This window comes from Stenella coeruleoalba (genome assembly GCF_951394435.1).
Source record: "Stenella coeruleoalba genome assembly, chromosome: 18".
Lineage (NCBI taxonomy): Eukaryota > Metazoa > Chordata > Mammalia > Artiodactyla > Delphinidae > Stenella > Stenella coeruleoalba.
Genome location: NC_137164.1, coordinates 69,307,616 through 69,541,934, shown reverse-complemented (window position 1 = coordinate 69,541,934; position 234,319 = coordinate 69,307,616). Strand labels below are relative to the sequence as shown.

General features: G+C 40.2%; 1 long non-coding RNA gene and 1 pseudogene across 2 annotated transcripts; one reads left to right on the top strand and one right to left on the bottom strand.

The window, feature by feature from the left end:
* Positions 1–69,999: 69,999 nt before the first annotated feature.
* Positions 70,000–215,801, top strand: LOC307176450. Its single transcript, XR_013824763.1, has 3 exons — positions 70,000–72,523; positions 73,025–73,440; positions 215,496–215,801. It is a non-coding gene; the product is annotated as an uncharacterized lncRNA (long non-coding RNA).
* LOC307176449 (small ribosomal subunit protein eS6-like) lies at positions 73,434–81,553 on the bottom strand (annotated as a pseudogene). The gene has a single exon. The product of its transcript is annotated as a small ribosomal subunit protein eS6-like (transcript).
* Positions 215,802–234,319: the final 18,518 nt, after the last annotated feature.

Here is a 234,319-nt window from a genome sequence, read left to right as displayed (position 1 = left end):
AGCTGAGGTTCAAAGAAGTGAACTGACAGGTAATATGGGGCAGAATCATAACTGAAATTCGCTATCTCTTTGACCTCAAAGTCCAAAGCCTTTCTATTGGGTTAATCTGCTTTTTCATAAATTTCTCTAAGTTGGTAATTTGAAGTTAAATATTTTTTTTCAGAGAAGCAGTACCTCCCATATGTTTACTTAACCTAAAATGTACAGCCGTAGATAAATGTTTGCATATGAATTACGATTTGGTTTACTTCGAGTATATCCTTCCCAGTTGAGGCAGCAGAATTTGGGAATTTAAAACTCTAGGTTACTGGAAACCAGCCAAGTTCTCCTTGGCTTGGTAGGATTTCTGCTGAGGTAGATGCTTAAGGTCATGAAAGAGATGCAAAGTTTCTCATGGTCTTTTGCTAGATTAGACACCTAGTGGGCACCTTTGGGCCCCAGGCTCCCTTTCTTCTGCCTGTTACTTTAAGAAGAGTTCCATGGTGTAGAGATTTTGTCTGCAGGCTTTCACTTCCGCTGCATGAAAGAGTTAATTCTGATAGGGGTTACCCTCCTCTGGCCTACTGCTGAGTAAGACAAAACCTCACAGCTTTTCTTAGATAACTGAAATAAGCACAGAGCCCTTTGGGAATGTGTCACAGTTATTAATCATTAGCATCTACAGAGAAATATGGGCAGAAGTGACAAAAGAAAAAACTCACAAGTTGAGAAGACTCCCCAGAGAAGTTGCCTCTAATGTTCATTGGATGCCATGAGCAGGTACTCACTCTCTTTCCTTTGCTCCAAACCCGTCTCCACGCTTAGAAGCTCCAGATAACTTTCTCTTTCTTTAATCTTCCAGAATCAGTGGGCTTGGGTCTCACTCCCTTATAAAATAAGGCTCTGGGACTTCCCTGGTGGTCCAGTGGTCAAGACTCCAAGCTCCCAATGCAGGGAACCCGGGTTCAATCCCTGGTCAGGGAACTAGATCCCTCATGCCATCAAAGAATCCCGCGTGCTGCAACTAAGACTCAGCACAGCCAAATAAATAAATACATAAATACATAAATATTTTTTAAAAGGCTCCGTCCTATGTCTTCCTTTCTCAGCTGCTTGGCTCTTGAAATTAAATGTCATCCTTTTTATTTTGGAGTTTTTTGATTAACCTCTTGGGGGCAGCAATCCCTCAGCTCTTTATGACATTTTCCCAGACTAGATGATGTTAAATTTCAAGTGAATCAGTGTCGGCTTATTTGGGTTTTTTTTTTCCATTTTAGTTTGTTATGATGTCATTGTTTTAATTTCTGCCTCAGTCCATTAACTAAAATAATAAACCTATGAATCAAAGTCAGATGTCTTTGTAAATGAACAGGACAAATTTGCATGTTCAATGAAGAAGCAGTTGATAAATTGACTTTCAGCTTTATTTAACTCATTTTCATTTTTCTGAAAATCTATAGTGAAAAATTCTTTTTTCCCCATTAAGTAACCCAAAGAATTGGATTATTGTTCTTTAATTGTTTTATGTGTTCGTTTTCATAGCTGACTGTAACCTCCATGAGGTCAAAGGCTACAAGTTACAATATCATTTATTTTGTAATTAGCCCTGTACTTATGAATGTATTTATGTAGGCACTTAATGATGTGAAAGCCATTGGCTTGAACTGAATTAAATTCTTTTAATGGCTGTGTCCCTTTTAGAAAAGGCGTAATGCTAGATAATTAGAACACAAAGATAAATAAGATACAACCCCTTCATTCTCAAGGACCTCACATGTCTTTTTTTATCTTTGTGTCCTAAGTCTTTGTGCTTTTCTTGAGTAGGTAATAGAGACACATGGTTCCCAATTAAAGTGAGATACTGAGATGTACATTGAGAATTGCTGCTCCTACTTATGTCTGTAAACATCCCCCCTCCAAGTGCAATCAATCCTCAGTTGGTAATCATCTTCATTAATTAATCCCATGTCCTTTTAGTGCTTCTTCATGCAGACACAGGCAAATACACATATTATGTATTTTCTTATTTTTCTTTTCTTATACAGAAGTTAGCATATAAACCATCCTTACCTTGCTATTTCTACTTTATGTACTCTGAAGGTCTTTTTATATCTGTACGTACATAGACAGTGTTTTTATCCTATTCTTATTTAAATGGCTGCATAATATTCATCATATGTATGCTTGTTTAACTCAGGATTTCTCACCCTTGGCATTAGGGACATTTGGGGCAGGATAATTTTTGGTTGTGGATGTTGTCCTTTGCAGTGTAGAATGCTTAGCAAGCACCCCTGACTTTGACCCACTAGATGCTAGGAGTCCTCCCCAGTTGTGACAGCCAAAAATAAATCACCCCTTGTAGAGAACTTGTGTTTTAAACAATCCTCTAATGAGGAACACTTGGGTTGCTTCTGATCTTTTATTATCACAAAACACGCAGTGTTGAGTAATCTTGTACATATGTTATTTTGTATGTGTGTAAGGTATGAATTACTATTCATAGGATTGCTGGGTTAAAAACAAAAATTTCTGGGACTTCCCTGGTGGCGCAGTGGTTAAGAATCCGCCTGCCAACACTCTGTGACATAAATCACAGCAAGATCCTTTTTGACCCACCTCCTAGAGAAATGGAAATAAAAACAAAAATAAACAAATGGGACCTAATGAAACTTCAAAGCTTTTGCACAGCAAAGGAAACCATAAACAAGACCAAAAGACAACCCTCAGAATGGGAGAAAATATTTGCAAATGAAGCAACTGACAAAGGATTCATCTCCAAAATTTATAAGCAGCTCATGCAGCTCAATAACAAAAAAACAAACAACCCAATCCAAAAATGGGCAGAAGACCTAAAGAGACATTTCTCCCAAGAAGATATACAGACTGCCAACAAACACATGAAAGAATGCTCAACATCATTAATCATTAGAGAAATGCAAATCAAAACTACAATGAGATATCACCTCACACCAGTCAGAATGGCCATCATCAAAAAATCTACAAACAATAAATGCTGGAGAGGGTGTGGAGAAAAGGGAACACTCTTGCACTGCTGGTGGGAATGTGAATTGGTACAGCCACTATGGAGAACAGTATGGAGGTTCCTTAAAAAACTACAAATAGAACTACCATATGATCCAGCAATCCCACTACTGGGCATATACCCTGAGAAAACCATAATTCAAAAAGAGTCATGTACCAAAATGTTCATTGCAGCTCTATTTACAATAGCCCAGAGATGGAAACAACCTAAGTGTCCATCATCGGATGAATGGATAAAGAAGGTGTGGCACATATATACAATGGAATATTACTCAGCCATAAAAAGAAACGAAATTCAGCTATTTGTAAGGAGGTGGATAGACCTAGAGTCTGTCATACAGAGTGAAGTAAGTCAGAAAGAGAAAGACAAATACCGTATGCTAACACATATATGTGGAATTTAAGAAAAAAAAAATGTCATGAAGAACCTAGGGGTAAGACAGGAATAAAGACACAGACTTACTAGAGAATGGACTTGAGGATACGGGGAGGGAGAAGGGTAAGCTGTGACAAAGCGAGAGAGTGGCATGGACACATATACACTATCAAATGTAAAATAGATAGCAAGTGGGAAGCAGCCGCATAGCACAGGGAGATCAGCTTGGGCTTTGTGACCACCTAGAGGGGTGGGATAGGGAGGGTGGGAGGGAGGGAGACGCAAGAGGGAAGAGATATGGGAACATATGTATATGTATAACTGATTCACTTTGTTATAAAGCAGAAACTAACACACCACTGTAAACCAATTATACTCCAATAAAGATGTAAAAAAAAAAAGATTGTGCTTGACAATCCACCATCTCTGCCACAAATAAAACATTACTTACTCGCGCAAAAAAAAAAAAAAGAATCCGCCTGCCAATGCAGAGGACATGGGTTCGAGTCCTGGTCCGGGAAGATATCACATGCCGCGGAGCAACTAAGCCCGTGCGCCACAACTACTGAGCTTGTGCTCTAGAGCCCGTGAGCCACAACTACTGAGACTGTGTGCCACGACTACTGAGCCCGCATGCCACAACTACTGAAGCCCATGCTCCTAGAGCCCGTGCTCTGCAACAAGAGAAACCCGTGCTCTGCAACAATGTCAAGCCCGTGCACCACAACAAAGAGTAGCCGCTGCTCGCTGCAACTAGAGAAAGCCTGCGTGCACCAGCGAAGACCCAATGCAGCCAAAAAAAAAAAAAAAAAATTTCCCCCATAGGGATCTTGCCATTTTGGAGTCCTTTCAACAAGGTATGAGACTGTGATTATCTTTCTATGTAACAGATGAAAAGATAAAGAAACATAATCCCGAAAAGGCCTGGTACACTTAGAATTCAGTGGGGCAGAGGTGTGGCACTCCGAGAGAGCGCGGGGCAATGAGGCTTCAGCTTAGACTGGAAACAACCTTCTATGACAAAGGGGAAGGTTAGGATTTAATGAAATAGGACATGGAGCTCATAGCCTTCGTTAGCAGGAGACTGGGGACAGGAGAGTTTGGTCTGTGGGTGAGGCAAACCTCGGGATACTCACCAGAGTTGGAAGAGATCTGCCACCTGGACCTTGAGGACCGTCGCAGTGGTCCGGAGAGAGATGGGGGAGGAAGGGGCTGAAGCACAGAGGAGTGACACAGGGCAGAGACCGCGCGGGGGAGGCTTCTCCTGGCTGTTCATACTCTGTCCTCCTCCCTCTCCAGTTGAAGGTTAACCATAAGTCAGATCACATCACTCCTCTGCTTATACCCTCCAGGGGCTCCCAGTGCATTATGCATAAAACTCTCACTGGTTAGAATGACCCACAAGGCCCTCTGTGATCCCCAGGGGAAATAGGCTTCCCAGGAAATAGGGGTGCACAGAGGCTCAACTTCTCACCCTCCCCTGGCTTCCCTCCCCTTCCATGCCTCAGACATGCAGGCCTGGGAAGCACCAGGGGTGGCTGGTTTCTAGGCCCATCTGGGCAGAGGGCTGGTGGCTTGGTGGGAAGGATGGGGTGTGGGAATTTGATGTCCAGCTACAGTTCCTATCCTAGCCTTTAATGTAGGAGGCGCTGATGGATGCAGCAACTAGAAACAAGCACATTAATTCTGCTTCTGTAATTGTTGAGCTTCTGGGCATGTTCTTGCAACTAACATAATATATCACACTTTCTTCAGGCCTTGACTGCCACCAAGTCAGTACAGGCATGTTTATTTGTAGTAAGTGTCTTACCCAGGTTCCTTTATGGTTTGTGATCTTTCTTTTCTTTATCTTGATTGTCCTTTTGTGTTCTGCTGAATAATAGCCTCACAAAGATGACCGGGCTCCTGGCTGCCCAGGGAAGGAGGGGCACAGGAGTTTCTTTGGGGACCTGTTAGAGAGGAAGGATGGCGGAATGACTGCTGGCCAGGCCACAATGATCATCATAGAGTTAATTATTTTTTTTCGTATTGAATGCCTCTGGAAACTGCTTCAAGCCTTTCTCAGGTTATCCTCTACGTGTCAAAAAGGAAATATTCTACTTAGACATTTACAAGTGGCTAAGCATACAACTTCTGAAATCAAAATTTTAATATTCAAGTTTTTTTTTAATGGAAAAAGACAGCTGTATTTTCCAAAATTTTAAATAGATTCTTTGGGTCAAGATATACTGTAGAAAGTTTCATGTGAGAAGGTGATTTAAAAATACCTTAGAGCTTACTGAGACATCTTACTACTGTAGTCACAAAGCTTTGATAGCTGTTGCATGAAAGAACCTCACTGTTTAAGTTACAAATCTGTAAAATTTCCTCTGTGCAACTGGTGACACGTTTATATATATATTTATTTATTTAAAATAAACATATACTTATACACACATATATACTATATATAATGTATATGCCTACATATACTAAACATAGATATACACATATATATACTGTATATATAATGTGTATATATTGTGTATTATACATGTATGTGTGTATATGTATACATAATATATACATATATAAGATATATAATACATAAATACTTTGTATACATAGACAAAGAGATATTTATATATACAGGTATTATATATAGTATCTGTATAAATGTATATTATGTATGTAAGTATACAAATGTATATATAGTTATCTAGGTATTCCTATATAGAGAGAGTATATCCATATTTGTATATATATATCACTATAGGTCCGTTAGAATGTCAATAGGATTTATTCTCTCACAAAGCTCTCACGGCAAGCTTTGGTTTTCTACTGTGTGAATATGTCCAGAATTGTTCCTCCTGTTGCTTCTGGTCCAATATTGCCTCTACCCCAAGGCTTTCTCTCTTTGGACTATATCCTAAGGCTGTTATGGTCTTTGTTGCCCTGTTTATTATAAAAAGAGACAAAGGAGGTGGCTGCATCTCACTCTGAAGAATAGCGTTAAAATGCCGGGCAATGTTAACAGAATTGAAGAGATGTAAAAGAAAACCATATTTTGAGATATTGTTTTGCCTAAATTTGTTAGCAGCCCCAAAATATTCTCTATTTTTCCACAGGGGGCTTATTTAATCACAATAATTGAGAATTTCATTTCTAGGGCAATTTAAAGTGTTTTGTGAAGATTTCATATTGACTCATTATTATTAACCTCATGGAACCGAGAAATGTAGAGAAACGATATGTAAAGGGAGCGAGCTCTTGAGAGGCTGAGAGATGTAAACACAGGAGCATATCTGCTATTTCAAAAATAAGGCGTTTAGTAGAAACTTCCTTGGGAGATTCATAAACACAGAAGCTTAACACATAACAAAGCTGACTCGGGCTTTGAATATTAAAAGGGTAAAATTAACATGTTTAAACACCCCTCAGGTTTAAGGCTGTCTTTAATCACTTTATGAGTACTGAGTACTTTCCCTTCTTAAAATATGCATTAGCCATGTCAGTACATGAGCGACATCCCTTTGTAATCACTACTGTGAAAGCCTCACGGTTAATTACACAGTTTCTATCTCACACCACTGGTCTCCCAGATCTTTCCCAACTTCTCTACACAAATCTAACTCCCCTCAACCACCCCTGCATTTTAGGGGCCTTGAACTCTACTCTTAAAGCTCTCGGGACATTTTTATGTATAGTTCTCGTCAACATCTACAATGATTGGTGATGTTCTTGTCTGTCTTTCCTACTGGAGCATGCAATATTTGAAGACAAAGGCTGTACCCGACTCACTTTTATGCCCACCATCATGAACACAGTTTGTGATGTTAGCTCGAGTTCACGTGCCCGACGCACAGTGAGGCCGAAGAAACTGAAATGTGGGAACTTGGAGCAGAGAAAGGTTTATTGCAGGGCCATGCAAGGAGACAAGTGTCTCATGCCCCAAAAAGCTCCAAGCTCCCCGAAGGGTTTCAGCAAAGCATTTTTAAAAGCCAGGTGAGGGAGTGGAGGGTCTCAGGGTAAGTGATCATCTCGTGCACAATTCTCTGATTGGCTGATGGTGAGGTAACAGGGTGGTGTCACGGGGCTTACCATTATCAGTCTTTAGACTGGAGGAGACCTGGGGCTGTGTGTTCATGGTCATCAAGTAGTTAACATCTTCCATTTGTTGGGGGCTTTTCACATCTGTAAAACAACTCAGGAAATGTGCATCAGATACTATTATCTAGGTACTTCAGAGAGGAGCTAAAGCAGAGGATATGGGGGAAGGCCTGTCCTGGGAAGGCCCCAAAGGGTCCTGCTAGGTTACAATGACACATGGTATTGAGGAAGCAAAATAAAGGAAGGCATTACATATTTTTCCTAACTCAGTTTTCCTTTTAAAAATGTCCATGGTTATCTCTGAAATATTTACATGTTAAACAGTACCAGGATTTCCAGGTTACTTTAGTGCAAGGGATGTGGCTGGCTCCTCCTTGCTGAATTTCTGTGTTGGAAAGGAGGCTGATGGCAGGAAATGCCTCACTCAGTCCATCTACAACCCCATTGGGAAGTAGGGAAGCAAGGGAATTGTGTGCATGGTTTAAGACAGAAACACGTTTCTCTCCAGTATTCAGACAGTGGAGTCTGAGTATATTCAAGCTGTTACAGGGAGATGTAGATTAAATATTTGTTTAGGTTGAACACAGCACAAATGGCTAATTTAAGATAAAATCCACCTTGGGTATTGCAATGCCCAGATATTTTACTTTATTTTGTTATCAAATAATTACCAAGTCTGTTTTTTTTTTTTTTTTCCCATTAGGCAGATACAGCTGAAGCATTTGTTTGTTTGAATCACCTGGACAATTGTCTTTTTTAAAAAAATAAATCTATTTATTTATTTTTGGCTGTGTTAGGTCTTTGTTTCTGTGTGTGGGCTTTCTCTAGCTGCGGTGAGCAGGGGCTACTCTTCGTTGCGGTGCGCGGGCTTCTCATTGCAGTGGCTTCTGTAGTTGCAGAGCACGGGCTCTAGGAGCGCGCGCTTTAGTAGTTGTGGCATGTGGGCTCAGTAGTCGTGGTTCGTGGGCTCTAGAGCGCAGGCTCAGTAGTTGTGGCGCACGGGCTTAGTTGCTCCACGGCATGTGGGATCTTCCCAGACCAGGGATCGAACCCATGTCCCCTGCATTGGCAGGCAGATTCTTAACCACTGCGCCACCAAGGAAGTCCTGGATAATTGTCTTAGGTTTCCTTTCCTGATGGATAAGTTTCAGAGGATTAGATTCACTTCCTATGACTAAATGATAGTCATAATGAAACCAATTGGTCAACAGCTGAGGGATAAGGGGAGAATCCTACAACAGACATTTCAGGAGAAAAAGGAGCTGTCGAACTCCTGAGTGGAAATAATGGTTGTGAGACTGGTCTTCATGCCGTTATCGGGAGCCTCCTAACATCAGGGGTTCAGGAATCTCTTTGGCTCTTCAAAGTGGTTTGAGGCTCAGGTCTGTATGAACCAGGCCCCAGCCTGGTGGGAGGGAGGAGTACTCAAGGGAAGAGCTGGGGGGCTGGGGCTTGAAGCACTTCCTTTAGTGCAGACCATTGAAGACCACCATGAAAACACACTTCTTATTTTGGAACGTTCGTATTTGATTGAATTACCCATTGTGCCTGTATATCCTAGTTATACTGGGGAATATACAGTGAGTTTATTGCAAAGAAATAATTTTGCAAATTTTCACTGCTTTAGCCTTGAGTCATTTTACTAGTTTTCACATAAAACATTCAATTAATTATAAGACATTTGTCCTGGGCCATTACCCTTTCAATCATTTAAAAATATACAGGCTATAATTACATGATTATTGGTTGTTAAAATGTTAATGCTTAGTTTTAAAATGTCAAGTTAGCTTTCAAAAGGAAGATATGCAACAGAAATGTATTTTTTGTATTTCAATTAGCACCATTACAGCGAAAGCATTTCTAGTCACATTACACAAACATCACTTTTTTTCTCTATTAAGGTGGAAGAAATAAGCAACTGTTTCTTCATCAATTATTCTCATAATAACTTCAAAATGTTTCAAAATCTATGTATAGGTGATTGATCTACTGAGTATCACTTTTAAAGTAAAGAGGAAGGAAAGAAAACTGTGAAACAATATTTTAACAAGGAAATAAAAATTACATGGCCAGTGTGCCTATTTGAATGAATCCAGTCAGTTAGCTGTTCAGTTCAGACAAATTTAACCAACAAAATCACCTAGACTCAAATTCTAAAGCAAATTTTGTTCAAAATCGTCAGCTCTTAAGAACTCTGTTAACAAACACCTAAAGGTAAGACTGGAAACCATAAAATTCCTAGAAGGAAACATAGGTAGTACACTCTTTGACATTGGTCTTAGTAGTATTTATTTTTAATTTTTATTTTATTTTTTATTTTTTTGCGGTACGTGGGCCTCTCACTGCTGTGGCCTCTCCTGCTGCGGAGCACAGGCTCCGGACGCGCAGGCTCAGCGGCCATGGCTCACGGGCCCAGCCATTCCGCGGCATGTAGGATCTTCCCCGACCGGGGCACGAACCCGTGTCCCCTGCATCGGCAGGCAGACTCCCAACCACTGTGCCACCATGGAAGCCCCTTAGTAGTATTTTTTTGGATCTATCTCCTCAGGCAAGAGAAACAAAAGCAAAAATAAACAAATGGGGCTTAATCAAACTTAAAAGCTTTGCACAATGAAGGAAACCATCAACAAAACAAAAAGACAACCTACAGAATGGGAGAAGATATTTGCGAATGATATGTCTGATAAGGGGTTAATATCCAAAATATATAAAGAACTCACACAACTCAATATCAAAAAACCAAACAACACAATTAAAAAATGGGCAGAGGACCTGAACAGGAATCTTTCCAAAGAAGACATACAGATGGCCAACAGGCACATGAAAAGATGCTCAACATCACTAACCATCAGGGAAGTGTAAATCAGAACCACGAGGCATCACCTCACACGTGTCAGAATGGCTATTGTCAAAACGACAACAAATAGCGAGTGCTGACAAGGATATGGAGAAAAGGGAATCCTCATAGACTGTTGGTGGGAATGTAAATTGATACAGCCACTATGGAGAACAGTATGGAGGTTCCTCAAAAAATTAAAAATAGAACTACCATACGACCCAGCAATTCCACTCCTTGGGTATACATCTGAAGAAAGCAAAAACACTAATTCAAGAAGATACATGCATAGCAGCACTGTTTACAAGCACCAAGCAACCTGGGTGTCCATCAATACATGAATGGATAAAGAAGATGTGGTATATATATATATATATATATATATATATATATATATATACAATGGAAAAATATTCAGTCATAAAAATAATGAAATTTTGCCATTTACAACAAGATGGATGGATAAAGAAGATGTGGTATATATATATACCACATGAATGGATAAAGAAGATGTGATATGTATATATACAATGGAATATTATGAATGAATAAAGAAGAATGGATAAAGATGTGGTATATATATGGATAAATGGATAAAGAAGATGTGGTATATATATGTGTGTGTGTGTGTGTGTATATATATATATATATATATATATATACACACACACACACACAATGGAATATTATTCAGCCATAAAAATAATGAAATTTTGCCATTTGCAACAAGATGGATGGACCTGGAAGGTATTATGCTTAGTGAAATAAGTCAGACAGAGAAAGACAAATACTGTATGTTTTCACTTATACGTGGAATATAAAAAGTGAAAGAAATGAATGAATATGACAAAACAGAAACAGACTCACAGATGAAGAGTACAAACTAGTGATTACCAGTGAGGAGAGGGTGGGAGGAGGGGCAAGGTAGGGGAAGGGGATTAAGAGGTATAAACTACTAGGTATAAAATAAATAAGATATAATGATGTAATGTACAGCATGGGGAATATAGAAAATATTTAATAATAATTTTATATGGAATATCTATAAAAATATAGAATCATATGCTGTATACCTGAAACTAATAAGTCAACTATACTCCAATTAAAAAATTCTGTTAACTATGATATTCTCCATGAATCTTAGCTATAGCCTTTATATTTTTTAATTAAAAAGAGTACATATGAAAAGAAAAATTCTTTTATTTACAGACACCCCCCCATATTAATTATTTAGTTTCTAAAAATTCAGAGAAGTTTTGCATCTTCAATAAAACAGTTCTAATATAGCTTAAAGCTAAACATTTGTGAGCTTCTGGAATAGGTCTGGTTTTCTCTCCTTTATAAAAGGATTCGATTCTGGCCTTTTCTAACCTCCAAGATTTCTTTTTTTTTTTTCCCCATTTAATAATTCTATTTTGAAGAATTGCCAGCTTTTGCTAGGCAGTGCTTCTCGGATTTTAATGCATGTGAGTCCCCCTGGGGATCTTGTTAAAATGCAGCTTCTGATTCAGTGGGTCTGGGGTGGGGCCTGATACTCTGCATTGCTAACAAGTTCCCAGGGGATGCTGATGCTCCTGGTCGATGGACTATATTTTAACCATCAAGGACTTAGAGAAATGTTTTCTTTTCAAACCTTTAGCTGCCTCAGCACTCCTTGAAAACCAACTTGCTGGACAGAGTTGAGGTCTGCCTGTGTAGACTGGCCATGAAATGCACATAATAGGGGATAATTCCCCTTCCCTGGCCTTCCTACTGTTTCAGGAGTATTCACGATGGGCAATTTCCTTATCATTAGAAAACTCTAAAATTTTTGAATAAAAGCCAACTTATTCTCTTAAAACTTCCTTAAAAATCTTACTTTAAGATTCAAATTTCTAAAGATAAATCTGAGTTATTAAATAAAAACTCCTTAAAATAAATATGAAATCTACTTTTAAAGGAAACTAAAAGGGTAGATTTTGACATTTGAATGAGACATATTAATAGTTCCTTAAAATCCAGGAAGCAATGTGAAAGAATCTTTTATCCTCAGAAACAGATTTGCTTTATCTTCTGAATAACGTCTATCAAAAGTTCTACACCCAGGACTACAGAATTTCTCTCTCTCTCACACACAGAGAGCACTTTAAATTCATTATAAAATATGATCCTTCCCATAATTCTGAGAGAGAATTATTCATTTCATCTCTTGATCTGGCCTGCTAACTCTAGTACTGTTGTAGGCAAAAATAAGCTAGAGTGCTGTCTTCCCTGTGTCACAAGAGGGATTTGAAGATCTAATAAATTTTAAAATTTCATATAGAGATGTAGGAAGTAAGAAGTATGAGGGATTTTCCAGTCAGTAGCATCAGAGTACTTTTTGTTTAAATAATATTCAAGGGCCATGTATTAATCATGGAAACCTCTTGTGGGTGTACAGGAAGATGTTGTATATAGAACTGCTGGCTGTGGATGAAGGCAGTCTTTGCTTGTTTTGATTATTCATTGTTTTGTAACGAAATATTTAAAAAAGCAAACATCTTTTTTAGGGATATACTTTTTGACCTCACAAATGGTTCAGACAGGTGGTTTTCGAAGTGTGGTCCGTGAATCGGCAGCATCAGCATCACCTGGGAACTGTTAGAGATGCAAATACTCGGGTCTTGCACCAGGCGTACTGAATCAGAAGCTCAGGGGGTGGGGCTCAGCCATCTGAAGTTTAAGAAGCTCTCAGCTGATTCTGATGGAGGCTTAGTTAAACTAAATCAAGTGTTCTCAACAGGAGTGATTTTTACCCTCCACAACTTGGGGGAAGAGTGCTACTGCCATCTAGTGGTTAGAGGTCAGGGATGCGGCTCAACATCTTCCAATGCACGGGACAGCCCCCATCCCCAGCAAACAGCACCCCAGAACTCACCAGCCCCAGATGTCCATTGTGTCAAGGTTGAGAAATTCTGTACCGAATCCTTTAGGAGAAATTTCCTGAATGTAGGTAAGTTGAGTCGACAGAAAGGCAGCATGGATTAGGGAATGAGACAAAGTCTGGAATTCAGGTTCTGGCTCTGCTGATTAAAAGTTGTGTGATTTCATGGAAATCTCTTAACTTATTTCAGTTGTCTCACTTATAAAATGGGAATAATCCCTGCCTAGTGCATGGATTAGTATGAGGATCAAATGAGATAATGTGTATGAACCCACTTTGTAAACTGTCATGCTAATTAAATTGAACTGAAGGATTTTTGCAGTGGGAGGAAGACACAGACCAGAGGTAGGTGTAGGATGTTATAAAATGTTAAACATCTGATTCAGCTGTCTGAAAACAGCCAGATTCCTTGATGTAAATCTGATGTGTGTTGGAGTTTTTATTTATTTATTTTTTTCTTAGTGCTTTTTACATCCTTTTCTGTAACTACTTGGGTTTAGCTTTGTTTTTTGTTTGTTTGTTTTACTCTCAGTCATAGCATGGTAGCGAAATAGCTGGCTCCTGACTGCTCTCTACACTAGGGGTTCTCAAAGTTTAGCCTGTATCTGAATCACCAGGGGATTTTTATTTTGTATGAATAAGAACACTTAACATGAGATCTAATCTCAACAAAATTTTAAGAGCACAATTCAATACATTGTTGACTATAGGTTGTACAATGTTGTACAACAGATCTCTAGGGCTTACACGTTTTGCTTCACTGAAAATTTATGCCTATTTATTAGTAATTCACCATTTTCCCCTCTCCCAGCAACCCCCTGGAAACCACCATTCTGTTCTCTGCTTCTTTGACTTTGGTTACTTTAGATCCCTCATGTGAGTGGAATCATTCAGTATTTGTCCTTCTGTCACTGGCTTATTTCACTTAGCATTGTGCCCTCAAGGTTCATTCATGGTGTTGCATATTGTGAGATTTCCTTCTTTTTAAAGACTAAATAGTAGTCCATTATATGCATATGCCACGTTTTCTTTATCCATTCATCTGTCCATGGACATTTAGGTTGTTTCCACATCTCAGCTGTTATGCAGAATACTGCAGTGAACGTGGGAGTGCTGATAACTTTTCGAGATCCTGATTCCACTATTTCTGGATATATACCCAGACGTGGGATTGCTGGATCATATGGTAGCTATACTTTTAACTTTTTGAGTGAACTCCACACGGTTTTCCATAGTGGCTGCACCATTTTATATTGCCACTGTTAGTGCACAAGGGTTCCAATTTCTCCACAATCTCACCAGCACTCATTGTGTTTGTCAGAAGGCTCTTACCGTGCAGATTGCTGGGCTTAATCCCCAGGATTTCTCGCTCAGTGGGGCTGGGAGGGGTCCAAGAAGTTACCTTTTTTTTTTTTAACAGGGTCCTAGATGATGCTAGTGCTATTGGCCTGGGGAACACATTTTTGAGAACTTACCCTATTGCTAACTGGATAATGGTAGAATTGCTGATATCTAATTGTCGCTGGCAAGCTTTGGCTTCAGGCCTCTTTGTGAAGCCTCTTTTGACATAAGGAATAGCTTTTATTTTCCTGGCAAGTGATGCCATTCCCCCTTATTAATTCTTTGCTTGAAAAGGCCCATTTATTCCTCTTTCCTCTTCCCAATGATGTTAACAATTTTAGCAATCTTGTATTGATAATAGCTTTGGCATGTTCTCGGTTAATTGAGGCCGCTCTGCTTTAGCAACCACAGTTAATGATAGAGGACTCAGACTTGGGCTGAAGACAGGATGTCCTAATGTATCTCAGATAAGGGGTAGTTTTGTTATTCAGTGTTCGTCTTTAATGCAGGAATTATTGTACTATCAAAAAAGGAAATACACAAAAATGAAGGGACATGTCTGGCTTGAAGGCTTTGTGTTTGAAATGTTTTGCACCGTGTGGCTCACAGGCTATTTGCCTCAGAGTAAATTGAGATATTTGCTTAAAAGGCAGTTTCATAGGCCCCATTCCAGAAGCAAGGGCACTCAAATGTTAGTTGCTGTAGAAGGACCCTGAGAAGGGCCCATGCAGGGCTCTGGACAGGGTGACATCAGCAAAATGGCACAATAGGCTCTTCCTTCCATTGGCCCCTCAAAGAACACTGATGAACCTACACTAACACGTGATTATCCCCTGAAAGTCCATAGTTTACATTGGGGTTCACTCTTGGTGTTGTACCTTCTATGGGTTCGGACAAATGTGTAATGAATGACCTGTATCCATCATTATAGAATCATACAGAACATTTTCACTGCCCTAAAAATCCTCGGTGTTGGTTTCATTTCTTTTCTCCCCACTGTGCTGTGTGGTTTATGACATAACAAAAACTTGTTGAATAAATATCTGCACTGTATTAAGGTACATTTTTCACTTGATTGTCTCCTAAATCATTGAGTGTTTCACATTGAGAAGAGTCTTGGAGATTATCTACCTTCCTTTGTTTCTGTTGTAGTTGAGGATGCTGAGGTCGTAAATGGTTAGGGTGCTTGTTCAAGGTCCCACATCTAAAACTTCTGTTTTAAGGAAGGTGTTTTCCACTATTAAAGGCATTAACAATGGTTTTGCTAATCTATTACTTCTTCTCCTTGTTTCCTAGCCACATCAGTCTGCTCACTATCGGTCCCCGAATAAAACAAATATTTTTACACCTCTGTACCTTTACTGACGCTGTTCCTGCTTCCTAGCATGTCTTTACTTTCTTCTGCTCAGTCTTCAAATCCCATCTCAGTAATGACATCCCGACATAACCCAATGTATCACTTACTTTTCCTCTGAGTTCCAGCAGCATTCCAAATATAACTGGTCAAATTGTATGCAAGACATTGTCTCCTCTCATTGCCTACTAACTGATGATTGCTAGTGATAAGCTGAGGTCTCCAAGGAGACAGACATACAAACAACACGGGACCCTAACATTTATCCTGAATCCTTATGTAGAACCAGGACCAACGAATTTGCTGAAAGAAAGTAGTTTCTCCCTTTGTATTGATTTGTGGCACATTCAGGCCAAGTGACCTTTCTAGTCTTCCAGGCATAGTATTTTATACTGAATTCTGCCCAACTAAAGCCTCCTGTTCGTTTCTGATTTCTGGGCTCAGAAAGATCCCTTTTCTCAAAATGAATGTCTTCCTGTTTCCTGGGAAATTTTACCTTTTACGTACTGCTCATCTTTCTGCCCCCATGGTATAACAAGATCTTGCCAATTCAATAATCACAGCACATAAGAACCACACATATAAGGGGCTGGTTACAAGCTACCCTCCCATCAACTAGTAGGTACTCAGTAAATATTGATCGAATAAATAGATCAGGGAATAAAGGAAAATAACCTATAATTTCACATGGTAGTGAAATGAAAACATCTTTTTCTCTAGACATCAAAGCCCACTCAATATTATTCTAATACCTGAGGTGAGGTAAAAGCTTGCCCTTCTCAAATGAAGTATAAAACTAACAATATTTATTTATAATAGCAATTAAGTTTTCAACATCTTCCCAATCAACTGCTTGGTCTCTAGTCACGACCTACATCAACCCAGGTTGCATATATTTCCTTATTCTTATACTTAACTTTCCTTATAATGTAAGCAATATATACTTAATATGTTCTATATTTCCTTATTCTTGCACTTAAATGAATGCAGACACAGGCATATTATGTATTTTTGTGTTAAAAATCAGGTTCTCATCAGTTGGAGAAAATAGTATACTAGGGTCTAGGGTCACCTCACCTTTAGTGAATGAGCTTCTTATGGTCCCTTGAGAATCCGGAGTGAAGTTTCCATTGATCACATTTCCTATTGAGTCATCTATCATATTAATCAATGATTTTTAAAGAGTAGGTCTTGGTCTGGATTAATAGAAGACACATAGCTATCAGGACTAGTGTGAACTTTTTTTTTAAAATTAATTAATGTATTTATTTTTCGCTGCGTTGTATCTTTACCGCTGCCCTTGGGCTCTCTCTAGTTGCAGCGAGCGGGGGCTACTCTTTCTTGAGGTGCGCGGGTTTCTTACCGCAGTGGCCTCTCCCGTTGCAGAGCACGGGCTCTAGGTGCGGGGGCCTCTGTAGTTGTGGCACGTGAGCTCAGTAGTTGTGGCTCGCGGGCTTCAGAGTGCAGGCTCAGCAGCTGTGGCGCACGGGCCTAGCTACTCCGCGGCATGTGGGATCTTCCCGGAACAAGGCTCAAACCCATGTTCCCTGAATTGGCAGGCGACTCCCAAGCACTGAGCCACCAGGGAAGTCCCAGGACTAGTGTGAACTTTTAAACCTCGCTAGAGTGGAGTGTATAGTCCATAAAATCTTCCTCTGTTCTAATATTAATGTGTATGGAAAACTCTCAGGCAAACCTTAATTAATTTATTGATGCCAGGCAATTATTTTCAAAGGATCTGTTTGCAGGGCTGAGATAACTCTCTCTTCAATCATTGACTCATCTATCCAGCCAAATGCTCATTGAACTCCTATAACTTACAAATTGCTGAGCTTGATGAATAGACTGTAACAACCAAAATAGCAACTGATCAAGGCCCTGCAGGGTACCTGCACGCACTACGCTGAGTGTCTTATGTGACCTTTCATTTACTCACCATAAAGAATTCCGCTCAACCAGCTTGAGAAATTAAAGAGTCTATGATCTACATGCTGTTTGTAAATAGATTTAAAAGCAAGTCACATATTTGACGCTCATTTCAACAAAAGGATGGACACATTCCTAAGGACCTTGGATGTATGAGGAAGGAAAGGATGTGTACAATGATCAGAGAGGCGTTATATAATCTGGTTAATCAGTCACACAGCTACAAACACGCTGATGTTATAGGGCACCTTAAAGTGCTATATGTACAATTACTGGAAGAATTCAAAGGAAGAAATATGCACCCAGGATTAGGCAATCCGATTGGCTGTCCTCCCTGATTTTGAAAGGCTGGTCCTGAAATTGTAAAGCTGTAATGTGGTTTGTTTCAGCAATATGAGTAAAACATGAACAAGCTTAACTCTTATTTTTAGTCTGGGTCTTAGAAGCATATTTTTTTACCCATTGACCTACCAGGCTTGCTTTAGCATCAGACAGAAGCTGAAGACCAGAAAGAGTCCAGGTGGCAAGTGTTTGCTTCTAACTTACAGGGGAAAAAGGAACAAGAAAAGAATTTCATTTCCCTGCAAAAACATGGAGCAGCTGCTCTTTGCAGGAAAAAGCACTGGCTTCTGTAGACCATTATACACAGTGTGCATTGTGTGCAAGGCTGAAGTTCTGGAACCTTGTGTGTGTGTGTGCGTGTGCGTGTGTCTTCAGTCAGCCTCCTTGCTGAATGAGTCACCATGGAGTTGTCATGGGGGAAAGACAGAAAGATGAAGCAGATAAAGCAGCTCCTTGAAGAACCTGTGTTTGCATCCACAAGCATGCCAGATATGTGGTCCTCCTCTCTCAGCTTCTTCTTCTCGGCGGGACTTCTTGCTCTTCTGCAGCAGCACATGGCACCAAGGTAAAGGTCGGGTTTCAAAGCGAGTCTTGAGACTGGACGGTCCATATTTTCGTGGGAGAGAACAGGATGTTTTTGACAAAGTGAACGAACGAAAAATTGGTTCCTTGCCCCTAAAATTAGACAAATGTCACCGTCAAGCAAAGGGTGGAAAACTAGTGACCATCCTGAAGTCATTTTTGCTAAAGTAAGGAAACTGAACTTTAAAAAAGTTTTTATATTCTCTTGTTTCATGGTAATTTGATATATTATGCTCCATGAAAAGAAGTTTCCTCAAATCCTAATATATTCTAGATTTGCTCATTATGAAAATGTTTTTCTCTTGGTTTACTGGTTTTTATTACATTATTGCATTATCCATCAGAGATCAGTGAAACCCTGCTAGTTAGATAATAAAGTTTAAATCATTTTTATTTCCTGTAATTTTAATTTTGTAATAAATTATTATATAATGTGATGCCCTTTGCAAAATAGCCTCAAACTATTCTGTTGCAGAAGATAAATATATATTATATTATACTATGTGAAATAATATATAGTAAATATCCATATATTTAAAGATCTGAGTAGCTCCTGGATATTTGCAGCTACATGATTGTTAACCGGAGGTCCACGGATCACCTGCAATTTGGGGCACAACTGGCTTATTTTCCTGAAAATTTGATCCAGAGCTTTCATCACCTCCCTCAAAGGATCTGTGATTCAAAAAAGATGGTTAATTACTATATTAAAAAAATATTTAAAACAGTTTATATAGTCTTTACACTGACAGAGTGTATTTAAATGCCTTGAGACCTACCAGACAATGCTAACAGGAATTATTATAATTAAGAAAAACGTGTTTTTCCTGCTAAAAAACAAAGTGTCTTTCCCTAAACTCTGTGTTGTAATAAACTCTTATACAATGAAAAAATCCTGTTGGATGTTTTCATCCTCTGTCTTCTGGCAGTTATGGTACCTCTGTGTATTCATGGTGTGTGGTTGATGTTTCATAGATCAAGACTTGGAGTTTCATAGCTCAAGATTTCCTCTAAAGCTGACTGGGTTTGCATCCACACATTTCATAGCTTTGACTGCACAATTTCCTGGTAGATTCCTTGTTGTTTAACTGTATTAAATAATACAGTGATAGATCTCTGAAACATTTGTCAGAGTGTATGTGCAGTTTATCTGGTTCTGTCATTCACGTTGCCAGGAATGGAAGACTGGCAATTTTGTCCTCGAAATAGATTTTCTTAATACATAAACTATACAAGTGATTTTTCTGAAAAGAATTTTTTTCCCTGAGCTTTTTAGGAGAGTAGATATTTGTAGAACATACTGATCATTTCTAACATTTAAAAACAGTCGTAGGGAAGTAAAATTTCTCCGTTTCAAAACATTGAAAATCTCAGACATTTACTTGCTCAAAATTCCAATTCCTAGTGTATTGTTGGGTGCTGTATTAGGCACCGTACGCTAGACTAGAGAAAATTAAAGGCATCATAGTCCAAATTATTTATTTTACACATGAAGAAACTTCAACTCTTCTGGATGGCTCCTATGTTAGCTAAGGGAATCAGAAACCACCCGTTCTGGTTCTCTTAACTGGCTCCCATGCTCCGATAGATCTGAAGACTCACTCCCAGGCACTTACGGAACAAGGGGAAAAGATCCAACTGTCCTGTTGGTGGATAACAGTGGAAGCGGCACCACCTGTCTTTTTCCGATCCTTCTTCATAAAGCAGGACACTCTCAATTGCCAGGCAAGCTTCCCCTCTTCAGGGTCCCAGCCCCTCAGATGGCTACGAAGAACCTAGACCAACACCCCCTCCACCCTACCCCACTGTGACTCAAGTAGAACCAACGTCAGAGACTTCAAAGGCTTAAACTACCGTTGTTTTTGAGTTGAGGGTACTGATTATTAGAGCTCCTAAATTCAAGCTCAATGAAAGAACGTCAAAACTTATGCATATGTAATCAGGGATGTTAGGAAGCTTATTTTAGAAAACGCTGAAGCTTATTAAATGTGTACCACACCTCTTTTCACACTAAAAATTTGACAACTGTCTCACAGGATGAAATATAAAGTTATCCACCATGAGAAGGAAGGCAGCCTCGCAGATAGGAAATAGCAACAGTTTTGGAGACATTCAGGAATGGATTCAATCCACTTAGGGATTGTTTCATCCTTGGTCAAATTGCTTAATCTACTTGAACCTCAGTTTTTTCATCTGTTAAACAAGAAAATGTGGGGATGAGTAGCATTTACATCAAATGGCTCTTGTGAGTGTCATATTATTACATGATATTTAGAAGATATACAGCTCATGGTAGGCACTCAATAAACAGTCATCAGAGCTCATCCCATATACCCAACAGTCACGGTTCTTTGTAGGGTAAGGAAAAAAGTCTCTTAAAAATGTGTTTATATGTCATAAATTAATATCAAAACTGGAAAGGCAGAGCAGACTACTGGACTGGTACTTTAATAGTATTCAAGAAGATCATTACAAGTAACACATAAAATGGACATCCTTAAAAATACACACTACTCTATATAAAATAGATAACTCATAAGGACCTACTGTATAGCACAGGGGACTCTACTCAATACTCTGTAATGACCTATATGGGAAAAGAGTCTAAAAAAGAGTGGATATATGTATATGTATAACTGATTCACTTTGCTGTTCATCTGAAACTAACACAACATTATACTCCAATAAAATTTTTTAAAAAATCTTTGTAGCTTCTTTAGATTAACTTTGATTTTCTGTCTTGCTTAGAACCAATAATAGTAATAGCAACAGTAAAACATAACTCATTTTGGGGGGTAGCTAATATAAATGTCATTCTACAAATTCCGAAAGTCAGATGCAAACAGAATGAGTTTTTATAACTACAGCTCAACCTGTAAATAAGAACATTTGCAGAAACATCATTGTTAAGTATTTTTTTAAAAAACAAGCTAAACACACTGTGGAAGTAAAATTGCATAAATACATGCCTAGGAAACAAAAGTAATAGCTCGTGGTGTTCTTAAAGCCTGGTAAAATGCTTTCAGTAAATTGTGTTATATTTGCTTTACAATAGGAAAACTCATAGCAAGTTAAACTAGTTATGTGACTAATGACATAAACAATTGACATTATTCTGTCTGAATTCTGTCTAATCATGCCTAATTGACATATGATTTTTTTTTATCAGCAAGAAGACATTAGTAGGAACTGTTGGGATTTACTAAAAACATGAGCTCTGTTTGATCTTCCCACCTTGTTCCACTTTTCTCTCCTCCCTCCCTCTTTCCCTTCCTTCTTCTCCCACCTCATCTTCTTCCTCCTTTTTCGCATCATCAGTATCCTAATAATCCAATATTATTCGAGAAAGGTTGTTTCATGCAATTAAGTATGTACCTGGATTCCATCTTTCTAAAATGCAGCAGTCCTAGTTAATTCCAATACAAGGCTCAGTACGTACTGAGTAAACACTAGTTAATGACTGATAAGAATAGAAATAGAATCTTAACTTTTTAAAAATTTTAATTTTAATTTTTTATTGAAGTATAGTTGATTTACAACGTTGTGTTAGTTTCAGGTGTACAGCAAAGTGATTCAGTTTCTTTTATACATTTCTTTTATATAGTCTTTTTCATATTCTTTTCCACTATGGTTTGAATATAGTTCCCTGTGCTATACAGTAGGTCCTTGTTGTGTATCTATTTTATATGTAGTAGTTTGTATATGCTAATCCCAAACTCCTCATTTATCCCCACCCCACTCTTTCCCCTGTAGAAACTGTAAGTTTGTTTTCTATGTCTGTGAGTCTGTTTCTGTTTTGTAAATAAGTCAGTTTGTATCATATTTTAGATTCCCCGTATAAGTGATATCATGTGATATTTGTCCTTCTCTGTCTGATTTACTTCACTTACTATGATAATCTCTAGGTCCATCCATGTTGCTTCAAATGGCCTCCTTTCATTCTTTCTTTTATGGCTGGGTAGTGAGAACCTTAGCTTTGATGGATAATATACTTATTTTCCTTTTCAGTTGACATTTAACTACATTGCCTCGGCAGTGACAAGTGCGGTTGCACTGAACTCACTCAGAAAAGCTCTGTGCTTGGGGTATAATGCTCGGTAGTTGCTGTCTTGAAATTCTTAATACTTTTATCTTTGAACCTGTGTTCTGAAGGGAGCATGTGCTGGGGGCTTCGAGATTGGCTCCCACGTGGTTCTGCCTGTCTCACCTCCTTCCCCCTTCCTGGGATGGGTTCTTGGCTACCTGGTGCCTGGGCCGCCCCTGCTCACTCTCAGTCGAGGCAGCAACTGACAGGACGGCTTGGTTGGGAGGAAGCCCCCGTTTTGCCATCGCCTTCTCCCTGGCTGGGGGCCTGGATGTGGGCACCTGGGTGGACAGTGTCCGCACGCGCATGAGGAGTCTGGGAGGGGAGCAGCAGTGGGTGCTCTGGTCCCTCCCCTTCCAGGTACTGCCCAGTGCCCACGAAGGCACTGAGTGTGTCCTGGGAGGAGGCTGCAGTCCCTGAGGGTCGGTGGTCGGCTGTGGGTTGGGGCAGAGGACCTAGTGGGAAGGGAAGATTGATTCCCTCATTCAGCTGGAACTCTGCGTTTCCAATGCGCATTGGACCTGGCAGATTACATAGCTGGCCCTGGCTTTAGTGTCATTATTCATGTACTACTTACTGAGTATTCTGGTTATACAGAGACATCTCTGGATTAAACCATAAAGAAACTAAGAGTTTCTTTCCAAATCTAGCTAAGCATTCAGTAATAGATGCTGTTTTTCTAAATATTGATTCCTAATATTAAGAGACTACCCTGGAAGAGTTTAATTTTCTTTTAAGTTTGACTACCTTCATTTCATATCAATTCTAAATACCATTTAACCTTGACTAGCAATATTTTTGTGCACCCAAAGTATCTGAGTATCTTTACAAAGCATTGTTAGATTGAAAAGTACTTGGGGCCAGGTGACACTGATTAGAGAAGAGGGGATTAAAAAAAGAAAAAAGAAAGAAAAGAAGAAAGAGGAGACGGAAGAGAAAATGGATTAGAAATCGAGGAATGAGGAATGATATCAGAAAGATGGCAGCGTAGGAGGCTCCAGCCCTCGGGTCCCCAAGGAAACAGGAAAGCTGCTGGATAGTAGGGCACCAGGTCGGGGGAGAAGCAGATAGAAAGAGTCTGGAGGTAATACAGCTAATAACAACCAGATCTACTGAGGGCTTACCTCATGTCTGGCACTGTCTAGATACACAACATATGTGAATCCATTTAATGCTCATTAGAACTATGAAGGAGAAGCCATTATGATTCCAATATTGTGGTAAAGGGAGCGGAGCTCAGAGAGATTAAATGATGTGCTCTAGGCTACACAGCAAGGAGGCAGCAGAACAAGAATCTAATCCAGGCACTTGGGTCTGGAGACCAAGCTTCTAACCATTATTCCATAGACGAGTTCTGTTTGGAGTCTGGGTTTGGAGTTTGAGATTGCACTTGGGCTGCCCATGTAGGAGTAGTGAAATTACAGAGATCAGCTTCAGTAGTAATAGCAACATTTTAGTTTTTATTTCACTTATTGACAGAAAAAATAACTGGAGGATTCAGGGGGAAAAAAGCATAAAATGAAAATACCAAAGAACTTTTGGTCTGATAGTATCTTACATTTGTACATAACATTCTGTACTTTGCAAAGTGTTTTCAGGGGTGCTATCTCATTTATTTTGCAAGATGACTTGGCAAGACAAGTATTATTGTCCCCACTTTACACAGATGAGGAAATTGAAGCTTGGAGAGATTGTGATCTCCAAGCCCAGATAGCTTATAAAATGGAGATTCAAGGCTTCAGAATTCTTTCCACTAAGGATTAATTAGTAGGGGGAAAATTGTGAAGAGTGAAATATTTTCTAATCTCGGTTGAAACAGTTCATTACAGATCATTTTCTTCTCACTGATATCACTTTCAAGTGGCTGCTGTGTCATGTGTACTTTGTTAATTGAAATTGTATCAGCCAAAATAGTGAAAAATTACAATATATGAGAAGGAAGCTTGTGGATACTAGATAGGATTTAATCCAATTGATTCACCAGAAAAGCCATCTGGATACTGGTGTCCATTACTTTACTTCTTTTCTGGACAGCTCTTGCTAGATTCACTTTAAACAATGGTCTCTCAGTATATTTTGTTCTTGAGTCAACATTTAAGAAACAGTATTTGGGACTGGGCCTTGCCTTTGAATTTTAAAGAGGGAGTAAGGGGGAAGCAAACAGGCTGACTCATTTTCCAGAATTATACACATTGAAGAGAGCAGCACAAAGGAGTGTACCACTCCTGACATCCGCAGTGAGCACTGAAGGAAAGGATTCTGGGCATATATCAGCCAACACAATCACTCTCACTTTCGCTGGCTAGAGACTGGCTCTTTTTGTTCTCTGTTTCTGCCGAGGTTATACTTTCGTAGCCCTTAGAGTCTCAATATTGTCAAAAAACAATATTAAGAGATTGAAACTTAGTATTTGTTTTCCCGGAAGCTCTATGAAGTAGGATAGGATTAGGCAATGCTGCAAAATTGAAGATGACAAGGTGGTGAAGTTAATATGTTTTCTTTCTGTCAACATGAAGCTGAACTTGCGCCCTCGAATCAGATTTATAAAATGGTGAAGTGCAGAGGATCTTTGAGAGCTGATGAAGACATTAATCAACTAATGAATGGATGTACTGTGCTCTGTGCGGAGCTGGGATGACAGTGGGAAGCGAGAGAGACACAGCCCTTGTCCACAGGACGTTTCCAACTTGATGGGAAAGATACACAGTTAAACAAGGAAGTGCCCGTTGAGCATGCCAACCACTGGTCACCTCGCCCTCTCATCATCCCATCAAGTAACTGGACAGCCCTCAATGTATAAGGTCCTGGAATATGACCTTAAGTTAAAGCTCAGTATTGTGCGCTTGACATGTGGGGAAAACTGGGAGGACCTTGAGTGGCAGAACTGCAAGTTTCCCTACTCTGCTCCCCCGGATGGGGTCCCCCAGCCAAACAACTTCACTCCTTGCGGGAGCCAGGCACGGGGCTTGTTTCTCCCTCAGGAGCAGGTTTCTGACAGCCCCCAGAATTATTCAAACAAGCCAATCTCATCCTCCCCCTGGAACCAGGGGTCACCCACCCTCTTGTTACTACAAAACCTGCCTCTCCCAGCCTCTAGTTGATCACCCTGTTCCAGAGCGCACCCCCAGGGTGGCCCTGCATGGCACGGTGTCCTTTTCTTTTGGACTGGGAGTATATGTGACTAATAAACTACTGCCAGTCCCACCTGTCCAGTTTGGGTGTTGCAAGTTGGGTTGAAATCGTTGGGTGACATTCCCTCCCTCACCTATGGAGTAAAGAGGAGGCAATCAAAACAAAGGTACTTAGACACTGAGTTAAAATTTGGTTTCCTCTTATATCCACTTACTGCAGGGAGCTGAGCTGTGAAATGGTTGATATGAATGTCGACTACTTTTTTTTTTTAGATATTTTGCAACTTTAATGTTTTTTTAATTTAATTTTTATTTTATATTGGAGTATAGTTGATTAACAATGTTGTGTTAGTTTCAGGTGCATAGCAGAGTGATTCAGTTATACATATACATGTATCTATTCTTTTTCAAATTCTTTTCCCATTTAGGCTATTCCAGAATATTGAGCAGAGTTCCCTGTGCTCTACAGCAGGTCCTTGTTGGTTATATATTTTAAATATAGCAGTGTGTACATGTCGACTACTCTTTGAAGCAGTTGAACAGCAAACACAGAACAATGGAAACTAAGTGCTGCTCTACACCTTCCCTCAAAACCTTATCTTCATGGACTTGGAGATGGCTCAACAAGAATGAAACTTTTTCATTGATTCGTGTTATTAGTCTGAGCTAAAAACTGATAGAAGACTTTGTACATGTTAAAGAGGCAGAGATTGAAATTTCATATTGCTCAGTTCGAATGTTTGGCTTACTTGGGAGGTTCAGTTTTTCATCTGTCAATTTTCAATCAGCGCCTTGATTTAATAAGCCTTGCAGAAAACTATTCATCTTTGTGTGAAAAGTCTACTGAGGATGGTTGACACACATTTATAAGGCACGGCAGTATAAAAACGAGTTGGTTCATGCATGCAGCAATACTACAGCTTGTTTTCTTGAAGCAATAATTCCCTGACTAAGGACAGACTCATCACTTATCATCTCATCTTAATTAACTTATATTTTCATTTCAGTTAAAAGCAAACAAATCACAGTCTGGCAACCCTGGGAATGGATGTGTCTCAAGTCAGACGCTTGCAGTGTCGGTTTGGCCACGTGCCATGGTGCCCATGACAATGGCGATGTGAAATAAACCACGACAATTTTTACTGCACTGCACAAAGAAGAACTGGAATAAAAATATGGAATCGTATGAAAAAGGAACCGAAACAGCCATACTGTGTCACTGAATAGAGCTGGAAATGGTGAATCATAAATTCTAACCCCATGCTTATCCTAGTACAGTAAGTGGTGACAAGGATTATTATTGGGATATCACCAAGATGACCCCTTGATCTCCATCTCACTTTTTGAGGCCAGGCTGTAAGAAATTCTACTTGGAGAGATTAACTTTCTATCCTCTCTTGGTGTGTTTAATTTTGGGGGTATTAGATGGCTATTTTTATTTTGCCTTAAAAAAATTATTTTATTGAAGTATAGTTGATGTACAATGTTGTGTTAATTTCTACTGTACAGCAAAGTGATTCAGTTATACATATACATATATTCTTTTTCATATTCTTTTCCATTATGGTTTATCACAGGATATTGAATATTGTTCCCTAGATGGCTGTTTTATTAAAGGAGTCAATGGGTGATAAGAAAGGAAAGGGAAATCTCAAAGGGAAAAACAGGATGATGGTGAGAGCAAGGAAGCTCTAATATCAAATTTTACCCACTTTAACAGTCTGGAGACATCCCAGATGAGAAAATGGAAAGAAAGAAGGCGTTTTGAAATTTGATAGGACATAATAGTCATAGTCACCACATGCAAAGTCTGCTGAGGGACAGGTAGTATACTAGATATTTATATATACCAGAGCAATAGGGTTCTTGAACTTGACTGCACAGTGGAATCACTGGGGGAGCTTAACAAAGAATAGTGATACCTGGGTGTCCCCCAGAGGTTCTGATTTTATTGGTCTAGGATGAGGCTTGAGCATCTTGGTTTTTAAAAGCTTCCCAGGTGATGCTAAATGACAGTGAAGTTTGAGAACCACTCAATTCAGTTCTCCCCACACCTTAGAAGGCAGGTATTATAATCCAGATTTATATAGTGGCACAAGTAATATTGAGAAGGTAAATAAATTATCCGTAGTCATGCAGCCAGTAAGTGTCAAAGCAAGGGCTGGAATGCCGCTCTGCCCAACTCCAGGGCCTGGGTTTTTCCACAAGCTGTTCTGCTCTCTGATGGATTCTGTTAGAGGGCAGGGCAGGGAGAGCAAGAAGGCCCTGCCCTGGGTAAATGAGAGTCGATGATATTCACCTTTCATACTAGACATGGAGTGTACATGTGAAAACTGGGACTTCAGAAGCCTTAAAAAAGGCTGCTAGCATTTTACAAGCCGATATTCCCAAGTTAAACTGATTTTCTATATTTAGAGACATTTGAGCTGAGGTTGGTTCTCTGAGCTCCTCGAGTGAAAGAAAAGAAAGGTTATATTGGAATTATGCTTCAAAGATTGAAATTGGTTCTCTTCTGTTTCATGAATGAATTGCAATGAATATATTTGGCATTTTATAATCTTCCTTACCACTCCCATTATCTTTCTTCTAGCTCACTTTTCAAATGACAGAGTGATTTACTGACTGTCTTTTAGAAGTTCCATTTCACTGAACGAACGGTGAATATAAAAATTTGCCACTTGACCTCACACTGACTCAGATATTCAAAAGATTCATTTGATTAAAAAGAACTCACGGAAATGGAAGCCAATAAATGTTAGATTGTAAGGAAATTGAGAACATTCCAAGATTTGTTCTTTTAAAAATCAGTGGGAAGCAATCCAAACTACGTTTTCTTTTAGGATGACCAGAGGCTGGGTTTGCTTTCTATTTGTAAAGTACATGGTTTTTTTTGGCCACATTTGTCTGTCTGACATTGACTTCAGTCACCTTCACCCAACGAAACCAAAACACATTAGCGCATTTCAAGAAATACTCTCAATAAACGTATTTACTCTTCCTGCCAAAATCCAGAGCAGGTTACATACAGGGGGACTTGGATGTGTAAAACAAGCATATATTCGAAGGAGGAGCCTCAAAGCAAAGTTAAACTTCTGTGTTCTTTTAGGAATTATTTAGTCATGAAAGTTCTGATAATTACTTATAAAAGCAAAAGACCAGAAATAGCCCAAATGATCCTCTATAGAGGACAGGTTGAAAAAATTATGAAAAATCCTTACTATGCAGCCTGCATGGTGTTAAAGTTTTTAGGTACAATAATGGTATTGTACTTATGGGAGATAATTTTATTGACTCATAATATTAGTAATAAATATTGCATGATTTAGTGTTGAAATATCGCATCTGTAACTTTAAAAGTTTTTAGCTAAAACAAAAACAACAACCCATTTCAAAAAAACAACAAAACACAACAAACAAGAGAACCTCAAAAGGGGTAAACTAAGTATGACAGAAATCTTGATAAAATTTTAACTCTGAGTGGTGGGTCTATGGGAGTTTATGATATTGTTCTATTTTTATGTATGTTTGAAAATATTCAAAATAGAAATATTTAAACACTGGTAGACCCAGGCTTCTGCCGCTTGGTGAGGGATATATAACCAAGAGTTTACATTTTTGTTTATGTTTCAGAATCCTTATGCAACAAAAAGGAATGTTAGACATGGAAATAGGCCACTTAATATAGTATCCAGGTTTGGCTAACTCTATGTGCATGGAAATATCCCCTAGCTCAGGATAAGTGACTGTGGCCTCATGGAAAAGTTGGGCTACAAACCCCATAAATGGAGACTGCTCTGGTTCACACTGGTCTCAGGGAACATTACTTACAGCTTCACTACCTGAAGTAGCTGTTTAACTGACATGACTCAGTTTAGTTGTGCTGGGATTCTAGCAAAATGAGGTCTCATTATTTTAATACTCTTAGTAAGATTGGAAAGAAGACTTCCAAATATCTGAAAGTTGCCAAAAAGGGCTTTTTCCAGGGTTGGTCTTAGGTAAAATTTGAAAGAAGGTACTAGTTTGCCTCTGAAAACCTTTCATTCCCAAGTTGGGTCTTACAGAAGCCTTTTTACACTGAATCCTCATACTTATTTTTTTATTCTGCCTCTTCCTATGCAGGGCTCAATGTGCATTTTGAGAGACTGCAACTGGGTCTACCTCCTTTGTTGGTGCCATGCCATGATCCCAAGCCACTCAGCACTTGGTTCCACTCTGCTGTCTCCCTGCTTACTTTATCCTATCAATACCTACTTTTAATTGGGAGACCAAGGTGTGAAATAAGTGCAATTTGGGGGAATGGAATTTGAGTCCTAAATTAAACTTGGGACACTGGAAAGGAGCTGAAAGCATCCCAGGCAGGTTGTACCTCTGACTCCCAGCAGAGACAAATGCAAACCTTCTGGAGGGAAATCATCCTCAAGTATGGCCTCCAGTTTCCCCACAGATTAAGATCAACTAAATATGAGCCCCTAATAAAAAAAAAAAAATCAAACACACCAGGAAATAAATCACCATGAATGAAATTCAGCAGAAACAACAAAAATTAGGTTAGGACTCCAACATTTTGGATTTTGGCATCATCAGAGACAGAATATAAATATCAATTTGGAAAAAAAAAATCAATTTGGAATTTGTTTAACAAAATGAAGGGTAAACATTTTTTTAAAAAAATCAATAAGAGGTTATCCAAAATGACCAGTAACATATGAATATGAGAATACAACATGATCAAGTTCGGTTAATCTCACAAACACAATGTAAAGTAGTGCAGACATACTATGGACAACAGTTTGACTATTTCTTATAAGGCCATACGTGCGCTTACAATAAAACCTAACAATTGCACTCTTGGGCATTACTCCAGAGAAATGAAACCTTTATTCATAATAGCCCCACCCTGGGAACAACTAAAATGTCCTTCAGTGGGTGAATGGTTGAATATATGTATATTCATACCATGGAACACTTCTCAGCAATGAAAAGGAGGAAACTATTGATGTGTGCAACAACTTGGATGGCTCTCAAGGAAACTGTGTTGAGTCAAATAACCAATCCCTGAAGCTTACATAGTATATGATTCCATTCAGGTAACGTTTTTGACACAGCAACGTTGTAGAGAGCAGATTAGTTGTTGCCAGGGGTTAGAGAGGGGTTGGAGAGTGGGTAGGAAGGAGGCAGTGGTGGCAGCTAAAGGATAGCACGAGGGGTTCCTGTGGTGGTGGAATTGTTCTGTCTTGAATATGATAGTGGTCACGTGAATCTACACATGTGATAAAATTTTTTAGAATTAAATACACACACATGTAAAATTTGCAAAATTTGAATAAGATGCATGGATTTTATCAACATCAATTTCCTGGTTGTATTATTATACAACAGTTATGCAAGGGACTTCCCTGGCAGTCCAATGGTTAGGACTCTGCACTTCCCCGGAAGGGGGCATGGGTTCGATCCCTGATGGGGGATCACGCAAGCCGTGCGGCCAAAAAAAAAAGATAGCTATTCAAGATGTGACCATTAGGAGACACTAGATGAAGCATATACAATATTTCTCTGTATTATTTCTTCTCACTTCATGTGAATGTACAATTATCTCCAAATTGAAAGGTTAATTAAAAACAAAATATAGAGGTCATTTTTAAAGCAATAAAAATGTAAAGTACATTGGCATAAATCTAACGCAAGTAATGCATGGTCTGTATGGACAGATTTGTTAAACTGTATTGGGAGACACTAGATAAGAACTAAATAAATGGAAAGATAATTCACATTCATGGAGGGAAAGACTTATTGTCATAAAGATATTAATGGAGGTAGAATCCAATAAAATTCCAATAATAATCCCAATGGGATTTGTTGAGGATGGTGACAAACAGATTCTAAAATTTAGATTCAAGTTCATAGGTCCAACAATACTTAAAATACCTCTAGAGAGGAGTAAGATAGAGAAGCTTACTCTACAAAATTGGAAGACTTTCTGTAAAGCCATGGTAATCAGTATCCTGTAATTATGGTCAGGCATAGGCAAATGGCCTAATGAGAAAAGGTATATATGCAAATTTCTTTATAATTGTGCAGGCATTCTGAACTGCTGGGGAAAGAACTGACTATTAATAAATTGTGTTGGACACTTGGTTATCTAAAGAAAAACTGAAATTGGATTATTGCTTTATACTTTTCACAAAATTAAATACTCAAGTATGAAAAGTTTTAGAATATAAGAAATCTTTTTAGGACAGAGAGGTAGGGAAGAATTTCTTAAACATGTTACAAAAAATACCAACATAGGGCTTCCCTGGTGGCGCAGTGGTTGAGAGTCCGCCTGCTGATGCAGGGGACAGGGGTTCGTGCCCCGGTCCGGGAAGATCCCACATGCCGCGGAGTGCCTGGGCCCATGAGCCATGGCCGCTGAGCCTGCGCGTCCGGAGCCTGTGCTCCGCAATGGGAGAGGCCACAACAGTGAGAGGCCTGCATACCGAAAAAAAAAAAAAAAAAAAACCAACGTAGAAGAAAAGATTGATAAATTTGATGAAATTAAAGCCAAGAACTTCAGTTCAAGACACTACAAGGAAAATGAAAGTAAAAACTCAAACTGGCAGCAAATGTTTACAATATATAAAACCAATAAAGTATCAGTAATCAGGACACATAAGAGCTACAAACCAGTAAGAAAATGTCAACTCAGTAGAAAAATTAGTAACATGCATTAATAGACATTGTATAGAAAAGGAAATACAAATGTCCAATAAACTTATGGAAAGATGCTCAATCTTATGAGTAATCAGAAAATGCCAATTAAGTCAACAATGCAATACCATTTTATATCACTAGATTGGAAAAAGCAAAGAAGTCTGTTAATATGCATTAGTGAGAATGTGGGGTAACGGGCGATTTTTACACATTCCTGGTATAAAAAATGCCAATTGCTACAATCATTTTGGAATGCAATTAGGTACTACCTGGTACAGTTAAATATTCACAAAGCCTGTGTGACAGCAATTCCATTCTTAGAATACACTCTAGAGAAACTCCTGGGTGTCAGAATTCTCTTGACAACCTTGTATGTAAAATCAAAAAAGGAAGTCAACATAAATGGTCAACGATAAGCAAAAAGTTTGGTGACTTCTTTAAAAAAAACTATACATACTCTTACCATATGATCCAGAAATTGCTTTCCTTGGTATTTACCCCAAAGAGTTGAAAACTTACATCCGCACAAAAATGTGTGCAGACATGTTTATAGTTTTGTTCATAATTGCCCCAAATTGGAAGCAACCAAGGTGTCCTTCAATAGGTGAATGGATAAATAAACTGTGGTACATCCAGACAATGGAATAGTATTCAGCATTAAAAAGAAACGAGCTATCAAGTTATGAAAAGACATGGAGAAAACCAACTCAAATGCATATTACTAAGTGAAAGAAGCCAGTTTGAAACGGCTGCAAACTCTATGATTCCAACCATGTGGCAGTTTCGGAAAAGGCAAAACGATGGAAACAGTAAAAAGATCAGTGGGCTCTAGGGGTTGGTAGGAGGGATGAATAGGCAGAGCATGGAGGATGTTTAGGGCAGTGAAGCTATTCTATTTGATACTATAATGGTGGATACATGTCATTACACATTTGTGAAAACTCATAGACTGTACAACAGCAAGAGTGAACCCTAATGTAAACCATGGACTTCGGGTGATAATGATGTGTCAGTGTAGGTTTATGGATTATAACAAATGCCAGGATGCTCTCAGTAGGAGAGGCTATGCACGTGTGTGGGAACCAGGGGGTGTGTGGGAACTGTACCTTCCAATCAGTTTTGCTGTGAACCTAAAACTGCTCTAAAAACTAAAGTAGTAATATATATATATCAATGTTAAGTTCCCGACTGAACTGTGATTATGTAAGAGAACGTCCTTTTCTATAGGAAGTATACCCTAAAGTATACAGTGGTAATAGGGCATCAGGTCAGCAACCCACCCCCCAATTTCAATACTTCAGGAAAAAAATTGTACTTGTAGTTTTCCTTTAAGCTTGAGATTGTTTCAAAATTTTAAAAAAGATTTTGTTTAATGAAGCTGGTCCTTATCAGTGTTCTTAATGGGAAATTTCAGTGTTTAGTTTTTTGTCTGCTCATTTCCCCAAGTTAGAAGTATGCAGACTCCTAGTCAGTCTTAAAAATCTGCGAGGCCCCAAGGGAGCAATTACCCTCAATCTGCTGTTCACTTCCTAAGGCCACGTTTTCTTCAGGGCTGACTCAGGCTGCTGACCCAGTGAGTAAGAGTCTCCCCCAGGAGACAAGTTATAAAAGGCCATCTGTCCAGGTGCACTTTTTTTTTTTTTTAAAGGTTTCCATTTCTGTGTTCTGGAATACAGGGCTGTCAGATACAGGTACAAAGGCATTTCGGGCCATTCCCAGGCAGGCAAAATAAGGGAGGGTCTCACACAACACAATTCCCCAGGAACACAATTTTCAGCATTTCCCTACCACCCTCCCTCTTGGTAAGGCTTCCCTGTCTGTGCCACTTTTTTCCTTCCACCAGCCCAATTCAGACGGCCCCACCCTTCTAAGCAGCTAGACCCCTATGCTGGCCACTGCTATTCTATTTTTTTTTGAACTCTCTAGGTTTCTATTCTTTTTTTTTTTTTAAGTGTAAACATATAAAAATTTTAATGGATTAAAGCATGCTAAATCTGGGGTTACTGCATACTTGCTGCAGAAATAAAATATACAGTCATCTCAGAAAAGTTAAAACTATTGAAATACAACCTAATTTATCAGGAAGGATAAACTGGAAAGATTCTGAATTGTAGCATCAGGTAAAGAAGCGTGATGTTCCCTCTTAAGTAAACACTGACATCTCTGAAAGCTAATTATTTTTGCACCAAGTAACTTGAATATATTTGGAAAAATCATAGTCCCACAAGGTCAGAACATATTACTATAAGGAAAACAATTTAGCATGTATATTTCAACACAGAGATACTTCGCCCAAGCCTCTCCTTGGTGTGGAAATGTGCCACAGTTATGAGTTTGGGCTGAAAAAAGGGTGCCTCTTGTCAGGTATGTTTCTTCACATGTGCAAATTGTTCAATGGCCTCTGCCCTGGGAGAGGGTATCAACTCATAGTTGATTTACTATGTTGTGTTAGTTTCAGGTGTACAGCAAAGTGAATCAGTTATGCATATACATATACCTACTCTTTTTTAGATTCTTTTCCCATATAGGTCATTACAGAGTATTGAGTAGAGTTGCCTGTGTTATACAGTAGGTCCTTAATAGTTATCTATTTTATATATAGTAGTATGTATATGTCAATCCCAATCTCCCAATTTCTCCTTCCTTCCCTTGCCCCTTACCCCATTTAACCATCAGTTTATACTGGGTTTCTATTCTTAATCAAGATTTACCTTTTAATATAAATTAAGTTTAATAGAAGCTGAATGAATGTAAACTGGATTTAAATCTAGAAATGTCGCTGGTGTGGTTTTGGGCTGCTTCCTACCTGGTGGGAGAGCCTGTAGGAAGGTAGAGAAACACTGGGTTGGGTTTACAGCCCTGGCTATTTTTTGTTTGTTTGTTTGTTTGGTTTTTAATTGAAGTGTAGTTGATTTACAATGTTGTTAGTTTCTGGTGTACAGCAAAGTGATTCAGTGATACATATGTAAGACCTTGTTGTTTATCTATTTTATACATAGTAGTTTGTAACTGCCCATCCCAAACTCCTAATTTATCCCTCCCTCCCCTTCCTCCTTGGGTAACCATAAGTTTGTTTTCTACATCTGTAATTCTATTTCTGTTTTGTAGATAAGTTCATTTGTCTCTTTTTTTTAAGATTCCATAATAAGTGATATCATGATATTTGTCTTTCTCCGTCTGACTTGCTTCACTTAGTATTATAACCTCTAGGTCCATCCATGCTGCTGCAAATGACATGCTTTTATAGGGCTGAGTAATATTCCATTGTATATATAGACCACATCTTCTTTATCCATTCATCTGTTGATGGACACTTAGGTTGCTTCCTTGTCTTGGCTATTGTAAATAGTGCTCCAATGAACATTGGGGTGCGTGTCTTTTCGAATCAGAATTTTCTTCAGATATATAGGGCCCTGGTTTTTAATGTGGCCACTGCTAGTAGGAGGATTCGTTACTCCTGTCATCACTCAAGCCTTCAGGAAAGAGTTATTTAACTTCATGGTTAAAACTTAGATGCATTTGATTGTTTAAGGGATGGAACAGTGTTTGGGCAAAAAGAGCTCTTTGTGGCTGAGGGCAAATTTCAGGATAGAACAAAAGGGAAAGTTGGTCATGAGAGGTAAATTGACTCTTATCTTTGTTATGTTTTCAAAATTTTCTACAATTGGTATGCAGTATTTTATAATCAAGAAAATAATAAAAATATACAGTGACTCTATAGATATATGTCCCAATAATGAGTTGAAGAATGAGAGTTTCAGGTCATATGGAATCCCATAAGGAAGTCATTTTGGAAAAGTATCTGCCACTCTTCTTCTTGTTCTAATTTTCCATCTTCTCTAAGTATAATAGATGTACAAGCACCTTTGCTCTTGAAAAATAAAATCAAACTTGTTCCATTTGCAATAAGGGTTCCCATTGATGACAGTTTTGAGGGTGTGATTGACAATTGAAAATTAATTCAATACAAATTTAATGGTAACTTTAATAAGAAATTGTGTTATTTGCTACAGAAATTAGTAGTGTACCAATAATATGGTGGATGGCTGCCAAATTTTCCTTGAAAGGTGTGATGTACTTGTTTCTAAGTATACAAGCAAGTCACTATTTTGAATTAATCTTGCACTACTTTTACTTACAGTCTTTTCTTTCTTTTCCTTTTTTTAAATTTGATCAAAAAATTAATAGTATCATTCAATTGGAGCATTAATATTGCATAAGAAGGGAAGGAATTTTGCAAACTTACAGTTAGTTTAAATGTAACTCTTGAGTTGGCAGGAGACTTACTATTAATTATTTAGGGGCTTTCTGAGTTTTTTTTATTGAAATCTTAGTCACTGTTTAAAATGTATCATTTCTAGTAATTATTTCAGTTACTCATTCACTATTTATTCATCACACTTACTTAGGGTCTCTGCTACGTGCAATGTATTCCTTGGTAAATAAGAATTGGTGCTTGTCTTCAGAGAGGTTCCAGTATAGTAGAGGACGTAAGATGCATATGAGAAATACTGTAAAAATTAGAAAGTGATAAGCCCAGCAAGAATCAAGATAGGTTAAGTGGTGGTAGTGTAGTGAGTGTAGTGGGGAAAGAGATGGTAAGGCCATTCTCAGGGCAAGAATAACGTGGTAAAGGAAAAGAAGGCAAAGGACCCAAGGTTTGATTTGAGAACAGGGAGTAGGGGCTACAGCTTATACAGAAAGACTGCTACTGGCCTCTAACCACTATGGTTTATACGAAGTCAATCATAGATTTGTGGGTTTTATGGTTCCTGTTCCGTAATCTACCTTTGGCCTTTTCTGGTAATAACATGCTTTGGGGGTAGGTGGAAAGAACCAATTCCTCTCCCTACTTGAAAATTTTGTTCTGTGGGGAACAGGCAATCATATAATATTCAGCCATTCTGTCCTCAAAGATGGGCATGTGACCCAAGCCAGAGTTCTTCCCAGGGATTTTTTTTTTTTTTTTTTTTTTTTTTTTTTGTGGTACGGGGGCCTCTCACTGTTGTGGCCTCTCCCGTTGCGGAGCACAGGCTCCGGACGCGCAGGCTCAGTGGCCATGGCTCACGGGCCCAGCCGCTCCGTGGCATGTGGGATCCTCCCGGACTGGGGCATGAACCCGTGTCCCCTGCATCGGCAGGCGGACTCTCAACCACTGTGCCGCCAGGGAAGCCCCTCTCCCCATTCTTGACAACATTTATTGTTTTCTGTGTTTTTGATAGTAGCCATCCTAATGGATTCGTGAGGTGACTAGTTAGGTATATTTTTAAGCACCTAAAATTCAACTGACCTCAGCCAATATTGAACTTTCATTGACTTTTTAAGTAAGCATCTTCTTAAAGCATCACATGGCGAGAACACCAAGTCTTAGTGGCCCCTAGTCAACTAAGTCTGTGATACAAGGACCACACCCTAGCATATGCCTAGTGCAGTCCCTAGCAGAGGTCCTGCACTGGGAACGAGAGATCAAGGCATATTTGTTGAACGAGTGAAGGGTGTGTTTCTATTGACAGTGAACTTGGAAATGAACAATGTGGTGCTTGTTATCATTCATGGATGCCAGTGTCAAATGTGTGATCACTGACAATCCTGGGGCTCACGGGACCCTCTGTTTCTCTTTAGCAGCAGGTTGGAGGTGGATGACTGCTCTCCTTGTTGGTTGCCATCAGCTGGTCTTGAGCTTTAATGAATAGCAAAGAGTTGACATTCCATGTGTTCCCTGAATGCCCAACTCTCTTACATTCTAGAGCAGCACAGTAGAGTGAAGAAGCTTTGGGGAACATGGCTCTGCACCTACTGGGTATGTGGTCTTTAAGAATGATCTCAATCTTCCAAAGCCTTCATGTGTAAAATGGGATTATGATACCTACTCCAGGAAATTGTCAAGAATTTAAATGAGATACTATGTGAAAAAGTGCAATGCATATACATGTAGGCATTATTGTAAATCTATTTTAATTAATTACATTTTTCCTTTAATGTATGATTTTTTCATTGATAGGAAGGCCCCTGCATTAAAATCTATGAATAAATTATAGAAGAACTCCTAAGATTTCTTTGGAGACATTAATATTTTCTTTTAATTATCTCATTAGAATTACTTTGATCAGAGGATAAAAATCTAACTGATGTGCTACTTTTTAATACATTTCACCAGCTGGAGTAAGAGTGGACTGAGATTGCTGTATTTCACCTGGCCTCAGATAAAGAGGTGAGTTAGCAGTAAATGCCTGACCTCTTCATTTTGAATGTCCTGGATCACTGTGATGGAGTTTACTTGTACCTCCCCCAACTTCAATCAGCATATTTATGTCAGCTAACAAAGTCATCAGTTGGCATTCTTTTGAAAGTTCCAGAAGCAGTGAGAAGACATCAAATTTTGCTGGTGGGCATTCCAAAATTCAAAGATAGTATTTTGTTCATTATGTAGCTCATGATTTAAAACCTGAATCTCCTCGACTGCGGTATATTCAATACCTTTTCCACCAGATTAACCACAGGTTAGATATGTGTTGTGAAATTGTGGAACAGGTTAGCAAAAGAGAGTACAACATGTTTTTTCCACCTGGAATAGCGCCATCCAATAGAAATTTCTGTATTGATGGAAATGTTTTCTAATTCTGCCCTAATAGAATAGACACCAGCTGCACGTGGCTATTGAACACTTGAAAGGTGGCTGGTATAACATTTTTAATTTTGTTTAATTCTAGTTAATGAAAATTTAAACTTAAATAGCCACACGTGGCTAGTGTCTACCACGCTGGGCAACTGAACAGCATAGAGTATGACAGCTTTAGGAAAATGAGAGTTGGTTTACAACCATATGAGATATACTTGAAAACGGCCTAAACTGGGTAAACTTACCTGCAGCTCCCTCACTCTCTCTTGTTTTGTTTCAGTTTTAGTTTCTATGTAATGAAGGAAAAATGTTATTCTAAACTAAAATTGACTGTTGTTATAACAGCTGTTGGGGATAAGTACAAGGAGGAATAAGGCATTTCGGGGGGAAGATGTGTTTCTCTACTGCTCTTCGCCTTTTGTAAAGATGGAGAAAAAGAGATAGAAACAAAAGACTAAAATTTCAAAACTCTGGCCAATTCCTTGGTATTGCTATTGGATGAGACACAGGTTAGAAAGCCCTTCCTTTGAGCGGAAATACTAACAACATTTAGGATAAGCAAAAGTAGACCCAGAGTTTCATAGTGGGTGATGAATGTCTTCATTTAAATTTCTAGGTAAGAGGAGCTGATAGTCCAAAAGTTAGGGAGCTCAGGAGCAGAGAGGGGAAAACGTGGGAATGGAAGTGGTGAGAGGGGGCAGGAAGCTGCCGCCTGGCTAGAGACTGGGCCTGCAGGGAATGTAGCTGGTGAGTAATCCCCGGAACAGGAAGCCACTTTCACAACAGGGATGTTTAATTTCCCATGTTAAGTTGATCGCACTCCCACACTGTAAACCCTTCTTTTGCCCTCTTGTCTTCAGCAAAGTCTACTCCACCCACAAAGCATTGCATGGATTGTTTGGGGGAAAGCATTTAAAAGAAAAGGGGCTCTGTTTCCTATGTGCGTCAGCACAAGGATAAGAGAACAGCTATAAGAGGCAAGTTCAGATAAGAAAGGAACCCCAGCAAAAGCAGCAAAAGTGATTATGAGAATATAACCCGCAAGGGCTTCCCTGGTGGCGCAGTGGTTGAGAGTCTGCCTGCCGCTGCAGGGGACACGGGTTCGTGCCCCGGTCCGGGAAGATCCCACATGTCGCGGAGCGGCTGGGCCCGTGAGCCATGGCCGCTGAGCCTGCGTGTCCGGAGCCTGTGCTCCGCAACGAGAGAGGCCACGACAGTGAGAGGCCCGTGTACCGCAAAAAAAAAAAAAAAAAAAAGAGAATATAACCCGCAAATACCCCTGGATGCATGAAGTGGTTAAAATCTCTAAGAGCCAAGTGACCGCCACAGACATGGAAATTGCATAAGGAATGAAGATACTGAACATGGTATTAGCTTATTGGCTTTCCACCTTTTTAGAACTATGGATCTGGGTTTAGTTCATGGTGAAGAAGTTCATATCAACCATATGTGCTGTTTCAACTAAGCCTTTTAAAAGCCTTGGATTATTGTTTATATCATCAACAGTTCTGATTTACATTTACAGTGATCTCCTGAGTGTAGTTCAGTAGCTGAGTTTATACTTCCGGCAAAAAGAAAAATCTCTTTTAATGTAGAAATGTATGCAACTAGGTATACAAACAAAGATAAAAGCCTCTGAGCCCCCAGGTAACTGGTGGAGTTTGAGAGGAGCTATGATACATTTGCAAAGAAACTAGAAGAGTCTTCTCTGGAAAATTCCAAGTGTAAATTAAAAGAAACAAACAAACAAAACAGTCTTTCCTGGAAGTGAGAGAATAGAATTAGAAACATAGGGTTTCTTCTGGCTCTGAAATGCTTGGATTTCTACAACTCTAATACCTCTTTTCTTTGAGTCTAGCCAAAGGAGTTCAGTTCTGCTTGCCCTCCCCTTTCTGCCATGAAATTCTGATGTTTACAGTGTTTCATCACTTCTGTTAACCTTACTGGCTTTTGAGCAAGTGACTCTGAAAACACAGGCTGCCATATATAAAGTGTCCGGGCTCAGGCAACATTTTATTTGCCAAATTGCTCACAATGTGTACTTCGAACACACACTCGAGGGCTCTTGGCTGTGGCCATCTGTTAGATTTGAAGACCGGATTTCAATATGTTGGTGCCTGGACTCATGCACAGTCAGTCCTGTCTTTTGTGACTCCTCCCACAGCAAAGAATCTTAATCTTGGAATTTAGAAAGAAGTCCAAGTCCTTTGTGCTTTTGTTGCACATCCTGCTGTCTCCATACATACACCCTTTCACAGCCTGTACCTTAAGGTCTTTTCAGAGAAGGAATGGGCTGAGTTCAAGACGGCATTTGAGTGGAGGAAAAAGGAATACACTTCTGTCCTAGGTGAGCTACTGTCTCCTTTGAGGTTCCCGAATGAACTATATGCAGAGAACCTTGCCAGGGAAACAGGCACTTGTTTTACTCTGAGACTGGGCCCTAAATCTCTATGTGTGAACCCCTTGGGGTTGCCTGGAGGATGTGACAATCTTTGTTGTTTGGGCTAGTCATAGGCGAGTGGCTTAAAACTAAATTTCTTACTTTTTCCCCTTATTCTTTTTAAAATAAATAAATTTATTTATTTTGGGCTGAGTTGGGTCTTCATTGCAGTGCACGGGCTTCTCATCTTGGTGGCTTCTCTTGTTGTGGAGCACGGGCTCTAGGCACGCGGGCTTCAGTAGTTGTGGCACATGGACTCAGTAGTTGTGGCTCCTGGGCTCTAGAGCGCAGGCTCAGTAGTTGTGGCACACGGGCTTAGTTGCTCCGTGGCATGTGGGATCTTCGCGGACCAGGGTTCGAACCTGTGTCCCCTGCATTGGTAGGCAGATTCTTAACCACTGCGCCACCAGGGAAGCCCTCCCTTATTCTTATAAAATGACACTTGACTCAGTACAGAGGATTGGTGGGCTTGTGGATTCTGAAGCCAAGGCAGCTTGGGTTTGAATTGTCACTTAAAATAGTAACTTTTTTCTGGACTCCCTCTTCCTGTCCCCAAATTAATCTTTCTCACCACTGTTGGTGAGTATCGTGCCCATCTCTCCACCAAATTTGTGAAGGACCCACCATGTGTGGAAAACTCTGTCAAACCCTCACGTGTTTGAGTGCGTGTGTGAGTGTGTGTTGGGTGTCGGGTCAGCTGGTCTGCCCTTTGCATATCTTGGTCCCTGCTCTTAGGATGAGCCAATAGCCTACCATGGACAATGGGCCCTCAAGTGTAAGGAAGAGGAGAGCTTCAAGGACAGGCACCAACCATCAGACTACAGGCCTTTGTGTTCCCAGTTCAAACAATTTCTTTAAAATGATTTTATTTTGTTAGTTTTGCCTGGGAAGATATGCCTGGCTTATCTTCAGAGAATGTGTGGACTCCAGGAGTGGGGAGGGAGAGGAGATGGCATCACACAGACTGGTGCTAGACTCTCGTACAGACGTTCTGAGATCCTCTACCTTCCTTGTAGCACAGGGAAATGGCATGAGAATTCACCAAGAAGTAACAGTGGTCTTACAAATGCAACAAACACACAACTTCAACACTGAATACAATATCTTAAGGATATATGGAGCCTAACCCTTCACACCCACGGGCAGTCTGGTCTCTTCCATAGCTAGGACATTAATTCATCCCTCTTTGTAGGGGAAGAGAATGACTTTCCACTCAATGGTCATACAACTGCTCCTGGGTCAGACTATAAGTTGCAGAACCATATCTCTACCTGGGATACGAGGAGAAATCTTTAAGGCTTTGCCCAGGACTATCACCTGTACAAGAAACTCCCAAACTCCTGAGTTTCACTTTTTTTTTTTTTTTTTTAAACATGGGGATAACCTAACAATAAGAGATCTGGAAAGAAAGGAAGGGAAGGTTTTCCTTCCTTGGCCCTGGCCATTTTCTCCCATCAACTCCCCGACCCAGAGCACGCATGCACACCTGCACCCGTGCGCAGTGCGGGAATCCGAGGGCTTTTCTCAGTGGAAGTGTCAGTCGTCTCACGGAGTCACCAGTCAATAATGTCAGACAGAAAACCAGAAGTCTAATGGACCTCCGCTGTCCCCGTAGCCATTGCTGCCACATGGTGTCACTGTTGAAACACAGGCCGACCAGCTGCCCCAGTGCTGTCTCCTTTGTCCCCAGAACTGGGCCCGGGCCTCCCAACCTCGGTACCGTCTCCCTAAACGACCTGGTGACCTGGAAATCCGATTCGACCCCTGGCTGCTTTCTGGTGCTGCTAAACAATCAGATACTTCCTTCCATGGGGCGGAGTCACCATCATTGATTACATGTTCCTACATGACACACAAGTGCTTGAGCTACCTGTCTCAGGTGTGCAAATGGAGCCCACAGACTCTTGGACCTTCCATACCAGTGATCTCGGTTCAGCTTCACACATTGGTAACACAGCTTTTTGAGTTTAGACACAGTAGGGGTGATCTGATAAAGACAGCTCTACCCATTTCTTTTCTTCCTTCAGACATCCCCCCGCCCCCGCCAAAAATTCTTTTTTGCTGTTGGGTGTGTGGGGAGCCAGTTTACTCCACTAGAAGGAGGAAGGATGGAGATTATTGCCTCTACCCCCGCTCTCAGATCGGGCATAAAAGACTTGATGTTTTTAAGCTCCGAGTCTTTCTCTCAGAGAGGGGAAGAAGGTTTCCTTTGTATCTCAAAAGTCCAGGGCCTTCTTTTGAGTAATCATTTTTTTTTCTTTTAGAAGGAAGGAGCTGATATTTCCAGGGTGGAAAAGAAACGCAGCCTGGAAAGGGGAAGGTGGGTGTGGGCTTTATTATGGGCAGGTGACACGTGTTCTGGCACATCTCTGCTGTGGCCCCAGGCTCTGGGAAATGTTGGTGTACAAACTGGAAAACTAAGCCCAGGTCCTGCCACTGGGTCAACCGGGTCAGGGCACCTGAAGCACAGCATTCAAAGGATCTGATGGGCCTGAGCCTGCAGCTGGTGACTGCTCTATTTTGTTGACGTGGGGAGGGCCAGTTGGAAGACCAAAGTGAGAAGGAAATGTCCGCTTCCTTTCTTAGGAATGGACATTTGTGGGGAACCCTTGGGGACACACAGGATATTCAGCTTCTTTGACTATCCAACAGAGAGGGGGAGAACCCCCAAGAGGTTGAGAATGGACTGACTTCATGTCAATCTGGCATATGGGTGCCAAGCCAGATTAAATTGAATTTGGAGACATTAAAGTGATGTGAGATTGCATCCTAGTGCAGAGTAGTCGCAATAGAATTACCCTCAATAGAATTACCCACATGCATACAACTACCCATCCAGGTTCAAGCCTTCTCCTGCCTGATCAGTTTCACCATCTCGGGGAACCAGAGCCTTATCTTTTCAACCTTAGCATCTCTGAGTTTCAAGGATGGAAGAAACCTTTTCCTCTCTCAGATCAGCTTCACCTTCTGTCTCCTGAGTGGGAGATATTTTCTTCAGAAGCAATATACACCTGGTCATGTACATTAATCAAGTTACATCAAAGTTTTACTATATGTATTTATTGTACTCAGGTCATTATTGTATGGGAATGTGACCATTCCTATGGAATAGCAGCCCTGTCCTGAGCCTCTATTCAATAAGTTTCCCTTGAGCCACTGGTAGAATATTAATAGCATTTGTCCCAGAAATTATTTGGAAATAGTCTCTGGTCTATGCCCAAGACAGGGTGCTGGGCAATTTCCTATGCTCTCAGCTGGTGACCCCTCCCACTGCACTCTTCCTTCCCAAACTAGTATGAATATTTCTTTTCCCTTTTTTCTGGGCATCTGGGGCTTTTCTCTTTACCCCTCATGGATCTAATACCTGCAGCAGACAGGCTGAGAAAACCTTTCTGGTCCCTTCCCCATTTATGTTTCACTCTTATTTTGTAACGCAACCCTTGGATGGGCTCATTGACCTTGTGCTGTACATTACAGACTTGCTCAGTTCATATTCCCTTTGGCTTGAACTCTGCCTCCTTTGGAGCTGAGACTTGGAGATGGGATCTGTCTGGATTTACTTCGGATTTGGTTTCCGATTTTCAGATCATTTGCACAAATACCGCTACGTCTCCCATTTCCTTTTATTCATCCTTCTGATCTTTTGATTTTGACTTTCTTGTCTCTGTTCTTAATGTGCTATATGGCGACCACTTCCATGGAGGTTAGTGTAACTAGTTACCTTGCTAAACTAAAGCCTGGGCATGTGTAACGGTATTCTACCGGAAGCATCACAGCAAAAATGTTTGGACTCCAAGCAGTTAAGGGCTCCTCCTATCATAGGAGCTTTAAGATATTTAACATCATCACAGCATGGAGAATGTTTCTGCTGGACCAAAAGGGGGCAGAGAAGAGACTCCTGTTTTTTACCTTGAGTGTTCAGATACATGGAAGACATGCAGTCTTGCACGGCTTTGCTCACAGGTGAGAGCCACTGGTGACACTCATAGTGGCCAAAAAAAAAAAAAGAAGCCGATATCCCAGGGCAAGTCAATAGGGCAACAAGGAGGATACAGACTTGTTCAGCCCAGAGCTTGCTACGTCAGTGTGTTATTACTAATTCATAGTGAGTAATTAATATGCATAATGCATTACATGTCATTCTCGACAGATCCTTGTGGCATCTTAGCAAAATACCCCCCTCTCATCAGAATGAAAGAGACCAGTCCCGTCGCCCACCGTCAGGATCCAGCTGCCTCTGAGACTTCCCGTCCTTGATCACCCTCTCTCTCTTTCTGTGTCTTCAACCTCTTGCTTTGCCTTGATCTCTTGCCCATCAGCTATTAAACACACCCCAGTCTCTTGCATCTTAAAAAACCTTTCTACGACTTGCTCCCTAACCTTTGTACTCTGAGAAGTGCCCCTTATCTGTAGCTAGACCACTTACCATAGCCTACAGGAGTGGCTTTGCCCCATTGCCTGCTAAAATAAAAAACTGCTATGACCTGAGTAACCAATTTCAGTATCAGCACTTGAAATGTTTGGGGGTCATCATACAATGCTAGAACCCCAAGCCCATCTGCCTTGAATCCTATTGTGCCTGATTCCCTATTTGCTTCCATCACCCCCCAGAATTCCAAACCTCTGCAGGCATTTGCTACCACCTCAAATCACCGTTACATTCTCTGTGTACCCCTAATCTCTCCCAATCTGCAACCCTCCCTCCCTTCCTGTCACTGCTTTCTGAAGTTCCTGCTCTGTGATTGGCCACATCCCCTCTGGCTTAGTCAGCTCAGGCTGCTGTAACAAAGTACAGGCTGCTGTACAAAGTACTGGGGGGCTTAAACAACAGACATTTATATCTCACAGTTCTGGGGGCTGAACCGAGATCAAGGTGCTGGCAGATTCTGTTCCTCGTGAGGGCTCTCTTCCTGGTTTGTGGACTTATCACTGTGTCCTCACAAGGAAGAAAGAATGAGCTCCAGTGTTTTCTCTTATAAAAACACAAATCCCACCTCGTGGACCCCCGCGCTCATAACCTCATTTAAACTTAATTAGCTCCCAAAGGTTCCACCTCCAAATACCATCACACTGGAAATTAGGACTTCAACCTGAATTTGGGAGGGACACAAACATTCGGCCCATAACATCCTGCTTCTGGCCCCCCAAATTCATGTTCACCTCTCATGTGAAATACATTAATTCCATCCCAATAGCGCTGAAGTCTTAACTCCTTCTAGCATCAACTCTAAAATCTTAAGTCCAAAGTCTAAATATTATCTAACTCAGAAGTGGGTGAGACTCGAGGCAAAATTCATCTCCAGCTGCGAACCTGTGAGACCAGGTAAGTCATGTGCTTCCTGGTGAGATAGGCCTGGGATAGATGTTCCCACTCCAAAAGGGAGAAACAGGGAAGAAGGAAGGGGTGATGCATCCCAAGCAAGTAAATATTAGCTCTTAAACCTCAAGAATAATCCTCTTTGGTTCAATGTTCTGCCTTTGAAACCCACTGAGGGGGAGGTCCTGCCTCTGATGCTCTGCTGGGCAGAGGTCACTTCCCCAAGGCTCCAGGTGACTGCCATCTTGCCTGTTGAAACTGAGATGAGGCCCCCGCTCTTTGAAGCTGAAGAGACAGCCCTGATGATCTCTGAACTGCCTCCTGGGTCATTCTTCCCTTGTCTTGAAGAATCATGCATATTCGCAGCTGAATACGCCTATGGTCATAGATCTACAGGATCTAAGAAGTGTGACACCTTCCTTCATTTTGTCCCATCTTCCCCTGCATCCTCAAGTTTTGTTTTTTTTGTCATTCCTTCCACTTGTGGCCCTAACGGATGCCTGGAAGGTTTTTGAGGACATTGTTCCCAATTGGAGGCATTGTTTTTCTCTCTCACGCACCACAAGATTCCAAGACACTTGGTGGGGTAGGCATCCTCCTTAATTCTCATCACCACTTCTGGAACATTAAGCTTCCTCTTTCTTTTCCTTCCTTCCTTGCTTCCTTTCTTTTTAAACTTCATGGCGCACCATTGGATTCTATAGTGGTATCACTCAGAGACCCAGCAAGGAAACAGATGGCGCATCAAAGTAGGAAAATCCAAAGAGGGTTTTAAAAAGGGAGCATTTACAAAGATATAAATAGGGTGTAGAGAAACCACATGGAATAGTGCAGAAACCTGGAGCTAGTAATGTTGGTGGCCTCAAGAAAGACAGGAGGGAATTGTTATCAAAACCCAGGACAAGACACTCATGTAGGATTGGCTGCCTTGAGTTATTAGTGACCTTCAGCCAAGAGACACAGTCAGCCTGATGCAACCTGGGAAAAAGTACTCAGGCCTCCCTGCCTCCAAACTCCTGAGAGGCTCTCCAATGGCTGAACCAGAAACCAGAGGGAAAGGGAACCCGTTGAGGTTTTCCCTATGAGTCTCCGGTGTATGCAGATGCCAGCCAGTGCAATCACTCTCTTCGCTCCCTCACTGCTTCGTCCACTGGCTCCGGGCTCTGTCCTTCATTCCAGAAAGCCTTCTCGCTACAGCCTTCCCCTTCTCCCTGAATCACACCATCCTTCCCAGAGACTTCGACATCCTAGTGCAGGTCCCATCTGACATGCTGGCCTCTCGGTTCCTTAACCAATATTTCCCCAATCATCCTTTCCTCCCCTCCCCCTCGGACTACCACTCTCACAGTCCTACCTGAAACTTGTCATTTGGAGAAAGGGTACCACCTTTGAAATCTTCAATTTATCCCAATTCTGCAACCACCACCTTTCCTAACAGCTCATGGGCTCAATTAATCTTACTGCAAAAATTCTTATCAATGAATTCTCTCCAGTTAACCTAGCCCAGTGCTTTCTCCCTAAGACTCCCCCAGCCCCACATACACACCTGTTTTCACTTTCTTCTTTGTGCAACTCAGAGCCCTTTGCTCATTATTATTACTACTCATTACTATTATTAGTTATTATTATTACTACTCATTATTACTCATTATTATTACTCTCTTGCAATCTCCTTAACCTTCTTCTCTTTCCTTTTGTCATTTTTGTGTGATCAAACCCCAGTCTGTGATGACTCAACCATCCAACCATGAGTTCTGTCCTTACACACACATGAACGTTGCAGGAGGAGAAGAGAAATGCAGCCAGGCAGACTGGTTTCCCTTTAAATAAATTAAATAAAACTCCAAGGTGGCACTCAGCCCAGCCTAACAACTCAGCAGGCTTTGTCTTGTAAGTTTCTCACTCTTTAACTATTTTGTTCCTTTTCCTTTCTCCACAAACTGCTTATTTCCCCTGCCTATACTTTCATCCCTACTCTTAACTTTGAGTCTTCTTTCACTTAAACATTGGAATCATCAGCTAGGAATTTCTTCATCTTTTCACTTCCAAGTCCAGAAACCTACCCATACTTCTTCCCTCCAGAGGGAGGGAGATCATTTTCTAAAAATTCAAAGCTTCCAACCCTTCATTTGGGCTCTGCATCCCATCTCTTTTAGCCTTTTCATACTCTGTGATGAATTCTCCACCCTCCAGCTGTACTTCTCTCTCTTTCAACTGGACCATTCCCACAGGAATACTCACTTCTTTTGTCTTGGCTTGTTACACTTCACTCCATGATTTCCTTCTCCCTAATTGACAGCTTTTCCTCAGGCTCCTTTCCTGGAATCTCCTGCAAGGAAGTGAGTGTCTTAAAAGCCAGGAGAGTCATTGCTTTTGGAGGGAGATAACTGTGACTAGGGGCTACTGTGGGACTGGTATGCTGGCTTTTCTTGATCTGATTTTTTATGTTGCAAGTGTGCAAAGTAAAGAAGTTATAGTGTGCAACTATAAGTTAAAAACAACTTATAGTTGTCATTGTTGTTATTGTTCTTTATCCAATCTGAAAGCCTTTGTCTTTATCTGAATCTTTTTCTATATTTACACTTAATATATAATTAATATATTTGGGTTAAAATTCTCCATCTTATTATGTGTAGTTTATTTGTTGAATCTATTTTATGTTTTTTTCTTTTTTTACCTCCTTTAGTACTGATCATTTTTATTTATGATCATACTTTCCCACTATTTTGGAAGTCATATACTATTTTTATTATTTCATTGTTACTCTGGAAATTACAACATGAATTCTTAAAGTATCAAAGTCTAATGTTAGTTGATTTTTTTTCTTTCCTCTCAGGAAATGCAAGTATCTGAGAAGACTTTTTCTCCACTTATCCCCTACCTGCTCGAATACTATTGTTAAGATGTATTTCACTTCTCTTTGTATAGAAAATAAACCCCATAAGACACTACTGTTACTGGTTTAGAGTCAGTATTTACTTGGTTTAACTCTTTTACTTATCACTTTTTATTTGTTCTTCATTTCTTCCAGCATCTCTAACCTTTAAAAATGTGATCATTTTCTTTCTCCGTGGAGAGTATTTATTGCTTCCTTTAACATAGGTTTGTGAATGGAGAATCTACGACATCCTCTTTGATTCTTAGCCGTATCTTTGTCTGTCTAGTGGTAGGCTGCATAGTTATTTTTTTCCAGTTCACACATTCTGCTTTAAGCCTGGCTTGAACTGCTCTTAAACCTGTCCTTCTGGTTTTTAATAATTTCAGTTGCGTGTTTTAATTCTAGAATCCTGTATATTTACTTTGATATAGATTTCCTATGTCTCTTTTCATATTTTCCATTAACTGAAATCTTCAAGCTTGGCTTTGATCTCCTTTAGTAGTAGTAAGTAGGTTACTTTTACTTGGTAGATTTTAATGATAGATTCTAACATCTTCCACCAATATCTAGCTCTGCTTCCTACCTTAGGATTATACTTACCTACCATGTGAAACTCAGGTGTGTGTGACCATGGGAGCAGAAGTGATGAGTATCACTTTTAGGCAGAAGCTTTTCGAGCCCGTACATGCTTCACCATGCTTTTCTTTTCTTTTGCTGCGGTTATCGGTACTATTTCAGAGAGTGACTCTTCTATCAGCCTGCTACCCAGCACGAGGACAGTAATGATGGCAATCAGTGCTACCATCCTTCTTGTGATGGACAAATGACATGAGACAGAAATAAACGTCTGTTGCTTTAAGCCACTGACATTCTAGGGTCGTTTATTACTGCAGTGTAATCAGATCTATCTGATTGAAACAGAAATTGGAATCAGGATTGAAGTGATATTGTAGCAAACAACCTAAAATATGTGGCTTTGGTTTATGGGCGAGGCGTTAGTTTGCAACAAAACAGATAATAGAGGTTAGAAGAATGGTGATCCATGTTATGTAGTGGCAAATTACTTAGTAAAATTGTTGCCTGTGCTAAGTTAAAGAAAAATTTTATGTCTAATAAATTTGTAGCTTTATGGGAAAACAAACTCTTAGTAGCGTGTGTTGGCTGCATTGGAAAGCTTATTACAAGGAAGAGACAAGATCAGAACAATACTGGCTGTTTTGCCAGCAAGAATGAAAAAGAATAGAGACAGTCTATAAATTCAGGGACTCGTAGGTTGAAAATAGAAATGTTTCTGAAACTCAAACATTGAAAGATGAAATTGAGGAATTATTTGAATATCAAAGGCCAATTAGAACTTAGTTTTAAGGTAAGGATCAAGTGAAGAGTATGGCTGTCACAATGATTGTTCAAATTTCTGAATAGATTAATATTTTCCCAGTAAATACTTTTATTTGGGCAAAACACCTCAAGAAAAAGAGACTAAGTGTGTGGCTCTCCCATCAATGTCTTACAAATACAAGATAGCTGCATTTATACTGGGTGTAGGGCACGGGACAAAACAAACTGGGATAAAATAGATCTTAAGCTGCCTAAGTTTTTGAGAGAATTGTACTGCAAACTGTATTGCACAAAGAGCCACCAGCTTGGACTTAAAGAGATGACAATTGATACCTAAGAGGCCACTTAGATGCCTGCTGTACATGGAATGTTTGTGTCTTTCCCTAATTCATATGTTGAAACCTAATCCCCAATGTGATGGTATTTGGAGGAGGAGCTTTTGGAAGGTGATTGGGTCATGAGGACAGAATGATTTTTCCTTCCTGAATCAAACACTAACTGCAACAATCTTTGTGTCCTGAGAGTTCAAACATAATCTTTACTTTTATGTTTATTTAAAAGCCGTAATGGAAATCTATTCTCTTGTCTGCCATGGGTCTGCCAGCACCGTCCCATTTTATCCATGTGGTTTGAATGAGTGCTACCATGTTATTACACACTCTACACCCATGACCCACTTTCAATTTGCCGAGAGGTGGCCAACTGACCCAAGCTGAATCAATCAGTACATTTCCCTGGAATTTCTAAACTTGGGTCTGGAGAAAAAGTTTCAAATCCTCTCTGTTCCTGAAGCCTCAGGGCTTCCAGGAATCATTTTTTTCCGAACTTGTAGAGGAAGCTGCTCTGGTAGAATATGCAGGACACACTGCGAGGAACAGAGATAATAGATGGAAAACGCATTTTCCTTTCATCCTTGAGAATAAGTGAAATTTTTGCTCTTCTCATACTTACTGGAGTCAATAGTTAGAGTTGTGTTTCTGTCACTTGCAACCAAAAATGTCTTTAACAAGAAAAAAATATTTCAGACCATGTGAAACCACTCAGTGGTGATGGCTAGTCTGTAGTAGGCCAATATTGATGCCAGAGCTTAGGAATAGTTTGCAAAGTCACAGAGATTACTAAAAAAAAAAAAAAAAAAAAAAAAAAAAAAAAAAAAAAAAGACAATAGAGAAGTAAGAGCTGTTATTTTCCATAGTAATCAGAAAAAAATAGATGCACACCCCTTGTTGCTTCTTCCATGTAATCTTTGTTGATAGACACTTATCATTAAAGTTGGTGATATTTAGATAGTTAATACGTATGGCACAGTATTAAGTTACCCTTTCTACTCCAATCACATGGCAGTAATGCATACACTACAAAAACCAGAAACCAAAGTTACATATCTAGGTTCAAAAATCAAGATTGATATTTTCATGAACCAGAAATAGAATAGAAACTTTCAACAAAGGTGGAGGTGAAAGCCACAGTGAGGCTCAGATAGGGCAGAAGCAGCTGGGGGTTTGGTTCTTGAGGTGTAATGGGATCTGGAGGTCAGGAGCGGGGATGGGACTCCCTGTCTTGTCAATGGACTCTAAAACACCATTGTTCCTGCTGCCCCCTGGGACCTGGGAAGTTATGAGCTTAGGAAAAGAAAGGATAAAGGCAGCCATGGCATGATCAAGTACTGCCTTGGGGATTGGATGTACAGTATGCTGAGTATCACTGAAGCTTGTGAGTACCAGCAATGCCATCAGTTCTGGTCTGGACTGTGATTCTGGGAAGTGCTGGATAGAGGCAACCACTAGGGAGAGTGAGGGAGAATAGGAAAGCGAGAGAAACAAAAAATCTGAAGAGAAATCTTCTTATGCACCTTCTAAAAGCCAAAATTCCAACACGCATTCAAATCACATGCTAAGAAACACCACTAAGAAAATCAACCACCAGAACGTGAATTCAATCCATCTTATATTTACTTGCTAGAACAACCTGACAGAGACTTTAATGTATGCTTAAGATGCTTGAGCAGAGAAACAAGAACACAACTCACATCGAGCATGAACAAGAAATCATGAACCCAAGACATGAAGTAATAAGGAATCGATATTTCTGTGTTAGAATTTCCAGGAAAAGAGAATGGAGAGAATGGCAAAGAATAAATATCTGAAGAGGTAATGACTGAGAATTTTGGACTTGAAGAGTCTCCACTGCTTAGAATGCAGGGTCAATAAAGATAAATCCACCCATAAGCACACCATGGAGAAACTGCAGATCATCCAAGAGAACGAGAAAAATCTTAAGAGTTACCCAAGAGTAAAAATTTACCGTGTGCCAGGCGCTATGGAAGCCTCAATGCACCGTATTCTGAGAGCACAGCACTTCTAAATGAGAATAATTATAAAAAGAAAATAATACAAGAATCAAAGACAGAAAAATAATTTAAAAGATAGAAATTATAATAGATGTATAGTTAAAAGACAGCACTTACAAGTTATTGTGAAGAATAGCTTAAAATGAAAATACATTTTATGATTTCACAAATGAGTCCAATTTTAGATATTCAAGCATAACACTGGGGAGTGTATGGGGTTAAGGAAGTCTTTTTGCTCACGGCTTGCTGGTTAACTTGTTCATTATCTATAATTCCAGTGTGGGTGGAAGTGGTGGAGAGGAGGTAAGAGGAGGTGTTGGCCTTGGCAAAACCTCACAGGATTTTACTCAGCCGCATTTTGTGAAAGTGGTCCAAACCTGTACCACGTGCTCAGGTCCCTAAAGCCAGTGTTTTTAAAGAAACGCCCACAAAAGCCCTTTTTGCAGGTAGCACCATGTTTCTCCCTTCTTTTTTAAACATGACAAAAATGAATGGTCAATTTAGGAAAAATTAAGTTCCCAGAGTTGTGATTATGTGTGTGTTCATGCAGGTTCCATGTTAGAGAGAGAAAGAGAGAGGAATAAGAGAAGACAGAGAGAGGGGGACATAGAATTAATGTAGATGGTCTGAATTTTTAAACTTTCAATGGTTGGTCTCACATAGACAAAGCTGAAATCCTCTGGAGACTTGGAAACAGATTTTCTAACACTCCTAGAAGCTGGCCAAATTTCTCATGAATTGGCTGGCTAAATGCCAGAATTAATATCAGCAGGCGTGCATGATATAGATTTGCAAATATTTTTTAAATCAATAGAACTATTAATCCTCAAATACATTAGATTCAGACCAGTGGTCCACTCTGCTTTTGGTTGAATGCCATTCTGATTTTGTATGTTTGAGATAAATATTCTTCATCTGCAGAAATTGACATTTAACAGGTTGGAGAGACGTGGTGCTTGAGAATGGACGCTGGTACAAAGACATTTGTTCAGTGATGAGTACTCAGATTTCAAGGAACGACAAACAATTTATTTAGAATATCATCGGGCATCCTCTGGGCTTACCAGTTAGAAAAATGTGGAAAATAAGCCTCAATTAATCTAAACATCAAACCTGGTACTGTATTCAAAACTTACCATTCCTTCTGGATCTATCTTCTTTGATCAATCTTTCGTGTCTATACACTTTGTCTTTAGAGATGGATGCCCTTGGTCTCATGGGCACTTGTCACGGGTCTCCTTTATCTGGTGGGTGCATTAGCAGGAAGGCCGAGCTTTCAGTGCTCCGCGAAAACCAAGGGGAAAAAAAAAAGGTCTCCTCTGCATGGACCAATCAGAAAAAAGGCACCCCTTCTAGGCTGACCAGTCAGAAAAAGCATAGCCTCTGGTCTGACCAATTAGAAAAAGGCACTACCTCTGGAGGACAAATTAGAAAAAGGCAGCCCCTAGGAGGGAACCAATTAGAAGATGCCCTTCCTAGTCTAGGCTGATGCCCGGGGTATTGGCTTGACAAACGGAGCCCAGCTTGCATTTTAGTCCTGAATTATACCCCCTGGGTTAGCTGCCTTTGAACTTGCAATGTCTGGAATTAAACGACCATGTTTTGCTACAAGTAGAGGTATTTTTTTCCTCTATCGTAGGAAATAAAACTGAAACATTACTGATGGATTTTCTTTTCAATTTTGTTTTTTTCTCCCAGATTTTGGTGCCTGCTGTTGCTAATATTCATACTGTAATAAAGATGATATGACTATTATCGGAAAAGTATATTTAGTAACTTTAAGCTTCCTGTAACAGTATTTCATATGGCTCTGCCTTGAATATCAGGACTTCCAGCCTTCAATTACCTAAACACATTTGAAAATCTCACTTAAAAGTATTGCCTTAATGGAATTATAGTAAACACAATTTACTAATGGAACTTTAAAAAAAAGACATCCAAACACTTGGGAATGCCTATGTAAAACACATGCTAATTTAAAAAGCTAGAAACAAACAAAAATATCCTAATGTGTATCAGAGCTTGAGAAATATCTGTTGATTAAGAGAAAGTGGTTGATATTGAGGTTACAGTATAACTTTTGTATTTTTTTTCTGATTTTATCCTAATCATAAATTCTTTAAATATAACCTAAAATATTGGTCTTGATGTGCTTGACTAATTACTTATGTATTGTTTATTGCCATGTTTATTTTTTAAAAACAAAGTCAATGTTAAGTAGTAATTATCTTGAACCTTTATACCTGTGTGTATTCTATTATTTATGTCATTCAAACAAGTAATAAAGTAAAATGCAGTATTGTCCAGATGCCAGTAATACGTTAAACTAAATCAGTTTCCAAACACAATATTTTAAACCTTTTTCACACCTGTTTGGACAGTAATTCAATTATGTGCACTTAAATCTGCAATATTGTAAATGTTCATGAGGCTGTCTGTTGACATCAACAAAGAAATGGGACTTTCTTCCCATAATATAATCGTCAGAATCTAAGTTTACATGGAAATTCAGGACATGAATTATTGGCTAGGCATACATCTCAGATTATTAGGGTGCTGTACTTAAGTGACTTAAATAGCCTTAATTTTTGACCTCTGGAAATTTATGATCCAACAGACTTGTGCCATTTATTTTTTGGAATGTAAATTCTCTCTGACTTGGCATTTTTCTTTATTTACTTTGTAACCTAAATGTTAGAACATATGACACATTTTTTTGAATTGCAATTTTCACATTAATTCTGATAAATTGCTTTATGAATGACATATTTTAACTTAATGACAGGAAATTTTGGTTTACAAGCAAAATAATTCCATACATTTTCTTATGTGAGCATTGAATTTGATTTTATAAACCACTTTTTTGAGGAAATATGAGAAATAAGCCCAACAAAGTCACTTTCGTTCAATTCAAAGTAAAATGTGCTACAGATTCAACTTGATTTTCTCTAAAAAATGGATTGTTGGGTGGGGTGCTCAGCAAACATTTATAGGAGGGAATACTGTTTACATGTTTAACAGTGTGTAATAAAACATGTGGATACTGAGTTGAAGGTTGCATTATGACACCAGATGTTTAGGTATTATTAAGTTTACCATCCCAAACTCAAAGGGAATTGTTTATCAATGAGGTACCAGGTACCCGGAATCTAGGCAGAGAAAACAATGTATCCATCTGAAATCAGTAAGGAAAACTGAAACCATCTGATACATTAGACTTTCAAAGCGTTTTAATATGGGAACTGGGGACTTGGAGCTAATGGAAAAACTGAGAATGAGGGATGTACCTCTTCTCTTCAGGCACATATTCAATACTGTTATTCTTGTTCTGCAGTTATCTACATTTTATAAAGTGAACTATTGTTCAGGACAAATAATATTCTGAATTTTGAAATATACAAATCTCTGCCCAAATGAGAAAGTTTAGTGGACAAATTTCTCCTGTAAATTTAAAATGGTACCCTCAAAGTTGTCTTATTCAATAGTTATAGAGATTAAGGACCAGATTCCACATAGAGAAGATGTAGTTTCTCCTTAGAACATTTCAAATCATGGATGACAATGCTTTTCAACTGAGGGCATACTTCCCTAGAATAAGGCATAACAAAATTTGGGATGAGTGGGAGAAAGTAGAGTGTTGTTTGAAGTAGTTGTATAAAGTTACCATTGCTTTGATTTGGTTTTAGTAAAGATGTTTAATTCATATTGAATTTAAATCACATTAAAGAAGGTTTAATATGTGTATCAATAGAAAGTATGGGTTATAAATGTCCAGAGACTTTGATACAATGGGCCAGGCTGCACAGGTCCTCAAATTGTTTAGGGCCAATTCTACTTGTATAAAGTGAACTCCTACCTGCCTCAGAGGATGCAAAGAAGGGTCCTCTGGACTCTTACCGGGCTGTACAGGAAATTAGGGCTGTACTGTCAGGCATATCTGTGTGGACTGAGATAAAGTTCCTGTAGGTGAGAAACGAAGCCTTGTGGCATTTTGCCAAGAGAAGCTCATATTTCTGAGGACTCAGGGGTTTCACCTGCTTTGGCCTGTATCTGTTGGCTGGTTCCTCACAGTTTTATTGTTATACTCACCAGCATAACAGGAACAAAGAGGAGGGTTTTTTCTTATATTTCTTTCTAGCAGTGAGGGGGGTCTTAAGAGGTGATAATTAATTCTCCCTCTTCCCTCCACTTCTGAGTTCAGATTCAGTTCGGAAACATGGTCACACAAGTTAGAAAGATGGAAATAAAAATACTAGTTTTATTACTGATAAGGTTGCTTTGGGGAATGAAATTGAACGTGTGGGCAAAAATTGATTTCTCTAACCATATCCCCCACATCTGAATATTGCATTGACTGCGCAAGGAAGAGTTTGGATCTGGAGAGCAGAGGCACATTTACCCAGAACCCCTGCCTTCCCTCTGCAACCCTGTCTTGGATTGAGTTTCCACAGAGAACGAAGTTTCTAATACAAGTAGTTTATTTATGAAAGAACACAGCAGATGAGCAAGGGATGTATGGTGTAAGGAAGGGGAGAGGGCCAATGATGTGTTAAGCCAACTCTCCTGGTGAGAGACTGTGTCTTAATTCTACAGGAAAACTTTGGGAAAGAATATAAAACACATGCCTCATCATTATCCCTCCCAAGGGGTAAGGGAGCTGGGTGTTTGGTAATGGAGGAATTCTCCTAGGGTGTGCTAATTCTGTAAGTGCCTGGGCACAGGGGACTTCTGTGGTTTGAAAAAATTCCTCAGGTTCAAAGATGGAGATACTGGAAGGTGAAAGCCAACCAGAGCACACTGATGTGATAGAATGAAAGGAGTGTACATGGGGCACGGATGATGGCGGCTACGAGACCCCATAAAGAGTTCAGAGGCAGATCAGTCTCCAGGCCTGCTTCTAGAAGACGGGCTGTGGGCTTCCAGGCTGACCCAATGCTTCCTGCAACGAGGAGCTGAAGCAGAGCAGTCTGAAAATATTTTGTAGGCAGGCAGATCCAAAGAGAGACAGGGAGAGAGAGAGAGAGAGAGAGGGAGGAGGCTGGACCACTTAAGTTGTTCCATTTTCATTGAGAGGTTGGGAGGTGGCAGAGAGAGGGACTGCAGTTCCCTTTCCAGACTGTCCCCTCCAGGAGGGAGGAGCAGAGGTTGTACACCAGGAGCCAATGGAGGAACACGGAGAGAAGAAGAAAGCGGTACTACTGAGTAGTTCAGTGATGTGAAATGGAGAATTTCTCCTTAAAACATGATAATAATTGTTAACATCAACAACAGGGAAGGAATAAGCATGCAAATCACAAAAGGCACCATCTTTTCGAAAAAGGTTTCCACGGTAAAGACACTGAGATCCTTGTCTACGCATTGGTCTTCTTTTTCCTTTTCTGACCAACTCTTCTTCCAATCACTTTTCCCTCTGTCTTTCTTCTCCTTTATTGTCATGATCATAAGCTCTGAACTGTCACAGGCTACATCCGATGGGCAGGGAGCAGGGCAGAGGGGACAAGGGGAAGTAAGATCTGACAATGGGACGTTTGCACTGCTGGTGAGGATAAGCAAGAGTGGCTTGTAAGAGGCAGCTAAGAGATCAGTAGCTGCGACAGTGATTGGAAAGGAGAGTGGCAGCCTGTGAATCAATCCACAGGTTATATGTGATGTACTTGTGTTCTTTATCCTTTTAATATAAGTAAATAAGCCAAATATTTAGGTGTATTGTTACTAATACCAGACCAGTCGATAAGACAGTAGGGAGGATAAGCTGCTGTAACAAAGTCACACAAAAATACAGTGGCTCAAACAAAATAAAAGTTTCTTTTTCTGTCATCTAACAGAACAGAGGCAGGTGGCCAATCCGGGATAGGCTGGCTGCTCTGTCCATGGTCCTGGGTTTCTCCTATCTCGGTACTTCATTCCTGGGGTGTGTTCCTGTCCATGCTCTCAGAGCCGCTCACACCATCCCTTTCAGCTCATAAGAAAGAGAAAAGAGAGAAGTGGAAGTCGAGCAGCTTCCTTTGGAGAATGTGACCCGGAAGTTGAACACGGCACTTCTGCTCACAGCTCATTGGTCAGAATCTAGTCACATGACCCTACTGAACTGCAAGGGAGCTGGGAATTAGTGTCTGTTTGGATATCCATGTACCTTTCCAAAAGTGGGGCGGGGGTGGGATTTTATGGCTAAAAGGAAGAATGAAGTAGAAAAGTAACTTGGGGACAATTAGAAAAAGCATGGTAAGTTAGTTGCAAAGATTTTTGGTGACTAATCTCATGAATTTATATGTCCTATATTAAAATAAAATGTATATTTTATTGTGTTATGGTCATTACACTTACCTTTAGGTTTGCTTACTCTAATATGCTGAATGTAAATTTAATTTTTAAGTGAACTTGATTGTAAGTACTGGGTTTATTTTACTTGAGCCTTATGACAACACAGTCTTAAGATTTTTTTTTCTCTACCTATATATACTACAGATGTTACTGTCAATTTTACAGTTACCATGAGATTTTCCTTATTTTCTTTAGTGCAAAAGCTTACATTTACTTTCTAATAATTTCCATTTTTATCATCTATTATTGATTTGAATGTAGCATGGCAAAGGGTAAGTAAATATTTTGATGTCTTCCAAAACAAAACTTAATGGTCTGAACTCAGATTGTTGTGAGTATCTTTGGATCATCCCTAAACTGGAGGCAAACCACCCTTGGTCTTCTTTATCGTGTAACTGGAAATCTGGTTTAATTTTATGAATTAGCATGCACCATGGAGTCTTGTACAGTTACTTTCACAGGGTAAATGCTCAATAAATATTGGTTGAATAATTAAACTGGGTTACTCAGAGCTCATTAGAAATGATAACTCCCTTGGAAAAAAGGTGACCTGAATCAGTGTTAGGCCATCTTTTTCAGACAAAAGTACTTGGTATTTTTTGTTTGTTTAATAATGTGATATATAGCCTATCTAATGTAAATAAATAATGTGTCAATAAATATAGAAAAAACGATAGAAATTTCATTCATTGTAAGAAAATATTTCTCCTTCCTTTAAATAGCATAAAAGAAGAGAAGCAACCAACACAGTGCCTGACGTAATAGATTCTCTGTAAATAGTAGTCACAATTAATTACCTTTTATGTTGTTCCTTAGGTCACAGGACAAAGAAGTAATAAGTTTTCCACCAATACAAAACAAATCATAGCTTTCTGGCACTCATTCAATCATTCTCTATTTTAATAGGGATCAAATTCACTGTCACAACGTAGAGAAGAGAGTCCAATTTGGAAATGCAAGAAGAGCTCATTGGAGAAATACTCTGTCTACACAAACTTAGCATATGGAAAGATACAATAGTTGCCGAACAGATCCCCAGATTTTACTTGTGAAATACCCCAGGGAACTCAGCAAGCTTTTACAGAACCTTCGAGCTGTGTGAGTTCAGAAGACCTTGCTGGAGAATATTTTTTTATCCAACTGTCTCTCTGGCATATGTCCAGTGGTACTATATTGGGATATTCTGGAACCCCTGACAGGACACCAGAATGTTATAAAAGCAGCATGTGGTAAGTGACCCTGATTGATTGATATCAAAAATTCTTTCCTAATGAATTGGCAATGCTATTCCATTTTACCTCTCAAAAAAGAATCCTGCTCTTCAATTTCTTTTTCAGCCTGATTCTAAGTCATTTGACGTTAAATCTGTGGACTTTTATTATTCTCTCTTTCCTTACTTCCCAAACTTGATTGAGGCTGCAATTAATCTTAGTAATTTCTTTAAGCTGTATGACATGATGCCTTAGGCACATTGAGGACATCCATATTTAACTTTCAAGTTTCTTAACTTTCATAAAATTTGCTTGTGTTAAATTCCTCTTCCATCTTGCTTAAAATCACCTGACATTTCCCCAAAGGGTTCGAGATATTGGATACAAATTTTGGCATCTCAAAATTCCTCCTAAATATTAGAAAACACTAGCAGTGGGAAAGTTGTTTATTACATTTTCATATTTTGATAACTGATAATTAAGAAGTTAATTTTCTTTAAAAGCAGTCCTCAACAACATAGATCTACATCTATTTGTTTATAAGATAGTTTGATATTCCATGCAGTAGAGGTAGTAGTTTTAATTTTTTTTTTTTTTTTTTTTTTTGCGGCACACGGGCCTCTCACTGCTGTGGCCTCTCCCATTGCGGAGCACAGGCTCCGGACGCGCAGGCTCAGCGGCCACGGCTCACGGGCCCAGCCGCTCCGCGGCATGTGGGATCCTCCCAGACCGGGGCACGAACCCGTGTCGCCTGCATCGGCAGGTGGACTCTCAACCACAGCGCCACCAGGGAAGCCCTAGTAGTTTTAATATTTTGAAATTAAGATGGAACTTCTAAATATATTTTAAAAAATTAAACATTTTATGTCAATTTTCCCATAAAAGTGGAAATAAACTGGCATAATGTTAATTCATTTGCCTAACAGCAGTGAGAGTGGTCAATTTTACTTTTCCAAAATGCTCATCTCACAAATATGAAATGCTAACGTTTATTAATTTTGACTAGCAGGTACACTGGAGTTTGTTATATTATTCTTTGAAATAGTTTGTACTATTTTGTACATTGTATTTTTTCCTAAATAAGAGAAATCAATAGCTTTGCCCTAAATCTTTTGATTTTCTGGGAAATTAGGGAGTTGGGTTGCATCTTGATGAAAGAGAGATTTTGTCCATTTTGTTAGGTTAGATCGTAGTGGCCGGTGACAAGGTTGTATATTAGTGTAGCTAAGTGAACAGGGGTGAACTCAGTGTTAGTTCAATTAATGGGTGCAGAAACAGGCAATGAATTAGCGTGTGAATCAAGCAGAGTGCTTTCTGTACCAAAACAATATTTGAAGGTAATAGGTTGTCTGTCTAGAAAAGGCATAAATGTTCTCATTGACGTATGACCCTCCTCAGCAAAGAAGAGTTTGTCGCCCCGATTTTAGTGCTTGCCCTTTGAACAGTACTTGTTTCTGCAAAGTACATATTTGTCATATGCCTAGTGTATATTTTTCAAACAGTGCTTTAAGTAGGATTCAAATAATAAGTAAAGGAACTTGAGTTGTCCTTAATGTTTTAGATGCTGTAGATGCGGCTTTTGAAAATGTAAGGTGGAACTAATTTTGGCCAAGGAGTGTGGTACTAAACTACCGTTTCTATTTAAACCCCTGCCTCCCCTCCACCCTGTGTATTTTTTAAGGTTTACTAATTATAATTAATTTTCCTTTTCGAAATTCACTTTTAAGAGAAGGCTCTGCTAGCTGGCTGCAAGAGCAAGCAGCAAGCCTAATCATGCCGGGCGGAGGAGGGAGAGGGTCAAATAGTGGGGCTGTGGCTGGGTGCTAGTGGTGGGGGACTTCGAGAGGGGAACCGGCGGAGAGACTGCAGTGACACTGCCCTCCCCGGGCGGGTGGAAGCATCTCACTGGTGACGGGTCTGAAAGCACGTGGCTACGTCATGGAAAGCCAGTCTTTTCAATGCAAACTTCAACCCCTCCTCCTCCCCCTAATGCCGGTAACTCACATCCAAGGCTGGGCGAGGAATCCGGAGGGGAGATTTTCCTCATGCTCACCGTTGTTGGAAACTGGGAGAGAGAGAGAGGAAGGCGGCAGGGGATCCGAGGCGCTCTCTACCTACTACCAGCCTGACCAGGGGAGGGGTCACCTAGATTTGCATCTTTTCTTCGTGGTGGTTGAGAACTGCAGGTTCAATCCGATCCCCCTGAGCACTGGCGCTTGATTATAAAAAAAAAAAAATCGACACTGGGAGAAGGGAGGCTGTGTCTTCGGCTGTCAGACTCGGAGGTGGTATTGGTGTGTGTATGTGTGCTGGTGGTTTTTTTTTTTTTTCTTTTTCTTTTTTCTTTCTTTCTTTCTTTCCTTTTTTTTTTTTTTTCCTTTCCTTCTCTCCTAGGGACTACACAATGGCAGTCTTCTCTCAGTGAGATGAATCCTGCTTTGACTCCTGCAGACTCACCCAGCCTCATAGCGATCAACTAAAAGGCTATGGTTTTCTCTTTGGGGATCTTTTGTGCATTACTGTTCTCCCTGATTAGTTCTGGTCTCAGTTGGGATTTCTTTGCTTTTTTGTTTGGCTTCATGCTGAAAAAGGATTTTTTTGCCAACCCTTTGGTAATAATCCAGTGGTGATCAAGGGGATAAATCATTCACCCTGGCCGAAAAAAAACAATCTCTGAGAAGTCTCAAAGAAATATACCACGTGAGGGGAAAAAACTGGGAGAAGATCCGGAATATTATCGTTTTTCCTATGGTAAAACCGGTGCCCCTCTTCAGGAGAACTGATTTCAAATTATTATTATGCAACCACAAGGATCTCTTCTTTCTCAGGGTGTCTAAGCTGCTGGATTGCTTTTCGCCCAAATCAATGTGGTTTCTTTGGAACATTTTCAGCAAAGGAACGCATATGCTGCAGTGTCTTTGTGGCAAGAGTCTTAAGAAAAACAAGAACCCAACTGGTAAGCAAAACATGCATCATGTTATGTTTTTCCTCATAATAACCTGTCTGTTGCTCATTGAGCTAGATCTGCAGTTCGGCTATGCAGGAAGGCAGGGGAAACAGAGAAGGACCAGGACAGTGTTGTGTATAGAGGTGTTGCGTGGATAAACAAGTAACAGCTGGATCGGCGTCTGTGAGCCCCAAATCATTACCAGCATCTCTTGGCTGTGACACAATCCATCACTAGGAGGGAGGAGGAAACTTTTTTTTTTTCCTTTTCTTTTTTTGGAATGTATCTGGTTGACGATGTTTGGTGGAATATTGAAGGGTTTATGGCTTAAGGTTTGGCCCGAGGCAGTTGAAGCTTCGGTAGTTACCAGGAGAAAGAACCGCGAGCTCCCCTGACTCGTGCTGCAGGTCCGGGGACGTAGCTCGGTGCCGAGAACCTGCTCTAGACTTTCTGAGTAGCTTGCACAATATTCGCCACCCCATCACCTTCACCGAAGGAAAGAGGCCCCCTCCGTCGCGGCCCCGCTCCTCCGTCAGCCCCCGCCTCCCGCCCCCGTCTAGCTCCGCGTGCCGAAGTATGAACTCCTTCCCCCGTCTGCCTCCGACACTCCTGCTCTGGGAAAACTTGAGCAGGGCTCATGCCGGGAGGGAACCCCAGATGGAGCAGACAAGCCCGGTCTCTCTAGTATATGTAATTTAAACCTCCCTTTTAAAAAGCAGTGTCCTAGCCCGGCGTCTGGGTCCCCCGGGTGGGATGAGCCTGGCCCCGGGTCCCTGCTTCAGCCTCCTGGTGATCGTGCGCCCCCATTCCAAAAGGCTCCAACCGGGAAACTTGCAGTACATTACATAAGAAATGCAAATGCAGGTGATTCGGGGAGTCGGGTCCCCGGGATTCACTTCCCGCTATCTCAGTCTGAGGCATTTAGGGGCGGCCGCGGAGCTGTGGGCGAGCAACCCCGGGGAGGCCAGGCCGGAGGGCTGCGTGGCGGAGGCGGCGCACGGGCGAGGAGGCTGGGCGCAGCGGGTCCGGGAGCCGCGCGCGCCGGCGGCAGGGGGTGTGTGGTGTCCCCCGGTTCGCTTCAGGCCGGGGAGGGACCCGGGCTGGGTGTTCCATGTCTGGGGCCCTGTTGGGGGCGGGGCCCTGGCCGTCCTGCAGTGGCAGCCCGGGTGTCCGAGGCTCCTGACGCTGGCACTGCGGTGTAGTAGATCACGGCTCCTCGCGGGCGCCCTGACACCCCGTGCTCCACCAGGGGCCGCGCTGGCACCCGGAGCCCCAGCGGCCGGGCAGCAAGTGGCTGCCGCCTCCCTGCCTCCGAAGCTGCCTAATGCAGCCTAGTTGGGCGGCGCGCTCCCAGTGAGCTGCCGCCTGCGGGTGCCGGGGGGGAGGAGGAGGAGGAGGGGGGAAGGGGGAGGAGGAGGAGGGAGGGGAGGGGGAGGGGGAGGAGGGAGGGGAGGGGAGGGAGGAGGAAGGGGAGGAAAGAGGGGGAGGGAGGGAGGAGGAGGGGAGGGAGGAGGAGGAGGGAGGGGAGGGAGGAAAGAGGGGGAGGGAGGGGAAGGGGAGGGGAGGGGAGGAGGGGGAGGAGGTGTGGGTGGGCGGGGATGGAGGCGGTGGGTGTGGATGCTGAGCACCCCCTGCAGCCCCCTCTGCTGCGGCAGAAGGGAAAGTGCAAGTTCTGAGACCCTCCGGAAGGGCAGATGCTCGCGTGCTGGCGGACGCCTGGCAGTTGCCGTCAGCTGGGACCTTCGGATGGCTGTTGAGTCTGTGGGCGCGGTGCTGCAGCGGGCCCCGTGCCTCCGTCCTGGAGTTCTCATCCCTGTGTTCTAGCTCTCCCCGCTTTCTTCCCGTCCCCCTCTTCTTCCCCCCAACCCGACCCCCACCTCCTCCATCCCCGGTCCTTTGACCCTTCTCTCTCTTAACTTAGCGTTTAGCAGCTCTGAGATGATCCCACCATCCTGAGAGCTACCCAACGAGAAGGCAGTGTGGTCACCTTACCAACCACGTCTCCAGTTGGGCTGTCAGGTGTACCCTAACCCCGCATCAAGCCCAGCACTTGCTGATGCCTTGGTCATAGCTAGATCTGCAACACTACCATCTCAAGTTCACGCGAAGACCCTTTTGGCAAGACTTCCTAAAGTGGGACAAGCCAAGGGCTGCGGTGGGGTTCCTCCCTCACACAGTAAAACTACTGGTTTTTGAAACCTTCTTGTGTTCTTCTTTGAAAAGATTTAGCTCCCTCTGAGACAGGACTACTAGAAAAGCATTTCTTTAGACTTGGCCATTTGTTTAGGGATCTTGAAGTCAGTCCCTCCATAGTACTGGAGAGTGGGCAATAATTCAGCATGGAACAGTAAGTTTCCTTACTGCCTTTGATAATGTCTTTTTTTTTGTAAACAGTTTTACTGGAAACACTAAGTTTCACCGATACACGATTCAAGATCTTTTTATTACACCTCCCCCACCCCACCCACTTTCATCTCTCTGGAATAAAGTAGATTTTTTTTTTTTCCTTCCGAGGCATTTGGAAGGTGTCAAACAAATGACAACTTATTTTTAGAGCAATTTATTTTGCAGCTTATGAATGCTAAAGTACTCGGGGGTGAATTGATGGGTTAACTCAAACTCTGTCTAACAACGGCTCCGACTACTCCACTAGGATAGTTTAAGTCCTAGATTGCCAGGGGTGAGAATTCCAACCTTGGAGTTGGAGCATTTTGTAAATTATTTTTTAAATGGGACATTAATGTGTCACACTATGTATCTCACCTTCTAAAAGTTTTGCCTTTTGAGCTTAAACCATCCTGTGCCTAGCCATTCTCTTTCAGGATTGTAGTTGGTAAATTCCATTCTCCTTCTGCTATTAACATGAAGCCTAAAATCATTTGCAGGTTTTTGATCCCAAGATAGCAGTATAACTAAGAAGTTAATTGGGTAATCGAAATAAAACAAAAGACTAAAATCCTCGTAACTGTTAAAACCAAAAAGAACAGATTGACTACTACCTATTACGTTATCTTAAATCTAAAACGAGGACAATTAAGTGGTTTCAGACTAAGAAGCTTGTCAGAATACCTGCACGTACCAGTAGTAGGACCATGAATTTGGTGTAACGACTTCTTATTAGATGAATTTTTCTTCCCAATCTTTGTAAGTTATAAAATGATTTACTGATTATTCCCACTGCTTTAAGTTGTCAACAAGTACAGGCAGTTCGGTCAGGGGTTCCTGAAAGGAATTTCAGAGTACTGCTATATAATCAGGTTGGTGTAGAAATAAGCAAATGATAGAGTCATGAACTTAAGGGCAAAGTTACTCATCTACCCAAAAGTTCTTAATTCATGTTTAAATAAGAGGTGTTAATTAAGTAGGTTTTTTTTTCGTTGTTTTTATGTAAAAGTTAACTGGAAAAGAGCATGAAGAATATATTTGCACAATATATGCTTTTTAAAATAAATTGCAATAGCTTAGAAATCCTGGATAGAAAGTAAATTTACTGTCTTCATAAACATGTCCAATATCTCACAATACAACTATTATCAGAGAACACACACACACACACACACACACACACACGTGCGCTTCATGTCCTACCTTCCCTTATTTTCCCAGTAGAGGAATAGCTATATGTTTATAATAGATGTTACCTTCTTCAACTGTCACTGCATGAGTTATGCAAGGTGACTGTATTTTAGGCAGATCATTAAATAGGGAATACTGAGTCCAACGCACTTACTTTGCCTGGAGGAGGGCTTGATATGTTTCTTTAAATTAGTACTGAGAGTTTGGACTGACCGACATGTGTCACAGGCCAGTTTGGGAAATAATCTAGGTCGCTGAAATCTGAGCAATGGCTGCCAAGGAAATAAATATGGTTGGAAAAAAGAAGTCCACAATAGGGGACTTCCCTGGTGGCGCAGTGGTTAAGACTCCGTGCTCCCAATGCAGGGGGCCAGGGTTGGGGAACTAGATCGCACATGCATGCCGCAACTAGGAGTTTGCATGCCACAACTAACTAAGGAGCCCGCCTACCACAACTAAGGCCCAGGGCAATCAAATAAATAAATAAATATTAAAAAAAAAAGTCCACACTAAAGATAAATATGAAGGTCGTATCATGGATGTCTCTTCAGATACATAATGTCCAACAGGCAAAGGAAGCCACAGACCCTCAAATATATACAGCTACTCACACATACAAACTTCCACGGCTTGATAGGATTTTGGAAAGCAGAGATTTTAAGAAAAATTGTAACCAGATGTAATTTTATTGGGTACCAGCGTTTGTGGCAAGGAGGGTACGAAGCGGATGCCCTAGACCTAGTTCTGCAGAGCATATTTAGAAAATCCCACAAACTCATGGCCCTGAGTGTTTCCTCTTTTGAACTGTCTCCGTCTCTGCCATGAAACTTTGAGATGAAACAAGCAGGGCTTGGTAGAATTCACTGTCACTTTCTATTTCCTACTTTTTTTGGGTGTCTTCCAGCCCTGCTTTTGCCTTTGACTAAGCTGTTTTAGGTGCCAAAAACATCTGGTGTGCCACTGTTGCTCATTTAAATATATGTTATTCTTTTAAAGCTACTTGCTTTACATCTAGGGGCGGTCATGGCTTTGAGAAGTGAGAAAATAGGAAGAGGGAGAAGAAAAAGGAGTAAAGCATTTTTCACCCCTTCTCCTCTGCCTGCCGACTCATCTTGGGTTCCTGTAGAGCTGGGTGAGCCACAAATGGGCCATACATAACCTGTGCATTTCTAAACACTGAGCATATGTAAAATGGAGACATCAAATTCAGACTGCATGGCTGGAACACCAAACAGATGTAAGGTCCTTCTCTTTCTAGTATGCTTGCCTTCAGCGTGGGATTCCATGTAATATGAGTTGGCCTTGGATTCCATCTAGGAAGCTTCATTACTGAAGTAGCATAATGAGTTTTGCAGGCAGTAGCACTTCCTGAACCAAAGGATGACATGTTAGGTAGGCTTCCAAGTATTGATTTGTTGGGAGTGTCGACTGTTTTGTTTTATGTTTGTTTTAATTTATATCCAAGTTAACGAGTGTGAAATCCAATCAGTGATCATCTAAGCTTGGTTTTAACAGTGGAGATCACTTTAGTTGTACCCATATCCAGCCTGTTCTCATCTTAGGCAGCCTCCCTGAGAACATCCGTTCAAATGATGCATTGCTTTCAGAAGGTGCTAAAGCTAATTCTATAGTTCATATTTCCTATGCGGAGCCACTCCTTTAAAAATGTTCAAACCCAGTCTTCCATGTTTTAGCAACACAAACACTGAGGACTTTTGTGAAGTGTTTTTATACATATTGTAACAAGGACAACCACCAAAGGTTTTGCTCCTTTGTACATTTTGGCATCATAACTCACTCAATTGACTCATAAGCTTTCTATAAATATGTAGATGTCTCAAAATGGAAGCATTTATTCAAGATAGTTTCTTATGGTTTATGGGGAAACAGTTGGGATGTTTGAACAGTATATTTGAAGCTCCTCTACTAAGTTTTAAATGAGACATTGCATCGTGTCTATATTCTTAATAAAACCTTTGAGCCCAACTTAGTACCACCTCCAGGAAGGACAGGGGGCCAGGGAAATACCAGCAGACACGTCTATCTGCCTGGTGCCATAGTCTGTGTGGTGTTTCTTAGGGTTTTAGATTGTGTACCGTGTACTACATTTAGTTATAAGAGTTGAACTTGAGCACAGAACAGCAGGGAATTGTCTGAGGGCGACTTCTCAGTTCCTCCATATGCCTCCAGAGATGCACTAACTTTTTTTTTTTTGCTATTCTGCTTTTGAAGGACCAAGTATGTCTTGATGTTCTCCCTGTATATTTCTCTGGTTGGTACAAACTAACTTTCTGCTTTGGCCAGAAGTAAAAGGTAGGATGATGAAGGGAAGAGGAGTTGAAAGGAGGAATCCTTAGGGCTTTCCTAAACATGAAAGCAAAAATGGAGGCATAGTGCAGACATGTTTTACAGGGAACACTGACGTTTTTGTTTATCTAACCTACTAACACCATCGAAGAAAGTCACCTAACAATTGTTGAGCACTGTTGCCTTTATCGCTGTCCCCTGTCAAAAACTCAGGTTATGACAAGTCTCAGGTTTTCAATACATTTGTATTAAATGAACTAACGGTGAAAAATAGCGTTTTCTGAGAAAGTTAACTGTGGGACTGTAGCTGCCACTGTCGTACAATTTACTTGGTGAAGTTCACTTAACGCCTACTCCTTTCCAGCAGTGCCAACCAAGAATTTGGCTTCTAAACGGTAAAACCAAGAAGGAAAAACAGCTGTTAGTGGCCTTCTTTCTCTTCATGCTCCGCGCCAGGGCATCCTGAAACATGGTTTGCAAACATTCCCCTGGGCTCAGGCCTTCCTCAAACACACAAGCGCATTCACCCCTCCTGGCCCGCTCACCCTTTAAATAACAAGTGTTAGGACACCATTTGGTTCCCTCTGCCAGAGCCCCCCTTCATTTTCTTTTCTGATCTTTAATGTTCTCCAAAAGGAAGGCAGTCCGAAAAACAGTGGAGTGAACTTGAATTGTTTCTCTCTTCCTGTCTGAACTCCTTTCTGTGAAGATGGTCACTGGGCCCATCCGATGTGGCATGTTTCCGTTCTAGAGTGGACAGCACCTAAACAGCCTCGAGTTTCACTTGCTTTGAAAGGAGGTGCCCCCTCCCTTCCTATTTTGTTCTTTTCCGTTTTAAAGCAGTCATTTGCAAACTTGGTGGCGCCCTGCTTTCCCAAAACCACACTCAGCTACTCAGCTTCCGCCCTCCGGAGCCACCGTCAAAGGCGGACGCACGACTGGGGCAGAGCCCCGCTCGCCAGAGCAGCAAGCGGGACGTGGACTGTTTTCTGCTCGCCACGAGCCGGCCACCTCTGCGGCTCGGATCTGCTTCCAGGAGTCGGGCCCCTCGGGGATCTGGCCGGAGCCGGGCTCGGAGTCTGCCTAATGGAGCCCCGAAGAGAGGAGGCACGCAGGCGACGCGTCGCCTTCCTCCACCGTGACCCGCGGCCAGAACTCCCGGGACCGGCCAACCTGCGCTCCACGCCTCGGGGCGTCTGGGGCTCCGCGGCGCAATGCGGCGGAAGCGGCCCGTCCGAGCCGCCGTAGCGCGGGAGGTATCCGTTGCCACAGGGATGACCTCTGACCCCGGAGCGTCTCTGGGGGCTCGGAGGCCGGCGCAGCCGTTGCTATGGAAACCACGTGGCCGGAAGCCGCGGGGTGGGCGAGACGGGGTGCGCGTGCCGCGCCGGTTGTTGACGCGGCGCACCTTGGCGGGCACCGGCCCGGCGACCTCGCGCGCGCCTCAGTGCGTGCCCGGGCTGAAGGGCGAAGGAAGAGTTTGGTTCCAGCCCACAGGTGGCCCCCTCCCCGCGACGCACTGCAGGGTTTAGAGGAAAAGGGACGGGGCGGGAGGAAGGAGCTAGGTAGGTGGCGGATGCGCCCAAGTTCCGGACTGGGAGAGCATGAGTCCAGCCCGCACTAGCTACTGGGAGGCCGAGGAGGGCTCCTGAAATTCTCTGGGCCTCAGTTTCTTCGTGCAGTGCAAGGGCATTGATTAGAATAATCTCAGGTCGGCCCCCGCTCTCATGTTCCAAGCGTCTCGTAACTTTCCACCCGATCTGGATTCTGAATGAACTTTTCCCTCTTCCCTGTACCTCTCCTGGACTGTGTTGAGTATATTTAAGTTGTAGTTTAAACCCGAGGCTATCGGAGATGGAAGGCCACCTGCGGGCTCATGACCGACCTTGCAGAGGTGTGGCAACTCCTTGCCGGTGCAGAGGTAACTCTTCCAAGAGCCGGTTTTGAGTGGTAGGGAAAGCACAGTACACAGCTTTGAGCCCTGGAAGAAGACACGCGTTGTATTTTACTGGTGACACCACCAAGAGCTCTTCATGCATTTTACAGAGTTGTGTGGTTGGTGCTGAAACAGGTGGCATTCTTTTGTATCTGTTGTATTCCCCAGGTGTCTTTTCCTGCAGTCTCAACATTTTTTGGAGAGGACTCGACCTACCTTGGCTTGTTTTTCCTTCTGTTATCTTGGACTGTTGGGAAGAATCACAAGCATTTTCACATCTGAAAACCCACACACACAACTTCACTGTATATTTAGAAGTTGAAAAAGACTATTTTGAGGGTATGATAAGGCAAGCTCACTAGTTTATAAAAGAACAGCTAGATCCAAATTGTGTTTCGGCGGATGGAGTAGGTTAAGGTTACCTGCTCAGATGGCTTTACACTTTTTAAAGACATTTTGTTGGCCTAGTTTCCAAATAGTCTTTTAACCTTTTTTTGTTCCCCTTATGATAAGAATTACCTCCCTGAAGTTTGCTTTTCGAAGAACTGGCCATCAGTTTCTCAAGAAGACTGGGTAGAATATTCACATCTCAAGGCACAGGGAAAGAAAGTAAGTGCCTCCAGGAAGGACTTTTGTTTCCTAAACCCAGAATTTTATAGTATGTGCCAGCATAGGGGAGGTTTTGGGATTGGTATAAAGGATAGATGGGCTTTGAATTGCTTCAGTAGCTGCATTTGTGTTCTTACAAAGACTCAGTTCCCGAGACAGGGATAGTTGTTTTTAATTCTTCAAAGAATTGAGTTGCAACCTTTATGACATCAAAGGGCTGATCACCCATCCAACTACATTATTTTCTGTTTGCATCTTTAGATCTGGGAGGTCTTCAACTAATATGGAAATAAAAAGATTTCTGTGTTCTAGATTTAGAGCTTTTTGTTTTGGAAGGTCTTTCCTTCTGGGTATACATAGTTTCACTTAGGTTAGGGGAGGAGGCCTCAAAAAACGTTCCTTTCAGGCTCTGAATATCAGCTTCCAGTCTGGCCAACTTCTCACAGTAGAGCTACTTAAAAAAAAAGTGTTTTTTGTTTTTTTTTTCAAATATCTTGTCAGGTTTCAGCTGAGACAAACAGTAAATATTCCTGGCAGTACTGGACAACCTGTTGGACTCAAGAGGTGTCCCCAAAGAATGGGCAAAATATCCTACCCTCCCAAGATGCAGAGCCACATCCAAAGGTAGCCAAAGAAAGACTTAGTTCCCCTGAGCGCTGCCAACGATCAGTAGGACACTAGCTGCAAGTGGAGTGCAATCCACACTTCTGTCCGGCCGTATTTTGAGGGCCCTCAGCCTGACGGTTCCCAGGCCAAGTTCTCAAGACCCAAAATGAGACAAACAAGAAGGCAATAGCTGTCCCTGGGAGAGAAAGGATCCACAACCAGTGCATCTTGGAAAGGAAGGAACAGCGTGAGATTTTCCCTTCCTCTCTCAACTGGGCACTACAGACAGAGATGCAGGAGAGCTGACTCTGGTAAGAATTCTCTGGCATCTGCCAGTTTTCTTAGGCTCCAGAGCAAGTGGGATTTAAAGTAGAGTGTAGCTCTGGCATCTACCTGAATTTGGCAAGGTTTTTCACTAATTTTAACTTGAGTTTCCTATTGGCTGATTAAGAGAATAACTGGTAGTGGTTTACTGGTTTCCTGGAGAATCCCTTGGAGTCCCATGAACTCTGAGAGGGGCGCATTTGGGGGCCACCCTTCAAAGGTAGGTCTGTACTGTCACTAATTTGTTTATGGTCTTGTAGTTTCTTCAGAGTGGAAAGGCAATTCAGATAGAGGACGAACAGACTGTGAGGACTGCGATGGCGGATAGCGGGAGTAGTAGAAGTCACTACTTAGTGTCTTCTGTTTTAGGTGCCTCTTGTGTCCTTAATGTTTCATTAGCCATTTGCAGTGAATCTTTCAGTAAAGCTGTTTTGGAATCTTGAAGCCTTTTGGTCAGCTTTACCCTTTAGATAATCATTATGGCAACAGTGTGGAAAATATCTTTGCGTGGAGTGGGATTGAAGGTAAGAAAGGCCACAGAGGAGGTGGTAAGGTCAAAAATAAGGCAGTGACAGTGGCTGGAGAGGAAGTGGAGTCCCTCTATCTCAGTGGCCAGTTTGAATTTGGGAAGGGAAAAGAGGGAGGTGTCTAGGATGTTCTGACCACAGGTATTTGATTTGGACCATTCTTTTTTTTTTTTTTTTTTTTTAATGCGTGGACCGTTCCTTTTGATGCCGCCGAGCCACTGACCATTTGCCAGTAGACCACTCCTGTCTCCTCAAAGCACAGAGCAAAAACCTGACTCTCTCCAGACTGTTTGTATTCGAGGGGCTTTGGCAACTTTTAACAGCAAGTAGAAAACTTTGACAAGTTTCTCCTTCTAGATCATAATTTAAATAGGCAGTTCTAGGAGAATTGCTCTGGGATAAATGGTTTGTTTTCTTGACTCCAAAGCTGAAAGTCCTTAGGGATAAAAAAATGCCTTACGATAAAGATAAGTCCAAGGTTTTTTTGTTTTTTGTTTTAAATGATATACAGTTCTTTGTTGATAGTCGGTGATTTGTGTGCAATACTTTGTTCCATTTGAGGAGTCAAATAGTACAATTAAAAGCCAATTTTTCAGATTATTCAGGTCTGGCAAGAAAAGAGAAGGAAGTGTGAACTTTATTGAAATTACGTATGTAAGTTTGTGCACCTGCTTCTTGGGTAGCAGTGAATGTAGTTGTAATTAAAATGCCTTTTTCCCCCTGTAACATTTTGTTGTCTGCACAATTACAGTGAATCACTGAAGTGTGTGGTAGCTAGCCTCTTCTGTAATGCTGCCTTTTACTTAGATAAAGTGTAGTTTGGGACGGATTGAAATCTCTATTCTTTGCACTTCCTGTGTGGAGCACGTGGCATACTACTGTCGTACTTTAAAAAAGAAGAAATGTGAAAATAAGAAGGCTCAAAGACTAAAATATTGTAGGGTTTCTGTTTTTTTCTTAAACAGCCACTTATTTCAGAGTCTGAAACTCATGTTTTTTGGTTGTGTTTCTGTTGTACCGCAGGTGTTATTGCTTGTAAGCAAAGAAAGGGCTCTGTTTGCTAGGAGACCTGAGTCACTTTCCGAATTAAACACTCAGCAGTTACCATCATTCTGCCGCAACATTTTCTTAATTATTTTTTCTTTTACATTTAAACTTTCTACTCATATGCCAATTAAGTGACATAAAATTCCTCATACATCAGATATATAATAATAGATATAAAATATTGGAAATATGTTTTAATAGAATGGATACTAAATGTTAGAAATATTTTAATGGTACAGTAACAAATTAAAAAATAAATAAATTTGAAAAATATAGAAATTTAGGGGATCATGATTGTTTATTATTTATTTTATCTTTCCTAATTATATTTCCTTTTAAAATCTTGGGAATCATCTTAAAGAACACAGTGCTCAGGTGGTTCTGGTCCATCTGTGGCACACGTGCCTTTTCATGAGAACGTGAACCCCTGATGTGCGCGCTGAAGTTGGGAGTGTGGCCTGATCTGCAGAGCTGTGGAGTCCTGCTTCTCTGTTTTCCCTCACTGAGGATTGCCCCGCTTTGTCCCGCTCTCCTTGTATTTTTACTGTCATACTCGAGATTTTGTCCTTTCACATCTTTCCTTTAGTTGTGTCTTTCGAAAGGTTTGTCATCAATTTAACTGTTCAGGCGAGGCTGGGATTAGTATTCAATTGGCTTTTCAACTTTTACATGTATTACATTAGGGGAAAAAGGCAAAAAATTCTAACAATACAGTTGTCAGACAGTAAATGAGACGCATCTGTCTGAACTAGAGACACCCAAAGCAGCATTTATTTGACTCTTTCTGTGCTTCAGATAACATGTTAAAAAAACTATGATGTGGATCTATTGCTGTAATAGGTTATATAATTAAATAATTTGGGGATATTATTATAATTATTCTACCTTATAGTCCCACTAATGAATGCCTTTAAACTTACTAGATTTTGAAAGACTTATTACTCTTCTACTTGAACAGAAATATCCTGAATTATTCTGAATCCTGTATTAGTATTTATGCTCTAAGTAATAATAAAAAACTAGCTTTATAGGATGCTATCTATGTACTAGATACTTTATCTATATTACCTAATTTAGACCTCAAAAACCATATGTAGGAACTTTTCTTATATTTATCTGAAAAAGAATGACGCCCAGGCGTGAAGAAGTTAAGGAATTTGCCTGATGGCACCCAGCCAGTGGTTGGAACCCAAGCAGTCTTCCTCCAGAGACATCCTCTTAAATTCCTGTATGGCAGCTACCGCCCTAAAGACTGTGTTCAAAGCGTATATGTGAAAGTGGCTGGTGTTGTCTCAGTGTTTCTGTGAATCATTATATCCTGAAACTAAAGGGGAGTGCAACATATTCAGTGTTTGCAACATGTTCAGATATTTAGAATTTGTAATGCTTTTTTATTGAGCATAATTTACATACATTAAAATGCACAGCTCTTAACTGTAGAGTTTGATGTCTTTTGACTATTGTGTGTATCCTTGTGCCAGACACCCCATTTAAGATATAGAATATTCTCATCACCCAGAAACCTCATTCTCAGTTCGATTCAGTTCCCACCCGTGCCTTCTGTGAGAGGCAGCCACCGTTCTGCTCTCTGACTTTACCTTAGCCTGTACTAGAGCCTCAGATCATCAGATCCTGGAGTCCTCATGCCCTTGAGTTTGCTCTTTTCACTCCACACGTCGTTGTTTTTGAGATCCACCTATACCATCGCACGTGAGATGTGTAGACTTCCATGCGGTAACTTCTGTTTTCTTTTGTAAACTAGAAACTCCTAATTGAACACACCCACTTTTAGTTAACATCCAAAAGTTGCCCGAAACTACAAACGGTTCGCAAGCCTACCTGGCCCAGTTACAGAGATGCTGGCTGAGGACGGAGGCTCCTGGGTCAGAGATAAAGGACTGTATCACTCAGGGCACAACAGGCGCCCCGTTCTTGTTTCCCTTGTCCTAACATCTCCCAGGGGCAGTGCTGAGTAGCCGAGGTGGATGCCTGCACACAGTGGATTTGTGTCACAGCTGAGGACCTCTGAGTTTAGGAAATCCCCCTTCTTTTTTAAGGAATGTCTTTCAAAACTGCCCAGCCTTTGCCCAGCAGGGAGCCATGGTCTTTATTATCCTGGGGTGGGGGGAATCGCCCTCTAACCTGGAAGCACTATCTTTAGAGTGCAAGGCTGTCTGCAATGCAGATATCCTTGTGAAGATAGTCTGAGTCAAAAGCTCTTAGGAGACAGAGCAGAAATCCCATGCATAAGTTGTTCTTTAAATCTGTTTCTGCACAGCAACCTTTTCTTCCCTTTCTGGTTTCTTCAGGACTGTCATTCTTGTTGTTCCAAAGATGCACTTAACATAGAGAAAAATTTATTTGGAAATTATCTAGAAAATGATCCTGAGGTTTTGAGAAGACAGACAATATACAATCTATACAATAAACCTATTAGTATTTATTAAATAACTATTTGTGGTAAGTTCCATGTTAGTTACTGGGAGAGATTTAAAACATTCCATAAGGATTTGGTCTCTGGCCCCAAAGTACTTAAGTTCAGTGTACAGAGAACACCAGTAATGAGAGAGTCTTGAACGATGTACGGCCACGGGGTGTCTGTAGGAGACCCATCAAAGATGAGCCGGGAAGAAAGGGAAATCTTGTCGAGAAGTGTGACCTGAGCTGACTTTTGCAAGCGTGTTTCATTTGGCAGGAGAGATAAGTATATTCTTGAAAACGGGAGCAATGTGAGTGAAAGTCAAGGGCTGAAAGGTTCATGGTTGGGGATTTGGGGAATGTTAATGGAATCTTATGTTGGGGTATTAGAGGAATCATAATTTGGAGTCCAAAAGCCTGGCAGAGGAGTGAGACTGGATGTGGTAGAAATTAGTGAACTAGAGAATGTTTCTGGAGTGGGAAGACGGAACAACTTTGTTTGTAGCACCTAAGGTACTTGGGACAGCAGTTAATTTCCCAGTAAGATGATGTTTTCTAGTGAAACATCACTGGCCTGAAAATGTCACAGGCTCTTTGGCTACAGGGAAATTTCCAGCAATTTGAACCACAATTTCTTACACGGGAATCCTGATAAACTGCTCTGGCGCTAGCAGCAGATCTATGTTTGAGTAACCCTTGATGACCGCTGCTTAGTGGAGAGATGCATTAAGGAACAATTTGCTAAAAGCACAACTTTTGGAAATGGATTTTGATTTTCTGCTCCTTTCTGTTATAAAATTTGAATTGTGTTTTAGAGGGTCAGTATCTATTTCTCGGTTATCTTAACGCTTAAGAATGCCACACAATTTATAAAATAATACTTTAAGGAATATCACTTGTTAAAACAAGAGCACTAATTCAATCCTCAGTGGCCATTTAAACTTTACAAATACATAACTAGTAATGCTTTATAAGCAGCAGTTTCAGTTTTTTTGATTTAGAACTGGGATCCTTGTTAGAGATCCTAGTTTATAAGTTTATAAAATGCACATTTGTAGGGTCACAAGCATAATTCATACAAGTAAGGGAAGGGATTCATTTTAGGTGATGATAACAGTTGTAGACACCCTGTGCTGGGAGCAAATTAGCAGCATAAACCTGAATTCTGTCATTTCAGTGGGTAGTGAGTGAGTGATTTAACAATTTTTTTTTTGGGTGCCAATTAGTGTAAACGCAATAGCTGCACAATGCAAAAGGTCTGAATGCTACAGAGTTAAGTAAAGGGTCTGCATGTTGTTGCATTAACATAGTTTTGAATAAAAAATTAAAATGTGCATCTAAAGATGCCACAGTCCAAGTTGCGTCCTACGGATTGCCACAGCTATACATACACTTGCTTACTCAGTGTTCTGGTGCCCGCTAATATTTGTGAGAACCTTCAGAAAAGGAAATTAGGGTCATTCAACTCGCTCAGTGCATCATAATCTTACTCTCTTATTTTTATTACTCAAAGCAGGAGGAGTTACCTCTGTGAATCTTGGTAACAGTTTTTTGCCTAACTATGCTTTCGCTTTCTCTGTTACAATTTTAACATAAGACGGATCCTTGACCCTTTCTTTCTTGTATTCTTTTAAATTTATAATTGGTAGAAATACTTTTAAATATTATTGTATATATATATATTTTTCGTGATGTCTGATCTTATTTATTTGTTACTCTTAGAATATCTCATTTTTGACTGGACTCAGAAGTAGAAGCTCTCAGAGAGGACAGCCTCCGTCTCTTGGCAATCTGTTCCTGGCGTTTTTCTTTGTCCTCCTTCATTCTCTTGGCCAAAAGTTTAGCATATTCTGCAGCCTCTTCTTTATTTTTCTTAGTACGCTGTTTCTTCAGAGCAATACGCCAACGTTTGCGTTGCAGAACACGTGGAATAACAAGACGTTGAATCTTGGGTGCTTTGGTCCTAGGTTTCTTACGTTCTTTGTTTAGGGGCTTTCTCACAACATACTGGCAGACATCATCTTCTTTAGAGAGACTGAAAACTTTGTGGATTCTGCTATCTCTTTTGGGCCCCAGGCGACGAGGCACAGTAATATTCGTGAGTCCAGGAATATACTTCTCCCCTTTTTTTACGATGACCAGATTGAGAATGCTCAGATTGGCCTCCACAATGCAACCCTGTACAGATTTGCACTTTCTTTCTCCAGTCCTCCTTGGTCTGTAACAGGAATGCCCCTTACTCAGTAGCAGGCGGACTCATCCATGGGTCAAGACACCCTGCTTCATGGGGAAACGCTGTTTGTCACTTCCACCACTGATTTGGACCACATAACCCTTCCATTCTTCACCCTGAGCGTCGGCAGCAACTTCTGTGGCCACACGCTTCTCATAAAAGGTACGAATGAAGGTTTCTTCTTCGTTCATGCCAACATACACCTCCCATTTCATTACACAGAAACTTCACTCATTTTCCAGTTACTTGAACTGAAAAACACCCTAGGGTCCTTGTGTGTAGGTTATCACCAGCACAATTTTCTATACCAAAAATAATGAAATCATAGTAAATTAGAATAAGGAAAGCTCCCACAAATACATTCTTACTTTAAAGGTCATGGCCCAGCCCTGCTGCAGCCTCACGGGCCGTAATGAGCACCAACAAATGGTACGGTTCAGTGTGTCTGTGATGGTGTCTACTTCTGAGACCACCACTTGTGCATTGCATCTCTTGGAACAGTGCTGCACCTACCTGACCACATCAACCAATGTTAAGTGTAACTAGCACCATCCTTGTTAGAGGTCAGCTCAAACATGAAGAAACAAAGGCCTTTAGTGTGGCAGGTTCATGAGTTAGAAATAACCCTAGGTACACATAATGATTCTACTGTTGTCTCTCTGGTCACAGCAGGGGCCTAGATACAGTCCAAGGAAGGAAGTCTCTTCCTCTGTGTTAAGCACTGAGCCCCACGGGGTCTATCAGGGAAACCTTTCTGCTGTGTCAGTTCCTTTTATCAAGTGATGTAAAACTTGGGAACTAGTCTCAATATATGCCATTAGATTAAAAAAAAGAAGTAAAATTAGGTGCTGAGATCTGCAGCGTAGGATGGAATGGCTGAACAGTAAGGTATGTCTACTTCCTATATCAGGCTTATTAGTCAGGCACCTTGGCGTTGGACATTATGGATTGGTACAGTCTAACTAGCACTTTAAACTTCTCTCAAATAAGTAGGCCATTTAGGTAACTTAGAAGTTAGTTTTGTTACCTCCAAATATATGGTATCTTAGTCTTTCTAGGGGGAGTAGAGGGGATTTGGAAGGTTAGATAAAGGTGGAAGAGTTGCTGGGGATGGTCGGTCCTGGAGCTAAGGAAGCAATATTGATAGAGATGGACGGAATAAACTCATCCACCCTCCTTCCCCTTTTCTCTCCCATTTCGTTTTCCCTTTGCCACTGCCAGTTAGGTCAGGAGATTCTGATTGTTGGACCAAATGAGGGACGGATTTGGGCTGGAGTATTCCAAATAGAATGAAGAGTCCATAGCGGTCCTTAGATAGCATTTCATGGCAAATGGGGTACATTTTTTTTTTAACATCTTTATTGGAGTATAATTGCTTTACAATGGTAGGTTAGTTTCCGCTTTATTTAATTTATTTATTTATTAAAAAATTTTTTTTTTGCGGTATGCAGGCCTCTCACTGTTGCGGACTCTAGAGCGCCAGCTCAGTACTTTTGGTGCTCGGGCTTAGTTGCCCCGTGGCATGTGGGATCTTCCCGGACCAGGGCTTGAACCAGTGTCCCCTGCATTGGCAGGTGGATTCTTAACCACTGTGCCACCAAGGAAGTCCCTGGGTATACTTATTTAATGAATAATGCCTACTTTTACTGTAGTTTAGCCTATAAGTGCTTAAAAAAATTAATACCCTCATAAAACTTATAAGCACTTTAAGGAAATTAATACCATTTTGAAAATAAAACACTATTTATAGATATAGGGAATGAGCAATTTTTATGTATTTATCTCTGATTAAAATATTGCTCTGACTCTTCTTACCTATGTTTATCTATGTTCAAAGCATGGGCATTTCATTAATATACTGACAATATGATACTATATTTACATATAATTTGTTTGCTTAGCTGTAATGTTAATGCCATGAAGCTCAGAATTCACTGTGTATACATTTTACTTTTATTGATATTTAAATTTACTCTGGTTCACCTCTTAAATATCTCATGCAAAACCTAACATTCCTTGATATGAATGTCATCTAAAGTTGTAAGAGAACAGCCCCTCCTGTTATATCTTACTGTGTGCTTTGTTAAAAAAAATAAATCACCCTATTCTCCAGTAAAGTCCTGTCACTGTAAATGTGCAGAGGCTTTCCTACAGCAGGTGGGCATTCTCAGGGCCAGTCATACGTGGAAAGGTTCAGTCAGACATGAACTTGAACCCTGAAAGTGGGAGTTAACTGTATAGGAAAAGAAACTTCATGCTCTCCGTAATACTTCTCTTGGGTTTGGATATTAGGTTGCTAGATGTCATTAGGCATTTTTGGCAGGTTGGATGCTGAGTAGGGAGGCATCCATGTACTGAACTCCAAGCTGAAAACAGGTAAACTGTATGCTAGATTATCCAGTTCCATGATATTCTGTGTTGATTTCCTTTGTGTGATATCCAAATATTTAATTACCTTACATTTAAGTATTGCAGCCCTGCCTTGGCTGTGCACTAGAGAATTAAGAGAAGGGCCGTTCACCTTTACTTGCACCAGAGTATTAAACTCAGAGCAGTGCCAATATTCCCTGTCTTGTAGCCGTCATCAGTGAGATACCCAAAGGGGAGATGCAGCTCAGGAGACATGACTAAGGCTCTAAAAGGCCTGGCTTGAAAACTTTGGAAGATCTCGGTTTTATTATCTTAAGGGATATAATAAATTTTTCCTTCAAAGCTAAATTTCTTGTTTTCTGATATCAAAAAATGTTTTATTTTTAATTACATTGCCAGGGAAGAGTGCAGTTATGAGCTGGTTTTTACTTCACCTTCATAACTTGTTCATTTGGACCCCCAAATTTTAAGAACAGGTGGAATTGTTAACAGCATGTTAGCATGCTGGCGTTCTTTTGCCTTAATCTATATGCACATTTAACACCCAGAAACATATAGTAAATTTTTGCCCATTGAATTCTCTGTGCATGTGTGTGTGTGTGCATATGCATATGTGTGTATATATCTCCACATTATGTAGGTGTACATGTGATATACAGATGAATCAAACATAGGCAATCTCTTTGCTATTTCCTTATTCTGTGGTGTGAAACATACTTCCAGATGCCTCGTGGGTTTGCTGAATGAGTGCGTTCAGAATAAGTTTGATTTACTTGAAAATAATATTTTTCTTAATGTCCTTAATTTAGATATCTCCAATCTAAACTGGGGAGTAGAGCTCTGAGTACAAATAACCACTTTAATAGAGGTTTTTGATGATATTATTATAGTGTTAAAAAATGAAACATTTAAAAATCTGGATTTTGGTTTGCCTGGGTATTTCCCTTTAATAGGAAGCATAGAAAAACCTCAGATTTTTATATCCTCCTCCATATTATAGAAGGACCTTCTGGTACAAGTCCAAGTCAGATGATTTTATCTTCTTTTGGCTTGTGCTGGCCAAGGTGTCCCCAGCCCTATTGATTGAGATGGCTAGTTCTGTGACCCCTGTCTAAAGACCACTCAGTGCCTCTGTGTTCTTACTGTCTTTCTTTGACAACTACTGTTAGATAGGTGTATATTTTGAAACTAATTTTAGTTGCTGTTATGTATTTTTTTTACTGACAAGGACGGCAGTGTGTGTGCGAACTTTGGAGTTAGATAAAGATTGGAAGTGTAGCTGTAATTTCTCTGTACCTCAGAGTTGTTTTTGTTTGTTGGCTTATTTTGTTTTTGGTAGTAGAGGGAGAATTCTTCCCTTGTGTGTTTGTAGTGACTAAAGGAGAATATATAAATAAAGCACCTAACAAAATACCTACCACATGGACATTGATTTATCAGTTCCTTCCACCCCATTTCCTTTTCAGAAACAATTTTAGTTTCTTTCCTACATTTTCCAGTGGGTGACCTATGCTAAAATTATTATTTTTTGTTAATTAATATAATATTTTAAAGTTTTACCTATAGTTAATACTATAGGATACGTAAATGAATTCTTAAAAAGTGTCCAAGTAAAGGTTGAACGAAGACAGATTCAGAGGCCCAGTAGGATCTGTGTTCTCGCGGAGCCTCCTTTTGTACACTATGGGCCTAACCAGGTCTTTACTCACAAGCCTTCAGGGCCTCAAGGAGCCTGGAACATTTTGTGTTTTGCCCAGAGTGGGACTGGCTGCAAACAGACAGTTTTGGAGTTCATATATTTTTCTTGAGCTAAAGCACATTGTCAAATATCTGTGATAGAATATTTCAGTATCTGCCTTTCCTGTGTATCTTACAGAGTTGAGTCTTAGTCATCTGTATATACCAAAATGAGTATTTTAAAATATTTTATATGCTTTTCTAATATGTATAGTTTATTTTTTTATTATCTTCCTTAATTGCTTATACCTAACAATAATTACCTCAAAAATTTTGAGTTAAAGTTTATGGGTCGTTCCCATTCTCTGAGGCTTTTTACCTTAGTTATAAATTAATGAAACATATGTTAAAGCAACCTTTCCTATCATTGTTCTGCTAAGAGTCACTGCCCAACTTTTTTTTTTTTTTAACTTCTTTGGATTTAAGAATCTCATGTGTAGTTTTGAGCTCTTTCTTTTGCTCCTGAGCTTTCATTTCATTTCACTACCCATCCCCCCACCATTGTGTATTTAAGTCTTACTTTTGCTACTGGACATGCTGCTTATACCCTGAAAACTATAAATAGCTTATCCTGCCAATTTTGTATTATCTGTGAAAATTGTAGCCCCTTTCTTTGTTCCTACCTGAATACTTTAGGCTCTGTCGTTCATTTATTTTCTTTAGGAGTAAAAATAACCTAATATTTAAAGTCTAGCTTGAATTTGCCTCTTTCAGGGGCCTTGTAGGAAATGCTCTGGTTGTAAGTGAGAATCCCGTCTTGGTTGGGAGAGAGGTTGGACCCCATGAGCACACTTCCCACTTCAGGACTCAGGTGACAGGGTCTGTTTCTAAGACCTGGAGCCACTGGGCTTGTGATGGCTACTTATTACTTGGGAGTGACAACAAAAAACAGACTTCTCTTTTTCTTAGGAATACCACTGGACAACACAAAATTTCAACGTGCTGGGAAAATATAGTTTAGAGAACCTAGCAAGTGAAAATGACCTGATTCAAAATGTCCATCAACTACTAATTATTTAACTGGTTTCCCATTGAATATTTAATATGATACCAGGAGCAGTGAAGTTTCACTAAAAGTTACTTTGTGCTTCCTTTAGTATTTACTTACTTTATTTATTTAGAATTATATAGTAATGGGAGTTCTTTCCAGAAGAGGCTGTGCAGGAGGAAAATACATCTTTAAGAGCACTGTAGACTGTAGGCAGTTGTAGCTACTCCTCAGAAGAGAGGCCTGGGCCACATACATACATGCTGGCATCATCAGTGTGTGGCCGGTAACTGAAAACTTAGGACAGAGGAGAGAGAGAGGGAAAGGAGAAGACAACCTGGAACAGGGTGCTTACAGACTCCACTGCTGCATAAAATAAGAAGCCAGCCAGGCATTCCTATTGACAGCAGAACCAGCTGACTTATTGCTTAGAATTTGCAAATCAATGTGAAAAATGGACTCTAGATACTACAGCTTCTGAATTAATAGTTTTTTTCTTTTCCGTAGGGTTTGAACTCAATAAAGAAAGAAGATTCATTAGGGCACACTGTTCCTTTGGTTACAATTTTTTTGTTTTATGTGTATAGTTTTTAATCTGCTGTTGATATTTTTAAGGAGCAAGATTGAAAAAAGAAGGCAGAGGACTTTTATTTTATTTTATTTTTTGCGGTATGCGGGCCTCTCACTGCTGTGGCCTCTCCCGTTGTGGAGCACAGGCTCCGGACGCGCAGGCTCAGCGGCCATGGCTCACGGCCCCAGCCGCTCCGCGGCATGTGGGATCTTCCCGGACCGGGGCACGAACCTGTGTCCCCTGCATCGGCAGGCGGACTCTCAACCACTGCACCACCAGGGAAGCCCAGAGGGCTTTTATTGATACTTTATCTGCTGAGTTGAGGTTGGGTTTTCTTAAACTAAGAAGTGGTTATCTTGTATGGAAAGGAATTCAGGTGAATATTTTTCATTACTGGAATTTGGAGGACACAGTCTTAAAATAGAAACTACAGTTTATACTTCCAAATGTAGCTTCCCATATAAACAGTCTTATCTGAAGGTCGGGTCTTCAATTTTCTTCATTTAGAAGGTAGATTTTATTTGATAGATTTAACTTGATTTTTTAAAATTGATAAAACGTTGCTTAGTCTTCTACATCATTATCATTAAAGAATTATAATTCGTGTCAAAGAGCTGACTTTCCAGTCATTAGTATACTCCAAAGTCTTATCCCTTTAGCTAAAACATTTTATTATCTGTATTGCACTGTCTGCCGGCTCTGATTTGATCACAGCTGTGATTGGTACCCTGTGCTGGAATTAGGGATACGGAACACAGTTTCCTCCTGGCTCCTGCCGGAGCATCTGCCCCTAGATTGATCCTGGGTCTAGCGGTGAAGATTAACCAAAACCACATGTGGATGTGGATTTCATTTGGGCGGTGTGACTGTGGTAGCAGAGGTATTATTTTTTATCAGAGTGAGTGACCTTTCCTAGCATTCTCTGCATTTCCAGTTCTGCTGGGTATGGTCAGCTGAAATGACTGGCCAGTAGTTATGATATATTTATTTAGTCCAAGTCTTCCTTTAACTACAGCTCTGGTACATTGTTCTGCCTGTCTAAACTCTCGTGTGTGGAAGTTTAGTTTTCTGCAATAGAATTCAGCAAATGTCTGTTAATTGACATTCTCTCATATCTCAAGTGTTCTTTATACTGTGGGATCAGCATGTTTCACTAGCTAGCTGGCTATTTTTATGCAATTGTTTCAAGTTATTGGGAATTTAAACTGCATAAACTACCAATAGGTCTGTGTTACTTTAGAAGATTTCACTTTAGCCCTTCATTTAAAAAACCTCTAGAAGGTTTTGCATAACAAAATCCCTTTCAGTAAATGTTTAGGGAGGTGAAAGAGTCTGACACACCTACTTGTTGATATACCTAAAGTCTGACCTACATCTTTAAAATTTTACTTTGATATTTATTCTCCTTCAATAAAATACATAAGGTATGGATTTTGCACTGATAAGAAAATACTTCTGCCTGCATTACCCCTCCTTCACAACTGGACATAATCTCTTAAATGAACTATCGTGCACTTAAACTTCAAACATACTTACTTTATTTTTGTATTACAGCCATTTGTGTCTATTAAATTGTAAATTCCAGTAAGATCTGAGACTCCAGTGAGATCAGTAACTCATTATCTAATGTTCAGTACCTAGAGGAGTGTCGTGCGGATAGTAGATCCTCAGAAGATACTTAATAATTGACTTGATTGAATTATTCATTTTTAATATCTCTTCAATGTGTAATCTAGAGAAGATAGGATACTGTAAGGAGGAGGTGTAAATAATTGTAGCACCCTCTTTGTGTTTGGAAACTACACCCAGGAAACAATATTACTGAAGCAGTTTATTGCGAATTTGCACATCCAAAGAAACTTCAGGTCTAATCTCGTACTATGTTGTAGCATGGGTCATGCTGCAGTCAGACTTAGATTGTCAGGGTTGGAAGGGTCCTGATATGTCACCTGTCTCAACCTTCCATCCAGTGCTTGAGTTCCTTCTGTAGCAGGGGGGTCAACCTTGACCACCTATTTGAACGACTTGAGGAGCTTCAAAAACCCAGTGTTCAAGTTTCGCCTCAGTCCAGTTTTATAAGCATCTCCATGGATGGGACCTGGGCATCAGTCTTTCTAAAAACCCCTTAGGTCAGGGGTCCCCAGGCCCCAGGGAACCGGGCCGCACAGCAGGAGGTGAGTGGTGGGCAAGCGGGATGAGAGATCCAAGCTCCATCTGCCGCTCCCCATTGCTCGCATCACCGCCTGAGCTGTCTCCTCCCGTCCCCCCCACCCCGCCCCAGTCCATGGGAAAATTGTCTTCCCCAAAACTGGTCCCCGGTGCCAAAAAGGTTGAGGACCGCTGCCTTAGGTGATTCCAGCGTGCAGCAGTCAAGGTTCAGAGCCATATAAATCTCTACCAAATGTTTTCCCAGTCTGATTGAACTCCTCTGGAGATGAGCACCTCACTACCAAACTTATTCTTATGTTTATTCCATTTATTCAAATAGTGACTTAATTATGAGTGTTTAAATTATATGCTAGTTAAATTACATAACATAAATCAAGCTTCCCAATTTAATACTCAACTATTGATAACACTGAAGAGGGAGTGACATTTGAATTATCTTCTTTGAAGTAGTACTGCAGCACTTTTGAATGACTTCCAAAAGGCTGATCATAAAAATCACTTCAGTCATTTTCAAATTTTACTTTAGCAGTAATCAAGTTACTTGGTGTGACTCAGATGAACATTCTCCTCTGTCTTGGAGTATCATGATCATTTCAATTTCTTGTACCTGGGGAAACAGAGAAGAAATGGACAGATTATTTTTGTATTTACCTGCCCATAGCCGTTAGGTAGACCCTTTTGGAAATGTACTAGCTTCTTAGGAGAGTAATATGCCATCTAGGAAACTTCAAATATACTGAAAGGGGAATGGCAAGGGTTTGGTTTTGTAAAGCTCTTTGATTTTAGAGAAGAATTTTTAGAGAAAGCTGTATGTGACCACACATAGATACATACACACCTGCATTCTTGCTTAGGAACTTATCTATCCTGAGACCACTTACCTGTATATCAACTCATTTGAGTGCTTTTGCATTTCCTTTAATCCTTTAGAAGGATCTAGGTACTAAAAGTCAGTATACAGCATCATTATTAAATACTCAACTAGTTGTGAGCCAGACAAACCTGGATTTGAGTCTCATCCCCATCTCTCCTCACTGTTCGGCCTAGGGCAAAAATTATTATTTAATCTCAGTTTATTTGTAAAATAGAGATAATGACACATAGCTGGTAGGGACGTTGTGAGGATTAGTATTAATAATGCATATAAAATCTCATAATAGCCCCTGGGTTATAGGAAGTGCTCATTAACTTAAATTTTTTTATACCACTTATTGAGGAATGACTGATATGTAAAAGAACCGTACATATTTAATGTATACAACTGATCAGTTTGTATACAGTTGTATACAACTGTACATGTTTAATGTATACGTATTTAATGGTGTTATCACCACCATCAAGGCCCCAGACATATCCATTACTTCCCAAAGCTTCCTCTCATCCCTATTATTATTATCATTATTGTTATTGGTAGGAACACCTAACATAAAATCTATCCTCTTAGAAAATTTTAAGTATATAATAGAGTATTGCTAGCTATAGGCGTATGCTGTATAGTAGGTCTCCAGAGCTTATTTATATTGCATAACTGGAACTTTGTGCACTTTGACATTTCCACCTCTCCTCAGTCCCTGGCCATTACCATTCTATTCTCTGCTTCTATGGGTTTGACTTTTTAAGATTCCACATATAAGTATGACCATACAGTATTTATCTTTCTTTGTCTGGCTTATTTCATTTAGCCTAATGTCTTCCAGGTCCATGCATGTTGTCACAAATGGCAGGATTTCCTGCTGTTTAAAGGCTGAATGATATTCCATTGTATATATTTTCTTTATCAATTCATCCATTGTTGGACATTTAGATTGTTTCCGTATCTTGGCTATTGTGAATAATGCTGCAGTAAACATGGGAGTACAGATATTTCTTCGAAATATTGATTTTAATTCCTTTGGATAAATACCCAGAAGTAGGATTGTTGGATCATACGGTAGTTCTATTTTTAATTCGTTGAGGAACCTCCATACTGTTTTCCATAATGGTCATATCAATTTACATCCCCACCAACTGTGTTACTGGGGTTGGGTTCCCTTTTCTGCATATTCTCACCAACATTCGTTATCTTTTGTTTTTTTATAATTGCCATCCTAACAGGTGTGAGGTGGTATTTCATTGTGATTTTGATTTGCATTTTGATGGTTAGTGAGGTTGAGCACCTTTTCATATACCTGTTGGCCTTTTGTATATCATCAGGATTACTGGGCAGATTACAATAGTTGTAAAATAAGATCTTTTAAGACAGTAGCAGGACAAAATTCTGAGGTTAGTTCTGTAAAGAACATCATCTTTTCTCTCCTTTATAAAAAAAAGAAAAAGCTACCCTCAGACATAGTCTTGGATTTTGCCTTCACCAAACTGACTTTCCTGTTGAGAGCCCTAATACTCATAGCACATGGGTGAGGATGGGTCTCTTTAAGGCCATACATGTAGCCTAGGAGATGGTTGAGGTCCTTAAGTTTCCTCTGGGTTACCAGGAAAGCTAGTCTTTAAGATGGCACTCTTTGATCATCTGAGGCCCTCCTAGCATCAATTTATTGCTAGTCTTCTTGTCTGCTATGTGTAGAGTTGTCAAATAAAATAAAGGACACCTATTTAAATGTGAATTTCAGATAAATAAATAAGTAAATAAATATCTTAAGTATGCCTCAAATTGGGACAGATTTAAACTAAGAAAAAAAATCATTATTTATCTGAAATTCAAATGTAACTGGGCATCCTGTAGGTTTCTTATTTTTATTTTTTTCCCTAAATTGAGCAGTCCTACCTATATGCTATGTAAGAATATTTTGGATTAGATGATAGGCAGGTTTTATCCTGGAGTAAAATGGTAGTATTTCCAAATGAAGTGGAGGGAAATACTGCTTATATAAGTGAAAATCTAGATTATAGCATTAAGATGGCTTCATTTGTTGAAATATTATAATTGTTACAGGTTGAGACTAATAAGTAAAATTAGACAATGATGATGCAGATAGAAGAATGTCTGTTTCTCTAATCCCAAGAATTTAAATTAATTCTGAACCTAAGTTTCTTCCAACTTGATACTTACAGCATATCAAAGAACATGTGTGATACGGGCTTCCCTGGTGGTCCAGTGGTTAAGACTCCACAGTTCCATTGCAGGGGGCACGGGTTCAACCCCTGTTTGGGGAAGTCCCGCATGCTGCGAGGTGAGGCCAAAAAAAAAAGAGCATGTGTGATAGTATAAGTGTATCCTATTTTAATAAAGTCTGAAGTTACAAAGGGTTAAAGTATGATTATTCATGCCTCTGAATAATTCCTTACTCAAGTGCATTTAAAGCATGTTATGTACAAACATTTTATTTACATATATTTTAATGTAGCATTTCCTGTTCACTCCAGAACATATTGAATTGTCCCTTCTGTCAACTTTTAAAGCACTTACTTTGATATTCATTCATTCATTCATTCTTTTTAACATTACTAAGCATCTTCTGAAATGTGCCAAGAATTGTGTTTGGTGCTGGGGATACAAAAATAAGACAGAATGGCTGCCCACGTGGCGCTCACAGTATAGCTCTGGAAGGAGAGGGGTAACATTGATATTATAATGCAGTGTGACAAATGTTATAACAATGAACAAATTGCTTCTAGATCCACGAAAAGTAGCTTGGTGGAGCTTCACCAAATAGTTTGCGTTGAAACTGGGTTTTCAAGGATGAATAAGTTTGCTGGAGAAGAGACTTAAGGCCATTTTAGGGAGAGAGAGAGAGAGAATGGAAAATCACTCCAGTACCCCAGCCTATGAAAGAAGCTGGCAGAACTGGCTGGCTGTAAGAAGATGCAGGGAGGGGGCGCTCTGGAAGCAGTAGACGCCGTGGAGCTGGCGATTAGGTTTAAGGACAGGCAAGGTGAGCCCATGAAGAGTGTTTTATATCCGGTTATAAGTTTTGATTTTATTGTCTGGTCAGCGGGGAATTACCCAAAGTTTTAAGTCAGTGAGACCGAACTGTTTGTGTCTCAGGAATATACCTGAAATATAGAAAGACAGGTGGCCGGTTGTCGTTGCAATAGTTGATGGGTGATAACGTGATCACATGGGAATAGAGTAGTTGTAGCAGGAGCTGAAAGATCTTGGGCGGGAAACATTACTAAGAATTACTAGGATTTGAACAGTTTTTCTGGCTGGTTTTGTTTTTTGTTTTTGTGTTTTTGGTATAGGGGCAGAAGTTTTGAGTATAAAAGATAGGGTTAAGTCGCGCGCGCACATGCGCGCGCGCGTTTGTGTGTGTGTGTGTGTGTGTGTGTGTGTGTGTGATCTCCGCAAGGCCTTAAGGTCATTAGAGGCAGGGCCCCTCTCCTAACACTTCTGTTTGGTACCCACAACACATCAAACAATGCTCAAAAATTTCTTGTTACATTTGAACAAGAAACACAAAATGTATAAGATGGGGCATATTTGTATATCTGTACTTTCTTATTATTTTGATAAATCTATTGGGTATTACAGGAATAACCCTGGATGCATAGTGGAAAATTCATTCTTCACCCGCTTTCGTTAAATAAAATAATCCAGTATCTGATAACATAACGATCTCATTAAAATTGCTCTTTGTATTTAATAATGTCTTTGTCTTGTAATTTTTTACCATTTACTTTAAATGTAATTGTCTCTAATCCTTTTAAGTTTTGATGTGTCTGTAGAATTGCTCATTTTACAGTTAAAGAATTCTGCTACGGAAGTCTGCGACAGACCAAATCAGGAACTTTGAATTTATAGTTGTAGTTTTGTGCCTCAAAGCTTAAGACATAAATCCTGAGACCAAGAAGCAGCAAGCAGTGATGCTAATAGAAAGGCTTCCGTGTTCCAAGAAGTGTATTACTTTATATACAGAACAATAATGTACTATTTAAATATTATTACATGTGAATTCTTTATTTTTCTGGGTAATTTTTTTTACTTTGCTGACATCTAATGCTATTTGATTGTAAGTGTAGGTTCACATGGATGCATTAAGGGAAACACACCAGTTGAGGAGGTGTTGAGCAAGGTTCTCAGACACCCAGACTCTAAGGTGGCAAAGCTTAACCTCGAACAGGTAAAGAGCCACCTGGCCACAGAGTAGGGAGACAGTGTGACCTTGTGACATCCTGTGTGATAACGTCTGCGGCAAGGTACTGTGTCACCATGACTCAGCATACTCACACATTGGTTCCGCAGCACAGGGAGTACACAGAAGAGCAGAGCTGGCCTGTCAGATGGCGGTTAGTTTGAGACACTGCACCTGCATTCTCAACAGTGCATCTCTCACGTCCCTGCGTCTCTGACGACAGCATGAGAAAGCAGAATGCATCTGGGCAGTTTCTGTTCCAGCTTCTGCGGAGGGGAGGGCGTGCAGCAGGGTACATGCTGTGCTCCTTTCTCTGTGCTGCGGTGCCCTGGTGGCCACCCCCCGGGACCTCTCTGTGAAGGACAGTGACAGGAGAACACCGAGGTGTCCAGAGCCTCCATGTGGCTGAAAAGCCACGTTCCACTGACACCAGGGCTCCAGGGTCAGGCTGTGTGACAGATGGGCCAGTGGTTCCATGGCTTAGGTTGCAGAGACACATGTGGTTAGTTTGTCAGTGAGGAGACAGATGAGTTGACTAGTCTGTTGATTGAGAGCTCACAGTACATCCTTGATGAAATCTCTGTGGAACAAGTCCTGTGAAACGGTGCGATGACTGTTGTCACACAAATGGCTGGATTCTCTTAAAGAAAAGAATTCTCCTTATTGGCTCTTCCTCCTATTCATCTAGGTCTGGAGGATCCAATTATACTTTAGCTTTTTCTGTTATTGAGTTTAGAGATGAGACAGGTCAAGTCACTTCTTACATAGTTCTTTTGTGGGGACAAAAGCCCTGAAAGGTGGCATTTGTGGGCCTTTAATATCAGCATTAAAAAGCAAGTGAACAGCATTTTCTTTACATGTAAGGAAACAATGGCTAATGTAGAGTAATTCTGAAATGGAGTCATTGCATTATTGTCAGGACTGGTAAATCTTTTTAAACTATTATCATTTCTGTCATGCATTTTATGTCTTAAGTAGAACAGGATATTTTTGCTGGAACTATCAAGTAAACTCAGTATGTTAGCTTCCCAGGGACTCTGAAGCTTTGAATGCAGAGGAAGAGGAGTTCCGACGAGAGGAAAAAGATCTTCTGAATCACCTCTGATCAGAATTCAGAGGCCAAAAGGGGAAAAACTATGTTTATTACCTTATTTGTATGTGGTAAAATTTTCATGTATTTTATTTCTTTTAATTTTGAAAGCTATTCTATGAGGTGTACACACACACACACACACACACACACACACACACACACACGCACGTGCGCGCGTGTGCGGGTTTTTTTGCTAATGAGGAAACAGGCTCAGAGTGGAGGAGCTGGTTTAAAACACCTGCCATGTGTTAGATGGTGTGTTAAGAGCTGAACATGTGTTCTCTCATTTAACCCTCAAAATCAATTTCATTCTTTTAGGTATGTGAATTAGATTCGGCTAGATTATACTGTGGTATCAAACAGACCCCAAATATCAGTGGCCTAATAATGTAAAGGTTTATTTCTTTTTCTTTTTTTTTTTTTTTGCGGTACGCGGGCTTCTCACTGTTGTGGCCTCTCCCGTTGTGGAGCACAGGCTCCGGACGCGCAGGCTCAGCAGCCATGGCTCACGGGCCCAGCCGCTCCACGGCATGTGGGTTCTTCCCGGACCGGGCCACGAACCCGCGTCCCCTGCATCGGCAGGCGGACTCTCAACCACTGCGCCACCAGGGAAGCCCCAGTGTACAGGTTTGTTTTTTGCTCACACCAAATTGACTATGGTGCCAGGTGACTTTCCAGGGCGACTCCTCCTTGCAGCTACTTGGCAGTTGAGGCCAGGGGAAGCACCGTCACCCTGCAGTTGCACCGCCCAGGTCGAGGGGCCGCCTCGTGGCTGTGGCAGGGAAAAAGCAACAGAAAACACATGCGTGGGGGTTTCACACATTACTTTCCCTCATCGCCCATTGGCCAGAGCTGGTCACATGGTCTCAGCACCCTGTAAGAGGATGGGAAGTGTAAGGAAGCAGGTGGGGAATGGTGACCATCACTGCATCTGCCATTGAAGACAGTGGCGGAAGACCGACGTTCAGAGAAATCAGAGCCTGTTCCCCAATTACATGCGTAGTAATTGGTAGACTTAGTTCTTGAAACTAGGTCTCTCTGGATCCAGGGAACCCTTCCATGCCCTCTACCCTCACCTCACCCCACACTGAATATTTTGGTGGTTGAAAGTTATGTGTGGGTCTGTGGTAGCCAACCTCCAAGATGGCCCTGGTGAGCCTTGCCTCCTGCGTTCATGCCCTCGTGTGGTTTCCTCCCTCGGTGAATAGGGCTGACCTGTGTAATGAGTACGCTACTGCAGAAATGACGCAGTATGGCCTGAGACTAGATCGTAAAAGACAGTGGCCTCCTGCTGGCTCTCTCTTGGATCACTTGCTCTGGGGAAAGCCAGCCACTACGATGTGAGGGCAGCTAACGCAGCTCTGTGGAGCTCCCACGTGGCCAGGGACTGAGGCTTCCTGCCGACACCCAGAACCAACTGGCCAACCGTGAGAGTGGCCCGTCTGAGAGTGGATGCATCAGCTAGTCAGCCTTCCGGTGACTGAGCCCAGGCCAGCACCTGGATGACAACACCGTGAGAGACCCCAAGCTAGAACCACCCCCCTAAGATGCTCCCAGGTAATTCCTGACCCACAGAAACTGTGTGAGATGGTAAATGCTTACTGCTGTTTCAAGTTGATAAGTTTTGGGGTGATTTGTTATATAGCAATAGGTAACAATACAGACCCTTTTGGTTACTTCCTTTCATTGTGTTTTTCCCTCAACTCTGGATTCTTCCTGCTCACGACCATGAGTTTTAAAAGTAGCTGAATTACAAAGTGGTTCATTTCAGTGATTGTCACACAATAGTATGTAAGGAAATTGTAGCTGAATAAGTCTTATTCAATCTAGTAGTTCTAAGCAAATTGGTTGTAAAGATCTGTACTAACAAATGATTTACTGTGCTAGTTGAGAAGAGAATTTTTGCAAAATCTGTTTTCCAACAAATATGTGTTTTTCTGCTTTAAGATATTATCTGTTTGAGATTATTTTATATTTTAAATCACTTTGTGAAGTTTGGAGAAAGAACAAGCCAGGACGTTTTTATGAACAGGGAGGAAGACATGTTATAGAAGTAACTGCTGGCTTCTTGGCAGGAGGAGTGTTTGCAGTGTTTTGGTCAGTGCTGTGTTGCCTGGGCAGGAGGAGGATAGGATTTATAAAAAACAGAGTCTTGCAGTGGAGGGCAGACAGCCACGTGTGAGGCTTATTATTACTGGCACCCCTGATGAACCAAAATGTTCACCAAATCCACATGTGGATCACAGACTGAATTACGTCCTGGACGCCATGCCTCGTCATTTTCATGTGATTCTGTACTGTTGATACTTAGATGATTAATCAAGGAGCGTGTGATATTTAGAAATATAATTATTTTCAGGAATAGTATGATCTGGAACACCAGTATGACAGGTACTGATATCATGTACCTTTATGTCTTTTAATCACTCACGTTTTACTCTTGAGTGTTGTACAGTCTTTCAGAAATGGTCTTTAAGCTGGGGGGTCCCAGCGCTTCCCAGGGTACCAGGAGAGAGAAGGTTATGAGTCACCTCTTGCCAGAGTCTCTGAAGCCCCGTAAGGCAACAGGATGCTATACTGTTCTGTTTAACATCTTCCTAATATCTGTTTCAAAATCTTTGTTCTCTTGGATGAGAAGAAATTTTCTTAACGAAAGCCTCTCATTGGCTATTCATGCCCATTTCTCTCCACGCCCCACCCCCCCATCAGCAAATTCTCTCTTTCTCTCTAAATTTTCTATCTTGGCTTACCTTGTGCCAGTGCAGAAGTGATTAGAGAGAACATCATTTAGATCAAACAAGGCATTCTTTTTGGAAACATGATTATCTCACAGCAGCATAGCAAAGGCAGAGAGATAAATGAATATACATTACATTCACATATGAAATTTTGTATGTTTACATACACAACCATAGATATAGACATTATATATGTATATTTATGTTTATTTATTCATATGTATCAACACATGTATAACAGCTGGGAAGCAGAGATTGGGGTTCAGGCATAAGGACCTGAACAAGGTGAGTGAGCTGATGAGAGATGCATTGAAGGAACATCTAATAGATGTTAGGAAACAAACAAAAACAAAGACTCAAAGATAACTCCAAGGTTTCTAATTAAAAGACATACTTTAACCTACATAGGGATATATAAGTACAAAATTTTGACATACATAGCAGTTTTTATTGATAGAACCCAGAGAGGTAGCTATGGCAGGAATTATCATCATTTTGTGAATGAGAAAGCAGTGGCTCAAAGAATTTTAATTGACTTGCTTAAAGTCTTACAGTGAATAAGGAACAACACCAGAAGTTGAATCTGGGGGTTCTGTCTTCAGATCTACTTAGATCTCTCTATTTCCGGAGATTCCTCAGTCCAGGGTCCATGCGCGGGTTCTCTGGGGATCCATGAAGTGCTAAAATGTCATGTATACTTGAGTGTATGTCTGAATTTTCTTGGTTGGAGGGCTCAGACTTCGAGATTTTCAAATTGGTCATGACTCAACAGAACTTAAGAACTTTGTTTCTCCTTGGTTACTGTCTGACCCAACGTGACTAAAAGGATGATGAAGTAGGAGGGGCAGTCCTGCCTAATGACTTGATCATGGAAAAGTGCATTCCCAGAATAGAGGCACCTCGTGGTGAGAAGAATCCTGAGTGTGGAATGAAGAGAAAAGACCAAGACTGTTGAATTCAGTGAATTTTTAAAGGAAAACTTTTACTTGGGACTGAGCTGGCTCTGGATCCCAGTTAGGAAAACAGGTCGGACTTAAGAGCTTAGGTCTCATAGATTTTGTGACTAGGCAAAGGACTTGCGACTCACCTGTATATGCATGGGGTTTCCAGTGCCTTCTGGGGTTCCTCCTACAGACAGTAGATTTAGCACTCTGCTGCGGGCTGAAGACCACCCGCAGAGGAACTGAACGGGGAAGTTTGGGGAGACTGTGGTTCCTGACCCCCGTCAGCTTGCTGCTGTGGATGGTTCTAGTGAGGGAGGTGGGTGCTTTTTGTTGAAAACAAGCTTAGATTTTGTTATCAAGGGCCTTTCTCTGCCATTTTATAGTCTAACCTCCAATAGATCTGTTTATACTCTGTAAGTGAAATATCGTTAGGCTTACATGGCACTATATAAAAATGTCCATTGAGAAGTTCTTTGGTTGCCACAATTCTTTTTTTTTCCCTCAGCAGTAGTAAACAGGAAACATTCTTAAGCATGAAACAGTGAAGGACTAAAGTGGTGAGGCTGGAATCTGAAACTGCGTGAACCAATGTAGCCTACAGAAGAATACTTTGGTAGGAGTTACTGTGAACATGCTACCAACTTCCTAATGTTGAATTGAGTCCACCATGAAGTTTTGGCCTGTTATAAAAACTTTGAAACCATAAGAACAAATTGACATGAAAGTAGCAGCAGGGTAAAGCATCCCTGATGGCTCGTAACCTCAAGCACGGCCCCCTGAAATGATTTACAGCACAACCACTCTTGAGCCTTCGAATGTTTACCAAGGAAATCAGTGCTATCACATTAATATGGATGTGCACGTTTGTGCTGTTGGCAACTAATTTAAAAAGCTTAGAGAAAAATCCTGTAACACAGCATCTTCTCTCTAATGAAAAGGTAACAATAACAGTTTCCTTCAGATCCACTGCCATGAACCGGGGTATCCAAATGATCTAAAATTGTTTGGCTCTGCGTCTCTCTCGGGTAGAGACAAGAAAGTTGAAAGTGTGTTTTGGGGCTAAGATATTCAAATGCAGTTAAATCACGGTTAAGACCTTTCTTCAAGAAAAGATGCTATGAAAAATTCAAATATTTCCCCGTTTAATGGTAAATATGAGGGTAAAGAATCTCGGCTATAAATTTGTGGGGGTGGATAGAGAGGAAGTCATTCAAACCCTTCAAAATGGCAACAAGACAGAGAACTCCCGGCAGCCGTCATCAATGGTTGATAGTGGCATCATATTTAAAAAAATAAAATATTACATATTTTCTTCAGTTTGAGGAGATGACTTTTCTTTTCCCTTTTGGAATAACAGTAAACATTCATCTTACTGGCAGTCACACGCCATGGGAAAAGGAGTCTTTTGTAACAGAATTTAGTTGAAGCGTCTTTGAACACGTAGTGTTCTAATCCAGCTTGTAACAGAACATACATTTTTATAGCTCTTTACAGTTTACAAAGCTCTTTGAATATTTATTATCTCATTGAATAGGCTGGAGTCCTATCTCTGATTTCCCAGCTGATCTACCATGTGAAATGCAGAAAACTGCTAAACCTCTCCCAGATTCACTTTCTTTTACTTGCAAAATGAGGATATTAGTGCCACCCTAAATGAGTGGGCTTTTTTCCCAAATAGATTAATAAGAGTGTGTTTCCTCTATAAATAAATTAGCAACCACAGTAACCGAAGGTCACAATCAACTGATCTAAATGTGAAGTTGAATCGACTATTTAATTTGAGCTTTGGAGTACATTAATTTTTACATATGATTAGAAGAGCTGGGTGCAGAATTACATCTCAGTATCTCTGCTATTTCAATGTTTTTCTTGCACGTGCGTATATCTTAAAATAACCAATTTTTATTGTATTTCGTGTGATAATAAAGTTAACTCCATCTGTAGTAGAATAAAAAGCGTGTGCTTTAATGGTTTAGTTTTCTTAACAGGCTCATTATTTTCAATTAGTTTTTTCCTATGGAACGTAAACACTTGGATTTAATTGACATTTAATTTTTTTATTCTTCATAATATGGCTAAAGATAACTCAGTATTATTTTAATCAGGTTTTAAAATTTTTATACGGCAATGTAGTTATTTTGAATTCTTTTTCCTATATTTGTTCGGACTTCACAAATAAGTGTCAAGATGAAATCCTTCCTATTTGTTTTGGCAGTGAATGAAATAGTGGTGTGGGTAGCATTGGGGAGGGGGAAATTGCCCCATTTACCCCTCTTGAGTTCTTGTGGCTCACATTGACAGGACAGGTTAGCAGGGGAAAAAGAAACAAATTTAACTGGTTAGCCTGGAGTCTTTTAGAAATGGGACCTAAGGAGTGGCTAATGCAGGCAACTGTTATATTTTTTAGACAGATAAACAATCAATTTGAGAGGAATTGACAAGACAAAGAAATTGAGGTTTGGGTGCTTAATTAATAAGGAGTTTAAGCAAAGTTTGGGTAGTAAATTAGTAAAGAAGTAACAAGGTTTGATAATACAGGCTTCTCAGGCCCCAAACTCCCTATGTCTAGAGATAAGGGAGGGTACCTTTCACATGGGAGATTTATTTCCTGCTTTCAGGGAGACAGGAGGGTCAAAAGTGTCCCTCTTGCATTGGCTGTTTCTTAAGTAACTTTAATTCAAAATAATCAATATGTCATTGAGGCATATTTTGGGGTGGCTTGCCCTGGGCCCCAAAAGTTGCATGGTTTCTCTTCTCCACAAACTCATAATTTGGCAAGGAAGAGAGATACAAGCATAGTTATTGAACATACAATACTAAGTTAAAGTAGGATTGTACATAGAGGTAGAACCGTTGCTTTTGTCTGCAGGCAAGATTAAGTGCCCCCATATCACTCTGTTCATATTGCAGTTATCCTGTTGATAGTGTTTTATTATAATGAGTAAAGTTCCCATTTCATCTGCTAATGATTTAACCACTTTGGGCAGAAGCACTCTTATTTATCTCAGTATATTTAGTCCTTACCTTTCTTTATTCTCATTAAATATTTATTGAATTCAGTTTGGTGAACAGAAGTCAGAAGAGCTCACAGAGGAGCTAACACTCAGCAAATGAGATAACATTCATGGTGGGCCTTGAAGAATGATGAGGCAGAAAAAGGAAAGAACAGAGATGAGAAGGGAAGTTCCAGTCCAGCAAAAATCATGAAGGCACAAAAGTTTGTGAAGTGTTTGGAAAATGGCGATAGAGTGGCTGGAAATGGAGATGGAATGGTAAACCCAGGCCATAATTTGAAGGGCCTTGACTCTGGTGGTAATGAATTTAGAATCTTCTAGAAGTAGTGAGGAAGCTGCCAGAAGCAGTGACACCAGAAAGAAGGCCATGACAATAGTCCAAACAAGAGAAGATGGAGTCTTGAACTAAGACAGCGGCCTTGGGAGTGCAGAAGAGGACATGAATTCAAGAGACAAAGAAGCCGGATGGAGCCTGAGTTCCTGATGCTATGATATTGCTGTATCAGCCCTGAACACTTACACTTGGACTGTTATTTGAGAAATAAAAAAAATTCTATCATGTTTAAGCTAATGCTCCTCCTGGGTCGTACGATAGTTCTATTTTTAGATTTTAGGGAACCTCCATTCTGTTCTCCATAGTGACTGTATCAATTTACATTCCCACCAACAGTGCAAGAGGGTTCCCTTTTCTCCACACCCTCTCCAGCATTTATTGTTTGTAGATTTTTTGTTGATGGACATTCTGACTGGTGTGAGGTGTAGTAAAATTGAGTAAAACTCATTGTAGTTTTGATTTGCATTTCTCTAATGATTAGTGATGTTGAGCGTTCTTTCATGTGTTTGTTGGCAATCTGTGTATCTTCTTTGGAGAAATGTCTGTTTAGGTCTTCTGCCCATTTTTGGATTGGGTTGTTTGTTTTTTTGATATTGAGCTGCATGAGTTGCTTGTATGTTTTGGAGATTAACCCTTTGTCAGTTGCTTCTTTTGCAGATATTTTCTCCCATTCTGAGGGTTGTCTTTTGGTCTTGTTTATGGTTTCCTTTGCTGTGCAAAAGCTTTGAAGTTTCATTAGGTCCCATTTGTTTATTTTTGTTTTTATTTCCATTTCTCTAGGAGGTGGGTCAAAAAGATCTTGCTGTGATTTATGTCATAGAGTGTTCTGCCTATGTTTTCCTCTAAGAGTTTGATGGTGTCTGGCCTTACATTTAGGTCTTTAATCCATTTGGAGTTTATTTTTGTGTATGGTGTTAGAGAGTGTTCTAATTTTGTTCTTTTACATGTAGCTGTCCAGTTTTCCCAGCACCACTTATTGAAGAGGCTGTCTTTTCTCCACTGTATATTCTTGCCTCCTTTATCAAAGATAAGGTGACCATATGTGCGTGGGTTTATCTCTGGGCTTTCTATCCTGTTCCATTGATCTATATTTCTGTTTCTGTGCCAGTGCCATACTGTCTTGATTACTGTAGCTTTTTGATATAGTCTGAAGTCAGGGAGCTTGATTCCTCCAGCTCCATTTTTCGTTCTCAAGATTGCTTTGGCTATTCGGGGTCTTTTGTGTTTCCATACAAATTGTGAAATTTTTTTTTCTAGTTCTGTGAAAAATGCCTGTGGTAGTTTGATAGGGATTGCATTAAATTCGTAGATTGCTTTGGGTAGTAGAGTCATTTTCACAATATTGATTCTTCCAATCCAAGAGCATGGTATATCTCTCCATCTATTTGTATCATCTTTGATTTCTTTCATCAGTGTCTTATAGTTTTCTGCATACAGGTCTTTTGTCTCCTTAGGTAGGTTTATTCCTAGATATTTTATTCTTTTGTTGCAATGGTAAATGGGAGTGTTTTCTTAATTTCATTTTCAGATTTTTCATCCTTAGTGTATAGGAATGCCAGAGATTTCTGTGCATTAATTTTGTATCCTGCTACTTTACCAAATTCATTGATTAGCTCTAGTAGTTTTCTGGTAGCATCTTTAGGATTCTCTATGTATAGTATCATGTCATCTGCAAACAGTGACAGCTTTCCTTCTTCTTTTCCGATTTGGATTCCTTTTATTTCCTTTTCTTCTCTGATTGCTGTGGCTAAAACTTCCAAAACTATGTTGAATAAGAGTGGTGAGAGTGGGCAACCTTGTCTTGTTCCTGATCTTAGTGGAAATGCTTTCAGTTTTTCACCATTGAGGACGATGTTGGCTGTGGGTTTGTCATAGATGGCCTTTATTATGTTGAGGAAAGTTCTCTCTATGCCTACTTTCTGCAGGGTTTTTATCATAAATGGGTGTTGAATTTTGTCAAAAGCTTTCTCTGCATCTATTGAGATGATCATATGGTTTTTCTCCTTCAATTTGTTAATATGGTGTATCACGTTGATTGATTTGCGTATATTGGAGAATCCTTGCATTCCTGGAATAAACCCCACTTGATCATGGTGTATGATCCGTTTGTTTGTTGGATTCTGTTTGCTAGTATTTTGTTGAGGATTTTTGCATCTATGTTCATCAGTGATATTGGCCTGTAGTTTTCTTTCTTTGTGACATCCTTGCCTGGTTTTGGTATCAGGGTGATGGTGGCCTCGTAGAATGAGTTTGGGAGTGTTCCTCCCTCTGCTATATTTTGGAAGAGTTTGAGAAGGATAGGTGTTAGCTCTTCTGTAAATGTTTGATAGAATTCGCCTGTGAAGCCATCTGGTCCTGGGCTTTTGTTTGTTGGAAGATTTTTAATCACAGTTTCAATTTCAGTGCTTGTGATTGGTCTGTTTATATTTTCTATTTCTTCCTGGTTCAGTGTCAGAAGACTGTGCATTTCTAAGAATTTGTCCATTTCTTCCAGGTTGTCCATTTTATTGGCATAGAGTTGCTTGTAGTAATCTCTCATGATCCTTTGTATTTCTGTAGTGTCAGTTGTTACTTCTCCTTTTTCATTTCTAATTCTATTGATTTGAGTCTTCTCCCTTTTTTTCTTGATGAGTCTGGCTAATGGTTTATCAATTTTGTTTATCTTCTCAAAGAACCAGCTTTTAGTTTTATTGATCTTTGCTATTGTTTCCTGCATTTCTTTTTCATTTATTTCTGATCTGATCTTTATGATTTCTTTCCTTCTGCTAACTTTGGTTTTTTTTTGTTCTTCTTTCTCTAATTGCTTTAGGTGTAAGATTAGATTGTTTATTTGAGGTGTTTCTTGTTTCTTAAGGTAGGATTGTATAGCTATAAACTCCCTCTTAGAACTGCTTTTGCTGCATCCCATAGGTTTTGGGTCATTGTGTTTTCATTGTCATTTGTTTCTAAGTATTTTTTGATTTCCTCTTTGATTTCTTCAGTGATCTCTTGGTTATTAAGTAGTGTGTTGTTTAGCCTCCATGTGTTTGTATTTCTTACAGATTTTTTCGTGTAATTGATATCTAGTCTTATACCATTGTGGTCAGAAAAGATACTTGATATGATTTCAATTTTCTTAAATTTACCAAGGCTTGATTTGTGACCCAAGATACGATCTATCCTGGAGAATGTTCCATGAGCACTTGAGAAGAATGTGTATTCTGTTGTGTTTGGATGGAATGTCCTATAAATATCAATTAAGTCCGTCTTGTTTAATGTGTCATTTAAAGCTTGTGTTTCCTTATTTATTTTCATTTTGGATGATCTGTCCACTGGTGAAAGTACTATGATTGTGTTACTGTCGATTTCCCCTTTTATGGCTGTTAGTATTTGCCTTATGTATTGAGGTGCTCCTATGTTGGGTGCATAAATATTTACAATTGTTATATCTTCTTCTTGGATTGATCCCTTGATCATTATGTAGTGTCCTTCTTTATCTCTTGTAATAGTCTTTGTTTTAAAGTCTATTTTGTCTGATATGAGAATGCTACTCCAGCTTTCTTTTGATTTCCATTTGCATAGAATATCTTTTCCATCCCCTTACTTTCAGTCTGTATGTGTCCCTAGGTCTGAAGTGGGTCTCTTGTAGACAGCATATATACGGGTCTTGTTTTTGTATCCATTCAGCCAGTCTATGTCTTTTGGTTTTCTCTACCACTTTAGAGGTAGTAACTTTTAACAGTGTGAAATAGAACTTTCCAGACATTTAACAGGTATGCACAGAAATAAATCTCCTTCTGTGTTTATATATAGTTTATAATGAATATATACATATTTGCATTTTATAGAATAAAATCATACTTTGCATACATATTGTTCTGACATTTTTTTTCACTTAATAAGTTATAATTCTTTGAATTTCATAAATCCATGTCAGTATATTGAGAATTGGTTCATTTAAAGAAATATTTGCCGAATGTCCCGTATGTGAATCTATTTAATGTAAATAAAATAAGTAACATTTAAAGTAATAAAATTATTTATGTAACCAATCCCCTACTAATGGAAATTGAGTTGTATCCCAGTTGTGTGATTCAGTGCATCAGCAGAGAGTGGGACGTGGGTCAGTGGGACGTGGGACATTCAGGGTAAAGGGACATCATTTTGCCTTCAGGTGTTGAGTCTAATGTTTTTCTTGCCTCTTGGATATTTTTCCATCTAGCAGATTTTCAAGGTTTCTCATTAATAATGACGCATTTTATGGGACACACAACTCTGTGGAGCAGAAGCTTAAGGAACTCTCCATGTTTTGCTGACTCTTTAATGCTCAGTTTACGTTTGTCAGGCGAGATGTAGGTATTAGCTTTCTGAGTACTGTGTTTTTAAAGATCAGGCAAATACAAGGGTTTCAAACCTGAAGATCTAGGTATATGTGTAACTGCTTCAGTTATTCCTGTCCTGGAAGGAGCTCTTCGGTCTTGTTGAAAGTTGCATGGTTGGGTCTAAAAACGTTTCACTTGTAGTGAGTAGCAGAGTTGTGTTAAGGAAGAGGTGTATTTCTGGGTCTGGTTGTACCTTCATCTGAGAAGGGTAATACATTTCAATTGCTTCCCAGCAAGGACTCATTAGAGTCTCCTTTCTTTGTTGAAATGTTCATCACTTTCTTCTTCTCCAGTCCTCTACTTAAAAATCTGTTATGACCTCACTTCAGGCGGTAAAAATGTTTTGTGAAAAGTTCCAAAAATAATAATCCTGAGCAAGTGACTTCTACGTGGCAATAAAATTGATGTCTGTGAGGGATGGGAACATTGTGCTAACTCAGCTGTTACCTACTCTCTCTGCAAAGTGGAATGAGATGGAGCAAAAATCTAAGGACTAAAAAAAAAAAAGATCTAAGGACTGAATTAGTCTTAGGATAACTTATTATTGCATTTTGTTGAATTGGTATGAGCATTTTCTGTAATTTTTTATAAAAATTAATTTTAGGGAAGAGTTATAAATATATTCACATTTTATTTAAAGGGTACTGCACAAGGTTTTCAGATGCTGAAGACAAACTACAATGGAGAACATACTGTCAATAAATAATGGTTTTGTAACGTTAGAGAGTAGACATACTTAAAGTTCTATTCCTGCTATAGAACACTCAGGTTTGTCTAAATTTGGGAGGATGTGCAGTTTGTGTTAATTCAGGTACTGGGATGTCACACATTCTGTCTCACACAAGAGAGGCTCTTTAAATTGGCCTTAAGCAAGCATCCCCACTATATCAAAACTCTCAGCTTCCAGCCAGTGGTGTATACAGTTGACCCTAGAACAACATGGGTTTGAACCGTGCAGGGCCACTTACAGTCGGATTTTTTTCAATAGTAAACAGTGAAGTATGACAGGATCCATGACTGGTTGATTCCTAGGCTGGGGGTTCAGCATTGGGAGTGATCCTGGTATTTAGCTGGTTTTTGAAGCCATGGGGGTTGACAAGACCACCAGGGAAAGCACTTTAGATAAGAAGGTAAGGGGGCCATACACGGAACCCTAAATAACACCAGTAGTGAACACCTGGATGGCGAAGGAGAGCCAGCAAAAGAGATTGAGAAAGAGTACATAGACAGAAAAAGAAGCACTTTATTAGTAACCTAATGTATTATTGCTCATGCTTTCACGGGCTGTGTCTCATATTTTTTCATATGAGTTAAGTATACCTTCTTACCAGGTATATTGCTTTTATTTTTAGATATAATGGTTTTTGATTCCTTGTGAACTAGACATTGAATTATAATTATTTTAGACAAGACACTTCAGAATTTGGACCATACTTTCATGTGGAGGAGTAGGAAAGTAAATCCAAACTCTTCCGGTTCAAGACACCTTTTTTCAAGGACAGGAGAAATAGAAAAAGGCAGTGGGAAGGAGGTGGGACTTAGAGCAATCAATTATAAGGGAGAATATTTGGAGAGGAAAACTCGTATTCCTAATGATGCAATGTTCTTTTACTTGCCTGTATCTTAAAAGAAGACCTAGATTATGTGATCACTGACAGCTAATGATGGACTTGTCCTAATGTATGAGTAAATGTAGATAATGTTTATGAGCTATTAAAACGACTTGTTTCCTTAGTAGTTAAAATTTCCCTCATATTTTCATCTGTGAGTCATCTAATCCTGTTATTTTCTACAGAACCCTATTGGTATTCCATAGTTATTTTTAATTGTCAAATTAAATTACTGGATTCAAGTGTTGGATATGCATGTGTGTATACAGTTTGACCCTTGAACAACACAGGGGTTGGGGTGCCGACCCTCCCTGTAGTTGAAAATCAGACTGTAACTTACAGTTTACTTATAGTTTATTATGGAAACTATCTTTCTGTTTTTATTCACCATGTTCAAGTCAGAAAACAAGAAGTGCTGAAAACAGGACATCAGTTCTCTTTGGGGATTTTTAAATAGTAGAATGAATATTGACATGGAGGGTGCAGCTGAGAGGGTTGTGTTGCCTGAGAAAAGCCATGTATAATTAAGATGAGGGGATGGAAGGCAGATAATGGGAAAGTTTGTGTATAAAGGGAGAATTGACTGTATCAGTGGAACCAGGATTTCACAAGCTTTAGTGGAACTAACTTGGAGGAATGGAAGAGCAAATAGACGATGTTTGGTGTGAATTTAGTTCCCAGGGCCACTGATCCACCTCAGAGTTTCTCAGCAGCAGCTCTAATGACATTTTGGGCTGGACAGTTCTTCCTTGCGGTGGCTGTCCTGTGCATTGCTGTGTGTTTAGCAGCAGCCCTGGTCTTTACCCAGTAGATGATGGTAGAACCACTCCATTTTCCCAGTGGTTTTTTTTTTTTTTTTTTTAATTTTTCTTCTATATTTTGGCTGTGCCACGTGGCATGCGGGATGGTTCCCCAACCCTGGCCTCCACAGTGACAGTGCCGAATCCTAGCCACCGGGCTACGAGGGAACCCCCTATTTCCCCAGTTTTGGCAACCGCAATTGCCCCTCACTTTACCATATGTTCCCTGAGAGGCAAAATGGCCCAAGTTGAGAACCACTGGTCTAGATAATGCCTGTGGGAAGCACTGAATGAGGATAGCAACCTGTGTTCAAGGTTGCAGTTAAGAGGAGATTGCTGATGAACTACCTTTTTGCTAAAGGTATGTCAAAGGCCCTTTGATTGGTGAGGCCACCTACAAACCCAACTTCCCAGGTAACTACCCAGAGCTGGGGGGTGGGGGGGTCTCCTTAAGTCTCATGGTATCTTCGTGGCTGTTAGCTCCCAGACGTAGTGGTTCCCAAATTTGAGTGTGCAACAGAATCACCTGGAGGGTTTATTAAATTACAGATTATTCGGCCCCCAAAGTTGCTAATTCAATAGATCTGAGGGCCTGAGAGAGGCTTCACATTTCTAACTCGTTCCCAGAGGATGCTGTTGCATCACAGAGACCACATTTTTTTTTTTTTTTTTTTTTTGCGGTACGCGGGCCTCTCACTGTTGTGGCCTTTCCCGTTGCGGAGCACAGGCTCCGGACGCGCAGGCTCAGCGGCCGTGGCTCACAGGCCCAGCCGCTCCGCGGCATGTGGGGTCTTCCCGGAACGGGGCACGAACCCGTGTCCCCTGCATCAGCAGGCGGACTCTCAACCACTGCGCCACCAGGGAAGCCCTTGACCACATTTTGAGAACCAGTTTTCTAGAGTAAACTGCCGTTGCCGTTATCTAGTGTTAGATCTTTCTTGATTACCTTTGTGATTTTCTTCATGCTCAGGCTTACTACCTTCAGGTTTTCTTGTTCAGTTTGCTCTTTCTGTTTAATCCTTGCGTTGTTTACTTCCCATCGTTCTTAATTGTCTTCCTTAATTCACATTCTGCACTGAGGGATGAAGGGAAAATGCCTCCTCTTTTCTTCTCTCTCTGGGCGTGTTTTTTTCTTTGCTTCAAACCCTGTGAGACTCAGTTTCCCTCATTCTACATCCTGTACCATCTCCTAGGGTTGCCCATCTTTCAGGACATCTGTGCCATAAGGATGGGTTACAAACATACACCACATTTGTCCAAAATCTGGGGTCACTCAGCATTTGATATGCTATTTTGACTGTAGTAACACATTTTAAGGAAATATCTGACTTTTAGATCCTTTTCTAAGCTGCAAGTGATTTCTTGGAATTCATCTTTCTACAAGGGACATTTGAATTATTTTGCATAAATGTGTAATTTTACACCTGCCCACATCAAAGCTTATCTGTGAATTTCCTGCCCACTCACACATCCTCTTGAGATGTCCCTATCAGACTGCATTTTATTACCCAGGAAAGATTACTTAGGGTCATATGCATTCTTAGAGATATCACTGTGTCCTGTCCTTTCTTAGTCATTAAAATGCTTTGTATTTTTAAATAGATATAGATTGGCTCTCAGGAGACCATCACTGTTTATATTTTTACAGATGCATTCCCTTTGCTGCATGTTGATAACAAACTCCCTATCCACAAGAAACAGAATCACGCGATCCTGTAGGAGAGGAAAAATTATTTTCCTCTTCCTTTCTGAGTTCTTAGCTGAGACCCCTGTAAAAAAAGAGACTAACAAGAGAACAATTAACAAGTCTATTAACATGTATATCTCATGTATACATGGGAGCTACCCAGGGAAAAATGAGTACCTCCCAGAGGTGGATCAGAATCCAGACTTCAATACCATCTTAATAAGGGAAAGGGGAGAAGGGAGAGACTAAATGGTTTTTAGGAAAGATGAATGGGTCCTAAGAAGAAGCTGTGGAGGTGTGACAATGTGACAAAGTTTGGCTGAGTGTAGTGTCAACCTCTGGTCTCCTCTCCTGTGACGAGTCAGTCCTCTCTGGTTGGTGAAATTCCAGGGGAGGGGACTTATGACAATTGAGTTCCTTTTGGAAAATCTGTCTTTAAACAAATAACGGTAGTTCAGAGAAAACTGCTCTCTGCATTTGCTGCTTCTGCAGTGCCTACAGCTCAAAATAGTCAGTAAAGGCAGGCGGCATATTTTGGGGCGGCATATTCTGCTACCCTTCCGTCTTACTCCAATTTGGGGACAGAGTAGACTGTTGCCTCTAACACCACCTGGTTTCCTGGTCCTGATTCTACTTACATAGCTGACCCCAGTGAATCGTCATAAGGTGACAATTCTGTCACTCTGGATCTTACAGTACGCTCGCTTTAGGTGTGCTTCACGGCAGGGGGCAATTTGGATTCTCGCACTGTTAGAAACGATGGCTCCTTAAGCAGCAGTGAGAGAGGACTTCACTTGATTTCTGCGACAGGCCCTGCTCGCTCCCACCCGTGCGCCTTCTCTAAAGCTGCCTTCCACTCTTACAAAGCTCAGCCCCTCCTTGCCAGGCCAGCTCCTGGTCACCCTTCCGCTGTCAACTTGCCCATGATCGCCTCACGACCTCAGAGAGCTCCTCCCTGGCGCCCAGGTCAAGCCACCCTGGAACACCTGTTCCTCTCCTTCAGGACACTGTGCACAGTGTAATTATTTAATTATTTGTAATAATATGATGAATGACGCACTCATCTGTGAGTTCTCTAAGGGCAGTGTCTATTTTTGGGGTCACTGTAAGTCCATGCTGTCAACCATAGGGCCTGGTGCCTGAAGGACCTCCATATTTAATGACTAGTGGTTCCCTGCATCATGTCTGCTATCTGGAATAACATTAAAAAAAAAAAGAACCCTGCTTCTAAACTTTCCCATTTGACTGCCCATGATCATATGACGCCCCTTCATTTTTACCCTCTTTGTTTTCATTCTCTAAGCTCTGCTGACAGAGCTGAATTCTTTAGCTTTTCTTTATAGGATGTGGTCTCCAGACCTCCTACCATTCTGGCTGCCCACTTTTGGATGTTCTGGGTATCAGCACAAAACACACGGAAGTGTTCTTTTCCTCTGTTCAAGCATGGTCCTTCTCTGATACGCATCAGGACTGCTTTAATGATTTTAGCCCCTGAATCACACTGCTGACAAATGCAAAAAATCTGGCCACTGCAGTGCTTCAGCTATTTGCGTGATACATTTAAATAATAAAGCAATATATGACCATTATAACAAACTAGAAAGTTCAGATGAAAAAGAATAATTTAAAATCACCAAATAATGCTGTCACCTAGAAACATCCAGTGTTAAAATTTTATAATCTTAGAGACTTTTCCCATGAGCTGTTTATATTGACATAAGTATATACATGTGTATGTGTGTGTGTGTGTGTATATATATATATATATATATATACACACACATGTTTGTGTATCATGAGCTCATATGTTCATTTTATATATATTTTATGGCTCTGTACACTGTCATATATTATGATGTCTCTTCATGTCAGTAAATATAGTTCTGTTCTGCCTTGGGAAGTAATGTGTATAGTAGTTAAAAATCCAGGATTTGAATCCAGGTGGAACTGGGCTCTGCATGCCATTACCACTTACTTAGCTATATGACCTTGGGTAGGTTACTTACCCTTTCCAAATTTCAGTTATATAGTTATATAACATATACTATTTAAAATAGTTACATAGTTAATATAGCTATATAGCATTCTATTTTATGGATATGCCAATTGATAGCATCTTTAGATTAGGTCCCCCCAATCCTACAATTTAATTTTTGAATCCTAAAGTTGGATTTTATATTTTTGTACTTGTTAAACTTTATCTTGTTGACTTCAACCCAATATTTCAGGCTTTGGAATAATTTTAAAATACTTCTCAATCTTTATCTCTTGGATCTGTACATCATATATAAATTTGATAATCGGACAACATTTAATCCAATTTATAGATGGAAGTGTTCAGCACAGTAAATGTAGTAGAGAACTGCACGTCCCATTGTTGTTATCATTACAGTAGTACCCCCTCTGCCATCGCCCTAGGGCTGTGAATCCACTGATCAAGAGACTTTGGCTAACACTACTGAGTGTTGAATCAATCCAACAGATTGGTATATTCCTGATCAATTTCCCTCTCTGGTCCCAAGGAAAGGAGAAAGAAATGCTGTCAGAAGCTCTGATTGAATAAGAATATATTATCTTTTCAGCATTCTCATAATCTACCTTTTCAGTAAGAGTTTCATAAAAGTAAATAAGGTTAGATTAGTCTGATGAAGTTTTAGTGAACTTATACTCACTCCTTGAAATTTTAACATTTTTATTAATAATATAGGAGCTATGGACATATGATTTAAATGTAACTACCTCTGGAAAAGGGAAATCTATAGCAACACATCTACACCAACATAAAAATATAAGATAGATCCATTCCAGCTTTTTACTTTAAAAAGAGATGGGGGGAAGGGAAGGTATGCTTTAGAGGGAGAAAGGAAAGAAAGGAGAAAGAAGATAAATTGGAGGATGGAGAGAATCTTTATTTGCTTCATTATTTTTTTCTTGGCAGAGCACTCTATGTTAAGAAAAGGAAAGGACATGCCGAAGTAGTGCCATGCTTAAAAGAAGCCATCATAGCAAAATGCGTATAGATAAATGCCGCCTACGCATATTACGAAACGTACATGTTTACCATTTCTTGTTCACCTGGGGTGGTTCACTCTATGCATAATAATGATTATTATTAAAATAACATAATAGTTTTAAATAATATTGTGGTTATGCTCTCAAAAGCACTCTTTTTTCTTTAACATCTTTATTGGAGTATAATTGCTTTACAATGTTGGGTTAGTTTCTGCTGTATAACAAAGTGAATCAGCTATACATATACATATATCCCCATATCTCCTCCCTCTTGCGTCTCCCTCCCACCCTCCCTATCCCACCTCTCTATCAAAAGCAGCCTTTCAGTATCTTTTTTTAGTTCTTCAGTGCACCTCAGTAGGTTGGTAGGGGATCTCTCAAAAAGGAGAAGAGACAGAAAGGCTAAGTGATTTTCTCCAGAAGATCACAGCAAGTTATTACTGGAATTAAAACCATAAACCGGAGGTTCTATTAGCAGGATCCTCATCTAAGAATTCAGTAAAATTTCCTTTTGTTCTATTCTAGGAGAGTGAGTCAGACTCAAGTAGTACGTTCTAGAGGAACATCCAGGATCCAGTCCTCACCTGCTTTGACAGGCTCCTCTCCCAAAGCTCCTCACTGCATATCTCATGTTCCAGGAACACCAAGCGGCTAGTAGTTTTCCCTACCCTGCACCAGGGCTGCTTCATGCCTTTGCATCTTAGGCAATATAAGTCCATCTAAATAAAGTGCCCTTCACACCTTTCTATACCTGGAAGATTCTTATGTCTGTATCAAACTAGCTCCTCTTCTCCAAGTAGCCTTCACTGAACCTCCAGCAAGGGCTCATGTGTGGCCATCCTAGCACTTGACATTGTAAGGTTCTTACTGTTACATTTACCTCTCTATGTGCCTCTTCTTTACTACAAATTCTTAGCACACTCAGAACCTAACATGTAGTGACTGCTCAAATATTGTTCAAGTGGACTAAACTAACAGGTTGTCTGTACCAAATAGGATGTGAGAGTAAATCTAAATCAATGAATAAATAAATGTCCTTAGACCATATTCTATTTAGAAAGAAATTTAGTGTGATTTTTGAAAATACAATTTTCATATGGCTACTCTATTGATAGCCATTGTTTATATTGTTACACATCTAATTAGTGTTTTGCCCAAGTGGGCAAAACATGAGTATTTTTTATCCAGAAGCAACCTGTGTTATATTTCAATGGCTAATGGATTTAGGAAGGTTCTTTAAGGAAGCAGTTCTATTTTCATTCAGGTTCCCTAAGAGGTTGGAGGAATCTTTATCAGAAATTGTAGCATTTTGACAATATCTATCTTTTTAAAACATTCTGACATCCAAGTGATTTGATTAAATTTAGTTTTTAATAGGTATGAGGGAATTTTAAAATATTATACCCACAGGATAATTTATTCATGGGGGATCATTTTGTACGTGATGAATCTCTTTCCTTTTCTGGTAGAAATAGAAAAAAGTGGATTGCAGCTGCTAACTTAATAATTTTACTGATAACTAAGAATGGAACAGATCTTGCTGTGAGTTATATAATCAGCTTAAAAAGCACTCCATATTCATTCTGTGACAGAGTATAAAAAACACAAGGCAGAGAATATGGTTATTAGAATTTCTTCCCTGCAAAAGCTTAATGATGTTATATTCAATACTACAGTCAGATAAAGATTGGGTTCGAGTGAGCAAACAGCCGCCCAAGGAATGTATCTTAATGTCAGCCTTAAGTGGCTTTTCTTTTTCCAGCTAAGGAAATCTAACAGGATATTAAAAAACATATTAACCTTCAAAATAGGTTTAGATTCTGCTATGCTTCTGAAGAGGCAATATGAGACTTCTGAGAGCTATGTTTAGTAGAAGGTTTGACCCATAGAATTTGTAGAAAGGGGTCACTTAAATTTAGTTTGAAAGCCAACACTCGCGTGTGACTCTGTCTAATATCACACCCTCCAATCCATTCTTCACGCAGCTGGTACAGTTATCTTTCTAAAGGCACATCTGATTATGTGGTTCATCTGTTGCAAGCCCTTTAGTTGTGGAATCTAAACACATTAGGTTGGCAGACTAGGTCCTCTGAAAGCAGGTCTTGAAAATAACTGCCCTTGAAATCCATGCTTGAGCCCTAAGGAGCAACTCCTAGTGTGCAGAGCACCTCAGCCATTGACTATTTCTTATTTTAATGCAACCATCCCTGTCAGCCTGGAATGGATGGTCTCGGTCCATTCTCCCAGGGGAATTGATCACCCCCTCTCTTGCACCCATAATTTACCACTACACCACTGTTCTTTCAAGCCACTCTTAACGTTTTGTGTATGCAATTACTCTTCTCTCTTTGACTCTAAGCTTTTATTATGTCTGTGTGGCACTTGGTTGACTAGATTTATGAATGGATTCACCCATACCTGAGAGACGTATTGAACGTGATTGCTCTCTCTTGAAAACAATATCGTTCGTGGGAGTTTTGCCAACAATTTCAAAATAAATGGTCTCCAGCTTGGGATGTTTTCCTGAGCTGTTATTATTATACTTACCGATTTTGTTTTCATGTTGTAGTTTAAAACATTAGAGACGAGTAGCTTTGGTTTATAATTTCAGCTCTTACTCAAATACTTAGATTCCTACAGAAGAAAATACTTTTGGCTAAGAAAACCAGCATAGTCAGCAAAAATGCTCAATTTTGACCTTTTTTCCCCATAGAAATTTGTCTTCCAAAAATGTGCCCGTTGATCCATTTTGCCCTCCACTGGTGTTTTTGGATGGGTTTAGGATTTTCTGGGGAGCAAACATGAACAAGGCATCACCATTTTTAGCTAGATTCCTAACCATTTAGAGTGATTCTGTGTTATTTTGTTCCTTGAGCTGTCACTAATCTTGGCTGCTGGATTATTGTTACGTCTGAGTTATCTTAGTTATATAAAGTCAGAGATTATCATGTTAGGTATTATATGTAGTTATAGAATTAGTCATTGCTGTTCTCTGTAGGCATAAAAGTAAGTTCTGAAGTAGACACCATCACTGGGGCATAGAGCGTTGAGTTAATTTTGTCTATCTTCCTTTTATTTTTGAAGTGGAGAAAGCTGAAGTCTAGAATCTTAAGTGATTATCTAGGATTTCATGGCAAATTCAGAGAAGCACTGAGCCCCACGCAAAGTATTTCCAAAATGCCTCCCCTGCCTTTTGGATCTGAAAACCATTTCAGACTACTCAGGAGGTAGCAGGCGTGGAGTTACAGTGTAGCTTGCTTTCCATTGGTGTTTTCATTGTCCCTTTGTAGAAGACTGCCACATGAATAATTAATCCTCAATGAACTAAGAGACTGAAGCACAAAGCTGCCTTATAAGTACTGGCTTTATCAAAGTGACTATATACTTTCAGGTGATGCCCTAAAAGTATCCAAAAAGCTGATTTTTTTAAAAAAAGCTGATTTTCTACTTGAATTAGCAGAAACTTTGACTAGTGAGTGAAGATCTCAAATTATAATTACTCCTGTTAACAAGTGTGCCTGTTACTTGCCTATGGTTTGCAAGACTCCACGTTGAGCTGGGTCAGCACGGATGGCCTCGTGGAGCTACGGATAAGCTAATAAGAGAGGCAAGGGAGGGAAAACAGCCTCAGGGAAACATGCGGGTAGTCCTGGAGTCCTTTATAAATATATCTCCACACCACTCCCTGCCTGGCACCTGACCGGGTTCTTCCTTAATAGGTCAACCATTGTTGCTAGGCGGCTTTAATCATTTTGCAATTTCGAGTTAAGAAAAAGTAATACCATAGCTTTGTGTCAGCTTTCTGCCTTTTATTCATAGTAAGAGGACATAAAAAGTTCTTGAAAAATGCCCTGTCTTGGAAACCTTGCAAGAAGGTAGCCCTTTCAATCAGAAAACATTTCAAATAGCAGCACTGTCAGCCTTCTTGCTTTGAGCTGATAATAGGGACAGTACGTGGGTTGGAGGAGGGGGAAAGAACAGCCTTTAATTCTGCCTACATCAGGAGCACTTTAAGGGAGGAACTCGACCTTTTTTGTGTCCTTTAAAGCCTACAGTTGTGCTAAACATGCAGTCTGCACTTTGGGGTGGTTGCTGAACGAGTGAATGGGTGTGTTGGATGGATGATGGAAGGATAAATGGACATAGATATTTTACATTGACTTTGTGTCATTTTGAATGACACAGGATCTCTAAAATAAATTTGTCTCCTCATAATGGAATACTTTTTCTTCCTTTTTTATTTGCATGAATAAAATAATTATCCTCTTATTCTTCTCTAGTCTCACATGAAAAAAAAGAGCCTTCTTTGTAAAGCTACCCACCTTTCTTCTGGATTACCTCCCATCCTCCTTCTTTGGGACCTGACCCCTTAATTGTCTCTCTCTTCCCTAACGTCTGCCCCTTCAGAAGGCGTTGACTCTCTGGCACACCATTTCCCCTTGTTCAACACTCAGCTCTTTAAAGGAGTGGTAGGTACCTAGTGCTTTCCCTCCCAGTTACTTCTTAATTCTCTGCAGCTCAGCTCAAACTCTTTGAGGATAAATATTCCCACACTTAAGATGGAAACCGTAGTACCCCCTGGCAAGGTGGTTTTTAATATTTGCTTACTGTCTGCCTACTTATAATTGATAAGTGGTTTCTCTAATTATGATGATTTGGGTCGACAATTCTCACAAAGAAAAGTCTTTTTTTCCCCAGGCTTGGAGAGCCTTTCTTTTCCCCCTTATTTTCCTTAATTTTCCCTCCAGCAGCATGTCCTCTGTGAAGCTCCTCATTGGTTATTCAGCTTTGCTCCTGTTTCTACTTGATGCTTATTTGCTTATTTAGTTTTCTTATGGTAATTACATGAGACTACGTAATAGCACATATTTTACTTAAACAATTCTCAGCATCTAATTCAGTGCTGAGCACATAGTAGGTAATTAATAAATACTTCTCAATTGACTAAACTATTACAGATGTATGGGGGAGTCACTCTTTTGAGTAAACCTGATTGCCAGTTTATTAAGGACTCTGAATGCCCACAAAAGTACATTCATCGTGGTAATTTAACTGATTACCTTTTCTTCTTGCAGGAACTTCAGCTATTACAATAAGTAAGAAGCCCTTTGCGTCTTTATTACTGTCTTCTTGATCCATATATTGATTTTAAGGTTGGTTTGTTGGACACTTTACTGTATTCCTTTTCATCATAGTTGTGAGTTATTATTTCAGAATCAGGAAACATGATTCATAGACAAAGGGACTGACTAGGTAATAGAGTATCTCTGATTGTAAACTAAAGATATTTTGGGATGCATAACAAGAATTCACAGTAAAAGGCTTACATATTTTGCAGACCTTCTAGGACTGATTAACAGTCTTCTTTGGAGTGTGCATGTGTGTGTGTGTGTGTGTGTGTGTGTGTGTGTGTGTGTGTGTTTTGCACTGGGTTAAGGATGAGAGGGCAAAGGATTGCTAGCAATCCTAGATGGTAACTAGAAAGAGAATCAAGGCTTTAACTATATGTTACTATCATGCTTTCCTCTTAAAGAAAAATACTTTCTGATGTGAAATACAACTGCTTCCAGTTCCAAACTACATGATTCCCCTCTAAGGGATTTGCCAAAATGGCACAAAATGGTGGGGGTAGGAGCAATTTTAATGTAAAAACAATACAACTGAAAAGAAATTCAGAGCCATGCTTCACTGGACAGAATTGCAGTTCAACTGAATTTGGTTGATTTTTTGTAAGTCTGCCAAGAATCTGAAGATATTAAGTATTCTGTTATTTTATTATTATTTTTTAAAGTAAACTGAACTTATCAAAGTGCCTTTGAAAATCTATTAACCTTTTATCCTAATCCAAGTAGACAACTTCCTTATTCCGTGTGTCATTAACCTCCACTATCACCTCCAGTTGACTTCTAGCAAAGTAGTAAAAATGAAAAGTGACTTGTGATAGATGCTCAGCACACTCATATGGTGTGTTCCTTTTTGTTCTTGAGTACTATGAGTTATGTAGTCCATGCTATCATTTTGGAAATGTCCTTAATTTCTTTATATGTGGGACCCTGTATCTCACAGATCTCATATCACTCCTAACTATGGTGATTCCTTGAGAAAGGAGAAATGTGTGACATTGCGTGTCTAAAAATGTCTTTATTTTATGTTCATGCTGTGCTGATAATTTTGCCAGTTACAGACTTTTAGATGAAAATTATTTTTCATGAGAATTTTGAAGGCATCACTCTCTTGTCTTCTAGATTCCAATGTTAATATTGAGACTCCGATACCCCTTTTTCCTAATTCTTTGTATGCAACCTTCTCTCTCACTCCACTGCCTAGGATTTTTAAGTATATGGTGTGGATCTTTATTGATTTTCTAGACATTTTCAAGGACTTTTCAATTTGGACACTCATATCAGTCAGTTTTGAGGAATGTTCTTTTATTTCTTTGATAATTCTAGATAGACTGGTCTTTCCTGCTGAAACTGCTATTAGTTAGATTTTGGACCATATGGATTTTCTAAACTAGTATTTTTGGTGTTGTTTGTTTCTAAGCCCTTTCTTTGTCGTTTTTTTCCTCCTTGGGACATATTTTCTTGCTTGCATCTTCTAATTCTATTATTGGACTTAAACATTTTCTACTTACATACTTTTAATTTCAAAGAACTCTTTTTTTGTGTTTTTATCATCCTTTGTATGACATTTTGTTCTTAATTCATGCATGCGTGCAATGTCTTTGATCTGTGATGCTATCATTGTCAATTATCTGAAATTTCCATTTTTGTTTCTTTTGTTTTTTCTCCGATTTCATTCTCTATCTTTCAGTTGGAGACTTTTCTCAAGTGTTTGGTAATTCTTGCTTTTCTACTCATGTTCATGCTTAAACACCAATAAGAAGCTTTGTGAGAAAGTTGGGTGTGTTCATTCATCAGCTTTTCTGTGATCAGCCAGATCATTCTTGGCTGGGGACCCCCAAATTCAGTCTGAGTACATTTTCCCCCAGTTTCTCTAGAGCAGGATTCTCCAGTCTCCTTTGAAGGCAGCATGAGCCTGGCTGTTGACATCCTAGAGCTGGCGGGAAGGAGGGATGGGTGTCTCGGTGTTTTCTCACCCCTCCCCCACCACTGTCCCTGGTGTCCTTGAGTCTTGATAGTCTCAGGCTTAATTTCTCTGTAGAATATTTCCTCACACTCCTGTGGCAATGAGGGATGAGTAATCACATAATAAGTACGTTGGATGTGGGGATGCAGAAAAATTAATGCTCTTTATAGAGACTTTCAAAATATTCTCTTATTTTCAAACTTCTTAGTCCAATATACTCTTCCCTTACACTCTTCCTGTACTTCCAACTCCTAGGCGTTTTCTAGGTTCTGAAGGGTAAATTGAAGTGAATCTCCCTGGTGTCCTCCTCAGTAGGCACCTTCCTTATTCCTACTAACGTTTTTGGCTGTATCTCATGGGAATTGGGTTTGGTGTCTGTCTGCTAAAGTGACTAAATCTTAAAAAAAGACTGGCCTACTATGGAGAACAATATGGAGATTCCTTAAAAAACTAAAAATAGAACTACCATATGACCCAGCAATCCCACTACTGGACATATACCCCAAGAAAACCCTAATTCAAAAAGAGTCATGTACCACAATGTTCACTGCAGCTCTATTTACAATAGCCAGGACATGGAAACAACCTAAGTGTCCATCGACAGATGAATGGATAAAGAAGATGTGGCACATATATACAATGGAATATTACTCAGCCATAAAAAGAAATGAAATTGAGTTATTTGTAGTGAGGTGGATGGACCTAGAGTCTGTCATACAGAGTGAAGTAAGTCAGAAAGAGAAAAACAAATACTGTATGCTAACACATATATATTGAATCTAAAAAAAAAAATGGTCATGAAGAACCTAGGGGTGGGACGAGAATAAAGATGCAGACCTACTAAAGAATGGACTTGAGGACATAGGGAGGGGGAAGGGTAAGCTGGGACAAAGTGAGAGAGAGGCATGGACACATATACACTACCAAATGTAAAATAGACAGCTAGTGGGAAGCAGCTGCATAGCACAGGGAGATCAGCTTAGTGCTTTGTGACCACCTAGAGGGGTGGGAAAGGGAGGGTGGGAGGGAGACGCAAGAAGGAGGAGATATGGGGATATATGTATATGTATGGCTGATTCACTTTGTTATAAAGCAGAAACTAACACACACCATTGTAAAGCAATTATACTCCATTAAAGATGTTAAAAAAAAAAAGGCTGGCCTTATTGAGGAGACTTACATTATGTATGGAATAGACTGGTATATAGCTATAGGTATATAGATAACTCAACTAAAAGTAATTTAGAAAGTCCACAAGGTCCAAAATCTAACCAGTACTGTGCAAATTTCATCAGGAAGAACAAAACAATGTAATCTATATGGAAATTATCAAAGAATAATGAAATGAAGGCTAACATTATGGTACTTTAGTGTATCTGTGATGATGTTGTTCTCTCTCTCTCCGGCTACTTCCAAGATTGGGCTATGTAAAACCGGGAGCCTAATTGGAAATGCTGATTTATAAACCGAGAGACCTAAAATATTAACATGTGATCATGAATTACTTTTCCTGTATTGAGATATGGGAAGGCCTCTGAAGGAATGGGCTGTGGACGTGTATTGATGGGAAAGTAGGTTTAAGTGGAAGCGGTCATAGAGAGGAAAAAAAGGAGATGGTTTTAACACTGTGGCTTCTAGTCGGCCAAGGTGCTGCCTGGTAGCCTTGGTGTTAGTGTGGGTTGAAAACAGGTGCTTTCCTGGGAATGGGGGCGTCACTGACACAACTGCCAGAATGGCCCTAGATCCCAGAAGTTCCCTTCTTATCATAGTGGGTTCTTTTGAAAAATCTAGGACATCCTTCACGTGATCATCTCAAAGATAACTAAAAAGCAGAGCACATTTTAGAGTACAAAAGGCAAAATTCTAAATATCGTAGAAAGCTAGATTATTTCCAGTAGAGTTTATAACGTGTGAAACATGAAGTTAGAATTCCAATCACAGAAACCTTGTACTAATGCACTCTTTTATCCCAACCTCGTCTGTAATGATTGGCAGTTCTGCATAATAGATCTTGAATCTTGGTGCAACAGGGCAACGTTGAAGCAAGAGAGGACGTCTCGTTTGCTTTTATTTCACTGAGTAGAGCTACATGACACTGCTGTTTCTGAAGCGTGGCTATCATTTGTATGCTTTGCTGCAAACAGCCTTCCTGGCTGCAGTAATTTAGGGGCATCTGAGAGCTAAGTCTGAAGGTGCAGTACTGCGCCATCAGGCAAGCACTGAGTAGGATGTCCTCTGAGGTGGGTTTCATTTTGTAGGTTGTGTGCAACACGCATTTCTGTTGATCCACCGGATCTACCTACCAACACGTCTGGAAGATAGGACGAAGCCAGGGATGTTCAAATCAACTTAACATTTGTTTAGGCAAATCAACTTAAAAATAATTGTGTCAGCCCAAATCCAGCAGAGTGCGTGGGCTGCTCAGGCTGGGTCTTCTGGTTTACCTCAGGTGCTTTGCTAGGAGGGCTGGAGCACACCCCTTTTGACATCATCTCTCTGTGTGTGATTGGAGAGGCTGGGACCTGAACAGATGGCCTTGATCTGGGCTCCCATGACTACCAGGCATTCCAGGCAGGCAGATGAGTGATCTGGCTTGTTCCTTCTCTTTTAAATTGCTGTCAGCCAGAGAAAAATGGTGAAAATAAATCAATGGCTCCCTCCTCCAGACCCAGCATGTACCTTTCAGTCATCAAAATAAGAAACATCCTGTGGTGGCTGTTGGGTGATTTCTCTGATAGAAGGAGCCCTTCACACACTGGAGATGAACATAACTGGAGATGAGGCCGACTCATGCCTCAGAAGGGACGTTTTTTTGTCAGGGCCAAAAGTTGGCACTGAATGGACAGAAGCAGGTTTGGAGGGAGCATTGTTTATTCACTCCCAGATGCTTTGCATCCTTTGGGACTGGGCTCCGTAGTTTTGGTAACTGGTTGGTAACTGTTTACATCTCCCATCCTCAGAACACAGGAAGTCACAAACAGGAACCCTGCTCAGTATCTCTGGCAGTGCCCTTGTGTTCCTGCTGTACCGAAGGCTGAGGGGCCTCTTCTTGTGTCACATCCATATTCTTGCCACTTCACTGAGTCCAGAGGAAACTGTAATCGAGAGACTCAGTTTAAGTAAGACCAATACTGTAGCTTTAACTCTTGTTTCATCTTCAATATTAACAAGTTGACCCTGAGCTTGGCAACTTTTTGGAGTCACATGTCAAAAAAATTGTTTCTGGATCAGGAGAGTGTGGGATCTTTTATTTTTTAAGATTTGAAATATCATTGCGTGATTAATTAATTATTAGTATATTAACAGGATGACCTTGAACTAGACTGTTTCATGACCCAGTTTCCCTTTATTTGGAATAAATACCGCCCCCAACCTTGCTCACAAATCTATGAGTCATATTCTCACACATGCAGACTGATTTTCTAGTTGTCATGGACGTTGATGTGTTTTCAAACAGTAAACATTTCACGTATGTACATATGTGAGAGCTATGTTGGGGTTAAGGTAGAAGGGAAGTTCTACTTTTTGGAATGAATCTGAGATATATATATATATATATATATATATATATATATATATATATATGAGGCTTTTCAATTTTGAAAGCTTCATCTGGCCTGTGGGTGGCATGTTGGATATCCCAAGACTTACTTAGTGCAGTATGTTAATCTAGTTCCCAAATTTTACATAGCTTGACACATAGAACTGGTAATGTTTCTAGAAATACCATAAATAGAAATATCTTTGTAAGACCTTTACTTTGTGATCTGCTTCAAGTTGTCTCACTAGTTAGCTAGAAGCATTATGGGACAGTCAGGTCAGAGCATTGAAAGTGGGACTTCTGGTCTTATTTCTGATTTGGTTTATAACTGAGCTTTATAACTATTTCTTGAGAAATATTGCTTATCATGTCTCTTCACTGATGCTTAAAATATATGTATGCAAAATAAAGCTGTCTAACTTGCAAGGCTTTTGGGAGGGGTTCTTTATAAATGTGAAGGCACTCAGATGTAAAAATTATTAATGACTGAAATACTTAAAACTGTCAGGAAGGATGGCAACATTTCAGCCAGCCCTCGAGAGGTGACAAGTCTGCTGTGAGTTAGTCATCCTCTGTGGATGATGTATTTGAGGACGTGATGCAAAGCAGTTGAATTTATAAAAAAGATGTCGGTAAAGCTCTTTTTGGAGAAGTCATGGATTGCAGCCTTAAATTCTGGGAAAATGGAATTTTCCCTCAGCTTTACAAATGTGGCAGCAGGGATCCTCACTATTTTGCATTTTTGGATTCTTATTAATGTTTCACACACACATAGAGTCAATAAAATCTGTGATAATTAAAAATGCTATCTTAAAGGTATATTTAAAAATATTAACATATAATGGCATCTCGTAAGAATGACTGTTTTACTTCAGTTGCTTCATTTATGCATTTTCTTTGGAGAAATGGGCAGTCAGCTATTTGTTCGTTCTTATCCTTGTGTTCAAACGTATGAAACAGAGTTAGGCCTTTATGTCCCAGGGAAGCACCACGACTCTTAGCACAAGAAAACTTTGAAAATTATCTCTTCTTTTTCCTACCCTTACAACTTACAGTCAGCCACCTAACATGCCCTTAAGTTGGTGGAAAATATTGACTGAGAAGGAAGTACAAAGAAGAGAAAAATGAGACCAAAGAGGTGAAGTAACTTATTTTACTCGTAATTCAGTTCTTGCACAAATATGTCTTGCGCTGGGTGCTCTGCTGGTTGCTATTTCTGTGCCCTTCCTATTCCATTATGGTGCCTGCCCATCTTTGCGGTGCGGGATTTGCTCCATGGAAGTTTACTTTTGTTTCCATGGGAAGAATTTTCTTGGTGCCTGTTCTCTTCACATAGACTCAGTGGACCTCCTCAGTTTCCTCATTTATTAAATGAGCATGCTGTACTACCAACTGCAGACTTTCTTGATTCTATCATCCATTAATTACACATGAAAAATGCTGTTGAACCCTGAAAATCCTTCATTGTGCATTTTATTCATCATGCTGTGTTTTATGTTTACTTCACCTTGTCTTAAAGATGGCATGAGAAATAGTACTGTAATGCCCCTTGGTGATACAGTGCTCAAATGAAGGGTTCAGTTATTTTAAACAGTTGGTTACATTTTGCTTTGGGTCTTATGTTGTGAACAAGCTGGGCTTTGTAGCACTGTCATGATTCTCCCTGCCTTTTCCAGTGGTAAGTGCAGACCCACATTACAGCACTGTGAACTGTGGAGCCCAGGGCCTAGCAAACTGTGAATGTATAATAACGAGGCCAAAATTTAGCTAATAGATGCAGGCTGAGGATACACATATGTGATGGAGCAGAACATCACTTCCATTTGGGGCCCAAGGTGTTGGGATTGTACCGGAATCTATAGTAAATTGCATAAACTGGAACTGTGTCTTTTGGGGCCTTGGAATATTAAAAATATTAGAGAATAGAACAGTTCAGAATATAATCATTAAACTGCTTTGTAACTTTTGACCTGGGATAATGTACAAGTGGCCATTCCTTTGTTGGCTGTTTGCCGTGTTTTAAGGATTTTGCTGACTGCTTTACGTATAGCATTTTGTTTAATGAGTATAATAATTCTGTGGCATAGTTTATTGTCCACACTTTACAGAAACAGACACTGAGTTGCAGAAAGGTTAAGCGACATGCTTAAGCACTCAAAGCTGCTATTCAAGTCGAGGACTGTCCGATTCCAAAGCCATACTCCTAATCACTATGCTGTGATTCTCCCCACATCACCCAGTCATTGACCACATTTTTATTGGCATATTACTCTTTTTGATGCCAGGGAAACAGAGAATAAAATAGATAAATAATCCTGATCTCACGGAACTATCATTCTTATAGGCAAGATGGTCAATGAAGAAATGGGTAAAATGTATAGGATGTCATATAGTAACGGCAGCTTTGGAGAACAATAAAGCAGTGAAGGGAGTAGGGAGTGATGAGCAAGGGGGTGGGTCTTGCAGTTTTGAGTAAGGTGGTCAGGGAGGCCTTGCTGAGAAGATCACACTGGAACAAGGGCATGAGTGAAGGCATAATTGAAGCGGTAGTGGGGTGGAGTTGAAACATACTGGAAAGGGCTCAAGAGAAAGGAAGAGAGAGGAGTTGGAGAGAGAAAGAGTGAAGACAACTCTTTGAAGTCATGTGTCAGAAACTGGTCCTGGATCAGGAGAGTATGGGATTTTTTTTTTTTTTTTTAAAGATTTAAGATTTCATTGCATGGTTAACTGCTAAGTGCTAATGGTCTAGCGGAGAAGGAAAATTGATTGATAATGCACAGGAGAGACGTGAGAATTTTACCAAAATGTCTCAGAGGAGGTGAGATGGATGGGACCTAGTGCAGAAGTGGAGGGCTCGATCTTCCGAGCACGGAAAATGGTTCACCAAGATCGGAGGGAAGGCAGAGGGTAGGCGCACAGCGCAGGTCGGTGAAGAGCTGCACCTGTGGGAGTTGAGGGCATTCTCTTCAGATTGCTCCTATTTTCTCATTGAAAAAGCAAAATCAGATCTTGGGCTGAGGGTGCAGATGGGCGAGGCTGTGTTGGAAATCCGAAGAGGGAACGGTGCAGAATTTTCACTGGAAGAGTGATAGAGTGGCTGGAACATATCTCCGCAGTTTCATTGTCTGCCAGCATTAAGGGTCCACTTGGGGTTAGTGGCCATGTGTTCAGAGTGAAACAGTTGGTGTGACTGTGGGTTCTTTTTCCGAGGAGTGAGCGTGCTTCCCAAACCAGGTCAGGATGCGCAGAGGAGGTGGAAGGGGTTTTGCCGGAAGAGTGTAGTAAGGAAGATAATAATCATGAAATTTAAGCTGGGCAGGTGGGAAGTGAGGACATGGGGGGTGGTGAGGAACATGGACATGTGATGAGATCAATGGGTTGTGAGCCCTGGGAGGGTCCAAGAGCCAGGGACTGAGGCGGAAAACAGGGATGGTGGTCTGAGAGTGGGATGCTTGATGATGAGGTGACAAGTCTTGGCTGTAACCATAAGTCTGAGCAGCTGAGGGGGCCAGAGGATGAGATCATTGGAGGACCTGAAAGGTCACCATTAGTTGGAAAGGGAAACCACCAAGAACTGGGGTTCTTGTGTTGGGCTTCTTCTAGAGATTGACGATGAGCTAAGATTGAAGAACTCCTACAAGGGAGTGGTTGTGGCCAGAGGTCAGCAGTGCTCGTGGGAAGGAGCAAGTTGTTGGCGGGTTTTAAGGAAGAACAGTCTGCTCGCAGTGAGCGTTGCCCACCAGTGGGACTGAGGACCTGTGGGTCTTTGGGGAGCAGGGAGGGAAGGGAGAACCCCCTGCTGAGGAGGAGGGGGCCGAGGAGGACACCAAGCCCGCGTCATCCTGGTGGTGTGGAGAAGAAGGCAGCCTTCACTCACGGGGCCAAGAAGAAGCCGAGTCCTCGGAGGAGAGCCAGGTCTCGGCTCGCAGCAAGAAGCTGAAGTGGGGAGACAGAGGGCGCTGGGCAAGGAGGAGTTGTACTAATGAGCATGGGCTTTGGCGGACGCAGTGTAAGAACTTTAAGAGCTGGGGCGCGGTGGACGGGGCCAGAGAGGAGCATGTAAAGAGCTGCACGGGATGGTAGACTGAGAGAGTAGAATGGACCGGAACTCCTGGGCCACTTCAAAGCGGAAAATCAAGTGAGCACCCATGCTTGCTGGGCAGACAGCGGTGCGGAGGGTGGGTGTGATGCGCGGTGAGGAGGAAAGGAGGTTGGTCAAGAGCGTGTGGGGCTTGGGGATTCTCCTCCTCCTGAAAGTGATGGTGCAGAGGCTTGCAGAGAGCAAGTTGCACCTTGAGCACCAGCATATCTGGAATGCTCTTCTGAGTCCGAGAACGTGAGCAGTGCTAGGGCACACGCTTGTTTCATACTAGACACTTCTGCTAAGGAACTCATTTTCTTCATTTGCGAGAGTACTCAGCTGTGGAGCTGCAGATTTTCCCCCTTGTTTTAAAAAAAATTTTCATTAATGTTACTGAAAGCAGAGAAATAGGTAGTTGAAATAGTTCATGCAATTTTGGAGGACTGGAGAGCCATTCCTAGGTGGCAGGTGATTACCTGACATTCTTCAGCTTTATTTTGATGAAGATACCTGGAGATGTGAGCCCAGTTGCTGGAAGCTAATTATCCATTTAACTTTTGTTTTCAATTTGAATTTTTGGAGTTTTGCTGGGTTTATCCTATACTAGACTGAACTATTACTCTTGTTTAACACATGAGCCGAGCAGAACCTTCTCTGTAAGTCTGCCTTCTGTGGAGGAATAATTGGGATTATTTTCTTGACTTTTTGTTCCGTTCTTATTCTATAGTTTATCTATTTTGGTCTTTTATGGCCTTTCTTTTTCAGGCACAATCTCCAGGACACTGGAACATTCATTTCCTCTCATGCATTTTTTCTGGATCTTTTTTTCTTTTGCCCTTTTAAATTTATTTTAAAATGTAGGATTTAAGTAGCATATCAGATTTTAAAATGCTTTATAATCATTTTGAACTGTGTTCTTGTGCCGCTGTTCCTCCTGTCATCCCAACCCTGTTTCCTAACCAACGTGGTAATAGATGAGGACTTTGTTCTCCAGTGAGTGATGAGGAAATGGTGCTAAATATGCTATTTATTGTCTATTTGCTAATCATTAATTTGTCCCAAGGAAATAATTCACAAGGCTAAGGAAATCATAAGAAGGGGGTCAACATTCTTCTTTTGGTTTTGATTTATTTAAATTGAACTTAGATTATGGGATAATTCTCTACTAAGTTTGGCCTGATTATATTAACAGTTTTATTTGGCATTGTGCAGTTTGTGGCTTTTAGCATGTTAAATGACATTTTTGAAAAAAATTTTGGCTGCCATATTTTCAGCGGAGAAATTTATTTTCTCTAGTCCTTTGCATTTGAAGTTTGATTATTGTTCTTGGGCTTTGGGGCTTATTCTTTACATTTGGTTTGTTATTTGAGACTGTGATTTAAAACTTGAATTAAACAATATCAGAATGATTATGATTCATCTCACATCTCAATCCCATAAATAACAGTGACTATAAGTTTTCCTTTTCTCTCAGGAATGCTCAACCAGATGCACAAGGAGTGATTTGCTGATTTATTTTGCTTTGTTAAGCATCACCTGTGTCCATTGGAGCAAGTGTGAAAAAAAAAATTGGCATTTAAAATTTATTGAACAAACACTTTTTCTTTGTTTATACCAGGCACTGTTTATGTACACTCAGGGTGCATCAATGAACAGATGGATAAAAACAAAAAAATCTGTGCCTTCATTGAGCTTATATTCAATTTAGGATAGGCAGGGGGCTTGGGGGATGGGAATAGACAAAGAGCAAACATGGTTGATACATGTAGTATATAGTGTGATAGACGATGGTAGCGTTGTGAAAAAACGTAAAGCAGGGAAGGTAGGATTAGGAGTGCTGGGGTGGGAGTGAGGTTGCAAACTTGAATTTTAAATAGTAAGGTCAGGGCAGGTCCCTTCAAGGAGGTGAGGGCATTAACCATGACGCTATCTGGAAAATAGAGTTCCAGGCAGAGGGAACAGCCAGAGAGTGTCTATTGCACATCGAAATAATACCAGGGTGGTCAGAATGGCCGAGTGATGGGAATAAGAGGGAATGTGAGGGAGACAGGATCAGGAGGAAATGGTCACCGAAGGGAATGATCCGTCTGTAAATGGCCCACAGGGCTATTGTGAGGACTGCAGATATTCTTTCTATTCAACAAGAGAGAAAAATAATTTCATAGTGATATTTTTCTCAAAGTTTTTTTTTCTTTTGTTGATAACCTTGATCTGATTGGATACTCTCTGCCTCTTTTTAAAATTCTTTGGAAAAAATAATTCCAGGTATGATTAGAAACCAGTATAATCTTTTCATCTTTCCTTGGCATCCTTCATTCTTTGTTTCTGTCTGGTGATATTTGAGAGCTATTTGTGGAAATTTGGCCCCATCTCTTTAGGTTCCTTCCTTTTCCTTTGAGCGTTTTCTCTTTGGTGTACTATGATTTTAAAAATACCCTCTTTTATTTAAAAAAAACTCTTATGACTGCTCTGTGTGTGGTGTGTTTATGATATTGAACTGAGAATGACAGTAAAGTTTAAAAAAATTCACCTTTAACATTTCTAAAAGTATCAACAGAAATAACAACAAATACCAATTAATGGTTAACAGACAATGTGGTAAAAAACTGTGAATTTTAATGAACTATTTAAATGTGTTAATATTTGTAATGTGCTTAGAACAGAGTTTCTCATATGAAAGTGTAATGTCTTTCTTTAATAAAGGAAGAAAAGAACTGTGAATGGGCAAGAGACTTCACCTCAGTTAGCCTCAGCTTCCTCACAAGTAAAACAGGGTTCATAACCATTTTACCCATTTGAAGATTAGAGATCATGTTCATAAGTGCCTCACATGATGTCTGGCGCCCAGTAATAATAAAAACCCTGTTACCCAACACTCACTGAGGGCTGCTCTGTTCTAGTCTGTGTGTAAAGCCTTTGCACCCAGGGCCTGATCGCACTTCCACAAGAGAAGAAATCTCATCTCTATGGTTTGCTGTTTGTATAAATGATGGAGCCAGACTTTGAACCTGGGCAGAGCCCAAGCTCTTAATCATGACACCAGCAGGCTTTTGTAAGTGTGTGTTGGGCAACAGAGAGAGCGGTCTCTCCCTCCATTCTTTTAAGTCCATGGCCCCTCCTTTCCACTTTGATTTTAGAATGAGATCACGTATTAGGCACACTGAATTTCATTGCTACAATTATTGTCCTTGGGTACAAAAGTATTGTCATGTCTGTCTGTTATGCCTTCTCCTTTTTCCCCTTAACATCAGCCAAGATGAACATGGTAATGCCTCCAAACATGTGCGTGTGCTCACAGACAACACGGGCTCAGAACATACACACATGGGCTGCACACTGGGATCTTTTGAGGAGTGCTATGCTACATAACTCTCTTAATCCCTTGAGCAGTAGTTTACTCTCAGTGAAACAATCACTGATCTGGACTCAATTTGTTTCCTTTAGTTGTATGTAACAAATTGGAGAGCAGCAAATGAAACTCAGAATCTGGATTTAAATCACACCCCCCCCCCCCGGTAATATATTTTATTGCTACTAGGAGGTTCTTTTTTTCCCTGATGCTTGGTTATTGGTTATTGGATATTGGTTATTGTAGGTCATATATCTTTTTAAGTTCTCAAAGGTTAAAAAAAATCGAGGCCAGCATGGTAAGACCTTACAATTTATATTCTCAAAGGAACCAGTAAAGGGTTTTGTTTTGTTTTTTAATTGGAGTATAGTTGCTTTACAATGTTGTGTTAGTTTCTGCTCTACAGCAAAGTGTATCAGCTATATGTATACATATATCCCCTCTTCCTTGGATTTCTTTCCCATTTAGGTCACCACAGAGCAGTGAGTAGAGTTCCCTGTGGTATACAGTCTGTTCTCGTTAGTTATGTGTTTTATAAATGGCAGTGTGTATATGTTAATCCTGATCTCCCAATCCATCCCACCCCACCTTCCCCCCTTGATATCCATACATTTGTTCTCTACATCTGTGTCTCAGTTTATGCTTTGCAAATAAGTTCATCTCTACCATTTTTCTAGATTCCACATATATGCATTAAAATATGATATTTGTTTTTCTCTTTCTGACTTATTTCACTCTGTATGACAGTCTCTAGGTCCATCCATGTCTCTGCAAATGACCCAGTTTCATTCCTTGTTATGGCTCAGTAATACTCCATTGTATATATGTCCCACATCTTCTTTATCCATTCCTCTGTTGATAGACATTTAGGTTGCTTCCATGTCCTGGCTATTGTAAATAGTGCTGCAGTGAACATTGGGGTGCACGTGTCTTTTTGAATTATGGTTAAAATATTTTTGCTAAATTTAATCTGGACTAATATACGAACAATACAATTTCAATTTGACTCTGAGGTAGGGTTTTGTCCTTACCGATGTCATATTAATACCTTTTGAATATCAGCTTTTTATGTATCTTTGTTAGATAACTCCTAAGAAAATTATGAATCAGACTCTTTAATGGTACTCAGTTAGCTTACATCATCAATGATAAAGACAGGAAACAAAATAAAAGGGAGCAGGTTAATGAACTATAGAAAACATGATATTATAAATCCATAGCTACATGTGATCCTGCCTTCATCTGAACACTCAGAATTCCAGGTATTCTTAGAGAAATCTGTGACTAATGCAGATGAAAAGGTCTCAGACGAACGTGTAGCAGTTTTTCTTATATACCGGAATGTGTCAAATGCTGACACATTATTATAATAATATTATAATAATAGTATAATATTATAATGATATATTATAATAATAATATAATAATTTATAATTATAAATTATTAACAATAATTTATAAATTGACATTGCAGCAGCTTTTTTAACCTTACACTTGGGCAGAAAAAGGAAAAAATCATTGGAGACAGTACTAACTAAATTTTTTTTTTTTTTTGCGGTACGCGGGCCTCTCACTGTTGTGGCCTCTCCTGTTGCAGAGCACAGGCTCTGGACGCGCAGGCTCAGCGGCCATGGCTTACGGGCCCAGCCGCTCCACGGCATGTGGGATCTTCCCGGACCAGGGCACGAACCCGTGTCCCCTGCATCGGCAGGCGGACTCTCAACCACTGTGCCACCAGGGAAGCCCTAACCAAATTTATGTTACAGGCAGAAACCAAAGGCCTTCTATCCCACCTTTTTGCCAGTTTTAGAAATGCTGGCATAAGGATCAATTTGTGAGAAAAGCAAGGACTGGAGAGATCAAAATAGAACATTTCTCTAGCTTTTATTTTGTTGTTTTTAGTATCACACAGTGAATTTTCTTTCTTTCTTTCTTTTTTATTTTTATTTTTTTTTTAGTTTGAAGATAAACTGGGAAGAGGTAGAGATTAGGCATAAAGGGAACAAATGTATATTTATCTCTTAAAAGTATGTGGGATTAGAACACATGTTACATAGTCTGTTTTAGAATTGATTTATATACATTTTAATAGGAAACAATAACCATAGTGATCTTATGAAATTTTTAAAATTCTATGTGGGCTTTTGTTTTACCTTATTTTGCAAAATTAATAATGATGATTCTGGGAATTCCCTGGTGGTCCAGTGGTTAGGACTCCACACTCGCACTGCCATGGGCCGGGTTGAGTCCCTGCTTGGGGAACTAAGATCCCACAAGCCACGTGGCTTGGCCAAAAAAAAGATAATTTTACCTGAAGGAAATCATGTAGGGGGCAGGGAAGGAAATATTGAACCAAACCTTTATTTAGAAATATGAGAAGACAACATATTAGGCAAAGTTTTGGATAATTTTTTTAAGAGTATGGACATCTCGAGAGTCCAATCTATAGTTACTGATGTTCTCCATCTTCATAAATGCCCGTGAGTCACCACCATTCATCATGGCAGTTATGGGATCCCCGAAGCTGCAGGGATACATTAGGTATTGGCATGGTGATGGACAGGCCTAATACGTCTTTCCCATTTGTAGTAACTGTGTTCCTGTTCTCCATGCCAGGGTGTATTTTATTGATTTCCTCCATTACCATGGTGAGGCCTCAGTCCTGGTGGTAAAGCTCGTTTCAGGAAATTACAGTTTACAGTTGCTAAACTGCAAGTATTAAGCCACTGAGTTAACTGCTCAAGGAGTTCATGGCAGTACTCTGCTCATCTCAGGGTGACATTTAGAAAGCAATATGTAGGTGTGTTTAGAAAAGTAGTGCTTCAGCTCTTCCTAGAAGGCATATCTCCAGCCCATTTGCTTTTCATTCCAGTGAATGCTGGAGGGGAAGGTGCTCAGAGAGCCACCCTGTGTTCCAGTGGTTGGTGCTTCCCTGGGATCCTGACGTTACTGGGCTCAGACCCACTCTGGCCTGGGTCTTCCTGAGGAAATTTGGTCTGTTCCTGGTGTACTTTGGGTTGAGAAGATTTTTAGAAATTAAAGGTCACATTGAACCTTTGGGTTTGAAGACAATTAAAATGTAAGGTGAGAGGGGGTGCAAATTAATCTGACTCAGTTAATAAGGATGAACCGTGATTTTTTTATTCGTTATAGAATCAAAAATGACCGGAATGCTACTGGCTACGAACCAGATGTGGAATCTTAATTTTGTTGTGTTGAGTGTGCCCTGCCCCAATTTAGAAAACACATTGAGGCCCGATCAAAATTAGTGAAATATATGCACATTTTGGCAATAGTCCAAATGTTCAGTTACCTTCACCTATAGTAATCTCACACACACACATACTTTTAAAAATAAAGTATAGAAAAGTCTAACAACAAGAATTTATCAAAAATTAGCAGTTCAGCATTCACTAGTAAATGAAAACGTGTGATTATAATGACCCTGGGAGGTATTACACTTCAAATTCATTTAAAAATTATACTCTGTATAGTTGCATTGTTAAATACATTTTTTCTACACTGTGATTCCTTGAAAATTGAGAATTGTTATGTGGTGACTCCAGGTTAACCAAAGTATCATATCATGCATACCATCTCATCTGTACTATGGAAATTAAAACAGTTCATATAAGTTGAAGTTCTAGCTATATATATATATATATATATATATATATATATATATATATATATTCAGTCATTTTATTGATAAGAAAATGCAATCGATAGGAATGAAGGGGTTTTTCCAGGGCGATCCAGCTGTTTGGTAGCCCCGGAGGGGTTGCACTCTGGCCTGGTACCTTGCAGACTGGTGCCCCTTCCTCTACAGAATGTCAAGCAGAAATCAGAAAATTGAACGCTTTTGAACAGCCTGAAGTTTTTCTCTGTTTGAACTGCTACCAACCACCCAGGATATGAATTGAGCCCGTGTTAGATACAGCCGTTCAGAGAACAGCCATACTGGTTCCAGAGGGAGTCTCTTTCATGTAGAAGTGGCTAAGAGTTTAGTGGAAGGAGCAAAGGGAATAGGGAATGAGGTCGCACTCCCTAAAGGGTTCACAGTAAATGCACACCATGGCCCCATCAGATCTCGTGTGGCTGTCTCCTGGATTTCAGACCCGCGCGAGGGCACGTGGTTAAGTAGGCGTGGGGCCCGTGGTGAGGAGGCAGATGCCGGTCCGTGTAGCTCCCCGTGTGCCTGGGTTTGTCCTCGCAGGTCCCCTTTCAAAGAGCACCTGCTCCAAGTAGGGGCACCTCCTTGACCTCAGCCTCTTATTGTGAACGAGCAATCCTGATCCCTTCCCTCTCAGACTGCATGAGGGAATTAGTCTCCGAAAAAGAGGGAATGGCCGCAAAAAGGCTGAGCATAAACATTGAAGAGAAACCTGGTGTAGTCACTGTTGTCCCTGAGATACCTCCAGTCCCACAGCAAAGGCTCAGGGTGAGATTATATGGCTGCTCTAATGCAGCACCAACTGAATCCATGCTGGGGACGTGTCCAGAAGCCAGGAAGGGTCAGGCACGTCTCCATCTGGATCGCAAGGTTGCCTGAACCTTTCCCCACGTGCTTCTTACCTTCCCTGACCTGTGAGACTCATGAGTGTTGTTTTATTTTTTGTAGTTTATAGGGTGCTTTCACATAATCTCTTTTATTTCATGCTCACAGATTAGGTAGTAGAAAACATTATTTCCATTTTCACCAGTGGCAGGACTGGAACTCAAACTTCAGATTCCTGAATAACTCCCAAACTGATATTCTTTGCAGTACCTACAGCTCCTTTGGGAGGGCACACACACACACACACACAGACACGCACACACAGGCACATGCATACATTTTGAATATGGAAACCATACAGGTGTGTATCATACAGGTATGTACAGGACACACCTGTATGATACACTTTTGTAGGTAGTCTCAGAAAAATCACCTATAATATGCTTCATAAACTTTGAAGCTATTTGGGGATGTCAGCAAAGTGGCTTTCATCAGTCTCCCTCTGTACACACACACACACACACACACACACACACACACACACACAGTGCTTAGCACATGTATATTTATATCTATAGGTCAATCACTATCCTTAGCTAATGTCTCCCATTTCCGCGCAGGGTGGCCATCAACATCAGCCTGTAGAGCTGACTCTTTCAGAGGTGATGGGAGGACACAGGCGACCTTTCACTTGGCTTGAGTGCATGGAAAGCTCCTGTGGATCCAGAAGGACTTTCCTGACATTGCTTGCATTTAAGTAGCACGTGCACACAATCACGGCTATTTCGCTTGTAGCAGTGACACCTCCTTGTTCTCTCCCCTCACTTCCTGAGAGCTGCAGTCTCGGGGCGGCCTTCACCACAGAACCCCACACTGTGTAGTCTTTGCGCTGCTCTGGGGAGAGCACATCCCAGGGGCCAAGTGACATCAACGAGGCTCCTGGGGCGGGAGCCTGGGCTCTTCCAGGACCACGTTCCCAGGTTTCCTCTTCAGCATCCAGAGCCTGAGTGGTCCTGAGAGAGGCGACTGATGGGTCTGAGCCCCTGAGCGGAGCGGGAGGCACGCTCCTCGGTCCACGCATGTGATCTCCTACCTTTGCCAGCTGTGATTAGACGTGTAATTGTGCATCTAAATTTAGTCCACCGTTTGCATATGTAATTAATTATAGTATAGTTAGTTCTCCCTGGTCTCCTTTTCCTATAAATCGAATTACTCAGAGACTCTTATCTGACACTAAAATCTTTTTTATATGTACATACGACATTTGGAAGGATGAGATTAACTGCTATTTATAGCACTCTAACTTCAAATTCAGAGCCTTCTGCTGTGATCAGACAGCTAAGAGCGCCTCACTTTTTCAGGAAACAGTCTCAGAAACTTTTTCACAGCACCAGCTTTTCTCTTCAATAGTGTACAGTGTTCAATATGATCATGAAAACCACATCAGCCCAAACCAGATACGTACATCTTCATCACCCCAGACCAGGTGAATGATCCTTGCTGACTGAATCCTTGCACTCAGCGCGGACTGTACGTTCACGTATTCATTTATTTAGCACGTGAATTGAATACCGACCTACTGCGGGCCAGGCGCTGTCTCAGGTAACCCACAGATAGTGGTCAATACCATCCCTGGTGTTATGGGTAGAATTGTATCCCCCCCAAAGTTCATATGTTGCCATTTAACCCCCCAGTTTCATGTGGCTGTGAAATTATGTGGAAACAGGGTCGCTGCAGATTTAATTAGCTAAGATGAGGTTATACTGCAGTAGGGTGGACCCTTAATCCAACATGACTGGTGTCCTTATACAAAGGGGACATTTGGACACAGAAGTTCACACAGGCAGAACGCCATGTGAAGGTGAAGGCAGAGATTGGGGTGATGCTTCCGCAAGCCAAGGAAGGCAAAAGATTGCCAGCAAACGACCAGAAGTGAGGGGAGAGGCATGGGACAGATTTGGACTTCCGGCCTCCAGAACTGTGAGACAATACATTTCTGTTGGTTAAGCCCCCCAGTTTATGGTACTTCGTTATGGCAGCCCCAGTAGACTAATACAATTGCGTACCCAGTTTGGGTTGGGTAGGGCATTCTAAGGCGCAAGAGTTACATTCAGCTCACACAGTGTCCAGGTATCGAGTCCTCCTGGGGATAGAGTCCACACTGAATTCTGGCTTCTTCCAGTGGTTTAAATCTTCCCCACCTCTGTGCCTTGAATGGCCTATAGGAGTGCTGACCTGTTCACCCTCTCAGCCCTCAAGGTGACTGGAAGGGACCTCCTCCAGTTACTGAGAATGCCAAGTGCTATCATCAATATTCATATGTGGCATGGGGGTAAAATAATGGATAAATGCTAGTCTAAGCAACCAAAAATAAAAGATAAAGTATGATTGGGGTCAATTTTGATTTCCAAGGATCCAGAGTGAAGGCCAGTGCCCGTCATAGCATCAGACTCTCACCTTGCAGGGGTTTATGATCTTGCAGTTTTTGCAGGAGGCTAGATTGGGGCAGGGGAGGGTTTATCTGAGTTGAGCAGAGATACTGTAAATAGGACGATTTATTGGAAGGACCCATCAGGAACTAAGCAAGGGTTTCCACTTGGTCAAACTGGCATTTGGAGCCTACCTGCCTCCAGGTGGAATGTGAGGGTGTGAGAATGGACCTAGAAATCAGGGCCTGGGAAGAGGGCCAGTCAGGCAAGTGGTGGCACTCTGCAGGTGAGATGGGGCAGGATGCTCTCTCCCCAACAGCGATAGAGGGGCAGGTCCTGCCCCAGAGGGAAGTCATGTGTGCCTCTCAAACTTCCAGCCTCCCGAGCGCATCGAGAATGTGGTCCTACATTTGGGGAAGTGTGTAAAAGAAACAAAGGAGGTTTCAAAACCAGCATATCTCCAAGCTATAGAGAAATAAAGAATTTCATTCATATTTAGGAAAAATGCATCCTCACCAGAGGCAGGCATACTGACATCAGCCTTATAAAAAAGCAGTTAAAAATTTTAAAATTCTGATTCTCAAAGAGGTCTGCTTGAGATATCAGAACAACAACTATATATATATATATATATATATATATATATATATATATATATATATATATGTAATATTATGGCCGAAAAACAGGGTGTCAGCTTTTGTAACATTTTATACACAAACACAGACACAGGTAGTCCAAGAGAGCTACTTCATGCAATCTGTAAATATATTTTGCTTAAATTTTCCTTAGCCTTCCTCCATGTTTTATGTGCTGAATTTGATGGTGAACTTGCACAGTGCATGGCATTCTCTTTGAATGTTCAGTCCTTGACGTGCTTGTGCATGTCTGTTCTCCTCTCTCACACTCAAGAAAACCTACTGGGTATGCAGGTGACAGAAATGATGTTGGAGAGTTAATTTGAATATGCCTTAATTTATTAAAAATTCATTGTTTTAAAATATTAATATTTTAACTGTTATTGGTAGCATTGCTTTTGACAGAGCCACATTGCTGCGACAGAGCCACAGATTGTAACATAATAGGGTGTCATCACAACTCGGTGACTACTGTGGCTAAAAAGTCAGGAATTTAGGATTTAAGAACGTTAAAAGTTTCTCCAGGCACGAAGCTCAATTCCTGGTGTGTTGCACCCCCCTGGGTTTAATATGAGACTCCATAGGGTCTTGTGGTTTAGACCCTTGTGTCCTGGCAGGGCATACGTCCCCTTAATTAGACTGAACTGGCCAAATGCTTTATTCTTCCCTGAACAATGTAGCTATGGGATTGCATAGCACTTAACTGTGCATCAAAGTAGTTATGTCCTAGTTTCTGCTCTTTCATAGTGCTGGTATATTCATGAAAGAGTGTAATGTAATACACAACAGTTTTTTAAATATCCTGGGATATTGTAAAAGGGAGTAATTGGCTAGAAAGGTAAGAAGAGGGAATTAAGGCTTTAATAAATCTGTGTTAGGCTCACTGCCTTGCTGTGTTTGAGGTCTTACCTAGTTTATTTCAGGCCTGGGGTTCTCCCTAAGGTACACAGGACACAAGCTAATATATTTTAGAGGCATGATATTTGGGACAGAAATTTCCAAGTCTGGTTTCGTGATATGATACGGGAACCTCAACGATTTTAGGGGGATTACAAAATATCTCAAAAGAAAATGCATTTAAAATTTACTTTAATAAACTAATATATGTTTTTGAGTCCCCTTTCCTGAAGCTGTGGGGTCTGACCTGGGCTGTGCTGAGTACCTGGCATTTAAGGAAGAAAGGGTCACAGTGCCAGCCCTCAGGGAGCTAAGTCAAGTAGAACAGACCTGCAGAGGATGTGGTGAGGTGTTACAGGTACTGCTTACAGGAGAGGGCTCGTGGAGCTCCTTGAACTAGACTTCAGAGGATGGTCCTCAGTCTCCTCTGCTCAGTCAGGATGCAGGCTGAGAGGCAGCTTGGAAGTGGGCTCCTGTGTCCATGGAGTGTGACTAACCTTTAGAGCAATGTGTGTTTCTTTTTGAGAACATAATGAAATTTCGTAAAAGGGGAGAATAGCAGGTTTTATAATACTTTCTCTTTACCACTGATTTCTTTGACCTAGCTATTAGGGAAGGCACATGTGTGTGTATGTATATATATGTTTGTATGTATATGCATATATGTATATTATTTGGATATTATATTAATATATACATTATATATGTGAATAATTTTGGAGCTAAAGCTGATATAAATGAGATAAATAAAACATTATGCTTGCTCCCTTGTCCTCAAACACCAAACCCTCCTGGCAGGTGTGGCCAAAAGCTTGGTTTGGAGCCTAATGGGAAATCCCTGACAGTCAATACATGAGAGGTGATTGTTTTTCTGAATAACAACAGCAACTCTGTTGTCCTAAACATTTTTGAAACAGTGGTTGGCATTTATTCACTTTCATGTCCATCCACCTGTTTCTTCATCCAGTATTTCTTGAGTGCTTGCTATGAATAACTGCTTTGTGAGTTACTGCGATGATGAAATGGGGCTGCCAACTCGCCCAGGGAGGGATGGTTTCTCATTAGTTGTTGGATCCTTGTACCTAGTACACTATCTGGAAAGGGTACTGTGTATGGAAAACAGTCAAGATATGGTTGGTTGGTTGGTTGAAATGACCTGCACTATGAAGACATATGGACACGGCTCCTTCACTTCAGGAATTGGATGTGGCACATTGAGGACATACTCATCAGGAACTAATAAGTGCTCAGTAAGGGATAAATGCTGCCTGGTTTTGCATATCATAGATGTTTTGGGAAATCGGTGGAAAGAAGAACCGTTCCATTTGACTAAAATGCGATGGTACACCAATGGAGATGTCGGTAACTTTATTGATAACTTCATTTTGTAGGATCACGGTGTCAGGGAAACCATGATGCTGTTAATTCATTTTGGCTCAAGATAGATTTTCTGTTGTACAAGTAGCAGAAAGGAACTTCACCCTCTTCATTTCCAGTTGACCTCTCAGATTAGGAACCATTTCTCTTCAGTATGTAATGCTTCATGACCATGACTTGCAAGGCACAAGGAGCGTTTTCTTAAACGCAGTAAACATCTTGGTAGTTTTGTGTTGGCTGTGCCTTTCTGCCTCAATCTGGCAGAGCTCTTACCTGATGGCTGCATTTCCTCTGAGTGATGATGGAAACCAGGTTTGGTGATTTCAAAGTAGATAATTGCTATTCAGTTAGTCCTTGTTTAATTATTGACCTTTAAAGCTTACTTTATTTCTCTTTCTTGAACAACTATGTGTTATTTTGTGGAGGGATTTGGGAAGTGTTTGGGCTATGTTGTTATTCTTTCATTTGGACTGTTGAAATCAAAGGGATTGATGACTAGGGATGATTTCCCATATAATTTATTTAATCCGAAAGGGTTTGGTGAATATCTCCTTTAGTTAAAAGAAAAAATATGTTTCTCTTTGGGTTGAAGATGGAAATAGGCCTTTTCAATGTCATCGTGTTATTAATCTAAAAATAAAGACAAGAAATCAAGGTGTTTTGGCCCCTCCTCCACCTTGCGTTTCTGAGAGAACTCCCAAAGAATCTCTTGTTTGGACCACTCACTACAGTTCCCACACTACTCACCGTTTCCTGTAAAATCTGGGCTCCTCCCTTAAACGCCTTTCTCCATGAGTGGAATGGGCTTCCCTCAGCTCTGATGAGAAACTCCTATCCATCTTTCAAGATTAAGCTCACATGTTACCTTCCAGGTCTCAATTTCTGAGTTCTCCGATTCTGCTGTAACTTACAAAGAGACCAAGCACATACTTGTGATTTGACTATTCATACAACAGCCTTCACTGCCTGTGAGCTCTTTCAGGTTCAAGACTGTGTTTTACACTGAGTTGTACCTTCAAGGCACAGTGCTCTGTTCACAGTTTGAGGTTTAATACTTGTTAAACTTCCTGTCGGCTGGATCAGTGGGAACCTTGCTATGGAGCCTTGCTTGGAACTTCCTTTACCCCTACAGAACTGTAAGGCTATCAGTGTTCTGAGGGGGCGCTCCAGTGTCCTTGAACTAAATTTAAATTTGCTCCAGTGGCTGTGGCCCAGGAAGGGACAGGCTGGTCTGCATGCCATCATACAGAGCACACGTGCCCACGTCATATTTGCATGTGTTCCCTGGAGGAAGAGAGGGACTCCCTTGTCTTTCTCAGGTTTCATCTTCTCTCCCCATCTACCTTCTTTCCCTCATCCCAGGGGAGCTGTGGACGGAAGGCTGGTTTCTTTATTCTCTCTCTGTTTCTGAGGACATTGTTGGGACCAAAATAATCTGCAGTAGCTTCCTGCTGTAGGCAGCTTTCAAACCTGTGCCCTGAAAAGGAAAATAAACCTCCTTCAAGTATAAATAACCACTGTTATAGTGTTCCTAGGGCTGGCGCTGAGCGTCTTTATCAGTTTAAGGTATCCAGGAGGGGCTGGAATACCGAAACAGTACTGGGATTAATAGCAAAATGACATAATGCTGGCAGTTTAATTGTCTGTGGGAAATAGGATTGCTGGTGGATTTGAGTTGTGATGGGATCTGCAGATATTTCAAACCTTTGGCCCAAGTTTCAGTCCTGTTTATTTTTTAAGAAAGATTTTTTCGTTGACCTTGGATAATCATCGAATTTCCCCATTGGTAAAACAGTGGTGAATATTAGCCTCCAAAGTTTGTTGTGACACTCGAATGAGACTATGTCCATGAAACCTCTTTGGAAACAAAATATTAGTATTGTCCAGACGTGGGTGCTATTATCAGCTCTCTCCCACTTAAGATCTTTTTTCTTTGCTTTCATCAAAATGAGCAAGTCAGATTTACCTTTCTTCTAGACCTTGTACGTTGTTCATCATGCCACACATGGAAACATGAGTACTAAAGGGGACGATAGTAATTCTGTAAATCGTAGGCAGCCTCAAAGAGAACGGAGTCCTTTATTTAGCAGGTGGGGACCTGAAACGCAGAGTTTGTCACTTACAAAAAGCCAAACAGCCCTTAGCAGCATAGCTAAACTGAAACTCAGGTCCCTTGGTTTCTAAATTCAAATTTTACTAACCCATAAATATGAAATAGTAAAATGTAGTTAGTACTTTGGAAAATAGGAGTGAAGAATCTCCCTCACCCCGTTTTTTTTTGCTGAAAGCTCCCGGGTGGGAGCTATCTTAAACAAGTGTGGGAAAATATGAGTCCCTAATAATATTCAAATACTCATTTCTGTTTGGTTTGGACATGAAAGAAACTTTTTAGTGCATCAGTAAGTTTTCTACTTATGTTCTTATGTTTTATTCGGTAGATGCTGTGATGCGTCTTCTGTATTTCGAAGAAGTAGGAAGGGGGGTAACTTGTTCTGTTCTTAAATGGGATCGCAGATATTTGAGAACAGTGTTTGTAGTTGTGCTTTACAATAGCTCAGTCCTTTGTGTTTTAAACGTCCTGTGTTCTGCGCCTTTCTTGTAACACTTTGCCTTGCCTGGCGCTCATTCTCTTCTGTTTACCTCCCCCCCCCACCCCCCGCCATCTACAGCTTTATTTTTAGTTACTGGTAGTATGACAGTACTTTGAATTGTGATGGTAGTGTTTTTCCACACCTCCAACCTGTCCCAAATTCATGAGGTGACTTTTAAATCGGCCCGATTCAGTTATGGGAAAGTGTGGATGCTTGCCAGCAGGGGCATTGGAGCTCAAATTAAAGACACCCTTCTTTTCTGGGGAGAATCATTGACTTTAAAACTTGGCTTTAAAAACCTCACACAGAAAAGATGTTTCCTTCGGCACCAATCAGATAATTGTACCTAGGAGATCATAAAGTTCAACCCTCCAGGGCCCAGAAACCAGGGCAAGAGAAACTCCTAATGCATTGTGATCTGTTCATGACCTTCTTAGAAAAGAACAGCTCAGTTTTCCCTGAGGAATGCACTTTCAAATGCATCTCTCTTCACACCCTTAAGAAATAACCTCTTCCCGTGGACCACACTGGACATAATGAATGGCAGAACACTAAATGAAGAGGCAGTCAGAGCAGCAAGCCCCTTTAAATGGCTGACCAAACCTTTCCGAACTGTGTGTGTGTGTGTGTGTGCGTGCGCGCGTGTGTGTAAATGAACGGACGTGGGCCATATGGGACACAGCTGGTAATATCAACAGAGGTAATGCTGGCACAGTAGAGGGACACAGGCTTGAATTAGGTCATGCCCTGGATGCAGTTCTCAGCTCCTGAAGATGAGACCCTGGCAATCATTTCCTGCCCCCAAGGGGGAACAATCTGGTCTGGCATCTGGCCCCAAATGATTGGTTAACTCCTGAGAGAAGGAACCTCAGGCCCGGTGGAGGCCAGACTTCCTTCACCTGGAGCTTAGGGCTTGTTACTTCACAGATAGAGGAAGAGGGCATTGTATGGCAGCTGAAAAACAAAACAAAACAAAAAAAACCCAGAGAAAAAAGGAGGTTTTATTCCTTCCTTTCCTCTATCTCCTGGCCTAGGAAGACACTTTTCTGTCCCCTATGGGCACGAATTCTGAGGACAGAAGCAACAGAGATACATATGGAAGCACAGCTTCTCCTCAAAGAGAAAAGACTCCATTCTGTTTAAAAAGTAAATTCCCTTCTCTTTTAATATTTATCAGCCCTATTCTTTCCTTGTGCTTCTCAAGGTCACTTTTATTTTTCAAATTCTAGGATTCTGTCTGTCAGGATTCCTCACTTTAAGTAGTTAATAATCTAAATAAAGAATAGAAAAAAACCCAAAAGACTCTCAAGTGATAAAAGGGGGTAGGGGAAGGGTGTGTGAGTGTGTGTGTGTGTGTGTGTGTGTGTGTGTGTGTGTTACCTTAATAAGATTAAACTGGGCAGGAATAAAACTATTCTCCTATTTCCCCTTCTTTTCGTCATCTGGACTTGTTAGAGTTAAAGCCCTTCCAAGGTTTTCCCAGTAAAAGCTGATGCCAGAATCATGGAGCTAGAAGGAAGCCAAGTTCTCATTTTATAGGGTAAGAAAGTGAGTCCTGAATTGACTCATTTTCTAATTGGCAGTGACGAATAGGGTCACACAGAGGTGTGGGCAGTGAGCACCTTGTCTGTCTTGTGAGAGGGATCCACACGTGTGTGAAAAATTAAGGTCGTGGAGACCTTATCAGTGGTTTCCACTAAATACTAAACTGAAATTTAACTGGTTCAAGAGTAACTGAGATTCAAAGACTAAACAAAATGCATGATGAAGATTCGGAGAGGACCTTGACATCATATATGGAACAGAGTGGGGAACGAGAAGATTGTTACTATTTAATGCTGTAGAATTTTCGTTAGCATCACCCCTTTAATGGATGAACATGCATTTGGAACATCTCTTGCAGTTTTGCAATAGACAACACTCGTTTTGGTCTTCCGTTGACTAAACACTTCAGTGCTCTCCCTATTTTTGCTGTTTACTCTTGAATTCACTTTTCTAGGTTTTGTGCCCAAACTGCATGATCCTTTTGTGCAAGAAAAAGCACTCATAGGCACTAAAATGCAACTTTCTTCATCCTTTGATTTGTTCCTGGCAGGATGCAGGCAGAATCCCCTTTCCTCTCCAGTACTGCCGAGTGGGCTGTGAAGCTGCCTTTCCCGGGGCTGCCGAGTTCAGGCCGATGGTCATTTCCACTGGTTTAAATGAATGCCTTTACCTGGCAGATAAAAGCATCAGGGTCTGGAAGAGTTCCAGGGCCTCCCCTGTGGTTGGAGGAAACCGTGGTGGTGTGTGCAGGCGCGCTGTGTATTCCGTGGGTTTGGTGCAGTGCAGCAAGCTTGTGTTGATGCTTGCATCGGCTCTGTGCTCCACTGAGCGAGTGGGAAGTGCTCACTCACTTCTGTGCAAGGGGTGTGTGTGTATTATATGCATGTATGCATTTGTGTGGGTGCATGTTTACTTTTCTTTAAATCCCATTAACCAAGTGTCAAGTACATCTGCGATTACTTACTTAGCAAGGTTACTATTTCTGGTGTCCCATTTTTATCCAGGTCTTGGAAAATTCACTACATTTTTGCTGATACTTTGGAGTGCTCCTTTTCCAAGGTCTCTCTCTCTCTCTCTCTCTCTCTCTCTCTCTCTCTCTCTCTCTCTATATATATATATATATATATATATAAATATATAAATATATATATAAATATATATAAATATATATAAATATATATATATATATATATATATATATATATATGAATGAAACCCTCCTAATTCATATATGAATGGCTCTGGGGTTTGGATATTTACCATCTTCTGCCCCTGGTACCACTCCAGGTACAAGGCCCCACTCCAGTCCCACTGTCCAGCACGTTTTCCGAATCTAGACAAGGACAGAAATCAGAACCAGGAAGATATTTGATATTTAACAGACCAATCTTTTTATTTCACAAATGAGGACATGGACATGGACAAATGAAATGACTTGTTCTAGGTCCCTCAGGTATAACCTGGGACTACTGACCTTTAGTCCAATTTATTTTTTCTGACATCATTGCACTGAATTTTTCTAGAAGATTATGAGAAGGTTGAATTTCCCCCAATATGTCCTCTAAGTTTCTTTAGTGCCATGGCTGTTACCCAACAGATCACTGGAGCTCTTTTAACTTCTTTTGAAGTTGTAAGTTTGAAATCAGTACACTCAATTAAGTTATATCTAATCAGATGTTCCTTAATGCTCATCATAGTGATTTGCACATAGTAGGTGCTCAATAAATATTGAATCAATTTTGTAATCAGATGGAATGAAAAGTGGGAAGTTGACTAAAGCTTTCTGTTATTGTTGTTAAATACAAATATTCCCAGTTGTCCACTTGGCATCTGTGAGGCCCACCCTTTGCCATAGGAGAGGATCTCCAGTGTCCTCTGGGAGAGAGCTGCCATGATTCGAGTGTTTGGAAAGCTTTTAACTAAAACGCTCCTCTGAAGATTGTCCAGGAAAAGACATCCTCAAGTAGCTGTACCTTTATGCCGCTGGCCTAGCCTGACTGGCTTCTGTAGAACAGCTGGATGGGTAGGAGGGTCTGTTCCGGGGTCAGTTCCATCCTGAGCTCTTCGTTTGTTGTGAGACACTAAGCGAGTTACCAAGCCTTTGTAAGGTTCCTCATCTGCAAAACAGGGTGCTATGGGGCCGTCGTGCACAGATGCATGGAAGAACTTGCCCTTGAACCTGAGACACTGCAGGCTCCTAAGATGTGCTTGCTTCTGTTAGAGTACTGCTGTGGGGATTAAGTTGTTATGACCTGTGTGACCTTAGCACATTATTTACGTTCTTTGTGTCTCAATTCCTTCATCTGTAAAAGGGGGATGATACTAGAAGCTGAGTCATAAGGTTGTTATGAAGATTAAATGAATCAATATGTGTAAAGTGCTTAGGACAGTGCCTATCACCTGCTAACATACATACACATATACTCAGAAAAATCAGCAATTACTATTGCTATGTAGGGTTAGTGCAGTAACTAGGCCATGATATTTACTCATTAAAGGAGCTCTTCTTATTTACTCTTTCCTCCCTTTTAGAAGAACTGGTCCATAAAAATAAGTGGTTTCACTTTAACAACATTTCTGGATCTTGAACAGTGTTTATTTTTATAAGACCAAGTTACAAGCCTGCGTTTGTAACTCCACCTTTAAGTTAAAAACAGAATTTGTTGGTGTATTAGTTTTCTATTACTGTTGTAACTTATTTTTACCATAAACTTAGTCATATAAAACAACGTAAGTTTAATGTTTTACAATTCGGTAGGTTACAAGTCCTGTATGGGTCTCACCTGGCTAAAATCAAGGTGTCAGCAGGCTGGGTTCCTTTCTGGAGGCTCATCCAGATGTTGACAGAACTCAGTGCCATGTGGTTGGAGGGTCCAGGTTTCCATTTCCTTGTTCACTGTTCATCATGATGCTGGCGAGTTTTGTAGGTGGTATTGTCAAATGGCTCAGCAGACAGGGAAGCTTGTGTGGGTTTTTGTTTTTTGTTTTTTGTTTTGGTGGACTTTGCTCCTTGGGATTCAAAGGCCTCCCTTAGCATTGAGCGGCCTCTCTCCAGCCTTTGCATGTAGCCACATACATCTCAGAACCAGCAACAGGGTACCAAGTCCATCCAATGCTGCCGTTTCTCTGACCACAGCCAGGAAATGTTCCTCACCTTTAAGGACACATGTGATCAGATGGGGCCTGCCTGCATCATTCAGGTTCTCTCGCCACCTCAGGGTCCTTAACCTTACTCACATCTGTAAAGTCCTCTTTGCAATGTATGATGACATATGCCCAGGCTCTGGGGATTGGGATGCAGACATCTTTGCAGGGAGGTATAGCTCTGCATACCACAGTTAGAATACCGAAAAATGACTCTGGCCTGTGAACCTGGTTAATTGTGGATAGTTCAAGCTCCAAATTTCATTGTTCAGAAGGTGAAAAAGCCAGAATACCTCACCGGAAGACACACTGATTTCTCTCTTCATTCTTTTGGTCTTGTGGGCCCTTAGAACACACTTATTTGATTCCTCTTTCAGCGATGTTTCCAGCACAGTCTTAGTTCATAGAAGCTTCCGATTTGTTTGTGGCATACTTCTGTCAGCTCTTGCTTTGTCAAAAGTCAGCTGTTCATCAGGAGACCTTCCACTTAAAGATCAAGCTCAAAGGTCATTGTTTTCGGGCTTCCCTGGTGGCACAGTGGTTGAGAGTCCACCTGCCGATGCGGGGGACACGGGTTCGTGCCCCGGTCCGGGAAGATCCCACATGCCGCGGAGCGGCTGGGCCCGTGAGCCATGGCCGCTGAGCCTGCGCGTCCGGAGCCTGTGCTCCGCCACGGGAGAGGCCACAACAGGGAGAGGCCTGCGTACTGCTAAAAAAAAAAAAAAAAAAAAAAAAAAAAGGTCATCATCACCCCTTTTCTGCAGTGCTCTGTTCAGCCTGTCTATGGTGTACTTCTGTCCAGAATTTAGGATTCTTTTCTCTGTCTTTCCTTCCATCATATGTCTTCCCTCAGCTGTGACATATTTTCCCTGCCCCAGCAGTGCCTGTGTGCAGGTCTGGGTCCCCTGCTGCACTGTGAGGTCCTTCACAGCTAGGATTGTTCCTTAAAATGCTTTGCATCCTTAGTGTCTAATACAGTGCCTGATAGAAGAGAAGCATGTAAAGCGTGTTGGTTGTATCCCAGTGTGCTGATTAGAAAATGAGTATTTGTCTGTCCCTCAGTGGTTATCTGTTGGCCAAACACAGGGTGCAAAACTTGGGACCAGAGGGAGAGCCATAAATAGACACAGTTCTGGTACCCTAGGGGTTTGCAGCCTAATTTCTAGGGAAGCATCAAAGCGATACATCTCTGACAAAGCAAGCTGTGCATTCCTCATGAGGAGATGGATGCAAAGTGCTTTATTTGAGGGCAAGAGAGGTCACTGAAATTACTAACTCTTATCTATTAAATACTTTTCTAGAGCTTCAGAACAGAAGCCAAATATTATTTCAGGTCTTCAGTTTTAGATTTATAGCACCTCTTCCCTATATTAATGCATAATATACCAAGATCAGAGTAAATATTGGCAATATTACATGCCTCTATGAGTTGGGTGCACATCATTTCATCTGTTTACTTGAATTTCTTATATTGTCTGCAATTGGCAATTTGCGTTCACCTGTTCCAGGTCACTTTAACATCAGTCCAAGGCAACAGAGGATTAGTTGAGAATGACTGATGTCACGTGCAGAATAATTTATGTTCAAATTTCTAGTTTGTTACCCAAAGCAAACTTATGTTTTTATAAGAAAGTACAACAAGAATACAGATGCATTTACAATGCTATTCTCGTGTTAATGCCAGATTCAACCTTAAGGTGAATGTTTCTGTCTTGATCTAGTTATTTTCTTCATAGTCATGGCCTGGCATTGTCTTTAATCTCCTGTGTTGCACTTCAGTCTTCTGTTTCTGTCCTAGAAAATGTGCATTCAATTGGTTATTATATTTTAAGTCAGGGTTATTTCATTAACAGCAGAAAATTATGTTTCTTAGCATTTCTCAGAGTTCAGAGTTTAAAGTTCAAAGTCTTTAGAGCTCCATTTTCTATAGTTTAAGCTATTTGTGCTATTACACACACTTATTGAAGCGCTGACATTTAGGGCTTTACTGAAGGTCAGAAAAAGTCAGCTCATAGCCTTCTTTTTTTTAAAAAAAAAACCCATAATCAAAACTTTCAACTTTGTAAAAAGACACTCCTTATTTTATCTGTCTTATATTCCACATGTATTTTGGATGCTGAGTTGTATTTATATACAATTCTTCTTGTTACAGGGCTCATGACTTTTTAGATTTACTGCCTTATGAATGGATTTTGAATGCATATTTTCTTGGCTATCTTTTGCTGCATAACAGATTACCCTAAAACTCAGTGGCTTCAAAGAAGAAACATTTTATCTTTCACACAGTTTCTGGGGGATGGGAATTCAGGGGTATCCTAGCTGGGTAGTTCTAGCTCAGGGTCTTTCATGAGGTTGCATTTAAGATGTTGGCTGAGGACACAGTCATCTGCAGGCTAACTGAGGGGGGAGAATCTTCTTAGTCGGCTCACACACCTGGATGGCAGGTTGGTGCTGGCTGTTGGCTGGAGCCCTCAGTTCCTTCCTACGTGTACTTCTTCCTACGGTTGCTTTAGTGTCCTCATGGTGTGATTGGTGGCTTCCTCCAGAGCTAAGGGTCTAAGAGTGCAAAGAAGACCCCACAAGGTCTTTAGGTCCTAGCCTTAGCCACAAAGGTATGTCCTAGTCAGTGCACAAGGAGGCTATAAAAAAGCATGAATACCAGGAGGCAAGAATCACCGGAGTCCTTGTGAAGGCAGGCTGTCACACCCCTATCCTTCCTTCTTATTCCGTAAGCCTGTCTGACTGTGTAACTGCTGATTTTGCATACTTAGAAAATATGATTTACATTTACTTAGGCTTGAATAGAGAACCTGTGTCAGGTAGGCATGAGGAGCCAGAACATAAGGTAGCAGTACTGGAGATAGTAGGGCTGGATTCAGAATCAGAGTAGCCGCAGGAATCTGGGTCAGGAAGACAAGTCCAGAGAATAGTAGGTATTGAACCAGGCACATTTCAGGGCAGCTGCCTCCTTTGATCAAGAGAGTTTGTGGGGTTACGTAGGAAGACAGGACTGTGGGGAATGGGTCCTAGAGAGCTGGGCAAGAAGCACCCCTAGCTGTTTATCTTCAGAGAGGATATTTAATCTAATGGGTTTTTCTGGTTTGTGCATGTGCTTATGGGGAATTGGGTTTGGTAGCACCCTGGCAAATAGATTTTTAACAACCTGAACTTGAGCATCCACAAAGGCCAAGAAGCTTTTGGTAACTAAATGGAAGATAGGAAAATTCCAGACCTACAGTGGTGGTATCCATTTAGCAAGACAGTGAAGTTATACCAAATCTCTGTTGGGAAATGCAGTGTTTAGAAATCTACATAGCTTTTTATTCTTTTCCATCATGGTTTATGACAGGATACTGAATATAGTTCCCTGTGCTATCCAGTAGGACCTTGTTGCTTATCTGTTTTATAAATAGTAGTTTGTATCTGCTAACCCCTAACTCCTTATTTATCCTTCCCCCACCCCTTTCCTCTTTGGTAACCATAAGTTTGTTTTTACATAGCTTTTTGAACCTGATAAGTTATCATTTAGTATTGTACCTACTGTGTGGAGTTTAATTTTTAATAACACTAGCTGCTGACATTTATTAAGTGCTTAATGCACACTAATGTCACTATTGAGGTTCATCCCAGCAACACAGCTATGAGATGGATGGAGTCAACTTAGAAAAACAATGGACTGTGGAGAGAATCAGGCTGGAGTGTCCATCTCAAGCCCACCACCCATGGCCCCTGGGAGTGTCAGTGAGTTATCTGACCTCTACAAGCCTTAATTTCCTCATCTGTAAAATTGGGGATTAAAAGAATTGACCTCAGAGATTTTTGTGAAGGTTTAGTAAGGCAAACGTGTAGAGCACTCAGTGCGCCTGGTAGTGAACACTCAGTACACGTTAGCTTTTAGTTTTCATATAAATATCCTTTCTCCAATTTCAATTAATTCATTTATTCAACAATTATTTACTGATTTCTTTTTATATGCCAGGCATATTTTTGGCTTTTGGGGAACAGAAGTGAATAAAATGTCCAAGATCACTATCCTCATGGGGTGGTGCTTATAGCCATAAAGTAAGCCCAAAAATATAAAGTGTATAAGATGGTGATAAATTCTATATAGAAAATAAAACAGAGAAGGATGAAAGCAAGTGTTGTATTTGGGAAGAGGATGCTATTGATATTTTGTATAGGATCATCAAGGAAATCCTCAATGACATATGCCCAGAGAACTGGAAGAAGTGAAGGAAAGAGTTATGCAGGTACCTGGGAAGACATTCTAGGCAAAGGGAGCAGCAAGTGCAAAGGTCCTGAGGTGGTGGTGCACTTGGCATGTTGATAAACATCAAGGAGTCCACTTCAGGTGGAACAGAGTGAGTGAGGGAGTGGTAGGGGGGATGATGTCAGAGAGACAGTGGGTGGTCAGCTCATTTAGGGTTCTGAAGGTCCTAGTGGGGAGTTTGCCTTTAACTACTAGAGGGATCAGAAGACATTGGAGATTTTCAAACAAAGGAATAATGATGTGACTTACATTTAACAAGGATCACTCTAGCTACTGTGTTGGAATAGACTTCAGGGGCCAGAGTTAAAAGTAACACTATTGAAATGGTCCAGGAACAAAAGAGTGGTTGCTTGAACCAGGGAGGTTTTGGTGGAGGTGGTAGAAAAGAGGTCCGATTCTGGACATAGATTGAAAGTAGAGTTGACAAGAGTCAAGGAGAACTCCAAGATTTGGGGGCTGAGCAAATGGAAAGGTGGAGTTGCTTATCGGGATGGGGAAGTTTGCGGGAGGACATCGGAGCTGCGATCAAGAGTCTGGTTTCAGACATCCTAAGTTTGAGAAGCTTTTTAGAGACGGTTAAGTGGTGATGGTGAATAGAGAGTTGGATCTCTACGTCTAGAATTCAGGGGATAGGGTGGGGACTGGAGACTTAACTTTGGGAGTGGTAAGTCATTGACTGAATCCATAGCTGAGGAGTCAGTGTAGATGGGGAAGAGGAGTGGTGTGAGGATGAGCCCGTGTTTGTCGAACACATGAACATCTGATAGGAAGGAGGACGAAGAAAGCCTGCTTCCTGAAGGCGCGTGAAAGAGAGAAAAGCAGTTATAGTCAACGCTGCTGACATATTGAGTGAGATGATGACTGAGGATTAACCATTAATAGGTCTGCAACATGGTGCACTCCATTTGACCTTCTGGAAGAAACAATGATAAAAGCTGGATATCATATTTTAAAACCTTTTTGAATTCTCCATGAGCTGGTGAGGAAGCAAAGAATACTCAGGGAGAGAACCTTGTGCCGTGGCAATGCTCTTGAGTAGGCAGTACGAGAAAGGTCTGGCTTGTAGGTGGAGGAGGCTTTATATCGAAGCTTGGACATGTCAATAGAAGTCACCGGAAGGAGGTGGCCTATCTGGGCGCACATGCAGGTGCTTGGAAAATAGTGGTGGGAGCGTGTGAAAGTGGGGGAGAGTGGAGTTTTGAGGAAAAAGGAAGTCTAAAATAATCTCCAGGGAATACTGTAGGCTTGCCTTCCGTCACTGACCACCCGCTAGAGATTAGCAGTCGTGATCTTAAGGGGAGCATGCCGGGGAAGCTGGGTGCTTTTCTCCAGTTATGTTCAGCTGCGTGGGCACAGTGTAGACCGGGTTTTGGCTGGTGGGTCAAAGTGAGAGGGGGTAAGGCAGGGAGGGGTGATTATGATGATGCCCCATGGAATGCACGTGGGTGAGGCCAGATGAGAGGGCGGGAGGAGGGTGAGGGAAGCTCAGAAATCAGAGCCTTCTGTTTTTCCACTTTGCCGGTGATTATAATCTATCTCCTCTAATAATTTGTATTTATCTCTGTGTTCCCCAATTGCTTATAAGCCCATGTCTCATTCTTTGATGTTTCCAACATCCTCTGTAGCAGTTTTTTCCTCCAAAGTAGGAAATCCATAACTGTCATTTGGTTTGCATTTTCATATTTTTCTTAGTCATTATATGTCAGTTGCATTATGTGAAATTTTATTGAAAACTCTTTTAAAAAGTCACCTCCACATAAATATGTATAAGGAACTGTTCTGCTCCAAAACGCTATTTTTGATTATAGATATATCAGCACAGCTGAGGTAAATTAAACTTTTGACGATATGGTCAATTTTGTCAATTAAGTAGTTGGATGAAAAGAAATATTTTAATAAAGTATTTGGCCTGAACTATTTGATTTGAGCTGTGTACATTTAATCAAATTGACCTAATGTATGCCAATTTTCCATTTTACTTTGAGGAAAGCCTAGAAGATGAAAAAAGGCAATCACCTTTTTCTTTTGAAAATAATATTTTTATAACGGTTATCAATTTGAAATTTTATTAAAGCTAGGCGTGTGTGTGTGTGTGTGTGTGTGTGTGTGTGTTTTGGTAAGGGGTTCGTGGGGTCAGGAATAGAACATGGAATGAAAAATGTTAGGTCAGAGGTCACTGATTGGCAAAGGAGGTCCAAAAATATCCTCTTGTGTGTGACTGCCTAACATTAAAGAGTAACACCCAAGAGTGTAGCCTTGAGGTCAAGCAATACATGCCTTTCATCATCAGCTCTGTATTGTACACTTTCTCGTGTGCGGTGCTATGCTAGGTACTAGGGCCATAGTAATTAAAACAGATAAACAGAAAGATAAGATTCTTGCTATCATGGGGTTCAGAATCCAATGGGGCTATAAATTAGAATCCCTGTAGAGAGAGAATGGGCAAATTCGGATAACTGACTAAATGTGGGGTGTTAGGAAGAGAGGGTTGTAGACAATCACACAGAAGCTTGATCCTGAGAAGATGCTGGCTTAACTTATGTCGGGAATCCGAGAGGACTGCAGAGTCTGGGGAAAAATGCTGATTTAGATGATGCGAGATTAGTTGAGAGGTCCGTACAGAGATTTGTATGGAAACGTCCAGTGGGAATTAGGTGAGAAGCCAGGACACGTACATGCGGCTGCTGCAGTTTCTAGGTGGAGGGAAGGAAGGCTGTGAGGAAGCAACAGGAAGGTTGGTGGGAGTGGTGAGTTAGGAGCCGGGCTGTAAAGAGAAGGATGTTATTGTGGCTGCATCCATAAAACAGTCAGTGCTAGTGTACTTTATGTCATTTTAGTTTTCGAATATGAGGTCTCTATTTTCATCACACAGCAGATTTGAAATTATACGGGAATGTACCAGGAAATAGAAATATGTTCTAAAGGTAGAATAGCTAGCTCTGAAAATGTCAGTTAAATCAAATTTCATTTCCAACACTTGAAAGATGAAATGCATATACCAACAGCAGTTTGTTTAGGGACAAGATCAGCGAGCTTTTCAAGTTTAACTGCATTTCTGTGTTTGGTTTATGTATTTGCTTTTCTTCCTGATGTTCCTAAAACATTGCTGGGGGACACTCACATTTTGTTAGCCAAGTTGATGTGCTCTCAAAATCTGGCCTTCCTCGGACCTAGGGAATGTCCGCTGTACTGCCCAGCCCATCTTGTCTGCCTCTTTCCTTTTCATGTGGTACTTTTCGTCTCAAGGTTAATTCTTGTGGGAAGCGCAGGAGGGGAAATAGGAGGAGCCTTTTGCCTTCTTGAGACTTTGCTCGTGGACACCCCCTTCGCTCACTCGCCGCCTTTCCTTCTGTCTTCACCTCCCACCCTGCAGTTGGTCTCCTCCCCAGAGCTGGGAGAGGGGGGTGGTGCCGGGTCGTGAGTAGAAACCCAGGAGCCCCAGCAGTTCTCTTCCTGTTTGATTTCCCTCTCAGTATCTTGCCTACTTGCCAGCTGGTATTTCTGGCAATAGTCTGCTCATAATGGAAACGTAAAAAGTCCAGCCAGACCTATGTGCACGCTGCAAATCCTAACCTTTAAAACTTGCATATTGCTTAATCCTAGGAAGCATCGATTTTGGATCCTCTGTACTGCTTTCTATTCCTAAGGGATAGTTAGTATCCGTTTTGGCTCTCTCGGTTTGTTCCTCAAGTGTATTTTTATAAATGCCCTATTTAAAAAATTATTTCTCCGAAGTGTATCCCAGACAAAACCACACTAATTTTTAAAGAACATTTTTGGGGGGTTGCATAGCTGAATTTGTAAATAACCATTTAATTCCATTTGTGGTATCTTTAGAGCATTTTGCTGTTCATTTTGCTTAGAAAATTGTTACAGCTTGGTACTATTCAACTTTGATTAGAATGAGTTTTCTACCGATGTAGAAAGAAACAGCTTTGTCACCATCATCGAGAAAGTGAGATTCTGTTGGGAAGGGTAAAGTATGTCTTAGTGATCTTGCTTTCAGCACAATGGAAGAAACAGATTCACATCTAGTGTACTCATCTGGTGCAGAATTTATTACCTAGAAGCCAAGAGAGAAGCACCTCACATTCACTCAGTTTTCATCCTCACTCGTATTTAGAGTTCTTTAAAAATAGACTCACTTCATTCTGAGGAAATGATATTGTTTTCCCAGACACTGAATTTAAAACAAACAAACAAACGTTTTCAGGTTCCCTTGTTCTTAGGGATTTTTCCTCCCGCTTTCACGGGATGCTTTACACTGTTCATCTAAGAAGGAACTTGGACGAATTTGCTTCTTATGAGCAGCACAGAATAATTAGGCAATTACCCTTGAGTCTAAGAATCCACTGGGGGGAAAAAGTGACAGAATTGCACAATGGGTTCATTATAAAACAGTGCAAAATAAAAACCTGAGCTTACCAGTTAAGTGGAAAACAGCTCAAAATGGACTGTAAGTGACTGCATGAAAGATGAAAGTAAAAGTCATCTTCAGTAGAATGCCTTGGCTAGTCAATTGGGATCAGTGATAATTGTTTCATTGAAAAGATGAGTTAATGAAAAAGGCAGTAAAACGGGGCAGTTATTAAAAATGATACAAGTGTACCTTAAACATTTTATCTTATATTAAATATATAAATGCTCATTCAACAGTCCTTGGAGATAGCCCCATAGTGTTTTCTTTGATTTTGGTTGAACTGATTTGAATTCCTGCAGAAATCACACCCATGATCTATGATTTCTAATTTTGGTATCTTTAAGTGGAGCAGAACTTGAAGGATGTAAGCAATCTGAGTGCAGAATTCTTCTTGACTTTCTTGACATTTTCTCCTAATCTTCTGTGGTACAAGAACATACATCTTCAAAGGAGTATTTTTAGCCATTTGCCTTTATCAGGTTTTTTTCAAGCCATTCAATCTATTTTTTCATAGAAATAATGACTCTCTCTTTTGCATTTATACTTGTGACTTCAAAAATAATTAAATTACGTAATTAAAATAATTCAAAATATAATAATTATTTTCAAAAATAATTAAATTACATAATTAAAATAATAAATTTTAATTAAAAATAATTAAATTACGTAATTAAAATAACAAGTACAACTGGTATAAACAAGATTGGGGGACTGTGTTAGTAGGAACAGAACCCCATTGCATGGACGGTCTGTGAGGGCATCCCAGCCATGTGGTCAGCATCCAGTAGGCATCTATCACGTTCCTCTGTACAACAGAAGAAATAAAAAATAGTTGGTTAATTCAATTATTTGGATCCATAGATATCAGTAAAATAAAAGGAATGACTTTTTTATTTTTAAGAAAACTTTTATTTCAGAAGTTTTAGATTTACAGAAAAGTTGCAAAGTTGGTAGTACATGGAGTTCCCATATACCCCACATCCAGTTTTCCCTTACTTAGCATCTCACATGAGTGTGGTACATTTGTTACAATTAATGAACTCATACTGATGCATTGTTATTAATCCAAGTCCATATTTTATTAAGCTTTCATTAGTTTCTACTAATGAAAAACTAATGAAATGTTCTTTATCTTTTCAGGGATTTCATCCAGGATACCTCATGACATTTAGTAGTCATGTCTCCTTAGGCTTCTCTAGATTGTGACGGTTTTGCAAACTTTTCTTTCTTTCGATGGCCTTGACAGCTGTGAGGGGCACTGGTCAAATGCTTTGTAGAACGTTCCTCAATTTGGTTTTGTCTGACATTTTCCTCACGTTTAGCCTGGGCTTAGGGGTTTTTGTGGGGAAGATCCCAGAGGTAAAGTACCATTCTCGTCACATCATACGAAGGGCACCTCTCAATATGATCAATATAATTTATCACTGTTGATGTTGACCTTGATCACCTGACTGAGGTAGTGCAGTCAAGTGTCTCCTCTGCTGCAGTTGTGTGATTTTTACACTCGGATGGTTTGCTACAGAGAAATGAGAACATGTGCAGGTAGGTGAATTCTTTCAACCGTGTTATCTTCATGATAGAGTTAGATAGTTTGGCCTCTTTATGAGGATTTTGTGAGTAGCTGAAAGAAATGCACTTAATGTCATCTTAGCACTCCTACTGAATTCCAGTTTCGCTGTCTTGTTTCATGTTTCTTGAGCTTTAGTATCTAACTGAGGGAAACACAGGCTCCAAAGATGTTTTTTTGGCAGTGGTTTGGAAGGAAAATGGAACACTTTGGTTGTACAGTTGTGCTTTTTCAGTTGCACGATTCAGGATTTCAAGCTCGACTAAATGTGCCATTCCTTGGTTCAGTTTTATTTGAATCTCTGGTTAACGTTTTCTTGCAACTTAAAAGTTTCCTCACAACTCTTGGGTGCATTTAGCAGAAATGTATTGCGTACTTGATAATCACCTTGTAGCATATCAGTGGATGACCAAGGCCAATTAAGCATTGATAAGTCCACTGTCCAATTGTAAACCATCCCTATGATGGAAAGTGATTCCAATATGGTGTAGAGAAAAGTTTTGCACTATTGGCCCAAGCTGCAACCACGACCTCTCATTTCTCATGCTTCACAGAAGAAGTTGCACAAAACCTGAGAAACAATCTTTTAATAAAGAATCAGACGCCTACACTATGCTAATCTATTGGAAACATTTTAATATAGAACACAAAGAGATCTCTAAACCTCAGAGACCATCTGTTGCCTTTTGTGGGCCTGGAGATTGTGAGGATGTTACACAAACTTCCTTTTACCCAGAGTTATATGGTGAGAATGTGAAAACTTTTCATTTTAGAATTGAAATTCATCTACCTTTCTTAAATAATAATGGTTTTCTAACTCTCAGAAAAGAACAGAAACACTGGTCCTGGCACTTTAAACTTAATCCTACGTTATCAATGTGAAAGGAAGATAAGGCTGAGGTCAATTCTCTTCAAGGTTTAATCTCCTGTAGCCCCAAAGGACTTTATTTTTCAACTTAATCTTGGCTGAATACAGAATGTATGCACCTGTTTTCCCAATATCTACACCACGTGGACAACCTCAGTGTGGACTTAATAACCTTGAGCAGATGAATGATGTGAACAGCTTACTGACCATTCAGACGTTATCTTACCGTCCTATGTTGTTGTCTTGGTTCTTTGCCATTGCCAGGGTATTTGCTTCCACTGATACCATAGTATGAAATGACACATTTTGGAAAGAAGCAGCATGGCACTGTGAAAACACCTTTGGAAGGGAAATCCTAAGACATCGGTTTTACAGTTCCCTCTGTCACTTCTAATTCTAAGATCTAAAGATCCTAACCTTTGACCTGTAGTTGCCTGGAGGAGATTGAGGGGACAATTATAACTGCTTTGCTTATCTTTAGGAAGGTAGTTTTAGGATCCAGTGGATGCTAATTGTGCAAATGCATTATAAACCACACAGTGCTGGAAAATCAAAGGAAAAGAAAGAATGGGAGTCTGCTAAATGGCAAGGAAAAGTCTACAGGAATCCTTTCTACCTACACCACTATTAGGTATCACAGTGCAGGGTGTGGTGAAGACCTGTGCTGTTAAAAAGAGGTGGACCTGAGGGACAGAGAAGAGAGTGAATTTATCCATAGTGTTGAGAACATCCCCATGCCTGAAGCTTAGATTACAAATGTACTTCAGCAGCATCAGAATTATGAGAATTACAGTTAGTTGTTTAACAAAAACCTGATGACAATAATCATGATGATTAAGAATCCACTATAGGAATTGGAAGTTGGACAACAGGACTTTTAAGGTTCTTCCTGGTTTTGAAATCCTCTGGATGGCCACTTACAATGATCAAACCAATGACTTAAGCTGAAGTAAACCATAGACCAATGGGGGAAAAACAAATAAAAATAAATATTTTAAACTATTTTGAATAATATGCTTTCACATCTAAATAACTTCAGCTTTTAAGATGAGAACATTAATGGAGAGCTGACTGTGTGCCAGACAGTGTTCTCAGTGCCAACCTAATTCAGTAATCCTCACAGCCACCCAATGAGGTAGATGAGGAAACCAAGACACAAAGAGAAGGAATGACTTGACTGAGGTCATGCAGCTGGTTCTGGGGAACCAGGACTTGGACAGAGGCCATTGAACTATACATATTAAACAAAAATGAAATTGGGAAGATGTCACTAGTAGACTCGGGACAAAATAGCTATTTGGGCAATTGGGAAAATAGTGGAAATAAAAAAGGAAGCGGGGCTAACCAATTGACAATTCAGAACCAGTAACTACTTAAATGTTCAAAGACAAATGACAGAATATAAGACAAGAGAATGCCATGGTGTAAAAGGAAACATCCTGGAAGTTAATATTTGGAATGTATTTATTTTTAAAGTTAATATTAGGTAGTGAATGGCAAATATTTAAACATTTTTAAAATAAGGCCATTCCAGTAGTTATCCTAATCATATTCAGGATACGTAGTTTTGTTTTGTTTTGTTTTTTTAATCTGTTTCCGAGGAAAGACGAGTGGAACACAAAGTTTAAGTTGTGGAGAAAAGGGCTTATTATTTTAAGTTTAATTCTTAATAGGAAAAGCATGTGATCATATTGAGTAAATATACTTTCTCACTGGCTTCAGTACTTTAGTTCATAACCAGACCATAACTTTATGTCATAAGATTTTGACTAAAGGAAACCATTTGTGTTATGAGAACATAAAAATTGCTATGTTCCATTTGTTAAGAATTCTGTTTCCTGGTATTGTAGATGTTGTTTATTTATTTCATACTTCAGGTTTCTACTTCTGCATTTCCCTCCCTGAATACTCATGAAAGATTGCTGCACCTGTGACACGTTGCAAGATTATTTCCCTCCTCTGTGTGCTCAATTTGTATATTATTGTATCATGACATTTTGAGTCAAGAGCTGCTAGTTCCAAGCCGCTGTCAGCAGCCGATGCCCAAAATATTCATTATAACACTTCTCAGCATGCGAGAGCACTTCAAACCACAGAGGCGGAATTTCCAGGCATTATTCTTTTCTTTGTTGCATATTATACAGCAGAAAGAATGCAAAACAAAGGGAGATTTATTAGAAAATAATGCCACGGGAAAATGTTGTAAAACATGCGAGTCACCGTTCGTGAAGGTCGTGAAATTCAGTACTGCTTTAGAGATACCGTCTCCGAGGCCTGCTCCCCTTTCTTTCTCTTTTCTCAAACGGTTTTCAAGTGGCATGTTTTTGCAGTCTTTGATTACATTAAAGGGCAGACTATTTACACATCTGGAAGTAAGCAACACCCTCAGCAGAGAACCAGGAAATGAGACGTGGAGCTGACGTTTGCCTCAGACGTGGCCCCTTTATGTTAACACGCTGGTCAAGACAAATGTAGTCCTCGTGGTAGGACCAGGGCAATGGCAGGCAAGGGAGGCTTTCTTCTCTAAAGAAGAACAATTAAAAAACAAATTCAATAAGTGAGGTTTGTCATTTCCTAATATTGAGAGTGCTGAGCCTGCAACCATCAGCAAATTTCTAATACATGAATTCATTTTGCAAAGTGAATGCTGAGACCTGGTAGCCAACTGACAAGATGCCAGAAAATGTCATGGCAGAGAGGAGAGGGCCTTCAGTGGCATTTTTGGATACCTGACCTCCATCTGTCACCATCTTCTGGAGGAAGAAACACAGAGCCTGTTGATTGGGGGGTGAAGGGGAGATGGTTACCAGAGATGGAAAAGTGGGGTTAGTGAGGGGACTGCAATTTGTGGATTCTTTTTCTACTGCCTGAAAAACTGGGGGCTAATAATCTTCCCTCCCTTCTTCGCTGATTCTGGAGAGACTGTGAACAAAGGGCTGTGGAGGAGGGCACGTGTAGTTTGCATCTTAGCCTGTGAATACGTATCAAGTGCTCCCTTATCTCTGGTTTCTGCACGATGTCTAACAAAGAGGGCCAAATGCCACACATGTCACTGGAAATTAACCAGCGCCATTGCTATGGTCTGCTGCACTCAGAAGAGGTGCTATGCCCAGACCACCCCTCGGCTCTCCTTGTTGTCCTTCTGCTTTACCTGCCCTGCCCTTCTTTACCCGGATTGAATCCATATTTTTAAAAATGTATTCATATAGAGATGTCTTATATCCTGCTGCGTGTCAAGCCCATTGTTTTAGGTGAAGTGATTTCTTTTGTCTGGTACATAAGGTTTTGTTAACTTTTGACTTGGAAATCACAAACTCTTACCAAAGCCTTAAAGGAAAAGCTAAGAATTAATGTTTATTGAGTTCTTAGTGTCTGATATCATAGTAAACACTTTATATAGGAAAGCCTAGAACAAACTGATGTGCATGTCTTTTAAAAAAATAATAATCTACTCTTATCTGAGGAAACGGTTTAGGATACTGATCTCACATTTTCCTGTTGTATTTGAAATTCTGGAAGATAATAACATGAAAGACTTACCGTCAAGAAGAATAATACATTTAAATCTCCTGCTTTGAAAATGGTCATAAATTTCCATATTTATTTTGCTCTGGAATGTATATTGTGAAATGTTTGGCAGGTAAGATTTGGCTTCTTTTAAACCCCATGAGTTTTTGCCAATTCATTTAAATTCGTAAAAGCAGTCCTTTTATTAACAACAACAACAAAGCCCCACAAGGCTTAAGCTTTCCTAAGTGGAGTATGATCAAGCCATTTTCAGAAATCCGTCAGCACGTTTCTGGTGTGACAACAGACTTCTGAATGGGAAGGCTAGTTCAGTATTGACCACTGATTCATGGTAAAAAATTAAATGCAAGCCAGAAGGAGGAATCTGCACTGCCTCTGGTCAGCTGGCCATTCTGCAGCTGTTGGGATTGGGGAAAAGGGGATCCAGGATCACCAGCCAGACTGGCTCTAACTCAGGTAACTGGAGAGTCAGCATTAATGTGCTGACTCATTGCAGTGACTCTGAAGCATTTCTCTCTTTTAAGTGCTTCCACATGTGTGCAGAGGGAAGGCTGAGGGGATGTCATATGGGCAAGTAGGAGGGGCAGCCTGGGGTCTTCCAGTCCCATTCGTGGTGGTCAGAACCAGAGGAGGGGAGGTCACCTGCTGAATCCGTCCAGCTGCACCGTAGCTGCTAGTTTCTGAGCTCTGTCTTTCTTGCCAGCTTCATTTTTAGTATCTCATCCATCTTATTCAGATCAAGTCCTTGAAGTTCTTCCTCAGTTTTCCCAGTGTAGCTTGACAGCATGTAGGACTCTTAGCTCCGTGCATAATTACCTGGTTCTAAAAAGCTTTATTTATCAGTCCATCTATTTTAATTTATGTTTGTGAGTTTATTTACTTTGGTGAATAGATAAAAATTTCTTGAGACAGGGAAGAAATAAAGCTCCACTAGGCTTCTGTTAGTACTGCTGTGAAATCTTCCACACATTTCTTCTCCCAAACTTTCTGAACACACTAGCAAGTTCCTCTCTCTGTGTTCCACTGAGATCTTTAAATACACTTTCTCTGCTCTAAAGGTAAGGGTCAAGCCAATTGTATAAAATCCCCAGGGTGATATCTGAAATCTGTAAACTTCAAAAGAAGAAAATGCTTAATATTAACTTTTAAATGATAGCTTACATAGGAAAGAAGATAATTCATAATGTTATTTTGAGTTATCGGATAGTTAAATAATTTCGACAGTTTGTAGCTAAAAAGTTAGAGAATCTATATCAATTTCTCTTTTTAGCAAAAGCATCTTTTTAGTACTTTTAGGGTCATGAACAAGAAAATATGCTGCTTACTGAAAAAAGACTATTGCTCTGTTTCAGTGTACTCTTTGTTTTGATTATTAATGTTTTTGTGTGAAAGTGATACAAAGTGAAAAAGAATAATGTTATTTTTTAAAATGTTATTGGTTAAATAACTTATATTTGAATTCTGCAACATTTTAGGTTCCGCTGAGGGAAAATTATAAACTATCAATCCATAAACTTGCATAGGCACATAGAGCAGGTTTCACCAAGACAGGGTGGCTCTCTGCTGCTGCTGCGTCATCCCTGGGGCACAGTGGCTCCAGCAAGGGCTGGTGATGATGGCATAGGATGAAAACGATGTGATTTAAAGGTAGGATGTGGAGGAACAAGGCAGTAAAACTGCTAGGCGAGAGTGACAGTGGCCTTAGACCTAGCTCAGGGTTGTCCCCTATCACTCACTCTAGACAGAAGTTCAAGGCTACAGCCAAGTCTTGTGTATGCAGAGGAGCATGATGCTACATTGAGGCCGGGCTCAGGCACAGCACTAGAATTTAATGGAAAAGTTGGTAATTGGCACCAGCACAAAGTAGATCAGGTCCAGAGAGCCAAAGATGTGTGGTTCCTCTGAACCTTAGAGGTTGGTGACTGCTGCATCCAGAAGCTGGCCTGGAAAGGGAGCAGCTGTGACAGTTTGGATAATGAGCCGTGCAGCTAATTACCTTTTGACTTATTTAACCGAGCTTCGCTTTGACAACTCAGTCACTTTCGAAATATGCTGAACTTAATGGAGATGACTTAACCCTGTGAGGCTGGCATATTTTGGCCTCACTAGAGTCTTAGGGAAAGAGAGAGGAAAAAAAGGGTGCCAATAAATTTGCTTACCATAAATAAGATAATCACAGTGTTATGAGAACCATAAGTTATTCAGCAGTGAATAATTTAATAAACATGTGTTAGGCACCAACAGTGTCCAGAGAACTGTGCAAGGCCTGAACCTGTGTCGGCAGATGAAAAGGGGATGCAGAATCTGTGCTTGTGGATTTTATGGTCAGAAGCAGAGGTCAGCAAAGTATGACCCATCAACAAGTGCTTTTGTAAGGAGAGCAAGCTAAGACTGAAAAAAAAATCTAAAGAAGACTAATATTTTGTGGTACATGAAAAATTATATGAAATTCAAATTTGGGCATACAGATATAGAAATATAGTTCTATTGGAACATAGTCACACTCATTCAATTACCTGTTGCCTATGGCTGTTTTCACATTATAATGTCCAACCTGAGTAATTAGAGACCTTTTGGTCCATAAAGACTAAAATATTTAGTATCTGACTCTTTCCCCAAAACGTTTGTCAATGGGTTTTCTAGTAGGGTAGAAAGACATGCATCAGATCATCACACCATTAAAATACACACGTGGTAAGTGCTGGGTAGGAAAGGTGTATAAATATATGAACTTGTATAATGGGACCTAGAAATGTAATGATGGTAAAGCAGACCCACGGTGGCTTTAACACATTCATCACTTTTTAAAAAAATTTTATTTAGTTTTGGCCGTGTTGGGTCTTCGTTGAGGTGCGTGGGCTTCTCATCGCGGTGGCTTCTCTTGTCGCGGAGCACAGGCTCTAGGCGCGCGGGCTTCTGTGGTTGCAGCACGCAGGCTCAGTAGTTGTGGCTTGCGGGCTCTAGGACACAGGCTCAGTGGTCGTGGCACATGGACTTAGTTACTCTGCCGCGTGTGGGGTCCTCCCGGACCAGGGCTCGAATCCGTGTCCCCTGCGTTGGCAGGTGGACTCTCAACCACTGCGCCACCAGGGAAGTCCCCATTCATCACTTTCTGTGAAATTCTCTACAGGGCTCACAAGAGACCACACTGAAGGGGTGATAAACAAATTGTAATCGGTAACATAATTCTAGTAATACTAAGTGTTTAGGGGTTTCTGACTGAATACCTTCCAATCTGGTGTTGCAGGTTTGTAAGGCAAAAGGGCCAGAAATATTGAATAAGTTTAATAACAACATCCTGTAATTCTCAGGCCTTCACTGGCTACCCTTGGCACTTACTGGTACTACAACTGAAAAAGAAAACCGACAAATTCACAGTATATTGAGAAAAATGTTGAAGGATAGATACTTTTAAAAAAGAGAAGACAGCACCTGTACATGTGTATGAAATGATAGAAATATATTGTGCTCCATAAATGGGCCAAAGGTGCTTATTTTTGTGTGATGAGGAGACTATTAAAAATGTATGAGAATAATACTTTTCTTCTGAAGAATTCAAAGTGTTTTTGTTCTAATTCTCTGAATGTTATTATGGAATAGTAAACAAACAAAAAAAACCTACGTAAATATCTTAGTCTGCATTTAGAATGAATATGAAGCTGAATCAGTTGAATTCGTCTTTGAACTTTGAATCAGTTTTACCGTTAATTACTGAGAATTTGGAGATATGTGAGAATAAGGCTGTTCCCCCAGTTCTGGTAGATTGTTTTTGTAAGTTCACGATAGGCTTTAGTTTGCAGGCTTTTATGAACACAGATCACCTTATCAGTCTTTCCTGATCGCGACTGAGAGAAAAAAGCTACATAAAGTAAAATCATTGTTCCAGAGTGGTACTGATAGAAAAAAAATGCTAGGGTAACATAGAAGAGCCTTTGAATTGTTAGATTCTTAGACAGATTCAACTTCAAAGGCTACTTTATTCTCTGATGCAAAGGTGTTTTTTTTTCTTATCATCCATCCTCAAAAGATTTTAGTTCATTTGTGTGGCTTCAAGAGATTCTCATTTATTCATTGATCCAGCAATTATTGAGTGCCCACAGTGTGCCAGGCATTGTGCCTGGTACGCACGGAATAACAGGACAATTAAAGTGAGTTCCCAGCATGTTCAAGTGCAAAAAGGTAAAAATGTAAAAAGTGGAACTCCAGTGGCCAAGGAATCATCCTCCCAAAGATAAATTTTTTTAATGGGTTGAGCGGTCTAATAGCAGAAGGGCAGGGAGTGCTATTTTATGCATGCCAGCAATCATTTTACAAGTCTCTTATTTTTAAAAATTCCATTTGATGAATTTTCATATGTTTTCTAGAGCCATTTATGTTAAGAGCCAGAAGATTTAAAAAATTAAACATTCAGTGTTAGACATTTGATCAACTGAGATATTTTCTTATGATAGAGATATAAATTATGTGATCTGCTCTACAGTTCTGTTCTGAAATGTAAATAAAAACAAGTAGAAAACATTTGTGGGGGAGAAGAAAAAGAAGATATGGCATTATATACATCAATAGAGATGTTTTCGCAAAGAATTACCAAAAGATTTGCAGGTCTACCTTTTAAACAGTTTCTATGAAATTGAGATGTTAATAGTTGTTATATCCCAAATAACGTTATAAACCAAGCCTCCTTCACATTTACCTTCACACTCTTAGCCTAACGCCAGGCAGAGCACATGCACCTGTGTTGCTGCCTACATATGCAACATTTTCAGAGAGGTCCAAACAAAACCAAAATATATTTATGATAGGGACTTGGCAGCCTGGAGTTAGAAGCCTTCTTCCTGATTGCTATCACTATCGAAACTCAGATTTCTCTCTTGTCAGCTGTGTTTCAGAAAGAGGGAAAGCTTACCGGGAACAAAAGGTATGCCATACATCCTCGCTTGAAGGGAGGAAGAAAATATTTGCCTTCTCTAGAAATGAATCCCAGGGATTGTGTTCACAGTGTGGCTTTTATGGAATTACAGAAAGCACCTTAGGTACATATTGTTAAATGTTATTTATTTAAAAGAACAAGCACTGATTATATTCATAATCGTTTTTCATACTACTGCAAAAGATTTCTGACTCAACGGTGTAGTAATTAATCAATAAAGATTTATTGAGCACTTTTCATGCTCCAGAAATGAATAGGTTAGTGGAAGAAGTAGGGTAACACATAAATTATGATATTCATTGGTACCTTCATTAAGCAAATGTCCATTAGGCGTTTTGTACAAACAAACCTCACGCATTATGAGTGACAGGGAGAAGTGACGCTACACTACATGGTCTTTGGTCACAGGGGTAAGTTGTCATGCAGAAGACCAAAACATATCAGTGAAATGGCTGACTGAGTGTAACATACAGTTAATAGATACAGTGGCTATTTAAGCCTTTAAAAGGAAAAGGGGGAAGAAGAACTTAATCAGCTCCTGTGTGATGGGGAAGGTTTGAGCAGCAGGAAATTTCTTTCAAGGGAAGGCAGATGAACAGTGGTAGGGAGAATAGAATAAGCAGAGACGATGCAGGGGAGTAAATGCTCACAATGCATTCAGGAGAGAGGATGTAAACACATCTGAATATTCAACAACTGTCTAGGATTCCGGGCCCCTTACGTTAAAACATCTGTGGATGAGATTACTTAACTCCATCTAAGAGGTTGGAGCCTGCCCTATGCAATGAGACCAATTTTGCCCTCAGTCAGAGCATATTCTAAGAACCAAGGGTTCAGGGTGGTTTTCCTTCCTTCTGCAGCTGTGTTACTTTGAACCCTGTTCCAGGAAGAATACTCTCTCCTTGGTCCTTGTTACCAACACCTTGCCTTGTATCACAATTCTGCAACTACAGTTCCGTTTGCCTTGAAGTATCAGCCTTGGCTTCATGTCCTATGTAACTGGCTGTTGTAACGCAGGGCAAATTACTTACCCTCTCTTTTCCTCCATTTTATCATTTGTAAATTGGAATAAAAACAGTTCCTACCTCATTAGAATTTATGTATTAAGAACATTTAGAACAGTGCCTGGAACTTGCTAAGCACTATAAAAGTACAAAAAACTGTCAAAGTATTATGTTGGCTTGTTTACAAAGATTTGGCTTATCTATTCCCTGACTAAATAGAGATCTGAAAGAGTGGAGAATTTGTGAAGGAGATCATCAGAAATATTGGAATGTGGTGTACTCTCATAGTGACAAAATAGAGGAATACTCAGGGCAAAGATTGTGTGGTATTAATTCTTAGTGTAACAGCCCAGGTTATTAGGAACCAGGTTTATTATTGATGTGATAAAAATGCCAACTAGCATTTATCCCACCAATCCTTAGTTCCTCCTGTTTTTAGAAATGCACATATATAAATCATTCCAAGGAAGTTACTTTCCTAGGCTTTTTATTATCTTCAGAAAACAGCTACCGTGAATATATTTCATGTAACACACACACACACCATGTGAAAGTTCTTCTTAATGAAGTAGTGACATGGCGCTTGAAGCAGCATTCATAACCAAAAGCATAGTTTTAATCTGGGTACCAAGAACATTCATCACATCACCAAAGGGATTATTACGGAGTTAGGAATATTATCTTTGCTCTATGAATAATTTCCTCTGCCATCAGGAGGGTATAAGTTTGTAGTAATTTTTAAATGAATAAACGTGTTTAATTTTATGGTCCTCCAAGATTTCTTTTCTTTTTTTCTTTCTTTCATGCCTTTGGTGACTCTCCCTGCCTTTTTTGCAAAATATGTGATATATACAGTTCAAACAAAATGGTCACACACACACACACACACACACACACACACACGCACACACAGGTAAAGGCCTATAAACATTGTTTGCAATAGACAATATTTGTATTAATTATTTAGGGTCTTCCACACTCATCAGTTAGTAGGAAATGTCATTAAAATTTTTAAAATAGGATTGTTTGCATTTAAACAATGAATAAGCATTTGTGTTTGAAATCTCCATTGAAATGCTTTAGTTTTATGTTTCTGTTATTTTATAGCTGATGCACAAACTCACACGGGGACCTGTACTTGTAATCAATGCATAGATATGTATTTAATCTAAACAAATTCACATTAAAATTAACACAGAAACTTAACTTCTTAAAATTTTAAAGGAGAATAATATCTTACAGAGCATCTAGTCTAATTCCATTTTTAAAATGAGGAATTGTAATGAGAGGTAGCTGCACGGTTTATCCTCCTATTGTTCATATTATGAAGGGTTAAGCTTTAGCCGAAGTATAGATTACTGAAGTGTTTCTTTTTTTCCTTAGGACTTTGCCGTATTTATCGTTAGTACGTTCCTCCTTTATCCAGCAACCCTCAGTCATTACCTTACGCTGACAAATTTTATTGAGGATTTACGTTTTATAGACTCCTTCATGGAGGTGATGATTAGATCAAGACAATCTTAGAAAGTTTTGTGATTGTTCTTTGTAAAAGAGTTAAGATTTGGAGACTCCCGGGTGGGCTACCTGAAATATATTTTTGTGTGTACAAGAGCTGTTTCCTAGAGTTTGAGATTCTACCAGGATATCATCTTGTTTCCGAGTACTGCTCTGTCATTGGAAAAGGAAAAGGCAAAATTGACTACAGTGTTTCCTGAAGCTCCAGTGCCAGGACTGTTTCTGTAACACCTCTTTACCCTTCACTGTTTTTTGGTCATAGAAACAGAATGTTAAAGATCATCTAGTTACACCCACTTTAAGCATGTAAAAGTATCAACAACTCTTGACTATCTTCCGATGTTTTATATGCATTATTATTCTATTTAAACCAGTTAAATAATACCACAGTGTGCATGTATTATCTTCAGTTTATAGTGGAAAAATTGAGACTTGAAAAGTTTATTGACCCACCCAAGTTTACACTGTCAGTGAGTGGCATTCTGAAATTAAGGATTAGGAAATAAAATAAATGACTTAATGTCACTTAATGTCTCCCTTATGAATATATGCATTAGAGAAAAGTAATTTTCAGTGTAGAATGGTTGAAGTGGATAATGAGTTCAGAGATATATTTCAATGTAAATCTTTGAAAAAACTTATATTTCCTAAGAACGGTTGGAATCCACACTAAATCTGAAGGATATGGAAAAATAAAACTTATGGCAAAGCGTTGTTTTTCAGTGTAAACTTTTGGATAATGCGAGTAAGCACTTCCTTCTAGTTTGCTTAATATATGTCCCCTATAATTTCATTCACATTCATCAGGCCTCACCATTCACATTCAACATGTCACCACATGGGTTCTGTAGATATTGTAGCAGAGGTTGCTAGTAATTCTCCTCTCTCCATTCTCACCTTCTTTTACAGCAGTAGATATTCTAGCTGAGCGCTGGGCCATGACCTTAAAGACTATATTTCCCAGCCTTCCTTGCAGGTAGCTGTGTCATGTGATCAAGCCATACCCAACAGGATATGAGTGAAAATAGTGTGAATAATTTTCAGGGAATTTGCTTAAAATAGAAGTTGTAGTATGTCCACTTTTCTTTTCTCCATTGGATGGAACATGAGTGTGAGGGTTGGAGCTGGAGCAGTCATCTTAGGATATGAAATATTGCCTGTTGAGGACTGCAGAGCAACATGGTAGAAGGAGCCTGGTCCCTCACATCTTGGAACCACCATGTCCACTTTGGACTGACTGCTTATCTCTCTCGAAGAGATCAACTTCTATCTAGAAGTCACTGCACGTTTTTACATTGACAAGCCATATCCTAACCTTTTCAGATACTAATAAGTATGCCTTGAGAGAAGGAATCCATAGACAAAAATTTACATAAACAAAGCTAGAAAGGTTTTTTTTTTTAATTTTAGGACTTTTCAGAGCTCTTATTGGATGAGTGTTAGGGGTGAATCTCAAAAAGGAATTATGCAGTATTTCTAATTTTTTTATTGTGAAAATAATTTTTTAAATGGGACATCCTATGGTTGTGGACTGCATTTTGAGAACTGCAACTTTAGGAAGTTCTTAGTGGCTAAGCTTAAGGTAAATGTTGAGGGTAGTACTTTGAGGGTAGAGGTAGGCACGAGGAAGTTTTGGTGTAGAGAGCCATTCAATTCAACATATTATTAGGGAACACCAAGAGCTGTGGAGATAGAGATACATTACTTTAGAAGGAAAATGAAATCAGTTATTATTGGAAGCACTATGATAACTATAACTATGATGTTAAGATAGATGAAATAATTTCTAAATAAGAGGTGGCTCGGGTTGCTTATGTGATGACCTATAACGAGATAGGGATACACCTAGACAAGACTGGGATCCCTGATGTCTTCTGAATTTATATATGTGGAGCTTATTGGTCATCATATGGCTGGAAGAAGTTACCGTGTTTGCGTGCAAATGTACGATTTCGTTTCTTTGGTGTAGTTGTGAGAAATACCTGGTGGAGGAAGGGTAAATCCTGGCCAGGTCATCCCTTGTTACCTCCACTGGTTGAGACATACAGACCCTGAGATATTTGGAGGGACATCTCCAAATATTTGGATGGATGTGTGCTGCCTGCTTTTGGGAGTAGAGGTTTGAAGCTCAGAGAGCTGAGAAGTCTTGGAGAAGTAGATTTGGAAGTCATTTTCAGTGACAGTTGAAGCATGGAGTATATGTGGAATAAAAAGAAAAAACACAGGATAGGACTTGGGAAACAAAGCATTTAAGGCACTGGTGGAGGAAGGAGAGCTGTAGAATGACTCAGAAGTTAGGATCAGAGTAATAATGTGATGAATAGGAAAAACAGAGTCAGGGATTCCAACAAGGGAAGATTGTTAGTTTGGATAGCTAGGAGGCTGTTGAAGACCATGGTGGAGTCGATCAGGTTGGAGAAGTAGGGGTGGGGGTTTGATTGCTCTGCTTTGAGGAATGGATGACCGTGAGGAGGGAGATGAGGTGGGGCCAGAACGTGCTAGAATGCAGACAGGACACATTCTACTTTGCTGGGCTGCTGAATAGAGTTTTCATGGGGAGGGTCACTCTGGCTTCCTCTTCACTGGACATTCTAACTCCATAAAAGCTTCAAGGAACAGTGGCAGCACAGGCCACTGGGCGGCACTTACTATCTTCTGAGCCCACTCAGAGCCTGCATCCAGGAAACTCAGTTTTGATGCTACTCTATTTATAACCAATAAAAGGAATGTCTTACTTTTCATCAAAACAATGACTTGATTTCATTTAGAATGCATTTAAAATTATTTTCATTTACCTTTGTGAAAATATCACTCTTGAAAGCTCAAGCGTTTGGAAAAAAATAGAAACCCATAGCAAAAATAGATGAAATCCAAATTCAGCTCCCCAAGCACCTTGGAAAGTGCCTCTTTGTTCTGTTTCTTTTATGCCTGTTGACTGGAGATTACTTCTATTCATTCATGTAACCCTGGTGTTAGGTCCCTTTGGAATTTACATAGAGTTGACTCAAACTCCCAACTCCATTTTCTGTAGGAAGCTCAACATCCTCCCCACAATTTCTGCTATTTCCCAGGGACTCATGTTCTCATTTCCACCCCTAAAGCTGTTTTCATATTTCTGCTGACTCTAAATCTCATTTTTATCTCAGTGCCTGGAGCTATTCTTATTTCTCTGTCCATGTATATTCAAAAGTGAAACCAAGGGACTTTCCTGGTGGTGCAGTGGTTAAGAATCTGCCTGCCAATGCAGGGGACACAGGTTTGAGCCCTGGTCCGGGAAGATTCCCACATGCTGCGGAGCAACTAAGCCCATCCACCACAACTACTGAGCCCGCGTGCCATAACTACTGAAGCCCGTGCGCTCAGAGCCCACGCTCCAGAACAAGAGAAGCCACTGCAATGAGAAGTCCACACACCGCAACGAACAGTAGCCCCCTTTCACCGCAACTAGAGAAAGCCCGCGCCCAGCAACGAAGACCTAACTCAGCCAAAAATAAATAAATTTATTTTTTTTAAAAAAAGTGAAACCAAAAGCACCATTCAAAGAATGCATTGGTGTGTAATGGCTTTACTGAAGGTTTGCAGTGATGAAGGTGGTTTACCTCGAAGAACCAAACTCTGACTTGGTTAATAACTGAATGCCCTGACCTCCCTGCCACTTGGAATTTTTTTACCGACCTCCGTTTCTGCATGATCAAACCTTCTGTTAAGTTGCTGTCTGCTGTCCCATCCACTCTCACTGATGACTTGCCTCCTCTCCTCTCTAGATGCCTCCTCCACCCTCCAGATTTTATTAACATTTCATGGAGCAGTCAAGCTATTACTTGCTTTTGCTGTTTTCCCATAAAGCATTCCCCTTGGGTCACACTTTCCTGCGTAAAGCAGTCTATCCAGGTATTTTTCCTAAACAAAGATAGTTCTCTCCTTTAGGGGAACTCTGGTGCCAGCTGTTAAAATGACATTTTTTCAACATGCTACATAATTTTAAAAAGATAAATATGTTATTTATTCTTCAGTGGCTGACGTTTGTGGATACTGCTGAAATAATTGCGTATTTTCCCTGCAGCCTGTGGTCTAAGTAGGGACTGTTATTTGAACAGAGTGAATAAAAGAAGTAATAATAATTATTTAATATGTACAGACCTGCATCCACAGTATACTCAAAATATGCTTGTAATTGTTATTTACCATATGGAGAGCTTCCTCCCTGATACGTTAAATCAGGCACAGAGTACTGCTTTAGGCCTGGCCCCTGAGCAATGTGTCTCCAGATCACTCTGTCTACAGTAAGATGTAAACTCTGTAAACAATGAGCATAAATTTGGGAACAGACTCTGAAGGCATCCTGTGCCTTTAGTGGGAAAAAGGATGACTGGATATTTTCCAGGGGAGGCCTAGGTACATTTCAAATGGAGTTCCTAAAGGATCTTATTCTGAATGAGATGTTAATAGTTATATCATAAAAGCTTAGATTTTAGACTGTGTTGTTTCCGAGAAGGCTTTTATTTTTATTTATTTGCTTTTTTGAAGTGAGCAAGGCAGAGGAGAGAAAACACTTACTTAATATGCATTAGCCTCTGTGCCAGCTGCTTTATGTTGGCATTCGATTTCATCCTCACAATAACTCTGCGAGAGAGGTTAACATCACTGTTTTCAGATTAGAAATGGGGCACTTAAAGAGGTAAGTATCTCTGCTACGGTTGCATCCAGAGAAGAGTAAAGTTAGGATTCAACTCGGGTCCAACTCACCATGACAGTTCAGAATATGGAAATCACAATTCTCCATTACTCACTTCTGGAACTTAACGACTTTGTATTCCTAGTCTTCTCTCAAAAAATATGAGCACGGCACTGTGTAATCCTACAAGAGGAGGGGTAAGGCAAATGTCATTTGTAGGAAGAATAAAGCTGTCTCAGCGAAGGAGTTGAGTCACTGGGACAGTTTTCCTTTGTATTTTTTTCCCTTAAAATTGTTCGTTATCCAAATACATTAATATTCCTAAAGTGCTCTTTTTAAAAATGGGAAATATATTAAAATAGCATGCTTATTAAACACATGATCTTGTTCTTTAGGCAGATGGTATACTTACACAATTCAGAGCAGGGACCAGGGACTCTGGGTTTCCATGCTTGATCCATCCTGTGTTAGCTGTGTGACCTTAGAAAAATTAGAGGGTTTTCTCCGTGGTTTTCTCTTTCTTAGTTTCCCTTTCTCCTTAAAGATGGTAAAATATAAGAATAATTCTATCTTGTAGTTATTGTGAAGGTTAAAATGTGCAAATATATGGAAAGTGCTTAGAAGAGTGTTTGGTATACAGTAAGGGATCAATAAGTTTGTTATTATTAGTATTATAAGTTGATGAGGAACGATAGACAATAGTAATAAAGACATTCATATAAGACATAACTCACAGTTGGAACATTAAGAAGAAAACTCTGGCAACTGAACTGATTAAATATAACATGTACATTTTGTTAAAATATTGCTAATTGTAGTGTTACTTTAATAACCAAAAGGTGGAAATAACCTGAACCTCCAACAATAGAGAGATTAAGCTTATATATGATGGTAGCTACCAAGATATCATGTTTTCCACATAAATGTATTCCATGCACAAAGGATTAAGATATTGTATTTAATGAATCTACATCTATCTACCCATCCATCCATCCATCCATCCATCCATCCATCTATCTCTGTACATACATATATAAAGGACCAGATGGAAACACAGTCTTATGTTAAAAGCAGTAATCTTTCAATAAGTGATTACAGGTAATTTCCCCACCCCCTCCCACCCATCTTTCTTCCTCAAGTTCCCAATACTTTCATAGTCATAAAACACCATTGAAATAAAATAAAATAAAAATTAACCCAGATGGTATATAAGCCACAAAATACATCCTGTATATTGTCACATCATCCTTCTCTCATAGACACTTTATGCACAGCCCCTGAAGCAGGGCTTCAGACACATCCTATGCTTATGTGGCTTCACAGTGGGTGCATCATTGCACTCTAGAGCACATGGGGCCAGACCTTCTGTATTTGGTCGAACGTGATTCCCTCTTTCACAGTTGTTTTTTCTTTCAATCATTTAGCTTAAACATTAACAAATGAACATTATGATAGCAGCAGGGCAGAATTTTGCAGAGTAATACATTCCTTGGAGTTTAATGAAAATTTTTTTTGTACACAAAGTGTATGTAGAATGAAGCTTACTTTTGGGGTCACGTGTCTAAAATCCTGCATTTTAGAGTATCTTGATCTTATTTTCTGAAGGAATGATGCATTTTGAACCTATGCTCATCCACCCACTGTTTAATCTACCCAGTCTGCTGATTAAATGCATTAGCTTATAAAAGAATAACTTTAGGAATGGCTAGGGGCTGATGTCAACATATACTGCTATTTTGTTCACTCTTATCTTAGAAGCTGCCCTTTTAGAATTTTTAACTTGTCCACTGTTCATTCTCTGATGGGCAAACCCTTGAGCGTCAGGAGACAGCTGTCAATTAGTGCTATCCTTCTTCACAAACCATTTTACCTCCCAAGCCTCTGTTTCTTCATCTGTGAAAAAAGGGACTCTTCAGACCCTTAGCCTGTGACCAGGAAGCTTCTTTTAATGGACTGCAGACGTTAGTAGGATGTCAAAGGGACTTGAGCTGCATTTGTGTTATTTTACTAGAGTTCAGTCATGGAAACTGGTAGCAGAGCCCTTTAAGTTGAATGATGGCTGGGTTCCCACCTTGACTACAGTTCTTGAAGGGGCTCTTCAAAGACTGTCAGCCCAAGAGAAGCATTTACTCTAGGAGTCCCATTTGGTTTGGGGCCAGTCACTTTTCGAAGTGAATTGGACAGATATAACCCCAGCCATGTACCATTTGCATTTAATACAGATAATAATGACCTGGACAGGGATAGTAAGGATGCAAATTTTAAAAGATACATGCCTTACATTAGATCAGTTACATAAGTAGGCTAAGAAGTCACCGAGTGCAGGAGAACCTTTGTGGGTTCACCTTAGCACATGCAAACGTGTGTCAGCGAAGAATTTGAGCAGCTGGAAAATTAGTGGAAAAAGGGTATTCAGCATTTGACTCCCTTCCCTTTTCCCTTGATGAGATCTGGTAAATGACTGAAGATTTGAAAGGTCTTCCTTCTCCTGGGATCCTCCCCTGCGTGGGATGCTTTCCAGCAGGATAATGGAAGGCAACAGAGCAGAGCCTGGGGTTGGCCTCCGCTTGGACCTCTTCCCGGTACCTCTCCCTGGGGAATGGAAGAGTGAGTCTCCAGGCTACAATAGACCGGTGGTGAGTTAAGTTTATGAAGAAGCTTCTAAATAACCCTGGTGGGCGTGACATGGAACCAACATGCTGCGTGTGCACTTGGAGGAGAGTATCGAGGCCCCTGGACGTTGCCCACACGATGCGGGGAGATTGAGAGCGAAAGTTGATAGTGGGACAGTCTCTCCTAGAAGACACCGAGTGTGGCTTTTCTAAGTTTTGAATAACTTTCAGCTTAAATACAACTTTAGAATTAAACAGGAATGTATAAATTTAAGGCAAAGAGACATTGTGGTTATTTAAAATGGGAATATAAAGTCAATAATGATTTCTAAAATAGATTTTCTTGACAGTCATTCTAAAATAGAACTTCATAAACCACAAATTCTGTTGTCTAGCATCTGTTTAAAAATAAGGTTGATAAAATTGGCCATGTTCTGGTAGTGTGGCAGTCGATAAAATTAAAAGCTACAAAAATACCTGAACAGATAAAATAATTAAAATGAAAAAAAGTCAGACGAAGTATTACCCCTTACATCATCTTTCTAGGTTGATACCCGCTAGCAAGCATCCTGGCTTCATAATCTCTGCTTTTGCACAACCACTAATTTTATATGGGTGACCAGCAGTGCAGATACCCATAAACACGCTACCAAATTAGTCAAAGCCACATTCTTCTATTATTAATGGCACCTCTAAGACCTTGGAACCTCTAATTCTTTGCATCATTTACTGTCAACTTTAAAATGTCATGTTTGTAACTAAGCACATCATTCATGTGTTTCCAGTTGCTTATGTAAGGTACTGCCTAAATAGAAAATTCTCTAGAAACATTAAAGGCCAGATACATACATCTCTTTGTAGCGTTTCAGAAAGAAGACTATGTATGCCATGACAGTTACTTGTTTTTTAGGCAACTTGAATAATGCATCGAAGGCTTTACAACTCTTCTAAAAAGGATAAATAATGCTTTGAACTGACAGTGAACAAACAGTCTTTTCAGAGCTGCAGAATTTTTGTTTGATGGCCTGCAGCGAATGTAATAAACTATAAGAAAGGCTCCATAATCTAAATATTTCAGTAGTTTGGAGAAGATTCTAAGAGATCTTTGCTTTTGATATAGCAATGATTAATTATATATAATATTACATATATACATATATTTCTAAGCTAGGCAGACAGAAATTTCCAGAAAACCCTAATTAGTATAACTCAGTAGTTAAAGTAAAAGCATGATAATTGAGACCTCCACCATGCAATGGTTTTAATTTAAATCATCCCATGCAATCTTCCTCAGGGCAACCTGGAGTCTCCATGTTACTAGTGGGAAAAAAAAAAATCTCAGTCCGAGTAATTTGCAGAAAACCATTCCATCGAGTCTGATACCAAAGTTTATAGTCATTTCATATCCCACAGTGCTTCTTAATAATAGTACATGTATTCCACGTTCATATTTGCACAGTAGTAAGATAGTAGGTCAAGAAGTGTGTGTGATGCAAGTTTTGTTTATTTTTTTAATGTTTATTGCTCTTAAATCCAATTTGAGAATATGTTGACATGATATGATGACAGAATATGTCTGTCATCCTTCCTATCCCAGCCAAGGTCATTATTATCTGTGTTAGATTGTCACTGATACACAGCTGGGATTGTATCGGTTCCATTCAATTTGCAAAGTGAATTTAGATCACTTAAAAGTTAATATGCCAAAAATCACTTTAAATAATTTTTCCTTTTTCCTAGTCTTGGGAAGATTTTACAAGGAGTTAAATTCAAGGTAGAAGAGTTTATTGGGCTAAGCAGAGGTGGTCATTGGGAAGGGAAATCTCCTTTGAGGATCCAGAATCTGGATTCACATCGCAGTGCGGGATTTTAGAAGTGTCATTTCTGTTCTAAAATATGGGAGTTTGTCAGTCACAGAAGTCTGAGACCCAAATTCTACATCTGCTGTTCTTTGCAAGGATCCCTGTGAGGCACTGGGATTATCGCTATGTTGTTTCCCAGTGGAGTGCCTTCCTCTCTGAGAGCTTAACTCATTAGTCTCAAATTCATTTTTACCTTCTTTACTTTTTGAATATTCCACAAGTTATTTTTAATCTGAGGATTAGTAGAGGAATCCCTCTAGTTTTAATGCAGAATTTTCAGAGATTGTGAAAAAAGAGAAGGTAAATAACTCCTAGTCCGGACATCATGATTTAAATTCATTAGACAGTATATTTTTAGTTTAATAAAAATACCAAGGATGAACCATTAATAATTTTAGAGTGAAAACAGAGATGTGTCAAGAGGCAGAGGCTTCTGCAAGGTGTTACAGAGAGTGTTATCCACGAGGTCACACCATGGAGAAAATAGTTCACCTTTGTCATTTAATGTGAAGACAGAGGACATACCAGCAAGCACTCAGGAGAAAATGCTTCAAAGGTATGCTGAGATTCTGTCTAGGCAACATAAAATCTTGTTCACATAGATCAACATACATTTAATTATTGTGGATTTCACACGTATTTATGAGTTGAATGCTGTGATTACCATTATGTAAATTTATTAAATAACGATGAGTAAAAACAAAACGTCTGCATTGGGCATAAAGTATACAGGCATGTTTCCTGCACTTGTAGCTGAGAATCAAAGATGTAATACACCAAGTCAGACGTGACCAGGATATGGGTTAAAGCAGTGGTTTTCAATATTTCTTCCACCCAAAGCTCCTTTTAGAGAGAGAGAGAGAGAGAGAGAGAGAGAGTGTGTGTGTGTGTGTGTGTGTGTGTGTGTGTGTGTGTTGAAAGGGGTATTAAAGCTTGGTCTGTACAGAAAGAAAGGAAAGTTGAAGACTTTTAAGATGAGTAAAGTATTTCCTCTGAATATACATCCTGGAAATATAGCTTGACCATAGCATTAATAAGCATTAAAAATCACTACTTTTTGCATATTAAATTTCAGGTGTTTTAAGTTAGTACACACAAAATATCTGTTACTAAAATGAAGAGATGAAGAACTAAGAATGTAACTATTTTTTACTCCATCCTTCTTTGTATCACAAAATTTACCTTTCAGCCAATGCGATGGTTACCTAACTTATCATGTGAGATAAATGAATGCCTTTGGTCATTTTGGTGGTAGGGCATTCTAAATCTTCTGAAAGGCACATTTGAACAGGTGGTACATCTTCAGATTTCCTCTTGGTGAAGGCTGTGCACAGAAAAGGAAATTACCTGTTGTGGATTAATTCAGTCTCATGCTGCTATTTCTTGTTCTCGTGAATTCTATTTCCTATAAACACCATTAGTTGACGGATCAGTGGTTTGCTATTATTAACCAGGTTAGGTGTATTTTTGAGTGTCCTTGTCCAAAAGTTACTCAGCACGGGTTTGAACCACACCATATGTCATGTTGCTACATTTTTGTCAAGATAATGCAATGCAGCAGAGTCCTGTGCATTCCCCTCAGCTAAAAGGAAAGAAAGTCTTTCCCTTTTTCTAAGGGTAGGTAGGCGTTGGATTTAGTTCTCCTGTCACTGGTTTTTGTTTATCTCCTGACAGGTCTTAAGATATGATTTCAATCTGCTTTATTTTTAAAAATGTTCTTTGAACTCATCAGATATGTTTTTAAATTAAATCAAAATAGATTTAAAACTAGGAGAAAAATCTTTCTGATGAATTTGTCACCTTGTTTTAAAATGAGATGCATGTAGTACAATGGCTGAGGGAATGGGGTCTCCTGTCGGTGTGACATAATTGAACTTCTGGCTGTGTCACTCAATATCTGTGTCTTTGAGCTAGTTATTTAACATTCCTTTTCAGTTTTCCCATCTCTAAAATGGGGGATAATCAATGTGTGCATTTTCTACTGCATAGTTTTGTGTGTGCATGTATTTGTGTGTGGAGTAAATGGGTTAACACATATGGAGTATTTAGAACAGTACTTTGTGTGTAGTTGCCGTCCAGTAAATGCTGGCTAGTATTATTACTGCCGATGCTGTTACTGTGTATACTCATTTAGGAATATTTACTATGTACCTAGTTTGCGCCAAGCACTGGGTTTACAATGATGAAAAAAATGTATAGATCTTACATTTTACTGGTGGGAGACAAATAATAAACAAGAATATACAAGCCAAAAAGAAATCAAATAAGCAAACAATAGAAATGCATGAATTAACATGGGGTGATCTAATTGAAAGATGTGGGATACTTTAGTCTATGAGTCTGTGACATAAACTCAAAATTTTTAAATAATAAAAGTGAAGCCAAAAGAAGTTACAGGGGAAAAGCATTGGTGGTGGGTGGTGGGAAGAAGGAATGGCTTGAAGGAGTGGGCAAAGGGGAGAGAGTCAAAAAGGTTGTCCAAAGTTAGCATATGGAGAGCCGTTAGGCCAGGATAAGGAATCTGGATTTTGCTTTATATGCAACTGGAAGCCATTGGAGAGGAGAGACTGATCACATTTATGTTCTAAAACGATTCTTCTCAGTTATGAGTGGACCGTTGGGTTTGGACAAAAGAGGAAGCAGAGACCAGGCAGGAGACCCCCAGCGGGGGCCAGGTGAGAAATGATGGCAGCCTCGTCTAAGGAGGTGGGAGTTGAGATGGAAGAAAAGGAAATATCTGATTAATTTTTAGAATTATTTTTATGCCACGCCCTCTACTTGACAGCCTATCAGACAGGCATCCAAAAGTACTTGATAAAGATGGTCGTCATTCATCACATATTTATTGAACAACGGGATGCTGTGCTAGTTATTAAACTTTTAGTCTGGTGGGGAAAATGGACACATAAGAATTCATATGATACAGTGTGATAACGGTTTCAGTGCTTGTGAATAATTGGCACAGGCGCTCACAGGAACTCACTTGTCTGGGGTTATTCACAAGAATTCACTGAAGAAACGGTATTTAATTGCAGCTTCAAATGATAGTTTGGAGTTTGCCATATTGAGAAATGGGCAGAAATGCCTCTGGGAGGAGAATTATGAACCAGTGTGACTGGAATATAGCAAATGGACAAGAGTGAGAATTATGAAGAGAAGGAGGCATATGATAGAGTTTTATTTTGCAGGAAAGAGAGAGTACTGGAGAACTGGCAAACAAATATGAGATATTTAAAAAAGTTTTGACAAAGATTCAGAATTTAATCTGAGAAAAAAGTAAACCAGATACCAAATGAACCAATACTTTTATATCTTAACTTTAATTCTGATGAGAATTTACCACAAAATCAAGGGCAATTGATCAAATCATTCTTCCATAGAAAAAGATAAAAATGATAATATATCTGCAGGGCATGTAGAGTTAATTAATTAATATGAATACATAAAGTTTTTCCATTATGAATCATGTCAACTACTTGTTGTACAAGAGTATTCCTTCATTTCTTTTAATATATAGCATAAGCATGGAAGGAATACTTCAGTATTTATTTATTAATTATTTATTATTTATTCAATAGTAACAACAATAATACTGGTATTAAATGAAATTTATTCAAGATAAAAAATTTTTGAAAGAACTTTACAAAAAAATATGTACACAAACATTTGCTGTAAAATAACAAAGGACTAATGTATTTGCTCTATCATGAATTCATAACAATAAATAAGAAAAACATTAAGACAAATAAATGATCAAAGAGCTTGAACAGATAATCAGAAAGAAGGAAAAACAAGTAGCTAAGACATATAATGCAATGTAATGTATTTATATATAATATATGCATATGTACTTATATATTTACATGTCTGTATATTTAACTTTCACTTGAAAGTGTGTAAGTTAAAATTCAACTTATATTTTTTATCAGATTAACTTCTTAGGAAGCAATTTGAAAATATTTATAAATATTCTTTAAAATTTACATATATTTGCTAAGTAATTCTGTTTGGTGAGAATCTGTCCTAAGGAAATGAACCTAACTAGAAAAATATTTCTGTGTAATAATTATTTTGCAACCATAAAGAATTGAAAACAGCTTAAATTTCCAGCTACAAGGAAATGTTTTGGGCATCAATGGTAAAATCACTTCATGTAATATGATAGAGATTTTAAAATAAGATATGTGAAAAATATGCAATAACATGGGGAAAGCTTCTGACATAAAATACAGTAAAAAATCAAAGTAATATTATGTTCAAGCTTAAAATATATCAACTGTCTTAGGCAGAGAGAGATTAAAATAAAAGCCATTTAGTATGTGGTTGTTTTTAGGTGAACAGATAATGGGTCATTTTTTTCTTTGAACGTTCCATATTTTCTTGAAGTAGCAAATAATTTTATAACATGTTTTATTTGAAACATGTTATTTGAAACATGTTTGAATTTGAAAATTTACCCTTCTTTTGTCAGATGGTAGATTAATTCTATTTCAAATTTGTACAAATTTTGTCACCAGAGAATTTTTTTTACTTGATCAGGCACAGTGCTAGGTGCCAGTGGCCAATGACGGTGAAAAACCATTCCTTGTCTGGGAGGAGTTCCCAGACTCAGGTGTGGTCAGGTGCACACCCCTGCTCAGGTCTCTAGCTCATTGACGCCATTATAACCTTGGGGTTCTAAATGAGTGCTATCCATCCATTTTTAAAAAAGATTTCCAGGGTGGTCATTTGATTTACCCTAGAAACTCAGCACCTTCCCACTTCTGTCTGAACAAAATTCTCTATCATATAGTTTAAACTCATTTTTCCTAATACTGTCTTCATAAGAGATGTTGAAAAGTTGATCACATTCTTCATATAATAACCCGTCTAATATGAAAAGTAGAATTACATTCTCTATTGTCTTCCCAAAATAAGCTGCCTGTGCTTTCCATGTTGAGAGACATTTTTAGAGGTAATAAAAAGGACTTTGTTTTACACCTGTAGTCTATTGCTGATCCTTGCAGTTTGTGATATATTCATGGACATTGCCTTAACTGTTGAGTTCACATATGTCCAGTTGGACTCTACCTAGCCCTTCAGGGCTTTTGTTTTTCCTGATGAATTGGTTTTCGTTTTAATGCACATTTGTGCCTAACTTTTTACTGTCTGTTTCAGACCACATTTTTTGTATGAACCAAACATGAGCCTTGAATTATGTTTTTCTCAGTTGAATGTTATTTGAACACTTAGAGAGAAGGTTCTGTCTCTCCAGATTGTTAATTATTAGGTGGTAGAGTATAAGAATCTAAAGCTTATCTCTCTAACATAAATGACATCTCTATCTTCTTGGTGACCCACTGAACCATCTTGCTATGGAAGCGATTAAATTGGTTGCTATGGCGAATTTATCATTAGACTTACCATAAGATTAGCCAGATTTTTGATGTAAATAGTTTTCTTAATTTGTCTCTATTTGAATAATATAGTGTGCTTTTCCTTGTATATTTTAGTGACCTAAGGAACAGTGCTAGAAATTTCCAGATGACATTGGTAGTTTTTGTTTTTAATTTAAATGATTTAAATTATAAAATTAACATGTTCATCCTAAAAAGTTGAAACATGGCAGGTCAGGAATGAAGAGTAAAATTCTTCTCCTCCTTCTTCCGTTATTCCCTGTTTCCTTCGTTGGAACCTTTATTGAGATTTTCTTATACAGTTTATATATAATTTAGACATTTTTCTATGTAAACAACATTATATGTGTGTATAACGTAGTATTATATAACTTTTATATAGTATCTACATATCTTGTTTTTAGACAAATGAGATCATTATTCTGCAGTGTTCTTTTCACTTAATTACAAAATCATGCAAAACTTTTCCCATTAGTCATTTTTAGATCTTTCTTATTGTTTTTCACAGCTACACATTATTCCTTTGTATGGATTATTATGAATATTCCACTAACCCTTAAAGAGTTAATTAGATTAACGAAAGAAATATTTCTTAAAATAAATGACTTGAAATTAAACAGTCATGCTTAATTTACAAAGAAATTACTCAGAAGTATAAAGACTGAATATTCTGGTGAAGTTATTGGACCTAGAGGAAAAAGGTGAAATTTCCAGTCAAAATTATTGTGTTAGAATGATGCCCATAAGTCAGGTTGAGTTCCTGCAATGTCCTGACCTAGATTGGCTGCTAGGGATGCAGTAAACAGCACAGACCAGATCTCTTCCTCAGAGTGCATACAGTTTGTGCCCATAAGGATGGACACATATTGCTTTCAGTTTTTCACTATTGCAACGTTTTTCTCTTTTAAGAATTGATTTTCTTTCGTTTACATTTCTTGTTTTCATAAGTTTATTTGGTCCTATTCTAATGTCATAGGATGCTGCATTTCATGATTTATTGCTTCCCTTCTGATCTATTCTTAGTTAAGTTGACTGTATTCTTTTTTGTGCTTTTTAGGGTATAAAAAAAATGCCAGCTGGACTAACTGGTCTCTTTTAGTGGTTTTTAAAATATTCTTAGATAATAAATTTGGATAATCAATTCTTGATTATTAACTTCATACAATTTCTCCCTGCCTTGAAAAATGAGACAGTCGTTAATGTTTACATTTTCCTTTACTTCATAATTTTAGGATTTTAAATTATTATTTTTACATTGTCAAGGATTATAACATTTGCATTCTATTCTGTAATTCCCGTATTTATTCAGATATATTTTTTCATTTATATTGATTCAGCACTAATCTTTCATATAGCACACATTATGATTTATCATTTGGTTGGATATATATGTGTTTATATATGTATAAATACATATAATATTTATATGTATGGTATATAATTTTTTAAAGACTCACCAATAGATTCCTTATGTCTTTGAATGTCTAAAAATTCATTTCTTTTGTCTATATACTTGATTCAAAATCCTGGCAGAGTATAAAATTTGGGAGTCATATATTTTTTCACCTCTCTACTGTGTTGGACATTGAAAATTGACATGGATGTGTCTAAGGTCTATCTGAAATGCTCCTGAATTTGCTTTTCCTACATTACAGTGTGCTAAGCAGAGTGTCAGGTGCTGGAGGTACAAGGATGGAAAATTCTCTTGACTCTCACTGAGAAGCTCCCAGAGTAGGATGTGGTCGAGTTCCAAGTCAGTTGTCTGACTTTCGGGCATCATTCTAACCCAATAGTTTTAACTGGAAATTTCACCTTTTTCCTCGAGGTCCAATAACTTCACCAGAATATTCAGTCTTTATACTTCTGAGTAATTTCTTTGTAAATTAAGCACAACTGTTTACTTTCAAGTCATTTATTTTAAGAAATATTTCTTTCATTAATCTAATTTTTTTCTTTTTCATTTTTTGTTTCCTTCAGGAATATCAACTTTCCACATTTGAAGGTATTTTTCGTCTTCTGTGACAATTATTTTCTCTTCAATGTGTTTATCCTTTTATCCTTTAATTTTGTCTGATTTGCTAGAATGGGAGAGGAAGAGAGAAAAGCCATTTTTAAATTGTGTTTTGGTTATGAATTGGATTTCTTTTAATGTTTTTGAAAGACAAGTAAATATTAGAACTGTCTTTCTGGGACTTCCCTGGTCGTCCAGTGGTTAAGACTTTGCCTTCCAGTGCAGGGGGTGCAGGTTCGATCCCTGGTCGGGGAACTAAGATCCCACATGCCTCACGGCCAAAAAAACCAAAACATAAAAACACAGAAGCAATATTGTAACAAGTTCAATAAAGACTTTAAAAATGGTCCGCATCAAAAAAGTCTTTAAAAAAAGAGCTATTTTTTAAATTAATTTGTGGTGGGGGTCCAAGTTTCTTTGGATTACTGAGAGAAGAACATAGGACTGTGTGGGATGCCTTCCCTTTTCCACTCCAGTCTCCTCTTAGCTCTTCTTCGTCCTGCCTGGAAGGCCAATCTTGACCTTTGACCAATGGGCAGCATTAGCAAGCAACCAGCAGGAAGTGAGGTTGGGGACTTCTTCCTCATACTGTCATCCTGAAGTGTCACTGTGGGCCAGCTGTGTCCCTTGACGAGAGGTCATAGCTTCTGTGAGAGGGGTCGTCTGACTCCAGGTTTGAATAATCACTTGCTGCCTTGCCCCTTTGGCTCAGGTGTGGTAGGAACCCTCTGATCCCCATCTTCAGTTCCAGGGTCCTGTTACTATCCCTTGTGGTTTCTATACGTCCTGCCTGGACTCTTGTAAACAACGCCTCTATAGACCCCCTTCTCAAAGTACCCAGTTGAAGTGTGTTGTTTTCTGCTGGAAGCCTGAATGATGCCGCAAGAGGCCCTTGGGCTTACTTGGTTTATATAAGTATTTTTATAGTGTCTGGAATTCCCCTAGAACAAACACAGATGGCCCGGTGGTCATATAGCTCAATCAGCTGAAATGGGCAGGACATTTATTTTTGGCCACCTTTCATGCTTTAAATGGAAGCCTGCATAATATTACTTCACAAAGTTAGAGAACTGCAAGTATGCCTCAATGTCAATAGTAGGTACTAATTTTAGGGAAAGAGAGGAAAGAAAGGATGCAAACCTTTTCTGAGCATTGACTTTTTTTTTTTTTGAGAAGGAGATAGCCAACCTTATCTTTATTTAATACAGATGTATTCATTAATTAAATCAATTTGCCTCTTATAAAAGCCTGAGCCTATGAGCATGGTGTAAGATACTTCCACATCTTCATCAGAGGACAGTCCAGTGAGCAGACCACTATAATCCCTCCCTTTTTTATTAAAAAAAAATTTTTTTATAATTTTTATTGGGGTATAGTTGATTTACAATGTTGCATTAGTTTCAGGTGTACAGCAAAGTGAATCAGTTACACATATGTACATACTCTACTCTTTTTTAGATTCTTTTCCCATATAGGCCATTACAGAGTATTGAGTAGAGTTCCCTGTACTATACAGTGGGTCCTTATTAGTAATCTGTTTTATATATAGTAGTGCATACATGTCAATCCAGATCTCCCAGTTTATCCCTCCCCCACTACCCCCAGCATCGATTTTGTGTTGGTGTCAGTACTCTACATTTCATTATCCTATGTAATCCAAGTAAGACTCTCCTAAGAAAGGTATTTTTTCCTTCCTTTTATAGTTGAGTGTCATGAAGTTTAGACGGTCTTAAGCTGTCCAACGTCTCAGGAATGGTAAATGGCAGAGCTGATTCAAACTCTTTCTTCATCCATCAAACTTGGTTCCCTAAACTGACTGCACCTCAGAAGTACATAGGGAGCTCTTCTAAAAATCCAGAGGGCCAGGAGTAACCCAGAGTAGTACTGAAAAAAAAAACCCTGCAGGGGTGCAGCCTGTGGGTATCTTTTTATAAGCCCCACTCACCCCCACCCCGGTGATTCTGATCGCAGCCAGATTTGGAAAGACTGGGTTAAAGCTTCTGATGGGGTCTGCGTGTAAATGACAAACATTTCTGGTTCTTGAACTTTTTGCTGTTACCTAAAACAGAGCCATCTATACAAGAGATTAAATCATTATACCGTGTAAGAGTGTTTACTGTGATTTTCCCTCTAGGCTGTTTTTTTTTTGAATTCTGAATTTTAATAATAGTTCATGAATTAAAGGCAATTTTATATCCTGAAGCACTGTACTAGAAATATTTTTATCTTACTAATACTTATTATCTAAAAACAGAGTATTATTTCAGGTTCCATGAAAATCCACAGCATCAAACTATCAATACTAACAAGCTGTTTGGTATATGTTTTAATAAAAGTTGGCATAAAATGAGCATATCGGCATATATTAATCTCATAATCTCTCTAATCTTCATGCACAACAGATATTATCTCCACTGTGAGTGCCTCTCATGTTTTTTGAAGAGTGAAGGAAACGTGATAGTACATAAACCCTTAGCACTTGGGACCGAATTTTTGTTACGTTCTTAAATCCTAGTACCATGTAACTTTCACCGCCTATATTCCTTTTTTTTTTTAATTTTTAAAATTTATTTATTTATTTATAGGCTGTGTCAGGTCTTCGTTGCTGCACGCGGGCTTCCTCTAGTTGCGGCGAGCGGGGGCTACTCTTCCTTGCGGTGCACGGGCTTCTCATTGTGGTGGCTTTGCTTGTTGTGGAGCACGTGCTCTAGGCGCACGGGCTTCAGTAGTTGTGGCTCACGGCCTCAGTAGTTGTGGCACACGGGCTCAGTAGTTGTGGCTCGCAGGCTCTAGAGTGCAGGATCAGTAGTTGTGGCGCAGGGGCTTAGTTGCTCCGCGGCATGTGGGATCTTCCTGGACCAGGGCTCGAACCCGTGTCCCCTGCATTGGCAGGTAGATTCTTAACCACTGTGCCACCAGGGAAGCCCTATATTCCCTTTTCCTATCTTTAAAATGAAAAGTCTTCTTTGCTTAACACCAAAGGAATATTTATCAAATCTCCTTTTAAAAAATAAATCACTGATTCCTAAGATGATATGGAGTGAAAGCATCAATAAAATACATGTAAAAGTGAACTATTTGGAGTCCTCATAAAAAGCCCAAATACCAATGAAAATGTGTTACTTCTGCGTGTCCACTGCCTACCATATGCCTACCTCTTAGTAGGTGCTAAATTTTGGCTATAATTGGCTATATTAGATTATTATTACATGATTTAATAAAAGAAGTCATGAAGTTTTCTTAGAGCTACATTTACATAAAAAATTATCACAAGTGATCATCCCTCCTAGGAATTTTAGAAAGACCATCTAAAATAAACAACTGCCTATTTAGAGACAGTAATGCTGAAAGATTCTCAGCAATAGGGATTGTAGCACCATTTTCCTTTATTATAGCTCCTCACAGGGACAGAATGAACATGGAATGAAAAGTAAAACTTTTTGAGTTTCATCACTTGCAAGGGAGGGCCAAACTATAAAAGGTGGAAAATAACAATCTTGAATTTTTATTTATTAGATGGTAAGTTATTGCTTCTGAAAAGTTTTAGATTGTTTAATCTAAATATTTTATGTTAAGCATTTAAAATGTTTATTTTTGACGTATGAACCTTAAAATGTTTTGAGTATTTAAAATATTAAAAACAGTACAAGTCCTTCTTGAACTATCCATGAAGGGCAGTTTTCCCCAACTTTGTCATACTGAAGATCAGCCTCTGCTTTATAATGTTCAAATCTGTTTGTCCAGTGGAATTTACCCAGGCCTCAGCCCCAGCGGATACGGGGTGAGTGCATGAGCCCACTGCTTCTACGCAGCCTAACCTCAGGGGACTGAGATGAATACCAACCCTCCACGACTCCTGGTACCACTCGCTAATGAAACCGTTCATCTCATCTGTGAGTTATTTAGGATGGTCACACCTACGAGGCCATGGGCAGAAAGAGTCCGCCATATCCCCGACCCAGCAAAACCTGTTGGTTACCCTCTCTTTGCATGGTAATAATCTCCTCTTTATTTGAAATTCAAGAGAAAAAAAATCATTTTGTCTCTAATGAAAAAATCATTTTCAGGGATTTGTTATGAAAATCCCTGAAAATAGACTAAGGGTAATTTGAATTCTAGGAATACACTTGCAGATTTCTTTATGTGTGATATATTTATAGAAAATATTGGACATTGAAAGCTGATAGCCACCCTTGTTAGTAAGGAACCATTTAGTTATTATTTTTGAGGCCTGCTGTCATCTTTCTCTCCCAAGTTAGGGAAAAAAGGGGGTAGTGTAACGGGTTATTTTGGAATATGCAAGACATACGCTTAGCTTATGAGCTATAATTACATAGTGACATCTTGGGAACTGCTATTTGGGTGCTGGTTCCAGCAAATTTATTATTCTTTAAAGATGCTACATTCATATTGGTTTTCATTTACTTTTGTTTTTTTCTCATTTCTTTATAACTGAGAGCACAGTGATTGGTTTAAATATCTCAAAGATTTTTCTCTACAACCTGCAGCCGAGGCTGAATTAAAACTTTTTATACCAGCCAAGAAGCCAAGGGTAAATCTCCTTAAATGTTACGCAGAATCCTCTAATTGCCTCTTACAGAACTTGTGCTTTGCTTTTGGTGCTTAGTTGAGCCCTATTGTAGGACAGCCCTGATGGCTCTTACCAGGCACCCTCTGCCCTTTTCTATTTTCCCCAGATACTGATCTAAACTCAAATTACATGCATTTTATTTGTAAAACAGTCTAAATTATCCATTTTTCAGATATTTTTGAGTGTCTCCTATGAACACAGTTTCTGCCCTTCAGTAGCTGACAGTGTATTGAGCAGAGACAGGGAAGGAGTTACAATGCCGGCACTATGGGAGCCCTGGGAGGGACTGCTCCCATCTCTGCAGGAGTTAGGAAGGGGAGCCATGAGGTGAAAGAGGTGGTATTCAGAGAAGGGGAATGGGGCAGGGGAGAGCACAGGAAGCAGAGGTATCCCACATCTAACCACAGGAGATGAGAAAGAACTGGCTGCCCTGGGGACAGATCAAGTGGCTGGGTAGGATTCAGCCTATTTACAGAATGGCTTAGAATATGGACAGTTATTTTCCTCTCCATCCCGGTGTCCATTCTACTTCTTGGCACTTTTAGTGCAATGGACAGTAGTTATGTGATACGGGGGAAAACATTTTTATCTTTAGTGTGTTGTGGTGAATTGGAGAAGAGAAGCAACTACAGGCTTGCAGAGGGAATGAAAACATAGTGGTACTGTGATACTCCCCTTGGAACTGTCCAGAAAGCGAATGCAGAGTGGCTCAGGACAGCCCAGCAGACTGGCTCGCGGCCACCACCGTGCTTGTGGGGTATCGCTTTGCTCAGTCTTCACTGGATACTGAACCAAACTTCCTGTTTTCCAGAAAGTGTGCTTGGGTTACCATAATCGTTGGTTTATTTTGTACTTGAGATAACTTGAGATTTAGTTTTTACTTGAGGTACAAATAACTGAGGATTTGAGTGTCATTTATGTATATTCAGGTAATCAGGCTTCAACTGGTGTCTTAAAAATTTGCTTAAAATTTTTCTCTCCTCTCCTTTCCCCTCTTCTCCTGTTTCCTCCTTTACCCCCCTCTCTTCTTCCCTGCTTCTCTCCTCCACTTCCTTCTGCTTCCTCTCTCTCTCTCTCTCTCTCTCTCTCTCTCTCTCTCTCTCCAGTAAACATCAAGCACTTCTCTGGTGATGCACTCACTCTTACCAAATCTGCGAATTATAGATCGCTTGAAAAGGTGTCGGGCAGAGTAATCCTTGTGGAGAGGTGAGGGGCAGCTCCCTCCCCTCGGAACTGTTGTGCGGGCAGCAGTTACACTTTATGCTTTGAAAAGAAAAAAGTGTTTGTGATTTTTTTTTTTTCCAGAGCAAAGACATAAAGCCCTGGAGCATGAAAGAAATATCATTGGAATCAGAAGCAGGTTCCTAGTCCTGGCCTCTGTCACAAGCCAGCTAGCTATGTGGTATCCTGGGTGACCTGTTTTAGCTATAAAATATAATATTGGACTATAGGAGATGTTCAGTGGTTTCTCTTTACTAGTCTGTAATTCAAGTTTCATTCATTCATTTGTTCATTCATATAGCAAACATTTGTGGAGAAACTAGAATGTTTTGGGAGGAGTTTTAGGACTGAGGATTGTGAAGGCAGAAGAATTTTACCTTCAAAGAGCTATGTAGGGCTTCCCTGGTGGCGCAGTGGTTGAGAGTCCGCCTGCCGATGCAGGGGACACGGGTTCGTGCCCCAGTTTGGGAAGATCCCACATGCCGCGGAGCGGCTGGGCCCGTGAGCCATGGCCGCTGAGCCTGCACGTCTGGAGCCTGTGCTCCGCAACGAGAGAGGCCACAGCAGTGAGAGGCCCGCGTACCACAAAAAAAAAAAAAAAAAAGAAAAGAGCTATGCAGGGGGAGGGCTTCCCCAGGAGTGATAAGCCCAGAGATAAGCAAATATATATTGATAGTGGGAGAGGGTATGTGCTGTGAGAGAGGTGTACTCAGGTTGCTGTAAGAACAAGGATGGCGTTAGCTGATGGAGACTGGCGTCAGGAAGGTTTTACAAAGGAAGGGCTGCTAGGTGAGCCTTCCACTGTTAGGTGGGGGTGGGACACCTTGCTGATGAAGGGGAGTATGGCCATGGTGCCCTCGGGAACTGTGAGCCCTCAGTCTGTCCGCAGGGTCTGTGTGTGTTGATGAACCTGGACAGGCAGCGGCCGGCTGAGGCCAGATCCGCACGCTGGTTCTGGGTCTGCCATGCTTGCATCTTATCTGGAGAGTGGTGCTGGGCCACAGAGACCTTTCCGATAAGGGGGTGCGATCCTTCTATCTGCCTTTCAGGACAATCTCTGTGTGCCTTGGAAGCAACAGTTATCAAATGAGCAGATGAATGAGGAGAATGGTTTCTAACTTATTCAGATCATGTTCTGTTTTGAGAATATTATCTCCAGAAAAATGCATCTACAGGTGAATCTATATCTGTATAGTTGCAGGGGGCAGAGAGACCCCCTGAAGACCATCCAGGATCACAGTGGATAAACTCCCTGCGCTAACATCGTGTATTTACTTTTATTAGTTTTACGTCAGTGGGATTTGTCCCAAAGCTGCTGAACTGATCCTGAAAATTTCGCGTTATCGTTCTTATCCTCCATTCAATTAATGAAACCAAGCACATCTCTCACAATTTCATGTGTAGTCCCTCTGACATTATCCATGGCATAAAATAGGTGGAATAAATAATTCATTGAGACACAGCTGCCACTCTAGGCGCTCAGGACAAGCTGGAGTCACCACTCCACCGCCGTATGCCACCATGCTCTGCCCATATGCGCCCAGTCTTCAGACGGAAGCTACAAGGAGGCAGGAGCTGGCCACTGAAGCAGGGGTTTGGCAAATGGTAGGCCAGCTCTTAGAGTCCTAGGCAGGCGGGCCAGTGTTTAGGCTCAGAAGGGAGCTAAGGCAGAGTAAGTGAGCTGAGGGCAGCGTGAGGGTGTGAAGAAAGAAAACAGCAGACTGGGCAAGCAGGAGTGGGGAGGCAAACCCACTTCCTGATGCCACCTTGGGGGAGAGTACAGGAGCGAAGGAGTAGCACCCCTGCCCCGTGCAGGGGCTGAGGTCACAGCTGTGCCCCCAGCTGTAGGCATAATTGTCTGGGGAACTGGAGCAGGGCGGGACCCCAGTTAACTGAACTTGAAGAGAAGAAAGGAGACTAAAAGGGGATCTCCCCAGAAACACTGCACACCGGCAGTCTGGTCAGCATCCGTTATTTCTTTACGCAGCTATCCTTTCCTTGTGGCCTAGTGGAAGCAATTGTGAAAACTGGAAGTAGAGGTGGAAAAAATACACATTTGTCACAAGATAAGTAGTTGGGGACTCTATTTAGAAATTCAGATGCACATGAAAAGGAAAAGGAAAAAGGAAAAGACCAAGATGACATCAAAACCATCAGTAGACTATTGAAATCATCCACTTCCAGTAACTCCTGAAAGAATCTACTCCCAGAAAAATGTTATTCTGAACACTTATTCTTGGGTGTAATGAATTTCCATCTGGTGGTGGGTATTTTTATTCTAATGAGTAAATTGTATATATTCACCATCATTTACTCTAATGCCGTTGTCATGAGAAAAATGTCAATTCCAGCCAGCCAATGCTTAATTTTGCTGTAATCTTACTGTTTTTATTATGCCAATTATCATAGAAGCCAACCCTCCCTTTTTCCTTATATACCAGGAAATGAGTTTGAAACAAACCCCTCAATTCGGATAGAAAGATGTTAATCTCATTTAAAATGCGAAGGCAAAGGAATGTTATTTTGCTGGGAAAAATACCATTTATTTTTTCAATAAATTTTCCGTTCATTCTTACTGTTTTATTCCAAACTACCCACATTTAATTTATAAACTTGATATTGCATAGCACATAATTTAAATCAAACTACATTCTACATAAGCTAATTTTATAGTATTATTAACATCGTCTTAATTTTAAATCAAGAAATGCTGCCCACTTACTAAGCTTGCTTACCTTATGCTCTAGCATGGACAATTGCTAGTAAGTTAATATTAATTTAGACAAGATCTTGTGGAGGAAGTAAGTTCTGCTTAAGGTGTGGAAAATTCTGGAAGATTTATTAACTCTTTAGAACATCTAATGCAATGGTTCCCAAGAAAAGTTTGGGAAACATTCCTACAAAATTTGATGAGTTGCTGGGCACCTCTGTTTTTACTTCTTCTATTGTTACTCTTCTTTTTTTTTTTTTTTTTCTCGGTACGCGGGCCTCTCACCGTTGTGGCCTCTCCCGTTGCGGAGCACAGGCTCCGGACGCGCAGGCTCAGCGGCCATGGCTCACGGGCCCAGCCGCTCCGCGGCACGTGGGATCCTCCCGGACCGGGGCACGAACCCGTGTCCCCTGCATCAGCAGGCGGACTCTCAACCACTGCACCACCAGGGAAGCCCTACTGTTACTCTTAAAAGACCTCTTGGAAGGGTGTGATCTGGGTTCTCATTCTTCTTTTCATTTTTTCCCCTCTCTTCCATCAGCTGGTACCATCCCTTCATGTTCTCAATCAAAATACCACTCAGTAATAATTTGGAGTTTGGTTGGGTGCTGCACCCAACCTGAGTTCCCAGATGGCAATTGAGTGGTCTTGGATACTTCTCTAATCAATGATTATATTTTATTATAATTGTCAGATTCCAGTTTTATCTTCTAAAACCTACCTTCTCTACCAGAATCTGTCCCACATCAAGTATGCCTTGTAAAGGTGTCCTGATGTGGGAAAGTTTAGGGGACGTGTGCATTGATGTACTAAGAGTTAAGGTCCCAGGTGAGTTTACTTAGTCACAAGATTAGCCCTTTAGAAACTAGGTGATGGCAGGTATTGTTTTCCTCTCTGAAGACTTGTGTTTTTAACCCAAGTAGACACATACTACGTCAAGCAGTAATAGCCTCTGGTATTCCAGCAGGAGTTTCTGAGACAGAGGAAAGGCTCTGTTTTTTTTTCTTTTTTTTCCCATCTAATTGCCCACCAGAAGCAGAAGTCCTTGATGAGATAATTACTTACTCACAGTTTATCCAGGAAATTACATTACTTTGTAATCTTGCCTCATTTACAAGCAAGGGTCAATCTTCCATCATAGACCTTTCTGATGGTATCTCTGCCTATGGGTTAGTAAGATACCTGACTGTACATGACAGTGTTTTCTTTCCTGTTTTAGAATCCTAATTTACTTCCTTAAATGGATTGTCTCCCTTCCAACACTGCTTTATTTCCTGTTCTTTGGTGTGTGTGTGTGTGTGTGTGTGTGTGTGTGTGTGTGTCTGTGTGTGTTTAATTGACTGAATGTAGCTCAGTAAAATTTTCCTATCACTGTATTTAATACCCAAAGATGGTTGGACATTTGTATTTGCTCTCGGTCCTGGTTTTTCATTCAGTCCCTTTCAAGCTCAAATTTTGCTCAACTTTGATCAGAATAAAGGCCCAAAGGAGTTACAGAATACAGGAGAATCATTTGCTTTCGCAGGAAGGCAGAAATGAAAGAGAAGTTCTGGGGTGGCCTCCACTCTCTTTCAGATTGACAAGGACAAAATGATTCAGTTTTAATTGATGGAAACAGAGCACTGAGAACGATGAACAGAATAAAAGGGGTTAGAATTTGAACTCTTGTTTCAAAGCAAGAACCATTGGGTAAATTTAAATGGAACTATCTCAGATGACCAGTGATTTTAGAGGTGTCACCCAGCTGTTTGCTGAAATGGTCTATTAATCATGAATTGAAAAAGAAAGCAAGTTGGTCAGTAGCATGCAGTCTCTACTATATTTTTTCTGGGACTTCAGCTACGCCAGTGGTTCTCAGCTGAGAGCCATTTTGCTCTCCAGGGAACATTTGCAATGTCTGAGACGTTTTTGGTTGTTGTAACTGGGGTGTAGTGCTACAGGAATCTATCTAGTGCGTAGGCTCCCACCACAGAGAATCATCTGGCCCTGAGTATCAGTAGTGCTGCAGCTGAGAAACCTTGAGCTATGACCAGATGTTAGGTGTCCCTGACTACTAGGCTCAGATAGAGGTCTTCTGGAGAGTTGTGATCATCACTGCTCCTTAGGAATCTTAATAAAGTATGAAACTGCTCCTGGGTTTCGGTTATTTGGAGTGATTTAATATTTGGGGTTCCTGGGCCTTCCTGGCAGCTCCTGTAAACCCGATGCTGAGGAGTTTTAGGATCGTGGTTCAGATCCTGAGATCTGTCTGTAACCGATGTTCAGCTGTCGCCTTAGGACAGATCCAGAGCTCTGGCAGATCACCCCTGTCGACTTTGCTTTCCTCCTGCATTTCAGGCAATTCTAGAACCCTCCCAGCAACCATGGGTTCTGAGTGTGTGTCGTGGGCACTCAGTACCAGCTTAACCAACAGCAATATTAACTAGATTAACTTTATGAACGCAGCTATCCATTATGTATTTTTGGAAGTTTTTGGATTGTTTGGGAGGGGTCATTAATTTAATAAGCACTTTCTCCAAATAATGGAGAAATTCACCACCACCAGCAGGGTCTCCCTTGCCCTCTACTGCTGGGGGTGGAAGTCCTTACTGCTCGGCAGGGGTGTTAACATGCGCAGTGTTTCATAGTCTGCCTTCGTCTGACCTTCATGATGTCAAAACACGAGGTGGGGGAAGGAATCTGCATCTTGTTTTTGTAGGAGGGGAGCAGAGACCTGTCTCAAGACAATGAATGGAAGCTTTTCAGGTTATTTCTAATCACCAGGGTTTCAGATTTAAGAAGTACTTGATACTTACTTTTTATTTATTTATTTATACAGTTTACAAAACTTTCATCTCTATTATTTCAAGTAAGACTCACCCTAGGAAGCAGGTATCATTATTTTCATCCCCATTTTATTGATGAGTTCCGTGGCAGAATCAGAACCTAAGTGCTGTTTTCCCCCCCAGAAACTAGCAGCTCTCCTGTCTGTCCCCTTTACCAGAGAACACTACACTCACAACACTTCTGGTCATCAAGCGTGTGGAGGTTTTTCCCCACAACAAGCAAATCTCTGCGACACCGGCTGGATGTCCTGCCATTTAACCCAATTCGGAGACAGCATCAGATCCCACAGGCTACGGGCTCAGTCCCACAGGACTGGTCCCCTCACCGCCACTTCAGATGCTGGTAGCGCAGGGCATCTGCCCAGCTGGGTCTAGGTCAGAGGTTTCCAGTGACCACCTCCTTGGGTTCAGCTGCTTTGCTGGAGCAGCTCACAGAACTCAGGGAAACACGTTTACCAGTTGATTAAAGAATATGATAAAGGGTCCAGATGAACATCCAGATGGGAGAGATTTGTAGGGCAGGGTGTGTGGGAGGGGCGCTCAGCTTCCAGCCCTCTCTGATCACACCCCTCTCCCAGCATCTCCATGTTCACCAACCTGGAAGCTCTCTGAACCCCCTACTACTGGGATTTTTATGGAGGCTTCCTCACGTAGGCATGATCAATTATTAACTCTGTATCCAACCCCTCTCGCCTCTCTGGAGGGTAGGGGGTTGGGCTGAAAATTCCCAAGCTTCTAATCATGGCTTGGTTGTCCTGGTGAGCAGCCTGCATCCAGGAGGCATCTAGAAGCCCACTCAGAGTCGCTGCATTAGCATACAAGATGCTCCTAGCGCGCTCTTATCACTTGGAATTTACAAGGGTTTAAGAGCTCTGTGCAAGGAATTGGGAGCAGAGACCAATATATATATATATTTCCTCTTATCTCAAACCCGCTCTAGCTCTGCTCAGTGCCACCTACGTTTAGCAGGTGGCTCATTTTTTTCTGTTTGATTGCAAATATGCATAATGCTTTTCCTAGTTCCCTTCTTTCCTAACGTGGTCCAGACAGATAGGATTAACTTCGTAGATATTATATTTAGGTGTCTGGGGTCAGTAATAAGTTGTGACCGGGCTAGTCTAGTATTACGTGGACTTAATTTTATCTATTGTGGGTCATAGCTTGTGTAGGCTGAGATGCAGAAGAACAAGTGAAATGAGTTTTGTGGGTGGGTAAATTTCAGTTCTGATTTATCAGTGATATTTAGATAATGGTGCACTCTTGCCAATAAAAGGAATATTGTTTGGCGATTAAAAGAGGCTTGGTAGAAGGACAGAATTAGCTAAATTACTCGGAGGATGCTGGAAGAGAAGCCTAAAAAACGTGTAAGGGGAGTGACACCTAATATGGACTGAGGCACCAGTGCTACTGGGGTGACCGTCACTACAGCCTATGCCCCCGCCCCCAGGGTGCTCCTGGGTGATTGGGACAAGGTGCCCGCCCTGGTAGGGCAGGCCTGTGAGTGCAGAGCTTAGCCAGTAGAGAAGCCCCACAGGCTCATGACTGGCTGGCCACTCCCCGCACTGGATTTTAGCCCCACTCACCTCAGTCCTCAGTCCTTTTTGTGGTGCACAAGCTGTTTACCGTGTGCAGCAGCCCTGAGGTCTAAGGAAATACTGTTTCATCATGAGATCCCACTTCCTGACATTTTAGAAGATTGAATCTGGAAATGAATAAAACAAAAACCAGCACCAACTGATAAGGTTCTTGGGTGATCAACAGAGCTTTCACAAAGGCCAGGTCCTTAGCGCCCTCGCTCAGAGCTCGCCGACTATGACTGACAGCTGACAGGTTGATTGCAAGCAAGGTAACAAAAGAAAGTATACAGCGGGCGCCCAAGCCATCAAACGTCAGCAGCCTGGAGGGGACCGAGTCCCCTCAGCCCAGTCTCCAAGGGCCTAGAAGGGGACCGAGTCCCCCCACCCTAGCCTCCAAGGGCCTAGATGCTATACCAATAACATTCATGTTTATAATGGGTACCCTGAGTCACAAAATCGCTGAATTATTTTCAGAGGTTTTATTTTTAAAAGCTGACGTTTTGAATGTTAAAATGTATAGGAGTGAGCTCTAGTTATCATGAAAATTCACTTATGTAGGTATTTGTCACATAAGTGAATTTATTATGCTTAATTTCTTGATGAGGTTAGTTAACCAGAGAATTGCAAAGTAAAGTACTATAACAATTATATTGTCATAACATTTTGTAAATAAAGGAATAACACTGTGTAGCTCATTCTTTAGAAAGAACCATTAAATTATCAAATATTCCAAAAATGTTTTGGAGGTCGGGATTTCATAATATACCAAATATCTAGAGTGATGTTTTAAAAAGTCTGTTCAATGAAATATTAGATTACAAGGATGTTAACTGGAGTTCTCGGAAAAAAAAATTCCTTGGATAAGTGAATTTGGGAAATACTAGGATTAATGAAGTAAACACGCTTCTTTATTGCAGGGTTTTTCAGGAGTTTTAACATGTTAAAATGCATTTTGGAACATAATATGTAACCTGTGCCATATGTATATGTAAGCTCATGACTAAAACTCAACTCCGCTTTGTCCCTTTACACGTCGGGTGGCGTGATCTCCTTCTCGCCTGGCTGGAGGATTGGATGAGGCCATGATGTTGGATCACTCTCAGGTGACAGCGTTCCTCTTGCTGTAAAAACAGACAATTCAAAAAGCATGTGCACAACACGTGAATAATTCCAGTTCTAAACAGGCGCCCTAACTCAGTCCTGGACTTCTCCCAGGTCAGGTGTGCTTCAGTTGGACGCCTGTGTCCCAGGAAATGGTGGCTGCTGCCCCCTTGCTCAGCTCCTCCGTTTGGCAGCAGCCACTTACCTCCCTGGCAGGGTTGGGGGTGGAGGTAAGAGGGTAATAAGACAGGTGTGGCCCAGCTCTGCTGCTTTCCCATCGTCTTGGCCCTTGTTCAAGCTCACCCTCCTCCCCGATGGTGCTTGCGCAGGCTTTCCCTCCCAGAGTTGGCTTGACGTGGAACACATGCTTCTTTCTTCGTGGAGGTGGTCTCTTCCCAGACCCTGGGCCACGATGGCTCCCACCTTGTTCTGCAGGGGTCTGCTCCCCCGGGAGGCTTACAGGGACGGGCCAAGGCCCCTTCTCGCTCCTGCCTGGCTCCTGCCTGGTCTAGGGGGAGCGCTTATGCTTCCCTGCCCCAATGAGTCTGGGAGCTCAGGTCACCCTGGGTCTGCCTTCAAAGAGGGCCGTCAGCCCTTCCCCCAGCCCGTCCACAATCATGGGTTCTGGAATCATTTCGGGTTTCTCACGAGGAAGAGGAGGGGATGCTACTGCATTCTCACTCTGAAGAAGTCCTCTTCAGATCTTTACTCTCACCATGGAGTTCAAGCGACATGGAAGAGCTTCTCAGGACCCTTGTCTTCCTCAACCCTGCTTAGGAATTGGGGGATGGGGTGGGGGGGCTCTCGTGCCCACACACACACACACACACACACACACACACACACACACACACGCTGTTCTCAGTACTCTGCTGCAGTACTGTAACTATCTGAGTGGTTGGTGATTTTTCCCACTTAGCCTCCATTCTTCACTGTCTGCTGTACCCTTGATCCTCAGCTATTGCTACCATCATTCTGCAGAGCTGCTCTCTGCAGGATCACCAGTTTCTTTCTGGTTGCGGAATCTGACCGGCTCAGAATTTTCTCATTCCATGGTAACAACGGTATACTATCAAGGTCCTCTTTACTTTTCTAAACATTTCTTCTTCACAGTCTCTTTCTTTCCCTTGCTCCCAAGGAAGGAAATAACAGGAGGGTAAGCTCTCAGCCCTTTGCTAGTTCTTCCTACCCTTCTTGGAAATCTCAGGGGCTGCAAATCTTACATCTTCACCTTCAGGCCTTCAGTTCCCTTCCGGCCTCCGTTTCCACAGCTCCAGCCATCTGTGTCCCATGGACAGTACCTGTGTCTATAGAGATGTGCTGCTGTTCCTTGAACTCTTCTCCAGAGCGAAATGGTTTCTTTTCCTGCCTGGGCCCCCTCAGTGATCCCGGTTGCAGCAGTGGCTCTGTTATCTGCCCCGTCCTCATCATCTAGGCTTGAAAGTCGATGTTTGGCAGCAGCTGCTTTGCTTTCTATGTGGTCAGTCAGCAGGTCTCAAGGCTTCTTTCCTTTAATGCTTCTTTCTCTTTTCTTCCCACTACTCATCTTGTTCAGTCATTTTTTACATCACGGGAGACTAGACTGCACGTTTTTCTTTGCTTCCCGTATGTCTTTCTGCAGGCAATATGTTTTGTATGTTTCACCTGAAATCATCCTAAAACACAGCTTTGATTCTATTAGTTCTTGGTTCAAAATAGAGAGCTCACAATTTCCTGACAAATTAAGTGCAAATCTAACCTGCTGTCCAAAGCTCTGTGTAATCTGTCCCCAGCCTTCCTCTGCCAACCTAGCCTCCACTTATTCCTTTCACAAGCCCTGGGCTAGAGTCACATTGGCCTGCTTGGTTTTATACTGAATTTATTAAGTCAGTTTCCCAGCTCTATCTTCTTGTTTGAGGCTTGAAAATCTTAAGAGGGTATATGTTCCCTAAACTTCTGTAATAAGGCACATCTGCAACGTTTCCTCATTTTATCTGTTCCCTCATTTTACTTTAGTTGGTAAAGAAGTACACGTTAATAATTTCTAAGAGTCTAAAAGACAGGGACAATGTTTTCTACTTCTTTCTATAGCCCATAATGCTGAATACAGTGCCCTGCAAATGGAGTACGTACAATTTAATATTGACTGATTAAAACATATGAGAGTCGGTCATAAGTTGTCTAAGAAAGTTGGAAATGACATTTCCTCACTTTTCCCCAAGGATAACTGGGATCTGTGTTTTTCTGTATACAAATTTGCTTTGCCTTCTCTGCCAGTGCCAACTCTATCTCTTTCAAGTGCCTTTGCAAATGAGTGTTTGCCAACTTGTCTTGATTTTAAAAAGTTGACGCAGTCACATTTGTGGAACATTGTTTGCTTCCCTTTGTTAGTTCAACATTTGAGGACTAATTGATATTTGGAAATCTTAATAACACCATTACCAGGACTGCAAGGTAGTGTAAGTTTTAATGTGGATGGTTCTTTGCTTTTTCAATTCTCACACTTAGTATGATTAGTAACTTCTTTTGAGAGGGTATGTAGCAAAAGTAGTAGCTTAGAGATTAAGGAGAGATGAATCCTGGGAATAACTCGCTCTTTAGCCTGCTGGGTATCTTGGCCAAGTTACTTGACTTTTCTGTGCTTCAATTCTTTTCTAAGACAAAGGAAAATGATAATATCCATCTGTTACATAATCTGTTTTAAAACGAAAGGAATAAAACAAAATATTTACAATGTTTTACACACTATGTTCAATTGCATGTTTTTTAAGAAGTAAGAAAATGGCATACGGTTTTAATTGATTGTAAGCTGCTAAATTAATGTTTTCCTTACTACACTTTTAAATTGGATAAAATGGATCTCTTGTGCACATGGGTTAGTCCCTGAATATTGAGCAAAAGCCAAATTTAGGACACCAAATGACACTTTAAATCCATATCTCAAATCTCATATTTGTTTTCTGAGCATGAAAGGAGCCCCTAACACATGCAGTTGTGTTTATTAAATGATATAATGGTGTCAGGTGTTCATTTAGTCTAATGGATAGTTTGCTTTCAATAAACCTTAGCTATTATTCTCATTTTACACAAATTATTTTTCATGAGGGTCCTGTAGGAGTAAAAGCTAGAAAAAAACTATATCAAAATATTAATGGTAGTTAAGTTAGAGATTATGGGAAATTTTTTCTAATCCTAAGATGTTATTACTTATTTAGTTAATTCATTTCTTCATCTAGTAACCATTCTATCAGATGCCTGCTGTATGCTGGGCACTTTGCCAAGCCCTTGTCATCCAAAATATGGATAAAACTAACATGGTCCCTTACTTGGGGCAACTTAGTCTACGTTTTGTAAACACTCACCAGAAATACTTTAAAGAAAGTTCCAATAATTGTTCTCTATGTGTTCTAAGTAACTGATTCTTTTTAAAATTTTTATTTTGTTATGGTTAGAACACTAACCACAAGATCTCCTCTCAACACATTTTTAAGTGTAAAATACATATTGTTGACTATGAGTACAATGTTGTACAGCAGGTCTCCAGAGCTTAGTCATCTTGATAATTAACAGGCATAAAATTTCAGTTACGCAAGATTACTATGTTTTAATAGGTTCTAACAAAAGTGCTTATATTTACATATTGCTGCAAGGTTGACCGGACATACCTGCATTACTCTTCTGGAGCAATTCATACAGTAACCTTTAAGAGAGGTGGTTCAGGTAGCATCATGTCTATTTTTTAGACATGATTCAAGCTTAGGCAGGCAGAAGAAAGCATTAGGGATCACTTAAAGAAGGGGCCCACACACACAAGGCCGATTTCTCTGCTGGTTGGGATTTGTGAAGGGAAGATGAAGTAAATATCTCTGGTGCCATTCCCTAAGCAGGAGATAACATTTTTTCTTTCTTTCCTTTGACATTGATTAGAGATAGCTCATAGTTTCTACATTTTATATAATAAGGACAAATTGGTGGTTTTTCTGCCACGATTTTGAAGGGCTATCACTGTGAAGGTATTTCATTCCCTGGTTCAGATACGTTAAATCTTTTTCCTCGTGCGCTTGTGTGTTCACGGAAACATGTTTCTTCCTTAGATAGGACTCTTAGGTTATTCACAATAATGGACCAGTACCCTCAGCTTCTGTTGGGACTGGGGAATAGTCCCCCTCACTGCACCAGATCAGGCACATTTCACTGTTATTTTCACTATCCTTTATTTGAGAAGAAAATATATTTAAACCAGTTGTGCCTCACTAATCAACGAGTGATCACATGACACCCTAATTTGTAGGGTGGTTAAAAGATTCAGCTTGTTGCATGCCATAGCATGAAAAATCTGAAGGACTCAAGATAGTGCATATAGATTCATCTGATAATTTTACACTCAGCTGTCTCATCTGTTGTTTTGCATAAGGCTTCAAAACTCTTTAGTTCGATAATGTAATTTTAAAGAATTTTTGTTTCATTTAGAATTCTGTGTTTTAGTTCCTTTTTTCTTTTTTTTTAGCTCACCCAGTGGTGTGTGTGAATTGGTCAAAAAGTAGAATTCTGAGTAAGCAGGGAGGATGTGGGTGCTGCATAGGGAGAACCATTGTCTCCCTCTTCCTGTGCATTGGGGGTGAGGCTTTCACCTCACACCCATACCGCAAGTTACACTTTTCAGTTAAAGAAGAACTCGGGACCAAATACAGAACCCAAAATGCAGAATAATTCTGACCCAGTGCAGATCTACAACACTACACAAATTACAAGGAAATCCTGTCCCAAAGTAATAAGTACCAGCTTAGATTTTACAGAACACGTGAAGGATGCAAACCTCCTTAGCAGCACCCTCATTAAACACTTAGAATTTAAAGGAAACTTTGAAGTAATTGTAGATAAAGAATTAGCATTTTCTAAATATAATGATGTGTGGCTTCTATGGGGAAGAAAACATCTCAGTGCAGACAGTATGGGATGAGATACAGGAGAGGCAGTCAAGAGCATCATCTGAGTCTAGACAATCCAAAAAGAGGAACCAGAATGGGACTTGAAATGAAAGCATTCTCATCAGTGTGGTTGTTAAAGAATTTTATTATTTCAGTGAGAAGGGCTGTTCTTTACAGCTGTTGTATATAAATATGTTTATTAATTAAAGGACTACTGCTAGTAGCTACACTCTTGCTGACAGCCTACTATTTACCATTTCTAGGCTGAACATTTATTATAACATCATGTGCTGGATTGTTTTATCCCTGTATTACATGCATTACATTACATTAAGACGCAGAGAAATTAACTAACATGCCTAGTGTTTGTGAGGTCTTGTATTTAAACCATAGTCTGCCTTCCTTCTTTCCATTTTACCACACTGATACCCCAGCTTATGTTATAGCAATAATTGGAAGTTGGTCCTTTTCCCTCCTTAATTAGTTTTAGTTAAATAATTCAATCAGTTGTTGTTATAAATAAATGTCAGGCCTAGACATTTATTTTTCACCAATGGCTTGGGTTTATAAAACTTAGATAATCTGTTTTGGACTTTAAAACTTTTTTGAGTTGCCAGAAGTTCATATTGAAATGTAGTTACTGCTGGAAAAGGTAGCATTTCTAAAGAGCAGAATTTGGTTGAACAAATTGATTTCTTTTGCATTTATTAAGGTAGTGATTAAACTGCAATGACAAAGAGACCCCATATGACTGTCATTTAAAGAAGATAGAAATTTATTTTTTTTAATGTAATAGTCCAGCCAATTTACTTTGATAGCTTAGCTCTGCTTTGGGAGGTCATTCAGAGACCCAGGTTCTTTCCATATTGTTGCTCTGTCTCCTCTGGGCTTTGTCCTCATCTTCAAGGTTATAGCTGAGTCACTGTTATAACTCTGTCCTAGCTTGTGAGAAATGGGAGAAAGAATGGTAGAGTGCATCACCAAGCTTCAATGGCCAAGGTGTAGAAGTGGCATGTATTTCCACTCACTTCCACTGACAAGAACTTAGTCACAACATGCCTAAGAGCAAAGGAGGCTGGGAAGCATGGTCTCTAGCTGTGCAGCCATGTGCCCAGGGCAAGAGTAGAGAACTGATTTGGAGGGAAAGCTAGCAGTCTGGCACACATTGGAAGGAACAGTACTCTAAAAAGGTAGGATTGGTTGAGCAAATAGTTTTCCAAGCAAAATACTGAACAAAGGACAAAGGTTAAGTATGCATAGTGGATATACCCAGAGGAGATGCTACCATGTCACTTCATGGTGTGGTCAGGGCTTGGCTCTGCCTATTTTCAAAATTACAGATTTACGTGTTGTAAAATATTAAATATATTTAAGATGTAAATAAAAATTTAAATATTGTGCTTACATGTAATATTTTTTCTATTGCCTGAGGAATACTGGAGAAAGAAGAGATGGGGGCAAGACGGGCTAGGAACTCTGTGTGCTCAAAACTTCTTTCTGCAGTTTACAAATGTTTTACATGTATCTTATTTTATTTTAGCCTCCCAAACTAGGTTATTCTGATAATGCTCATTATACAAATGCTTTAGATTTGAAATGCAGGCCAATGAATGGAAGGGGCAGGGGTTTGGTTTCCCATCACCAAATGCCACTGTATCCCACTTTGGGGTCTTAGAGCCTGAAGAGAACGTTTAGTATATTTTCCATTTTGAGGTTGCCAGGAACAAAGATTATTTAAATCTTAAATACAAAGCAAGCAAAACTTACATGGCTTGTAGAAAATTATTTCCTAACTAAAAATAAGACTTCCTGGCAGGAGCTGTTTGCTGGATCAGAGCTTTCGGGATTCTCATTGGCAGAACCTTGTCTCCAGTGGTTTGTCTATCCTCAATGTGCTCTAAACAAACACTTTCCTTCTTCATTAAGTGGATTGTTCTGTAGGTAATGGGAGGACAGTTTGGCTGCTACTCATGGAAAGGATTTTTTTTTAATAATGGAAAAAATAGACTATCTTCATCTTGAAGTTTTTGAGCTCTAATTAGCAAAGCAGGTGGACAAATGATATTTTCTCAGTAGTGTAACTCCAGTGGGATTCTGGAGCTGTCTTTGTTAGTTTTCCCAGTTCCTTTTGATTGCTCCCCAACAAAGAAATCTGCATCTTTTAACTTGATTGTTGTTTCTTCTAAAGAGTCTTTTTTATGGCGGGGGAAGAACAGGGCTTCCATGTTTGGCTGCATGGGTTGTGTGGACAACCCTGGGACAGTGAAGATATCAAGTGACTCCTATGATTTCTGTGGACTGGGGTAAAGGCATATGGAATTTGCAGTTGTACTTCATTTTTGAAGGATGGCTCATACATGTGTGTAGTCTGTCCTCTCTATGTGACAGAAAAAAACAGATGTTGGATTCCCTGAGAGATGGAATCTTCTAGCAGGATGTGGAAGAGCGTCCCTTTCTCTGCAATCTTCCAGCCGTTAGGTTATTATCAATCTGGTGGGAAATATAGACTCTAATTCTTCTAATCTGTATTTTCCCGATTACTGGTGAGATTGAAAATCTCTACCCATGTTCACCAGGCCTTTGCATTTCTTTTTTTCCTGGGAATTATCTTTTCAGAAGCCTTGCCCATTTTTATATGTTGGTCCCCTTTCTCTTAATGATTTGTAGAAGTGCTTTTCCTGTTCTAGACCTTGGCCATTTCACTACTGTATATTTTGATACTATTTCCCCAATAAGAGGGTAAAATTTTTTCTTGCATGTTGCTTCTTCCAGTGTCACTTATTTCCTACTGATGTTTGATTCTTCAATCCTTTTGGAATTTCCATATGTTATTCTGGGGTAGGGGTTTACCTTCCTTCTGCTTCTGTGTCCTCCATAGCAACTCTTAAAGAGTGGTCCCTAGATGGGGAGAACTGGGGCTGCAGCTGCCAGACTTGAAAACTGTGTGCTTTCTACGACGCTGCTCTGTGCAAAAAGGGAAACAAGGAAACAGATGCAGTGGGAGGCACAGAAAATTGGTCTGTTATTTCTACGGAGGCAGATACCCACTCTCAACCTTGCTGAAAAGATTGATTTTGGTTGGGCAGTGTTACAGGACAGGTAGGAAGGGAGAGTGTGCTTTTCAAGTGCAGATGAGTCCTTATTATGTAAAGCTGAGCTGGGGAAAGCGTGGTTTTTGGAGCAGGGAGTAGCTGGGGCACCAGAATGACTGCATTTGGTTGGCCATATGCTTTTTCTTCTGTCTTGGATTAGGATTGCTGTAACCTCTGAGATACTTTATTTGTAACCTCTGAGTGCCAGTTCATAATCTTGCTGAGAGTTAGGTATGTTATCTATAAGAGGGATTTTCTTCCTCATGATGCTGATAAAAAAAATGATAATGCAGGTGCCAGGGGATGGCCAGCATTTCTGGCAATATCCCTGAGATAGGCTGTGCTGTGAGGTAAATGCATTGTGTTAAAGTTCCATTGCGAAACAGCACATCTGGGGAGTGTTTCTTTGAAAAAGTGAGTCTTTTCCTAATTAGAGTAAAATATCTTTTGTATTTTCCTTGTGAAATTATATTGTAGACTTTTCAATCTTAATGGTGTGCTTTTGGAACACTTTCTTGCTTCCATTGACATTTTGTAAAGGTGTATTTTCTTTCTTTCTTCCTCCCCTCACCTCCCCTCTCCACCCCCCCTCCCTTCCTTTCTTTCTTACAGGATAGTGGATTTACAATGTCATGTTAGTTTCAGGTGTACAGCACAGTGATTCAGTTTATCTGTCTATCTATCATCTATCTATCTATCTCTATTCTTTTTCAGATTCTTTTCCCTTATAGGTTATTACAAAATATTGATTATAGTTCCTTGTTCTATACAATAGGTGAAAGGTGTATTTTCTTAAACTTTGTGTTGGAGGAGAAGAGCTTCTTGTCCTCCTTTTGGAAGATATCCTGTTCTGAGTGGGTGAAGAATCAAAAATAATTAAGAAAATGTCAGAGGGACTGCAGTAAGAAAAGTGAATCCTAAATTATAGGACACAATAAAAGTGTGTCCAGATTTTCTTGCTCATTCACTGGCTCCATTTGTTTGGAGTAGTTCCAGAAACCATAGAAACCTCTTTTGGCTAAGAACTTTATTTCATATCTTCATCTGGTTTTTTTTTTCAGCTTGCAGGTGATCACTGTGTTGGATGTGCAGCTAATGCTGTAAATGTAGACACCCAGTTTAGCAATTTAGTCAACCTCATTCAAATCCCAAAGCGGAAAATAGATCAGGGTCTTCCCTGAGCCTTGCTGCTCTGTGTGGTCTCTGGACCAGCGGCAGTAGTGTCACCTGGGAGCTTGCTGGGAATGCCCCACCCCAGACCTAGTGAATCAGAATCTGCATTTTTTTAAAGGATTAATGTTTGAGAAACACTGTTCTGCAGCACTAATAGACCAAGCATCACTTGGATCTTATTATCTTTAGCTCATTTGAAAAATAGTACATCAGATACTCTTTGAACAGAAAAAATAGCCTAGCTTGGCCAGAATATGATGAGAAGGAAAAATCTGCAGTAACCAGGAAATGGAAATGTATTCAGTGCAGTAGCTAGCTCAGGGCTTTGCAGTCTGGCAGACCAGGGCTGGAATCCTGGTTTTGTGATTTACCAGTTTCGTTACCAGGAAATCATTTCACGTCTTCTCTGCCCTCAGCTGAAATGAAGCATTCTGGTTCTCAGTTCTACAGTACTTTGACTGCACTGTCGCTTTCCACTATGTCAGGCTGATAAGCAAAATAGTTCATGGGCTCCATAATTATATGCGGTCAGGCTATTCTTTTCAATAACTTACATTTTATTCTCTATGTACTGCCTTTCTAAGGGCAGAAACATAAACCAGACACACAGACATCTAAATGAGCTGGGGTAAGGGGAAATCTGTGTTTAAGCACTAATAGGTTATTTTAATAGTTTAAATTAACATTACTAAGTTTCCAACTAAATATTCTGCCAATTTTCTGTAAAAATGAATCAGTGACCCTGGCTGTCTCATCCTTGTCTCTTTCTAACTTGACTTCCTGTACTTTCCCCCTCTAACAATATGGAGAAATTTCTGATGAAGGTATGATGCTGTGACTCGCTGACAAATTTAAAATTTTTACATTAGTATGAACTGTATCCATAAATATATCTTATTCAGATTCTCTCTGAAATACCATCTGATTTAGATATGAGATATGTAAATGAATTTTCATTGAAAAAGATACAGTGCCAGGCATGCTGATGAAATGCGTATCTTTTGTAATTGAGAATAGCATCCTAGAAAGGAAATATCTCTGTGACTTAGGTGGAGGTAGAATGACAGGGTATACAAAATAGTACAGAAGATGGAAACATTCATTATATTCTAAACATTTTCGTCTCTAGAAAATTGCCTGCAACCTGTTTTATCTTGAATTATGGCAATTGTTAGTCATCAGATTAATCTTTGTCTCATTCTCTTAAAGCGTCACTTTTTATTTTCTTGTTAAATAATCTCCTCCGTATATCTCAGAATATTTTGACTTGGTGCAGCTTTTACAATATGAATTTCTTATGTCCCAGTTATTTCACTTAGTAAGCACGGCACTTTAGTCAAGAGACAGATTTAATGATGATAAAGAAAATGTTGCCTATTATGTACGAGTCGGGCACATAAATGGTAATTAACTTGATTTAGGGGGAGTATAAAGAGCTGCATAGTTAAAATTTAAGTAGATTTTAAAAACATGATTTTTCAGGTAATATGTGTCCCTAATACCAGTTTAGAGTGGATGCCAGCACACTGATTTCTCTATATATGTGGTTCAAAAATTTGCATATGAATCTATTATTGTAACTCAAATCACTTTGCTATTGAATTCAACATTTTACTTTTAAAAGATTTGTTATTTTAGGTTTGTAATTGTTGTTTGTTAATGTGAAGATTAGAGTTTTGTTAGTTTTGCACTGTGAAAGTTTTACCTTGGAAAATTTTAGTTCTCGCACTCAAACAGTGTTTTAAAGCTTTACTGACTCTTGGAGTCTTTTCTACACGCTGTTTGACTATAACAAATGTGATTCCAAATTCCACTGTACACCACTGGGGAGATATCAAACCTTTAACTTTTATAATTTGTGAATAATATGCATTTAATGTGTCTGACACACATATATGTGTATATGTCAATAAAATATTTACATAACTTGAGAGAATAATTCTGAACTCTTTGAAGATAGAAATGTAATACCTAGCCATTTCAGAAAAAAATGTTGAAAATCACCTACTGATTTTTTAATTTAAATTTTAATGTTTAATTGTGTTAAGCTGCACATAACATAACATGTACCATCTTAACCATTCTTATGTGTACAGTGTCATAGGATTAACTGCAATCATATTGTGTACAACCATCATCACGACCCACTTCCAGAACTCCTCTCATCTTGCAAACCGAAGCTCTGCACCCATTAAACAACTCCCCATTTCCCCTCCTCCTAGCCCCTGGCCACTACTATTCCACCTTCTGTCTCTATTAATTTGATTATTCTAGGTACCTAGTGTAAATAGAATACTATCTACTATTTTGTTGTCACATATGGAACTGCATAGTCTAATGGTTGAAGATGTTTAAAAACATAACAGGAAACCAATCAGAAACACATTAAAAGTCAGCATGATGTAAATGCAAGGTTGCAAGAATCCAGTTTCTCATAGACTTCCTTCTTTCGTGTGTCACCACCATTAAGCATAGTTGCTAGACTTTCTATGAAACCGTGGAGGCAGAATGATATCAGAGAAGATTCTCACATCTGACTGGCCTTTCAGCTAAGAGGAGCTCAGGTATATTTCATCTACAAACTCAGGGGGTTGAACCAGGGATGATCTTCCAGGTTCATTCATGTTTTTCGGGAATTTGAGCTCTTCATTTTGCTAAGCTCTGTTGTAGGTGCTGGGGGTTCAGTGGCAGAAAGAACAGGTAAAGATCCCTGCCCTCATGGAACTTTCACTCTAGTGGGGGAAGTCAGACAAAAAGTAAGCTAAATTTAAAAATGATACCGCATATTCAGTGGTGAGGCATGCTTTGGTAAAAAGTGAAGTGGAAAGGGGAAAGGGGATGGTATGAGGTAAGCCCAGAGAAGGGGTGAAACTCAGAGGGAGGGGTCCAGGGGCTATGTGGGTGTCTTCCACAGATGCAAGAGCACGTGTGGAAACCCGGAGTGGGGGCTGCTTGGTCCTGTCCAGGAACAGCAAGGACAGTACTGTGGCAGAGTTGGGAGCAAGGGGGAGGTGGGAGGTGATGGATGAGGTCGGAGAGATGACGGAAGACCAAAGCGGATGGGACCTTGCAGTCAATTATACAGACTTTGACTGTTACTTGGAATGAGATGGGAGCCTCTGAAAGGTTTTTAGCAGAGCAGTGACTTGATCTGACATGTTTTGGAAGAGTTACTCTCACTGCTGAAGTGGGTGAGAGCAGAAGTAAGAGTGATGGGCAGGAGACTGTTGTGGAAATTCAGTTGATCTATATTCAGTGACTTGGAGCAAGACAGTAGCAATAGAGGTGGTCAACCATGGCTTGAAGGTAGAGACAGCAGGACTTGGCTAAAGATGAGAAAGGCTGAGTTTGCAGTTTTTGGCCTGAGCACCTGGAAGGATGGAGCTGTCAGTCACTAAGGTGGGAAACTTCGAGAGAGCTGGCATGAGAGGGGAGATGCAGAGTTTGTTGAAATGATGAGCCTGTTCAATGTCCAGGTGGAGAGGAGGGGCAGGCAGCTGGTACCGAGAATGAGTATGGTATCTTCAGGAGAGGAATTACTGTCATACTTACTACTTGCAGATGGAGAAACAGAGTTAGTTAGCGCTTAGATCATTTACCCAGGGACTTAGAGCCAGAAAGAGATGGAGATGGGTATCTGAATTCGGTCTCTCCTCTTAACTTCACTGGATGGAGGAGATCTTACTCCTTGCTCATTCTCAGGTTCTCCTGAGTCATGAAATAGCCGTTGGACTGATCCTAGGAGTGAGAAGGGCATTTCTCTGGCTGGATTGTCAGTTAGTGAATACTTAAGAAGCAACAAAACTCTAAAGCAGCGTAATTAGGATAGCTTCTACGTCTCAAACATTATGTCTTAAAGTTCTTTACCTCTGTCTGTGGTGATACCTCCTCCATCAACCCCAACTCTGCCTTCCGCTCTGGCTTTAAATTCTTCCCTCTCATTTCTAAACATTTCTAGCTCATCCTCGTAGCTCACCTCTTGGCACTGCTGTTGTTCATGAAGGAGATTTTTCTAAGTTCACAGTGTGCCGGAAAGGCAGGGAAGATTACTTTTAAAAGAAATAAACGGATGAAAATGCAAAGTAGGGTACTTATGTTATGTGACCTTGATAAGCTATTGATTTGCAGTCTGCCACTTTTTCCCCATCAATTTACAATTCAAGACTTTTAAAGAATGATTCATATATTCTACGACATATTAAACTGGTATCTGAGAGAGGAAGAAGGAAACAAATGCATTTAGTGGCAATTCAGTTCACCAGATTGGCAGACATCAAAATATGATATTACAGAAGAAAAGAAGAAGGAAAATAATTTAGGGGAAAGAATATATTTTGGATCAATATACCCAAGGTCAGATTCTAACCACTAAGTTCCCCTAAGACCTTGAGTAAGTCACTTTAACTCTGAAAGCCTCTTCCTTTACCAGGTGAATAGGGATACCTTTGTACCCTCATTTGGTTTGAATATTACTGAAATATTTATAAAATCTGGCTTTAGCCATCTCTAACTATACATTTATTTAATAAGCTTTAGCTTAGATTGTTGCATATATTTTTAATGCTCTCTACAAGTATTCTGATGGATTGCAAATAAATGCTCTGCTCCCATCTGCTCACGCAGAACTTGAGAAAAGTTAGAGGCTTTCAGGAATAACCAGCACAAGTTCCTGCTGGACTAACTATCACAATAATAGAGATATTAAAGTGCAGGCATACTCCTTCTTGAAAGCCCTTCATCCCTAACACATGCTACTGTCTACAAGGGCCCCTTGAGTCACCTCCTCCATGAAGCCTTCTGAGGTCTACTCCCCAACAGTGGGGTTGGGCTGGCTGGGACCCGGGAGTCTGTGTAAATTAACCACTCTTTCCTTTGTGCTCCCAGTATATCTTTTTTATTATTATTAATTGTTATTGGACTATAGTTGCTTTACAATGTTGTGTTAGTTTCTGCAGTACAGCAGAATGAATCAGCTGTACATGTACATATATCCTCTCTTTTTTGGATTTCCTTCCCATTTACGTCACCACAGAGCACTGAGTAGAGCTCCCTGTGCTATACAGTCTGTTCTCATTAGTTATCTATTTTATACATAGTATCACTAGTGTATATATGTCAATCCCAATCTCCTAATTCATCCCAACGCCCCCCTTGGTATCCATACATTTGTTCTCTACGTCTGTGTCTATTTCTGCTTTACAAATAAGGTCATCGATATGATTTTTCTAGAGTCCACATATATGTGTTAGTATATGATATTTGTTTTTCTCTTTCTGACTTACTTTACTCTGTATGCCAGTCTCTAGGTCCATCCACGTCTCTGCAAATGACCCAATTTTGTTCCTTTTTATGGCTGAGTAATATTCCATGGTATATATGTACCATATCTGCTTTATCTATTCCTCTGTTGGTGGACATTTAGGTCACTTCCATGTCCTGGCTATTGTACATAGAGCTGCAGTGAACATTAGGGTACATGTGTCTTTTTAAATTATGGTTTTCTCCGGGTATATGCCCAGGAGTGGGATTGCTGGGTCATGTGGTAGTTCTATTTTTAGTTTTCTAAGGAACCTCCATACTGTTCCCCACAGTGGCTGTACCAATTTACATTCCCACCAACAGTGCAAGAGGGTTCCCTTTGCTCCACACCCTCTCCGTGTGCTCCCAGTGTGTCTTTTTTAGAGCTCTATTTTAGAAGTCTTTTTTTTTTCTATTTTGATTTGTAATTATGTGTTTCTGTGTTTCTGTTAGATTGTGGATGTTTTAAAGACAAAGGTTATGTTCAATAATTTTGGTTTATCAGAGAGTAGAACAATGCCTAGAATAGATAAATAACATATTATTGCATAACTGAAGGCTATTCAATATTTTTCTCATGTGATAAAGCCATTCACAGCACACTCAAACAATTCACCCCAAGTTTACCTCTGATTTCTCCACTGTCCAAACCCAAAGTTCATCTGGCAAATTGGGAATTAAAACTCCTTTTCTTTATTTAGCCCTTAGCCTCCTATCATGGCTGTTAGCAACCACACATGTAGGTGTGGGAAGGGCAGAGTCTATTTTATTACACCGTGACGACCTCCTGAGAAGCCCTGTGGTTTGATAAAGAAAGAGATTCGAGAAAAGGAGGCTGAGAAGGAACGATTGGAGAGAGACGAGGAAACCAGAGAAGTGGAGTCCCCCAAGCCAAGAGAGCAGGGTGTTTTCAGGAAAAGACAGTTGCCAGTCAGTAAATCATGATTAATCACAACTGTACAATGTTTGTTTTTTTTTTTTGCAGTACGCGGGCCCCTCACTGTTGTGGCCTCTCCCGTTGCGGAGCACAGGCTCCGGACGCGCAGGCTCAGCAGCCATGGCTCACGGGCCCGGCCGCTACGCGTCATGTGGGATCTTCCCGGACCGGGGCACGAACCCGCCTGCATGGGCAGGCGGACTCTCAACCACTGCGCCACCAGGGAAGCCCAACTGTACAATCTTTTACAGCTACCATTACCAGTAGCAAGAGGTAGTGGAAGGAAGGAATACTGGGCAAAGTGCCAGTTCATGGCCTCTTTACATCATCACGGCTCTCACTTCATCTGTGAAATGGGATAGTGGTCATTCCTATGCCATTAGCTTGTCCTGGGGATGAAGGAGTTCCCTGTATGGAGCCCTACGCATTGTCAGTGCTAAATAAATACTAGTTACTAATACTGTTGTTGTTGGTGTGAGCCAAATGAAATTAGTAAAATATAACTAGATATCATTGTGTAAGATTTTTGTTTCTAGCAAGCAAAGAACTTCCTGGGAGCGAGAACGCCCAAGCAGCACCCACTCTGGATCTTCCAGGCTTCAGGAGTAGTCGGACTCTGACAGCTCTCACCCGGGCTGCATAACCATTCAAGGTGCAGCCAAGAGGAGTAAAGGGCAGGAAACGAAGGGATACGAGACGGGCGTCAGTGAAGGAGAGATGTTCAAAGTCAGCAATCTTGAGAACAACGTTTTGAAATCAACCCCAAATGTATTTGAGACTGTTCCTAAAAATACACTTAGTGGCAGAGGGGGAGGTTTTATATTTTAATATTCAGCTTGCAGAGGACAGTTGCACTATGTTTAGAAGACAGCAGAGTGGAGCTGTTAAGAGCACACTTTTGGAGCCAGTAAAACCCAAGACAAGAATCCCAGCACTAGGACATATTTACTGTGTGATCATGGGTGCTTTCTTAACTTGTCTAAGCATTGGTTTTCTTCTCTGTTAAATGGGAGATATAATAGCTAACTCCCTGGACTGCTTTAAGGATGAAATTGTGTAATATTAGGAAAAAACTTAGCAGAGGGCCTCGGGCATAGGAGAGGATCCATCAGAATAGATATTGCAGGATGATAGCATATGATGGATGGATTGATGGATGGATGGATAGATAAATAGACCCTGTTTTCAATCCCAGGAAAATATATATTAAGTACTAATTAGGCATTTCTAGTCTTAACTTTCCTTAATCACAAAAATCATCCAATTAATACTTCTGCATAAGCAAAACCACCATTAGTGTCAGAATAGAAAGGGACACATTGAGACTTGAGTGGCTTAGAATTCTATTTATGTCATCTACACCATTTCTTAAGTGGCACCCCTGCCACATGGTAATGAATCTTAATTTTTTAAGCTCTCTTTGAACAACTAGAAAATACACTTGTGTTGGTAAAGAAGTAAAAGTGTCCAACATTCCTGAGGATCAATGTAGTAGGATAAAGGTAACATCGTATTTGATGAAAAAAATCTTTGAAATAGGAAAATCTGCCATGAGGAAGCAGCAAAGAAAGTATGTTCCCATTTAGTCATTTTATAGTTAATAAACATGAATGAGAATGTTGGTCAACGTAAACTCTCAACAAGGGAGGTGGGCTGTTGCTTAATCAGCAGTGGAGGGTGTCCTATGTGTAGCTTCCCTTTGTGAGTGTATTTCAAATGAAGAAATCTGGGAGTGTCTGTGAGTCAGAGATGTGGTGCAGGCAATATATGATGTAAAACAAAGGCGTGTGGTTTACGTAGCTCAGCAGACAAGTTGCCAGATGGTGGGTATGCTTGCTTGAATGGCACCCAAGACAAGAAAGTACCCACCTGTTACTCTGAGCACACAATGGGCAGAATCCTAGATTTTCGCAACCCTTTCATTGATGACTCTTATTTTTTTTAATACTTAATGTTTCTCTATTACTTGTATCTGTTACTCTAGGTTGCAGTAAGTCCTTTGGATAAGGCAGAGTATAAATAATATAATTTTATAAATAGACAAGGATTAGTAAAACATTTGAGTTAGAAGCAGATCTATGCCTGATATCAGATAGTTTTGTGTGATGTAGACCAGTGTTCATGGTGGCACGAATTTATGATTGTGTTTGTCAGACATTGTGATAGATATTGCGGTGGGGCGCGGGGGAGACAAAAACGTATAGGATATCATGTCTGCCCTCAACGAGATGGCAACGTAGTATAGGAAGACAGTATGAAAAACGTCAGAACTGGCAAACACCCAAAATCTGTGTGTTTAATTTTGGCTGGATGAGAGGTTAACTGAAGACTAGACATTTGAGCAGTGCATTGAGGAATGAATACGTAGATCTCCCCTTGCAGATGGAGAGACCAGGACATGCCAAGCTGAGAAAAAGCAAAAGCAAAATTCCGTGAGGCGAGAGACTGTATGACACCCCAGAAGGAGCAGCCTGGAGGGACCCTAGTGTGGGCTGCATGGTGGACAGAATGGGAGGAAGATAATGACAGACCTTGAATGGTGTTGTATAATGTAGACTTTGAGAAAAATGGGAATCTGTTAAATGTTATTAAACTGGAGATAGAAAATAACCAGAGCTGAACTCTAGGGAGACACAGGCAGTAAGGCTGGAAAACAAGCCCTGGAACTGGAAATGGTAGAACATAGGAGTAAAGGATAATTGCCTCCTAAATGTGTACTGGGAGAGCAAACGTGAATGACAGTATGGAGTTAAATAGGATTCTCTTGTTGCTGGCTTGGGTATCTAGGATGAAAGCCGGTGCCTTTAACCAAGATGGGGAACGCAGAAAGAGGCAAGGTTTGAAAAGGGAGTGGAGGAATGAAGGTAAGATGTGTGGTCAAAATTATAAGTTTAATTTTGTGGCTATTTATGAAGAAATGTTCTCAAAGTGTTAGAAATAAAGATTAGGTTTAAGTGGGCTGGCAGACACAGATTTGAGAATTATCTGAATCACAGCAGTAATTGTAAGCCTGAGAGTAGATGATTTTGCCTTAAAAGATCAGGTGCGTTGAGAAGAAAAAGATCAAGAACAAAAACATAAGGAATAAGTACATTTCAGGAATGAGGATAGAAGTTTTAAAAGAAAGAAAACCAGAAGGAAATATTATTGCTGAAGTATTGAAGCTGCAGTGTTGTAGAACATTTCAAAAACATCACATTCCAAAATATTACATGTCATAAAAAAAAAACAATAGGATAAGAAATGAGAGAATATTGGAATATTGGGCATTATACAGATAATAGCAAGGGTAGTTTTAGCAGATAAACAGGATAATAAATTTATTTGTTTATTTATTTATTTTAACAGGATTAAGAAATTTAAAATGAGCATAACTAGTTACTATTCTTTGAGCCCTTTCTTGGTGTCTGGTGTATTCACTCCAATCCTAATAGCACCTCAGTCATTAGCTCATTTTTCAGATGAGGAAACCGAAGCATGGAAAAATGAAACAACCTTATCAAGATCATATAGCCAGTAAATGACCAAGTTATGATTAAAACCCAGGCCATTTGGCTGCAGAGCTCAACTTTTTAAGCACAAATTGTAGTGACTTAAAGTCAGATGCAGTGTGTGCAGGTGTGCTGCCCGGGGCGGGGGTGAGGGGATCAGCCAGGTGGCTTCCTGATGTGCTATTACTTTGGGGAGATTAAAGCACACATGAGCTCTTGCATAATCGACTCTATGTCGATAGGGCAGAACCTGTAAGAGTTGACAGGAGCTTAAAGCAGACAAACAAAAACACTCTTCCGTGGCTCCTGCTGCCACAAGTTGAAAGGTATAAATATGAGACTGCAACCCAAAGTCATGGACTGTCTCAGTGATAGTTGCCTCAAGTTGCTAGTCACAATTTGTAAATTCTGTAACCAAACAAATGCATGGCAGAATGTTATTTTTCAAGGAAAGATGATTTACTTTATTACTGTGTGGATTTCCTCAATATGCCTCCAAGAAGTGGTCCGGTTTGTAAAACAGCAAGAGAAAACCGAAGGGAAGACCTACTTTGCTGATCTGAAAGTAAAAAAAAAACATTATAAACTTTTTTGATTCAGTCTTTTAGTCTGTAATTTACTCCTATCCTTAGCGTGTACTCAGAGAGACTAACATCATCTGTTAGAGGTGATTGAAAAAGTGCCAAATGAAAGGCAATTCTAAACTAGTTAACAGTAGCATAGGTTTAGTGCGGGAAATAAATCTCTTATTTTGAACTGACAGAGAGGCATGCGGTTTGCATTAATAGAAAATTGTCTCCTTTGGAGATCATAAAATAAAGAGCTTGAAATTATGAACTGGTCCAGGGCACCCACATATCTGGTCCAGCCCTAGATGAGCAAGTAGTAAAAATGGAGGTAACAGTTCTGCGTTTAGAAATGTAGCACTGAAGAGATGTACATTGAAGTGCTGGGGACTTTGAGGGAAGGCGGGGTTGCAGGAAGATTCTTTGGGCTTGAAGGGCTTGTTCAGGGGCTGAGGCGGGCTTTCTGAGTCGAGAGGAAAGGCAGGTGGAGATAGTGGTACGTGTGCTACCACTTACTACTTAAGAGCCAGCTCTTCTGCTGGGAATTGGGGGCCGAATTTGGACTTGGGAGTGGGAAGAGACTTGGAACTTTTCTGTGAAAAAGGAATCAATTAGAGTAAAATGTTTTTCTGTTCAGCATGAATGGCCAAGTTGCAGTTCTAAAGCACTAATTTCGATGAGTATGTGTTGAAACGAGTTTTTACTCTTCTCTGTGGATGCTGGGAGAGTGGAAAGCAATGGAAGCTACAAATGGTCAATTATTAGTCACTGAAGACATAGAACTGCATAAAAAATAGTCACTAGGAGATGGAGAATGTGCCAAAATTGAGCTAAAACATTTCTGCTTTAAAGCATCTTTTAAGATAGCCATAATCATTGATCATCAAGGTATTTGCTCAGAGGGATAAAACTGGAGCTAGTGTTTGAGTTGTTGAGCCATGTCTTATTTTTGATATTAGATATGTTGCGTAGTATAGTTTGGTTAGACTCAGAGGTGTGAGGACGCTTAAAGCAGCTGATCTAATAGTTTAAATTCTATTTGGTATATATATAGCACAAGTTGCCATCTACAAATAGTGTGTTCAGCAATTCTCGGTGCTTTTTAAAATTACTTTTGTCTCAGTTTCAGTTGGGAAGGACCCTGAATCTTGCCTTCTCTTTGTCCTAGGACAACCTGTGGAAATGACAAATGGAATTCATTCATTCACCAAAGCAATGATCAAGTATCATATGATGGTGCAGGAAAGAGTTAATACCCCAATGGCCCTGTACACAGCACAATTCAACTAATTTCTTATTTAGAAAAAGAACTCTCCTATAGAGATACCACCACAGAGGTGATTCTTAAATAATATTTGTTTAATACTAAAAACCTCCAATCTGGAGTTTCCTCTTAAGCTGTCTAGATCCTGTCAATATGACAAAGAGAGTGTCTTTTAATCCAAGGACTGTTTCAATGCGCACTAATGTGTGAGTACATTTTTAGAGATATATTTTCTAACTTCCAAATTTTTTTTCTGTTAATAATGGTGGGGGAAAGTTACAGGATGAAAGTAGTTTTGATAACATTTTGCAACCAGACATTTTTCTTAGTTTCAGTATGTTTATATATGAAAAGAGAAGCCAGATGATAAAATCAAAGTGCCCATGCAGAGATTATGGTACCTCACCTTTCATTGTCCTGACAGCTGTAGCTCAGTGCAAGTTCTCATTACTGCTGTGTTATCCTATCATTTACAACAGAGCGAAAAATCAAAAAATTTTAATATAATGTATCCCAAAGTAGAACATTTTATACATTATGCTGGTGAACAACAGAAGCGAAATGTAGGCTAGATGTAGGTTGATGGAGATTGGAACAAGATACATGTGAATTATGACAATAGCTTTAAAAGATAGGGCAAAACACTGATGATTTAAAAATGTTTAAAAATTAGGTTAAAACTCTTTTGAAAGTGATGGAGCATGATAGATAACTGCCACTGTTGCCACTGTTGCAGAGTAGAAAAACAGAGAAAAGTTATCAAAGATAGAAAAACTACTAATAATACTGGTCCCTTTCTTGATGTCCAGTAGCCATGACAACTGTCACTCTTGAGTCTACAAGCTCCTGTCTCTATGCATTGCCTCTGCCCCCAGCCAAATACCTGTCTCTGTATCTAATCACTGATGTTATTTGCACTGAGTCACCAGTCACATCTTTTAGCAAAGGGTCTTGCCTACACCCTACTCCCACTCATACTGAATTCTGGTAAATGTGTGAATGTGTATGGCTTCACCGTTTTTCAAAGTTGGTCTTTCTCTAGATAATTTGGAACCTATATTTGGAACGTAGGAAATGAGGTTTTAAAGTGAAAACTAGCCTATTCTAGGATAGTTTAACTGACCCAGATAGCATCCCAATAGATGATGAAAGATCTAGTGAAAGCTGAGTGCTACATAGCCCCCTCAAATATGGTTTAAATCTGTTTCCTCCATTTTCTCCTACATAGGGTCTTGGGCTGCCTTAATGGAGAAATTGTGCTTGGATTTTGGGATGTAGTCAGTACCTTTAAGAGGACTGTGTTCCTTTCTGATGCTGTATTTCAAGAAGGGCATAGATTAGAGGAGTATTTGGGGAGAATAGCTAAGATGCTCGTTGATCCAGAGACCACATACCACAAGGATTACTCAGAGAAAACGGGACACATCCTGAGGAAGAAACGTCCCGAATGAGACAAGCTTGCTGACCTCTATTTCAAATGAACAACCTCTAGATGTAGCAGAAGAAGCTATTCAGCTTTTCTCTTAATAAAAGGTTAGAACCAGTAAGCAGGAGGCACAAGGAGAGTGATTTCAGCTCGGAAGAGGATTCTCTAACAACCAGGGCCCCTCCCCTCTCTCAGGAGGCGGAGGTATTCAAGCCTGGGCTGGCAAACCACTGGTCAGAATTTCTTAGCTGGGTACATGGCGGCAACACATGTCTTTTAAAAAAAGCTTTCCACTTTTGAAACTGTATACCCTGCCAAGCCAGTATTTGTGGATCATATGTGTGCCACATACTGTACTGATGCTGGGACATGCAGAGCTGAATATAGCATGGACCCTGCCAAAAAGTCTAGCAGTCTAATCAGAGGGAATGACATGCATAAGACTAAGTATAATGTGGTGTTTAAGTGGTGTAATAACGGAGTAAACAAAGTCCTGAGGGCACCCAGGGAATAGCAGGTAATGAATTTAACAGCTGTTTATTACACACCTACCACGTGAGTGACGCATATTTTACTGTGCTCCATGCTCAGAGGGTAACTCTGAGGGCTGTTGTGACTCTGAAAGCTGTTATTATGGGGTGGGGAGGCTTTGGAAATCTACAGTAAGCTCTAGGGTTGTACCAGTTGTTGAGTACAAAAGAGTGTATTGCCAAAGATAAAGACAAACCATTTCTAGCTCCTAATCGTCTCCAAATCAGTGGTAAAAATTCCTGCTGCCTACACAACTAAGTGATTAGGATAGACAAGCAACCAACAGTTATTAGATGCCCAATATCTTCTAGTTAGTAGTGGGGTATAAAACAAAGGATACACATTCTGCCTTCAAGAAACTTGCAGTCTAGTTGGGAAAGTAAGCAATGATATGAGATCATTAAATAACAATTCTTTATTACGCCATAATTCTATGTTTGCAGTTGAACTTCAACCAACCATGACTAACTTAACATTCCACCCCTTTGGAAGTTATCTGTTAATTCACAGAACGTATGGTTACATCTTCATTTATAAGCCATTTTCTCCATGAGATACCATCCCCACCAACCCAGCACTCAAGTATATATTCCGAATGGCTGAAATGGTCATGCGTTAAGTTTCTGTGATGTACAGTCTTCTTGTGGCTCGTTGATGGATTTCGAGCCCCACCTTTTTAGATTCTCTTGAGAACAGGGATCTAGCCTTTTTTGGGGGATCCCCTCAATGCTCAGAGCGGTGATAGGCAATAGGTTTAGAGTTAGCATCTGAAACTTCCTTGTTCTTTTACTCAGTGGTCTTGAAAGAACTATATTTTTATGAGTTTAACATTCTTCCTTTGTATTTAGTGGGTTTGGGTTCATTAGGTGATTGGGAGTTCTGATTTATTTCATAAAATTTCCATCTGAAAAAAACATTTTATCTCCAAATCTAGTTCTCTTCTGATAATAAGTGCTTCCATACTACAGTTGGATTAGAATCACATGGATGCGTTTGTAAAAATTCTGTTCTTTAATTTTTGCACTGCTGGGGTATCTAGAGTTCATTGGACATTTTCGACATGAAAGACTAAGGACTCATTGGAAAATTTCGTCCCAGAATCCACTGTATGTTTGCTCTCCTAGCATGACAAATGTTAATGCTGTCATAACCCATCTACGGAGAGAACTGTCTTCACTTTTATAGCTGTTATCTCAACACCCACAGTGCATTTCCTTATTTTACAGAGGGGGGAGGAACGTTGGGGAGATTAAGTGATTTGTCTAAGATTGTATGGCTTAAAGAAGGGCTGAGCTGAGACCAGCATGCAAGCTTCAGCTCTGGGCTCTCTCTTCCTCCATGCATAAACCATGGTGTTAGCATGTATATCCTTATGCTGTGGAATGTCCACGTGCTGTGAATTCAGTAGGGAAACACATTAGTCCATGGTCGCTGCAAACACTGTGTGAAGTGCCTCTTAGTGCCAAGTTACAGCAACTTACAAAATATCCTTTTGAAAAATGTATATACTACCTGGAAAAATTCTGCTGTGTTTAAGAACAAGAACATGATCCAATGTTTTACTCTTGTGTGTTAGTCACAGACAACTAAACAGGAGCTATATGGTAATTATATTAACCATCTCTAGTGACCTGAATTGTAGTTTCCAAAAACCATAAGTAAAAACGCATTTAACATCTGGAAACTTCTAGATACTTTGCTCTTTTTCTTAAATTTCTGCATCTGTTTTTAGTAATGACTACAGAAAATAACGAATTTTGGATTTTATATGTAGGTCTAGAGTTTTCCTGCTGATGACTGAAGGTGAGGTATATTTAGAGGTTTTTTTGTTTTTTCTTTCTTTCAGAATCAATCTGGATTCTGAATTGTTTGTATAACACTTTTATTTACCTTCTTAAATGACAAATGTAGCCAAATATTTTTGTTAGGAGAATTACTAAAATTACGTCTCAGGTAGAAACATTTCTCTCTGCAGTGCTGGGTCATTTGATTTTAGAAGTTTAGAATTCAAAAAGACCAAGTAGGAAGAAACTTTAGATTCTCATCCAACTTTTAGATTTTATGCAATTGAAAATAAAAAGCCAAAAAATGTAAGATCATTTGCCAAAAGCCATGCATTTATACTTTTCAAATGATTATTTATATTAACAATGTTGTTAACAAGATTAAATTAAGCTATAGCCAAGCTATAGAGTACAGGCACTGTGTCCTAGGGTTAGGTTTGGTGAATAAATATTTCTTGAGAAGCTCTGAACATGGCTCAAGTTTAATCAAAAGGAAATCTTTTGCTTTGATTGCTATTGATAAATGGAATATTTATAAATGGAATGGAATATTTCCTGCCATATCGATAAACAAAGGATGTCACAGTCATCAACAATTTGCAACCCTCCAGTGTGAGCCGGTGAGCCCTGAGGAAACTCAGGGTGTGAAAATACAGGGTACTGGCCCCTGACAGCTGAGGTACACATCCAAGGAATGATTTCAGTGAGCCCAGACTCTTGCATCTTCCCATATGTAGAAGAGTGCTAAACTCCTTAACTTGAGATATCTGGTTTTCTTTAATTAACAATAATCTTTTTGACATTCCCGACTACCTGTCCTTTTGTTGCAAAATTCCTATATATCCTGGCTCCTCCCGTCGTCTCCTTGGAGCAGTTTCTCAGAGCTATCTGAAACGCTGTCTCCTGGGCTGCAGTCCTCATTTTGCCGCAAATAAAACTTAACTCGCAACTCTCACATTGCTCATTTTTTAAAAAGTCAACACTACATTGACTCTACTGTGATCATTGTGCTGGAGACATTTTATAGAATCCAGAGCTGTGGGTTGTGCGTTAGGGCTTGAGATATATAAACTGAGGGTTTTTAAATTCCAATTTCAGCAGCTGAACCCCGCCCACCAAAATGGTAATCCGGCCTTCCAATTACAGGAGGAAGTTAAAAGTAAACATGATAAATTCTTACCTGAAACACATTACTTCTTCTTTCATGATTGAGAACATCATGTCTCCAAGTTCCAAGCCAATCTCCACGACAAGTTCAGAGGGTTCAACTCTACAACCGATTTTAACAAGACTTGAAATGGAACAATCTCACTTGACAGTAGAAACCCTGGAGGGCACAAATTGGCATCAGGTCCTAAGTTAAGAATTCCTTCTTCAGTCTCTGGGATGCCCATTGCATGGAGGGAGCAGCCCTGTGGTGTTAACTGTGAGGGAAAATGCCTCCATGTAAATTAGCAATGGGAAGATTCTAGAGGTGCTGGGAATGGACAGTCTCTAAAGCAACACTCAACAAAAAGCACAGTAGAGAAAAATGGTCTTTAATCTAACCAGTACAGCTCTTTTGAATCAGGGGAGAAATTGAAAAAGAAGGGCAACGGCGATGTTACGCAGGCATGACAAATAATGAATTAATCATGAATTTGCTCTTAACTGAAAAGATCAGCTTATAATCTCAGGTTTGTAAAGTAAAGAGAAAAATTCTGCATGTTTATATTTCTACATACTCATGTATATATTCATATATGTCAGCATATTATCTTATCAGTAAGTATAAAGGTATGAATGAAAACACAGCAAGATGGTAATTTTGGGTGGGAGGAGAGGAGGTGGTGGGTACCATGGGTGCAGAGGAAAGGAAAAGATGAAGAAGAGTGAGGGCCATTAGCATCCTAGCTTAACTTGATGCCTTTTAACATAAAATAAGCCTAAGCTCTGAATGATTTGATTTTTCCCTTAATATATATTTCCTTTCGTTTTCAATTTTTTGTGCCTTCCCAGAAGATTCTGAGCTCTTTAAAATTCAGCTAGGGATTCTACATATTCCAGTTACAATTTCCAAACCAAAAATTCTACCCTCACCTCTAATTCTAATTTCACACGCCCAGATATTCTCTACCAAGTACTGCAGGTCAGGCGTGGGCCTGGTGTCCCTCTTGTAACCTTGGACAAGGGCCATCCTGATGTGATCAAAAATCTCTGTCTCAGTCCTAGTTGCTGAACAAATAAGATGGAAAGAAACCCTTGCTTTGTGGGCCACGTGTTTTATTCAAGCAGAGCTCTGGCGTGGAGGAGAAAAATGGGGATTTGGTGAAAGTTCTGACTTCAGGCTGGGATTGATTTCCCCCAGGAATCGATACTGCGTTTGCAGAGTTAGGCAAAGCTGGAGCTGTTGAGGGCCCAAAGGCACATTGTGCTACTGAAAAATGGAACACACGAATGGCAGAGAGGGCTCTCTTGAAACAGGATCAGAATTCTGCTTCTGAGGAGAGTTTTCCTAAACCATTTTAAGTGCTAATTTTTGAACATTAGTTTTTACTCTGCAATATTGACTTGCCCTTTGCAGCTGTGGTTGGCTTGAGCCGGTCCTGAACCCTCGCTTTAGTCCTCCTGGCTTCACAGCTTCCTCTAATGAGCATGGTTTTCCGACCCTCCCACCGGCAGGCCTATAACTATGGGCTTCATCTGAGGCCAGCTCAGCTTGTAAGGCTCTACCAGTAGGACCTTGAATTTGCTGGTGCTGGTAGCATGTTGCTTTGTCTGTATAAGAGAAAGCGGGGTGACTTTTGACTTATTTATGAATTACCTTTATTTTTCTGAGTCAGTATTCTCTTTCCCTGAGTTTCATGGTTGCCACTCTTCTAGGAACTTAAACTCTAGTTTCAGGGCTTCCCTGGTGGCGCAGTGGTTGCGAGTCCGCCTGCCGATGCAGGGGACACGGGTTCGTGCCCCGGTCTGGGAGGATCCCACATGCCGCAGAGCGGCTGGGCCCGTGAGCCATGGCCGCTGAGCCTGGGCGTCCGGAGCCTGTGCTCCACAACGGGAGAGGCCACAACAGTGAGACGCCCGCATACCGCAAAAAAAAAAAAAAAAAAAAAAAAAAAAAAAAATTCTAGTTTCAACACACAGAGTAGGCTTTTATTTGAAACCTGTTGAGAGAATGAAATGTTATTTCCTGAGTATAAAATGTCTACTTATCTAATTTTTAGCAAATTATTTCTTAAGATGCAAATAATTTTTTGGCTCGTAATAAATTGAGGAATTCTCTGCACAATGGATGTAACACGGATGTTGGACTTGGAAATTTCTGTAAAAGACTCCTGTTTCCTTTAGAAGAGAAATGTCTTGCTCTGAAGATTTTAGGAATGCCTTGTGTTTCTCCCCTGGTAGGAAATAGCAGGAAAACAGGTTTTTTTTTCTAGTTATATGGTAAATTCAGTGCTTTAAAGTCTTCTAAGTGAACACGATATTTTCTACTTTGAGAATCAGTGGTTAGCCCATGTAGTTTTAAATTGCCATGGATTAAGAATGTTCATAATCCAATTTTGCTTTGGCTATCACTCATATATTTTGTCTCCAGTACTGAGAGTACCGTGTGATGTGATGAGAAGTGCACCACATAACACTGGCCAGTTCGTTACACGTGTCACCTCAACCCTGATATGTAATCACGATTGTCCCCGTTTTAAAGATGAGGAAATGGAGTTTGGGGAGATTTAAGTGACTTCTTTGAGGTCATTTGAGTAGCGGGTGGTTGCAACCATTGAAGTCTGTTCTGTCTGGTTCAGTGGTTATTGTTTTCTTCCACTTCATCCTGCTTTCCCTCCAAGCTGCACTGAGAGCCTAGAATGAGGCACATCGGAGACCTGGGTTCCACACTGAGACAGTGACTACAGCACCAGAGAGCACTGTGTATCTCCAAGCCACATGATCGCCCCAGTTTCTCCTGCTGAGCTTGCGCTGGTTTTTATGGTTTCTCTCCTTCCAGCTACTTAACTTATGCGCCGTTTAGCGTCCCGGCTCCTTTCTGCTCAGCTCGTCTTCTCTCGTGCCTTCAGTTCACAGGTCTGGATCTGTCTGGAACCTAAACCTTCAGCTCTGACTTTTAGTTTTCGCTTTCCGGCTGCTCTAAGAACTTGAACAGTACAATATCAACTCAAACTCAATCATGAATAAGAACAGTGCTTTAAGAGGAGGAGGCATATGGCTAAAATAATGTACATACCATCCCTATTCCCTCTCCACTCAGAAATAAAAATGATCAACTAACATGTGTTGAGTATTGTATATATAACCCGGTGCTTGAAAAAGCACTTTGAGATGATTCAGAAACTCACAGTTTGCTTTTGAAAAGTTCATCATCTCAAGAGGGATACAAAATGTTCTAATTGGAATTATATAAATAACCTGAACATACATGCACATACACAAACGGTATAGCACAGATGATAAATATGTTGCTGGTCATGGGGAAAGGTCTCAGGACAAAGATAAATGTGTGGTCGTTTAATCTGATTGTTGGGAACAAAAATTGTGTAACTAGAAAGGCTTGGGGACTGGGCATGATTTTTATTTGAGAGCACTGGCTGTCTAGGAGAGTTCTTTTTACCTTGTTGGAGCTCTGAGCCAATTTGCCTGAAACATATGTTGCATTTATATTTTCTTTTTAAGAAGTACAAGGAAAAAAATAAAGGAGTAAAAGCAGTGCCAACGTCTTCTTAAAAGACTATTTAAAAAAGCTGGAATCAAACCAGCGAATGTTAAGTATATCTTATATTATCAGTCATTCTAACTCAACAGTCAAGGGATACTGATGCACCCAGCTTCATGGAACGGGCTGACCCTCTCTGATGCCTTTTTCCTGCTCCGTGATTCCTCAGCATCAGTTCTGTGCAGCTGGACCAGAGGCATGGGAGCAATTAACCTGTCAGTGTCTCCCATTTGCAGTGTATTATAATTTGCATGTGAACCAAAAAGAATTAAATTGCGAAACTTTCAACTTAATTTTCCTAGAAGAGTGAATAGTGATCTGCCTCTCCTTCACAGAATGTGGGTGGTGACATTCAGTTCCCACCAAGAAAATATATCTGTTTCCCACTCCTTTATTTATAGGTGAGTCATTCTTTCAGGATTTATGGGAGCTCTTCAGGCTGCTGAGTAAAAGAGTCTTTCCATACCAAGTATGAACAAGGCAGGCAGGAGAGAATATCTAGAACAGGCTTCTTCAACCTCGACACTATTGACATTTTGGGCTGGACGATTCTTTGTTTGGAGCTGTCATGTGCATTGTAAGATGTTGAGTAGCATCCCTGGCCTCTACCCACTAGATCATGGTAGCAGTCCCCAAGTGGTGACAATCAAAATTGTCCCCAGCAGTAGCCAAATATTCCCTGGGGAAAAGGAGACAAAGACACTCCCAGCTGAGAACCCCTGATCTAGAAGTGTATATGATAAACAATGAACTTCATAACAACTTAGTGGGAGGAGAAAATTCCAGATGGTTGCCTGATTTCCATGGGGAGAGCTGAGGGCTCAGAATGATATTCAGAGAGTGTGAAGGATAAATTTAGCACACTGGGTGTTTTAGTCATGTTTACTGTGTGATGCCCAGTGTACTCCCATGATTTCATAGAAGACTGTGGACCCCTCTTGGAGCTACCCAATGACTCATCCCTTGGAAAGAAAACCTACCTTTTTTTTTTTTCTTTTTTTAAATGCTTCTGCACCTTAAATGGTGGGCCCAATACTCAAATTAAGAATAAAAAAGAGACAATGAAATGACTCAATCATGGCTTCAAAATAAATGGAATCTTTTCTGATGACAATATTTCATCACTTGGTTGTAAATACTTTATGGCAAAAGAAGGGAATTAATGAGCAAGTGGAGAAAGTGGAAGGGTCTTCCCGAGGAGACCACAATGGGCAATATTGTGAATCCTGCTGATTGCAACTAAGTCCACATTTAGAGGTTGTGCCGTGCAACTCAAGGCTGTGAAGTCAAAGGTTAGGCCAAGGCTGAACCATTCCACTGTTATGGAGTCGAGGCTTGTTTCCTAGTTTGTCAGTCATTTCAGGAGAGGGGCATCATGTCTACAGGACCTGACTCTCGAGTACCGATCTGAATTCTCACCTGTGGTCTTTCTCAGGTGAAAGGCAGCATCAGTCTTTCCTCCTTTCTGAGGTTGGGGCATTCTAAACAAAGACTACTGGTACCTTAGGCTATAGAGTAATGCCTTCTAATTAAAGGAAATGGGAAGACTATGGGATGTTCTTCATCAGTACCATCTAGACAAGCTTGGTTACCTACACATTTCTTTGGTGCCTGGAGTACAGAGAGACGAGTGTTAGACCCTAAGTTGGCTTGGCCGGCTGGCAGGCGGAAGCAAATGCCGTTGAGGTTGCTTGTTGGGGAAGGGGAATAAAGAATGATTCCATTTAAATTGTGGAGCCTGTTTCTTCTCACTCTTCAATGCCATCCTTCTGATTTATTGTTTTTTTAAATGAACATTGACAACAACAGTAATGATTAAATACGTACAGTAGTTCAGGGTTTCCAAAGAACTTCTTTTGGTTCTTGATTTACTGGGCAGTTACTCCAACAGATTCTTAACTTTAAAGTCACTTGATGAATCTATTCATGGACCCCTAAAAATCACCTTGATATGTATGCTCCACGACGATGTTTCTTTCACCTACCATTTGAATAATATTTTGATCCTATTCCTAGCCCTGCCACTAGCTGGGGAATGCAAAGTGCTTTGAGATCCACACGTGAAAGGAATGTTCTAGGAGGGTGAGGTTATTTTCTAAGCAAAGGTTTCTAAACACTTTCATTTGTATTTTCCCCCCAGTGTGAATTACTGTATTAACATATAGAACCCGTTAAGGGAAGATAAGTAAAGCTCTATTAATGTTTATGCTGTTTGTAAAAAAAGGTAATGGTAGAATTCCCCAGGCAGTTCATTTCATTTAATGTGTACTGATCCTTAAATTGCAAAGCAGGCTGGGTTAACCCTGGCTGCAGGCACGAATCTCCTGCTTAGTGCTTTAGAGCTCTTTTCTAAGAAATCTCCATCTTTGTCACTGTTTTCTTCAAGGTGTTGAATAATTTTAAAAGTGGCAGTTGCAACAATATGTAAAAAAAAAAAAAAGCTGACAGCTGGCAGCGTTCAGCTTACTTTTCTGTCCTTTTCGTCGAAAGCTCAGACTGTTTTGCACCACGGGGGGAAGTGGCCTTGCAGATTTTATTTGGATTTAGTGGAAGCATACTGCCTGGTTAGAATACAGACTCTTACCTGAGCAAAGGTTTTTGCAAGCCTTGCTTGGCAGTCTGGTGCCAACCCATCTTGCTCCCACTATACTGACATATCTGTGCTGTTCGTTTTGAAGGCGAAGATAGTTTGTTTTTTCCCCCTGTAATGGTCAGTGTTGTAATTAGTTCTTGTTAATCTGATAATAATGTCAGAATCATAATGCCCTATTTTTTTCATTCAGTGCATATTCTCAAAGCTGTTCCCAGAGTATGTCACTTGTAGCCATAAAGCTGGCAAGAGAAAGAGAAGGATGACGTGACCTGTGACCTGCAGAAGCTTAAAGGTCTGGCGGTAGAGCAAAGGCATGTGATGAAACAACCCCAGAAAGTATCAGGTGGGGAACGCTGCCGAGTGAAATTGTAGTTCTGGGCACTTAGGCTTGACAGTGCGAGGGATTTGTGGGCTGTTCTGCAGACTCTCCCTCCATGTGCTTCTGGCTTGGGAAGCAGGTTGACCTCCATTAGTGGTTTAAGAAAAAACACACGATTTTAAATAAACAGCAACAACAGAAGTTTTGGAAGAAGCCTGAAACTGCTGAGAAGAAAGTCAGCAGGAGCTGGTGTGGAATAAAATGCACAGAGGCTGATTCTGGGGAGGCACGTTGTGGAACCAGTTAGGGGACTGGAATTGGGGCCATCTGTTCACTTCCTGCTATAGCCTCTAACAAGAGAAACTCTGTAAATGAAGGGGCCCTAAATATTCTCTCAGAAAACATCTGAGGGGCCTTCCCCGGTGGTGCAGTGGTTGAGAGTCCGCCTGCCGATGCAGGGGACACAGGTTCGTGCCCCGGTCCGGGAGGATCCCACATGCCGCGGAGCGGCTGGGCCCGTGAGCCATGGCCGCTGAGCCTGTGCGTCCGGAGCCTGTGCTCCGCCACGGGAGAGGCCACGACAGTGAGAGGCCCGCGTACCGCAAAAAGAAGAAAACATCTGAGCAATGGTGAAGGGGAAATTTAAGCAAAATCAGAGTATTTGATTTAATAGAACAGGAATTAAGGACTGAAATGGAAAAACTAGGGCCAAATTATATGCTCATCAAATTGAACTAAGAAGCATTAATGACAAAAATAAGTCTCAAAATTGAAGTCCTTTTTCTGAAAATCAGTTCAAAATTCACCCTCAGCTGCTGGCCACCTGAAGTGCGTCCTTCAAGAGCCCAAGCTCTGTTTGGGAAATTGATCTGGGGTATGAACAGAGTCCTGTGTAACATTGCCAATCTTGAATTCTTGGTAGTAGAGTTTAAAAGAGCAACCAAATTTCATTGGAAAATTATTAAACAAAATTCAGTTTTAAAGTAGACTTGCAAGCCATGCTTCTTCTGGGCCTAGCAGGTGCCTGGCACACAGGGGTCAAACGTGTTTACTGCATTCAAATGGCAAAAGAGATACTAAGCCTACATTGTGTGTCTGTGTGTTTTTCTATTCCTAACTTCAAAAAATTTCGCAAGTAATTGAACCAAAAGTCTGACTAGTTTCAAGCTAAAACGGCAGACACCAAAATAATCGTGAAAAATAATTCAAGGGAGTCATATTAACATGTAAATTCTGATTAGAATGAAGGGAACAAACAGATTTGAAATAGGGCAAGACATTCTTTAAAATGTTTTATTAGATAAGGCTGGGGTGAATCACACATTATAGGTAATGAATTTTGGGGGGAATAGGTAGTTATAAGGTTCTTGGAGCCTTGGGTGTGTTGTTCATTTACCCTTTCTTCCTGTAAAGCAGTTTTGACCAATCTATCTCTCAGCTTGGCAAAACAATGAATGATTTTTATGTTGGTTATTTTTGCATTGTAATCGTAAGCTTTTCTTTTTTACTGAGATAGGGGTCTTGAGGGAGAAAGAGAGAGAGGAAGGGAGGAGGAGATAGAAGAAGAGGGAGAATAGGAGAAGGAGAAAATAAAGGAGTAAAGACAGTAAGAAAAAATAAACAAAGGTCAGCGCTGAGATGAGGCTGCATTTCCTCCGGGTGACATCACTCAGGGGTTTGCCTCTGTCCCAAGACGTTCTCTACTTCCTAAGGCAAGAGTTACCTATTACAATAAAAAGCACAGAACTGGGTTTCCAGTTTGTTTTGACTCAATACAATGCAGCATTTTGGCCCTCTTGATTTCCACCAGTTGGATTTTGTTCTACCTTGAGAAGCCCTCATTTTCCAGTGATAGTCTCTCCTAGATTGTTTTGGATGTGATCACTTTTTACTCCTTCGCTGTGTTGAATAGGGCTCTTAAAATGCTTCCTTGACATTTAATGAAACATGTTTCTGTTTGTAGTTCTGAGGTGCTACATAGGCAATAGTTTTGGCTCACAGTTTATAATTATGAGTAGCTCAGTGTTGGGAGAGACGTTAAAATACAGGCTCTTTAAACTCTTTTGCCTTCCTACTCTCACCCCCAAAAAGTTTTGAAAATCTTTCTGCCCCTGGCACATTTTACGATGAAGCCTAAATTTTATATCATAGTTGCAAAGTATGTAATTTTTAATGTATTTAAAATATTTT